The following is a 253841-nucleotide window of genomic DNA, read 5'->3' on the forward strand; positions in this document are numbered from 1 at the left end:
GGGGAGAGTGTACACAGGGCTGTGGGAGAGGGTCAGTGATGGGGGGGAGAGTGTACACAGGGCTGTGGGAGAGGGTCAGTGATGGGGGAGAGGGTCAGTGTCTGGGGGGAGAGGGTACACAGGGCTGTGAGAGAGAGTCAGTGATGGGGGCGGAGAGGGTAAACAGGGATATGGGAGAGGGTCAGTGATGGGGGAGAGGGTCAGTAATGGGGGGAGAGTGTACACTGGGCTGTGGGAGAGGGTCAGTGATGGAGGGACAGGGTCAGTGATGGGGGAAGAGGGTCAGTGTCTGGGGGGAGTGGGTACACAGGGCTGTGGGAGAGGGTCAGTGATGGGGGAGAGGGTCAGTGTCTGGGGGGAGTGGGTACACAGGGCTGTGGGAGAGGGTCAGTGATGGGGGAGAGGGTACACTGGTTTGTGGGAGAGTGTCAGTGATGGGGGAGAGGGTCAGTGTCTGGGGGGAGTGGGTACACAGGGTTGTGGGAGAGGGTCAGTGATGGGGGGACAGTGTACACAGGGTTGTGGGAGAGGGTCAGTGATGGGGGGAGAAGGTCAGTGATGGGGGGAGAGGGTGCACAGGGCTGTGAGAGAGGGTCAGTGATGGGGGGAGAGGGTTAGTGATGGGGGGAGAGGGTACACAGAGCTGTGAGAGAGGGTCAGTGATGGGGAGGAGTGTACACAGGGCTGTGGAAAGGGTCAGTGATGGGGGAAGAGGGTCAGTGATGGGGGAGAGTGTACACAGGGCAGTGGGAGAGGGTCAGTGATGGGGGAGAGGGTCAGTGTCTGGGGGGAGTGGGTACACAGGGCTGTGGGAGAGGGTCAGTGTCTGGGGGGAGAGTGTACACAGGGCTGTGGGAGAGGGTCAGTGATGGGGGAGAGGGTCAGTGTCTGGGGGGAGAGTGTACACAGGGCTGTGGGAGAGGGTCAGTGATGGGGGAGAGGGTCAGTGTCTGGGGGGAGAGGGTACACAGGGCTGTGAGAGAGGGTCAGTGATGGGGGGAGAGTGTACACAGGGCTGTGGGAGAGGGTCAGTGATGGGGGAGAGGGTCAGTGATGGGGGAGAGGGTCAGTGATGGGGGGATAGTGTACACAGGTTTGTGGGAGAGGGTCAGTGATGGGGGGAGAGTGTACACAGGGCTGTGGGAGAGGGTCAGTGATGGGGGGACAGTGTACACAGGGCTGTAGGAGAGGGTCAGTGTTTGGGGGGAGAGTGTACACAGGGCTGTGGGAGAGGGTCAGTGATGGGAGGAGAGGGTCAGTGATGGGGGAGAGGGTCAGTGATGGGGGGATAGTGTACACAGGTTTGTGGGAGAGGGTCAGTGATGGGGGGAGAGTGTACACAGGGCTGTGGGAGAGGGTCAGTGATGGGGGGACAGTGTACACAGGGCTGTAGGAGAGGGTCAGTGTTTGGGGGGAGAGTGTACACAGGGCTGTGGGAGAGGGTCAGTGATGGGGGGGAGAGTGTACACAGGGCTGTGGGAGAGGGTCAGTGATGGGGGAGAGGGTCAGTGTCTGGGGGGAGAGGGTACACAGGGCTGTGAGAGAGAGTCAGTGATGGGGGCGGAGAGGGTAAACAGGGTTGTGAGAGAGGGTCAGTGATGGGGAGAGAGGGTCAGTAATGGGGGGAGAGGGTAAACAGGGATATGGGAGAGGGTCAGTGATGGGGGAGAGGGTCAGTAATGGGGGGAGAGTGTACACTGGGCTGTGGGAGAGGGTCAGTGATGGAGGGACAGGGTCAGTGATGGGGGAAGAGGGTCAGTGTCTGGGGGGAGTGGGTACACAGGGCTGTGGGAGAGGGTCAGTGATGGGGGAGAGGGTCAGTGTCTGGGGGGAGTGGGTACACAGGGCTGTGGGAGAGGGTCAGTGATGGGGGAGAGGGTACACTGGTTTGTGGGAGAGTGTCAGTGATGGGGGAGAGGGTCAGTGTCTGGGGGGAGTGGGTACACAGGGTTGTGGGAGAGGGTCAGTGATGGGGGGACAGTGTACACAGGGTTGTGGGAGAGGGTCAGTGATGGGGGGAGAAGGTCAGTGATGGGGGGAGAGGGTACACAGGGCTGTGAGAGAGGGTCAGTGATGGGGGGAGAGGGTTAGTGATGGGGGGAGAGGGTACACAGGGCTGTGAGAGAGGGTCAGTGATGGGGAGGAGTGTACACAGGGCTGTGGAAAGGGTCAGTGATGGGGGAAGAGGGTCAGTGATGGGGGAGAGTGTACACAGGGCAGTGGGAGAGGGTCAGTGATGGGGGAGAGGGTCAGTGTCTGGGGGGAGTGGGTACACAGGGCTGTGGGAGAGGGTCAGTGTCTGGGGGGAGAGTGTACACAGGGCTGTGGGAGAGGGTCAGTGATGGGGGAGAGGGTCAGTGTCTGGGGGGAGAGTGTACACAGGGCTGTGGGAGAGGGTCAGTGATGGGGTGAGAGTGTACACAGGGCTGTGGGAGAGGGTCAGTGATGGGGGGAAAGTATACACAGGGCTGTGGGAGAGGGTCAGTGATGGGGGGACAGTGTAGACAGGGTTGTGGGAGAGGGTCAGTGATGGGGGGAGAGTGTACACTGGGCTGTGGGAGAGGGTCAGTGATGGGGGGAGAGGGTCAGTGATTGCGGGGAGAGTGTACACAGGGCTGTGAGAGAGGGTCAGTGGTGGGGGGACAGTGTACACAGGGTTGTGGGAGAGGGTCAGTGATGGAGGGAGAGGATCAGTGATGGGGGAGAGGGTCAGTGATGGGGGTAGAGTGTACACAGGGCAGTGGGAGAGGGTCAGTGTCTGGGGGGAGTGGGTACACAGGGCTGTGGGAGAGGGTCAGTGTCTGGGGGGAGAGTGTACACAGGGCTGTGGGAGAGGGGAGGGTCAGTGATGGGGGAGAGGGTCAGTGTCTGGGGGGGAGAGTGTACACAGGGCTGTGGGAGAGGGTCAGTGATGGGGGGAGAGTGTACACAGGGCTGTGGGAGAGGGTCAGTGATGGAGGGACAGGGTCAGTGATGGGGGAAGAGGGTCAGTGTCTGGGGGGAGTGGGAACACAGGGCTGTGGGAGAGGGTCAGTGATGGGGGAGAGGGTCAGTGTCTGGGGGGAGTGGGTACACAGGGCTGTGGGAGAGGGTCAGTGTCTGGGGGGAGAGTGTACACAGGGCTGTGGGAGAGGGTCAGTGATGGGGGAGAGGGTCAGTGTCTGGGGGGAGAGTGTACACAGGGCTGTGGGAGAGGGTCAGTGATGGGAGAGAGTGTACACAGGGCTGTGGGAGAGGGTCAGTGATGGGGGGAAAGTATACACAGGGCTGTGGGAGAGGGTCAGTGATGGGGGGACAGTGTAGACAGGGTTGTGGGAGAGGGTCAGTGATGGGGGGAGAGTGTACACTGGGCTGTGGGAGAGGGTCAGTGATGGGGGGAGAGGGTCAGTGATTGCGGGGAGAGTGTACACAGGGCTGTGAGAGAGGGTCAGTGGTGGGGGGACAGTGTACACAGGGTTGTGGGAGAGGGTCAGTGATGGAGGGAGAGGATCAGTGATGGGGGAGAGGGTCAGTGATGGGGGTAGAGTGTACACAGGGCAGTGGGAGAGGGTCAGTGTCTGGGGGGAGTGGGTACACAGGGCTGTGGGAGAGGGTCAGTGTCTGGGGGGAGAGTGTACACAGGGCTGTGGGAGAGGGGAGGGTCAGTGATGGGGGAGAGGGTCAGTGTCTGGGGGGGAGAGTGTACACAGGGCTGTGGGAGAGGGTCAGTGATGGGGGGAGAGTGTACACAGGGCTGTGGGAGAGGGTCAGTGATGGAGGGACAGGGTCAGTGATGGGGGAAGAGGGTCAGTGTCTGGGGGGAGTGGGAACACAGGGCTGTGGGAGAGGGTCAGTGATGGGGGAGAGGGTCAGTGTCTGGGGGGAGTGGGTACACAGGGCTGTGGGAGAGGGTCAGTGATGGGGGAGAGTGTACACAGGGCTGTGGGAGAGGGTCAGTGATGGGGGGAGAGGGTCAGTGATTGCGGGGAGAGTGTACACAGGGCTGTGGGAGAGGGTCAGTGGTGGGGGGACAGTGTACACAGGGTTGTGGGAGAGGGTCAGTGATGGAGGGAGAGGATCAGTGATGGGGGAGAGGGTCAGTGATGGGGGTAGAGTGTACACAGGGCAGTGGGAGAGGGTCAGTGATGGGGGAGAGGGTCAGTGTCTGGGGGGAGTGGGTACACAGGGCTGTGGGAGAGGGTCAGTGATGGGGGTAGAGTGTACACAGGGCAGTGGGAGAGGGTCAGTGATGGGGGGAGAGGGTCAGTTATGGGGGGAGAGTGTACACAGGGCTGTGGGAGAGGGTCAGTGATGGGGGAAGAGAGTCAGTGATGGGGGGACAGTGTACACAGGACTGTGGGAGAGGGTCAGCGATGGGGGGAGCGTGTACACAGGGCTGTGGGAGAGGGTCAGTGATGGGGGGAGGGTACACAGGGTTGTGGGACAGGGTCAGTGGTGGGGGGAGAGGATCAGTGATAGGGGAAGAGGGTACACAGGGCTGTGGGAGAGGGTCAGTGATGGGGGGACAGTGTACACAGGGCTGTGGGAGAGGGTCAGTGATGGCGGGACAGTGTACACAGGGCTGTGGGAGAGGGTCAGTGATGGGGGGGAGGGTACACAGGGTTGTGGGAGAGGGTCAGTGATGGGGGAGAGTGTACACAGGGCTGTGGGAGAGGGTCAGTGATGGGGGGAGAGGGTCAGTGATTGCGGGGAGAGTGTACACAGGGCTGTGGGAGAGGGTCAGTGGTGGGGGGACAGTGTACACAGGGTTGTGGGAGAGGGTCAGTGATGGAGGGAGAGGATCAGTGATGGGGGAGAGGGTCAGTGATGGGGGTAGAGTGTACACAGGGCAGTGGGAGAGGGTCAGTGATGGGGGAGTGGGTCAGTGTCTGGGGGTAGTGGGTACACAGGGCTGTGGGAGAGGGTCAGTGTCTGGGGGGAGAGTGTACACAGGGCTGTGGGAAAGGGTCAGTGATGGGGGAGAGGGTCAGTGTCTGGGGGGTGAGTGTGCACAGGACTGTGGGAGAGGGTCAGTGATGGGAGGAGAGGGTCAGTTATGGGGGGAGAGGGTCAGTGATGGGGGGATAGTGTACACAGGTCTGTAGGAGAGGGTCAGTGTTTGGGGGGAGAGTGTACACAGGGCTGTGGGAGAGGGTCAGTGATGGGGGCAGAGAGGGTACACAGGGCTGTGGGAGAGGGTCAGTGATGGGGGCAGAGAGGGTAAACAGGGCTGTGGGAGAGGGTCAGTGATGTGGGGGTGGGAACACAGGGCTGTGGGAGAGGGTCAATGATGGGGGAACAGTGTACACAGGACTGTGGGAGAGGGTCAGTGATGTGGGGAGAGTGCACACAGGGCTGTGGGAGAGGGTCAGTGATGGGGGGAGAGTGTACACCAGGCTGTGGGAGAGGGTCAGTGATGGGGGAGAGGGTCAGTGATGGGGGTAGAGAGTACACAGGACTGTGGGAGAGGGTCAGTGATTGGGGAGAGCGTCAGTGACGGGGGGAGAGAGTACACAGGACTGTGGGAGAGGGTCAGTGATGGGGGGAGAGGGTCAGTGATGGGGGGAGAGTGTACACAGGGCTGTGGGAGAGGGTCAGTGATGGGGGAAGAGGGTCAGTGATGGGGGGACAGTGTACACAGGTCTGTGGGAGAGGGTCAGTGATGGGGGCAGAGAGTCAGTGATGAGAGGAGAGGGTACACAGGGTTGTGGGACAGGGTCAGTGGTGGGGGGAGAGGATCAGTGATAGGGGAAGAGGGTACACAGGGCTGTGGGAGAGGGTCAGTGATGGGGGGACAGTGTACACAGGGCTGTGGGAGAGGGTCAGTGATGGGGGGACAGTGTACACAGGGCTGTGGGAGAGGGTCAGTGATGGGGGGGAGGGTACACAGGGTTGTGGGACAGGGTCAGTGGTGGGGGGACAGGATCAGTGATAGGGGAAGAGGGTACACAGGGCTGTGGGAGAGGGTCAGTGATGGGGGGACAGTGTACACAGGGCTGTGGGAGAGGGTCAGTGATGGGGGGACAGTGTACACAGGGCTGTGGGAGAGGGTCAGTGATGGGGGGGAGGGTATACAGGGTTGTGGGAGAGGGTCAGTGATGTGGGGGAGGGTATACAGGGATGTGGGAGAGGGTCAGTGATGGGGGAAGAGGGTCAGTGATGGGGGGAGAGTTTACAGAGGGCTGTGGGAGAGGGTCAGTGATGGGGGGAGAGGTTCAGTGATGGGGGCGGAGAGGGTACACAGGGTTGTGGGAGAGGGTCAGTGTTTGGGGGGAGAGTGTACACAGGGCTGTGGGAGAGGGTCAGTGATGGGGGAGAGGGTCAGTGTCTGGGGGAATAGGGTACACAGGGATGTGGGAGAGAGTCAGTGATGGGGGGAAAAGGGTACACATGGCTGTGGGAGAGGGTCAGTGATGGGGGAGTGTACACAGGGCTGTGGTAGAGGGTCAGTGATGGGGGGACAGTGTACACAGGTCTGTGGGAGAGGGTCAGTGATGGGGGGGATGGTACACAGGGCTGTGGTAGAGGGTCAGTGATGGGGGGACAGTGTACACAGGGCTGTGAGAGAGGGTCAGTGATGGGGGAGTGTACACAGGGCTGTGGTAGAGGGTCAGTGATGGGGGGACAGTGTACACAGGGCTGTGGTAGAGGGTCAGTGATGGGGGGACAGTGTACACAGGGCTGTGGGAGAGGGTCAGTGATGGAGGAGAGGGTACACTGGTTTGTGGGAGAGAGTCAGTGATGGGGGGTGAGGGGCAGTGATGGGGGGAGAGGGTACACAGGTCTGTGGGAGAGGTTCAGTGATGGGGGGAATAGGGTACACAGGGCTGTGCGAGAGGGTCAGTGATGGGGGGAGAGGGTCAGTGATGGGGGTAGAGAGTACACAGGACTGTGGGAGAGGGTCAGTGATTGGGGAGAGCGTCAGTGATGGGGGGAGAGTGTACACAGGACTGTGGGAGAGGGTCAGTGATGGGGGGAGAGGGTCAGTGATGGGGGGAGAGTGTACACAGGGCTGTGGGAGAGGGTCAGTGATGGGGGAAGAGGGTCAGTGATGGGGGGACAGTGTACACAGGACTGTGGGAGAGGGTCAGCGATGGGGGGAGCGTGTACACAGGGCTGTGGGAGAGGGTCAGTGATGGGGGGAGGGTACACAGGGTTGTGGGACAGGGTCAGTGGTGGGGGGAGAGGATCAGTGATAGGGGAAGAGGGTACACAGGGCTGTGGGAGAGGGTCAGTGATGGGGGGACAGTGTACACAGGGCTGTGGGAGAGGGTCAGTGATGGCGGGACAGTGTACACAGGGCTGTGGGAGAGGGTCAGTGATGGGGGGGAGGGTACACAGGGTTGTGGGAGAGGGTCAGTGATGGGGGAGAGTGTACACAGGGCTGTGGGAGAGGGTCAGTGATGGGGGGAGAGGGTCAGTGATTGCGGGGAGAGTGTACACAGGGCTGTGGGAGAGGGTCAGTGGTGGGGGGACAGTGTACACAGGGTTGTGGGAGAGGGTCAGTGATGGAGGGAGAGGATCAGTGATGGGGGAGAGGGTCAGTGATGGGGGTAGAGTGTACACAGGGCAGTGGGAGAGGGTCAGTGATGGGGGAGTGGGTCAGTGTCTGGGGGTAGTGGGTACACAGGGCTGTGGGAGAGGGTCAGTGTCTGGGGGGAGAGTGTACACAGGGCTGTGGGAAAGGGTCAGTGATGGGGGAGAGGGTCAGTGTCTGGGGGGTGAGTGTGCACAGGACTGTGGGAGAGGGTCAGTGATGGGAGGAGAGGGTCAGTGATGGGGGGAGAGGGTCAGTGATGGGGGGATAGTGTACACAGGTCTGTAGGAGAGGGTCAGTGTTTGGGGGGAGAGTGTACACAGGGCTGTGGGAGAGGGTCAGTGATGGAGGCAGAGAGGGTAAACAGGGCTGTGGGAGAGGGTCAGTGATGGGGGGAGAGGGTCAGTGATGGGGGGATAGTGTACACAGGTCTGTAGGAGAGGGTCAGTGTTTGGGGGGAGAGTGTACACAGGGCTGTGGGAGAGGGTCAGTGATGGGGGCAGAGAGGGTAAACAGGGCTGTGGGAGAGGGTCAGTGATGTGGGGGTGGGTACACAGGGCTGTGGGAGAGGGTCAATGATGGGGGAACAGTGTACACAGGACTGTGGGAGAGGGTCAGTGATGTGGGGAGAGTGCACACAGGGCTGTGGGAGAGGGTCAGTGATGGGGGGAGAGTGTACACCAGGCTGTGGGAGAGGGTCAGTGATGGGGGAGAGGGTCAGTGATGGGGGTAGAGAGTACACAGGACTGTGGGAGAGGGTCAGTGATTGGGGAGAGCGTCAGTGATGGGGGGAGAGAGTACACAGGACTGTGGGAGAGGGTCAGTGATGGGGGGAGAGGGTCAGTGATGGGGGGAGAGTGTACACAGGGCTGTGGGAGAGGGTCAGTGATGGGGGAAGAGGGTCAGTGATGGGGGGACAGTGTACACAGGTCTGTGGGAGAGGGTCAGTGATGGGGGCAGAGAGTCAGTGATGAGAGGAGAGGGTACACAGGGTTGTGGGACAGGGTCAGTGGTGGGGGGAGAGGATCAGTGATAGGGGAAGAGGGTACACAGGGCTGTGGGAGAGGGTCAGTGATGGGGGGACAGTGTACACAGGGCTGTGGGAGAGGGTCAGTGATGGGGGGACAGTGTACACAGGGCTGTGGGAGAGGGTCAGTGATGGGGGGGAGGGTACACAGGGTTGTGAGACAGGGTCAGTGGTGGGGGGAGAGGATCAGTGATAGGGGAAGAGGGTACACAGGGCTGTGGGAGAGGGTCAGTGATGGGGGGACAGTGTACACAGGGCTGTGGGAGAGGGTCAGTGATGGGGGGACAGTGTACACAGGGCTGTGGGAGAGGGTCAGTGATGGGGGGGAGGGTATACAGGGTTGTGGGAGAGGGTCAGTGATGTGGGGGAGGGTATACAGGGATGTGGGAGAGGGTCAGTGATGGGGGAAGAGGGTCAGTGATGGGGGGAGAGTTTACAGAGGGCTGTGGGAGAGGGTCAGTGATGGGGGGAGAGGTTCAGTGATGGGGGCGGAGAGGGTACACAGGGTTGTGGGAGAGGGTCAGTGTTTGGGGGGAGAGTGTACACAGGGCTGTGGGAGAGGGTCAGTGATGGGGGAGAGGGTCAGTGTCTGGGGGAATAGGGTACACAGGGATGTGGGAGAGAGTCAGTGATGGGGGGAAAAGGGTACACATGGCTGTGGGAGAGGGTCAGTGATGGGGGAGTGTACACAGGGCTGTGGTAGAGGGTCAGTGATGGGGGGACAGTGTACACAGGTCTGTGGGAGAGGGTCAGTGATGGGGGGGATGGTACACAGGGCTGTGGTAGAGGGTCAGTGATGGGGGGACAGTGTACACAGGGCTGTGAGAGAGGGTCAGTGATGGGGGAGTGTACACAGGGCTGTGGTAGAGGGTCAGTGATGGGGGGACAGTGTACACAGGGCTGTGGTAGAGGGTCAGTGATGGGGGGACAGTGTACACAGGGCTGTGGGAGAGGGTCAGTGATGGAGGAGAGGGTACACTGGTTTGTGGGAGAGAGTCAGTGATGGGGGGTGAGGGGCAGTGATGGGGGGAGAGGGTACACAGGTCTGTGGGAGAGGTTCAGTGATGGGGGGAATAGGGTACACAGGGCTGTGCGAGAGGGTCAGTGATGGGGGGAGAGGGTCAGTGATGGGGGTAGAGAGTACACAGGACTGTGGGAGAGGGTCAGTGATTGGGGAGAGCGTCAGTGATGGGGGGAGAGTGTACACAGGACTGTGGGAGAGGGTCAGTGATGGGGGGAGAGGGTCAGTGATGGGGGGAGAGTGTACACAGGGCTGTGGGAGAGGGTCAGTGATGGGGGAAGAGGGTCAGTGATGGGGGGACAGTGTACACAGGACTGTGGGAGAGGGTCAGCGATGGGGGGAGCGTGTACACAGGGCTGTGGGAGAGGGTCAGTGATGGGGGGAGGGTACACAGGGTTGTGGGACAGGGTCAGTGGTGGGGGGAGAGGATCAGTGATAGGGGAAGAGGGTACACAGGGCTGTGGGAGAGGGTCAGTGATGGGGGGACAGTGTACACAGGGCTGTGGGAGAGGGTCAGTGATGGCGGGACAGTGTACACAGGGCTGTGGGAGAGGGTCAGTGATGGGGGGGAGGGTACACAGGGTTGTGGGAGAGGGTCAGTGATGGGGGACAGTGTACACAGGGCTGTGGGAGAGGGTCAGTGATGGGGGGAGAGGGTCAGTGATTGCGGGGAGAGTGTACACAGGGCTGTGGGAGAGGGTCAGTGGTGGGGGGACAGTGTACACAGGGTTGTGGGAGAGGGTCAGTGATGGAGGGAGAGGATCAGTGATGGGGGAGAGGGTCAGTGATGGGGGTAGAGTGTACACAGGGCAGTGGGAGAGGGTCAGTGATGGGGGAGTGGGTCAGTGTCTGGGGGTAGTGGGTACACAGGGCTGTGGGAGAGGGTCAGTGTCTGGGGGGAGAGTGTACACAGGGCTGTGGGAAAGGGTCAGTGATGGGGGAGAGGGTCAGTGTCTGGGGGGTGAGTGTGCACAGGACTGTGGGAGAGGGTCAGTGATGGGAGGAGAGGGTCAGTGATGGGGGGAGAGGGTCAGTGATGGGGGGATAGTGTACACAGGTCTGTAGGAGAGGGTCAGTGTTTGGGGGGAGAGTGTACACAGGGCTGTGGGAGAGGGTCAGTGATGGAGGCAGAGAGGGTAAACAGGGCTGTGGGAGAGGGTCAGTGATGTGGGGAGAGGGTCAGTGATGGGGGGATAGTGTACACAGGTCTGTAGGAGAGGGTCAGTGTTTGGGGGGAGAGTGTACACAGGGCTGTGGGAGAGGGTCAGTGATGGGGGCAGAGAGGGTAAACAGGGCTGTGGGAGAGGGTCAGTGATGTGGGGGTGGGTACACAGGGCTGTGGGAGAGGGTCAATGATGGGGGAACAGTGTACACAGGACTGTGGGAGAGGGTCAGTGATGTGGGGAGAGTGCACACAGGGCTGTGGGAGAGGGTCAGTGATGGGGGGAGAGTGTACACCAGGCTGTGGGAGAGGGTCAGTGATGGGGGAGAGGGTCAGTGATGGGGGTAGAGAGTACACAGGACTGTGGGAGAGGGTCAGTGATTGGGGAGAGCGTCAGTGATGGGGGGAGAGAGTACACAGGACTGTGGGAGAGGGTCAGTGATGGGGGGAGAGGGTCAGTGATGGGGGGAGAGTGTACACAGGGCTGTGGGAGAGGGTCAGTGATGGGGGAAGAGGGTCAGTGATGGGGGGACAGTGTACACAGGTCTGTGGGAGAGGGTCAGTGATGGGGGCAGAGAGTCAGTGATGAGAGGAGAGGGTACACAGGGTTGTGGGACAGGGTCAGTGGTGGGGGGAGAGGATCAGTGATAGGGGAAGAGGGTACACAGGGCTGTGGGAGAGGGTCAGTGATGGGGGGACAGTGTACACAGGGCTGTGGGAGAGGGTCAGTGATGGGGGGACAGTGTACACAGGGCTGTGGGAGAGGGTCAGTGATGGGGGGGAGGGTACACAGGGTTGTGAGACAGGGTCAGTGGTGGGGGGAGAGGATCAGTGATAGGGGAAGAGGGTACACAGGGCTGTGGGAGAGGGTCAGTGATGGGGGGACAGTGTACACAGGGCTGTGGGAGAGGGTCAGTGATGGGGGGACAGTGTACACAGGGCTGTGGGAGAGGGTCAGTGATGGGGGGGAGGGTATACAGGGTTGTGGGAGAGGGTCAGTGATGTGGGGGAGGGTATACAGGGATGTGGGAGAGGGTCAGTGATGGGGGAAGAGGGTCAGTGATGGGGGGAGAGTTTACAGAGGGCTGTGGGAGAGGGTCAGTGATGGGGGGAGAGGTTCAGTGATGGGGGCGGAGAGGGTACACAGGGTTGTGGGAGAGGGTCAGTGTTTGGGGGGAGAGTGTACACAGGGCTGTGGGAGAGGGTCAGTGATGGGGGAGAGGGTCAGTGTCTGGGGGAATAGGGTACACAGGGATGTGGGAGAGAGTCAGTGATGGGGGGAAAAGGGTACACATGGCTGTGGGAGAGGGTCAGTGATGGGGGAGTGTACACAGGGCTGTGGTAGAGGGTCAGTGATGGGGGGACAGTGTACACAGGTCTGTGGGAGAGGGTCAGTGATGGGGGGGATGGTACACAGGGCTGTGGTAGAGGGTCAGTGATGGGGGGACAGTGTACACAGGGCTGTGAGAGAGGGTCAGTGATGGGGGAGTGTACACAGGGCTGTGGTAGAGGGTCAGTGATGGGGGGACAGTGTACACAGGTCTGTGGGAGAGGGTCAGTGATGGGGGGGATGGTACACAGGGCTGTGGTAGAGGGTCAGTGATGGGGGGACAGTGTACACAGGGCTGTGGTAGAGGGTCAGTGATGGGGGGACAGTGTACACAGGGCTGTGGTAGAGGGTCAGTGATGGGGGGACAGTGTACACAGGGCTGTGGGAGAGGGTCAGTGATGGAGGAGAGGGTACACTGGTTTGTGGGAGAGAGTCAGTGATGGGGGGTGAGGGGCAGTGATGGGGGGAGAGGGTACACAGGTCTGTGGGAGAGGTTCAGTGATGGGGGGAATAGGGTACACAGGGCTGTGCGAGAGGGTCAGTGATGGGGGGAGAGGGTCAGTAATGGGGGGAGAGGGTACACAGGGCTGTGAGAGAGGGTCAGTGATGGGGGGAGAGTGTACACAGGGCTGTGGGAGAGGGTCAGTGATGGGGGAGAGGGTCAGTGTCTGGTGGGTGAGTGTACACAGGACTGTGGGAGAGGGTCAGTGATGGGAGGAGAGGGTCAGTGATGGGGGAGAGGGTCAGTGATGGGGGGATAGTGTACACAGGTTTGTGGGAGAGGGTCAGTGATGGGGGAGAGGGTCAGTGATGGGGGGATAGTGTACACAGGGCTGTAGGAGAGGGTCAGTGTTTGGGGGGAGAGTGTACACAGGGCTGTGGGAGAGGGTCAGTGATGGGGGGGAGAGTGTACACAGGGCTGTGGGAGAGGGTCAGTGATGGGGGAGAGGGTCAGTGTCTGGGGGGAGAGGGTAAACAGGGTTGTGGGAGAGCGTCAGTGATGTGGGGGTGGGTACACAGGGTTGTGAGAGAGGGTCAGTGATGGGGAGAGAGGGTCAGTAATGGGGGGAGAGGGTAAACAGGGATATGGGAGAGGGTCAGTGATGGGGAGAGTGTACACAGGGCTGTGGGAGAGGGTCAGTGATGGGGGAGAGGGTCAGTAATGGGGGGAGAGTGTACACTGGGCTGTGGGAGAGGGTCAGTGATGGAGGGACAGGGTCAGTGATGGGGGAAGAGGGTCAGTGTCTGGGGGGAGTGGGTACACAGGGCTGTGGGAGAGGGTCAGTGATGGGGGAGAGGGTCAGTGTCTGGGGGGAGTGGGTACACAGGGCTGTGGGAGAGGGTCAGTGATGGGGGAGAGGGTACACTGGTTTGTGGGAGAGTGTCAGTGATGGGGGAGAGGGTCAGTGTCTGGGGGGAGTGGGTACACAGGGTTGTGGGAGAGGGTCAGTGATGGGGGGACAGTGTACACAGGGTTGTGGGAGAGGGTCAGTGATGGGGGGAGAAGGTCAGTGATGGGGGGAGAGGGTACACAGGGCTGTGAGAGAGGGTCAGTGATGGGGGGAGAGGGTTAGTGATGGGGGGAGAGGGTACACAGGGCTGTGAGAGAGGGTCAGTGATGGGGAGGAGTGTACACAGGGCTGTGGAAAGGGTCAGTGATGGGGGGAAGAGGGTCAGTGATGGGGGAGAGTGTACACAGGGCAGTGGAGGAGGGTCAGTGATGGGGGAGAGGGTCAGTGTCTGGGGGGAGTGGGTACACAGGGCTGTGGGAGAGGGTCAGTGTCTGGGGGGAGAGTGTACACAGGGCTGTGGGAGAGGGTCAGTGATGGGGGAGAGGGTCAGTGTCTGGGGGGTGAGTGTGCACAGGACTGTGGGAGAGGGTCAGTGATGGGAGGAGAGGGTCAGTGATGGGGGGAGAGGGTCAGTGATGGGGGGATAGTGTACACAGGTCTGTAGGAGAGGGTCAGTGTTTGGGGGGAGAGTGTACACAGGGCTGTGGGAGAGGGTCAGTGATGGAGGCAGAGAGGGTAAACAGGGCTGTGGGAGAGGGTCAGTGATGGGGGGAGAGGGTCAGTGATGGGGGGATAGTGTACACAGGTCTGTAGGAGAGGGTCAGTGTTTGGGGGGAGAGTGTACACAGGGCTGTGGGAGAGGGTCAGTGATGGGGGCAGAGAGGGTAAACAGGGCTGTGGGAGAGGGTCAGTGATGTGGGGGTGGGTACACAGGGCTGTGGGAGAGGGTCAATGATGGGGGAACAGTGTACACAGGACTGTGGGAGAGGGTCAGTGATGTGGGGAGAGTGCACACAGGGCTGTGGGAGAGGGTCAGTGATGGGGGGAGAGTGTACACCAGGCTGTGGGAGAGGGTCAGTGATGGGGGAGAGGGTCAGTGATGGGGGTAGAGAGTACACAGGACTGTGGGAGAGGGTCAGTGATTGGGGAGAGCGTCAGTGATGGGGGGAGAGAGTACACAGGACTGTGGGAGAGGGTCAGTGATGGGGGGAGAGGGTCAGTGATGGGGGGAGAGTGTACACAGGGCTGTGGGAGAGGGTCAGTGATGGGGGAAGAGGGTCAGTGATGGGGGGACAGTGTACACAGGGCTGTGGGAGAGGGTCAGTGATGGGGGAAGAGGGTCAGTGATGGGGGGACAGTGTACACAGGTCTGTGGGAGAGGGTCAGTGATGGGGGCAGAGAGTCAGTGATGAGAGGAGAGGGTACACAGGGTTGTGGGACAGGGTCAGTGGTGGGGGGAGAGGATCAGTGATAGGGGAAGAGGGTACACAGGGCTGTGGGAGAGGGTCAGTGATGGGGGGACAGTGTACACAGGGCTGTGGGAGAGGGTCAGTGATGGGGGGACAGTGTACACAGGGCTGTGGGAGAGGGTCAGTGATGGGGGGGAGGGTACACAGGGTTGTGAGACAGGGTCAGTGGTGGGGGGAGAGGATCAGTGATAGGGGAAGAGGGTACACAGGGCTGTGGGAGAGGGTCAGTGATGGGGGGACAGTGTACACAGGGCTGTGGGAGAGGGTCAGTGATGGGGGGACAGTGTACACAGGGCTGTGGGAGAGGGTCAGTGATGGGGGGGAGGGTATACAGGGTTGTGGGAGAGGGTCAGTGATGTGGGGGAGGGTATACAGGGATGTGGGAGAGGGTCAGTGATGGGGGAAGAGGGTCAGTGATGGGGGGAGAGTTTACAGAGGGCTGTGGGAGAGGGTCAGTGATGGGGGGAGAGGTTCAGTGATGGGGGCGGAGAGGGTACACAGGGTTGTGGGAGAGGGTCAGTGTTTGGGGGGAGAGTGTACACAGGGCTGTGGGAGAGGGTCAGTGATGGGGGAGAGGGTCAGTGTCTGGGGGAATAGGGTACACAGGGATGTGGGAGAGAGTCAGTGATGGGGGGAAAAGGGTACACATGGCTGTGGGAGAGGGTCAGTGATGGGGGAGTGTACACAGGGCTGTGGTAGAGGGTCAGTGATGGGGGGACAGTGTACACAGGTCTGTGGGAGAGGGTCAGTGATGGGGGGGATGGTACACAGGGCTGTGGTAGAGGGTCAGTGATGGGGGGACAGTGTACACAGGGCTGTGAGAGAGGGTCGGTGATGGGGGAGTGTACACAGGGCTGTGGTAGAGGGTCAGTGATGGGGGGACAGTGTACACAGGGCTGTGGTAGAGGGTCAGTGATGGGGGGACAGTGTACACAGGGCTGTGGTAGAGGGTCAGTGATGGAGGAGAGGGTACACTGGTTTGTGGGAGAGAGTCAGTGATGGGGGGTGAGGGGCAGTGATGGGGGGAGAGGGTACACAGGTCTGTGGGAGAGGTTCAGTGATGGGGGGAATAGGGTACACAGGGCTGTGCGAGAGGGTCAGTGATGGGGGGAGAGGGTCAGTAATGGGGGGAGAGGGTACACAGGGCTGTGAGAGAGGGTCAGTGATGGGGGGAGAGTGTACACAGGGCTGTGGGAGAGGGTCAGTGATGGGGGAGAGGGTCAGTGTCTGGTGGGTGAGTGTACACAGGACTGTGGGAGAGGGTCAGTGATGGGAGGAGAGGGTCAGTGATGGGGGAGAGGGTCAGTGATGGGGGGATAGTGTACACAGGTTTGTGGGAGAGGGTCAGTGATGGGGGAGAGGGTCAGTGATGGGGGGATAGTGTACACAGGGCTGTAGGAGAGGGTCAGTGTTTGGGGGGAGAGTGTACACAGGGCTGTGGGAGAGGGTCAGTGATGGGGGGGAGAGTGTACACAGGGCTGTGGGAGAGGGACAGTGATGGGGGAGAGGGTCAGTGTCTGGGGGGAGAGGGTAAACAGGGTTGTGGGAGAGCGTCAGTGATGTGGGGGTGGGTACACAGGGTTGTGAGAGAGGGTCAGTGATGGGGAGAGAGGGTCAGTAATGGGGGGAGAGGGTAAACAGGGATATGGGAGAGGGTCAGTGATGGGGAGAGTGTACACAGGGCTGTGGGAGAGGGTCAGTGATGGGGGAGAGGGTCAGTAATGGGGGGAGAGTGTACACTGGGCTGTGGGAGAGGGTCAGTGATGGAGGGACAGGGTCAGTGATGGGGGAAGAGGGTCAGTGTCTGGGGGGAGTGGGTACACAGGGCTGTGGGAGAGGGTCAGTGATGGGGGAGAGGGTCAGTGTCTGGGGGGAGTGGGTACACAGGGCTGTGGGAGAGGGTCAGTGATGGGGGAGAGGGTACACTGGTTTGTGGGAGAGTGTCAGTGATGGGGGAGAGGGTCAGTGTCTGGGGGGAGTGGGTACACAGGGTTGTGGGAGAGGGTCAGTGATGGGGGGACAGTGTACACAGGGTTGTGGGAGAGGGTCAGTGATGGGGGGAGAAGGTCAGTGATGGGGGGAGAGGGTACACAGGGCTGTGAGAGAGGGTCAGTGATGGGGGGAGAGGGTTAGTGATGGGGGAAGAGGGTACACAGGGCTGTGAGAGAGGGTCAGTGATGGGGAGGAGTGTACACAGGGCTGTGGAAAGGGTCAGTGATGGGGGGAAGAGGGTCAGTGATGGGGGAGAGTGTACACAGGGCAGTGGGAGAGGGTCAGTGATGGGGGAGAGGGTCAGTGTCTGGGGGGAGTGGGTACACAGGGCTGTGGGAGAGGGTCAGTGTCTGGGGGGAGAGTGTACACAGGGCTGTGGGAGAGGGTCAGTGATGGGGGAGAGGGTCAGTGTCTGGGGGGAGAGTGTACACAGGGCTGTGGGAGAGGGTCAGTGATGGGGGAGAGTGTACAGAGGGCTGTGGGAGAGGGTCAGTGATGGGGGGAGAGTGTACACAGGGCTGTGGGAGAGGGTCGGTGATGGGGGAGTGTACACAGGGCTGTGGTAGAGGGTCAGTGATGGGGGGACAGTGTACACAGGGCTGTGGGAGAGGGTCAGTGATGGAGGAGAGGGTACACTGGTTTGTGGGAGAGAGTCAGTGATGGGGGGTGAGGGGCAGTGATGGGGGGAGAGGGTACACAGGTCTGTGGGAGAGGTTCAGTGATGGGGGGAATAGGGTACACAGGGCTGTGCGAGAGGGTCAGTGATGGGGGGAGAGGGTCAGTAATGGGGGGAGAGGGTACACAGGGCTGTGAGAGAGGGTCAGTGATGGGGGGAGAGTGTACACAGGGCTGTGGGAGAGGGTCAGTGATGGGGGAGAGGGTCAGTGTCTGGTGGGTGAGTGTACACAGGACTGTGGGAGAGGGTCAGTGATGGGAGGAGAGGGTCAGTGATGGGGGAGAGGGTCAGTGATGGGGGGATAGTGTACACAGGTTTGTGGGAGAGGGTCAGTGATGGGGGAGAGGGTCAGTGATGGGGGGATAGTGTACACAGGTCTGTAGGAGAGGGTCAGTGTTTGGGGGGAGAGTGTACACAGGGCTGTGGGAGAGGGTCAGTGATGGGGGCAGAGAGGGTAAACAGGGCTGTGGGAGAGGGTCAGTGATGTGGGGGTGGGTACACAGGGCTGTGGGAGAGGGTCAATGATGGGGGAACAGTGTACACAGGACTGTGGGAGAGGGTCAGTGATGTGGGGAGAGTGCACACAGGGCTGTGGGAGAGGGTCAGTGATGGGGGGAGAGTGTACACCAGGCTGTGGGAGAGGGTCAGTGATGGGGGAGAGGGTCAGTGATGGGGGTAGAGAGTACACAGGACTGTGGGAGAGGGTCAGTGATTGGGGAGAGCGTCAGTGATGGGGGGAGAGAGTACACAGGACTGTGGGAGAGGGTCAGTGATGGGGGGAGAGGGTCAGTGATGGGGGGAGAGTGTACACAGGGCTGTGGGAGAGGGTCAGTGATGGGGGAAGAGGGTCAGTGATGGGGGGACAGTGTACACAGGTCTGTGGGAGAGGGTCAGTGATGGGGGCAGAGAGTCAGTGATGAGAGGAGAGGGTACACAGGGTTGTGGGACAGGGTCAGTGGTGGGGGGAGAGGATCAGTGATAGGGGAAGAGGGTACACAGGGCTGTGGGAGAGGGTCAGTGATGGGGGGACAGTGTACACAGGGCTGTGGGAGAGGGTCAGTGATGGGGGGACAGTGTACACAGGGCTGTGGGAGAGGGTCAGTGATGGGGGGGAGGGTACACAGGGTTGTGAGACAGGGTCAGTGGTGGGGGGAGAGGATCAGTGATAGGGGAAGAGGGTACACAGGGCTGTGGGAGAGGGTCAGTGATGGGGGGACAGTGTACACAGGGCTGTGGGAGAGGGTCAGTGATGGGGGGACAGTGTACACAGGGCTGTGGGAGAGGGTCAGTGATGGGGGGGAGGGTATACAGGGTTGTGGGAGAGGGTCAGTGATGTGGGGGAGGGTATACAGGGATGTGGGAGAGGGTCAGTGATGGGGGAAGAGGGTCAGTGATGGGGGGAGAGTTTACAGAGGGCTGTGGGAGAGGGTCAGTGATGGGGGGAGAGGTTCAGTGATGGGGGCGGAGAGGGTACACAGGGTTGTGGGAGAGGGTCAGTGTTTGGGGGGAGAGTGTACACAGGGCTGTGGGAGAGGGTCAGTGATGGGGGAGAGGGTCAGTGTCTGGGGGAATAGGGTACACAGGGATGTGGGAGAGAGTCAGTGATGGGGGGAAAAGGGTACACATGGCTGTGGGAGAGGGTCAGTGATGGGGGAGTGTACACAGGGCTGTGGTAGAGGGTCAGTGATGGGGGGACAGTGTACACAGGTCTGTGGGAGAGGGTCAGTGATGGGGGGGATGGTACACAGGGCTGTGGTAGAGGGTCAGTGATGGGGGGACAGTGTACACAGGGCTGTGAGAGAGGGTCAGTGATGGGGGAGTGTACACAGGGCTGTGGTAGAGGGTCAGTGATGGGGGGACAGTGTACACAGGGCTGTGGTAGAGGGTCAGTGATGGGGGGACAGTGTACACAGGGCTGTGGGAGAGGGTCAGTGATGGAGGAGAGGGTACACTGGTTTGTGGGAGAGAGTCAGTGATGGGGGGTGAGGGGCAGTGATGGGGGGAGAGGGTACACAGGTCTGTGGGAGAGGTTCAGTGATGGGGGGAACAGGGTACACAGGGCTGTGCGAGAGGGTCAGTGATGGGGGGAGAGGGTCAGTAATGGGGGGAGAGGGTACACAGGGCTGTGAGAGAGGGTCAGTGATGGGGGGAGAGTGTACACAGGGCTGTGGGAGAGGGTCAGTGATGGGGGAGAGGGTCAGTGTCTGGTGGGTGAGTGTACACAGGACTGTGGGAGAGGGTCAGTGATGGGAGGAGAGGGTCAGTGATGGGGGAGAGGGTCAGTGATGGGGGGATAGTGTACACAGGTTTGTGGGAGAGGGTCAGTGATGGGGGAGAGGGTCAGTGATGGGGGGATAGTGTACACAGGGCTGTAGGAGAGGGTCAGTGTTTGGGGGGAGAGTGTACACAGGGCTGTGGGAGAGGGTCAGTGATGGGGGGGAGAGTGTACACAGGGCTGTGGGAGAGGGTCAGTGATGGGGGAGAGGGTCAGTGTCTGGGGGGAGAGGGTAAACAGGGTTGTGGGAGAGCGTCAGTGATGTGGGGGTGGGTACACAGGGTTGTGAGAGAGGGTCAGTGATGGGGAGAGAGGGTCAGTAATGGGGGGAGAGGGTAAACAGGGATATGGGAGAGGGTCAGTGATGGGGAGAGTGTACACAGGGCTGTGGGAGAGGGTCAGTGATGGGGGAGAGGGTCAGTAATGGGGGGAGAGTGTACACTGGGCTGTGGGAGAGGGTCAGTGATGGAGGGACAGGGTCAGTGATGGGGGAAGAGGGTCAGTGTCTGGGGGGAGTGGGTACACAGGGCTGTGGGAGAGGGTCAGTGATGGGGGAGAGGGTCAGTGTCTGGGGGGAGTGGGTACACAGGGCTGTGGGAGAGGGTCAGTGATGGGGGAGAGGGTACACTGGTTTGTGGGAGAGTGTCAGTGATGGGGGAGAGGGTCAGTGTCTGGGGGGAGTGGGTACACAGGGTTGTGGGAGAGGGTCAGTGATGGGGGGACAGTGTACACAGGGTTGTGGGAGAGGGTCAGTGATGGGGGGAGAAGGTCAGTGATGGGGGGAGAGGGTACACAGGGCTGTGAGAGAGGGTCAGTGATGGGGGGAGAGGGTTAGTGATGGGGGGAGAGGGTACACAGGGCTGTGAGAGAGGGTCAGTGATGGGGAGGAGTGTACACAGGGCTGTGGAAAGGGTCAGTGATGGGGGGAAGAGGGTCAGTGATGGGGGAGAGTGTACACAGGGCAGTGGAGGAGGGTCAGTGATGGGGGAGAGGGTCAGTGTCTGGGGGGAGTGGGTACACAGGGCTGTGGGAGAGGGTCAGTGTCTGGGGGGAGAGTGTACACAGGGCTGTGGGAGAGGGTCAGTGATGGGGGAGAGGGTCAGTGTCTGGGGGGTGAGTGTGCACAGGACTGTGGGAGAGGGTCAGTGATGGGAGGAGAGGGTCAGTGATGGGGGGAGAGGGTCAGTGATGGGGGGATAGTGTACACAGGTCTGTAGGAGAGGGTCAGTGTTTGGGGGGAGAGTGTACACAGGGCTGTGGGAGAGGGTCAGTGATGGAGGCAGAGAGGGTAAACAGGGCTGTGGGAGAGGGTCAGTGATGGGGGGAGAGGGTCAGTGATGGGGGGATAGTGTACACAGGTCTGTAGGAGAGGGTCAGTGTTTGGGGGGAGAGTGTACACAGGGCTGTGGGAGAGGGTCAGTGATGGGGGCAGAGAGGGTAAACAGGGCTGTGGGAGAGGGTCAGTGATGTGGGGGTGGGTACACAGGGCTGTGGGAGAGGGTCAATGATGGGGGAACAGTGTACACAGGACTGTGGGAGAGGGTCAGTGATGTGGGGAGAGTGCACACAGGGCTGTGGGAGAGGGTCAGTGATGGGGGGAGAGTGTACACCAGGCTGTGGGAGAGGGTCAGTGATGGGGGAGAGGGTCAGTGATGGGGGTAGAGAGTACACAGGACTGTGGGAGAGGGTCAGTGATTGGGGAGAGCGTCAGTGATGGGGGGAGAGAGTACACAGGACTGTGGGAGAGGGTCAGTGATGGGGGGAGAGGGTCAGTGATGGGGGGAGAGTGTACACAGGGCTGTGGGAGAGGGTCAGTGATGGGGGAAGAGGGTCAGTGATGGGGGGACAGTGTACACAGGTCTGTGGGAGAGGGTCAGTGATGGGGGCAGAGAGTCAGTGATGAGAGGAGAGGGTACACAGGGTTGTGGGACAGGGTCAGTGGTGGGGGGAGAGGATCAGTGATAGGGGAAGAGGGTACACAGGGCTGTGGGAGAGGGTCAGTGATGGGGGGACAGTGTACACAGGGCTGTGGGAGAGGGTCAGTGATGGGGGGACAGTGTACACAGGGCTGTGGGAGAGGGTCAGTGATGGGGGGGAGGGTACACAGGGTTGTGAGACAGGGTCAGTGGTGGGGGGAGAGGATCAGTGATAGGGGAAGAGGGTACACAGGGCTGTGGGAGAGGGTCAGTGATGGGGGGACAGTGTACACAGGGCTGTGGGAGAGGGTCAGTGATGGGGGGACAGTGTACACAGGGCTGTGGGAGAGGGTCAGTGATGGGGGGGAGGGTATACAGGGTTGTGGGAGAGGGTCAGTGATGTGGGGGAGGGTATACAGGGATGTGGGAGAGGGTCAGTGATGGGGGAAGAGGGTCAGTGATGGGGGGAGAGTTTACAGAGGGCTGTGGGAGAGGGTCAGTGATGGGGGGAGAGGTTCAGTGATGGGGGCGGAGAGGGTACACAGGGTTGTGGGAGAGGGTCAGTGTTTGGGGGAGAGGGTCAGTGTCTGGGGGAATAGGGTACACAGGGATGTGGGAGAGAGTCAGTGATGGGGGGAAAAGGGTACACATGGCTGTGGGAGAGGGTCAGTGATGGGGGAGTGTACACAGGGCTGTGGTAGAGGGTCAGTGATGGGGGGACAGTGTACACAGGTCTGTGGGAGAGGGTCAGTGATGGGGGGGATGGTACACAGGGCTGTGGTAGAGGGTCAGTGATGGGGGGACAGTGTACACAGGGCTGTGAGAGAGGGTCGGTGATGGGGGAGTGTACACAGGGCTGTGGTAGAGGGTCAGTGATGGGGGGACAGTGTACACAGGGCTGTGGTAGAGGGTCAGTGATGGGGGGACAGTGTACACAGGGCTGTGGGAGAGGGTCAGTGATGGAGGAGAGGGTACACTGGTTTGTGGGAGAGAGTCAGTGATGGGGGGTGAGGGGCAGTGATGGGGGGAGAGGGTACACAGGTCTGTGGGAGAGGTTCAGTGATGGGGGGAATAGGGTACACAGGGCTGTGCGAGAGGGTCAGTGATGGGGGGAGAGGGTCAGTAATGGGGGGAGAGGGTACACAGGGCTGTGAGAGAGGGTCAGTGATGGGGGGAGAGTGTACACAGGGCTGTGGGAGAGGGTCAGTGATGGGGGAGAGGGTCAGTGTCTGGTGGGTGAGTGTACACAGGACTGTGGGAGAGGGTCAGTGATGGGAGGAGAGGGTCAGTGATGGGGGAGAGGGTCAGTGATGGGGGGATAGTGTACACAGGTTTGTGGGAGAGGGTCAGTGATGGGGGAGAGGGTCAGTGATGGGGGGATAGTGTACACAGGGCTGTAGGAGAGGGTCAGTGTTTGGGGGGAGAGTGTACACAGGGCTGTGGGAGAGGGTCAGTGATGGGGGGGAGAGTGTACACAGGGCTGTGGGAGAGGGTCAGTGATGGGGGAGAGGGTCAGTGTCTGGGGGGAGAGGGTAAACAGGGTTGTGGGAGAGCGTCAGTGATGTGGGGGTGGGTACACAGGGTTGTGAGAGAGGGTCAGTGATGGGGAGAGAGGGTCAGTAATGGGGGGAGAGGGTAAACAGGGATATGGGAGAGGGTCAGTGATGGGGAGAGTGTACACAGGGCTGTGGGAGAGGGTCAGTGATGGGGGAGAGGGTCAGTAATGGGGGGAGAGTGTACACTGGGCTGTGGGAGAGGGTCAGTGATGGAGGGACAGGGTCAGTGATGGGGGAAGAGGGTCAGTGTCTGGGGGGAGTGGGTACACAGGGCTGTGGGAGAGGGTCAGTGATGGGGGAGAGGGTCAGTGTCTGGGGGGAGTGGGTACACAGGGCTGTGGGAGAGGGTCAGTGATGGGGGAGAGGGTACACTGGTTTGTGGGAGAGTGTCAGTGATGGGGGAGAGGGTCAGTGTCTGGGGGGAGTGGGTACACAGGGTTGTGGGAGAGGGTCAGTGATGGGGGGACAGTGTACACAGGGTTGTGGGAGAGGGTCAGTGATGGGGGGAGAAGGTCAGTGATGGGGGGAGAGGGTACACAGGGCTGTGAGAGAGGGTCAGTGATGGGGGGAGAGGGTTAGTGATGGGGGGAGAGGGTACACAGGGCTGTGAGAGAGGGTCAGTGATGGGGAGGAGTGTACACAGGGCTGTGGAAAGGGTCAGTGATGGGGGGAAGAGGGTCAGTGATGGGGGAGAGTGTACACAGGGCAGTGGGAGAGGGTCAGTGATGGGGGAGAGGGTCAGTGTCTGGGGGGAGTGGGTACACAGGGCTGTGGGAGAGGGTCAGTGTCTGGGGGGAGAGTGTACACAGGGCTGTGGGAGAGGGTCAGTGATGGGGGAGAGGGTCAGTGTCTGGGGGGAGAGTGTACACAGGGCTGTGGGAGAGGGTCAGTGATGGGGGAGAGTGTACAGAGGGCTGTGGGAGAGGGTCAGTGATGGGGGGAGAGTGTACACAGGGCTGTGGGAGAGGGTCGGTGATGGGGGAGTGTACACAGGGCTGTGGTAGAGGGTCAGTGATGGGGGGACAGTGTACACAGGGCTGTGGGAGAGGGTCAGTGATGGAGGAGAGGGTACACTGGTTTGTGGGAGAGAGTCAGTGATGGGGGGTGAGGGGCAGTGATGGGGGGAGAGGGTACACAGGTCTGTGGGAGAGGTTCAGTGATGGGGGGAATAGGGTACACAGGGCTGTGCGAGAGGGTCAGTGATGGGGGGAGAGGGTCAGTAATGGGGGGAGAGGGTACACAGGGCTGTGAGAGAGGGTCAGTGATGGGGGGAGAGTGTACACAGGGCTGTGGGAGAGGGTCAGTGATGGGGGAGAGGGTCAGTGTCTGGTGGGTGAGTGTACACAGGACTGTGGGAGAGGGTCAGTGATGGGAGGAGAGGGTCAGTGATGGGGGAGAGGGTCAGTGATGGGGGGATAGTGTACACAGGTTTGTGGGAGAGGGTCAGTGATGGGGGAGAGGGTCAGTGATGGGGGGATAGTGTACACAGGGCTGTAGGAGAGGGTCAGTGTTTGGGGGGAGAGTGTACACAGGGCTGTGGGAGAGGGTCAGTGATGGGGGGGAGAGTGTACACAGGGCTGTGGGAGAGGGTCAGTGATGGGGGAGAGGGTCAGTGTCTGGGGGGAGAGGGTAAACAGGGTTGTGGGAGAGCGTCAGTGATGTGGGGGTGGGTACACAGGGTTGTGAGAGAGGGTCAGTGATGGGGAGAGAGGGTCAGTAATGGGGGGAGAGGGTAAACAGGGATATGGGAGAGGGTCAGTGATGGGGAGAGTGTACACAGGGCTGTGGGAGAGGGTCAGTGATGGGGGAGAGGGTCAGTAATGGGGGGAGAGTGTACACTGGGCTGTGGGAGAGGGTCAGTGATGGAGGGACAGGGTCAGTGATGGGGGAAGAGGGTCAGTGTCTGGGGGGAGTGGGTACACAGGGCTGTGGGAGAGGGTCAGTGATGGGGGAGAGGGTCAGTGTCTGGGGGGAGTGGGTACACAGGGCTGTGGGAGAGGGTCAGTGATGGGGGAGAGGGTACACTGGTTTGTGGGAGAGTGTCAGTGATGGGGGAGAGGGTCAGTGTCTGGGGGGAGTGGGTACACAGGGTTGTGGGAGAGGGTCAGTGATGGGGGGACAGTGTACACAGGGTTGTGGGAGAGGGTCAGTGATGGGGGGAGAAGGTCAGTGATGGGGGGAGAGGGTACACAGGGCTGTGAGAGAGGGTCAGTGATGGGGGGAGAGGGTTAGTGATGGGGGGAGAGGGTACACAGGGCTGTGAGAGAGGGTCAGTGATGGGGAGGAGTGTACACAGGGCTGTGGAAAGGGTCAGTGATGGGGGGAAGAGGGTCAGTGATGGGGGAGAGTGTACACAGGGCAGTGGGAGAGGGTCAGTGATGGGGGAGAGGGTCAGTGTCTGGGGGGAGTGGGTACACAGGGCTGTGGGAGAGGGTCAGTGTCTGGGGGGAGAGTGTACACAGGGCTGTGGGAGAGGGTCAGTGATGGGGGAGAGGGTCAGTGTCTGGGGGGAGAGTGTACACAGGGCTGTGGGAGAGGGTCAGTGATGGGGGAGAGTGTACAGAGGGCTGTGGGAGAGGGTCAGTGATGGGGGGAGAGTGTACACAGGGCTGTGGGAGAGGGTCAGTGATGGGGGGACAGTGTAGACAGGGTTGTGGGAGAGGGTCAGTGATGGGGGGAGAGTGTACACAGGGCTGTGGGAGAGGGTCAGTGATGGGGGGAGAGGGTCAGTGATTGCGGGGAGAGTGTACACAGGGCTGTGGGAGAGGGTCAGTGGTGGGGGGACAGTGTACACAGGGTTGTGGGAGAGGGTCAGTGATGGAGGGAGAGGATCAGTGATGGGGGAGAGGGTCAGTGATGGGGGTAGAGTGTACACAGGGCAGTGGGAGAGGGTCAGTGATGGGGGAGAGGGTCAGTGTCTGGGGGGAGTGGGTACACAGGGCTGTGGGAGAGGGGAGGGTCAGTGATGGGGGAGAGGGTCAGTGTCTGGGGGGGAGAGTGTACACAGGGCTGTGGGAGAGGGTCAGTGATGGGGGAGAGTGTACACAGGGCTGTGGGAGAGGGTCAGTGATGGGGGGAGAGTGTACACAGGGCTGTGGGAGAGGGTCAGTGATGGAGGGACAGGGTCAGTGATGGGGGAAGAGGGTCAGTGTCTGGGGGGAGTGGGAACACAGGGCTGTGGGAGAGGGTCAGTGATGGGGGAGAGGGTCAGTGTCTGGGGGGAGTGGGTACACAGGGCTGTGGGAGAGGGTCAGTGATGGGGGAGAGGGTCAGTGTCTGGGGGGAGTGGGTACACAGGGCTGTGGGAGAGGGTCAGTGATGGGGGGAGAGGGTCAGTGATTGCGGGGAGAGTGTACACAGGGCTGTGGGAGAGGGTCAGTGGTGGGGGGACAGTGTACACAGGGTTGTGGGAGAGGGTCAGTGATGGAGGGAGAGGATCAGTGATGGGGGAGAGGGTCAGTGATGGGGGTAGAGTGTACACAGGGCAGTGGGAGAGGGTCAGTGATGGGGGAGAGGGTCAGTGTCTGGGGGGAGTGGGTACACAGGGCTGTGGGAGAGGGTCAGTGTCTGGGGGGAGAGTGTACACAGGGCTGTGGGAGAGGGTCAGTGATGGGGGAGAGTGTACACAGGGCTGTGGGAAAGGGTCAGTGATGGGGGAGAGGGTCAGTGTCTGGGGGGGAGAGTGTACACAGGGCTGTGGGAGAGGGTCAGTGATGGGGGAGAGTGTACACAGGGCTGTGGGAGAGGCTCAGTGATGGGGGGAGAGTGTACACAGGGCTGTGGGAGAGGGTCAGTGATGGAGGGACAGGGTCAGTGATGGGGGAAGAGGGTCAGTGTCTGGGGGGTGTGTGTACACAGGGCTGTGGGAGAGGGTCAGTGATGGGGGAGAAGGTCAGTGTCTGGGGGGAGTGGGTACACAGGGCTGTGGGAGAGGGTCAGTGATGGGGGAGAGGGTACACTGGTTTGTGGGAGAGGGTCAGTGATGGGGGAGAGGATCAGTGTCTGGGGGGACTGGGTACACAGGGTTGTGGGAGAGGGTCAGTGATGGGGGGACAGTGTACACAGGGTTGTGGGAGAGGGTCAGTGATGGGGGGAGAGGGTCAGTGATGGGGGGAGAGGGTACACAGGGCTGTGAGAGAGGGTCAGTGATGGGGGGAGAGGGTTAGTGATGGGGGGAGAGGGTACACAGGGCTGTGAGAGAGGGTCAGTGATGGGGAGGAGTGTACACAGGGCTGTGGAAAGGGTCAGTGATGGGGGAAGAGGGTCAGTGATGGGGGAGAGTGTACACAGGGCAGTGGGAGAGGGTCAGTGATGGGGGAGAGGGTCAGTGTCTGGGGGGAGTGGGTACACAGGGCTGTGGGAGAGGGTCAGTGTCTGGGGGGAGAGTGTACACAGGGCTGTGGGAGAGGGTCAGTGATGGGGGAGAGGGTCAGTGTCTGGGGGGAGAGTGTACACCGGATCTGTGGGAGAGGGTCAGTGATGGGGGGAGAGTGTACACAGGGCTGTGGGAGAGGGTCAGTGATGGGGGGGACAGTGTACACAGGGCTGTGGGAGAGGGTCAGTGATGGGGGGAGAGTGTACACAGGGCTGTGGGAGAGGGTCAGAGATGGGGGGAGAGGGTCAGTGATTGCGGGGAGAGTGTACACATGGCTGTGGGAGAGGGTCATTGGTGGGGGGACAGTGTACACAGGGTTGTGGGAGAGGGTCAGTGATGGAGGGAGAGGATCAGTGATGGGGGAGAGGGTCAGTGATGGGGGTAGAGTGTACACAGGGCAGTGGGAGAGGGTCAGTGATGGGGGAGTGGGTCAGTGTCTGGGGGTAGTGGGTACACAGGGCTGTGGGAGAGGGTCAGTGTCTGGGGGGAGAGTGTACACAGGGCTGTGGGAAAGGGTCAGTGATGGGGGAGAGGGTCAGTGTCTGGGGGGTGAGTGTGCACAGGACTGTGGGAGAGGGTCAGTGATGGGAGGAGAGGGTCAGTGATGCGGGGAGAGGGTCAGTGATGGGGGGATAGTGTACACAGGTCTGTAGGAGAGGGTCAGTGTTTGGGGGGAGAGTGTACACAGGGCTGTGGGAGAGGGTCAGTGATGGGGGCAGAGAGGGTAAACAGGGCTGTGGGAGAGGGTCAGTGATGTGGGGGTGGGTACACAGGGCTGTGGGAGAGGGTCAATGATGGGGGAACAGTGTACACAGGACTGTGGGAGAGGGTCAGTGATGTGGGGAGAGTGCACACAGGGCTGTGGGAGAGGGTCAGTGATGGGGGGAGAGTGTACACCAGGCTGTGGGAGAGGGTCAGTGATGGGGGAGAGGGTCAGTGATGGGGGTAGAGAGTACACAGGACTGTGGGAGAGGGTCAGTGATTGGGGAGAGCGTCAGTGATGGGGGGAGAGTGTACACAGGACTGTGGGAGAGGGTCAGTGATGGGGGGAGAGGGTCAGTGATGGGGGGAGAGTGTACACAGGGCTGTGGGAGAGGGTCAGTGATGGGGGAAGAGGGTCAGTGATGGGGGGACAGTGTACACAGGACTGTGGGAGAGGGTCAGCGATGGGGGGAGCGTGTACACAGGGCTGTGGGAGAGGGTCAGCGATGGGGGGAGCGTGTACACAGGGCTGTGGGAGAGCGTCAGTGATGGGGGGAGGGTACACAGGTCTGTGGGAGAGGGTCAGTGATGGGGGCAGAGAGTCAGTGATGAGAGGAGAGGGTACACAGGGTTGTGGGACAGGGTCAGTGGTGGGGGGAGAGGATCAGTGATAGGGGAAGAGGGTACACAGGGCTGTGGGAGAGGGTCAGTGATGGGGGGACAGTGTACACAGGGCTGTGGGAGAGGGTCAGTGATGGGGGGACAGTGTACACAGGGCTGTGGGAGAGGGTCAGTGATGGGGGGGAGGGTACACAGGGTTGTGGGACAGGGTCAGTGGTGGGGGGAGAGGATCAGTGATAGGGGAAGAGGGTACACAGGGCTGTGGGAGAGGGTCAGTGATGGGGGGAGAGTGTACACAGGGCTGTGGGAGAGGGTCAGTGATGGGGGGACAGTGTACAAAGGGCTGTGGGAGAGGGTCAGTGATGGGGGGGAGGGTATACAGGGTTGTGGGAGAGGGTCAGTGATGTGGGGGAGGGTATACAGGGTTGTGGGAGAGGGTCAGTGATGGGGGAAGAGGGTCAGTGATGGGGGGAGAGTTTACAGAGGGCTGTGGGAGAGGCTCAGTGATGGGGGGAGAGGTTCAGTGATGGGGGCGGAGAGGGTACACAGGGTTGTGGGAGAGGGTCAGTGTTTGGGGGGAGTGTGTACACAGGGCTGTGGGAGAGGGTCAGTGATGGGGGAGAGGGTCAGTGTCTGGGGGAATAGGGTACACAGGGATGTGGGAGAGAGTCAGTGATGGGGGGAAAAGGGTACACAGGGCTGTGGGAGAGGGTCAGTGATGGAGAGGGTACACAGGGATGTGGGAGAGAGTCAGTGATGGGGGGGAAAAGGGAACACAGGGCTGTGGGAGAGGGTCAGTGATGGGGGGAGAGGGTACACAGGGCTGTGAGAGAGGGTCAGTGATGGGGGGAGAGGGTTAGTGATGGGGGGAGAGGGTACACAGGGCTGTGAGAGAGGGTCAGTGATGGGGAGGAGTGTACACAGGGCTGTGGAAAGGGTCAGTGATGGGGGAAGAGGGTCAGTGATGGGGGAGAGTGTACACAGGGCAGTGGGAGAGGGTCAGTGATGGGGGAGAGGGTCAGTGTCTGGGGGGAGTGGGTACACAGGGCTGTGGGAGAGGGTCAGTGTCTGGGGGGAGAGTGTACACAGGGCTGTGGGAGAGGGTCAGTGATGGGGGAGAGGGTCAGTGTCTGGGGGGAGAGTGTACACCGGATCTGTGGGAGAGGGTCAGTGATGGGGGGAGAGTGTACACAGGGCTGTGGTAGAGGGTCAGTGATGGGGGGACAGTGTACACAGGTCTGTGGGAGAGGGTCAGTGATGGGGGGGATGGTACACAGGGCTGTGGTAGAGGGTCAGTGATGGGGGGACAGTGTACACAGGGCTGTGAGAGAGGGTCAGTGATGGGGGAGTGTACACAGGGCTGTGGTAGAGGGTCAGTGATGGGGGGACAGTGTACACAGGTCTGTGGTAGAGGGTCAGTGATGGGGGGACAGTGTACACAGGGCTGTGGGAGAGGGTCAGTGATGGAGGAGAGGGTACACTGGTTTGTGGGAGAGAGTCAGTGATGGGGGGTGAGGGGCAGTGATGGGGGGAGAGGGTACACAGGTCTGTGGGAGAGGTTCAGTGATGGGCGGAATAGGGTACACAGGGCTGTGCGAGAGGGTCAGTGATGGGGGGAGAGGGTCAGTAATGGGGGGAGAGGGTACACAGGGCTGTGGGAGAGGGTCAGTGATGGGGGAGAGGGTCAGTGTCTGGTGGGTGAGTGTACACAGGACTGTGGGAGAGGGTCAGTGATGGGAGGAGAGGGTCAGTGATGGGGGAGAGGGTCAGTGATGGGGGGATAGTGTACACAGGTTTGTGGGAGAGGGTCAGTGATGGGGGAGAGGGTCAGTGATGGGGGGATAGTGTACACAGGGCTGTAGGAGAGGGTCAGTGTTTGGGGGGAGAGTGTACACAGGGCTGTGGGAGAGGGTCAGTGATGGGGGGGAGAGTGTACACAGGGCTGTGGGAGAGGGTCAGTGATGGGGGAGAGGGTCAGTGTCAGGGGGGAGAGGGTAAACAGGGTTGTGGGAGAGCGTCAGTGATGTGGGGGTGGGTACACAGGGTTGTGAGAGAGGGTCAGTGATGGGGAGAGAGGGTCAGTAATGTGGGGAGAGGGTAAACAGGGATATGGGAGAGGGTCAGTGATGGGGAGACTGTACACAGGGCTGTGGGAGAGGGTCAGTGATTGGGGAGAGGGTCAGTAATGGGGGGAGAGTGTACACTGGGCTGTGGGAGAGGGTCAGTGATGGAGGGACAGGGTCAGTGATGGGGGAAGAGGGTCAGTGTCTGGGGGGAGAGTGTACACAGGGCTGTGGGAGAGGGTCAGTGATGGGGGCAGAGAGGGTAAACAGGGCTGTGGGAGAGGGTCAGTGATGTGGGGGTGGGTACACAGGGCTGTGGGAGAGGGTCAATGATGGGGGAACAGTGTACACAGGACTGTGGGAGAGGGTCAGTGATGTGGGGAGAGTGCACACAGGGCTGTGGGAGAGGGTCAGTGATGGGGGGAGAGTGTACACCAGGCTGTGGGAGAGGGTCAGTGATGGGGGAGAGGGTCAGTGATGGGGGTAGAGAGTACACAGGACTGTGGGAGAGGGTCAGTGATTGGGGAGAGCGTCAGTGATGGGGGGAGAGTGTACACAGGACTGTGGGAGAGGGTCAGTGATGGGGGGAGAGGGTCAGTGATGGGGGGAGAGTGTACACAGGGCTGTGGGAGAGGGTCAGTGATGGGGGAAGAGGGTCAGTGATGGGGGGACAGTGTACACAGGACTGTGGGAGAGGGTCAGCGATGGGGGGAGCGTGTACACAGGGCTGTGGGAGAGGGTCAGCGATGGGGGGAGCGTGTACACAGGGCTGTGGGAGAGCGTCAGTGATGGGGGGAGGGTACACAGGTCTGTGGGAGAGGGTCAGTGATGGGGGCAGAGAGTCAGTGATGAGAGGAGAGGGTACACAGGGTTGTGGGACAGGGTCAGTGGTGGGGGGAGAGGATCAGTGATAGGGGAAGAGGGTACACAGGGCTGTGGGAGAGGGTCAGTGATGGGGGGACAGTGTACACAGGGCTGTGGGAGAGGTTCAGTGATGGGGGGAATAGGGTACACAGGGCTGTGCGAGAGGGTCAGTGATGGGGGGAGAGGGTCAGTAATGGGGGGAGAGGGTACACAGGGCTGTGAGAGAGGGTCAGTGATGGGGGGAGAGTGTACACAGGGCTGTGGTAGAGGGTCAGTGATGGGGGGACAGTGTACACAGGGCTGTGGGAGAGGGTCAGTGATGGGGGGACAGTGTACACAGGGCTGTGGGAGAGGGTCAGTGATGGAGGAGAGGGTACACTGGTTTGTGGGAGAGAGTCAGTGATGGGGGGTGAGGGGCAGTGATGGGGGGAGAGGGTACACAGGTCTGTGGGAGAGGTTCAGTGATGGGGGGAATAGGGTACACAGGGCTGTGCGAGAGGGTCAGTGATGGGGGGAGAGGGTCAGTAATGGGGGGAGAGGGTACACAGGGCTGTGAGAGAGGGTCAGTGATGGGGGGACAGTGTACACAGGGCTGTGGGAGAGGGTCAGTGATGGGGGGGAGGGTATACAGGGTTGTGGGAGAGGGTCAGTGATGTGGGGGAGGGTATACAGGGTTGTGGGAGAGGGTCAGTGATGGGGGAAGAGGGTCAGTGATGGGGGGAGAGTTTACAGAGGGCTGTGGGAGAGGGTCAGTGATGGGGGGAGAGGTTCAGTGATGGGGGCGGAGAGGGTACACAGGGTTGTGGGAGAGGGTCAGTGTTTGGGGGGGGAGTGTACACAGGGCTGTGGGAGAGGGTCAGTGATGGGGGAGAGGGTCAGTGTCTGGGGGAATAGGGTACACAGGGATGTGGGAGAGAGTCAGTGATGGGGGGAAAAGGGTACACAGGGCTGTGGGAGAGGGTCAGTGATGGAGAGGGTACACAGGGATGTGGGAGAGAGTCAGTGATGGGGGGGAAAAGGGAACACAGGGCTGTGGGAGAGGGTCAGTGATGGGGGGAGAGGGTACACAGGGCTGTGAGAGAGGGTCAGTGATGGGGGGAGAGGGTTAGTGATGGGGGGAGAGGGTACACAGGGCTGTGAGAGAGGGTCAGTGATGGGGAGGAGTGTACACAGGGCTGTGGAAAGGGTCAGTGATGGGGGAAGAGGGTCAGTGATGGGGGAGAGTGTACACAGGGCAGTGGGAGAGGGTCAGTGATGGGGGAGAGGGTCAGTGTCTGGGGGGAGTGGGTACACAGGGCTGTGGGAGAGGGTCAGTGTCTGGGGGGAGAGTGTACACAGGGCTGTGGGAGAGGGTCAGTGATGGGGGAGAGGGTCAGTGTCTGGGGGGAGAGTGTACACCGGATCTGTGGGAGAGGGTCAGTGATGGGGGGAGAGTGTACACAGGGCTGTGGTAGAGGGTCAGTGATGGGGGGACAGTGTACACAGGTCTGTGGGAGAGGGTCAGTGATGGGGGGGATGGTACACAGGGCTGTGGTAGAGGGTCAGTGATGGGGGGACAGTGTACACAGGGCTGTGAGAGAGGGTCAGTGATGGGGGAGTGTACACAGGGCTGTGGTAGAGGGTCAGTGATGGGGGGACAGTGTACACAGGTCTGTGGTAGAGGGTCAGTGATGGGGGGACAGTGTACACAGGGCTGTGGGAGAGGGTCAGTGATGGAGGAGAGGGTACACTGGTTTGTGGGAGAGAGTCAGTGATGGGGGGTGAGGGGCAGTGATGGGGGGAGAGGGTACACAGGTCTGTGGGAGAGGTTCAGTGATGGGCGGAATAGGGTACACAGGGCTGTGCGAGAGGGTCAGTGATGGGGGGAGAGGGTCAGTAATGGGGGGAGAGGGTACACAGGGCTGTGGGAGAGGGTCAGTGATGGGGGAGAGGGTCAGTGTCTGGTGGGTGAGTGTACACAGGACTGTGGGAGAGGGTCAGTGATGGGAGGAGAGGGTCAGTGATGGGGGAGAGGGTCAGTGATGGGGGGATAGTGTACACAGGTTTGTGGGAGAGGGTCAGTGATGGGGGAGAGGGTCAGTGATGGGGGGATAGTGTACACAGGGCTGTAGGAGAGGGTCAGTGTTTGGGGGGAGAGTGTACACAGGGCTGTGGGAGAGGGTCAGTGATGGGGGGGAGAGTGTACACAGGGCTGTGGGAGAGGGTCAGTGATGGGGGAGAGGGTCAGTGTCAGGGGGGAGAGGGTAAACAGGGTTGTGGGAGAGCGTCAGTGATGTGGGGGTGGGTACACAGGGTTGTGAGAGAGGGTCAGTGATGGGGAGAGAGGGTCAGTAATGTGGGGAGAGGGTAAACAGGGATATGGGAGAGGGTCAGTGATGGGGAGACTGTACACAGGGCTGTGGGAGAGGGTCAGTGATTGGGGAGAGGGTCAGTAATGGGGGGAGAGTGTACACTGGGCTGTGGGAGAGGGTCAGTGATGGAGGGACAGGGTCAGTGATGGGGGAAGAGGGTCAGTGTCTGGGGGGAGAGTGTACACAGGGCTGTGGGAGAGGGTCAGTGATGGGGGCAGAGAGGGTAAACAGGGCTGTGGGAGAGGGTCAGTGATGTGGGGGTGGGTACACAGGGCTGTGGGAGAGGGTCAATGATGGGGGAACAGTGTACACAGGACTGTGGGAGAGGGTCAGTGATGTGGGGAGAGTGCACACAGGGCTGTGGGAGAGGGTCAGTGATGGGGGGAGAGTGTACACCAGGCTGTGGGAGAGGGTCAGTGATGGGGGAGAGGGTCAGTGATGGGGGTAGAGAGTACACAGGACTGTGGGAGAGGGTCAGTGATTGGGGAGAGCGTCAGTGATGGGGGGAGAGTGTACACAGGACTGTGGGAGAGGGTCAGTGATGGGGGGAGAGGGTCAGTGATGGGGGGAGAGTGTACACAGGGCTGTGGGAGAGGGTCAGTGATGGGGGAAGAGGGTCAGTGATGGGGGGACAGTGTACACAGGACTGTGGGAGAGGGTCAGCGATGGGGGGAGCGTGTACACAGGGCTGTGGGAGAGGGTCAGCGATGGGGGGAGCGTGTACACAGGGCTGTGGGAGAGCGTCAGTGATGGGGGGAGGGTACACAGGTCTGTGGGAGAGGGTCAGTGATGGGGGCAGAGAGTCAGTGATGAGAGGAGAGGGTACACAGGGTTGTGGGACAGGGTCAGTGGTGGGGGGAGAGGATCAGTGATAGGGGAAGAGGGTACACAGGGCTGTGGGAGAGGGTCAGTGATGGGGGGACAGTGTACACAGGGCTGTGGGAGAGGTTCAGTGATGGGGGGAATAGGGTACACAGGGCTGTGCGAGAGGGTCAGTGATGGGGGGAGAGGGTCAGTAATGGGGGGAGAGGGTACACAGGGCTGTGAGAGAGGGTCAGTGATGGGGGGAGAGTGTACACAGGGCTGTGGTAGAGGGTCAGTGATGGGGGGACAGTGTACACAGGGCTGTGGTAGAGGGTCAGTGATGGGGGGACAGTGTACACAGGGCTGTGGGAGAGGGTCAGTGATGGAGGAGAGGGTACACTGGTTTGTGGGAGAGAGTCAGTGATGGGGGGTGAGGGGCAGTGATGGGGGGAGAGGGTACACAGGTCTGTGGGAGAGGTTCAGTGATGGGGGGAATAGGGTACACAGGGCTGTGCGAGAGGGTCAGTGATGGGGGGAGAGGGTCAGTAATGGGGGGAGAGGGTACACAGGGCTGTGAGAGAGGGTCAGTGATGGGGGGACAGTGTACACAGGGCTGTGGGAGAGGGTCAGTGATGGGGGGGAGGGTATACAGGGTTGTGGGAGAGGGTCAGTGATGTGGGGGAGGGTATACAGGGTTGTGGGAGAGGGTCAGTGATGGGGGAAGAGGGTCAGTGATGGGGGGAGAGTTTACAGAGGGCTGTGGGAGAGGGTCAGTGATGGGGGGAGAGGTTCAGTGATGGGGGCGGAGAGGGTACACAGGGTTGTGGGAGAGGGTCAGTGTTTGGGGGGGGAGTGTACACAGGGCTGTGGGAGAGGGTCAGTGATGGGGGAGAGGGTCAGTGTCTGGGGGAATAGGGTACACAGGGATGTGGGAGAGAGTCAGTGATGGGGGGAAAAGGGTACACAGGGCTGTGGGAGAGGGTCAGTGATGGAGAGGGTACACAGGGATGTGGGAGAGAGTCAGTGATGGGGGGGGAAAGGGAACACAGGGCTGTGGGAGAGGGTCAGTGATGGGGGGAGAGGGTACACAGGGCTGTGAGAGAGGGTCAGTGATGGGGGGAGAGGGTTAGTGATGGGGGGAGAGGGTACACAGGGCTGTGAGAGAGGGTCAGTGATGGGGAGGAGTGTACACAGGGCTGTGGAAAGGGTCAGTGATGGGGGAAGAGGGTCAGTGATGGGGGAGAGTGTACACAGGGCAGTGGGAGAGGGTCAGTGATGGGGGAGAGGGTCAGTGTCTGGGGGGAGTGGGTACACAGGGCTGTGGGAGAGGGTCAGTGTCTGGGGGGAGAGTGTACACAGGGCTGTGGGAGAGGGTCAGTGATGGGGGAGAGGGTCAGTGTCTGGGGGGAGAGTGTACACCGGATCTGTGGGAGAGGGTCAGTGATGGGGGGAGAGTGTACACAGGGCTGTGGTAGAGGGTCAGTGATGGGGGGACAGTGTACACAGGTCTGTGGGAGAGGGTCAGTGATGGGGGGGATGGTACACAGGGCTGTGGTAGAGGGTCAGTGATGGGGGGACAGTGTACACAGGGCTGTGAGAGAGGGTCAGTGATGGGGGAGTGTACACAGGGCTGTGGTAGAGGGTCAGTGATGGGGGGACAGTGTACACAGGTCTGTGGTAGAGGGTCAGTGATGGGGGGACAGTGTACACAGGGCTGTGGGAGAGGGTCAGTGATGGAGGAGAGGGTACACTGGTTTGTGGGAGAGAGTCAGTGATGGGGGGTGAGGGGCAGTGATGGGGGGAGAGGGTACACAGGTCTGTGGGAGAGGTTCAGTGATGGGCGGAATAGGGTACACAGGGCTGTGCGAGAGGGTCAGTGATGGGGGGAGAGGGTCAGTAATGGGGGGAGAGGGTACACAGGGCTGTGGGAGAGGGTCAGTGATGGGGGAGAGGGTCAGTGTCTGGTGGGTGAGTGTACACAGGACTGTGGGAGAGGGTCAGTGATGGGAGGAGAGGGTCAGTGATGGGGGAGAGGGTCAGTGATGGGGGGATAGTGTACACAGGTTTGTGGGAGAGGGTCAGTGATGGGGGAGAGGGTCAGTGATGGGGGGATAGTGTACACAGGGCTGTAGGAGAGGGTCAGTGTTTGGGGGGAGAGTGTACACAGGGCTGTGGGAGAGGGTCAGTGATGGGGGGGAGAGTGTACACAGGGCTGTGGGAGAGGGTCAGTGATGGGGGAGAGGGTCAGTGTCTGGGGGGAGAGGGTAAACAGGGTTGTGGGAGAGCGTCAGTGATGTGGGGGTGGGTACACAGGGTTGTGAGAGAGGGTCAGTGATGGGGAGAGAGGGTCAGTAATGGGGGGAGAGGGTAAACAGGGATATGGGAGAGGGGCAGTGATGGGGAGACTGTACACAGGGCTGTGGGAGAGGGTCAGTGATTGGGGAGAGGGTCAGTAATGGGGGGAGAGTGTACACTGGGCTGTGGGAGAGGGTCAGTGATGGAGGGACAGGGTCAGTGATGGGGGAAGAGGGTCAGTGTCTGGGGGGAGTGGGTACACAGGGCTGTGGGAGAGGGTCAGTGATGGGGGAGAGGGTCAGTGTCTGGGGGGAGTGGGTACACAGGGCTGTGGGAGAGGGTCAGTGATGGGGGAGAGGGTACACTGGTTTGTGGGAGAGTGTCAGTGATGGGGGAGAGGGTCAGTGTCTGGGGGGAGTGGGTACACAGGGTTGTGGGAGAGGGTCAGTGATGGGGGGACAGTGTACACAGGGTTGTGGGAGAGGGTCAGTGATGGGGGGAGAAGGTCAGTGATGGGGGGAGAGGATACACAGGGCTGTGAGAGAGGGTCAGTGATGGGGGGAGAGGGTTAGTGATGGGGGGAGAGGGTACACAGGGCTGTGAGAGAGGGTCAGTAATGGGGAGGAGTGTACACAGGGCTGTGGAAAGGGTCAGTGATGGGGGAAGAGGGTCAGTGATGGGGGAGAGTGGACACAGGGCAGTGGGAGAGGGTCAGTGATGGGGGAGAGGGTCAGTGTCTGGGGGGAGTGGGTACACAGGGCTGTGGGAGAGGGTCAGTGTCTGGGGGGAGAGTGTACACAGGGCTGTGGGAGAGGGTCGGTGATGGGGGAGAGGGTCAGTGTCTGGGGGGAGAGTGTACACAGGGCTGTGGGAGAGGGTCAGTGATGGGGTGAGAGTGTACACAGGGCTGTGGGAGAGGGTCAGTGATGGGGGGACAGTGTAGACAGGGTTGTGGGAGAGGGTCAGTGATGGGGGGAGAGTGTACACAGGGCTGTGGGAGAGGGTCAGTGATGGGGGAGAGTGTACACAGGGCTGTGGGAGAGGGTCAGTGATGGGGGGAGAGGGTCAGTGATTGCGGGGAGAGTGTACACAGGGCTGTGGGAGAGGGTCAGTGGTGGGGGGACAGTGTACACAGGGTTGTGGGAGAGGGTCAGTGATGGAGGGAGAGGATCACTGATGGGGGAGAGGGTCAGTGATGGGGGTAGAGTGTACACAGGGCAGTGGGAGAGGGTCAGTGATGGGGGAGAGGGTCAGTGTCTGGGGGGAGTGGGTACACAGGGCTGTGGGAGAGGGTCAGTGTCTGGGGGGAGAGTGTACACAGGGCTGTGGGAAAGGGTCAGTGATGGGGGAGAGGGTCAGTGTCTGGGGGGGAGAGTGTACACAGGGCTGTGGGAGAGGGTCAGTGATGGGGGAGAGTGTACACAGGGCTGTGGGAGAGGCTGAGTGATGGGGGGAGAGTGTACACAGGGCTGTGGGAGAGGGTCAGTGATGGGGGAGAGGGTCAGTGTCTGGGGGGACTGGGTACACAGGGTTGTGGGAGAGGGTCAGTGATGGGGGGACAGTGTACACAGGGTTGTGGGAGAGGGTCAGTGATGGGGGGAGAGGGTCAGTGATGGGGGGAGAGGGTACACAGGGCTGTGAGAGAGGGTCAGTGATGGGGGGAGAGGGTTAGTGATGGGGGGAGAGGGTACACAGGGCTGTGAGAGAGGGTCAGTGATGGGGAGGAGTGTACACAGGGCTGTGGAAAGGGTCAGTGATGGGGGAAGAGGGTCAGTGATGGGGGAGAGTGTACACAGGGCAGTGGGAGAGGGTCAGTGATGGGGGAGAGGGTCAGTGTCTGGGGGGAGTGGGTACACAGGGCTGTGGGAGAGGGTCAGTGTCTGGGGGGAGAGTGTACACAGGGCTGTGGGAGAGGGTCAGTGATGGGGGAGAGGGTCAGTGTCTGGGGGGAGAGTGTACACCGGATCTGTGGGAGAGGGTCAGTGATGGGGGGAGAGTGTACACAGGGCTGTGGGAGAGGGTCAGTGATGGGGGGAGAGTGTACACAGGGCTGTGGGAGAGGGTCAGTGATGGGGGGAGAGTGTACACAGGGCTGTGGGAGAGGGTCAGTGATGGGGGGACAGTGTAGACAGGGTTGTGGGAGAGGGTCAGTGATGGGGGGAGAGTGTACACAGGGCTGTGGGAGAGGGTCAGTGATGGGGGGAGAGGGTCAGTGATTGCGGGGAGAGTGTACACAGGGCTGTGGGAGAGGGTCAGTGGTGGGGGGACAGTGTACACAGGGTTGTGGGAGAGGGTCAGTGATGGAGGGAGAGGATCAGTGATGGGGGAGAGGGTCAGTGATGGGGGTAGAGTGTACACAGAGCTGTGGGAGAGGGTCAGTGATATGGGAGAGGGTCAGTGATGGGGGAGAGGGTCAGTTATGGGGGGATAGGGTACACAGGGATGTGGGAGAGTGTCAGTGATGGGGGAGAGGGTCAGTGATGGGGGAAGAGGGTACACAGAGTTGTGGGAGAGGGTCAGTGATGGGGGAGAGGGTCAGTGATGGGGGGAGAGAGTCAGTGATGAGAGGAGAGGGTACACAGGGTTGTGGGAGAGGGTCATTGATGGGGAGAGGGTACACAAGGTTGTGGGACAGGGTCAGTGGTGGGAGGAGAGGATCAGTGATGGGGGAAGAGGGTACACAGGGTTGTGGGAGAGGGTCAGTGACAGTGTACACAGGGCTGTGGGAGAGGGTCAGTGATGGGGGGAGAGGGTCAGTGATGGGGGAGAGGGTCAGTGATGGGGGGATAGGGTACACAGGGATGTGGGAGAGGGTCAGTGATGGGGGAGAGGGTACACTGGTTTGTGGAAGAGAGTCAGTGATGGGGGGTGAGGGGCAGTGATGGGGGAGAGGGTACACAGGGTTGTGGGAGAGGGTCAGTGATGGGGGGAGAGGGTCAGTGATGGGGGGAGAGGGTCAGTGATGGGGGAAGAGGGTAAACAGGGTTGTGGGAGAGCGTCAGTGATGGGGGGAGAGGGTCAGTGATGGGGGGAGAGTGTACACAGGGCTGTGGGAGAGGGTCAGTGATGGGGGGAGAGGGTCAGTGATGGGGGGAGAGGGTCAGTGATGGGGGAAGAGGGTAAACAGGGTTGTGGGAGAGCGTCAGTGATGGGGGGAGAGGGTCAGTGATGGGGGGAGAGTGTACACAGGGCTGTGGGAGAGGGTCAGTGACAGGGGAGAGGGTCAGTGATGGGGGGAGTGGGTACACAGGTTTGTGGGAGAGGGTCAGTGATGGGGGAGAGGGTCAGTGATGGGGGGATAGTGTACACAGGGCTGTAGGAGAGGCTCAGTGTTTGGGGGGGACAGTGTACACAGGGCTGTGGGAGAGGGTCAGTGATGGGGGAGAGGGTCAGTGATGGGGGGATAGGGTACACAGGGATGTGGGAGAGGGTCAGTGATGGGGGAGAGGGTACACTGGTTTGTGGAAGAGAGTCAGTGATGGGGGGTGAGGGGCAGTGATGGGGGAGAGGGTACACAGGGTTGTGGGAGAGGGTCAGTGATGGGGGGAGAGGGTCAGTGATGGGGGGAGAGGGTCAGTGATGGGGGAGAGTGTACACAGGGCTGTGGGAGAGGGTCAGTGATGGGGGGAGAGAGTCAGTGATGGGGGGAGAGGGTAAACAGGGTTGTGGGAGAGGGTCAGTGATGGGGGGTGAGGGTACACAGGGTTGTGGGAGAGAGTCAGTGATGGGGGGAGAGGGTACGCAGGGCTGTGGGAGAGGGTCAGTGTCTGGGGGGAGAGTGTACACAGGGCTGTGGGAAAGGGTCAGTGATGGGGGAGAGGGTCAGTGTCTGGGGGGGAGAGTGTACACAGGGCTGTGGGAGAGGGTCAGTGATGGGGGAGAGTGTACACAGGGCTGTGGGAGAGGCTCAGTGATGGGGGGAGAGTGTACACAGGGCTGTGGGAGAGGGTCAGTGATGGATGGACAGGGTCAGTGATGGGGGAAGAGGGTCAGTGTCTGGGGGGTGTGGGTACACAGGGCTGTGGGAGAGGGTCAGTGATGGGGGAGAAGGTCAGTGTCTGGGGGGAGTGGGTACACAGGGCTGTGGGAGAGGGTCAGTGATGGGGGAGAGGGTACACTGGTTTGTGGGAGAGTGTCAGTGATGGGGGAGAGGGTCAGTGTCTGGGGGGACTGGGTACACAGGGTTGTGGGAGAGGGTCAGTGATGGGGGGACAGTGTACACAGGGTTGTGGGAGAGGGTCAGTGATGGGGGGAGAGGGTCAGTGATGGGGGGAGAGGGTTCACAGGGCTGTGAGAGAGGGTCAGTGATGGGGGGAGAGGGTTAGTGATGGGGGGAGAGGGTACACAGGGCTGTGAGAGAGGGTCAGTGATGGGGAGGAGTGTACACAGGGCTGTGGAAAGGGTCAGTGATGGGGGAAGAGGGTCAGTGATGGGGGAGAGTGTACACAGGGCAGTGGGAGAGGGTCAGTGATGGGGGAGAGGGTCAGTGTCTGGGGGGAGTGGGTACACAGGGCTGTGGGAGAGGGTCAGTGTCTGGGGGGAGAGTGTACACAGGGCTGTGGGAGAGGGTCAGTGATGGGGGAGAGGGTCAGTGTCTGGGGGGAGAGTGTACACCGGATCTGTGGGAGAGGGTCAGTGATGGGGGGAGAGTGTACACAGGGCTGTGGGAGAGGGTCAGTGATGGGGGGACAGTGTACACAGGGCTGTGGGAGAGGGTCAGTGATGGGGGGAGAGGGTCAGTGATTGCGGGGAGAGTGTACACAGGGCTGTGGGAGAGGGTCAGTGGTGGGGGGACAGTGTACACAGGGTTGTGGGAGAGGGTCAGTGATGGAGGGAGAGGATCAGTGATGGGGGAGAGGGTCAGTGATGGGGGTAGAGTGTACACAGAGCTGTGGGAGAGGGTCAGTGATGTGGGAGTGGGTCAGTGATGGGGGAGAGGGTCAGTTATGGGGGGATAGGGTACACAGGGATGTGGGAGAGTGTCAGTGATGGGGGAGAGGGTCAGTGATGGGGGAAGAGGGTACACAGAGTTGTGGGAGAGGGTCAGTGATGGGGGAGAGGGTCAGTGATGGGGGAGAGGGTCAGTGATGGGGGGAGAGAGTCAGTGATGAGAGGAGAGGGTACACAGGGTTGTGGGAGAGGGTCATTGATGGGGAGAGGGTACACAAGGTTGTGGGACAGGGTCAGTGGTGGGGGGAGAGGATCAGTGATGGGGGAAGAGGGTACACAGGGTTGTGGGAGAGGGTCAGTGATGGGGGGACAGTGTACACAGGGCTGTGGGAGAGGGTCAGTGATGGGGGGACAGTGTACACAGGGCTGTGGGAGAGGGTCAGTGATGGGGGGAGAGGGTCAGTGATGGGGGAGAGGGTCAGTGATGGGGGGATAGGGTACACAGGGATGTGGGAGAGGGTCAGTGATGGGGGAGAGGGTACACTGGTTTGTGGAAGAGAGTCAGTGATGGGGCGTGAGGGGCAGTGATGGGGGAGAGGGTACACAGGGTTGTGGGAGAGGGTCAGTGATGGGGGGAGAGGGTCAGTGATGGGGGGAGAGGGTCAGTGATGGGGGAAGAGGGTAAACAGGGTTGTGGGAGAGCGTCAGTGATGGGGGGAGAGGGTCAGTGATGGGGGGAGAGGGTCAGTGATGGGGGAAGAGGGTAAACAGGGTTGTGGGAGAGCGTCAGTGATGGGGGGAGAGGGTCAGTGATGGGGGGAGAGTGTACACAGGGCTGTGGGAGAGGGTCAGTGATGGGGGAGAGGGTCAGTGATGGGGGGAGTGGGTACACAGGTTTGTGGGAGAGGGTCAGTGATGGGGGAGAGGGTCAGTGATGGGGGGATAGTGTACACAGGGCTGTGGGAGAGGGTCAGTGATGGGGGGGAGAGGGTCAGTGATGGGGGGAGAGTGTAAACAGGGTTGTGGGAGAGGGTCAGTGATGGGGGTAGAGGGTACGCAGGGCTGTGGGAGAGGGTCAGTGCTTGGGGGGTGAGTGTACACAGGGCTGTGGGAGAGGGTCAGTGATGGGGGGGAGAGGGTCAGTGTCTGGGGAGAGAGGGTACACAGGGCTGTGAGAGAGGGTCAGTGATGGGGGAGAGGGTCAGTGTCTGGGGGGAGAGGGTAAACAGGGTTGTGGGAGAGGGTCAGTAATGGGGGGAGAGGGTACGCAGGGCTGTGGGAGAGGGTCAGTGATGGGGGGAGAGGTTCAGTGATGGGCGGAGAGGGTACACAGGGCTGTGAGAGAGTGTCAGTGATGGGGGAGAGAGTACACAGGTCTGTGGGAGAGGGTCAGTGATGGGGGGAGAGGGTCAGTGATGGGGGTAGAGTGTAGACAGGTCTGTGGGAGAGCGTCAGTGATGGGAGAGAGGGTCAGTGATGGGGGTAGAGGGTACACAGGTTGTGGGAGAAGGTCAGTGACGGGGGGTGAGGGTCAGTGATGGGGGTAGAGTGTAGACAGGTCTGTGGGAGAGCGTCAGTGATGGGAGAGAGGGTCAGTGATGGGGGTAGAGGGTACACAGGTTGTGGGAGAGGGTCTGTGATGGGGGAGAGGGTCAGTGATGGGGGAGAGGGTACACAGGGCTGTGGGAGAGGGTCATTGATGGGGGAGAGGGTCAGCGATGGGGGGAGAGGGTATACAGGGATGTGGGAGAGGGTCAGTGATGGGGGAGAGGGGCAGTGATGGGGGGAGAGGGTACACAGGGCTGTAGGAGAGGGTCAGTGATGGGGTGAGGGTACACAGGGTTGTGGGAGAGGGTCAGTGATGGGGGGACAGTGTGCACAGGGCTGTAGGAGAGGGTCAGTGATGGGAGGAGAGGGTCAGTGATGGGGGGAGTGTACACAGGGCTGTGGGAGAGGGTCTGTGATGGAGGGGAGAGTGTACACAGGGCTGTGGGAGAGGGTCAGTGATGTGGGGGTGGGTACACAGGGTTGTGAGAGAGGGTCAGTGATGGGGGGAGAGGGTCAGTGTCTGGGGGGAGAGGGTACACAGGGCTGTGAGAGAGGGTCAGTGATGGGCGCGGAGAGGGTAAACAGGGTTGTGAGAGAGGGTCAGTGATGGGGGGAGAGGGTCAGTATTGGGGGGTGAGAGTACACAGGGATGTGGGAGAGAGTCAGTGATGGGGGGAGAGGGTACACAGGGCTGTGGGAGAGGGTCAGTGATGGGGGAGAGAGTACACAGGGTTTTGGGGAGAGGGTCAGTGATGGGGGGAGAGTGTACACAGGTCTGTGGGAGAGGGTCAGTGATGGTGGAGAGGGTACACAGGGCTGTGGGAGAGGGTCAGTGATGGGGGGGAGAGGGTTAATGATGGGGGGAGAGGGGACACAGGGCTGTGAGAGAGGGTCAGTGATGGGGGAGAGGGTACACAGGGCTGTGGGAGAGGGTCAGTGATGGGGGGAAGAGGGTTAGTGATGGGGGGAGAGGGTACACAGGGCTGTGAGAGAGGGTCAGTGTTGGGGGAGAGGGTACACAGGGCTGTGGGAGAGGGTCAGTGATGGGGGAGATGGTACACAGGGCTGTGGGAGGGGGTCAGTGATGGGGGGAGAGGGTTAGTGATGGGGGGAGAGGGTACACAGGGCTGTGAGAGAGGGTCAGTGATGGGGGGAGAGTGTACACAGGGCTGTGGGAGAGGGTCAGTGATGGAGGGTGAGGGTTAGTGATGGGGGGAGAGGGTAAACAGGGATGTGGGAGAGGGTCAGTGATGAAGGGAGAGGTTCAGTAATGGGCAGAGAGGGTACACAGGGTTGTGGGAGAGGGTCAGTGATGGGGAGAGGGTACACAGGGGTGTGAGAGAGGTTCAGTGATGGGTGGAGAGTATACACAGGGCTGTGGGAGAACGTCAGTGACGGGGGGAGAGGGTCAGTGATGGGGGTAGAGGGTACACAGGACAGTGGGAGAGGGTCTGTGATGGGGGTAGAGGGTATACAGGGATGTGGGAGAGGGTCAGTGATGGGGGAGAGGGTATACAGGGATGTGGGAGAGAGTCAGTGATGGGGGGAGAGTGTGCACAGGGCTGTGGGAGAGGGTCAGTGATGGGGGGAGAGGGTCAGTGATGGGGGGAGAGGGTACACAGGACTGTGGGAGAGGGTCAGTGATGGGGAGAAAGTGCACAGGACTGTGGGAGAGGGTCAGTGATGGAGGGACAGGGTCATTGATGGGGGAAGAGGGTCAGTGTCTGGGGGAAGTGGGTACACAGGACTGTGGGAGAGGGTCAGTGATGGGGGAGAGGGTCAGTGTCTGGGGGGAGAGTGTACACAGGGCTGTGGGAAAGGGTCAGTGATGGGGGAGAGTGTACACAGGGCTGTGGGAGAGGGTCAGTGATGGAGGGGCAGTGTACACAGGACTGTGAGAGAGGGTCAGTGATGGGGTAGAGTGTCAGTGTCTGGGGGGAGAGTGTACACAGGGCTGTGGGAGAGGGTCAGTGATGGGGGAGAGTGTCAGTGTATGGGGAGAGAGTGTACACAGGGCTGTGGGAGAGGGTCAGTGATGGGGGAGAGTGTACACAGGGCTGTGGGAGAGGGTCAGTGATGGAGGGGCAGGGTCAGTGATGGGGGAAGAGGGTACACAGGGCTGTGGGAGGGGGTCAGAGATGGGGAGAGGGTACACAGGGCTGTGGGAGAGGGTCAGTGATGGGGGGAGAGGGTCAGTGATTGCGGGGAGAGTGTACACAGGGCTGTGGGAGAGGGTCAGTGATAGGGGAGAGGGTCAGTGATTGGGGGGAGAGTCAGTGATGGGGGGAGTGGGTACACAGGGTTCTGGGAGAGGGTCAGTGGTGGGGGGACAGTGTACACAGGGTTGTGGGAGAGGGTCAGTGATGTGGGGGAAGGTACACAGGGCTGTGGGAGAGTGTCAGTGATGGGGGGAGAGGGTACACAGGGTTGTGGGAGAGGGTCAGTGATGGGGGAGAGGGTTAGTGATGGGGGGAGAGGGTACACAGGGTTGTGGGAGAGGGTCAGTGATGCGGGGGAGGGTACACAGGGCTGTGGGAGAGAGTCAGTGATGGGGGAGAGGGTCAGTGTCTGGGGGGAGAGTGTACACCGGGCTGTGGGAGAGGGTCAGTGATGGGGGTAGAGGGTACACAGGGCTGTGAGAGAGGGTCAGTGATGGGGGAGAGAGTACACAGGGCTGTGGGAGAAGGTCAGTGACAGGGCAGAGCGTCAGTGATAGGGGGTAGGGTATACAGGTCTGTGGGAGAGGGTCAGTGAGGGGAGAGCGGGTCAGTGAGGGGGGGAGAGTGCAGACAGGCCTGTGGGAGAGGTTCAGTGATGGGGGAGAGGGTCAGCGATGGGGGAAGAGGGTAAACAGGGATATGGGAGAGGGTCAGTGATGGAGGCACAGGGTCAGCGATGGGGGGAGAGGGTACACAGGGCTGTGGGAGAGGGTCAGTGATTGCGGGGAGAGTGTACACAGGGCTGTGAGAGAGGGTCAGTGATGGTGGAGAGAGTCAGTGATGGGGGGAGAAGGTCAGTGATTGCGAGGAGTGGGTACACAGGGCTGTGGGAGAAGGTCAGTGATGGGGGGGAGAGGGTCAGTGATTTGGGGAGAGGGTACACAGGGCTATAGGAGAGGGTCAGTGATGGGGGGAGAGGGTACACAGGGTTGTGGGAGAGGGTCAGTGATGGGGGAGAGGGTCAGTGATGGGCGGAGAGGGTCAGTGATGGGGGGAGAGGGTCAGTGATGGGGGGAGAGGGTCAGTGATGGGGGGAGAGGGTCAGTGATGGGCGGAGAGGGTCAGTGATGGGGGGAGAGGGTCAGTGATGGGGAGAGTGTACACAGGGCTGTGGGAGAGGGTCAGTGATAGGGGAGAGGGTCAGTGATTGGGGGGAGAGTCAGTGATGGGGGGAGTGGGTACACAGGGTTCTGGGAGAGGGTCAGTGGTGGGGGGACAGTGTACACAGGGTTGTGGGAGAGGGTCAGTGATGTGGGGGAAGGTACACAGGGCTGTGGGAGAGTGTCAGTGATGGGGGGAGAGGGTACACAGGGTTGTGGGAGAGGGTCAGTGATGGGGGAGAGGGTTAGTGATGGGGGGAGAGGGTACACAGGGTTGTGGGAGAGGGTCAGTGATGCGGGGGAGGGTACACAGGGCTGTGGGAGAGAGTCAGTGATGGGGGAGAGGGTCAGTGTCTGGGGGGAGAGTGTACACCGGGCTGTGGGAGAGGGTCAGTGATGGGGGTAGAGGGTACACAGGGCTGTGAGAGAGGGTCAGTGATGGGGGAGAGAGTACACAGGGCTGTGGGAGAAGGTCAGTGACAGGGCAGAGCGTCAGTGATAGGGGGTAGGGTATACAGGTCTGTGGGAGAGGGTCAGTGAGGGGAGAGCGGGTCAGTGAGGGGGGGAGAGTGCAGACAGGCCTGTGGGAGAGGTTCAGTGATGGGGGAGAGGGTCAGCGATGGGGGAAGAGGGTAAACAGGGATATGGGAGAGGGTCAGTGATGGAGGCACAGGGTCAGCGATGGGGGGAGAGGGTACACAGGGCTGTGGGAGAGGGTCAGTGATTGCGGGGAGAGTGTACACAGGGCTGTGAGAGAGGGTCAGTGATGGTGGAGAGAGTCAGTGATGGGGGGAGAAGGTCAGTGATTGCGAGGAGTGGGTACACAGGGCTGTGGGAGAAGGTCAGTGATGGGGGGGAGAGGGTCAGTGATTTGGGGAGAGGGTACACAGGGCTATGGGAGAGGGTCAGTGATGGGGGGAGAGGGTACACAGGGTTGTGGGAGAGGGTCAGTGATGGGGGAGAGGGTCAGTGATGGGCGGAGAGGGTCAGTGATGGGGGGAGAGGGTCAGTGATGGGGGGAGAGGGTCAGTGATGGGGGGAGAGGGTCAGTGATGGGCGGAGAGGGTCAGTGATGGGGGGAGAGGGTCAGTGATGGGGAGAGTGTACACAGGGCTGTGGGAGAGGGTCAGTGATAGGGGAGAGGGTCAGTGATTGGGGGGAGAGTCAGTGATGGGGGGAGTGGGTACACAGGGTTCTGGGAGAGGGTCAGTGGTGGGGGGACAGTGTACACAGGGTTGTGGGAGAGGGTCAGTGATGTGGGGGAAGGTACACAGGGCTGTGGGAGAGTGTCAGTGATGGGGGGAGAGGGTACACAGGGTTGTGGGAGAGGGTCAGTGATGGGGGAGAGGGTTAGTGATGGGGGGAGAGGGTACACAGGGTTGTGGGAGAGGGTCAGTGATGCGGGGGAGGGTACACAGGGCTGTGGGAGAGAGTCAGTGATGGGGGAGAGGGTCAGTGTCTGGGGGGAGAGTGTACACCGGGCTGTGGGAGAGGGTCAGTGATGGGGGTAGAGGGTACACAGGGCTGTGAGAGAGGGTCAGTGATGGGGGAGAGAGTACACAGGGCTGTGGGAGAAGGTCAGTGACAGGGCAGAGCGTCAGTGATAGGGGGTAGGGTATACAGGTCTGTGGGAGAGGGTCAGTGAGGGGAGAGCGGGTCAGTGAGGGGGGGAGAGTGCAGACAGGCCTGTGGGAGAGGTTCAGTGATGGGGGAGAGGGTCAGCGATGGGGGAAGAGGGTAAACAGGGATATGGGAGAGGGTCAGTGATGGAGGCACAGGGTCAGCGATGGGGGGAGAGGGTACACAGGGCTGTGGGAGAGGGTCAGTGATTGCGGGGAGAGTGTACACAGGGCTGTGAGAGAGGGTCAGTGATGGTGGAGAGAGTCAGTGATGGGGGGAGAAGGTCAGTGATTGCGAGGAGTGGGTACACAGGGCTGTGGGAGAAGGTCAGTGATGGGGGGGAGAGGGTCAGTGATTTGGGGAGAGGGTACACAGGGCTATGGGAGAGGGTCAGTGATGGGGGGAGAGGGTACACAGGGTTGTGGGAGAGGGTCAGTGATGGGGGAGAGGGTCAGTGATGGGCGGAGAGGGTCAGTGATGGGGGGAGAGGGTCAGTGATGGGGGGAGAGGGTCAGTGATGGGGGGAGAGGGTCAGTGATGGGCGGAGAGGGTCAGTGATGGGGGGAGAGGGTCAGTGATGGGGAGAGTGTACACAGGGCTGTGGGAGAGGGTCAGTGATAGGGGAGAGGGTCAGTGATTGGGGGGAGAGTCAGTGATGGGGGGAGTGGGTACACAGGGTTCTGGGAGAGGGTCAGTGGTGGGGGGACAGTGTACACAGGGTTGTGGGAGAGGGTCAGTGATGTGGGGGAAGGTACACAGGGCTGTGGGAGAGTGTCAGTGATGGGGGGAGAGGGTACACAGGGTTGTGGGAGAGGGTCAGTGATGGGGGAGAGGGTTAGTGATGGGGGGAGAGGGTACACAGGGTTGTGGGAGAGGGTCAGTGATGCGGGGGAGGGTACACAGGGCTGTGGGAGAGAGTCAGTGATGGGGGAGAGGGTCAGTGTCTGGGGGGAGAGTGTACACCGGGCTGTGGGAGAGGGTCAGTGATGGGGGTAGAGGGTACACAGGGCTGTGAGAGAGGGTCAGTGATGGGGGAGAGAGTACACAGGGCTGTGGGAGAAGGTCAGTGACAGGGCAGAGCGTCAGTGATAGGGGGTAGGGTATACAGGTCTGTGGGAGAGGGTCAGTGAGGGGAGAGCGGGTCAGTGAGGGGGGGAGAGTGCAGACAGGCCTGTGGGAGAGGTTCAGTGATGGGGGAGAGGGTCAGCGATGGGGGAAGAGGGTAAACAGGGATATGGGAGAGGGTCAGTGATGGAGGCACAGGGTCAGCGATGGGGGGAGAGGGTACACAGGGCTGTGGGAGAGGGTCAGTGATTGCGGGGAGAGTGTACACAGGGCTGTGAGAGAGGGTCAGTGATGGTGGAGAGAGTCAGTGATGGGGGGAGAAGGTCAGTGATTGCGAGGAGTGGGTACACAGGGCTGTGGGAGAAGGTCAGTGATGGGGGGGAGAGGGTCAGTGATTTGGGGAGAGGGTACACAGGGCTATGGGAGAGGGTCAGTGATGGGGGGAGAGGGTACACAGGGTTGTGGGAGAGGGTCAGTGATGGGGGAGAGGGTCAGTGATGGGCGGAGAGGGTCAGTGATGGGGGGAGAGGGTCAGTGATGGGGGGAGAGGGTCAGTGATGGGGGGAGAGGGTCAGTGATGGGCGGAGAGGGTCAGTGATGGGGGGAGAGGGTCAGTGATGGGGAGAGTGTACACAGGGTTGTGGGAGAGGGTCAGTGATGGGGGAGAGGGTCAGTGATGGGCGGAGAGGGTCAGTGATGGGGGGAGAGGGTCAGTGATGGGGAGAGGGTACACAGGGCTGTGGGAGAGGGACAGTGATGGGGAGAGGGTCAGTGATTGGACGAGAGTGTACACATGGCTGTGGGAGAGGGTCAGTGATTGGACGAGAGTGTACACATGGCTGTGGGAGAGGGTCAGTGATGGGGGGACAGTGTACACAGGGCTGTGGGAGAGGGACAGTGATGGGGAGAGGGTCAGTGATGGGGGAGAGGGTTCACAGGACTGTCGGAGAGGGTCAGTATGGGGGAGAGGGTCAGCGATGGGGGGAGTGGGTACACAGGGTTGTGGGAGAGGGTCAGTGATGTGGGGGAGACGGTACACAGGGTTGTGGGAGAGGGTCAGTGATGTGGGGGAGGGTACACAGGGTTGTGAGAGAGGGTCAGTGATGTGGGGGAGGGTACACAGGGCTGTGGGAGAGGGTCAGTGATGTGGGGGAGACGGTACACAGGGTTGTGGGAGAGGGTCAGTGATGTGGGGGAGGGTACACAGGGTTGTGAGAGAGGGTCAGTGATGGGGGGGAGAGGGTACACAGGGTTGTGAGAGAGGGTCAGTGATGGGTGGGAGAGGGTACACAGGGTTGTGGGAGAGGGTCAGTGATGTGGGGGAGGGTACACAGGGTTGTGAGAGAGGGTCAGTGATGGGGGGGAGAGGGTACACAGGGTTGTGGGAGAGGGTCAGTGATGTGGGGGAGGGTACACAGGGTTGTGAGAGAGGGTCAGTGATGTGGGGGAGGGTACACAGGGCTGTGGGAGAGGGTCAGTGATGGGGGAGAGGGTCAGCAATGCGGGGAGTGTGTACACAGGGCTGTGGGAGAGGCTCAGTGATGGGGGGAGAGGGTACACAGGGATGTGGGAGAGGGTACACAGGGTTGTGAGAGAGCGTCAGTGATGGGGTGGGAGAGGGTCAGTGATGGGGCAGAGGGTACACAGGGCTGTGGGAGAGGGTCAGTGATGGGGGGAGAATGTGTACAGGGCTGTGGGAGAGGGTCAGTGGTGGGGGGGAGAGGGTACACAGGGTTGTGGGAGAGGGTCAGTGATGTGGGGGAGTGTACACAGGGTTGTGGGAGAGGGTCAGTGATGGGGTGGGAGAGGGTCAGTGATGGGGGAGAGGGTCAGTGAAGGGGGTAGAGGGTACAAAGGGCTGTGGGAGAGGGTCAGTGATGGGGAGAGGGTCAGTGATGGGGGAGAGGGTCAGCGATGGGGGAGTGGGTACACAGGGCTGTGGGAGAGGGTCAGTGATGTGGGGGAGGGTACACAGGGTTGTGGGAGAGGGTCAGTGATGGGGGAGAGGGTACACCGGGCTGTGGGAAAGGGTCAGTGATGGGGGAGAGGGTCAGTGTCTGGGGGGAGAGTGTACACCGGGCTGTGGTAGAGGGTAAGTGATGGGGGAGAGGGTACACAGGACTGTGAGAGAGGGTCAGTGATGGGGGAGAGGGTCAGTGATGGGGGAGAGTGTCAGTGTCTGGGGGGAGAGTGTACACAGGGCTGTGGGAGAGGGTCAGTGATGGGGGAGAGTGTCAGTGTCTGGGGGGAGAGTGTACACAGGGCTGTGGGAGAGGGTCAGTGATGAGGGAGAGAGTCAGTGATGGGGGAGAGTGTACACAAGGCTGTGGGAGAGAGGCAGCAATGGGGGAGAGGGTACACAGGCTGTGGGAGAGGGTCAGTGATGGGGGGGAGAGGGTCAGTGATGGGGGAGAGGGTAAACAGGGCTGTGGGAGAGGGTCAGTGATGGGGGGAGAGGGTCAGTGATTGTGGGGAGAGTGTAAACAGGGCTGTGGGAGAGGGTCAGTGATTGGGGGGGAGAGTGTACACAGGGCTGTGGGAGAGGGTCAGTGATAGGGGAGAGGGTCAGTGATGGGGGGGAAGAGGGTCAGTGATGGGGGGAAGAGGGTACACAGGTTTATGGGAGAGGGCCAGTGATGGGAGAGTGGGTCAGTGATGGGGCAAGAGGGTACACAGGGATGTGAGAGACGGTCAGTGATGGGGGAAGAGGGTCAATGATGTGGGGAGTAGGTCAGTGATGGGGGAGAGGTTACACAGGTCTGTGGGAGACAGTCAGTGATGAGGGAGAGAGTCAGTGATGGGGAGAGGGTACACAGGGGTGTGAGAGAGGTTCAGTGATGGGTGGAGAGTATACACAGGGCTGTGGGAGAGGGTCAGTGATGGGAGGAGAGGGTCAGTGATGGGGGGAGAGGGTAGACAGGGTTGTGGGAGAGGGTCAGTGATGTGGGGGAGTGTACACAGGGTTGTGAGAGAGGGTCAGTGATGGGGGAAGAGGGTCAATGATGGGGGGAGAAGGTCAGTGATGGGGAGAGGGTCAGTGGTATGGGGAGTGGGTCAGTGATGGGGAGTGGGTCAGTGATGGGGGAGAGGGTCAGTGATAGAGAAGAGGGTCAGTGATAGAGGAGAGGGTCAGTGATGGGGGAGAGTTTACACAAGGCTGTGGGAGAGGGTCAGCGATGGGGGGAGAGGGTCATTGATGGGGGGAGAGGGTCAGTGATGGGGGAGTGGGTACACAAGGCTGTGGGAGATGGTACACAGTTCTGTGGGAGAGAGTCAGTGATGAGGGAGAGAGTCAGTGATGGGGGAGAGTGTACACAAGGCTGTGGGAGAGGGTCAGTGATGGGGGAGAGGGTCAGTGATGGGGGAGAGGGTACACAGGCTGTGGGAGAGAGGCAGCAATGGGGGAGAGGGTCAGCGGTGGGGAAGAGGGTCAGTGATGGGGGGAGAGGGTCAGTGATGGGGGGAGAGGGTACACAGGGCTGTGAGAGAGGGTCAGTGATGGGGGGAGAGTACACACAGGGCTGTGGGATAGTGATGGAGGAGAGGGTCAGTGATGGGGGGATAGGGTAAACAGGGATGTGGGAGAGGATCAGTGATGGGGGGATAGGGTAAACAGGGATGTGGGAGAGGGTCAGTGATGGGGGGAGAGGGTACACAGGGCTGTGGGAGAGGGTCAGTGATGGGGGAGAGGGTCAGTGATGGGGGAGAGGGTCAGTGATGGGGGGATAGGGTAAACAAGGATGTGGGACAGGGTCAGTGATGGAGGGAGATGTTCAGTGATGGGGGAGAGGGTCAGTTATGTGGGGGAGGGTACACAGGGTTGTGAGAGAGGGTCAGTGATGGGGGGAGAGTACACACAGGGCTGTGGGATAGGGTCAGTGATGGAGGAGAGGGTCAGTGATGGGGGGATAGGGTAAACAGGGATGTGGGAGAGGGTCAGTGATGCGGGGGAGGGTACACAGGGCTGTGGGAGAGAGTCAGTGATGGGGGAGAGGGTCAGTGTCTGGGGGGAGAGTGTACACCGGGCTGTGGGAGAGGGTCAGTGATGGGGGTAGAGGGTACACAGGGCTGTGAGAGTGGGTCAGTGATGGGGGAGAGAGTACACAGGGCTGTGGGAGAAGGTCAGCGACAGGGCAGAGCGTCAGTGATAGGGGGTAGGGTATACAGGTCTGTGGGAGAGGGTCAGTGAGGGGAGAGCGGGTCAGTGATGGGGGGAGAGTGCAGACAGGCCTGTGGGAGAGGTTCAGTGATGGGGGAGAGGGTCAGCGATGGGGGGAGAGGGTAAACAGGGATATGGGAGAGGGTCAGTGATGGAGGCACAGGGTCAGCGATGGGGGGGAGCGTACACAGGGCTGTGGGAGGGGGTCAGTGATGGGGGGAGTGGGTACACAGGGCTGTGGGAGAGGGTCAGTGATTGCGGGGAGAGTGTACACAGGGCTGTGAGAGAGGGTCAGTGATGGTGGAGAGAGTCAGTGATGGGGGGGAGAGGGTCAGTGATTGCTAGGAGAGAGAACACAGGGCTGTGGGAGAGGGTCAGTGATTTGGGGAGAGGGTACACAGGGTTGTGGGAGAGGGTCAGTGATGGGGGAGAGGGTCAGTGATGGGCGGAGAGGGTCAGTGATGGGCGGAGAGGGTCAGTGATGGGGGGAGAGGGTCAGTGATGGGGGGAGAGGGTCAGTGATGGGGGGAGAGGGTACACAGGGTTGTGGGAGAGGGTCAGTGATGGGGGAGAGGGTCAGTGATGGGCGGAGAGGGTCAGTGATGGGGGGAGAGGGTACACAGGGCTGTGGGAGAGGGACAGTGATGGGGAGAGGGTCAGTGATTGGACGAGAGTGTACACATGGCTGTGGGAGAGGGTCAGTGATTGGACGAGAGTGTACACATGGCTGTGGGAGAGGGTCAGTGATGGGGGGACAGTGTACACAGGGCTGTGGGAGAGGGACAGTGATGGGGAGAGGGTCAGTGATGGGGGAGAGGGTTCACAGGACTGTCGGAGAGGGTCAGTATGGGGGAGGGGGTCAGCGATGGGGGGAGTGGGTACACAGGGTTGTGGGAGAGGGTCAGTGATGTGGGGGAGACGGTACACAGGGTTGTGGGAGAGGGTCAGTGATGTGGGGGAGGGTACACAGGGTTGTGAGAGAGGGTCAGTGATGTGGGGGAGGGTACACAGGGCTGTGGGAGAGGGTCAGTGATGTGGGGGAGACGGTACACAGGGTTGTGGGAGAGGGTCAGTGATGTGGGGGAGGGTACACAGGGTTGTGAGAGAGGGTCAGTGATGGGTGGGAGAGGGTACACAGGGTTGTGGGAGAGGGTCAGTGATGGGGGAGAGGGTACACAGGGTTGTGAGAGAGGGTCAGTGATGGGTGGGAGAGGGTACACAGGGTTGTGGGAGAGGGTCAGTGTTGGGGGAGAGGGTACACAGGGTTGTGAGAGAGGGTCAGTGATGGGGGAGAGGGTCAGCGATGCGGGGAGTGTGTACACAGGGCTGTGGGAGAGGCTCAGTGATGGGGGGGAGAGGGTACACAGGGATGTGGGAGAGGGTACACAGGGTTGTGAGAGAGCGTCAGTGATGGGGCAGAGGGTACACAGGGCTGTGGGAGAGGGTCAGTGATGGGGGGGAGAGGGTACACAGGGTTGTGGGAGAGGGTCAGTGATGTGGGGGAGTGTACACAGGGTTGTGAGAGAGGGTCAGTGATGGGGTGGGAGAGGGTCAGTGATGGGGGAGAGGGTCAGTGAAGGGGGTAGAGGGTACAAAGGGCTGTGGGAGAGGGTCAGTGATGGGGAGAGGGTCAGTGATGGGGGAGAGGGTCAGTGTCTGGGGGGAGAGTGTACACCGGGCTGTGGGAGAGGGTCAGTGATGGGGGTAGAGGGTACACAGGGCTGTGAGAGTGGGTCAGTGATGGGGGAGAGAGTACACAGGGCTGTGGGAGAAGGTCAGCGACAGGGCAGAGCGTCAGTGATAGGGGGTAGGGTATACAGGTCTGTGGGAGAGGGTCAGTGAGGGGAGAGCGGGTCAGTGATGGGGGGAGAGTGCAGACAGGCCTGTGGGAGAGGTTCAGTGATGGGGGAGAGGGTCAGCGATGGGGGGAGAGGGTAAACAGGGATATGGGAGAGGGTCAGTGATGGAGGCACAGGGTCAGCGATGGGGGGGAGCGTACACAGGGCTGTGGGAGGGGGTCAGTGATGGGGGGAGTGGGTACACAGGGCTGTGGGAGAGGGTCAGTGATTGCGGGGAGAGTGTACACAGGGCTGTGAGAGAGGGTCAGTGATGGTGGAGAGAGTCAGTGATGGGGGGGAGAGGGTCAGTGATTGCTAGGAGAGAGAACACAGGGCTGTGGGAGAGGGTCAGTGATTTGGGGAGAGGGTACACAGGGTTGTGGGAGAGGGTCAGTGATGGGGGAGAGGGTCAGTGATGGGCGGAGAGGGTCAGTGATGGGCGGAGAGGGTCAGTGATGGGGGGAGAGGGTCAGTGATGGGGGGAGAGGGTCAGTGATGGGGGGAGAGGGTACACAGGGTTGTGGGAGAGGGTCAGTGATGGGGGAGAGGGTCAGTGATGGGCGGAGAGGGTCAGTGATGGGGGGAGAGGGTACACAGGGCTGTGGGAGAGGGACAGTGATGGGGAGAGGGTCAGTGATTGGACGAGAGTGTACACATGGCTGTGGGAGAGGGTCAGTGATTGGACGAGAGTGTACACATGGCTGTGGGAGAGGGTCAGTGATGGGGGGACAGTGTACACAGGGCTGTGGGAGAGGGACAGTGATGGGGAGAGGGTCAGTGATGGGGGAGAGGGTTCACAGGACTGTCGGAGAGGGTCAGTATGGGGGAGGGGGTCAGCGATGGGGGGAGTGGGTACACAGGGTTGTGGGAGAGGGTCAGTGATGTGGGGGAGACGGTACACAGGGTTGTGGGAGAGGGTCAGTGATGTGGGGGAGGGTACACAGGGTTGTGAGAGAGGGTCAGTGATGTGGGGGAGGGTACACAGGGCTGTGGGAGAGGGTCAGTGATGTGGGGGAGACGGTACACAGGGTTGTGGGAGAGGGTCAGTGATGTGGGGGAGGGTACACAGGGTTGTGAGAGAGGGTCAGTGATGGGTGGGAGAGGGTACACAGGGTTGTGGGAGAGGGTCAGTGATGGGGGAGAGGGTACACAGGGTTGTGAGAGAGGGTCAGTGATGGGTGGGAGAGGGTACACAGGGTTGTGGGAGAGGGTCAGTGATGGGGGAGAGGGTACACAGGGTTGTGAGAGAGGGTCAGTGATGGGGGAGAGGGTCAGCGATGCGGGGAGTGTGTACACAGGGCTGTGGGAGAGGCTCAGTGATGGGGGGGAGAGGGTACACAGGGATGTGGGAGAGGGTACACAGGGTTGTGAGAGAGCGTCAGTGATGGGGTGGGAGAGGGTCAGTGGTGGGGCAGAGGGTACACAGGGCTGTGGGAGAGGGTCAGTGATGGGGGGGAGAGGGTACACAGGGTTGTGGGAGAGGGTCAGTGATGTGGGGGAGTGTACACAGGGTTGTGAGAGAGGGTCAGTGATGGGGTGGGAGAGGGTCAGTGATGGGGGAGAGGGTCAGTGAAGGGGGTAGAGGGTACAAAGGGCTGTGGGAGAGGGTCAGTGATGGGGAGAGGGTCAGTGATGGGGGAGAGGGTCAGCGATGGGGGAGTGGGTACACAGGGTTGTGGGAGAGGGTCAGTGATGTGGGGGAGGGTACACAGGGTTGTGGGAGAGGGTCAGTGATAGGGGGGAGAAGGTCAGTGATGGGGGGAGAGGGTCAGTGATTGCGGGGAGAGGGTACACAGGGTTGTGGGAGAGGGTCAGTGATGTGGGGGAGGGTACACAGAGTTGTGAGAGAGGGTCAGTGATGTGGGGGAGGGTACACAGGGTTGTGAGAGAGGGTCAGTGATGGGGGGGAGAGGGTCAGTGATGGGGGAGAGGGTCAGCGATGGGGGGAGTGGGTACACAGGGCTGTGGGAGAGGGTCAGTGATGGGAGGAGAGGGTAAACAGGGCTGTAGGAGAGGGTCAGTGATGGGGGGAGAGGGTCAGTGATGGGGGGAGAGGGTACACAGGGCTGTGGGAGAGCGTCAGTGATGGGAGGAGAGGGTAAACAGGGATGTGGGAGAGGATACACAGGGCTGTAGGAGAGGGTCAGTGATGGGGGGAGAGGGTCAGTGATTGTGGGGAGAGTGTACACAGGGCTGTGGGAGAGGGTCAGTGATAGGGGGGGAGAGGGTCAGGGATGGGGGAAAGAGGGTACACAGGGTTATGGGAGAGGGCCAGTGATGGGAGAGTGGGTCAGTGATGGGGGGAGAGGTGACACAGGGTTGTGGGAGAGGGTCAGTGATGTGGGAAGACGGTACACAGGGCTGTGAGAGACGGTCAGTGATGGGGTAGTAGGTCAGTGATGGGGGAGAGGTTACACAGGTCGATGAGGGAGAGAGTCAGTGATGGGGAGAGGGTACACAGGGCTGTGAGAGACGGTCAGTGATGGGGGAGTAGGTCAGTGATGGGGGAGAGGTTACACAGGTCTGTGGGAGACAGGCAGTGATGAGGGAGAGAGTCAGTGATGGGGAGAGGGTACACAGGGGTGTGAGAGAGGTTCAGTGATGGGTGGAGAGTATACACAGGGCTGTGAGAGAGGGTCAGTGATGGGGGAAGAGGGTCAATGATGGGGGGAGTGGGTCAGTGATGGGGAGTGGGTCAGTGATGGGGAGTGGGTCAGTGATGGGGGAGAGGGTCAGTGATGGGGGAGAGGGTCAGTGATGGGGGAGAGGGTCAGTGATGGGGGGAGAGTTTACACAAGGCTGTGGGAGAGGGTCAGCGATGGGGGGAGAGGGTCATTGATGGGGGGAGAGGGTCAGTGATGGGGGAGTGGGTACACAAGGCTGTGGGAGATGGTACACAGTTCTGTGGGAGAGAGTCAGTGATGAGGGAGAGAGTCAGTGATGGGGGAGAGTGTACACAAGGCTGTGGGAGAGAGGCAGCAATGGGGGAGAGGGTACACAGGCTGTGGGAGAGGGTCAGTGATGGGGTGAGCGTCAGCGACGGGGGGAGAGGGTACACAGGGCTGTGGGAGAGGGCCAGTGATGGGGGAGAGGGTCAGTGATGGAGGAGAGGGTCAGTGATGGGGGGAATAGGGTAAACAAGGATGTGGGACAGGGTCAGTGATGGAGGGAGAGGTTCAGTGATGGGGGAGAGGGTACACAGGGCTATGGGAGAGGGTCAGTGATGGGGGAGAGGGTCAGTTATGTGGGGGAGGGTACACAGGGTTGTGAGAGAGGGTCAGTGATGGGGAGAGGGTACACAGGGCTGTGGGAGAGGGTCAGTGATGGGGGGAGAGGGTCAGTGATGGGGGGAGAGGGTACACAGCGTTGTGGGAGAGGGTCAGTGATGTGGGGGAGTGTACACAGGGTTGTGAGAGAGGGTCAGTGATGGGGAGAGGGTACACAGGGCTGTAGGAGAGGGTCAGTGATGGGGGGAGAGGGTCAGTGATGGGGGGAGAGGGTACACAGCGTTGTGGGAGAGGGTCAGTGATGTGGGGGAGTGTACACAGGGTTGTGAGAGAGGGTCAGTGATGGGGGGGAGAGGGTCAGTGATGGGGGAGAGGGTAAACAGGGCTGTGGGAGAGGGTCAGTGATGGGGGGAGAGGGTCAGTGATTGTGGGGGAGAGTGTACACAGGGCTGTGGGAGAGGGTCAGTGATAGGGGAGAGGGTCAGTGATGGGTGGAGAGTATACACAGGGCTGTGAGAGAGGGTCAGTGATGGGGGAAGAGGGTCAATGATGGGGGGAGTGGGTCAGTGATGGGGGAGAGGGTCAGTGATAGAGAAGAGGGTCAGTGATAGAGGAGAGGGTCAGTGATGGGGGAGAGTTTACACAAGGCTGTGGGAGAGGGTCAGTGATTGGGGGGGAGAGTGTACACAGGGCTGTGGGAGAGGGTCAGTGATGGGGGGAGAGTACACACAGGGCTGTGGGATAGGGTCAGTGATGGAGGAGAGGGTCAGTGATGGGGGGATAGGGTAAACAGGGATGTGGGAGAGGATCAGTGATGGGGGGATAGGGTAAACAGGGCTGTGGGAGAGGGTCAGTGATTGGGGGGGAGAGTGTACACAGGGCTGTGGGAGAGGGTCAGTGATAGGGGAGAGGGTCAGTGATGGGGGGGAAGAGGGTCAGTGATGGGGGGAAGAGGGTACACAGGTTTATGGGAGAGGGCCAGTGATGGGAGAGTGGGTCAGTGATGGGGCAAGAGGGTACACAGGGATGTGAGAGACGGTCAGTGATGGGGGAAGAGGGTCAATGATGTGGGGAGTAGGTCAGTGATGGGGGAGAGGTTACACAGGTCTGTGGGAGACAGTCAGTGATGAGGGAGAGAGTCAGTGATGGGGAGAGGGTACACAGGGGTGTGAGAGAGGTTCAGTGATGGGTGGAGAGTATACACAGGGCTGTGGGAGAGGGTCAGTGATGGGAGGAGAGGGTCAGTGATGGGGGGAGAGGGTAGACAGGGTTGTGGGAGAGGGTCAGTGATGTGGGGGAGTGTACACAGGGTTGTGAGAGAGGGTCAGTGATGGGGGAAGAGGGTCAATGATGGGGGGAGAAGGTCAGTGATGGGGAGAGGGTCAGTGGTATGGGGAGTGGGTCAGTGATGGGGAGTGGGTCAGTGATGGGGGAGAGGGTCAGTGATAGAGAAGAGGGTCAGTGATAGAGGAGAGGGTCAGTGATGGGGGAGAGTTTACACAAGGCTGTGGGAGAGGGTCAGCGATGGGGGGAGAGGGTCATTGATGGGGGGAGAGGGTCAGTGATGGGGGAGTGGGTACACAAGGCTGTGGGAGATGGTACACAGTTCTGTGGGAGAGAGTCAGTGATGAGGGAGAGAGTCAGTGATGGGGGAGAGTGTACACAAGGCTGTGGGAGAGGGTCAGTGATGGGGGAGAGGGTCAGTGATGGGGGAGAGGGTACACAGGCTGTGGGAGAGAGGCAGCAATGGGGGAGAGGGTCAGCGGTGGGGAAGAGGGTCAGTGATGGGGGGAGAGGGTCAGTGATGGGGGGAGAGGGTACACAGGGCTGTGAGAGAGGGTCAGTGATGGGGGGAGAGTACACACAGGGCTGTGGGATAGGGTCAGTGATGGAGGAGAGGGTCAGTGATGGGGGGATAGGGTAAACAGGGATGTGGGAGAGGATCAGTGATGGGGGGATAGGGTAAACAGGGATGTGGGAGAGGGTCAGTGATGGGGGGAGAGGGTACACAGGGCTGTGGGAGAGGGTCAGTGATGGGGGAGAGGGTCAGTGATGGGGGAGAGGGTCAGTGATGGGGGGATAGGGTAAACAAGGATGTGGGACAGGGTCAGTGATGGAGGGAGATGTTCAGTGATGGGGGAGAGGGTCAGTTATGTGGGGGAGGGTACACAGGGTTGTGAGAGAGGGTCAGTGATGGGGGAGAGGGTCAGTGATGGGGGAGAGGGTACACAGGGCTGTGGGAGAGGGTCAGTGATGGGAGAGAGGGTAGTGATGGGGGTAGAGGGTACACAGGATAGTGGGAGAGGATCAGTGATGGGGGAGAGGGTCAGCGACCGGGGGAGAGGGTAAACAGGGATGTGGGAGTGGGTCAGTGATGGAGGGTGAGGGTCAGTGATGCGGGGAGAGGGTACACAGGGTTGTGAGAGAGGGTCAGTGATGTGGGGGAGGGTACACAGGGCTGTGGGAGAGGGTCAGTGATGGGGGGAGAGGGTCAGTGATGGGGGGAGAGGGTACACAGGGTTGTGGGAGAGGGTCAGTGATGGGGGGAGAGGGTACACAGGGCTGTAGGAGAGGGTCAGTGATGGGGGGAGAGGGTCAGTGATGGGGGGAGAGGGTACACAGGGTTGTGAGAGAGGGTCAGTGATGGGGGGGAGAGGGTCAGTGATGGGGGAGAGGGTCAGCGATGGGGGGAGTGGGTACACAGGGCTGTGGGAGAGGGTCAGTGATGGGAGGAGAGGGTAAACAGGGATGTGGGAGAGGATACACAGGGCTGTAGGAGAGGGTCAGTGATGGGGGGAGAGGGTCAGTGATTGTGGGGAGAGTGTAAACAGGGCTGTGGGAGAGGGTCAGTGATTGGGGGGGGAGAGTGTACACAGGGCTATGGGAGAGGGTCAGTGATAGGGGGGGAGAGGGTCAGGGATGGGGGGAAGAGGGTACACAGGGTTATGGGAGAGGGCCAGTGATGGGAGAGTGGGTCAGTGATGGGGGGAGAGGTGACACAGGGTTGTGGGAGAGGGTCAGTGATGTGGGAAGACGGTACACAGGGCTGTGAGAGACGGTCAGTGATGGGGGAGTAGGTCAGTGATGGGGGAGAGGTTACACAGGTCTGTGGGAGACAGGCAGTGATGAGGGAGAGAGTCAGTGATGGGGAGAGGGTACACAGGGGTGTGAGAGAGGTTCAGTGATGGGTGGAGAGTATACACAGGGCTGTGAGAGACGGTCAGTGATGGGGGAGTAGGTCAGTGATGGGGGAGAGGTTACACAGGTCTGTGGGAGACAGGCAGTGATGTGGGAGAGGGTCAGTGATGTGGGGGAGAGGGTACACAGGGCTGTGAGAGACGGTCAGTGATGGGGGAGAGGGTCAGTGATGGGGGAGAGGGTACACAGGGCTGTGGGAGAGGGTCAGTGATGGGGGAGAGGGTCAGTGATGGAGGAGAGGGTCAGTGATGGGGGGATAGGGTAAACAAGGATGTGGGACAGGGTCAGTGATGGAGGGAGAGGTTCAGTGATGGGGGAGAGGGTACACAGGGCTGTGGGAGAGGGTCAGTGATGGGGGAGAGGGTCAGTTATGTGGGGGAGGGTACACAGGGTTGTGAGAGAGGGTCAGTGATGTGGGGAGAGGGTACACAGGGCTGTGGGAGAGGGTCAGTGATGGGGGGAGAGGGTCATGATGGGAGGAGAGGGTACACAGGGCTGTGGGAGACGGTTAGTGATGGGGGAAGACGGTCAGTGATGGGGGAGAGTGTCGGTGATGGGGGGAGAGGTTACGCAGGGCTGTGGGAGAGGGTCAGTAATGGGGGGACAGTGTACACAGGGCTTTGGGAGAGGGTCAGTGATGGGGGAGAGTGTACACAGGGTTGTGGGAGAGGGTCAGTGATGGGGGGACAGTGTACACATGGCTGTGGGAGAGGGTCAGTGATGGGGGGAGCGTGTACACCAGGCTGTGGGAGAGGGTCAGTGATGGGGGAGAGGGTACACAGGGCTGTAGGAGAGGGTCAGTAATGGGGGAGAGGGTCAGTGATGGGGGGAGAGGGTACACAGGGTTATGGGAGAGGGCCAGTGATGTGGGGGAGGGTACACAGGGTTGTGAGAGAGAGTCAGTGATGGGGGAGTGGGTCAGTGATGGGGGGAGAGGTTACACAGGGTTGTGCGAGACGGTCAGTGATGGGGGAAGAGGGTCAATGATGTGGGGAGAAGGTCAGTGATGGGGGAGAGGTTACACAGGTCTGTGGGAGACAGTCAGTGATGAGGGAGAGAGTCAGTGATGAGGGAGAGGGTTCACAGGGGTGTGAGAGAGGGTCAGTGATGGGGGGAGAGTGTACACAGGACTGTGGGAGCGGGTCAGTGATGGGGGAAGAGGGTCAATGATGGGGGGAGAAGGTCAGTGATGGGGAGAGGGTCAGTGGTATGGGGATTGGGTCAGTAATGGGGAGTGGGTCAGTGATGGGGGAGAGGGTCAGTGATAGAGAGGGTCAGTGATGGGGGGAGAGTTTACACAAGGCTGTGGGAGAGGGTCAGCGATGGGGGGAGAGGGTCATTGATGGAGGGAGAGGGTCAGTGATGGGGGAGTGGGTACACAAGGCTGTGGGAGATGGTACACAGTTCTGTGGGAGAGAGTCAGTGATGGGGGAGAGAGTCAGTGATGGGGGAGAGTGTACACAAGGCTGTGGGAGAGGGTCAGCAATGGGGAAGAGGGTCAGTGATGGGGGGAGAGGGTCAGTGATGGGGGGAGAGGGTCAGTGATGATGGAGTGGGTACACAGGCTGTGGGAGAGAGGGTCAGCGATGGGGGAGAGGGTACACAAGGCTGTGAGAGAGGGTCAGTGATGGGGGAGAGAGTCAGTGATGGGGGAGAAGGTCAGTGATGGGGAGAGGGTCAGTGGTATGGGGAGTGGGTCAGTGATGGGGGAGTGGGTCAGTGATGGGGGAGTGGGTCAGTGATGGGGGAGTGGGTCAGTGATGGGGAGTGGGTCAGTGATGGGGGAGTGGGTCAGTGATGGGGGAGTGGGTCAGTGATGGGGGAGAGGGTCAGTGATAGAGGAGAGGGTCAGTGATGGGGGGACAGTGTACACAGGGCTGTGGGAGAGGGTCAGTGATGGGGGGGAAGTGTGTACACAGGGCTGTGGGTGAGGGTCAGTGATGGGGGAGAGGGTCAGTGATGGGGGGAGAGTGTACACAGGGCTGTGGGAGAGGGTCAGTGATGGGGGAGAGGGTCAGCGACGGGGGGATAAGGTAAACAGGGATGTGGGAGAGGGTCAGTGATGGGGGAGAGTGTACACAGGGTTGTGCGAGAGGTTCAGTTATGTGGGGGAGGGTACACAGGGTTGTGAGAGAGGGTCAGTGATGGGGGAGTGGGTCAGTGATGGGGAGTGGGTCAGTGATGGGGGAGTGGGTCAGTGATGGGGGAGTGGGTCAGTGATGGGGGAGAGGGTCAGTGATAGAGGAGAGGGTCAGTGATGGGGGGACAGTGTACACAGGGCTGTGGGAGAGGGTCAGTGATGGGGGGGGAAGTGTGTACACAGGGCTGTGGGTGAGGGTCAGTGATGGGGGAGAGGGTCAGTGATGGGGGGAGAGTGTACACAGGGCTGTGGGAGAGGGTCAGTGATGGGGGAGAGGGTCAGCGACGGGGGGATAAGGTAAACAGGGATGTGGGAGAGGGTCAGTGATGGGGAGAGTGTACACAGGGTTGTGCGAGAGGTTCAGTTATGTGGGGGAGGGTACACAGGGTTGTGAGAGAGGGTCAGTGATGGGGGAGAGGGTACTGATGGGGGTAGAGGGTACACAGGACAGTGGGAGAGGACTAGTGATGGGGGAGAGGGTCAGCGACGGGGGGAGAGTGTAGACAGGTCTGTGGGAGAGGGTCAGTGATGGGGGAGAGTGTCGGTGATGGGGGGAGAGGGTACGCAGGGCTGTGGGAGACGGTTAGTGATGGGGGAAGACGGTCAGTGATGGGGGAGAGTGTCGGTGATGGGTGGAGAGGGTACACAGGGCTGTGGGAGAGGGTCAGTGATGAGGGGAGCATGTACACCAGGCTGTGGGAGAGGGTCAGTGATGGGGGGAGAGGGTACACAGGGCTGTAGGAGAGGGTCAGTGATGGGGAAGAGGGTCAGTGATGGGGGGAGAGTGTACACAGGACTGTGGGAGAGGGTCAGTGATGGGGGAAGAGGGTACACAGGGCTGTGGGAGAGGGTCAGTGATGGGGGGAGAATGTACACAGGGCTGTGGGAGAGGGTCAGTGATGGGGGGAGCGTGTACACCAGGCTGTGGGAGAGGGTCAGTGATGGGGGAGAGTGTACTCAGGGCTGTGGGAGCGGTTCAGTGATGGGGGAGAGGGTCAGTGATGGGGGGAGAGGGTACACAGGGCTGTGGGAGAGGTTCAGTGATGGGGGGAGAGGGTACACAGGGCTGTAGGAGAGGGTATGGGGAGGGGGTCAGTGATGGGGAGTGAGTCAGTGATGGGGCAGTGGGTCAGTGACGGGGGAGAGGGTCAGTGACGGGGGAGAGGGTCAGTGATGGGGGAGAGGGTCAGTGATGGGGGAGAGGGTCAGTGATGGGGGAGAGGGTACACAGGGCTGTGGGAGAGGGTCAGTGATGGGGGGAGAGTGCACACAGGGCTGTGGGAGAGGGTCAGTGATGGGGGGGAGAGTGCACACAGGGCTGTGGGAGAGGGTCAGTGATGGGAGAGAGGGTAGTGATGGGGGTAGAGGGTACACAGGACAGTGGGAGAGGATCAGTGATGGGGGAGAGGGTCAGCGACAGGGGGATAGGGTAAACAGGGATGTGGGAGAGGGTCAGCGACGGGGGGATAGGGTAAACAGGGCTGTGGGAGAGGGTCAGTGATTGGGGAGATAGTACACAGGGCTGTGGGAGAGGGTCAGTGATGGAGGAGAGGGTCAGTGATGGGGGAGAGGGTCAGTGATGGGGGAGAGGGTCAGTGATGGGGGAGATAGTACACAGGGCTGTGGGAGAGGGTCAGTGATGGGGCAGAAGGTCAGTGATGGGGGAGAGGGTCAGTGATGGGGGAGAGTGTCGGTGATGGGGGGAGAGGGTACGCAGGGCTGTGGGAGACGGTTAGTGATGGGGGAAGACGGTCAGTGATGGGGGAGAGTGTCGGTGATGGGGGAGAGGGTCAGTGATGGGGGAGAGGGTCAGTGATGGGGGAGAGGGTCAGTGATGGGGGAGAGGGTCAGTGATGGGGGAGAGGGTCAGTGATGGGGGAGATAGTACACAGGGCTGTGGGAGAGGGTCAGTGATGGGGCAGAAGGTCAGTGATGGGGGAGAGGGTCAGTGATGGGGGAGAGTGTCGGTGATGGGGGGAGAGGGTACGCAGGGCTGTGGAAGACGGTTAGTGATGGGGGAAGACGGTCAGTGATGGGGGAGAGTGTCGGTGATGGGGGAGAGGGTCAGTGATGGGGGAGAGGGTCAGTGATGGGGGAGAGGGTCAGTGATGGGGGAGAGGGTCAGTGATGGGGGAGATAGTACACAGGGCTGTGGGAGAGGGTCAGTGATGGGGCAGAAGGTCAGTGATGGGGGAGAGGGTCAGTGATGGGGAGAGTGTCGGTGATGGGGGGAGAGGGTACGCAGGGCTGTCGGAGACGGTTAGTAATGGGGGAAGACGGTCAGTGATGGGGGAGAGTGTCGGTGATGGAGGGATAGTGTACACAGGGCTTTGGGAGAGGGTCAGTGATGGGGGAGAGTGTACACAGGGCTTTGGGAGAGGGTCAGTGATGGGGGGAGAGGGTACACAGGGCTGTGGGAGAGGGTCAGTGATGGGGGGACAGTGTACACAGGGCTTTGGGAGAGGGTCAGTGATGGGGGAGAGTGTACACAGGGCTGTGGGAGAGGGTCAGTGATGGGGGAGAGTGTACACAGGGCTGTGGGAGAGGGTCAGTGATGGGGGAGAGTGTACACAGGGCTGTGGGAGAGGGTCAGTGATGGGGGGACAGTGTACACAAGGCTTTGGGAGAGGGTCAGTGATGGGGGGAGAGGGTACACAGGGTTATGGGAGAGGGCCAGTGATGTGGGGGAGGGTACACAGAGTTGTGAGAGAGTCAGTGATGGGGGAGTGGGTCAGTGATGGGGGGAGAGGTTACACAGGGTTGTGCGAGATGGTCAGTGATGGGGGAAGAGGGTCAATGATGGGGGGGAGAAGGTCAGTGATGGGGGAGAGGTTACACAGGTCTGTGGGAGACAGTCAGTGATGAGGGAGAGGGTTCATAGGGGTGTGAGAGAGGGTCAGTGATGGGGGGGAGAGTGTACACAGGACTGTGGGAGCGGGTCAGTGATGGGGGAAGAGGGTCAATGATGGGGGGAGAAGGTCAGTGATAGAGGAGAGGGTCAGTGATGGAGGGGAGAGTTTACACAAGGCTGTGGGAGAGGGTCAGCGATGGGGGGAGAGGGTCATGGACGGGGGGAGAGGGTCAGTGATGGGGGAGTGGGTACACAAGGCTGTGGGAGAGGGTACACAGTTCTGTGGGAGTGAGTCAGTGATGAGGGAGAGAGTCAGTGATGGGGGAGAGTGTACACAAGGCTGTGGGAGAGGGTCAGTGATGGGGGAGAGGGTACACAGGCTGTGGGAGAGAGGCAGCAATGGGGGAGAGGGTCAGCGATGGGGAAGAGGGTCAGCGATGGGGAAGAGGGTCAGTGATGGGGGGAGAGGGTCAGTGATGGGGGGAGAGGGTCAGTGATGGGGGGGAGAGGGTCAGTGATGATGGAGTGGGTACACAGGCTGTGGGAGAGAGTCAGCAATGGGGGAGAGGGTCAGCGATGGGGGGAGAGGGTACACAGGGCTGTGGGAGAGGGTCAGTGATGTGGGAGAGGGTACACAGGGCTGTGGGAGAGAGTCAGTGATGGGGAAGAGGGTACACGGGGTTATGGGAGAGGGCCAGTGATGTGGAGGAGGGTACACAGGGTTATGAGAGAGAGTCAGTGATGGGGGAGTGGGTCAGTGATGGGGGGGAAGAAGTGACACAGGGTTGTGGGAGAGGGTCAGTGATCGGGGGGAGGGTTAGTGATGTGGGGAGAGGGTACACAGGGCTGTGGGAGAGGGTCAGTGATGGGGGAGAGGGTCAGTGATGGGGGGAGAGGGTACACAGGGCTGTGGGAGAGGGTCAGTGATGGGGGGAGAGGGTACACAGGGCTGTAGGAGAGGGTATGGGGAGTGGGTCAGTGATGGGGAGTGAGTCAGTGATGGGGCAGTGGGTCAGTGACGGGGGAGAGGGTCAGTGACGGGGGAGAGGGTCAGTGATGGGGGAGAGGGTCAGTGATGGGGGAGAGGGTCAGTGATGGGGGAGAGGGTACACAGGGCTGTGGGAGAGGGTCAGTGATGGGGGGAGAGTGCACACAGGGCTGTGGGAGAGGGTCAGTGATGGGAGAGAGGGTAGTGATGGGGGTAGAGGGTACACAGGACAGTGGGAGAGGATCAGTGATGGGGGAGAGGGTCAGCGACAGGGGGATAGGGTAAACAGGGATGTGGGAGAGGGTCAGCGACGGGGGGATAGGGTAAACAGGGCTGTGGGAGAGGGTCAGTGATTGGGGAGATAGTACACAGGGCTGTGGGAGAGGGTCAGTGATGGAGGAGAGGGTCAGTGATGGGGGAGAGGGTCAGTGATGGGGGAGAGGGTCAGTGATGGGGGAGATAGTACACAGGGCTGTGGGAGAGGGTCAGTGATGGGGCAGAAGGTCAGTGATGGGGGAGAGGGTCAGTGATGGGGGAGAGTGTCGGTGATGGGGGGAGAGGGTACGCAGGGCTGTGGGAGACGGTTAGTGATGGGGGAAGACGGTCAGTGATGGGGGAGAGTGTCGGTGATGGGGGAGAGGGTCAGTGATGGGGGAGAGGGTCAGTGATGGGGGGGAAGAGGGTACACAGGGCTGTGGGAGAGCGTCAGTGATGGGGGAGAGGGTCAGTGATGGGGGGAGAGGGTACACAGGACTGTGGGAGAGGGTCAGTGATAGGGGAAGAGGGTAAACAGGGATGTGGGAGAGGGTCAGTGATGGGGGAAGAGGGTCAATGATGGGGGGAGAAGGTCAGTGAATGGGGGAGAGGTTACACAGGGCTGTGGGAGAGGATCAGTGATGGGGGAAAGTGTACACAAGGCTGTGGGAGAGCGTCAGTGATGGGGGAGAGGGTACACAGGGCTGTGAAAGAGGGTCAGTGATGGGGGAAGAGGGTCAATGATGGGCGGGAGAAGGTCAGTGATTGGGGAGAGGTTACACAGGTCTGTGGGAGAGAGCCAGTGATGGGGGAGAGGGTCAGTGATGGGGGAGAGGGTACACAGGGCTGTGAAAGAGGGTCAGTGATGGAGGGGGGAGAGTGTACACAGGGCTGTGGGAGAGGATCAGTGATGGGGGATGAGGGTCAATGGGGTGAGAAGGTCAGTGATGGGGAGAGGGTCTGTGGTATGGGGAGTGGGTCAGTGATGGGGGAGAGGGTCAGTGATGGGGGAGAGGGTCAGTGGTAGAGGAGAGGGTCAGTGATGGGGGAGTGGGTCAGTGATGGGGGAGTGGGTCAGTGATGGGGTAGAGTGTACACAAGGCTGTGGGAGAGAGTCAGCAATGGGGGAGAGGGTCAGCGATGGAGGGAGAAGGTCAGTGATGGGGGAGAGTATACACAGGGCTGTGGGAGAGGGTCAGTGATGGGGGAGAGGGTACACAGGGCTGTGGGAGAGCTTCAGTGATGGGGGGAGAGGGTACACAGGGCTGTGGGAGAGGGTCAGTGATGGGGGAGAGGGTCAGTGATTGGGGGAGAGGGTACACAGGGCTGTGGGAGAGCGTCAGTGATGGGGGGAGAGGGTACACAGGGCTGTGGGAGAGGGTCAGTGATGGGGGGAGAGGGTACACAGGGCTGTGGGAGAGGGTCAGTGATGGGGGGAGAGGGTACATAGGGCTGTGGGAGAGCGTCAGTGATGGGGGGAGAGGGTACACAGGGCTGTGGGAGAGCATCAGTGATGGGGGGAGAGGGTACACAGAGTTGTGAGAGAGTCAGTGATGGGGGAGTGGGTCAGTGATGGGGGGAGAGGTTACACAGGGTTGTGCGAGATGGTCAGTGATGGGGGAAGAGGGTCAATGATGGGGGGGAGAAGGTCAGTGATGGGGGAGAGGTTACACAGGTCTGTGGGAGACAGTCAGTGATGAGGGAGAGAGTCAGTGATGAGGGAGAGGGTACACAGGGGTGTGAGAGAGGGTCAGTGATGGGGGGGAGAGTGTACACAGGGCTGTGGGAGAGGGTCAGTGATGGGGGGAGAGGGTACACAGGGCTGTGGGAGAGGGTCAGTGATGGGGGAAAGTGTACACAAGGCTGTGGGAGAGCGTCAGTGATGGGGGAGAGGGTACACAGGGCTGTGAAAGAGGGTCAGTGATGGGGGAAGAGGGTCAATGATGGGGGGGAGAAGGTCAGTGATTGGGGAGAGGTTACACAGGTCTGTGGGAGAGAGCCAGTGATGGGGTAGAGGGTCAGTGATGGGGGAGAGGGTACACAGGGCTGTGAAAGAGGGTCAGTGATGGGGGGGGGAGAGTGTACACAGGGCTGTGGGAGAGGATCAGTGATGGGGGATGAGGGTCAATGGGGTGAGAAGGTCAGTGATGGGGAGAGGGTCTGTGGTATGGGGAGTGGGTCAGTGATGGGGGAGAGGGTCAGTGATGGGGGAGAGGGTCAGTGGTAGAGGAGAGGGTCAGTGATGGGGGAGTGGGTCAGTGATGGGGGAGTGGGTCAGTGATGGGGTAGAGTGTACACAAGGCTGTGGGAGAGAGTCAGCAATGGGGGAGAGGGTCAGCGATGGAGGGAGAAGGTCAGTGATGGGGGAGAGTATACACAGGGCTGTGGGAGAGGGTCAGTGATGGGGGAGAGGGTACACAGGGCTGTGGGAGAGCTTCAGTGATGGGGGGAGAGGGTACACAGGGCTGTGGGAGAGGGTCAGTGATGGGGGAGAGGGTCAGTGATTGGGGGAGAGGGTACACAGGGCTGTGGGAGAGCGTCAGTGATGGGGGGAGAGGGTACACAGGGCTGTGGGAGAGGGTCAGTGATGGGGGGAGAGGGTACACAGGGCTGTGGGAGAGGGTCAGTGATGGGGGGAGAGGGTACATAGGGCTGTGGGAGAGCGTCAGTGATGGGGGGAGAGGGTACACAGGGCTGTGGGAGAGCATCAGTGATGGGGGGAGAGGGTACACAGAGTTGTGAGAGAGTCAGTGATGGGGGAGTGGGTCAGTGATGGGGGGAGAGGTTACACAGGGTTGTGCGAGATGGTCAGTGATGGGGGAAGAGGGTCAATGATGGGGGGGAGAAGGTCAGTGATGGGGGAGAGGTTACACAGGTCTGTGGGAGACAGTCAGTGATGAGGGAGAGAGTCAGTGATGAGGGAGAGGGTACACAGGGGTGTGAGAGAGGGTCAGTGATGGGGGGGAGAGTGTACACAGGGCTGTGGGAGAGGGTCAGTGATGGGGGGAGAGGGTACACAGGGCTGTGGGAGAGGGTCAGTGATGGGGGGAGAGGGTACATAGGGCTGTGGGAGAGCGTCAGTGATGGGGGGAGAGGGTACACAGGGCTGTGGGAGAGCATCAGTGATGGGGGGAGAGGGTACACAGGGCTGTGGGAGAGGGTCAGTGATGGGGGTAGAGGGTACACAGGGCTGTGGGAGAGGTTCAGTGATAGGGGGAGAGGGTCAGTGATGGGGGAGAGGGTCAGTGATGGGGGTAGAGGGTACACAGGGCTGTGGGAGAGGTTCAGTGATAGGGGGAGAGGGTCAGTGATGGGGGTAGAGGGTACACAGGGCTGTGGGAGAGGATCAGTGATGGTGGGAGAGTATATTCAGGACTGTGGGAGAGAGATTTAATGGAGTGGTGGATAGGGTCAGCAATCGAATGGAAGCTTTGCTTTGAGAAATTAGGGCTGAAAGAAAGGGGAGGTAAAAAAACTTGACAATAATTAATTTGGCGAATAATAACACAAAGCTTTATTCTGTACAGTACAGAAGGGTTGTGTAAATCATCGATTATCACCAACTCTGAGACACTGTCCTCGAGGATCCACCTACTCACTGCAGAGTGTGGGCTGTGAGTTTGGAGGTCACATGTCCAAAGTCGATGATTCTGGGTCAAGTTACTGTGCTGGCAGAGAGCAAGGGAAAAGCAAATCTCACCAAATCCAGACCAGATAGAGCAGAAGGAAACCTTCAATCACAGCAGGGCATCGCCTTGAGGTATTGGTACCTCATCACCGAGGATCACTACCTTAGGAGATCGCCCCCAATCACAGTCAGTAACCGGGGGGAGATCGTCCCCAATCACAGTCAGTAACCGGGGGAGATCGTCCCCAATCACAGTCAGTAACCGGGGGGAGATCGCCCCCCAATCACAGTCAGTAACCGGGGGAGATCGCCCCCCAATCACAGTCAGTAACCGGGGGAGATCGCCCCCAATCACAGTCAGTAACCGGGGGAGATCGCCCCCAATCACAGTCAGTAACCGGGGGAGATCGTCCCCAATCACAGTCAGTAACCGGGGGAGATCGCCCCCCATCACAGTCAGTAACCGGGGGAGATCGCCCCCAATCACAGTCAGTAACCGGGGGAGATCGCCCCCAATCACAGTCAGTAACCGGGGGAGATCGCCCCCCAATCACAGTCAGTAACCGGGGGAGATCGCCCCCAATCACAGTCAGTAACCGGGGGAGATCGCCCCCCAATCACAGTCAGTAACCGGGGGGAGATCGCCCCCCAATCACAGTCAGTAACCGGGGGAGATCGCCCCCAATCACAGTCAGTAACCGGGGGGAGATCGCCCCCCAATCACAGTCAGTAACCGGGGGAGATCGCCCCCCAATCACAGTCAGTAACCGGGGGAGATCGCCCCCCAATCACAGTCAGTAACCGGGGGAGATCGCCCCCCAATCACAGTCAGTAACCGGGGGAGATCGTCCCCAATCACAGTCAGTAACCGGGGGGAGATCGCCCCCAATCACAGTCAGTAACCGGGGGAGATCGCCCCCCAATCACAGTCAGTAACCGGGGGAGATCGCCCCCAATCACAGTCAGTAACCGGGGGAGATCGCCCCCAATCACAGTCAGTAACCGGGGGAGATCGCCCCCCAATCACAGTCAGTAACCGGGGGGAGATCGTCCCCAATCACAGTCAGTAACCGGGGGAGATCGTCCCCAATCACAGTCAGTAACCGGGGGGAGATCGCCCCCAATCACAGTCAGTAACCGGGGGAGATCCCTTTCGGAGATGAATATTGTGGGTTTAATGAGGAAAGTACAAAGGTACAGCAATGCAAATGTCACCTCTTTAAACATGCAACTTCCAGCTCTCCAGTTGGAGCAGTGTGTAGCCATTGAATATAAGGTGGCGGGGGGACTGGTTAATCTGCACACCAGTCAGAGGTGATAACCTGCTGGTATGGGCAGGGTGGATAAATCAGAACCCTGGCCCCAGTGATACCAGTAGGGGAGAGATGTCTTTACACAGACCAAAAGCAGGGCAGCAACCATTGAGAATTCACACAGCATGAAGCAAAGGTTGGGAGAGACACACAGCTGGCTGTGTAGTGTGCTGAAGCTGAGACTATCGTGCCTGGATGAAGTTTCCGTCTCTCAGTCTCCGGTGACTGCCTGTCTCTGTTCCCTGTGTTGCTGTAATAAAGATGCTGGTGTCTGTCACTGCTGGATGTCTGTCCCTCTCCGCGATAGCCGCACATGCCTCGACCAGCTCATCGCTCTCAAAGTCGTAATCTGGCAGGTGCCCAGCCGGATCCCTCTGCTGAGCACCTCTCTCTGCGGGCACAGACTCACCAAGCTGTTGCTGCTTCTGCCAGAGCTCAAGAGCCCAAGCCAGGTCATCATTCCACAGTGTGCTGTCAGCTGGGCACAGATGCAGCGCTCTCTGGAAACTTTTTAAACCCTGTTAAATAAGAGGATGAGTTAGAATAACGAGAGCAAACACCAGCAATGTCTTAGATCACAAAGTGATCACTATCGCACAACACACAGCAGCTGCAGGGGTCACTGCACAAAATCCAGAACAGCAAACCATAACGAGGAGCAGGAGGCCAGTCTGCCCCTCACATTGTTCCTCCATTTTATACGATCATGGCTGATCTAACTCCAATTTTCTGCCCACTCCCCAAGAACCTTCAACTCATTATTAATTAAAAACCTGGCTATCGCAAAGTTCCCAGCATCCACCACACTCTGGGTTAGTGAACTCCACAGATTTGTGACCCTTTTGAGAGATGTAATTTCTCCTCATCTCTGTTTTAAATCTGATTCCCCTGATCTTAAAGCTACAACCTCTCGTTCTGGATTTCCCCATGAGGAAGCGTCCTCTCTATGTCTACTGTATCAATTCCCCTTTAGCATCTCCCCTCATTCTTCTGAATTCTAAAGGGTATCAGCCTAAACTGCTCAATCTCTCCTCATTAGACAAACCCTTCATTTCTGGGTGCAATCTAGTGAACCCCTTCTGATCTGCCTCTTATACACTTACATCTCTCCTTCAGTAAGGGGACTAAAATCGTATACAATAGTCCAGGTGCAGTCTCACTAAAGTTTGGTACAGTTACAACAGTACTTTCCTGCTTTTATACTCGATTCCTTCAGCAATAAATGCTAAAATCCATTTGCCCTCCTTATTACTTGCTGTATCTGCATGCTAGTCTTCTGTGATCCATGCATGAAGATACCCAGATCCCTCTGAAATACTGTGAAGTTTCTCTCCTTTTAGATAATAATTTGCCTTTCTATTCCTCTGATCATTATGGATAACCTCACAGTTAAACTTCATCAGCCAGATTTTGGCCTATTCACCTAACCTGGCGATATCCATTTGTAAATTACTGATTTCTTCATTGCATCTTGCTTTTCCACCTATTTTAGTGGGTATCTGCAAATCTGGCCAGATTTCTATCCCTGTATCCAGTCATTAATGTAGACTGGCCTGAGGACTGAACCCTATGGCATCCCACTGACCAACAGAAAAAAAGACCTATTTATCCTAACTCTCTACTTTCTGTTAGTTATCTAACCCTCTGCACAAACAAATTAATTAATCCTAACCCCCATATGATCTTACGTTCTGTATTAGACTTTTGTGTGACACCTTATTGAATGCCTTCTGTAAATCCAGATAAACTACATGTACAGGATCCCCATTAGTCACTTGGTTTGTTATTTATTCAAAGACCTCTATCAAATTAGTCAAACGTGATTTACCCTTCATACACCAAAGCTGACTCTGATGGATTGCATTGTGGCTTTCCAAATGTCCTGTTATTACTTCCTTCCTAATGGATTCTAACAATTTCCCAATGAATCATGTTAAACTAACTGGGCTGCAGTTTCCCACTTTGTGCCACCCCCTCTTCTTGAACGATCGCATTATATTAGCATTCTTCCAATCCACTGGAAGCGTTCACATTCAGGGAATTTTGGAATATTATAAACAAAGGATCCACTTTCTCTGCAGCCACTTCCTTCATTCCCTTTGGAGACCTACCTGCTTTCCATCCCAATAGTTTGCTCTGTAACTTTTCCCTTTCGCAATGATGATTGTTCAAAGGTCCTCTCTTTTGTATGTAACTTTTGTCTTTATTTCTCTATTTTGTATCTAAGATAATGCTGTGTGGACTGACATTGTAAACTTTTCACTGTACTCCTGTACTTGAGTACATGTGGTAATGAAGCCTAATTCTAATTCTATAACCTCTGTGTTAGCTATTACTATTGGGGGGGGACTAGTGCCCTACACCATGAAAACCCACACAAAATATTGATTTAGTGACTCAGGTTTTCATATTTTGCACTAGTTTTCTTTCATTATTTACCATTGCTGTTTCTATATATGTTTTTGTAATCCTTTCCTGATCTTTAAAACATTTCCCAATCTTCAACCTTGCCACTGAGTCTTTGTAATCTGGTATGCTTTAGCTCGTATATTCCTATTATTTTTACCTTCCTTGCTTATCCATGGATGATTTTTCCACTCTTACATTCTTTCCTCCTTTTGGAATATGTTTTAGCTTGGAGCACTTGAGGATCTCCTTCAGCATCGATCACAGTTCAACAACAGTCCAGTCTTTTAGTTCTCCTGCCCAGTTGGGCCAATCTGTCCTTACTCTATGTAATTACTGTGTTTAATTACAGATCGTTACTGTGGGACTTGAGCTGCTTACCCTCCAACTGAATTTGAAATTCCAGCGTGCTGCGATCACTCTTTCCTGGAGAATCCTAAACTATGAGATCATTAATCCCACCCCATTACACAATCCCCAATCCAGAATAGTCTGCTCTCTATTGGCCTGGTTCTGGAACATATTTCAGAAAATTTGCTTATTTTATTTTTTCCCCTTCTCCCATTAGGGTGGCACGGTGGCACAGTGGTTAGCACTGCTGCCTCACAGCGCCAGAGACCCCGGTTCAATTCCCGCCTCGGGTGACTGCCTGTGTGGAGTTTGCACGTTCTCCCTGTGTCTGCGTGGGTTTTCTCCGGGTGCTCCGGTTTCCTCCCACAGTCCAAAGATGGGCAGGTGAGGTGAATTGGCCATGCTAAATTGCCCGTAGTGTTAGGTGTAGGGGAATGAGTCTGGGTGGGTTGCTCTTTGGAGGGTCAGTGTGGACTTGTTGGGCTGAAGGGCCTGTTTCCACCCTGTAAGGAATCTAATCTAGAAATTTCCCCAAGAAACAATTTCTAATACATTCAATGAACTCTTCCTCGAGTCTTATCTTTGCTGATTTGATTAACACAGTCTGTATGCATATTAAAATCACCCATAATTACTGCAGTACCTTTCTTACAAGTTCCCAGTATTTCCCAGTTTATACTGTGCCCCACTGGGGAACTACTTTTTGAGGGTCTAGAGATTACTTCTTTCCTTTGTTATTTCTAATTCCTACTCAGACTGATCCCACATCGTGCCTATACCAGTTCTCACTGCAGCGCTGGTCTCTTCCTTTACAATTAAAGCTACACTGCCTCTTTTTTGTTTTTTAACCTATCCTTCCCAAACACTAAAGTGCCCTTGGATATTAAATTCTCAAACCTGGTCTCCCTGTAAACATGTCTCCGTAATCTTGTACCAGTTTGTCTCTATTTGCGCTGTTAACTCATTCAGTTTATTCCAAATGCTTTGTGCATCCAGACACAAAGTCTTTAGGTTTGTTCCATTATCTAAGTTCCCTACTCTTGTACAATTCTTTGGTCCAATGTGAGGTCACATATCCTATCCCTTCCTTACCTTTTCTGGTAACAATCAGACTCATCACTAATCTGCACTGCTAACCTCTGCTTTGATTTTGATTTTCTAATTGTCCATGCGACTGAACTGACAATGCACAAGACAAACACTCACACAATGAGACAAACACGTCATGAGTTTTAATTTTAAACATCGCAAAAGTCTTTCTTGGATGCAGTCCAGAGAAAGTTCACATGGCTGATTGCAGGTATTGTGGGGATTGTCGTATGAGGGCAGGTTGAGTAGATTGAGCTTGCACTCTTTGGAACGTACAAGAATGAGAGGTGACCTTATCAACACATACAAGATTCAGGGTTTAATTGGAAAGGTAATTTCTCCTTACGGGAGAGTTTGGGAGAATAAGGGGTCACCCAGCTAAGATAGAGATGAGCAGAAATTTCTTCTCTCAGACAGGAGTGAATCTTTACCACACAGGGCTTTCGGCGCTGGTTCATTAAGTATATTCAAGGCTGAGATAGACAGATGCTTAATTAGCAAGGGAATCAAGGATTATGGGAAAAAGGCAGGAAACTGGAAGTCGGGATTATCAGATCAGCCACGATCTCATCGATTGGCAGAATAGAATCGATGGACTGAATGGCCTACTTCTGTTCCTACATTTTATGGTCTTATGGAATAATGCAAGGCTATCTACCTCCTCGAGATTGTTACACCAATGAATGATGGCCTGGGTGATCTGTTAACTAATTCCTTAAAACAAATCCCCACCTTTGCCCTATATCACCTCATGCCTTCTGGGTGAGAAAATATACCTTTTAACATTAAAACTACCAACTGTTGCTTGCAGAGAAGATTTCACCAACTGTGTGCAGAAATGTTTCCTAGTTTTCTCTCTGCAAGGTCTGGCTCTAACCAGTCAAGGTAGACAAGCAGGAGGCTGGAAGAACACAGTGAGCCAGGCACCATCAGGAGGTGGAGAAGTCAACATATTTGGTGTAACCCTTCTTCAGGACTAGGGGGTGGATGTAATGGGAGCCTTAATCAATTTCAACTCAATCCATAACACCCTAACCAGCAGAAACAGTTTTTCTCTCACTGCCCCATCATTTCCATTTAATATAGCGAAAAACAATCCATCTTAACATGTAGTTTCTTGATAATTTAATCCTTGAGGTCTAAGAATGATTTTCGTATATGTAAACTGTCAAATTCAATATAGGCCATAGAGACAGAATTAGGCCATTTGGCCCATCGGTCAATTCTGTGTCTTATGATCCTGCTCCACAGCTACTTGATGAAGGAGCGTCGCTCCGAAAGCTAGTGTGCTTCCAAATATACCTGTTGGACTATAACCTGGTGGTGTGTGATTTTTAACTAATTAAGGTCTGGTTACCACCTTCCTAAGGAGTGAAGTTCAGTGACTGTGTGCATGTGTTGTGGTCTAACCAGGGCTTTGTACATCTGAAACTCAACTCCTTCCCTCTGGTATTCTACTCCTTCCTTCCTTAGATCAGCCAGCTGGTTCAGATTTGCTTTCACACGGAACCCATTTTACTTTCCAAATGCACAGCTGTGCCAGCACAATCATTTCCATTTAGGTTGAAGTTGCTCCTGGCAGGGATGTTAATGGCAGTTCCCTTACATCTCTTCCAGTCTTGTTACACACCACAGATGACCTGGACACACCCTCCCTACTTGTAGTTGCTTCTGAACATTTACATTGTTGGCTCAATGTACCCAAAATAAGCATGGCACGATGCAGGGAATTGACGATACTCCAGCCTGTTCCCGTAAAAGCAGGAGTGCCATCAATCTCGGTCCAAAAATGGATTTAAGCAACGAGGCAGGGGGCACGCCTGAGGATGTTTTCATTCTCTCAAGGGATGTCGGCATTACTGGTTTGGCCTACAACTATTGCCCATCCCTAATGGTGCTGGAGAAGGTAGTGGTGAGTGAGCTAATGTTTTGAAGCACTGTAGTCATTGGAGTGAGGGACACCCTGAATGCTGTAAGCAAGTTAATTCCAGCATACTGACCCAGTGAAGTAATGGGGACATATTTCCAAGTCAGGGGCACCTTGGAGGAAACTTGCAGAAGGTGCTGTTCCCAAGTATCCGTTGCTAGACATAACTGACTGACTTGGAAGGTGCTGGCTGAGGGTGTTTGGTGTATTACTGCAGTGCATTTTGTAGGTGGTACACATCTGCGGCTACTGAGCATTGGTGGGGGAGGGAGTGGATGAATAAATAGGTGGATGAGGTACTAATCAAGCAGGCTGAACCAGACTGAGCTTCTTGTGTAAGTTCCAAAGGACCACTCTGTATTTGTCTTGACCAAGAAAGATGCTGTACAAGCCACAGTGAAAAAGGAGGAACTTTACACATTTGCTTGTTTAAAAATTGATAAACCAAAGTCTGTAGAAAGGCCTGTGTAAAGGTGATCAAGTAACCAGGATTGGTTGAGTTACAGATCAGAGTTGAGAGTGTGTTCCTGGAAAAGCACAGCAGTTCAGGCAGCATCCAAGGAGCAGGAAAATCGACATTTCAGGCATCAGCCCTTCATCAAAATGTCGATTCTCCTACTCCTCACAGACTGCCTGACTTGCTGTGCTTTTCCAGGAACACACTCTCATCTCTGATCTTCAGCATCTGCAAACCTCACTGTCTCCTGAATTACATAGCAGACTACTGAAGGCTGCTGAGCAAAGAGTGTGGAAATTGTGAAGGCAATAGTCATAATCTTCAAATCTTCCTGAGAGGATCTGGGGTCACACCAGAGGACTGGGGAATTGGAAATGTTACACCTTTATTCAAGAAACAGGTGTAAAGATACACGCACCTTTGACAGGCCAGTCTGGTTGAACAGAGTGGTGGGAAAGCTTTCAGAGATGAATCTTCCCTGCCTCTCAACAACATGGGCCTTGGCAACTCAGTTAGGAAAATAAGATCAGCTCAGCAGAAATAAGATCCTTAAAATCAGGAAGAAAATATCCAAATCTCCAGCTAATGATGAGATGGGAATTGCGCTATTGAATGGTGAATAATTTCTAATTTCTACTCATAAATGGTCTATTTGCACCTACTTGAATGCATTAGATTAGATTAGATTAGATTACTTAGAGTGTGGAAACAGGCCCTTCGGCCCAACAAGTCCACACCGACCCGCCGAAGCGCAACCCACCCAGAGCCATTCCCCTACGTTTACCCCTTCACATAACACTACGGGCAATTTAGCGCAGCCAATTCACCTGACCCTGCACATCTTTGGACTGTGGGAGGAAACCGGAGCACCCGGAGGAAACCCACGCAGACACGGGGAGAATATGCAAACTCCACACAGTCAGTCACCTGAGGCGGGAATTGATACCGGGTCTCTGGCGCTGTGAGGCAGCAGTGCTAACCACTGTGCAACCGTGCCATCATTAACTAATCTCGCCTCCATGATGTGCAGTTTTACATTTGCCCAGCCACTAACATTTCCAACATGAAGGTTGGGACTCTAGCTGGCCTCCTTGGTCAGCAGTCACCAAATCTCACAGCATGCTCCATTTGTAGCCTGTGTCCAATTGTCATTGGCATTGGACATGCAGAAGTCTCACCACACCCTCAGAACACATCTCCACCTACGGTACAGTGCTGCATTTCAGTGTGGCACTTGAGCCCATCAGTACCTTTTGATCTTTCAGTCAGAAAATTCTCTGCTGGTTGGAGTCATACCTGGCACAGAGGAAGATGGTTGTGGTTGTTTGAGATCAGTCATCTCAGCTCCAGGCCCATCTCTGCAGGAGTTCCTCAGGGTAGTGTCCAAGGCCCAACTATCTTCAGCTGCTTCATCAATGACCTTCCCTTCATCACAAGGTCAGAGGTGGGGGATGTTCGCCAATGATTGCACAATGTTCAGCACCATTCGCAACTCCTCAGATACTGAGGCAGTCCATGACTAAATGCAGTATGACCTGGACAATATCTAGGCATGGGCTGACAACTGGCAACATCCATGCCAGGCAATGACCATCTTGAACCAGAGAAAATCTAACCATTAGCCCTTGACATTTAATGATGTCACCATCACCGAATTCCTCATCATCATCCAGGGGGCTACTATTGACCAGATGCTGAAATGGACTAGCCATGTAAGCACAGTGGCTACAAGAGCAGGTCAGAGGCTAGGCATACTGCAGCATGTAGCTCACCACCTGACTCTCAAAAGCCAGTCCACCACCTTCAAGGTTCAAGTACTTGCCTGGATGGGGGCACCTCCAACAACACTCAAGAAGCTTGACACCATCCAGGACAAAGCAGCCCACTTGATTGGCACCACATCCACAAACATCTGCTCCCTCCACCAACAACGCTCAGTCACAGCAGTGTCCACCATCTATAAAATGCACTGCAGAAATTCACCAAGACTTCTTAGACAGCAGCTTCCAAACCCATGACCACTTCCATCCAGAAGGACAAAGGCAGCAGATACAAGACAACACCTCATATTCCTCTCTCAGACATTTGGAAATCTATCTCCCTTCCCTCAGTGTTGCTGGGTCAAAGTCTTAGAATTCTCTCCCTAGGAGAATCATGGGTCTACCTACAGCACATGGACTGTAGTGGTTCAACAAGGCAGTTCACCACAGCCTTCTTAAGAGCAACTAGAGATGGACAATAACTACTCAGCAACACCCACATCCCCTGAGTGAGTGAAGGGAGAGGTAACCAACAAATGGATTTATCCAGGCTATATCTCAGGGCTTCTTGCTTGCTCTCTACGTGCTCACTCACTATGCGCTCACTTCAGTGCTCAAAACATCTCTGCCTTACTGTTTTGCGTTTTGTCCTGTTAGTCACAGCTTCAAGGCACATTGTATTTCTCAGAGACAGAGTGTGCTACAGCACAGAAAGAAGCTCTACTGTCAGTTGTGTCTGTGCTGATCATCAAACACCTAACTACTCCAGTTCCACTGTCCAGCACTTGGCCTGTAGCCTTGTGTGCTACGGTGCTCCAAGTGATTATCTAAGTACTTCTTAAATCTTGTGCTGGTTCCTGTCTCTGTCACACGTTCAGGGAGTGAGTTCGAGATACCCAACATCTTCTGGGTAAAAAGATTCTCCTTTACATCGCTTCTTAAACATTCCAGATCCTATTAATGGAATTGATTACAATTTGACCCTGTGACCCCAAGCATCAGCCTGGACCCCAGGGTTACTAAAGTACAGCCATTACTACGAAGACACCATATCCGCACACCCGGGTGATGAAAGAACAAGGACAGCTTGCTAATCCCGATGGCCGGTGATTCAGCAGCAAACATGCTCCAGGAAAGCAAAGGAGGGAAACTGCAATGTATTTATTTCCACTGTGGATTCTCATAATTCCTTCAGATTAAACTGACTGCCTAGCTCTGGGCCTTATCGTCATCACCTTGAAGCACAGTAAGATTAACAACATTGCAATGAATATAAAGCAGACGCACCGAACAGATTGACGCAGGCAGCTAGATCTGCATCTTTCAGTATAAAGACAAAGGTTCAAACTAGTTCAAACAGAGAGAATGGTTACATTCTCTCTCTCTCTCATTCCTGTCGGGGTACATATGGAAGATGAGTTTAAACAGACAATCCAAAGCACACATTACAAAGAGAACAAAACACCATCTTGAGAGAGGGCACAGGAAAAATGGTATGGGATATGGAAACTGTAATAAATGCAGCAGGGATTTTCTTTTTAATGGGGATAGTGTAGATAGTGTAGATAGCGTCTTCCTCTGTACAGAAACACATGCTGGACCTGTCCTGGTGACAGCATAAAGTCAGCTTTCCCCTAAGCTCATGCTGTCCCTGTCCTGGGAGTGTTTGGTGGGGGACAGTGTCGAGAGAGCTTTCTCTGTATCTAACTCCATGCTGTCTCTGTCCTGGGAGTGTTTGGTGGGGGACAGTGTCGAGAGAGCTTTCTCTGTATCTAACTCCATGCTGTCTCTGTCCTGGGAGTGTTTGGTGGGGGACAGTGTCGAGAGAGCTTTCTCTGTATCTAACTCCATGCTGTCCCTGTACTAGGAGTGTTTGGTGGGGGACAGTGTCGAGAGAGCTTTCTCTGTATCTAACTCCATGCTGTCTCTGTCCTGGGAGTGTTTGGTGGGGGACAGTGTCGAGAGAGCTTTCTCTGTATCTAACTCCATGCTGTCTCTGTCCTGGGAGTGTTTGGTGGGGGACAGTGTAGAGAGAGCTTTCTCTGTATCTAACTCCATGCTGTCTCTGTCCTGGGAGTGTTTGGTGGGGGACAGTGTAGAGAGAGCTTTCTCTGTATCTAACCCCGTGCTGTCTCTGTCCTGGGAGTGTTTGGTGGGGGTCAGTGTAGAGGGAGCTTTCTCTGTATCTAACCCCCTGCTGGCTCTGTCCGGGGAGTGTTTGATGGGGACAATGTAGAGGGAGCTTTCTCTGTATCTAACCCCCTGCTGGCTCTGTCTGGGGAGTGTTTGATGGGGACAGTGTAGAGGAAGCTTTACTCTGTATCTAACGCCGTGCTGTACCTGTTCTGAGAGTGTTTGATGGGGTCAATGTAGCGAGAGCTTTGTTTTCAGTTTAAAAGAGTAGAGGGAGCTTTAATGCCTACCTATCGGTGTGCTTCGCTCGTCCACCATCTTTAAATCTGTCCCGTCAAAGGAAAATTAAGAGAATGGCCATTTCTTTCAGCCTCAAACCAATTACAGACTGAATTTCCACAGTGACCATGATCCAAGAACTCAGTGAACACTCTAATGAGCATGAGTATTAAAGGTCAGCACTGTTGCTCGTTTTCATGTAGAAGGGTAGAGGTAGCTACACCCTATGTTTATATGTGCCAGCTGTTGGCCTGTGTTCGACACTGCAAATGAAAATAAAGGAGCTGATGCTGTTGGCTGCAGTGTCCAAAGCACAGCTAACCAACTACATGTGTCTCAACCCAATCAGTCAAGTCGTGCATCAGCAGCACAGTCATTGTTCATGTTCCCGTAACTGACACAGGCTGCATTAACCACTAAGTCACACAGACAAAAATCACATCAGACAGAAAATACAGATCCCTGCTGCTTATCATGGCTTGTCAGATCGAAGGGACTGAGTTTTCAGCCTTTAGGATTGGTTCCCATGGGAATGAAAAGGAAGAGGTTTGGGTCCATTGGATTTGTAGATAACCGGACTAAACTGGAAAGACTGTGGGTCATTTGGGATTGTGTACAATTGGAATGAAACACAAAAAAGGTTAACTCCATTGGGTTTATGCATAGTCAGAGTGAATGGGAAGAGTTTGGCCCATTTGGATTGGTTACAATGGGAGCAATGGGAAGAGTTTGGTCCATTTGGATTGTTTACAATGGGAGCAATGGGAAGAGTTTGGGTCCATTTGGATTGGTTACAATGGGAGCAATGGGAAGAGTTTGGCCCATTTGGATTGGTTACAATGGGAGCAATGGGAAGAGTTTGGTCCATTTGGATTAGTTACAATGGGAGCAATGGGAAGAGTTTGGTCCATTTGGATTGGTTACAATGGGAGCAATGGGAAGAGTTTGGGTCCATTTGGATTGGTTACAATGGGAGCAATGGGAAGAGTTTGGTCCATTTGGATTGGTTACAATGGGAGCAATGGGAAGACTTTGGTCCATTTGGATTGGTTACAATGGGAGCAATGGGAAGAGTTTGGCCCATTTGGATTGGTTACAATGGGAGCAATGGGAAGAGTTTGGATGATAAAATGCACTTCTTGAGTAACCAATTCCAGGGAGCCAGCATTGTCAGAGACTGTGATATTCCATGCACATTCAATTCAGGGGTTCAAGGGACGGTGATGACCTGTGACTCGGGTACACGAGACAGTGATGACCGGGGATTCAGGTACATGGAACGGTGATGACCTGGGACTCGGGTACACGAGACAGTGATGACCTGGGATTCGGGTACATGGGACGGTGATGACCTGGGATTCGGGTACATGGGACGGTGATGATCTGGGACTCAGGTACACAGGACAGTGATGACCTGGGATTCGGGTAAACGGGACGGTGTTGATCTGGGATTCGGGTACACGGGACGGTGATGACCTGGGATTCGGGTACATGGGACGGTGATGACCTGGGACTCGGGTACACGGGACGGTGATGACCTGGGATTCGGGTACACGGGACGGTGATGATCTGGGATTCGGGTACACGGGACGGTGATGACCTGGGATTCGGGTACATGGGACGGTGATGACCTGGGATTCGGGTACATGGGACGGTGATGACCTGGGACTCGGGTACACGGGACGGTGATGACCTGGGACTCGGGTACACGGGACGGTGATGACCTGGGACTCGGGTACACGGGACGGTGATGACCTGGGATTCGGGTGCATGGGACGGTGATGACCTGGGACTCGGGTACACGGGACGGTGATGACCTGGGATTCGGGTACATGGGACGGTGATGACCTGGGACTCGGGTACACAGGACAGCGATGACCTGGGATTCGGGTACACGGGACGGTGATGACCTGGGATTCGGGTACACGGGACGGTGATGACCTGGGATTCGGGTACATGGGACGGTGATGACCTGGGACTCAGGTACACGGGACAGTGATGACCTGGGATTCGGGTACACGGGACGGTGATGATCTGGGACTCAGGTACACAGGACAGTGATGACCTGGGATTCGTGTACACGGGACGGTGATGATCTGGGACTCAGGTACACAGGACAGTGATGACCTGGGATTCGGGTACATGGGACGGTGATGATCTGGGACTCAGGTACACAGGACGGTGATGACCTGGGATTCGGGTACACGGGACGGTGATGACCTGTGACTCGGGTACAGGGGACAGTGATGATCTGGGACTCAGTTACACGGGACAGTGATGACCTGTGATTTGGGTACACAGGACAGTGATGACCTGGGACTCGGGTACACGGGACAGCGATGACCCGGAACTCGGTTACGCGGGACAGCGATGACCCGGAACTCGGTTACACGGGACAGTGATGATCTGGGACTCGGATACACGGGACAGTGATGATCTGGGACTCGGATACACGGGTCAGTGATGACCCAGAACTCGGTTACACGGGACAGTGATGATCTGGGACTCAGGTACACGGGACGGTGATGACCTGTAACTCGGGTACAAGGGTCAGTGATGACCCGGAACTCAGTTACACGGGACAGTGATGATCTGGGACTCGGTTACACGGGACAGCGATGACCCGGAACTCGGTTACTCGGGACAGTGATGATCTGGGACTCAGGTACACGGGACAGTGGTGACCTGGAACTCGGGTACATGGGGACTGTGATGACCCAGGACTCGGGTACACAGGACAGTGACCTGGGTACACGGGACAGTAATGACTCCGAACTCAGGTACATGTGGACGGTGATGACCCGGGATTCGGGTAAACAGCACGGTGATGACTTGGACTTGTGTATATGGGGAGGGTGGGGATCTGTGTCTTGGGTACATAGGGACGGTGGGGATCTGAGTCTCTGGTACACGGGGACAGTAGTGATCTGAGTCTCAGGTATGTAGGGCTGGAGATGATCTGGAGGCTCTGTCTTTGAGTATGTTTAAGGCAGATATGGATAGATTTCCGATCATTAATGGCATAAAGGCTATTGGGAGTTGGAGGTATAAAAGCCATTGAAGTACTTAATTGTCTACAATTATGTTCATCTGGATTGGCTGAATGGTATTCTTCTGATCCTTTGTCCCTGTGTTGCCTTCCCTTTGTTGATATCTGAACTGTCATTCATTCCCTCATTCTATCCAGAACATTAATTCTGGATGTTAAAATAAACACTTGTATATCTAACACATCGCCTAGCAACAAGCATGATAATATTCAGACAGTTTACATAACTGTCTAAAACCCTTGTGTTTACATTACTCTCTTTAATATATTATAATCCCTTAAGTAATTGTTGTTCATTAAAATAAATAACTGACAAACAATTGTATTGCATCTCAGAAAGACAGGTTACACAACACTCGGAGGGAAAAAGCCCCCTCATCTCTGTTGTGAAAGAGCGATCCCCTAATTTTAAACAATGTTCCTTGGTTCTAGACTGCCCCAGAAGAGGAAACTTTCTGCCCACATCAAGAGCATTCAGAATCTTGTTCATTTCAACCAAGGCACACCTCACTCTCTAACCTCCAGTGAAAACAGGCCCAGCCTGTCCAATCCTGCCTCATAAACCAACCTACGTGTTTCAGCTACCAATCCAGTAAACCTCCTTGGAACCACCTCAAATGCAATTCTATTCTTCCTTCAGTAAGGAGATCAAAACCGTGAGGCCGTATTTGAGATGTGCTTGCACCAAAGCTCTATATAACTGAAGTGTAACATCTTTACTTTTATGTTCGATTCCTCTCATAATAAAGGATAGCATCCTTTAATAAATCTTATTAATCCTTTGCCACACCAGCAGACGAACTTTGTGATTTATGCCAGGGCAGTGAAGGTGGGAAAACTCACAACCTTGAAAAAGCACTTGGATGAGCACTTGAAAAGTCATAACATTCAAAGCAATGGTCTATATTAGAGTGGTGCTGGAAAAACACAGCAGGTCAGGCAGCATCGGAGGAGCAGGAAAATCGACGTTTCAGGCAAAAGCCCTTCATCAGGACATTCAAGGCAATGCGTCAAGTGCTGGAAAGTGGGACAAGTGTAGATTTAAAATCATTTGTTGTCAGTGCAGACTCGATCAGCCAAAGGGCCTGTTCTGCACTGTACAATATTATGATTCTATGCAGTAGGAAGACAAATTCCTCTGTGTCCTGCAATTCTGCAGTCATTCTATGTTTATGTAATATTCTTGTTTTTATATTCTCCCGGCCCACATGAACAACTACACATTTTGCCACATTATATTCCATTTCCCAGATTGTTGCTCACTCACATAACCTATTCACATTCTTGTTTTGTCATCTCCACTGAATGGTCTCAGAACTATCTTTGTGTTTTTGACTTGCTGTTCCTTCACTCTGTATCTAACCCTGTGCTGGGAGTATTTGATGGGGGACAGTGTAGAGGGGACTTTACTCTGTATCTAACCACGTGCTGTCCCTGTGCTGGGGGTGTTTGATGAGTGACAGTGTAGAGGGAGCTTTACTCTGTATCTAACCCCGTGCAGTCCCTCTCCTGTGAGTATTTGCTGGGGACAGTGTAGAGGGAACTTTCCTCTGTACCTAACCCCATGCTGTCCATGTCCTGGGAGTGTTTGATGGGGACAGTGTAGAGAGAGCTTTACTCTGTATCTAACCCCGTGCTGTTTCTGTCCTGGGAGTGTTTGATGGGGGACAGTGTAGAGAGAGCTTTACTCTGTATCTAACCCTGTGCTGTTTCTGTCCTGGGAGTGTTTATTAGGGGGACAGTGTAGAGGGAGCTTTACTCTGTATCTAACCCCATGCTGTCCCTGTCCTGGGAGTGTTTGATGGGGGGACAGTGTAGAGGGAGCTTTACTCTGCATCTAACCCGTGCTGTCCCTGTCCTGGGGGTGTTTGATGGGGACAGTGTAGAGGGAGCTTTCCTCCGTACCTAAACCCAACACGGTCCTTGTCCTGGGAGTGTTTGATGGGGACAGTGTAGAGTGAGCTTTACTCTGTATCTAACCCCGTGCAGTCCCTGTCCTGGGAGTGTTTGATAGGGACAGTGTAGATAGAGCTTTACTCTGTATCTAACCCCGTGCAGTCCCTGTCCTGGGAGTGTTTGATAGGGACAGTGTAGATAGAGCTTTACTCTGTATCTAACCCCGTGCTGTTACTGTCCTGGGAGTGTTTGATAGGGACAGTGTAGATAGAGCTTTACTCTGTATCTAACCACGTGCTGTCCCTGTCCTGGGAGTGTTTGATGGGGGACAGTGTAGAAGGAGCTTTACTCTGTATCTAACCCCATGTTGTCCCTGTCCTGGGAGTATTTGATGGGGACAGTGTAAAGGGAGTTTTACTCTGTATCTAACCCTGTGCTGTTTCTGTCCTGGGAGTGTTTGATGGGGAACAGATTAGAGACAGCTTTACTCTTTATTGAACCCACCCTTTCTCCGTCCCAGGGGGTGTTTGATGGGGATGGTGTTGCGGGAACATTACTTTGTTTAAAAGAGTTAAGGGATGTTTACTCTGTATCTGGCTCCGTGCTGCCCCTATCCTTGGTGTGTCTGATTGAGACAATTTCAAGGGACATTTACTTTCTGTTTTAAAGAGTTGAGGGACATTTACTCTGTTTCTAACACCATGCTGTGTATATCTCACAGATTCGCAGTTTATCTGATTTTCAACTCTCCTGTCGGCCTGCAGTTCTCATTATGAATTGCCAATCATATTTTTCTCCAAGCTCCACCTCTCTGATATATCTTGGCTCAATGTGTCTACTGCCTAGATAATGACAGCAACAAGTTGAGATATGGAAAAAAACTGCTTTAATTTGAAACTTGTGTGGGTAAAATTCTTTCCGGTTAGTTATTGGACTGGGATTTGCAGACACCCATCTACCCTAATGTAAAATGTACTATGGCTGTATGCCAAGGACAGTAAGAGGACTTCTCCCTTGTGCCCTGACTAATTGTTACCCAGGCCAACATTACTAATAAACAGATTATCTAACCATTACTGAGTTACTGCTTGCAGGACCTTGTGGTGTGCCTGTTGGCTGATCTGATTCCTGCATTTCAAAATGCATTTCAAAAATAACTCTCTGACAGTGAGACTGACTTTGTGAGGCATGTCTTTTGTCTTACCTGTGAGGGGTGAGCTCAGGCCTGTGTATTGCCCCTGTCAGGAGGAGCAAGAGATTGCTTAAGAGATTGATCAGATTCCCTACAGTATGGAGATAGGTCCTTTGGCTCAGCAAGTCCACACTGACGCCCCGAGGAGTAACCTGTCCAGACCCATTTCCCTGCCTTACATTTCCCCTGCCTATTGCAACTAGCCTACACATCCCTGAACACTATGGGCAATTTAGCACGGCCAATTCACTTAAACTGCACATCTTTGGACTGTGGGAGGAAACCGGAGCACCCAGAGGAAACCCACGCAGACACGGGGAGAATGTGCAAACTCCACACAGACAGGCTGGAATTGAACCTGGGTCCCTGGCACTGTGAGGCAGCAGTGCTAACCACTGAGCCACTGTGCCACCCATTGTGTCAGATCTTTTGGTTTAATTCAGAATCCCAGTGTCAAACTGGGATATGGGTGATGACTGAGGAGTTAACTCCTTTCAAACCCAATCTTAAACATCGCAAGTACTGTCTGGTCTCATTTACCCAACTCCTCGCACTGCCTCTCAGTCCAACAGGGAAAGTGAACTGTCTGGGTGGAGCACCAGCGCGGACACCCCCTCCCTCTATGTGAAGACAGGGGCTCACCATGGCTATCTCCCCGAGGTTAAGCTGAGCCCGGCCCAGTGTCTGCAAGGCTTCCCACCACTGGGGGTTCAGACGCACAGCCATCTCCGCTGCCTGCACCGCCTGGAAAACCTCCTTAAGGATCATCAGAACCTGAGAGAAGACAACAGCAGAGTTAGTCCAGAATCTCAGCAGCAGACACCAACTCCATACCAGCGGAACTCACTGGCTAGACACGTGGACCCCCTCCCCACCCCTCCATCCAGAGGAGAATCACTCAGAGCCACCAAATTAACACTTGGGATTTCAAAGGTTAAATTATAAACAGGACATAGGCCCTTGAGGTGACACGCCTGAGGATAATCTAGGCAAGATTTATCAATGCCAGAGATTTCATGGGGTAACTATACAGGGTACGATTACACCCTCCAGGGTCAACTCTTTAAATTCAGTGACTGAGTTGGCAGCTCAGTAATTAAGTGCTGGCTGAGAAGATAGACTGGAGACCTTCCTGAAGGGCCAGGTCTCAGAATCATACATAGGGGTTCACACAGGGGGGTGAGGGTTCAGTGAGTGCTCAACTCCAGTACACATAGGGGAGGCTGGGTGGCCCAAATGAAGGCGGGAGGGAAAGGCTGGTTGGGGATGAGGGACGAAGGGAGGACCAGGTCATGGAGGAGGGGAATAGGGAATGAATCAGGCTCTAGCCATTCAGCGAGAGTGGAGTGGCGCAGTGGACAATGCTCCCACTTCACAAGACAGGAGAACCTGCATTGATATAGAGCCTTTGTTATGGGCCAGATCAAACCCCCTCAAAATATATCAAGGAGATAGCCTTGACCCTAACTTTTATTTTATTTAAAGGCAAGTGTAAGGCGCTGCATTCTAGATATAATTTGATTGGTCCATCACTGGGCTTTAAGCAAAACACACTTTATTCTAACAACACAGTTGAAATACAAACATAAAAAGAAAAATGAATATAATATTAACTCACTGGAAATACTTAATAAATCCTTTATGGAAATACTTAATAAATATTCTATGGAAATACTTTAAAAAAACACATGTAATTTAACTTCTAATCATCAACGGTTCCAATATAGCAGCATCACATAAACACACTCTTGGCAAAGGCACATTCAGCAAAACAGTTTTTCCTCACGTGCTCTCTCCCTTCCAGTCCAGGCGGAAGGAACACCAAAAGAAACAAATTAGCCACAGAGAGAGAACTCGAGCTTTTTGCTGCAGCAGAGAGAAAGCTGTATCTATCAGCTTCAACAGCTAACTAAAAGTAAAACTTAAGGCCTGAGGTCTGATAGAGCCTGATTCCACCCACCTGTGCATTTGTATAATTTAGGAAAAACCCTCGGGTAGCTTAAAGCTGTTCATCCACTGCTTCTGAAACAACCATTCCAGCACCAGCTCTCTGAGAGAAACAGCACAGAACAAATCTCTCTTAAAGGCCTGTGTTCAAAATGATGAGGTGTCCAGATAGAATTGGCAGAGAGGAAATGTTCTCAAAGGGGAAGGGTTGAAAATCAGAGGTCACATATTTAACACGATTGTCAAAGAACTAAAACCATGAAATTTACTTTACTCGATGATTGGCTGGGATCTGGAATTCACTGTCTGCGGTTGTGATGGAGGAAGACGTAGTTGTGGTTTTCGAAAAGGGAGTTGGATAAGGATCTGCAGTATCACTTATTGGCAAGGTGAATGGGAAAGGGAATTGGGATTGGACTGAGCATAATTTATGTTTATGGACTGAGCAGAAAACCAGCACAACATGACTGTAGCAATTTTATGATCTCAAAACATTCCAAAGTAATTTGCAGTCAACAAAGTACTTTGAAAGAGTAGCTATCGTTATAAAGTAGGACCTGAGGAAGGTTACTTCCATATCACCAACCACCACAAATATCTACTTTCGTACGGAAAATGCTGGAAATAGCATATTCAGGGGTGTTTACACAGACAGAAACATAGCTAACATTTCAGTAAATTTTCATCTGAACCAGGTCAGAGGGAGGTCACTGACCTGAAATATTAGCTCTGTTTTCCCCTTCACAGATGCTGTCTGATCTGCTGAGTCTTCCTAACAGTTTCTGTTTTCATCTCTCATCTGTAGCTCTTGCATATCTGATTTTGTGATATGGACTCAGGGATAAATATTAGCCAGAAAACAAGGCAGATCTCATAGGCACTTTTCAAAATAGTGCCATGGAATCTTTTGCAGCGGACTGAAGGGTCAAATGGAGCCCCAGGTGTATCAGTTCAGTCACAGCACAGCTCCTCCAACAGTGCAGCACACCTTCAGTGCACTCTCCAGACAAGATTATGTACTTGAGTCTCTGGAGTGGAACAGGAACACACGACCTCCTGACTTGGCAAGCATTGCTCACTGAGCTATAAGTTAAAAGTTTAACCCCCTCCAAGGCCCAGGGCTTGACAAATCTAACCAACCTGGTTAGACAAATGCCCTAGTTAGGATAACTGACAAATCTATATCCAAATAACCCAAGTAGGGCTGCCATGTCTTATAAAAATGGTCTGTTGTGTGGTGCATCATGTTTGTAAAAACATCCAAGGGAATGTGCTCCATATAAGCCCGACGGGTTCTCAGGCACTCAATTCATCAGAATATTCTTCCGTGCACAGTATGCAAGAATATTAAATAGTTTCTTCCCATGCCTGTCTAAAGATGGTAAATTCGGTCGACCTAAGAGGAGAGATATCGGGTCTACTTTGACTTCAGTCCTCAATACCCTCCCTATCTCTCCCGCCACAGCACACCAATAAACACGGAGCCTGTGGCATGTCGAGAAGCAATGGGTAAGAGTACCAAAAATTTTTTACATTTGGGGCACACTGAAGGTGCCCCTTTTTTAAACTTCGCCAGAGGGTCTGGTGCCAGATGAGCCCTGTGCAAAACTTTTAACTGCGTAGCGCATGTCCTATTACAGATTGAGACCTTTCAAGTATTCTCCCATATGTTCTCCCATGTTTCAGAAGAGATCTCCACTCCCAGCTCTTGCTCCCAGACCTCACATAACCGGTTAATATCCTGCTAGGCCCTGCCACCCAGCAGACGATAGAGGGCACTAACTGAAAGGGTGCTTATGGAGCGTAGCAACAACCTCTCTGTATCAGGCTTATAAGCTTAGTGAGAAGCGTAGTCTTCTTTTGGATGAAATCCCTAACCTGAAAAAAACGGAAAAGATCTCTGCTGGGCAACCCGTATTTGCAGCTCAGTTGCTCAAACGACATCATAACCTCCCCCTCAAACAAGTCTCCCAAACTAGAAACTCCTCTCGCTGCCCATAGTTTGAACCCTGAGTCCATCATCCCTGGTCGGAACCCTGGCATGCCAACTATGGGTGTAAGTGGTGAAGTCTTGGATAAACAACCCTCACTCTGACGCCTCGCCCTCCATGCCTTGACTGTACTAATGACAATGGGGTTCCGGCAGTGGGCCATTACTGTCCTCGTCTTATCCACGAACAACAGGTTAATAAGAGGGCACTTTGCCTGAGAGGCCTCGATATCTAGCCATATTGAGTTTGGATAATACCTAACCAATCACAGACAAAGGACAGCAGGGAACTCAACTGATACCTCCTGATGTCTGGGAAATCAACTCCTCCCCCTCCATGAGGCAACTGCAATTTAGTAAGTTTGATGAGGGGCCGCCTATGATGTCAGACAAAGGAACCAAACCATCCCATAAGCTTCTGCAGCGTTGACCTGGGAAACATTATAGGGAGCATACACATGGGATAAAGCAAATGAGGAAGAACATTCATCTTAATGAGAGATATTCGGCCCTGCCATGAAATTAGAAGAGCCTCCCATGTCTGGAGATCTTGCCTAATATTGTCAAGCAAGTGAGCAAAGTTAGTCTGAAATAACAGATCAAACTTTGGGGTAATAAAAATGCCTAGGTATTGGAATCCTGCCTGTGACCACTTAAAAGGGAACCTAGGGCCACCTTCAACTTCTGGCACATCCTTAAGGTTCCCCAAAGACATAGCCTCTAATTTTGTAAAGTTAATCTTATGTCCTGAAATAGCCCTCAATGAACTGATACATTATATCAAATGGGGTACGGAGGTCATCGGGTTTGATAAAAACGGAAGGACATCATCCGCATACAGTGTAATTTTGGGTGCCCTTAATTCCACTTCTGGAGCGGTTATGTGGATGTTCGGACGAATGGCCTCTGCCTGCGGCTCTATTACCAACGTAAATAACATTGGTGAGAGGGGGCTAGATTAGAGTGGTGCCGGAAAAGCACAGCAGGTCAGGCAGCATCTGAGGAGCAGGATGCTACCTGACTTGCTGTGCTTTTCCAGCACCACTCTAATCTAGACTCTGGTTTCCAGCATCTGCAGTCCTTGTTTTTACCCAGGTGAGAGGGGGCTGCCTTGCCGACTACCCCTACCAATCCTAAAATTCCCGACTTCACCCCGTTGGTGATGACCGCTCCTTCAAACCCGGACCGTGCCCCAGCCTTAGGGCAGAAAAAAAACAAGATGACCCTTAAGTCAACAGAAAAAAGACCAAGTCAGGATGAGTACTCCACCCATCCCTGGCTTCATGTCACCCCGAATTGTCACTAAAAGAGAAACAGAACAAACAAATAAAAAGGGAGAGACAACAAACAACATTCATAAAATTTCCCATCAGAAAATCCAGGTATTAAAAAAAATAGGAGAAAGTGAGGTCTGCAGATGCTGGAGATCAGAGCTGAAAATGTGTTGCTGGAAAAGCGCAGCAGGTCAGGCAGCATCCAGGGAACAGGAGAATCGACGTTTCGGGCATAAGCCCTTCTTCAGGAATGAGGAAAGTGTGTCCAGCAGGCTAAGATAAAAGGTAGGGAGGAGGGACTTGGGGGAGGGGCATTGAAAATGCGATACGTGGAAGGAGGTTAAGGTGAGGGTGATAGGCCGGAGAGGGGGTGGGGGTGGGGGCGGAGAGGTCGGGAAGAAGATTGCAGGTCAAGAAGGCGGTGCTGAGTCTGAGGGCTGGGACTGAGATAAGGTGGGGGGAGGGGAAATGAGGAAGCTGGAGAAATCTACATTCATCCCCTGTGGCTGGAGGGGGAAGATGAGGCGCTCTCCCTCCAGGTGTTGTGTGGCCAGGGTCTGGCGATGGAGGAGGCCAAGGACCTGCATGTCCTTGGCGGAGTGGGAGGGGGAGTTAAAATGTTCGGTCACGGAGCAGTTGGGTTGGTTGGTCCGGGTGTCCCAGAGGTGTTCTCTGAAACGTTCCACAAGTAGGCGGCCTGTCTCCCCAATATAGAGGAGGCCACATCGGGTGCAGCGGATGCAGTAAATGATGTGTGTGGAGGTGCAGGTGAATTTCTGATGGATATTGAAGGATCCCTTGGGGCCTTGGAGGGAAGTAAGGGGGGAGGTGTGGGCGCAAGTTTTGCATTTCTTGCGGTTGCAGGGGAAGGTGCCAGGAGTGGAGGTTGGGTTGGTGGGGGGTGTGGACCTGACGAGGGAGTCACGGGAGGAGTGCCCTTTCCGGAACGCTGATAGGGGAGGGGAGGGAAATATATCCCTGGTGGTGGGGTCCGTTTGGAGGTGGCGGAAATGACGAAGGATGATCCGATGTATCTGGAGGTTGGTGGGGTGGTAGGTGAGGACTAATTCCAATACCGAACAACCCAGATGGTCTCCTTCTTCAAAGACCGCAATTTCCCCCCCGACGTGGTCGACGATGCTCTCCACCGCATCTCCTCCACTTCCCGCTCCTCTGCCCTTGAACCCCGCCCCTCCAATCGCCACCAGGACAGAACCCCTCTAGTCCAGAACTGTGCTGAGGACGGGTCACTAGACCTGAAACATTAACGCAGATTGCTCTCCACAGATGCTGCCAGACCTGCTGAGCTTTTCCAGCAATTTCTGCTTTTGTTACAACACTGAGGATTACTGGCTTATTGGAGATAAGACATTAAACCAGGACCCCAACTGCACTCCGTTTAGCTCTCATTTGTTCAGGGAAAGTGGGCATCTCTGGCTGGGCCAACATTTATTACCCAATCCTAGTTGCCCTGGATAAGTTAGTGGTGAGCTGCTTTATTGAACATCTGTAATCCACTGGGATATAGGGACATGCATAATGCTACAACTGAGGAAGTTTTAGGATTCTGACCCAGTGATACTGAAGGAGTGTTGATATAGTTCCAAGTCAAGATGATGGATGGTTTGGAGGGGGAGTCTGCAGGTGGTGGTGTTCCCATTAATCTGATGCTCTGGTCTTAGTGAATAATGGGAGTCAGGGATTTGGAAGGGGATGTCGGAAGAGGATTACTGAATTATCATCTTGTGGATGATATAAACAGAAGCCACTGTGTGTCAGTGGTGGAGGAAATGAGTGTTGAAGATGTCAGATAGCATACCAATAAGTGGGTTGCTTCGTCCTGGACAGCTTTGAACTTGCTCTGATCCCAGCTGATGGTAATATTTGATGATAGTCAGAGGAACCTGCAGCTGCTGGTGTTCTCATGTAATGGCTGCTTTGTCTTGAAAGGTACTTTGAGAGGTGAGTTGCTACATGGGTTAAACATGTTGGAATTTCTAAATGGTTGGCATAGCATCACAACCACGATCGAGTGAAATTCCCTCCAGCCACCCTCTCCACTGATCTGGTACAACTCGCGCTGTGCACCACTGCTGGGAGTGATGAGGAAGATCAGAGTACCTGACCCAGCCCTCCCCTCATTTGCTCTCCAAACATAATCCAAACAATTTACAATAGTATCTCCCAGACCGTGCAGGAAGGAAGGCTACAGGGTGGGCAGTTGACAAGCAGGCAGAAGTAAAACAAACAGACAAACACCACTGTCTTGACAGGCGAAGGAAATAAGTCCCATTACCCAAATGGCTGCCACCATCTGCTTTTGCATTTACAGCTAATTACACAGAGAAGTTGAAAAGCAATCTCAGAACAGGAATAGTATCAACATTAGCAATCACTGGCCATATGGGAACTGTTTCACATCATGGAGTGACAGCAGCTCATTATAGTCTAGTCACTGCTTCAGTAACGTACAGGTCAGTCTTTCACTTGGATCATCAGGACACTGCTATGTCGGTGATCATGGTGATCTACTCCCACACCACCTTGCTGCTACGTTCATTTAACACTGCAGTCTGGTCATTTTGATTGGTTTTATAGAGGTATAAGGTACGAGCAGCAGACTGCCTGCTCTGAGCCACCAGTTTCACAGTGTTCACGGTTTAAAAAGGCTCCACATGGATTCAGATCATTCTCCAGGTAGGGGAGCTGAGCAAATTGAGGAAGGGTCGGTGGGGTGGGGTGGGGTGGGGTGGGATGGGGTGGAGCTGGAATACTCCCACAGTGTGGCGCAACTAGACTTTGAAAAGTTATCCAACAAATTTCCACACGCCAGAGGGTGCATGTTAACCTCAAAGCTGTGGCAATTCAAGATCCTTACTATGGTCATAATGTGGAAACTGGGCATTAAGCCCCACAGTCCAGGTACGTGCCTCATCTTTTCAGAGTGACTAGAATAGAGTAGAATCCCTCGTGTAAAAACAAGTCCACACAGACTCTCCGAACAACATCGCACCCAGACTCAATCCCCTACCCTATCCCTGTAACCCTGCCTTTCCCATGGCTAATCCACATAGCCTGCACATCCCTGGACACTCAGGGCAATTTAGCATGGCCCAACCACCTAGCCCTCACACCTTTAAACTGTGGGAGGAAACCGGAGCACCCAGAGGAAACCTGCACAGATACAGAGAGAATGTGCAAACACCACACAGACAGTCGCCCAAGGCTGGAATTGAACCTGGGACCCTGTGAGGCAGCAGTGCTAACCACTGAGTCACCGTGCCACTCCATCCTGTCCCTCAATCTTTTGTTGAACTGTTCACTTGTGTAGTTTATATGGGGGTTACAACATGAGGATTGGGGTCTTGGTCACAGTCATTTTCTGGTACAAAAACAGATTACCCTGCTATTCCCAAATCCATGCCTCCAATTTGATTTGACTTTCCTCACTAACTGCCTCAGGAAATGTATTCCATAGACTTATATTCCATAGAATTTTCCCCAGGTCTACAGCTTACTGAATGCTTTTCTGTTGCTCCTCGATCTAGAATCCAACAGTTATAGAGTCATAGAGATGTACAGCGTGGAAACAGACCCTTCAGTCTAACTCATCCATGCTGACCAGATATCCTAAATTAATCTAATCCCATTTGCCAGCATTTGGCCCAAATCCCTTTAAACCCTTCCTATTCATGTCCCCATCCAGATGCCTTTTAAATGCTGTAATTGTACCAATCTCCACCACTTCCTCTGGCAGCTCATTCCATACACGGCACCACCCTCTGAGTGAAAACGTTACCCCTCAGGTCCCTTTGAAACCTTTCCTCTCTCACCTTGAACTTATGCATTCTTGTTGAAGACAGTCTGCTCCAAGCTAAACTACTGAATTCTTTGCAAATTTTAAACTTCAATTGCCTCACTCCATAGTTTGACAGTTAAAACTTCTGTTTTTCAAATCATTGCACCCTGTCTCCTCAGAGTGGGTGAATCTGTATTATACACACTGCGAAGCCTCAATACCCTTCGTATTTTTAAGAATCCTTGTCCGTATTGTACCCAAGGTCTAATTAAAGTTTGATATCAGCTCATCAGTACCTGACATGTCAGCCTGGATCATTGTGAGAGCACTTTTACCCAAGCCAGAAAGTTGTGGTTCCAGTTTCACTGCAGAGACCTGACCACAGAGAAACTCAGCTGATTCTGCAATGCGGTATTGTGGGGGAGGGGGGGTGACCTGCTGTCTTTCAGAAATGATTTTGAACTAGTCGCAACATGGACATGAAATATTGCTTGGCATTATTCCCAAGACCCCAGCATTTCTAGCTGGTGATCTGGTGAATATTTACCCTTCAATCAGCATTACATTATCAAGCCACATGTTCCCTGACCACACAGCTGTGTGGTGGAAGGCTCTGTGCTGTCACATTGCGATCACGGAAATGTTTCCAAAATACTCCATTGCTTGTAATGCACTTGCAAACACTCTGAAGGCACAACATCAGTGTAGGTCTTCCTTTCTTCATCGGGAAGACATGAGGAGCAACATGATTTAGAAAAACAATTTGTGATAATGATTTTCTGCATTACAACACTCTTGACCATAATGTCTAACAAACCAGAACCTGGATTGTGAAATGTTCCAGGACATCCTGAGGTGGTGAAATGCAGCTCAGATGTGGAAGTTGATTGCAGTGAGGTGCTAATTACTGAGCTGTCTTCCGAGGAGTCTTCATACTCATGCATTGAGACATCCAATTCAATACTTTCCCTTCTGCTTCTTAACTATATAGTTACCTCCTTTCAGTTACAGGAGCATAGGGACATACAAATTAGGAACAGGAGATCACTACTCAACCTCTCCAGCTTTCACTAAGATCATGGCCTCAACCCCTCATTCCCCATCGAATAGTTTGACTCCCGTGTTAGTCAACAATCTATCCAACTATATCTTAACAATATTCAATGACCTCTCTTTCACTGCTTCGTGGGGGAGGAGTCTCTCAAATGGACAGCTCTAACTTTTGAACAGTGACCTCTGTTTGTAGTCTCTCCCACAAGGGGAAATATCAAACACCCGGGCACAATCAATGCAGTGGTACATGTTGGGAAATATGGACATAGATTAGATTAGATTAGATTACAGTGTGGAAACAGGCCCTTCGGCCCAACAAGTCCACACCGCCCCGCCGAAGCGAAACCCACCCATACCCCTACATTTACCCCTTACCTAACACTACGAGCAATTTAGCATGGCCAATTCACCTGACCCTGCACATCTTTGGACTGTGGGAGGAAACCGGAGCACCCGGAGGAAACCCACGCAGACACGGGGAGAACGTGCAAACACCACACAGTCAGTCGCCTAAAGCGGGAATTGAACCCGGGTCTCTGGCGCTGTGAGGCAGCAGTGCTAACCACTGGGCCACCGTGCCGCCCATATGGAGTTTGACTGAACTGTGCGGATGAAATTGATAAGAAACAAATGCAAATTTCTGTACACAGACCATAGAACAGTACAGTACAGGAACAGGCCCTTCGTCCCACCTTCTCTGTGCTGACCATGATGCCTTTCTAAACTAATCCCTCTACTTCCTGCCTATTCATGCACCTCTCTAAATGTGTCTTAAATGTTACAATCATACCTACTTCAACCATCTCCCCAGCACCATATTCCATCCACCCACCTGCCTCTGTGTAAAATAAATTACCTCGCACATCTCCTTTAAACTTCCCCCACTCACCTTAAACCAATGTCTCTGGTATTTGGCATTCCCACCCCAAGAAAATGTCTCTGAGTATCTACCCTATCAATGTCTCTCAGAATTTTATACACTTCTGTCATGTCGTCCCAAAGTTCGAGCGAACCTCTCCTTCTAGCTAACACACTCCAATCCAGGTAACATCCTGGTCAACCTCTTCTGCACCCTCTACACCATCCTTCCGATAGTGTAGCAAGCAGAACTGCACACAAAACTCCAAAATGTGGCCTAATAGCTGCAGTGTGACTTGCCAATGTTTACAGTCAAAGCCCTGACCAATGAAGGCAAGCATGCCATACCCCTTCTTTACCCTGTTACTCAGGGAGCTATGGACTTATACTCTAAGATCCCTCTATGTATCAATGCTCCCTGCCACTTACTGTATACTTTCCTCCTGCATTTGACTTCCCAAATGCATCACCTCACATTTGTCCGGATTAAACTTCATCTGCCATTTCTCTGCCCAACGTTCCAGCTGATCGATATCCTGCTGCATCCTTTGACAACCTTCCTCACTATCTGCAAGGTCACCAATTTTCATGCAAACCTACTAATCAGACCACCTACATTTCCATCCAAATAGTGTATATAAATTACAAACAACAGAGGTCCCAGCACTGATCCTTGTGGAATATCACCGGTCACATTCCTCCACCCCTCTACAACTACCTTCGGTCTTCAACGACCAAATCAATTTTGGATCCAACTTGCCAACTCCCATTTGCCTTCGTCTTCTGGACCAGCCCACCATGACAGACCTTCTCAAATGCTTTAGTAAAATTCATGTGGACACCACCCACTGGCCTACCCTCATCAATCCTCCTCTTCACTTCCACAAAGTTTGAGAGACAACACCTCCCCAACATAAGGCCATGCTCACTATCCCGAATCAAACAATTTTTTTCCAAATTCTGTCCCTAAGCCTCATCTGCAATAATTCCCTATCACTGATATAAGAAGTACATAAGATGAATCAGACCTACGCTCTGCAGTCCTGCCACATCCAGTGGTGAATGGTGATGGACAATTAAACAACTCAGTGCAAGAGGAGGCTCCACAAATATCCCCACCCTCAATGATGGAAGAGCCCAGCACATCAGGGCAAAAGATAAGGCTGCAGCACCTGCATCAACCTTCAGTCAGAAATGCCGAGTACATGATCCATCTCAGCCTCCTCCAGCGGTCCCCAGCATCACAGATACCAACCTTCAGCCATAGTACTGAAGACTTGTGCTCCAGAACTCACTGCTCCCCTAGCCAAGCTGTTCCAGTCCTGCTACAGCACTGGCATCTGCCCGACAATGTGGAAAACTGCCCAGGTACGTCCTGTACACAAAATGCAGGATAAATCCAACCCAGCCCATTCCCGCCCCATCAGCCTACTCTCCATCCTCAGTAACGTGATGGAAGGGGTCAGTGACAGTGCTATCAAGCAGGACCTGCTCAGCAATAACCTGCTCAGTGACACCCAGTTTGGGTTCCCCCAGGGTCACTCAGCTCCTGACCTCATTCCAGCCTTGGGTCAAACATGGAGAAAAGAGCTGAATCCCAGAGGGGAGAAAAGAGCTGAATCCCAGAGGGGAGGGGAGAGGGACAGCCCTTGATATCAAGGCTGGATTCGACCGAGTGTGGTATCCTGGCAAAACTGGAATCAATGGGTATCGGGGGCAAACTCTCCGCTGGTTAGAGTCATCCCTGACACAGAGGAAGATGGTTGTGGTTGTTGGAGGTCAGTCATCCCAGCTCCAGGACAGCTCTGCAGGAGTCCCTCAGGATAGTGTCCTAGACCCAACCATCTTCAGCTGTTTCATCAATGACCTTCCCTCCATCACAAGGTCAGAAGTGGGGGATGTTCACCAATGATTGCACAATGTTCAGCACTTTTCACAACTCCTCAGATACTGAAGCAGTCTGTATTCAAATGCAGCCAGATCCAGACAATATCCAGGCTTGGGCTGATGAGTGGCAAATAACATTTGCGCCACACAAATGCCAGGCAATGACCATCTCCAATAAGAGACAATCTAACCACCGCCCTTGACAATGAATGGTGTTACCATCACTGAATCCCCCACTGTCACGACCCTGGGAGTTATCTTTCACAAGAAATTCAACTTCAAGATCTGGACTTTCCTTTTGGCTCTTTTTTGTTTATTTTTGCTGTTGTTTTTAATCTGTTCTTTTTTGTAGAATTAGAACTAGATTCCCTACAGGGTGGAAACAGGCCCTTCGGCCCAACAAGTCCACACCGACCCTCCGAAGAGTAATCTACCCAGACCAATTCCCCTATATTTACCCCTTAACTGATGCATCTAAACTACACATCCCTGAACATTACGGGCAATTTAGCATGGCCAATTCACCTGACCTGTACATCTTTGGACGGTGGGAGGAAACCAGAGCAAACCCATGCAGACACGGGGAGAATGTGCAAACTCTATACAGTCAGTCGCCCGAGGCTGGAATTGAACCTGGGACCCTGGTGCTGGGAGGCAGCAGTGCTAACCACTGAGCCACCGTGCCGCCCTAAAACTATTTTCTAAAAACTATTGTTTTTTTTTAAAATTATGGTTTTGTAACCAAGCTGTTGCCATTGAATGGTGGCTTTGTGGACTATCCACGGTACTCCTTTTTTTCCTATACTTGAGTACATGTGACAGTAAAATCTAATTCTAAATTCTATATGGACTTACCTTACAAATATCACGGCTATAAGAGCAGATCACTGGCTAGGTATACTCCTCTAGAGTAACTCACTTCCTGGCTCACTAAATCTAGTTCACCATCTACAAGGCACAAGTCAGGAGTGCGATAGAATACTCCCACTACCTGGATGGGTGCAGCTCCAACAATCCTCTAGAAGCATGGCACCACATCCACAAACATTCACTCCCTCCACCACAGGTGCTCAGTAGCTAGAAGATGCACTGCAGAAATTCACCAAAGATCCTTAGACAGCACCTTCCAAACCCACAAACACTTCCACCCTGAAGGACAAGAGCAGTAGACACATGGGAACACCACCCCCTGTATGTTCCTCTCAAAGCCACTTCCCAACCTGACTTGGAAATATGTCGCCGTTCCTTCAGTGTCGCTGGCCCAGTATGTGGATTGGCCCCACAGCATGGAGACTGTAGTGGTTCAAGAAGGCAGCTCAACACCGCATTCTCAAGGACAGCTAGGGACAGGCAGTAAATACGAGCGCAGCCAGAGATATTCCACAGAAGAACAAAAAGGAAGGAAGATTACATCATAATCCAGCTCTCCAATTAATACCACTTCCTTTCTTATTCTCCACAGTCCCACATTTTATTATTTGTTTTCGATTCCTTTCTGAAAAGGATAATTGTATCTGCATCCTCTGCAGCCATCACAGTTCAGATCATCACAGCTGGTTAAAGTCAAAAGAAAACCAGTTTATTTCTCCTTTAATAGCTGCCGTAAACTGTGATTTTTTTAATTAAGAATTTTTATAAGAGCAAATGAGTCACCCTGTGCCTCCAGTAAACCAGTGACAGCATCCAGAGAAGGAGGATTGAGAACCAAGCAAATCGTGGGAGGGAACAGGGACCAATGAACTGCTTTCCTATCTTTCCCTCCACTCATAACACTTGTGTTTTATCGTGTGTGTGTGTGTGTGTGAATGAGTGTATATGTACGTGAGAGTGAATGAGTGTGTATGTGTGTGTCTGTGTGAGACAGAGCACTTGTGTGTGTGTGCGCGTGTATATATGTATATAGGGGACATTTGTAACTAATAGAGTTAGATGTCAACAATTTGAAACTGTTTCCCTGTAATTAGAGTCTATTCACTTGTAATAAATGGAAATTCTTGTTTGTGCAGAAACCTAGCCCATGGTTTCTGCCAACTGAGTCTAGAACACTGTAAGTAATCTAATCTAATCTAAGACAGGCTAACTGGGGAATTCTGCACACTTTTGAAAATCTTAAACATTTGTACCCACACTGAGAATGGTCGGACTTGATTTCTGGTGCTCCACCCAATTAAAGCATAACGCTGTGAGCGTTATTTCCAGATTTCATGCTCAGCTCAGATTTTTCCTCACCAGAGTCTTCCTCTGCAACATGGGTCTCTTTTGTTTTGAACTCCACACTTCTAATCTGGAATCTCTCTCCTTTGCTCTTGTCTGAAAAACGTTCATTTTCTCCCCCTCACGTTCAAGGTTTTAATTTACAATTGCAAGGTGCTCAGAAAGCAATGCAGGTGGGGGTCACTAAATATTCTTGAGGTGGAGATGGATAGATTCTCGTCAGGCAAGGGTATTGAACGTTATCAGGGATAGGAGCAAATTACCGCAGACGCTGGAATCTGCACTGAAAGGAACAAATGCTGGAGATCACAGCGGGGCAGACAGCAGCCATGAAGAGAGAGCAAGCTAACGTTTCAGGTCCAGGTGACACTTCATCAGAGCTAACCCACCTTTTTTTTTCAGCTATCAGGGACAGACCGGAATGTGGAATTCGGAACACAAAGAGAACTGAATAATGGAGCAAACTAAAGGGGCCAAATGGTCTACTTCTGCTCCTAATTTGTACTTGATCGTATATTGAAATAGAGGTGGACTCAGTTGAGAAAGACCTCCAGGTTCCATCCAGGTAGAGAACAAGAAAGGGATTGAGTTGTCTGAACAACTGAGTAGAATGCAAGAGAAGGGAGTATATAGGAAAGCAGTTGTTTGCTGGCATTATCTCAATCCCAGGGAAAGGTCTTAAGGCCTGGGCAGCTGAAGGTGCATCGACCAGCGGTGGATCAAATAAATGGTGGTGGTGGGGGGGGGGGGGGGGGGGAAGAGGTTTCCAAGAGGCCAAGATTTGAACAGCACAGTTCCCAGAATGCATGGGGATAGAGAATAGAGAGACAGGCAATAGAGGTATTTGAAAACAATACAATGAGGATTTTCAAACTGAGGCATTGCTGAATCAAGAGTCATAGAGTTAGAGAGATGTACAGCACGGAAATGGACCCTTCGGTCCAACACCTCCATGTTGACCATTTATCCTAACCTAATCTAGTCCCACTGCCAGCACCCGACCCATATCCCTCCAAACCCTTCCTATTCATATTCCCATCCAAATGCTTATTAAATGTTGCAGTTGTACCAGCCTCCACCACTTCCTCCGGCAGCTCATTCCATACACGCACCATCCTCTGTGTTACCCTTTAGGTCTCTTTTATATCTTTCCCCTCTCACCCTAAACCTATGCCCTCTAGTTCTGGACTCCCTGACCCCAGGGAAAAGATTTTGTCTATTTACCCTATCCATGCCCCTCATGATTTTATAAACCTCTATAAGGTCACCCCTCAGCCTCCGACGCTCCAGGGAAAACAGCCCCAGCCTGTTCAGCCTCTCCCTAAAGCTCAAACCCTCCAACCCTGGCAACATCCTTGTAAATCCTTTCTGAACCCTTTCAAGTTTTACAACATCCTTCTGATAGAAAAAAGCCCAGAAATGCACACAATATTCCAAAAGTGGTTTAACCAATGTCCTGTACAACCGCAACATGACCTCCCAACTCCTGTACTCAATACTCTGACCAATAAAGGAAAGCATACCAAACGCCTTCTTCACTATCCTATCTACCTGCGACTCCACTTTCAAGGAGCTATGAACCTGCACTCCAAGGTCTCTTTGTTCAGCAACACTCCCTAGGACCTTACCATTAAGTGTATAAGTCCTGCTAAGATTTGCTTTCCCAAAATGCAGCACTTCGCATTTAAACTCCATCTGCCACTTCTCAGCCCATTGGCCCACCTGGTCCAGATCCTGTTGTAATCTGAGGTAACCCTCTTCGCTGTCCTCTACACCTCCAATTTTGGTGTCATCTGCAAACTTACTAACTGTACCTCTTATGCTCACATCCAAATCATTTAAATAAAATGATGAAAAGTAGTGGACTCAGCACTGATCCTTGTGGCACTCCACTGTTACAGGCCTCAAGTCTGAAAAACAACCCTCCACCACCACCCTCTGCCTTCTACCTTTGAGCCAGTTCTGTATCCAAATGGCTAGTTCTCCCTGTATTCCATGAGATCTAACCTTGCTAATCAGTATCCCATTGGGAACCTTGTCGAACACCTGACTGAAGTCCATATAGATTACATCCACCACTCTGCCCTCTTCAATCCTCTTTGTTACTTCTTTAATAAAAACCAATGCAGATGAGTGAGCAACCGCTAGGATGGTGGGAAAACAGGCCTTGGTGTGAGCTGGGGCAGAAACATGACCTCCATTTTCAGAGAATAGTATCGGAAGCAGGCAGGAAATCATTGCTATAGTCATGTCTATAGGTACCAAAGGCTGGAATTTGATATCTTAGCAACAGATCAGTTGAAATGGGATACTGTCACAGAGGGTGGAAACAGGTTTTCATAAAGCTGCAGCAAAGTTCAACTTGGGATCAAATTGATTACAAAGGGAACACACAGTCTGATTCAGTCTCAAACAGAGAAGTGTAACATTAATGGCCAGGGAAAGGGTTTACCATAGGGGCTGAAAGTAACAGCATTAGCCTTACAATGTTTAATTTGAGAAAGTTTCTGGTGATCCAGTATTGAAAGTCTGGCCAGCAGTCTATTCCAGAAAACCAGTTTACATAAACAGAGTAACTGCAGACCATTCGGGGTCCATTGGAAAGATGACAAGGGAGAACGATCTGACAAAAACACTTAGTGATTTTCCAATAACTGTTTTTATTAAAACCATGATTAGTATGTTTTTCTTTCCTTGAAATCTTACAACAGTGCAGAGATTGCCACACTGTCACAGGGTCAGCGCTGAGAGAGTGCTGCACTGTCGGAGGGTCAGTGCTGAGGGAATGCTGCACTGTCAATAGTCAGTGCTGAGGGAGTGCCGCATTGTCGGAGGGTCAGTACTGAGGGAGTGCCGCAGTGTAGGAGGGTTAGTGCTGAGGGAGTGCCACACAGTTGGAGGGTCAGTGCTGAGGGAGTGCCGCACTGTCGGAGGGTCAGTGCTGAGGGAGTGCTGCACTGTCGGAGGGTCAGTGCTGAGGGAGTGCCGCACTGTCGGAGGGTCAGGACTGAAGGAGTGCTGCACTGTCGAGGGGTCAGTGCTGAGGGAGTGCCGCTCTGTCGGAGGGTCAGTGCTGAGGGAGTGCCGCACTGTCGGAGGGTCAGTGCTGAGGGAGTGCCGCACTGTCGGAGGGTCAGTGCTGAGGGAGTGCCGCACTGTCGGAGGGTCAGTGCTGAGGGAGTGCCACCCTGTCGGAGGGTCAGTGCTGAGGGAGTGCCGCACTGTCGGAGGGTCAGTGCTGAGGGAGTGCCGCACTGTCGGAGGGTCAGTGCTGAGGGAGTGCCGCACTGTCGGAGGGTCAGTACTGAGGGAGTGCCGCACTGTCAGAGGGTCAGTACTGAGGGAGTGCCGCACTGTTGGAGGGTCAGTACTGAGGGAGTGCCACACTTGTAAGATTACAAAAGAAAAACACACTCACGAATCATGATTTTAATGAAAACAGTTACTGGAAAATCACTAAGTGTTTTTTCAGATCGTTCTCCCTTGTAACGTTTCCAAGAGAAACAGTGCTTGAATTAGAGCTACATTCCAACTCAATCTCGCTGTCTAACTGGGTTGTCCCTACTATTCTCACACCAATTACAAGCACTGCCCAGAAAGCATGTTTAGTCAGTGGCAGAGCGGGGAGTTAATGCCAACTGGTTTGTGATAGTTTCCAGAAAACTGCTGGCTCTATCAATGTTTGTACCATGTCTCCTAACATCTTCCAACATCGGTTACGCAGTCTCTGGCTACAGCTTAGGCCTTTTCGGACTGAGATGAAGAGCAATGTCATCATCCAGAGAGTAGGGATTCTCTGGAATTCATTACCTCACAGGCTCTGGAGGCCAAGTCACTGAATATATTCATGAAAGAGATACGTTTTTTTATTTCATTGGCATCAAGTATATAGGGATGAGATAAGAGCATGGTTTTGAGATAATGGATCAGCCATGATCATATTGAAAAGGGAGTGTCACACTCTCAGAGGGTCAGTGCGGAGGGAGTGCTGCTCTGTCGGAGGCTCAGTGCGGAGGGAGTGCCGCTCTGTCGGAGGCTCAGTGCGGAGGGAGTGCCGCTCTGTCGGAGGGTCAGTGCTGAGGGACTGCTGCGCTGTCGGAGGGTCACTGCGGAGGGAGTGCCGCTCTGTTGGAGGGTCAGTGCGGAGGGAGTGCTACTCTGTAGGAGGGTCAGTGCGGAGGGAGTGCCGCACTGTCAGAGGGTCAGTGCGGAGGGAGTGCCGCTCTGTCGGAGGGTCAGTGCTGAGGGAGTGCCGCTCTGTCGGAGGGTCAGTGCTGAGGGAGTGCCGCACTGTCGGAGGGTCAGTGCTGAGGGAGCGCCACTCTGTCGGAGGGTCAGTGCGGAGGGAGTGCCACGCTGTCGGAGGGTCACTGCGGAGGGAGTGCTGCGCTGTCGGAGGGTCAGTGCTGAGAGAGTGCCGCACTGTTAGAGCGTCAGTACTGAGGGAGTGCCGCACTGTCAGAGGGTCAATGCGGAGGGAGTGCCATGTTGTCGGAGGGTCAGTGCGGAGGGAGTGCCGCACTGTCGGAGGGTCGGTGCTGAGAGAGTGCCGCACTGTCGGAGGGTCAGTGCTGAGGGAGAGCCGTACTGTCGGAGGGTCAGTGCTGAGGGAGAGCCGCACTATCAGAGGGTCAGTAATGAGGGAGTGCTGCACTGTTGAAGAGTCCACATTGAGGCATATTGCTGTGTCAGTGGGCAAGTACATATGGAGTGCTGCGATACTGAAAGCTCAGTAATGAAGCAGTGCTGCACTGTCCATGGCATGCTACAGGCAGAATGCCACACTGTTGGAAGCAATGTCTTTCAGAGAGATGTTTCTTGAGTTTGTCTGTCTCCTGTTACAACACAGGGTCAACCCCTCCGCTAATTTAACCCTGACACACAGAGAAGCTCACCTCAGGTCATAATCTGTTACATTTCGAGAGGCAAAGAACTATCCCAGAGGTCACCATTTAAAGTAAAAGTTAACAATTTATTCCTTAAGTCCAACAGAGAATATTAAAACCAACAACTATTTACAACTCCTTTCTCTTACACCTATCTTTTATCTCCTCACTCGACAAAACCGGTCTGATAGAAACCCTGATTAAGGTTTACAAAAAGAATTCAGATTTCAAAACCAGGCAGTCTTCTATTTGTATCTTCCCTCTCTGATTTTCCTCCATCGTCTTTTCTTCAGTATTTGCCTTCACAGGTCTTTCATATAAACAGGTACCTTTTTGAGAGCTAGTCTATAGTTGTTGGTTTTCTTTGCAGTTTTTGCCCTATCTGTTCAAAGTGACCAGTTTTATACCTCAAAACATTGTTTTATTTCACTGCTTGGATGTCCTCCCAAACAGTAAAATTCAAATTCGGCCAATCAATTTAAATTATGCCCCAGATACCAAAATCTGATCGAATTTGAATCTCACTGTTTCTGTTTGTACCACGGCAACTCAGTTACACTATTGGTTTCACAGTCAAATGTTACATTTTAAATTCTTTCAGGACACTTTGTGCCCGCCAGAAATTTCAGCTCCCTAAAAGGTACAGTACACACCAAACCCTTCACAACCCTCCTCAGTTGGAGTTTAATATCTCACTCAAATATTTGTTATCCGATGCACTGTTCCCAGGGAGTGACTCGTCAGCTGTAAAGAGATGACGGGTGGATTTCAGTTTAACACATCAAGGATAGGGGCTCCTCAAGCACATCCACAAAGCACATGTCAGCTCGGATTACGATTCAGACAGTGCACTGACAAATGGTTGGTTATGTCAGGTCAATGCCTGGTGCGGCTCATTATGTAGGACATTGGAATGTCCTTAATCTTCACACGAGCAAGGACATTACTAGGCTCTGCTACAAATGACATATCAACATTGAGAAAACAATTACATCACAGGAGACAGCAACTCAGTGTTTCCTACTGAGTCCCAAATCACCTGCACTTTAATTCATTCATTGGATGTCACCATTGCATCTCTTAGAAATAAGAGTAAAGCTTACTCTGTCCTGTTCCTGTCACACCAACTGCTGCACAGGATTTGATACAGGCTCAAGCTGCCTCTACACTGTCCCCATCAAACACTCCCAGGACAGGGACAGCACGGGGTTAGATACAGAGTAAGACTCCCTATACACTATCCTCATCAAACACTCCCAGGACAGGGACAGCACGGGGTTAGATACAGAATAAATCTCCCTCTACACTGTCCTCATCAAACACTCCCAGGACAGGGACAGCACGGAGTTAGATACAGAGTAAAGCTTCCTGTACACTGTCCCCATCAAACACTCCCAGGACAGGGACAGCACAGGGTTAGATACAGAGTAAAGCTACCTCTACACTGTCCCCAGTAAATACTCCCAGGACAGGGACAGCAAGAGGTTAGATACTGAGTAAAGCTCCCTCTACACTGTCCCCCATCAAACACGCCCAGGGCAGGGACAGCACGGGGTTAGATACAGAGTAAAGCTCCCTTTACACTGTCCCCCATCAAACACTCCCAGGACAGGGACAGCACGGGGTTAGATACAGAGTAAAGCTCCCTCTATACTATCCCCCATCAAACACTTCCAGGACAGGGATAGCACAGGGTTAGATACAGAGTAAAGCTCCCTCTACACTGTCCCCCATCAAATACTGCCAGGACAGGGCCAGCACAGAGTAAAGCTCCCTCTATCCTACCATATCAGGTACAACATGGTGTCAGAAACAAAGTAAAACTTGCTGGACTGTTTTAAACGAAGAGTAAAGAGGAGGTAAAGTTCCTTTGACTCTTTCAACCTGAAAGTCTCCTCGACACCATCTCTATCAAGCACTCCCAGGAGAGACAGGTCTCCAAGGGGCTGATGAGGGCAAAGTCAAGGGTGTTTTACTTTCAGTTCATAAGAGTAGAGGCAGCTTCAGTTTCAGTTAAGAGTTGAGGGATGTTGACTCATTATCTAATCCTATCGGCATCCTGTCATTGGAGAGTTTGATGAGGAAATTGTCCAGGGGTCTTTGTTTTCTGTTTCTGTTTAGTTTAAAAGAGTATAGTGAGCTTTATTTTGGGATCAAAGAGCAGAGGAGTAGGAGGTGCTTTACTCTCTGTTACATCCTATTTAGTACCTGTCCTGGGAGCATGTAATGGGATCGGCTTCGACGTACATTTGTTGTATCTAACCCTGTGCTGCCCCTGTCCTGGGAGTGTTTGATGGCTACCTGTAGAGGCAGCTTTACCCTGTGTCTAACCTCATGCTGTCCCTGTCCTGGGAGTGTTTGATGGGGACAGTGTAGAGGGAGCTTTACTCTGTACCTAACCCCGTGCTGCCCCTGTCCTGGGAGTGTTTGATGGGGACAGTGTAGAGGGAGCTTTACTCTGTACCTAACCCCGTGCTGCCCCTGTCCTGGGAGTGTTTGATGGGGACAGTGTAGAGGGAGCTTTACTCTGTACCTAACCCCGTGCTGCCCCTGTCCTGGGAGTGTTTGATGGGGACAGTGTAGAGGGAGCTTTACTCTGTATCTAACCCCGTGCTGTCCCTGTCCCTGGGAGTGTTTGATGGGGACAGTGTAGAGGTAGCTTTACTCTGTGTCTAACCCCGTGCTGTCCCTGTCCTGGGAGTGTTTGATGGGGACAGTGTAGAGGGAGCTTTACTCTGTACCTAACCCCGTGCTGCCCCTGTCCTGGGAGTGTTTGATGGGGACAGTGTAGAGGGAGCTTTACTCTGTATCTAACCCCGTGCTGTCCCTGTCCTGGGAGTGTTTGATGGGGACAGTGTAGAGGGAGCTTTACTCTGTACCTAACCCCGTGCTGCCCCTGTCCTGGGAGTGTTTGATGGGGACAGTGTAGAGGGAGCTTTACTCTGTATCTAACCCCGTGCTGTCCCTGTCCTGGGAGTGTTTGATGGGGACAGTGTAGAAGGAGCTTTACTCTGTATCTAACCCCGTGCTGTCCCTGTCCTGGGATGTGTTTGATGGGGACAGTGTAGAGGGAGTTTTACTCTGTACCTAACCCCGTGCTGTCCCTGTCCTGGGAGTGTTTGATGGGTACAGTGTCAAGGGAGCTTTACTCCCACGATAGGCACATCAAATAGTTAGTAAAGCTCTTCTTTTCTATGTTGTCCCTCTCAAACACTCCCAGGACAGGGAGAGATGTGGTTTGATACAAACTAAAGCTTCACCTACTGTCCCCATCAAATATTCACAAGTTCGGGATAGGAAGGGCAGATACAGACTGCAATCCATGAAAGCGGGAGAAGGACACTCATTCCTTGCTCCCCTTCGGCATTGAAAATGACCCCATCCTGAGGTGAAATCTCAGTCTCCATGAAATAAAGCAAAGACCTGCAGATGCTGAAGATCTGAAACCAGCCGTTAACCAGGAATACAGAAGCAGAACTAGCAGTTCGGAAGAAGGTTCATTGAACTTAAAAGTGTTTGAAATGTTTCTCTCTCGCACACAAATGCTGCCAGACATGCTGAGTTTCTCCAGCAATTTCTATTTTTGTTTCAATGATTTACTCTTCCACCTTCTTGTTTCTCACGACTGAAAACATACCACAATTTGTCTTTGTTAATGTCAGTGGATTACATTATACACAATCCCATTGTAAATCCTGCTCTCCCCAACACAGCATCACCATGTTGCCTAACTAATTGTCACCTGACACCTTTCAGAGACAACGCTCCATTCTTTCCACTAAGTCATCAATCTTTCTGAAAACAAATGTGCTGCCAAAGCTTTTTGTCTTACACTTGTCAAAACAAATCCAAGAACGCCAAATTTTAAGGCAAGACAACAACTTACAACGCAGGATAAAGGAGTGCCAACTGTTTGACAAGGCGACTCTGACTGGATGAGGTGTTGCCATGGAGAAAGCAACATGGAAATAGAGGCTGTCCAAGCTCCCAAGGAGAAATTGAAAAAAGATGCAAGGCAAGATCCATACTCTGTTCAGCTTTCTTAAACACAAGAACCTAGTACAGAAAGCTGAGTATTGTGACATTTCACATCTTAGCCCTGTCTTCTCAGTCTTAATTAATCATTTCCAACTTTGTATGCTCTGATGTTTGCTGATGATTTCTTGTGCTGAACCTCTTCAAATTCTTTTTGAATATTCACATAGATGTACAACTACTTACCCCTACTAAATTACCCAGCTAAATTAGTCAGACATGGGCTTTCTACAGGAGTCAAAGAGAAACTTCCAATCAAAGAGTAACTGAGCTGTGGAATGAGTTACCTGGAAATGGCAGAGGAGAAGGGCATCGATGTACACAGTACAATGAGTTACAGACTCACAAAATCACACAGTACAAACCAGCCCATTGAGCCTGCACCAGTCTAAACCTACACTCATCCAACTTTCCAGCTCTTGGTCCATAGCGTCGAATGTTGGAACGTTTCAAATCCTCATCCAAGCACTTTTTAAAGTTTATGAGGTTCCTCATCTCATTGGATAAAAACAATGACTGCAGATGCTGGAAACCAGATTCTGGATTAGAGTGGTGCTGGAAAAGCACAGCAGTTCAGGCAGCATCCGAGGAGCAGGAAAATCGATGTTTCGGGCAAAAACTCTTCATCAGGAATACAGGCAGAGAGCCTAAATGAGAGGAAGGTTGGGGTGGGGAGAAAGTAGCATAGAGTACAATAGGTGAGTGGGGGGGGGGGAACGGAGGTGATAGGTCGGGAGCGGGGGGAGGGTAGGACAGGTCATGGGGACGGTGCTGAGCTGGAAGGTTGGAACTGAGGTAAGGTGGGGGAAGGGGAAATGAGGAAACTGTTGAAGTCCACATTGATGCCCTGGGGTTGAAGTCTTCCGAGGCGGAAGATGAGGCATTCTTCCTCCAGGCGTCTGGTGATGAGGGAGCGGCGGTGAAGGAGGCCCAGGACCTCCATGTCCTCGGCAGAGTGGGAGGGGGAGTTGAAACGTTGGGCCACAGGGCGGTGTGGTTGATTGGTGCAGGTGTCTCGGAGATGTTCCCTAAAGCGCTCTGCTAGGAGGCGTCCAGTCTCCCCAATGAAGAGGAGACCGCATTGGGAGCAACGGATACAATAAATGATATTGGTGGATGTGCAGGTAAAACTTTGATGGATGTGGAAGGCTCCTTTAGGGCCTTGGATGGAGGTGAGGGAGGAGGCGTGGGCGCAGGTTTTACAGTTCCTGCGGTGGCAGGGGAAGGTGCCAGGATGGGAGGGTGGGTTCATTGACAATGTCAGACAGTGCATTCCAGACCCCACCGCTCTCTGGTGATAAACATTTTCCTCACATTCCCCTTGACCTCCTTCCTTCCACTCTAAAATTATGCCCCCTCATTACTAACCCCTTAACTCAGAGGAACAGGTGTTTTATTTAAATCCATGCCTCTCATAATCTTCCACAGTTACCCCCCTTCAGCCTTCTCTGCTCCAAAGTAAACAACCCAAGCTTATCCAGCCACCCTTCAGAGCGAAATGTTTTATCCCAGGATCTCCTCTGTATCCCAGTGCAATCACATCCTTCCAGCAGTACATTGATCAGAACCGCACACAGTGAAGGGCAAGGGTTCATCATTGTATTGGGGAAACTGAGGGCTTTTCACTGCAATTTCTAAAACAAAAGGAAGCAAAAACTAATCTGTTATAAAACTGCCACCATTTATATAAAAACCTATCCAATTCCCTAATACTTCAGGGATTTTAGGGAGGAAACCTTCCCGAGCCTGGCCGACATGTACCTCCATCCCACAGCAATGTGGATCACTCAGAACTGCCCTCTAATTAAATAGCTCAGATAAGCACTCAGTTCAGAACAGTTAGGAAGAGGTAAAAGTGCGGGGCTTGGTCATCAACTGGTCCAGGCAACAGGTATGGAGGAGGTCACAACATGTGACTGCTCTTTAAAAGAACAGAGTAACACGTAGAGGCTGTTCAGCCCCTTTTCCATGGTAATATAGCTCGTCATGTGCACAATGGAGAGGGGGCACGTGGTGTCCATGGAGAGGGAGAATGTGGTGCCCATGGAGAGGGAGCAGGCGGTGTCCATGGAGGGAAGAATGTGGTGTCCATGGAGAGGGAGTATGTGGTGTCCATGGAGAGGGAGTATGTGGTGTTCATGGAGAGGGAGTATGTGGTGCCCATGGAGAGGGAGTATGCGGTGCCCATGGAGAGGGAGTATGCGGTGCCCATGGAGAGGGAGTATGTGGTGCCCATGGAGAGGGAGTATGTGGTGTCCATGGAGAGGGAGCACGCGGTGCCCATGGAGAGGGAGTATGTGGTGCCCATGGAGAGGGAGTATGTGGTGCCCATGGAGAGGGAGCAGGCGGTGTCCATGGAGAGGGAGAATGTGGTGCCCATGGAGAGGGAGAATGTGGTGCCCATGGAGAGGGAGCAGGCGGTGTCCATGGAGAGGGAGAATGTGGTGCCCATGGAGAGGGAGAATGTGGTGCCCATGGAGAGGGAGCAGGCGGTGTCCATGGAGAGGGAGAATGTGGTGCCCATGGAGAGGGAGAATGTGGTGCCCATGGAGAGGGAGAATGTGGTGCCCATGGAGAGGGAGCAGGCGGTGTCCATGGAGAGGGAGAATGTGGTGCCCATGGAGAGGGAGCAGGCGGTGTCCATGGAGAGGGAGAATGTGGTGTCCATGGAGAGGGAGTATGTGGTGTCCATGGAGAGGGAGCACGTGGTGTACATGGAGAGGGAGCACGCGGGGTCCATGGAGAGGGAGTATGTGGTGTCCATGGAGAGGGAGCACGCGGTGCCCATGGAGAGGGAGTATGTGGTGTCCATGGAGAGGGAGTATGTGGTGCCCATGGAGAGGGAGTATGTGGTGTCCATGGAAAGGGAGCACGCGGTGTCCATGGAGAGGGAGTGTGTGGTGTCCATGGAGAGGGAGTATGTGGTGTCCATGGAGAGGGAGCATGTGGTGCCCATGGAGAGGGAGTATGTGGTGTCCATGGAGAGGGAGTATGTGGTGCCAATGGAGAGGGAATATGTGGTGTCCATGGAGAGGGAGTATGTGGTGCCAATGGAGAGGGAATATGTGGTGTCCATGGAGAGGGAGTATGTGGTGCCCATGGAGAGGGAGCACGTGGTGCCCCTGGAGAGGGAGCACGCGGTGTCCATGGAGAGGGAATATGTGGTACCAATGGAGAGGGAATATGTGGTGTCCATGGAGAGGGAGTATGTGGTGCCCATGGAGAGGGAGTATGTGGTGCCCATGGAGAGGGAGCACGCGGTGTCCATGGAGAGGGAGTATGTGGTGGCCATGGAGAGGGAGTATGTGGTGTCCATGGAGAGGGAGTATGTGGTGTCCATGGAGAGGGAGTATGTGGTGTCCATAGAGAGGGAGCACGCGGTGCCCATGGAGAGGGAGTATGTGGTGTCCATGGAGAGGGAGTATGAGGTGTCCATGGAGAGGGAGTATGTGGTGCCCATGGAGCGGGAGTACGTGGTGCCCATGGAGAGGGAGCACGCGGTGTCCATGGAGAGGGAGTATGTGGTGTCCATGGAGAGGGAGTATGTGGTGCCCATGGAGAGGGAGTATGTGGTGCCCATGGAGAGGGAGCACGCGGTGTCCATGGAGAGGGAGTATGTGGTGTCCATGGAGAGGGAGTATGTGGTGCCCATGGAGAGGGAGTATGTGGTGTCCATGGAGATGGAGTATGTGGTGCCCATGGAGAGGGAGTATGAGGTGTCCATGGAGAGGGAGCATATGGTGCCCATGGAGAGGGAGTATGTGGTGCCCATGGAGAGGGAGTATGTGGTGCCCATGGAGAGGGAGCACGCGGTGTCCATGGAGAGGGAGTATGTGGTGTCCATGGAGAGGGAGTATGAGGTGTCCATGGAGAGGGAGTATGTGGTGCCCATGGAGCGGGAGTACGTGGTGCCCATGGAGAGGGAGCACGCGGTGTCCATGGAGAGGGAGTATGTGGTGTCCATGGAGAGGGAGTATGAGGTGTCCATGGAGAGGGAGTATGTGGTGCCCATGGAGAGGGGGTATGTGGTGTCCATGGAGAGGGAGTATGTGGTGTCCGTGGAGAGGGAGTATGTGGTGTCCATGGAGAGGGAGTATGTGGTGCCCATGGAGAGGGAGTATGTGGTGCCCATTGAGAGGGAGCACGCGGTGTCCATGGAGAGGGAGCACGCGGTGCCCATGGAGAGGGAGCACACGGTGTCCATGGAGAGGGAGCACGCGGTGTCCATGGAGAGGGAGTATGTGTTGTCCATGGAGAGGGAGTATGTGGTGACAATGGAGAGGGAGTATGTGGTGCCCATGGAGAGGGAGTATGTGGTGTCCATGGAGAGGGAGTATGTGGTTTCCATGGAGAGGGAGTATGTGCTGTCCATGGAGAGGGAGCACGCGGTGTCCATGGAGAGGGAGTATGTGGTGTCCATGGAGAGGGAGTATGTGGTGCCCATGGAGAGGGAGTATGTGGTGCCCATGGAGAGGGAGTATGTGGTGTCCATGGAGAGGGAGCACGCGGTGTCCATGGAGAGGGAATAAGTGGTGTCCATGGAGAGGGAGTATGTGGTGTCCATGGAGAGGGAGTATGTGGTTTCCATGGAGAGGGAGTATGTGCTGTCCATGGAGAGGGAGCACGCGGTGTCCATGGAGAGGGAGTATGTGGTGTCCATGGAGAGGGAGTATGTGGTGCCCATGGAGAGGGAGTATGTGGTGCCCATGGAGAGGGAGTATGTGGTGCCCATGGAGAGGGAGTATGTGGTGTCCATGGAGAGGGAGCACGCGGTGTCCATGGAGAGGGAATAAGTGGTGTCCATGGAGAGGGAGTATGTGGTGTCCATGGAGAGGGAGTATGTGGTGTCCATGGAGAGGGAGTATGTGGTGTCCATGGAGAGGGAGTATGTGGTGCCCATGGAGAGGGAGTATGTGGTGCCCATGGAGAGGGAGTATGTGGTGTCCATGGAGAGGGAGCACGCGGTGTCCATGGAGAGGGAATAAGTGGTGTCCATGGAGAGGGAGTATGTGGTGTCCATGGAGAGGGAGTATGTGGTTTCCATGGAGAGGGAGTATGTGCTGTCCATGGAGAGGGAGCACGCGGTGTCCATGGAGAGGGAGTATGTGGTGTCCATGGAGAGGGAGTATGTGGTGCCCATGGAGAGGGAGTATGTGGTGCCCATGGAGAGGGAGTATGTGGTGTCCATGGAGAGGGAGCACGCGGTGCCCATGGAGAGGGAGCACACGGTGTCCATGGAGAGGGAGCACGCGGTGTCCATGGAGAGGGAGTATGTGTTGTCCATGGAGAGGGAGTATGTGGTGACAATGGAGAGGGAGTATGTGGTGCCCATGGAGAGGGAGTATGTGGTGTCCATGGAGAGGGAGTATGTGGTTTCCATGGAGAGGGAGTATGTGCTGTCCATGGAGAGGGAGCACGCGGTGTCCATGGAGAGGGAGTATGTGGTGCCCATGGAGAGGGAGTATGTGGTGTCCATGGAGAGGGAGTAGGTGGTGCCCATGGAGAGGGAGTATGTGGTGCCCATGGAGAGGGAGTATGTGGTGTCCATGGAGAGGGAGCACGCGGTGTCCATGGAGAGGGAGTGTGTGGTGTCCGTGGAGAGGGAGTATGTGGTGTCCATGGAGAGGGAGTATGTGGTGCCCATGGAGAGGGAGTATGAGGTGTCCATGGAGAGGGAGTATGAGGTGTCCATGGAGAGGGAGTATGTGGTGCCCATGGAGAGGGAGTATGTGGTGTCCATGGAAAGGGACCACGCGGTGTCCATGGAGAGGGAGTATGTGGTGCCCATGGAGAGGGAGTATGTGGTGCCCATGGAGAGGGAGTATGTGGTGCCCATGGAGAGGGAGTATGTAGTGTCCATGGAGAGGGAGTATGTGGTGTCCATGGAGAGGGAGTATGAGGTGTCCTTGGAGAGGGAGTATGTGGTGCCCATGGAGAGGGAGCACGTGGTGTACATGGAGAGGGAGCACGCGGTGTCCATGGAGAGGGAGTATGTGGTGTCCATGGAGAGGGAGCACGCGGTGCCCATGGAGAGGGAGCACGCGGTGCCCATGGAGAGGGAGCACACGGTGTCCATGGAGAGGGAGCACGCGGTGTCCATGGAGAGGGAGTATGTGTTGTCCATGGAGAGGGAGTATGTGGTGTCAATGGAGAGGGAGTATGTGGTGCCCATGGAGAGGGAGTATGTGGTGTCCATGGAGAGGGAGTATGTGGTTTCCATGGAGAGGGAGTATGTGCTGTCCATGGAGAGGGAGCACGCGGTGTCCATGGAGAGGGAGTATGTGGTGCCCATGGAGAGGGAGTATGTGGTGTCCATGGAGAGGGAGTAGGTGGTGCCCATGGAGAGGGAGTATGTGGTGCCCATGGAGAGGGAGTATGTGGTGTCCATGGAGAGGGAGCACGCGGTGTCCATGGAGAGGGAATAAGTGGTGTCCATGGAGAGGGAGTATGTGGTGCCCATGGAGAGGGGGTGTGTGGTGTCCATGGAGAGGGAGTATGTGGTGTCCGTGGAGAGGGAATATGAGGTGTCCGTGGAGAGGGAGTATGTGGTGTCCATGGAGATGGAGTATGAGGTGTCCATGGAGAGGGAGTACGCGGTGCCCATGGAGAGGGAGTATGAGGTGTCCATGGAGAGGGAGTATGTGGTGCCCATGGAGAGGGAGTATGTGGTGTCCATGGAAAGGGACCACGCGGTGTCCATGGAGAGGGAGTATGTGGTGCCCATGGAGAGGGAGTATGTGGTGCCCATGGAGAGGGAGTATGTGGTGCCCATGGAGAGGGAGTATGTAGTGTCCATGGAGAGGGAGTATGTGGTGTCCATGGAGAGGGAGTATGAGGTGTCCTTGGAGAGGGAGTATGTGGTGCCCATGGAGAGGGAGCACGTGGTGTACATGGAGAGGGAGCACGCGGTGTCCATGGAGAGGGAGTATGTGTTGTCCATGGAGAGGGAGTATGTGGTGACAATGGAGAGGGAGTATGTGGTGCCCATGGAGAGGGAGTATGTGATGTCCATGGAGAGGGAGTATGTGGTGTCCATGGAGAGGGAGTATGAGGTGTCCATGGAGAGGGAGTATGTGGTGCCCATGGAGAGGGAGTATGTGGTGTCCATGGAGAGGGAGTATGTGGTGTCCATGGAGAGGGAGTATGAGGTGTCCATGGAGAGGGAGTATGTGGTGCCCATGGAGATGGAGTATGTGGTGTCCATGGAGAGGGAGTATGTGGTGTCCATGGAGAGGGAGTATGTGGTGCCCATGGAGAGGGAGTATGTGGTGTCCATGGAGATGGAGTATGTGGTGCCCATGGAGAGGGAGTATGAGGTGTCCATGGAGAGGGAGCACGCGGTGCCCATGGAGAGGGAGTATGTGGTGCCCATGGAGAGGGAGCATGTGGTGCCCATGGAGAGGGAGTATTTGGTGCCCATGGAGAGGGAGTATGTGGTGCCCATGGAGAGGGAGTATGTGGTGTCCATGGAGAGGGAGCACGCGGTGTCCATGGAGAGGGAGTATGTGGTGTCCATGGAGAGGGAGTATGTGGTGCCCATGGAGAGGGAGTATGTGGTGCCAATGGAGAGGGAATATGTGATGTCCATGGAGAGGGAGTATGTGGTGTCCATGGAGAGGGAGTATGAGGTGTCCATGGAGAGGGAGTATGTGGTGCCCATGGAGAGGGAGTATGTGGTGTCCATGGAGAGGGAGTATGAGGTGTCCATGGAGAGGGAGTATGTGGTGCCCATGGAGATGGAGTATGTGGTGTCCATGGAGAGGGAGTATGTGGTGTCCATGGAGAGGGAGTATGTGGTGCCCATGGAGAGGGAGTATGTGGTGTCCATGGAGATGGAGTATGTGGTGCCCATGGAGAGGGAGTATGAGGTGTCCATGGAGAGGGAGCACGCGGTGCCCATGGAGAGGGAGTATGTGGTGCCCATGGAGAGGGAGCATGTGGTGCCCATGGAGAGGGAGTATTTGGTGCCCATGGAGAGGGAGTATGTGGTGCCCATGGAGAGGGAGTATGTGGTGTCCATGGAGAGGGAGCACGCGGTGTCCATGGAGAGGGAGTATGTGGTGTCCATGGAGAGGGAGTATGTGGTGCCCATGGAGAGGGAGTATGTGGTGCCAATGGAGAGGGAATATGTGATGTCCATGGAGAGGGAGTATGTGGTGTCCATGGAGAGGGAGTATGTGGTGCCCATGGAGATGGAGTATGTGGTGCCCATGGAGAGGGAGTATGTGGTGTCCATGGAGAGGGAGTATGTGGTGTCCATGGAGAGGGAGTATGTGGTGCCCATGGAGAGGGAGTATGTGGTGCCAATGGAGAGGGAATATGTGGTGTCCATGGAGAGGGAGTATGTGGTGCCCATGGAGAGGGAGTATGTGGTGCCCATGGAGAGGGAGTATGAGGTGTCCATGGAGAGGGAGTATGTGGTGCCCATGGAGAGGGAGTATGTGGTTTCCATAGAGAGGGAGTATGTGGTGCCCACGGAGAGGGAGCTCGCGGTGTCCATGGAGAGGGAGTATGTGGTGTCCATCGAGAGGGAGTATGTGGCTTCCATGGAGAGGGGGTATGTGGTGTCCATGGAGAGGGAGTATGTGGTGCCCATGGAGAGGGAGTATGAGGTGTCCATGGAGAGGGAGTATGTGGTGTCCATGGAGAGGGAGTATGTGGTGCCCATGGAGCGGGAGTACGTGGTGCCCATGTAGAGGGAGCACGCGGTGTCCATGGAGAGGGAGTATGTGGTGTCCATGGAGAGGGAGTATGTGGTGCCCATGGAGAGGGAGTATGTGGTGCCCATGGAGAGGGAGCACGCGGTGTCCATGGAGAGGGAGTATGTGGTGCCCATGGAGAGGGAGTATGTGGTGTCCATGGAGATGGAGTATGTGGTGCCCATGGAGAGGGAGTATGAGGTGTCCATGGAGAGGGAGCATATGGTGCCCATGGAGAGGGAGTATGTGGTGCCCATGGAGAGGGAGTATGTGGTGCCCATGGAGAGGGAGCACGCGGTGTCCATGGAGAGGGAGTATGTGGTGTCCATGGAGAGGGAGTATGAGGTGTCCATGGAGAGGGAGTATGTGGTGCCCATGGAGCGGGAGTACGTGGTGCCCATGGAGAGGGAGCACGCGGTGTCCATGGAGAGGGAGTATGTGGTGTCCATGGAGAGGGAGTATGAGGTGTCCATGGAGAGGGAGTATGTGGTGCCCATGGAGAGGGGGTATGTGGTGTCCATGGAGAGGGAGTATGTGGTGTCCGTGGAGAGGGAGTATGTGGTGTCCATGGAGAGGGAGTATGTGGTGCCCATGGAGAGGGAGTATGTGGTGCCCATTGAGAGGGAGCACGCGGTGTCCATGGAGAGGGAGCACGCGGTGCCCATGGAGAGGGAGCACGCGGTGCCCATGGAGAGGGAGCACACGGTGTCCATGGAGAGGGAGCACGCGGTGTCCATGGAGAGGGAGTATGTGTTGTCCATGGAGAGGGAGTATGTGGTGACAATGGAGAGGGAGTATGTGGTGCCCATGGAGAGGGAGTATGTGGTTTCCATGGAGAGGGAGTATGTGGTGCCCATGGAGAGGGAGTATGAGGTGTCCATGGAGAGGGAGTATGTGGTTTCCATGGAGAGGGAGTATGTGCTGTCCATGGAGAGGGAGCACGCGGTGTCCATGGAGAGGGAGTATGTGGTGTCCATGGAGAGGGAGTATGTGGTGTCCATGGAGAGGGAGTATGTGGTGCCCATGGAGAGGGAGTATGAGGTGTCCATGGAGAGGGAGTATGTGGTGCCCATGGAGAGGGAGTATGTGGTTTCCATAGAGAGGGAGTATGTGGTGCCCACGGAGAGGGAGCTCGCGGTGTCCATGGAGAGGGAGTATGTGGTGTCCATCGAGAGGGAGTATGTGGCTTCCATGGAGAGGGGGTATGTGGTGTCCATGGAGAGGGAGTATGTGGTGCCCATGGAGAGGGAGTATGAGGTGTCCATGGAGAGGGAGTATGTGGTGTCCATGGAGAGGGAGTATGTGGTGCCCATGGAGCGGGAGTACGTGGTGCCCATGTAGAGGGAGCACGCGGTGTCCATGGAGAGGGAGTATGTGGTGTCCATGGAGAGGGAGTATGTGGTGCCCATGGAGAGGGAGTATGTGGTGCCCATGGAGAGGGAGCACGCGGTGTCCATGGAGAGGGAGTATGTGGTGCCCATGGAGAGGGAGTATGTGGTGTCCATGGAGATGGAGTATGTGGTGCCCATGGAGAGGGAGTATGAGGTGTCCATGGAGAGGGAGCATATGGTGCCCATGGAGAGGGAGTATGTGGTGCCCATGGAGAGGGAGTATGTGGTGCCCATGGAGAGGGAGCACGCGGTGTCCATGGAGAGGGAGTATGTGGTGTCCATGGAGAGGGAGTATGAGGTGTCCATGGAGAGGGAGTATGTGGTGCCCATGGAGCGGGAGTACGTGGTGCCCATGGAGAGGGAGCACGCGGTGTCCATGGAGAGGGAGTATGTGGTGTCCATGGAGAGGGAGTATGAGGTGTCCATGGAGAGGGAGTATGTGGTGCCCATGGAGAGGGGGTATGTGGTGTCCATGGAGAGGGAGTATGTGGTGTCCGTGGAGAGGGAGTATGTGGTGTCCATGGAGAGGGAGTATGTGGTGCCCATGGAGAGGGAGTATGTGGTGCCCATTGAGAGGGAGCACGCGGTGTCCATGGAGAGGGAGCACGCGGTGCCCATGGAGAGGGAGCACGCGGTGCCCATGGAGAGGGAGCACACGGTGTCCATGGAGAGGGAGCACGCGGTGTCCATGGAGAGGGAGTATGTGTTGTCCATGGAGAGGGAGTATGTGGTGACAATGGAGAGGGAGTATGTGGTGCCCATGGAGAGGGAGTATGTGGTTTCCATGGAGAGGGAGTATGTGGTGCCCATGGAGAGGGAGTATGAGGTGTCCATGGAGAGGGAGTATGTGGTTTCCATGGAGAGGGAGTATGTGCTGTCCATGGAGAGGGAGCACGCGGTGTCCATGGAGAGGGAGTATGTGGTGTCCATGGAGAGGGAGTATGTGGTGTCCATGGAGAGGGAGTATGTGGTGCCCATGGAGAGGGAGTATGTGGTGCCCATGGAGAGGGAGTATGTGGTGTCCATGGAGAGGGAGCACGCGGTGTCCATGGAGAGGGAATAAGTGGTGTCCATGGAGAGGGAGTATGTGGTGTCCATGGAGAGGGAGTATGTGGTTTCCATGGAGAGGGAGTATGTGCTGTCCATGGAGAGGGAGCACGCGGTGTCCATGGAGAGGGAGTATGTGGTGTCCATGGAGAGGGAGTATGTGGTGCCCATGGAGAGGGAGTATGTGGTGCCCATGGAGAGGGAGTATGTGGTGTCCATGGAGAGGGAGCACGCGGTTTCCATGGAGAGGGAGCACACGGTGTCCATGGAGAGGGAGCACGCGTTTTCCATGGAGAGGGAGTATGTGTTGTCCATGGAGAGGGAGTATGTGGTGACAATGGAGAGGGAGTATGTGGTGCCCATGGAGAGGGAGTATGTGGTGTCCATGGAGAGGGAGTATGTGGTTTCCATGGAGAGGGAGTATTTGCTGTCCATGGAGAGGGAGCACGCGGTGTCCATGGAGAGGGAGTATGTGGTGCCCATGGAGAGGGAGTATGTGGTGTCCATGGAGAGGGAGTAGGTGGTGCCCATGGAGAGGGAGTATGTGGTGCCCATGGAGAGGGAGTATGTGGTGTCCATGGAGAGGGAGCACGCGGTGTCCATGGAGAGGGAGTGTGTGGTGTCCGTGGAGAGGGAGTATGTGGTGTCCATGGAGAGGGAGTATGTGGTGCCCATGGAGAGGGAGTATGAGGTGTCCATGGAGAGGGAGTATGAGGTGTCCATGGAGAGGGAGTATGAGGTGTCCATGGAGAGGGAGTATGTGGTGCCCATGGAGAGGGAGTATGTGGTGTCCATGGAAAGGGACCACGCGGTGTCCATGGAGAGGGAGTATGTGGTGCCCATGGAGAGGGAGTATGTGGTGCCCATGGAGAGGGAGTATGTGGTGCCCATGGAGAGGGAGTATGTAGTGTCCATGGAGAGGGAGTATGTGGTGTCCATGGAGAGGGAGTATGAGGTGTCCTTGGAGAGGGAGTATGTGGTGCCCATGGAGAGGGAGCACGTGGTGTACATGGAGAGGGAGCACGCGGTGTCCATGGAGAGGGAGTATGTGGTGTCCATGGAGAGGGAGCACGCGGTGCCCATGGAGAGGGAGCACGCGGTGCCCATGGAGAGGGAGCACGCGGTGTCCATGGAGAGGGAGCACACGGTGTCCATGGAGAGGGAGCACGCGGTGTCCATGGAGAGGGAGTATGTGTTGTCCATGGAGAGGGAGTATGTGGTGTCAATGGAGAGGGAGTATGTGGTGCCCATGGAGAGGGAGTATGTGGTGTCCATGGAGAGGGAGTATGTGGTTTCCATGGAGAGGGAGTATGTGCTGTCCATGGAGAGAGAGCACGCGGTGTCCATGGAGAGGGAGTATGTGGTGCCCATGGAGAGGGAGTATGTGGTGTCCATGGAGAGGGAGTAGGTGGTGCCCATGGAGAGGGAGTATGTGGTGCCCATGGAGAGGGAGTATGTGGTGTCCATGGAGAGGGAGTATGTGGTGTCCATGGAGAGGGAGCACGCGGTGTCCATGGAGAGGGAATAAGTGGTGTCCATGGAGAGGGAGTATGTGGTGCCCATGGAGAGGGAGTATGAGGTGTCCATGGAGAGGGAGTATGTGGTGCCCATGGAGAGGGGGTGTGTGGTGTCCATGGAGAGGGAGTATGTGGTGTCCGTGGAGAGGGAATATGAGGTGTCCGTGGAGAGGGAGTATGTGGTGTCCATGGAGATGGAGTATGAGGTGTCCATGGAGAGGGAGTACGCGGTGCCCATGGAGAGGGAGTATGAGGTGTCCATGGAGAGGGAGTATGTGGTGCCCATGGAGAGGGAGTATGTGGTGTCCATGGAAAGGGACCACGCGGTGTCCATGGAGAGGGAGTATGTGGTGCCCATGGAGAGGGAGTATGTGGTGCCCATGGAGAGGGAGTATGTGGTGCCCATGGAGAGGGAGTATGTAGTGTCCATGGAGAGGGAGTATGTGGTGTCCATGGAGAGGGAGTATGAGGTGTCCTTGGAGAGGGAGTATGTGGTGCCCATGGAGAGGGAGCACGTGGTGTACATGGAGAGGGAGCACGCGGTGTCCATGGAGAGGGAGTATGTGGTGTCCATGGAGAGGGAGCACGCGGTGCCCATGGAGAGGGAGCACGCGGTGCCCATGGAGAGGGAGCACGCGGTGTCCATGGAGAGGGAGCACGCGGTGCCCATGGAGAGGGAGCACGCGGTGTCCATGGAGAGGGAGTATGTGTTGTCCATGGAGAGGGAGTATGTGGTGACAATGGAGAGGGAGTATGTGGTGCCCATGGAGAGGGAGTATGTGATGTCCATGGAGAGGGAGTATGTGGTGTCCATGGAGAGGGAGTATGAGGTGTCCATGGAGAGGGAGTATGTGGTGCCCATGGAGAGGGAGCACGCGGTGCCCATGGAGAGGGAGCACGCGGTGTCCATGGAGAGGGAGCACGCGGTGTCCATGGAGAGGGAGTATGTGTTGTCCATGGAGAGGGAGTATGTGGTGACAATGGAGAGGGAGTATGTGGTGCCCATGGAGAGGGAGTATGTGATGTCCATGGAGAGGGAGTATGTGGTGTCCATGGAGAGGGAGTATGAGGTGTCCATGGAGAGGGAGTATGTGGTGCCCATGGAGAGGGAGTATGTGGTGTCCATGGAGAGGGAGTATGTGGTGTCCATGGAGAGGGAGTATGAGGTGTCCATGGAGAGGGAGTATGTGGTGCCCATGGAGATGGAGTATGTGGTGTCCATGGAGAGGGAGTATGTGGTGTCCATGGAGAGGGAGTATGTGGTGCCCATGGAGAGGGAGTATGTGGTGTCCATGGAGATGGAGTATGTGGTGCCCATGGAGAGGGAGTATGAGGTGTCCATGGAGAGGGAGCACGCGGTGCCCATGGAGAGGGAGTATGTGGTGCCCATGGAGAGGGAGCATGTGGTGCCCATGGAGAGGGAGTATTTGGTGCCCATGGAGAGGGAGTATGTGGTGCCCATGGAGAGGGAGTATGTGGTGTCCATGGAGAGGGAGCACGCGGTGTCCATGGAGAGGGAGTATGTGGTGTCCATGGAGAGGGAGTATGTGGTGCCCATGGAGAGGGAGTATGTGGTGCCAATGGAGAGGGAATATGTGATGTCCATGGAGAGGGAGTATGTGGTGTCCATGGAGAGGGAGTATGTGGTGCCCATGGAGATGGAGTATGTGGTGCCCATGGAGAGGGAGTATGTGGTGTCCATGGAGAGGGAGTATGTGGTGTCCATGGAGAGGGAGTATGTGGTGCCCATGGAGAGGGAGTATGTGGTGCCAATGGAGAGGGAATATGTGGTGTCCATGGAGAGGGAGTATGTGGTGCCCATGGAGAGGGAGTATGTGGTGCCCATGGAGAGGGAGTATGAGGTGTCCATGGAGAGGGAGTATGTGGTGCCCATGGAGAGGGAGTATGTGGTTTCCATAGAGAGGGAGTATGTGGTGCCCACGGAGAGGGAGCTCGCGGTGTCCATGGAGAGGGAGTATGTGGTGTCCATCGAGAGGGAGTATGTGGCTTCCATGGAGAGGGGGTATGTGGTGTCCATGGAGAGGGAGTATGTGGTGCCCATGGAGAGGGAGTATGAGGTGTCCATGGAGAGGGAGTATGTGGTGCCCATGGAGATGGAGTATGTGGTGCCCATGGAGAGGGAGTATGTGGTGTCCATGGAGATGGAGTATGAGGTGTCCAAGGAGAGGGAGTATGTGGTGCCCATGGAGATGGAGTATGTGGTGCCCATGGAGAGGGAGTATGTGGTGTCCATGGAGATGGAGTATGTGGTGCCCATGGAGAGGGAGTATGAGGTGTCCATGGAGAGGGAGTATGTGGTGCCCATGGAGAGGGGGTATGTGGTGTCCGTGGAGAGGGAGTACGTGGTGTCCGTGGAGAGGGAGTATGTGATGTCCATGGAGATGGAGTATGAGGTGCCCATGGAGAGGGAGTATGTGGTGTCCATGGAGAGGGAGTATGTGGTGTCCATGGAGAGGGAGTATGTGGTGTCCATGGAGAGGGAGTATGAGGTGTCCATGGAGATGGAGTATGTGGTGCCCATGGAGAGGGAGCAGGGGGTGTACATGGAGAGGGAGCACGCGGTGTCCATGGAGAGGGAGTATGTGGTGTCCATGGAGAGGGAGTATGTGGTGCCCATGGAGAGGGGGTATGTGGTGTCCGTGGAGAGGGAGTACGTGGTGTCCGTGGAGAGGGAGTATGTGATGTCCATGGAGATGGAGTATGAGGTGCCCATGGAGAGGGAGCAGGGGGTGTACATGGAGAGGGAGCACGCGGTGTCCATGGAGAGGGAGTATGTGGTGTCCATGGAGAGGGAGTATGTGGTGTCCATGGAGAGGGAGTATGTGGTGTCCATGGAGATGGAGTATGTGGTGCCCATGGAGAGGGAGCAGGGGGTGTACATGGAGAGGGAGCACGCGGTGTCCATGGAGAGGGAGTATGTGGTGTCCATGGAGAGGGAGTATGTGGTGTCCGTGGAGAGGGAGTATGTGGTGCCCATGGAGAGGGAGTATGTGGTGTCCATGGAGATGGAGTATGTGGTGCCCATGGAGAGGGAGCAGGTGGTGTACATGGAGAGGGAGCACGCGGTGTCCATGGAGAGGGAGTATGTGGTGTCCATGGAGAGGGAGCACGCGGTGCCCATGGAGAGGGAGCACACGGTGTCCATGGAGAGGGAGCACGCGGTGTCCATGGAGAGGGAGTATGTGGTGTCCATGGAGAGGGAGCACGCGGTGCCCATGGAGAGGGAGTATGTGGTGCCCATGGAGAGGGAGTATGTGGTGTCCATGGAGAGGGAGTATGTGGTGTCCATGGAGAGGGAGTATGTGGTGTCCATGGAGAGGGAGTATGTGGTGTCCATGGAGAGGGAGTATGTGGTGTCCATGGAGAGGGAGTATGTGGTGCCCATGGAGAGGGAGTATGTGGTGCCCATGGAGAGGGAGTATGAGGTGTCCATGGAGAGGGAGTATGTGGTGCCCATGGAGAGGGAGTATGTTTTGCCATGGAGAGGGAGTATGTGGTGCCCATGGAGAGGGAGCACGTGGTGTACATGGAGAGGGAGCACGCGGTGTCCATGGAGAGGGTGTATGTGGTGCCCATGGAGAGGGAGTATGTGGTGCCCATTGAGAGGGAGTATGAGGTGTCCATGGAGAGGGAGTATGTGGTGCCCATGGAGAGGGAGTATGAGGTGTCCATGGAGAGGGAGCATGTGGTGCCCATGGAGAGGGAGTATGTGGTGTCCATGGAAAGGGAGCACGTGGTGTCCATGGAGAGGGAGTGTGTGGTGTCCATGGAAAGGGAGTATGTGGTGTCCATGGACAGGGAGCATGTGGTGCCCATGGAGAGGGAGTATGTGGTGCCAATGGAGAGGGAATATGTGGTGTCCATGGAGAGGGAGTATGTGGTACCCATGGAGAGGGAGTATGTGGTGCCCATGGAGAGGGAGCACGCGGTGTCCATGGAGAGGGAGTATGTGGTACCAATGGAGAGGGAATATGTGGTGTCCATGGAGAGGGAGTATGTGGTGCCCATGGAGAGGGAGTATGTGGTGCCCATGGAGAGGGAGCACGCTGTGTCCATGGAGAGGGAGTATGTGGTGGCCATGGAGAGGGAGTATGTGGTGTCCATGGAGAGGGAGTATGTGGTGTCCATGGAAAGGGAGTATGTGGTGTCCATGGAGAGGGAGTATGTGGTGTCCGTGGAGAGGGAGTATGTGGTGTCCATGGAGATGGAGTATGAGGTCTCCATGGAGAGGGAGTATGTGGTGTCCATGGAGAGGGAGTATGTGGTGTCCATGGAGAGGGAGTATGAGGTGTCCATGCAGAGGGTGTATGTGGTGTCCATGGAGAGGGAGTATGTGGTGTCCATGGAGATGGAGTATGAGGTGTCCATGGAGAGGGAGTATGTGGTGTCCATGGAGAGGGAGTATGTGGTGTCCATGGAGAGGGAGTATGAGGTGTCCATGGAGAGGGAGTATGTGGTGCCCATGGAGAGGGAGTATGTGGTGCCCATGGAGAGGGAGCACGCGGTGTCCATGGAGAGGGAGTATGTGGTGTCCATGGAGAGGGAGTATGAGGTGTCCATGGAGAGGGAGTATGTGGTGTCCATGGAGAGGGAGTATCTGGTGTCCATGGAGAGGGAGTATGTGGTGTCCATGGAGAGGGAGTACGCGGTGCGCATGGAGAGAGAGTATGTGGTGTCCATGGAGATGGAGTATGTGGTGCCCATGGAGAGGGAGTATGTGGTGTCCATGGAGAGGGAGTATGTGGTGTCCATGGAGAGGGAGTATGTGGTGCCAATGGAGAGGGAATATGTGGTGTCCATGGAGAGGGAGTATGTGGTGCCCATGGAGAGGGAGTATGTGGTGCCCATGGAGAGGGAGTATGTGGTGTCCATGGAAAGGGAGCACGCGGTGTCCATGGAGAGGGAGTATGTGGTGCCCATGGAGAGGGAGTATATGGTGTCCATGGAGAGGGAGCATGTGGTGCCCATGGAGAGGGAGTATGTGGTGCCAATGGAGAGGGAATATGTGGTGTCCATGGAGAGGGAGGATGTGGTGCCCATGGAGAGGGAGTATGTGGTGCCCATGGAGAGGGAGTATGAGGTGTCCATGGAGAGGGAGTATGTAGTGTCCATGGAGAGGGAGTATGAGGTGTCCTTGGAGAGGGAGTATGTGGTGCCCATGGAGAGGGAGTATGTGGTGCCCATGGAGAGGGAGTATGTGGTGCCCATGGAGAGGGAGTATGAGGTGTCCTTGGAGAGGGAGTATGTGGTGCCCATGAAGAGGGAGTATGTGGTGCCCATGGAGAGGGAGCACGTGGTGTACATGGAGAGGGAGCACGCGGTGTCCATGGAGAGGGAGTATGTGGTGTCCATGGAGAGGGAGCATGCGGTGCCCATGGAGAGTGAGTATGTGGTGCCCATGGAGAGGGAGTATGTAGTGTCCATGGAGAGGGAGTATGAGGTGTCCTTGGAGAGGGAGTATGTGGTGCCCATGAAGAGGGAGTATGTGGTCCCCATGGAGAGGGAGCACGTGGTGTCCATGGAGAGGGAGTATGTGGTGTCCATGGAGAGGGAGCACACGGTGCCCATGGAGAGGGCGTATGTGGTGTCCGTGGAGAGGGAGTATGTGGTGTCCATGGAGATGGAGTATGAGGTGTCCATGGAGAGGGAGTATGTGGTGTCCATGGAGAGGGAGTATGAGGTGTCCATGGAGAGGGAGTATGTGGTGTCCATGCAGAGGGAGTATGTCGTGTCCATGGAGAGGGAGTATGTGGTGTCCATGGAGAGGGAGTATGTAGTGTCCATGGAGAGGGAGTATGTGGTGTCCATGGAGAGGGAGTATGAGGTGTCCATGGCGAGGGAGTATGTGGTGCCCATGGCGAGGGGGTATGTGGTGTCCATGGAGAGGGAGTATGAGGTGTCCATGGAGAGGGAGTATGTGGTGTCCATGCAGAGGGAGTATGTGGTGTCCATGGAGAGGGAGTATGTGGTGTCCATGGAGATGGAGTAAGAGGTGTCCATGGAGAGGGAGAATGTGGTGTCCATGGAGAGGGAGTATGAGGTGTCCATGGAGAGGGAGTATGTGGTGCCCATGGAGAGGGAGTATGTGGGGCCCATGGAGAGGGAGCACGCGGTGTCCATGGAGAGGGAGCACGCGGTGCCGATGGAGAGGGAGTATGAGGTGTCCATGGAAAGGGAGTATGTGGTGCCCATGGAGAGGGAGTATGTGGTGTCCATGGAAAGGGAGCACGCGGTGTCCATGGAGAGGGAGTGTGTGGTGTCCATGGAGAGGGAGTATGTGGTGTCCATGGAGAGGGAGTATGTGGTGCCCATGGAGAGGGAGTATGAGGTGTCCATGGAGAGGGAGTATGAGGTGTCCATGGAGAGGGAGTATGTGGTGCCCATGGAGAGGGAGTATGTGGTGCCCATGGAAAGGGAGCACGCGGTGTCCATGGAGAGGGAGTATGTGGTGCCCATGGAGAGGGAGTATGTGGTGTCCATGGAGAGGGAGCATGTGGTGCCCATGGAGAGGGAGTATGTGGTGCCAATGGAGAGGGAATATGTGGTGTCCATGGAGAGGGAGTATGTGGTGCCCATGGAGAGGGAGTATGTGGTGCCCATGGAGAGGGAGTATGAGGTGTCCATGGAGAGGGAGTATGTAGTGTCCATGGAGAGGGAGTATGAGGTGTCCTTGGAGAGGGAGTTTGTGGTGCCCATGGAGAGGGAGTATGTGGTGCCCATGGAGAGGGAGTATGTAGTGTCCATGGAGAGGGAGTATGAGGTGTCCTTGGAGAGGGAGTATGTGGTGCCCATGGAGAGGGAGTATGTGGTGCCCATGGAGAGGGAGCACGTGGTGTACATGGAGAGGGAGCACGCGGTGTCCATGGAGAGGGAGTATGTGGTGTCCATGCAGAGGGAGCACGTGGTGCCCATGGAGAGGGAGTATGTGGTGCCCATGGAGAGGGAGTATGTAGTGTCCATGGAGAGGGAGTATGAGGTGTCCTTGGAGAGGGAGTATGTGGTGCCCATGGAGAGGGAGTATGTGGTGCCCATGGAGAGGGAGCACGTGGTGTACATGGAGAGGGAGCACGCGGTGTCCATGGAGAGGGAGTATGTGGTGTCCATGGAGAGGGAGCACGCGGTGCCCATGGAGAGGGAGTATGTGGTGTCCATGGAGAGGGAGTATGAGGTGTCCATGGAGAGGGAGTATGTGGTGCCCATGGAGAGGGAGTATGTGGTGTCCATGGAGAGGGAGTATGAGGTGTCCATGGAGAGGGAGTATGTGGTGTCCATGGAGAGGGAGTATGTGGTGTCCATGGAGAGGGAGTATGAGGTGTCCATGGAGAGGGAGTATGTGGTGACCATGGAGAGGGAGTATGTGGTGTCCATGGAGAGGGAGTATGTGGTGTCCATGGAGAGGGAGTATGAGATGTCCATGGAGAGGGAGTATGAGGTGTCCATGGAGAGGGAGTATGTGGTGCCCATGGAGAGGGAGTATGTGGTGTCCATGGAGAGGGAGTATGTGGTGTCCATGGAGAGGGAGTATGTGGTGTCCATGGAGAGGGAGTATGAGATGTCCATGGAGAGGGAGTATGTGGTGTCCATGCAGAGGGAGTATGTGGTGTCCATGGAGAGGGAGTATATGGTGTCCATGGAGATGGAGTATGAGGTGTCCATGGAGAGGGAGTATGAGGTGTCCATGGAGAGGGAGTATGTGGTGTCCATGGAGAGGGAGTATGTGGTGCCCATGGAGAGGGAGTATGAGGTGTCCATGGAGAGGGAGCACGCGGTGCCCATGGAGAGGGAGTATGTGGTGCCCATGGAGAGGGAGTATGAGGTGTCCATGGAAAGGGAGCACGCGGTGTCCATGGAGAGGGAGTGTGTGGTGTCCATGGAGAGGGAGTATGTGGTGTCCATAGAGAGGGAGTATGTGGTGCCCATGGAGAGGGAGTATGAGGTGTCCATGGAGAGGGAGTATGAGGTGTCCATGGAGAGGGAGTATGAGGTGTCCATGGAGAGGGAGTATGTGGTGTCCATGGAGAGGGAGCACGCGGTGCGCATGGAGAGGGAGTATGTGGTGTCCATGGAGAGGGAGTATGTGGTGTCCATGGAGAGGGAGTATGTGGTGCCCATGGAGAGGGAGTATGTGGTGTCCATGGAGAGGGAGTATGTGGTGTCCATGGAGAGGGAGTATGTGGTGCCCATGGAGAGGGAGTATGTGGTGTCCATGGAGAGGGAGTATGTGGTGTCCATGGAGAGGGAGTATGTGGTGTCCATGGAGATGGAGTATGTGGTGCCCATGGAGAGGGAGTATGAGGTGTCCATGGAGAGGGAGTATGTGGTGCCCATGGAGAGGGAGTATGTGGTGTCCATGGAGATGGAGTATGTGGTGCCCATGGAAAGGGAGTATGAGGTGTCCATGGAGAGGGAGTATGTGGTGTCCATGGAGAGGGAGTATGTGGTGTCCATGGAGAGGGAGTATGTGGTGCCCATGGAGAGGGAGTATGAGGTGTCCATGGAGAGGGAGTATGTGGTGCCCATGGAGAGGGAGTATGTGGTGCCCATGGAGAGGGAGTATGTGGTGCCCATGGAGAGGGAGTATGAGGTGTCCATGGAAAGGGAGTATGTGGTGCCCATGGAGAGGGAGTATGTGGTGTCCATGGAGAGGGAGTATGAGGTGACCTTGGAGAGGGAGTATGTGGTGCCCATGGAGAGGGAGTATGTGGTGTCCATGGAAAGGGAGTATGTGGTGCCCATGGAGAGGGAGTATGAGGTGTCCATGGAGAGGGAGTATGAGGTGACCTTGGAGAGGGAGTATGTGGTGCCCATGGAGAGGGAGTATGTAGTGTCCATGGAGAGGGAGTATGAGGTGACCTTGGAGAGGGAGTATGTGGTGCCCATGGAGAGGGAGTATGTGGTGTCCATGGAAAGGGAGCACGCGGTGTCCATGGAGAGGGAGTGTGTGGTGTCCATGGAGAGGGAGTATGTGGTGTCCATGGAGAGGGAGTATGTGGTGCCCATGGAGAGGGAGTATGAGGTGTCCATGGAGAGGGAGTATGAGGTGTCCATGGAGAAGGAGTATGAGGTGTCCATGGAGAGGGAGCATGTGGTGCCCATGGAGAGGGAGTATGTGGTGTCCATGGAAAGGGAGCACGCGGTGTCCATGGAGAGGGAGTATGTGGTGTCCATGGAGATGGAGTATGTGGTGCCCATGGAGAGGGAGTATGAGGTGTCCATGGAGAGGGAGTATGTGGTGACCATGGAGAGGGAGTATGTGGTGCCCATGCAGATGGAGTCTTTGGTGTCCATGGAGAGGGAGTATGTGGTGTCCATGGAGAGGGAGTATGTGGTGCCCATGGAGAGGGAGTATGTGGTGTCCATGGTGAGGGAGTATGTGGTGTCCATGGAGAGGGAGTGTGTGGTGTCCATGGAGATGGAGTATGTGGTGCCCATGGAGAGGGAGTATGAGGTGTCCATGGAGAGGGAGCACGCGGTGCCCATGGAGAGGGAGTATGTCGTGCCCATGGAGAGGGAGTATGAGGTGTCCATGGAAAGGGAGTATGTGGTGCCCATGGAGAGGGAGTATGTGGTGTCCATGGAAAGGGAGCACGCGGTGTCCATGGAGAGGGAGTGTGTGGTGTCCATGGAGAGGGAGTATGTGGTGTCCATGGAGAGGGAGTATGTGGTGCCCATGGAGAAGGAGTATGAGGTGTCCATGGAGAGGGAGTATGAGGTGTCCATGGAGAGGGAGTATGTGGCGCCCATGGAGAGGGAGTATGTGGTGCCCATGGAGAGGGAGTATGTAGTGTCCATGGAGAGGGAGTATGAGGTGTCCTTGGAGAGGGAGTATGTGGTGCCCATGGAGAGGGAGTATGAGGTGTCCATGGAGAGGGAGTATGTGGTGCCCATGGAGAGGGAGTATGTGGTGCCCATGGAGAGGGAGTATGTGGTGTCCATGGAGAGGGAGTATGAGGTGTCCTTGGAGAGGGAGTATGTGGTGCCCATGGAGAGGGAGTATGTGGTGCCCATGGAGAGGGAGCACGTGGTGTACATGGAGAGGGAGCACGCGGTGTCCATGGAGAGGGAGTATGTGGTGTCCATGGAGAGGGAGCACGTGGTGCCCATGGAGAGGGAGTATGTGGTGCCCATGGAGAGGGAGTATGTAGTGTCCATGGAGAGGGAGTATGAGGTGTCCATGGAGAGGGAGTATGTGGTGCCCATGGAGAGGGAGTATGTGGTGCCCATGGAGAGGGAGTATGTGGTGTCCATGGAGAGGGAGTATGTGGTGTCCATGGAGAGGGAGTATGAGGTGTCCATGGAGAGGGAGTATGTGGTGCCCATGGAGAGGGAGTATGTGGTGTCCATGGAGAGGGAGTATGTAGTGTCCATGGAGAGGGAGTATGTGGTGTCCTTGGAGAGGGAGTATGTGGTGCCCATGGAGAGGGAGTATGTGGTGCCCATGGAGAGGGAGCACGTGGTGTACATGGAGAGGGAGCACGCGGTGTCCATGGAGAGGGAGTATGTGGTGTCCATGGAGAGGGAGCACGCGGTGCCCATGGAGAGGGAGTATGTGGTGTCCGTGGAGAGGGAGTATGTGGTGTCCCTGGAGATGGAGTATGAGGTGTCCATGGAGAGGGAGTATGTGGTGTCCATGGAGAGGGAGTATGAGGTGTCCATGGAGAGGGAGTATGTGGTGCCCATGGAGAGGGAGTATGTGGTGTCCATGGAGAGGGAGTATGAGGTGTCCATGGAGAGGGAGTATGTGGTGTCCATGGAGAGGGAGTATGTGGTGTCCATGGAGAGGGAGTATGAGGTGTCCATGGAGAGGGAGTATGTGGTGCCCATGGGGAGGGAGTATGTGGTGTCCATGGAGAGGGAGTATGTGGTGTCCATGGAGAGGGAGTATGAGATGTCCATGGAGAGGGAGTATGAGGTGTCCATGGAGAGGGAGTATGTGGTGCCCATGGAGAGGGAGTATGTGGTGTCCATGGAGAGGGAGTATGTGGTGTCCATGGAGAGGGAGTATGAGATCTCCATGGAGAGGGAGTATGTGGTGTCCATGCAGAGGGAGTATGTGGTGTCCATGGAGAGGGAGTATATGGTGTCCATGGAGATGGAGTATGAGGTGTCCATGGAGAGGGAGTATGAGGTGTCCATGGAGAGGGAGTATGTGGTGTCCATGGAGAGGGAGTATGTGGTGCCCATGGAGAGGGAGTATGAGGTGTCCATGGAGAGGGGGCACGCGGTGCCCATGGAGAGGGAGTATGTGGTGCCCATGGAGAGGGAGTATGAGGTGTCCATGGAAAGGGAGCACGCGGTGTCCATGGAGAGGGAGTGTGTGGTGTCCATGGAGAGGGAGTATGTGGTGTCCATAGAGAGGGAGTATGTGGTGCCCATGGAGAGGGAGTATGAGGTGTCCATGGAGAGGGAGTATGAGGTGTCCATGGAGAGGGAGTATGAGGTGTCCATGGAGAGGAAGTATGTGGTGTCCATGGAGAGGGAGCACGCGGTGCGCATGGAGAGGGAGTATGTGGTGTCCATGGAGAGGGAGTATGTGGTGTCCATGGAGATGGAGTATGTGGTGCCCATGGAGAGGGAGTATGTGGTGTCCATGGAGAGGGAGTATGTGGTGTCCATGGAGAGGGAGTATGTGGTGCCCATGGAGAGGGAGTATGTGGTGTCCATGGAGAGGGAGTATGTGGTGTCCATGGAGAGGGAGTATGTGGTGTCCATGGAGATGGAGTATGTGGTGCCCATGGAGAGGGAGTATGAGGTGTCCATGGAGAGGGAGTATGTGGTGCCCATGGAGAGGGAGTATGTGGTGTCCATGGAGATGGAGTATGTGGTGCCCATGGAAAGGGAGTATGAGGTGTCCATGGAGAGGGAGTATGTGGTGTCCATGGAGAGGGAGTATGTGGTGTCCATGGAGAGGGAGTATGTGGTGCCCATGGAGAGGGAGTATGAGGTGTCCATGGAGAGGGAGTATGTGGTGCCCATGGAGAGGGAGTATGTGGTGCCCATGGAGAGGGAGTATGTGGTGCCCATGGAGAGGGAGTATGAGGTGTCCATGGAAAGGGAGTATGTGGTGCCCATGGAGAGGGAGTATGTGGTGTCCATGGAAAGGGAGTATGTGGTGCCCATGGAGAGGGAGTATGTAGTGTCCATGGAGAGGGAGTATGAGGTGACCTTGGAGAGGGAGTATGTGGTGCCCATGGAGAGGGAGTATGTGGTGTCCATGGAAAGGGAGCACGCGGTGTCCATGGAGAGGGAGTGTGTGGTGTCCATGGAGAGGGAGTATGTGGTGTCCATGGAGAGGGAGTATGTGGTGCCCATGGAGAGGGAGTATGAGGTGTCCATGGAGAGGGAGTATGAGGTGTCCATGGAGAAGGAGTATGAGGTGTCCATGGAGAGGGAGCATGTGGTGCCCATGGAGAGGGAATATGTGGTGTCCATGGAAAGGGAGCACGCGGTGTCCATGGAGAGGGAGTATGTGATGTCCATGGAGATGGAGTATGTGGTGCCCATGGAGAGGGAGTATGAGGTGTCCATGGAGAGGGAGTATGTGGTGACCATGGAGAGGGAGTATGTGGTGCCCATGCAGATGGAGTCTTTGGTGTCCATGGAGAGGGAGTATGTGGTGTCCATGGAGAGGGAGTATGTGGTGCCCATGGAGAGGGAGTATGTGGTGCCCATGGAGAGGGAGTATGTGGTGTCCATGGTGAGGGAGTATGTGGTGTCCATGGAGAGGGAGTGTGTGGTGTCCATGGAGAGGGAGTATGTTGTGTCCATGGAGAGGGAGTATGTGGTGCCCATGGAGAGGGAGTATGTGGTGTCCATGGAGATGGAGTATGTGGTGCCCATGGAGAGGGAGTATGAGGTGTCCATGGAGAGGGAGCACGCGGTGCCCATGGAGAGGGAGTATGTGGTGCCCATGGAGAGGGAGTATGAGGTGTCCATGGAAAGGGAGTATGTGGTGCCAATGGAGAGGGAGTATGTGGTGTCCATGGAAAGGGAGCACGCGGTGTCCATGGAGAGGGAGTGTGTGGTGTCCATGGAGAGGGAGTATGTGGTGTCCATGGAGAGGGAGTATGTGGTGCCCATGGAGAAGGAGTATGAGGTGTCCATGGAGAGGGAGTATGAGGTGTCCATGGAGAGGGAGTATGTGGTGCCCATGGAGAGGGAGTATGTGGTGCCCATGGAGAGGGAGTATGTAGTGTCCATGGAGAGGGAGTATGAGGTGTCCTTGGACAGGGAGTATGTGGTGCCCATGGAGAGGGAGTATGAGGTGTCCATGGAGAGGGAGTATGTGGTGCCCATGGAGAGGGAGTATGTGGTGCCCATGGAGAGGGAGTATGTGGTGTCCATGGAGAGGGAGTATGAGGTGTCCTTGGAGAGGGAGTATGTGGTGCCCATGGAGAGGGAGTATGTGGTGCCCATGGAGAGGGAGCACGTGGTGTACATGGAGAGGGAGCACGCGGTGTCCATGGAGAGGGAGTATGTGGTGTCCATGGAGAGGGAGCACGTGGTGCCCATGGAGAGGGAGTATGTGGTGCCCATGGAGAGGGAGTATGTAGTGTCCATGGAGAGGGAGTATGAGGTGTCCATGGAGAGGGAGTATGTGGTGCCCATGGAGAGGGAGTATGTGGTGCCCATGGAGAGGGAGTATGTGGTGTCCATGGAGAGGGAGTATGTGGTGTCCATGGAGAGGGAGTATGAGGTGTCCATGGAGAGGGAGTATGTGGTGCCCATGGAGAGGGAGTATGTGGTGTCCATGGAGAGGGAGTATGTGGTGTCCATGGAGAGGGAGTATGTGGTGTCCATGGAGAGGGAGTATGAGGTGTCCATGGAGAGGGAGTATGTGGTGCCCATGGAGAGGGAGTATGTGGTGTCCATGGAGAGGGAGTATGAGGTGTCCATGGAGAGGGAGTATGTGGTGCCCATGGAGAGGGAGTATGTGGTGTCCATGGAGAGGGAGTATGAGGTGTCCATGGAGAGGGAGTATGTGGTGTCCATGGAGAGGGAGTATGTGGTGTCCATGGAGAGGGAGTATGAGGTGTCCATGGAGAGGGAGTATGTGGTGTCCATGGAGATGGAGTATGAGGTGTCCATGGAGAGGGAGTATGTGGTGTCCATGGAGAGGGAGTATGTGGTGCCCATGGAGAGGGAGTTTGTGGTGCCCATGGAGAGGGAGCACACGGTGTCCATGGAGAGGGAGTATGTGGTGTCCATGGAGAGGGAGTATGAGGTGTCCATGGAGAGGGAGTATGTGGTGTCCATGGAGAGGGAGTATGTGGTGCCCATGGAGAGGGAGTTTGTGGTGCCCATGGAGAGGGAGCACACGGTGTCCATGGAGAGGGAGTATGAGGTGTCCATGGAGAGGGAGTATGTGGTGCCCATGGAGAGGGAGTATGTGGTGCCCATGGAGAGGGGGTATGTGGTGTCCATGGAGATGGAGTATGTGGTGCCCATGGAGAGGGAGTATGTGGTGTCCGTGGAGAGGGAGTATGTGGTGTCCATGGAGAGGGAGTACGTGGTGTCCATGGAGAGGGAGTATGTGGTGTCCATGGAGATGGAGTATGAGGTGTCCATGGAGAGGGAGTATGTGGTGCCCATGGAGAGGGGGTATGTGGTGTCCATGGAGAGGGAGTATGTGGTGTCCATGGAGATGGAGTATGAGGTGTCCATGGAGAGGGAGTACGTGGTGTCCATGGAGAGGGAGTATGTGGTGTCCATGGAGATGGAGTATGAGGTGTCCATGGAGAGGGAGTATGAGGTGTCCATGGAGAGGGAGCACGCGGTGCCCATGGAGAGGGAGTATGTGGTGCCCATGGAGAGGGAGTATGAGGTGTCCATGGAAAGGGAGTATGTGGTGCCCATGGAGAGGGAGTATGTGGTGTCCATGGAAAGGGAGCACGCGGTGTCCATGGAGAGGGAGTGTGTGGTGTCCATGGAGAGGGAGTATGTGGTGTCCATGGAGAGGGAGTATGTGGTGCCCATGGAGAAGGAGTATGAGGTGTCCATGGAGAGGGAGTATGAGGTGTCCATGGAGAGGGAGTATGTGGTGCCCATGGAGAGGGAGTATGTGGTGCCCATGGAGAGGGAGTATGTAGTGTCCATGGAGAGGGAGTATGAGGTGTCCTTGGAGAGGGAGTATGTGGTGCCCATGGAGAGGGAGTATGAGGTGTCCATGGAGAGGGAGTATGTGGTGCCCATGGAGAGGGAGTATGTGGTGCCCATGGAGAGGGAGTATGTGGTGTCCATGGAGAGGGAGTATGAGGTGTCCTTGGAGAGGGAGTATGTGGTGCCCATGGAGAGGGAGTATGTGGTGCCCATGGAGAGGGAGCACGTGGTGTACATGGAGAGGGAGCACGCGGTGTCCATGGAGAGGGAGTATGTGGTGTCCATGGAGAGGGAGCACGTGGTGCCCATGGAGAGGGAGTATGTGGTGCCCATGGAGAGGGAGTATGTAGTGTCCATGGAGAGGGAGTATGAGGTGTCCATGGAGAGGGAGTATGTGGTGCCCATGGAGAGGGAGTATGTGGTGCCCATGGAGAGGGAGTATGTGGTGTCCATGGAGAGGGAGTATGTGGTGTCCATGGAGAGGGAGTATGAGGTGTCCATGGAGAGGGAGTATGTGGTGCCCATGGAGAGGGAGTATGTGGTGTCCATGGAGAGGGAGTATGTGGTGTCCATGGAGAGGGAGTATGTGGTGTCCATGGAGAGGGAGTATGAGGTGTCCATGGAGAGGGAGTATGTGGTGCCCATGGAGAGGGAGTATGTGGTGTCCATGGAGAGGGAGTATGAGGTGTCCATGGAGAGGGAGTATGTGGTGTCCATGGAGAGGGAGTATGTGGTGTCCATGGAGAGGGAGTATGAGGTGTCCATGGAGAGGGAGTATGTGGTGTCCATGGAGATGGAGTATGAGGTGTCCATGGAGAGGGAGTATGTGGTGTCCATGGAGAGGGAGTATGTGGTGCCCATGGAGAGGGAGTTTGTGGTGCCCATGGAGAGGGAGCACACGGTGTCCATGGAGAGGGAGTATGTGGTGCCCATGGAGAGGGGGTATGTGGTGTCCATGGAGATGGAGTATGTGGTGCCCATGGAGAGGGAGTATGTGGTGTCCGTGGAGAGGGAGTATGTGGTGTCCATGGAGAGGGAGTACGTGGTGTCCATGGAGAGGGAGTATGTGGTGTCCATGGAGATGGAGTATGAGGTGTCCATGGAGAGGGAGTATGTGGTGCCCATGGAGAGGGGGTATGTGGTGTCCATGGAGAGGGAGTATGTGGTGTCCATGGAGATGGAGTATGAGGTGTCCATGGAGAGGGAGTACGTGGTGTCCATGGAGAGGGAGTATGTGGTGTCCATGGAGATGGAGTATGAGGTGTCCATGGAGAGGGAGTATGAGGTGTCCATGGAGATGGAGTATGTGGTGTCCATGGAGATGGAGTATGTGGTGTCCATGGACAGGGAGTATGAGGTGTCCATGGAGAGGGAGTATGTGGTGTCCATGGAGAGGGAGTATGTGGTGTCCATGGAGAGGGAGTATGTGGTGTCCATGGAGATGGAGTATGAGGTGTCCATGGAGAGGGAGTATGTGGTGTCCATGGACAGGGAGTATGAGGTGTCCATGGAGAGGGAGTATGTGGTGCCCATGGAGAGGGGGTATGTGGTGTCCATGGAGATGGAGTATGTGGTGCCCATGGAGAGGGAGTATGTGGTGTCCGTGGAGAGGGAGTATGTGGTGTCCATGGAGATGGAGTATGAGGTGTCCATGGAGATGGAGTATGAGGTGTCCATGGAGAGGGAGTATGTGGTGTCCATGGAGAGGGAGTATGTGGTGTCCATGGAGAGGGAGCACGCGGTGCGCATGGACAGGGAGTATGTGGTGCCCATGGAGAGGGAGTATGTGGTGTCCATGGAGAGGGAGTATGTGGTGTCCATGGAGAGGGAGTATGTGGTGCCCATGGAGAGGGAGTATGTGGTGCCCATGGAGAGGGAGTATGTGGTGCCCATGGAGAGGGAGTATGTGGTGTCCATGGAGAGGGAGCACGCGGTGCGCATGGAGAGGGAGTATGTGGTGCCCATGGAGAGGGAGTATGTGGTGTCCATGGAGAGGGAGTATGTGGTGTCCATGGAGAGGGAGTATGTGGTGTCCATGGAGATGGAGTATGTGGTGCCCATGGAGAGGGAGTATGAGGTGTCCATGGAGAGGGAGTATGTGGTGCCCATGGAGAGGGAGTATGTGGTGCCCATGGAGAGGGAGTATGTGGTGCCCATGGAGAGGGAGTATGAGGTGTCCATGCAGAGGGAGTATGTGGTGCCCATGGAGAGGGAGTATGTGGTGTCCATGGAGAGGGAGTATGAGGTGTCCATGGAGAGGGAGTATGTGGTGTCCATGCAGAGGGAGTATGTGGTGTCCATGGAGAGGGAGTATGTGGTGTCCATGGAGATGGAGTATGAGGTGTCCATGGAGAGGGAGTATGTGGTGTCCATGGAGAGGGAGTATGTGGTGCCCATGGAGAGGGAGTATGAGGTGTCCATGGAGAGGGAGTATGTGGTGTCCATGGAGAGGGAGTATGTGGTGCCCATGGAGAGGGAGTATGAGGTGTCCATGGAGAGGGAGTATGTGGTGCCCATGGAGAGGGAGTATGTGGTGCCCATGGAGAGGGAGTATGTGGTGCCCATGGAGAGGGAGTATGAGGTGTCCATGAAAAGGGAGTATGTGGTGCCCATGGAGAGGGAGTATGTGGTGTCCATGGAAAGGGAGTATGTGGTGCCCATGGAGAGGGAGTATGTAGTGTCCATGGAGAGGGAGTATGAGGTGACCTTGGAGAGGGAGTATGTGGTGCCCATGGAGAGGGAGTATGTGGTGTCCATGGAAAGGGAGCACGCGGTGTCCATGGAGAGGGAGTGTGTGGTGTCCATGGAGAGGGAGTATGTGGTGTCCATGGAGAGGGAGTATGTGGTGCCCATGGAGAGGGAGTATGAGGTGTCCATGGAGAGGGAGTATGAGGTGTCCATGGAGAAGGAGTATGAGGTGTCCATGGAGAGGGAGTATGTGGTGCCCATGGAGAGGGAGTATGTGGTGTCCATGGAAAGGGAGCACGCGGTGTCCATGGAGAGGGAGTATGTGGTGTCCATGGAGATGGAGTATGTGGTGCCCATGGAGAGGGAGTATGAGGTGTCCATGGAGAGGGAGTATGTGGTGACCATGGAGAGGGAGTATGTGGTGCCCATGGAGATGGAGTCTGTGGTGTCCATGGAGAGGGAGTATGTGGTGTCCATGGAGAGGGAGTATGTGGTGCCCATGGAGAGGGAGTATGTGGTGCCCATGGAGAGGGAGTATGTGGTGTCCATGGAGAGGGAGTATGTGGTGTCCATGGAGAGGGAGTGTGTGGTGTCCATGGAGAGGGAGTATGTTGTGTCCATGGAGAGGGAGTATGTGGTGCCCATGGAGAGGGAGTATGTGGTGTCCATGGAGATGGAGTATGTGGTGCCCATGGAGAGGGAGTATGAGGTGTCCATGGAGAGGGAGCACGCGGTGCCCATGGAGAGGGAGTATGTGGTGCCCATGGAGAGGGAGTATGAGGTGTCCATGGAAAGGGAGTATGTGGTGTCCATGGAGAGGGAGTATGTGGTGTCCATGGAGAGGGAGTATGTGGTGTCCATGGAAAGGGAGCACGCGGTGTCCATCGAGAGGGAGTGTGTGGTGTCCATGGAGAGGGAGTATGTGGTGTCCATGGAGAGGGAGTATGTGGTGCCCATGGAGAAGGAGCATGAGGTGTCCATGGAAAGGGAGCACGCGGTGTCCATGGAGAGGGAGTATGTGGTGTCCATGGAGATGGAGTATGTGGTGCCCATGGAGAGGGAGTATGAGGTGTCCATGGAGAGGGAGTATGTGGTGACCATGGAGAGGGAGTATGTGGTGCCCATGGAGATGGAGTCTGTGGTGTCCATGGAGAGGGAGTATGTGGTGTCCATGGAGAGGGAGTATGTGGTGCCCATGGAGAGGGAGTATGTGGTGCCCATGGAGAGGGAGTATGTGGTGTCCATGGAGAGGGAGTATGTGGGGTCCATGGAGAGGGAGTGTGTGGTGTCCATGGAGAGGGAGTATGTTGTGTCCATGGAGAGGGAGTATGTGGTGCCCATGGAGAGGGAGTATGTGGTGTCCATGGAGATGGAGTATGTGGTGCCCATGGAGAGGGAGTATGAGGTGTCCATGGAGAGGAAGCACGCGGTGCCCATGGAGAGGGAGTATGTGGTGCCCATGGAGAGGGAGTATGAGGTGCCCATGGAGAGGGAGTATGTGGTGCCCATGGAGAGGGAGTATGAGGTGTCCATGGAGAGGGAGTATGTAGTGTCCATGGAGAGGGAGTATGAGGTGTCCTTGGAGAGGGAGTATGTGGTGCCCATGGAGAGGGAGTATGTAGTGTCCATGGAGAGGGAGTATGAGGTGTCCTTGGAGAGGGAGTATGTGGTGCCCATGGAGAGGGAGTATGTGGTGCCCATGGAGAGGGAGCACGTGGTGTCCATGGAGAGGGAGCACGCGGTGCCCATGGAGAGGGAGCACGCGGTGCCCATGGAGAGGGAGCACGCGGTGCCCATGGAGAGGGAGCACGCGGTGTCCATGGAGAGGGAGCACGCGGTGCCCATGGAGAGGGAGCACGCGGTGCCCATGGAGAGGGATCACACGGTGTCCATGGAGAGGGAGCACGCGGTGTCCATGGAGAGGGAGTATGTGGTGTCCATGGAGAGGGAGTATGTGGTGCCCATGGAGAGGGTGTATGTGGTGTCCATGGAGAGGGAGTATGTGGTGACCATGGAGAGGGAGTATGTGGTGACCATGGAGAGGGAGTATGTGGTGCCCATGGAGAGGGTGTATGTGGTGTCCATGGAGAGGGAGTATGTGGTTTCCATGGAGAGGGAGTATGTGCTGTCCATGGAGAGGGAGTATGTGGTGTCCATGGAGAGGGAGTATGTGGTGACCATGGAGAGGGAGTATGTGGTGCCCATGGAGAGGGTGTATGTGGTGTCCATGGAGAGGGAGTATGTGGTTTCCATGGAGAGGGAGTATGTGCTGTCCATGGAGAGGGAGCACGCGGTGTCCATGGAGAGGGAGTATGTGGTGCCCATGGAGAGGGAGTATGTGGTGTCCATGGAGAGGGAGTATGTGGTGCCCATGGAGAGGGAGTATGTGGTGCCCATGGAGAGGGAGTATGTGGTGTCCATGGAGAGGGAGTATGTGGTGCCCTTGGAGAGGGAGTATGTGGTGTCCTTGGAGAGGGAGCACGCGGTGTCCATGGAGAGGGAGTATGTGGTGCCCATGGAGAGGGAGTATGAGGTGTCCATGGAGAGGGAGTATGTGGTGCCCATGGAGAGGGAGCACGCGGTGTCCATGGAGAGGGAGTATGTGGTGCCCATGGAGAGGGAGTATGAGGTGCCCCTGGAGAGGGAGCATGTGGTGTCCATGGACAGGGAGTATGTGGTGCCCATGGAGAGGGAGTATGTGGTGTCCATGGAGAGGGAGTATGAGGTGCCCATGGAGAGGGAGCATGTGGTGTCCATGGACAGGGAGTACGTGGTGTCCATTGAGAGCGAGTATGTGGTGCCCATGGAGAGGGAGTATGTCGTGCCCATGGAGAGGGAGTATGTGGTGTCCATGGAGAGGGAGCACGCGGTGTCCATGGTGAGGGAGTGCGTGGTGCCCATGGAAAGTGAGTATGTGGTGTCCATGGAGAGGGAGCACGCGGTGTCCATGGAGAGGGAGTATGTGGTGTCCATGGAGAGGGAGTATGTGGTGTCCATGGAGAGGGAGTATGTGGTGTCCATGGAGAGGGAGTATGTGGTGTCCATGGAGAGGGAGTATGTGGTGCCCATGGAGATGGAGTATGTGGTGCCCATGGAGAGGGAGTATGTGGTGTCCATGGAGAGGGAGTATGTGGTGTCCATGGAGAGGGAGTATGTGGTGCCCATGGAGAGGGAGTATGTGGTGTCCATGGAGAGGGAGTATGTGGTGTCCATGGAGAGGGAGCACGTGGTGCCCTTGGAGAGGGAGTATGTGGTGTCCACTGGCACAAAGAACTGATGGGCCACAGGACTGAGCTGCATTATCACTACAGGGATGGGATATTAAATTAATTTTGATGCATTTCTGTTCGAAATTCAATGTGATGCAACTGAAACAATACATTGAACAAACCTAATTGCTGTTAAGTCTTTCATCTTTTAGAATGGTTTGCAGGTTTCGGTTCATTAATATGTAAATCCCAGAACCTCTTTCCGGTCACATTCTCGAGATAAGTTAAGGTGTTATTAAAATAAGATGACATCTCAGCTCAGACAATGCAGTAAAGGTTAGAGTCTTGGAAGGGTTTGTGAAGGAGCAGTGCTCCGAAATCTCGTGCTTCCAAATAAACCTGTTGGGACTCTAACCTGGTGTGTGATTTTTTTTAACTTTGTCCGCCCAGCATCACCAAATAATAAACTGTTAGTGTTCAGTTAAGAAGAGCAGATTGTGGACCGGCAGCCAGAAGGCATTGCAATCATTAGATCTGGATGTAGCATGAACATGAGTTAGGATTTCAGCAGAAAGTCAATTGGGACATGGATATAGCTCAATGATGTTACAGAGGTAGATAAAGACGGTCTCAGTATTATCTGGAAGATGAAATTTGGAAGCTCATCTTGACGAGCGAATGGGACACCGAGGTTGCGAACCCAATAGCTTAATCTCAAAGAGATGGATGGAGACAGTAGCTGGGGAACCTATACATCACATTTCACAGCCTTATGATATTTCAAAGCTCCATATGATCAAAAACTCTGGTATAATGGAGTCACCATTGTAACATGATGGTTTTGTGTACAGTGAATTAATAAATTAATGGATGGTTATTAATTTAATAGAATATAGAACATTACAGCGCAGTGCAGGCCCTTCAGCCCTTGATATTGCACTGACCTGTAAAACTCATCTCAAGCCCATCTAACCTACACTGTTCCATTTTCACCCATATGCCTATCCAATGACCATTTAAATGTCCTTAAAGTTGGCAAGTCTACTACTGTTGTAGGCAGGGCATTCCACGCCTCTATTACTCTCTGAGTAAAGAAATTACCTCTGACATCTGTCCTATATCGATCATCCCTCAATTTAAAGCTATGTCCCCTCATGCTAGCCATCACCAGCCAAGGAAATAAGCTCTCACTGTCCACCCTATCTAACCCTCTGATGATATTTTATATCTCAATTAAGCCACCTCTCAACTTGCTTCTCTCTAACAAAAACAGCCTCAAGTCCCTCAGCCTTTCCTCCTAAGACCTTCCCTCCATACCAGGCAACATCCTAGTAACGGCACGGTGACACAGTGGTTAGCACTGCTGCCTCACAGCGCCAGAGACCCGGGTTCAATTCCCGCCTCAGGCGACTGACTGTGTGGAGTTTGCACGTTCTCCCCGTGTCTGCGTGGGTTTCCTCCGGGTGCTCCGGTTTTCTCCCACAGTCTAAATATGTGCAGGTCAGGTGAATTGGCCACGCTAAATTGCCCGTAGTGTTAGGTAAGGGGTAAATGTAGGGGTATGGGTGGGCTGCGCTTCGGCGGGGCGGTGTGGACTTGATGGGCCGAAGGGCCTGTTTCCACACTGCAAGTAATCTAATCTAAATCTCCTCTGCACCCTTTCCAAAGCTTCCACATCCTTCCTATAACGCAGTGACCAGAACTGTACACAATACCCCAAGTGTGGCGACACCAGAGTTTTGTACAGCATGATCTCATGGTTTTGGAACTCAACCTCTCTACCAATAAAAGCTAACACAGCGTTTGCCTTCTTAACAACCCGATCAACCTGGGTGGCGATTTAGGTTGTACAGAACCTGAATATTGCTGATGCATTTGGAACTGATAGAACAGGGAACAATAAAGCACAGGAGCAGGCCCTTCGGCCCACCATGTCTGCACTGACCATGATCCTATTCTAACCTAATCCCATCTGCCTTCTAATGGTCACTATCCCTCTATTCCCTGCCTGTTCATGAGTCTGAGATCATTAGTCTGTCTAAATGCCTCTTGAACATTGTTATGTATCTGCTTCTATCACCTCTCCAGTTACCATGTTCCAGGCACCTGACACTGCCTCGTATATCTCCATTATACTTTCCCCCTCTCACCTTAAACCTCTGCCCGCCCACAGTATTTGGCATTCCCACAATGGGAAAAAAGGCTGTGATGATCCACGCCTCTCATAATGTTATACACTTCGATCGGGTCACCCCTCAGCCTCTGACACTCTTGTGAAAACAACCCAAGTTTGTCCAACCTCTCCTTATTGCTAACACACTCCAATCCAGGCAACATCCAGGTAAACCTCTTCTGCACCCTCTCCAAAGCCTCCACATCCTTCCTATGGTGTGGTGACCAGAACTGCACACAATATTCCAAATGTGGCCTAACTAAAGTTTTATACAGCTGCAACACGACTTGCCAACGTTTATACTCAATGCCCTGACCAGTGAGGGTAAGAAGCCAGCCTCCTCCTTTCCCACCTTATCTACTTGTGTTACTACTTTCAGGGAGCTTTGGGACTGGCACCCGAAGATCCCTCTGGATATCAATACTCCTCAGGGTCCTGCCATTTACTGTCTACCTTCCTCTTGCATTTGACCTCCCAAAGTGCATCACCTCCCACTTGTTCAGATTAAGGGCGGCACGGTGGCACAGTGGTTAGCACTGCTGCCTCACAGCGCCAGAGACCCGGGTTCAATTCCCGCCTCAGGCGACTGACTGTGTGGAGTTTGCACGTTCTCCCCGTGTCTGCGTGGGTTTCCTCCGGGTGCTCCGGTTTCCTCCCACAGTCCAAAGATGTGCAGGTCAGGTAAATTGGCCATGCTAAATTGCCCGTAGTGTTAGGTAAGGGGCGAATGTAGGGGTATGGGTGGGTTGCGCTTCGGCGGGGCGGTGAGGACTTGTTGGGCCGAAGAGCCTGTTTCCACACTGTAAGTAATCTAAAAAACTTCACCTGCTATCTCTCTGCACAACTTTCTAAATGAACTATATCCTGCTGTATCCTTTAACAACCTTCCTCACTATCTACAGCTTGACCAATCAGATCACCTACATTTCCATCCAAATTATTTATATGTATATATTACCAGCAACAGAGCTCTCAGCATTGATCCTTGTGGAATATCACTGGTCACAGTCCTCCAGTCAGAAACACACACTCCTATCCAGGCAACATCCTGGTAAACCTCTTCTGCACCCTCTCCTCATCCAGCTTACCGACTCCCTGTGGATCCCATCTGACCTCATCTCCTGAAGCAGCCTACCATGAGGAACCTTCTCAAATGGTTTAGTAAAGTCGATGTGGACCATATTGATACCCTACCCTCATCAATCAACTTTGTCACCCCCCTCAAACAAATAAATCAACGTTGTGAACTTTCCTGCACAATGCCATGCTGATTATCCCAAATAAATCAATTTTTCTCCAAATGTGAATGCATTCTGTCCCTAAGAATCTTCTCCAATCATTTCCCTATCATCAATATAAGGCTCACTGGCCTGTAATTTCCTCGATTATCTCTGCTGTCCCAACATTCTTCAGTCTTCTGGGACCTCTCCTGTGGCTAAAGAGAGTTTAAAGATCTCAGTCAAGACTACAGCAATCTCCTCCATTATATTTTGGGAGGCATCACAACACAAACATTAGCCAGGAGTTTATAGTGAAGAGGGTGGCCGTTAGGTTGATATCCAGCAGTTTGGTGTAGCTGCTTGAAAAGGAGCAAATATTATTCAACTTGGAAAAGAAAGATGATATGCATTTGGAAAGGGCAGCAAAGACAAGCAAATGCGTAGTAAACGTGAGGATATTGAGAGCCGTAGAGGAAGTGAAAGACTTTGAAGTGAACGGCCACAGGTTCCTGAAGATGGCAGGTAGATAAAGTGATAAACCAAGTACATGAGATACTTTTCTTCGCTTGGCGAGGTACTGCATACAAGAGTAGGGATGTAATGCTTGAACTAAAGAAGGCAGTGGTTAATCCATACTGAAGTCTTGTGTACTGTTCGGGTCAACAGTTGCAGAAAGGTGGGGGTGAGCTGCCTTCTTGATCTGCTGCAGTCCATGTGCTGTAGGAAGACGTGCACTGCTCTAGAGAGGGAATTCTGGGATTTCAATGCGGTGACACTGAAGGAATGGCAAAATATTTCCAAGTTGTTCCCAGGTATCTGCTGCCCTTGCCTGTACAGATGGAAGTGGTCGTGGGTTTGGAAGGTGCTGTCCAAGCAGCTTTGGTGAATTTGCAAGGGCTTGAAAATTCCAGTCCTGTGGAAAGACTGCATGGGCTGGGGTTGTTTCCCTTAGAATTAGAGGTGATTTAATCGAGGTGAACGACATAGTGAGCACTTGCACGGAGTGGCTAGGGAAGAACTGTTTCCCCCAACAGAGAGATCAGTTACAGATTTAAGCTGTTTGGTAGAAGGATTGATGGGGATGTGAGGATAAACCCCTTCCCCACCCCACCCCCCCCCCCCCCCCCCCCCGAGGGTGGTGGGGGTCTGGAACTCATTGCCCAGTTTGGTGGTGGAGGCAGAAACCCTCATTGAAAAGGAACCTGGATCTGCTCCTGAAACACTGGGACCCGCAGGGATCCAGACCGGGGGCTGGACAGTGCGGTTAGAAAGGAGGGATAGGTTATTCCGCTGGCACGGACATGATGGGCTGAACGGCCTCTTTCTGTGCTGGAACTATTCTATGGGAAAAAGATTTTATACGTTATGCGAAAAGAGTGTTTGGCAATTGTTCCCCTTTACTTTGGTACTTTGCTCCAATTGCCCTGATGAGTGCAAGACGAAAAACCTCAACAAACTGTGTTTCTTCAGCAATTCTCAAATAAAAATCTGTTTCAATGCTGCTGGCTGAGGTTTACATATTCACTAGAACCACCAGGGAGGGCTCCCCTGCTGTTCTGCAAAATAACACATGAGTCTGTTTCTGTGCTGTACATCTCTTGACTCTTGACTCTAACACAGTCAGATTCTACACAACAACCTGAGAGGGCAGAGCAGACGTCAGGCTAACATTTCTTCAGCAAGTCAGAACCGGTAACAATGCAACACTCCCTCGATACTGCACCGTTCCTTCATCAAAACCATGTGATGAAGGAGCAGCGCTCCGAAAGCTAGTGCTTCCAAATAAATCTGTTGGACTATAACCTGGTGCTGTGTGATTTTTAACTTTGTAAACCCCAGTCCAACACCAGCTCCTCCACATGGTTCAAAACGAGGTAGGGTTGCTCGGTCTCGGACACTTGCTTGCTCGTGGGCATTGCATGACCGCATTAAGCAGACAATGAAACAAAAGTGAAAAGTAAAGGTGATACACTGGTAATAGTACCTGTGCTTTCATGTCGTAGAGTGCGGCACAGTCTGGCGTCAGCTGAATGGCTTCATCCCACCGACCGATAGCCTCCCAGTACCTGTGGCAAAGAGAGAAGTCTCATCTTGATCACCCAGGCTCTGCACAAGAAGAAGACAGCCTGCACAATCCTGCCTAAGCAACTGTGGAGCTCCCTACACGGCCTGAAATGACAATGATTAGGAAGGGGTCAGGCTGAGTGAGTGAGCAAGCTCCCCGAGGCTATACAGAGGCAGACCAGGAATGAAGACTGCTGCATCTAGAAGCAACAATAGTGCCTGTTAATGCTACATTGCAAAACTGATCCAAACGAATAAAACCAACAGGAAAACTGTCTTTACCTGAAGATGGACAGATTGTGGAAACCAAAGAATCGTGAGGCAAAGTGAGGTGAATTTAACAGAAAGCTGAATAAATAGAGGGGGCAGAAAAACACTGACAGAGTGAGACAAAGGATAGGGGAAGTGAAGCATAATGACCAGTTGGGCTGAATGGCCTGTTTCTGTGCTGCAGAACCTGTGTGAATCTTGTGTGACTGGTGTACAAATCTTTCCAGCACAGAAAGCCAAATACAGTAGTGAGGTCCAATTTTTATAGATGGAATTTATAGATGTGCACTTTCCTCTCCTTTCCAAACCAGAAGCTTGTAAAAACATAAGACTTGGCAAGTACAAATGAATTAGGCAAAGCCAGCCCACTAAGTCAATGAAATGTTTTGATTAAGTTGCAGAGGTCTGATCAGATCGCACTGTATTCAGACTTCAAAAAGATGTTGGATAAAGTGCCACATAACTAACTTGCTGTCAAAGTGGAGGCCCCGGGAATAAGGGAGACAGCAGCAGCACGGTTTGTGAAGCTGGCTGTGACAAAAACAAAGGATATTGATCATTCATTTGCTTTCCACAGGCTCCACCTCAATTCATTATCGAGACTCCTGCTTTTTCTTGATCTATATTAATGACCTACATTATAAAAAGCCGGATAGAATTTCACAACTTGTAACAATTTTTTTCTTTCTTATTCATTCATGTATTGTTATTTAGGCCAGCATTTACTGCCCATACCCAACTTCCCTCAAGAAGGTGATGATAAGTTGCCTTCTTGAACTTCTGCAGGCCATGGGTTGTAAGGACACCCACTTTGGTGCTAGGAAAGGAGCTGTAAGATTTTGAACCAGTGACAGCTACAAGACAGGATGGTGTGTGGCTTGGAGGGGTGCTAATCAGGCAGGCTGCTTAGCACTGGATGGTTGAGTGTTGTTGGAGCTGCATTTATTCAGGTACATGGGGAGTATTGCATCCCACTCCTGACTTGTGTCCTGTAGCTGGTGAGTCAAGAGGGGAGCTACTCGCTACAGAATAACTGGCCTCTGACCTGTTCCTCTTGCCATAGATCTGGGAAGGGTAGTGGCATCATAATGTCACAAATCAGAAGTCCAGAATAATACTGTGGGGACTAATACTCTAATCCCAGCATGGCAGTAGTGGAATTTGAATTAAATTCATAAACTATCCTGAATATTAAGCTTGTTAACGGTGATCCACAAACAAATAAAAGGACCATCGAATATCATAAAACTCCCTGTGATTCATCAGCGGTCTGTAGGTAGGGAAATCTGCTGTTCTTACCTGGTCTAGCCTCCACATGACTCCAGACTCACATCAATGGAGTTGGTTTTTAACTGCCCCCGAAGTGGCTGAGCAAGAAACTCAGTCCAACAGCAATTTGGGGGCGGTACGGTGGCTCAGTGGTTAGCACTGCTGCCTCACAGCACCAGGGACCCAGGTTCAATTCCAGCCTCAGGGCAACTGTCTGTGTGGAGTTTGCACATTCTCCCAGTGTCTGTGTGGGTTTCCTCCGGGTGCTCCGGTTTCCTCCCACAGCCCAATGATATGCAGGTTAGGGTGAATTGGCCATGGGAAATTGCCCATAGTGTTCGGTGCATTAGTCAGAGGGAAATGGGTCTGGGTGGGTTACTCTTCAGAGGGTTGGTGTGGACTGGTTGGGCTGAAGGGCCTGTTTCCACACTGTACGGATTCTAATTCTAATATAATCAACCAATCAGCAGCCTTTTTTCATGTGGTTTGAATTACTGCTTGAAATGTGGTATTCTTGCAAGTGTCCTGATGAGCACAGGGTGAAAAGCTTCAGCATCATGGTTTTTTTTTCTGCAATACTCAAGTTCTGTGTGACCAAGTGACATGGAGAGGGTGTAAAGAAGGTTTACCAGGATGCTGCCTGGACTGGAGGGCTTGCCTTATGAAGAAATGTTGACAAAGCTCGGACTTTTCTCTCTGGAGAGAAGGAGGAAGAGAGGTGACCTGATCGAGGTGTACTAGATAATGAGAGGAATAGATAGAGTCAATGGCCAGAGACTTTTCCCCAGGGCAGGATTGACTGGGACGAGGGGCCATAGTTTTAAGGTGTTAGTAGGAAGGTATCGAGGGGATGTCAGAGGTAGGTTCTTTACGCAGAGAGTTGTGAATGCATGGAATGCGTTGCCAGTTGAGGTGGTGGAAGCAGAGTCATTGGAGACATTTAAGCGACTGCTGGACATGCACATGGATAACAGTGAGTTGAGGGGTACATAGGTTAAGTTATTTTATTTTACATTAGGATTAAACCTCGGTACAACATCGTGGGCCTAAGATCCTGTTCTGTGCTGTATTTTCAATGCTCTATGTTCAATGTTATTACTCATAGAATCATAGAAGCCCTACAGTGTGGAAGCAGGCCATTTGGTACATCGAGCATCCCACCCAGACCCACCCCCTCCTCCCACCTATCTCTGGAACCCTGCATTTCCCATGGCTAACCCACCTAGACTGCACATCCCTCAACACTATGGGGCAATTTAGCTTGGAGAAAGGAGGACCGCAGGTGCTGGAGATCAGAGTCAAAAAATGTGGCTGGAAAAGCACAGCAGGTCAGGCAGCATCCGAGGAGCAGGAGAGTCGACATTTCGGGTATGAAAGGCTAATGCCTGAAACATTGACTCTCCTGCTGCTCGGATGCTGCCTGACCTGCTGTGCTTTTCCAGCACCACACTTTTTAACAGCAATTTAGCACGACCAATCCACCTAACCCGCACATCTTTGGAGTTGACCTTATTCATTCACCAGATGTGGGCACATTCTGCAACAACTCAACCATAGCAGAGGATATAATATGGACAGTACTGGGCCTATTTGACAAAGGAATATTTAATTTTTCTCTATTTAGTTAGGAAGCTCGGTTGACTCATTTGTACTATGTCACTGTGTCAGTAAACAAACAAATGTATATCATAAACTGTTTAAGAGTAAAACTAATTAACTATGAGGCAACTGGCCCAGTGGATAAGCTGAGGGGTCTGAGTAACCTTCATGTACTGTAAATAAGAAGAACTGGAATTGCGTGATAACACAGTCACAGGCGATAGCAAACTGTGGGCTCCGGATTTGCACCATCAGTCTGCAAGGCAGATGTGCAAAATTAATGTCCCTTCGTCAGCCGCTGGTGAATTCGTTAATAATAACTGGTCACTAGTTCAACACGTTATCAGTAACCCAAAGAGGGGGTGGGATGGGGAATGAAGACGGGGTAAAGTGCATGCGTGATGATGGTGAGAATGTGATTAGACTTTCCCATGTTTTCACCCATGATGAGATACCCCTTGGCGGGGAGCTCGGAATAGCTCCAAACGGGAAACAATGGCAATGCTTCACAGCCAACGTACTGAGCAATCCCCTGTGACAGGCCCAGAACTGGGGAACAGAATCCGAGAATGTGAGAGATCGATACTGGTTCAGAATACAACAGCCAGTTCTGTCCGTCACCATCTAACTGGTGTAGTCTCCATAGCAACACCTCAACCAATCAAAGCCCATTTGCCTACTAATCATCACCTCCTTCTCATACAGTGCTGTTCTCCCCTTAGCTTGATATTCTTGTGGACATCCTGATGAGTGTCAGATGAAAAGCCTTGACAAAATTTGCCTTTTTTTCAGCAATATTTATCTTTGCGTTGTCTGTAAACTTGGATGTACAAATCTACATTCCTTTTTTGTAGTAATTAAGAAAAGTGAGGCCCCAAAATAACACCCCTGGGAAAATACCACTTGCCACAAACTGCCGATTAGAGGTCCCTTCGTTTGCTGCTCTCCTCCACCTACCCCCCGGTACAATTCTGAGACTTTTGTGTTTTGGGACTGTACCGTTAAATTTAAAGTAAAATGACAACAGTCGGTTGAGTTGCTCTGAAGTCTGCCAGGCAGTAAGGCAGGAGGGTATGATGGCAAGGGATCAAAGAAGGCTTGGATTGTTTAATTGGGAAATAGGTGCAAAGTGTTTGTATGGAGACACATACAATAGATCCCTGTGTAACACTGGAGAGGGAGAATCCTCAAAGTTGGTGCAAAGTGTTGAGGGAAATGTCAGCTTGTGAACTTATATGGGGCATGGGTCAGCTCATCTGGCTGGACGTGGATACAGAAAGATGCCAACAACATTGGTTCAGTTCCCATACAGACTGAAGTACCTTGAAGGACTCTCCTTCTCAACTTCTCCCCTTACTTGGGGTGTGGTGACCCTCAGGCTAAACCACCGCCAATCAGCTCTTTGGTCTTACGGGACAATAGTGACTTCTCCTTTCGGAAGAGGAGGAGCCAGTGGAACAGATCTTAAGGGCGCTCAGAGCCAAAGTCAAATGGGTTGCTAATGATGGTGGAGGGAAGGCTGAAATGGGAAAATAAACACTGTAAAAAGGAGAAAATGGGTCAGCTCACTGACGCACATCAAACTCCCTCCACAGATACGGCCAGACTTTTAAAATACTGTGTTCAATTCTGGTCTCCCTGCTGTAGAAAAGATGTCATTACACCTGAAAGGGTTCAGAAAGGATTTACAAGGATGTCGACAGATTTCAGGGTTTAAGTTCGAACCACAAGCTGAATAGGCTGGGGCTTTAATTCCGGCAGCATCAGAGGCTGAGGGGTGATCTTATAGAGGTTTATAAAATCATGAGGGGCATGGATAGGGTAAATAGACAAGGTCTTTTTCCCAGGGTAGGGGAGTCCAAAACTAGAGGTCATAGGTTTAAGATGAGAATGGAAAGGTCTAAAAGGGACCTCAAAACCAACTTTTTCAGGCAGAGGCTAGTGCATGTATGGAATGAGCTGCCAGAGGAAGTGGTGGAGGCTGGTACAATTACAACATTTTAAAGGTGTCCAGGTACATGAATAGGAAGAGTTTAGAGGGATATGGGCCGAATAGGGCTAGTTTAGTCATAGAGATGTACAGCATGGAAACAGACCCTTCGGTCCAACTTGTCCATGCCGACCAGATACTCTGACCAATAAAGGAAAGCATACCAAACGCCTTCTTCACTATCCTATCTACCTGCGACTCCACTTTCAAAGATCTATGAACCTGCACTCCAAGGTCTCTTTGTTCAGCAACACTCCCTAGGACCTTGTCATTAAGTGTATAAGTCCTGCTGAGATTTGCTTTCCCAAAATGCAGCACCTCGCATTTATCTGAATTAAACTCCATCTGCCACTTCTCAGCCCATTGGCCCATCTGGTCCAGATTCTGTTGTAATCTGAGGTAACCCTCTTCGCTGTCCACTACACCTCCAATTTTGGTGTCATCTGCAAACTTACTAACTGTCCCTCTTATGCTCGCATCCAAATCATTTATGTAAATGATGAAAAGTAGAGGACCCAGCACCGATCCTTGTGGCACTCCACTGGTCACAGGCCTCCAGTCTGAAAAACAACCCTCCACCACCACCCTCTGTCTTCTACCTTTGAGCCAGTTCTGTATCCAAATGGAGATCGATCAGCATTGTTAATCTCATTATCTTGTATACCTCAATTAGGTCCCCTCTCCTCCTCCTTTTCTCCAATGAAAAAAGTCCGAGCTCAGTCAACCTCTCTTCATAAGATAAGCCCTCCAGTCCAGGCAGCATCCTGGTAAACATCCTCTGAACCCTCTCCAAAGCATCCACATCTTTCTTACAATAGGGCAACCAGAACTGGACACAGTATTCCAAGTAAACAACTTGGTACCGAAATTGGTACCAAAATTGATGGTACCAAAATTGGTACCAAAATTGATGGTACCAAAATTGGTACCAAAATGACACCAAAATTGGTGGTATAGTGGGCAGGGAAAAAGGTTTATCTAACCATACGACAGGATCTTGATCAGCTGTGTCAATGGGCTGAAGAATGGCAGATGGAGTTTAATTTAGATAAATGCATTTTGGTAAAACAAACATTTACTTGGATGTAGACAACTTCTACAGTTCTGCCCTCATCTACCTCCTTGGTCACATCCTCATAACACTCAATCAAGTTCGTAAGGCTGAGACAGATAGATTTTTGATCGATGGGGAATCAAAGGTTATGGGGAAAGGCCAGGAAGGTGTATGCGAGGAATGTCAGATCAGCTACGATTCTTTTGTACAGCAGAACAAGCTCGAGGGGCTGAATAGCTTACTGCTGTTCCTATTTCTTCTGGTCTTATGCATTAAAGACAATTTAAAGGATAGAAAGACAGCATTCCACTTTGTGGTTTTAAGCAGATGTTACCTACAAAACTAATAGTGTTTTCAGTCATTCACTGCAGTAAACATGTGAATATAACAGTCATTCAGCCCATCGAGCCTGCCCACCATTGTAGCTCATAGCTGACCATCTCCTTGCACTGTCTCCATATCCCTCCAGAAACCTGTGGATTCTCTATTCATCCTCATCTCAGTCCAAAATGGCCTCTCCCTTCCCATGGATCGAGTATCAATGGCCAAGGAAAACATCTTATCCATTTCCACCCTGTCACAAACTGTAAGAAGGTTATAAGAAGTTTCGCTGAGATCAACTCTCATTCTTTGAAGCTCTACATCAGCTCTGAATCCCACGCACTGGTGGAAGAGGAGAAAGGCAATGCACTTACTGTTCTGGACGATAGTTATCCCTAAGGGTACATCAGTAAGAAAGGTTAAATGGCTGCTTGTCTTATTAACTGTCTACACAATCTAGAATTTATTTTTGTTAATCAGATTGATTGAGTTACTGTATACAACTCCATTTAATCACTGGCAATAGGAGCAAGAGGAAGCCATTCGGCCCCTCAAGCTTGCCCTGCCATTCAACAAGATCATGACTGCTCTGCCCCAAGCCTTGACTCCTCTTTCAACACCCCGATATTTCAAAAATCCACCTACCTCTTCTTTAAATGCTCTCCATTATCTTGCCTCCACAACTCTCTGGGATAGAGAATGAGAGGCGTTCACTGCAGTCTGGGGAAAGAAGTTCCTTTGCCTCACAATTTTAAATCAGTGACCCATTAACTAGTCCAAGAGTCCCCTACCGGTAGCAACATCCTCTCAGCATCTACCTTCAGAATCTTGTACGTTTCAATAAGATCATCCTTATCCTTCTAAACTCTAATGAATGAAGACCTAACCCTAATAAACTAACCAATTAATTCCAGGAATCAGCATTGTTAATCTCTTTAAAACTTCCACCAATGCTTTCCTTAAATACCAGAACCAAAACGGTACACACGACTCCAGGTGCAGCGTCATCAACATCCTGTACAGTTGTGACTTCGCTGTTTTTAAACTCCAACCCCTAAACAACAAAGGTTAAGCTTCCGTTTCCTTTCTTAACGATGTGCTTTACCTGTTTGCTAGCGTTTTGTGTCTCACAACCACACCCAGCTCCCTCTGTGCTCACTGCTTTGCAGTTTCTCTCCATTTAAACAATCGTCTGCCTTTTGATTCTTCCGATCAAAGTGCATGACTTTCCTACACTCAACTCCACCTCCCACTCAACCTATCAGAGTCCTCATGTCCCCAACACAACATGCCCTCCCACCTATCACCAGAAAATGTGGACACATTACACACTGTCCCCTGCTCCAAGTGATTATACAGCTGGCAAACAATTGAGGCTACAAGGACTTGAGGCACTTCACTAGTTATAGCTTTCCAACCTAAAGTAAAGACCCATTTATCCTGCTTCACTGACTTCTGCATGTTAATCAATCCATGCTAATACATTACCCTCAGTACAGTGAGCTCCTCCCATTTTGTGCAATAATCTTTTATGTGGCAAGTTATCAATTGCCGACTGGAAATCCCAGTACCTCGCATCTACCTGTTCCCCTTTATCAACTCTGCATGTTATAATTCTCAAAGAAATCTAGCCAATTTGTTGAACATGATTTCCCTAACACTAAACCCCGTTGCCTCTGTTTGATTGTATAAAGCTTTTCTAAATGCCCTCCTCTTTCTTTCTTAACAATGGACTCTAGTATTTTCCCAATGACAACAGTAGGCTAACTGGCTTATAGTTACCTGTTTTCTGTTGACCTCCCTTCTTGAACAGGGTGTCGCATTAGCAATTTTCCAATCTGCTGGAGCTTTCCCAAACTACAGTCAGTTCTGGAATATTTTGACCAAGGTCTCTACTATCGCATTGGTCACTTCCTCTAAATTCACATGGACCTCAATAAAGCATTTAACAGGGTCTCGTGTGGGACACTGGTTAGGAAGTTAAGAGCCAATGGGATTTAGGACAATTTGATAAATTGGATCCAAAACGTCCTTTGTGGAAGGAAGCAGAGGGTGATGGTCGAAGAGTGCTTTTGTGACTGGAAGCTGCCTATGTTCAGTGGCGTACCACAGGTCTCAGGGCTGGCTCCCTTGCTGTCGTTGTTGTGTCCATTAATGACAGTAAGTTCACAGAACACATTAACATTAGCCTGGAGGAAAGCCTGAGACTGCAGGCGGATATAGACAGGCTGGTCCGAAGGGCTGAGCAAATGGAATTTAATCCTGAAAAGTCTAAGGGAGGCAAGGGAGAAGTTGAATGATAGAATTCTAGTAAGTGCAGATGATCAGAGGGACCTTGGTGTGCATGCCCATAGAATCTTGAAGGCAGCAGGACAGGATGAATCAAAAACCAATGAAGAAAAAAATAATTTATTATTAGAACAGATGGAGATTTACTAATCAGTTAAAGAGTTTTTATGTTAAAGAGTTTTTATAGCACAGAAAAAGACCTGACTGTATAAAACCACTGGATGCAGGCCATCAGGCCACGGCACCTTGTCTACCTTTTGCCCTACTAATTTGTCAAATATTTTGTCCCTTGTGATACAGACTGTTAAAAGACCTTTCCTCCCATTACTCAGCTGTTATCATTGTGATATGAACAGTGTCCTCCTTTGTGAAGACTGAAGCAAAATGCTGGTTTAAACTATGTGCCTTTTCCCTGTTCCCCATTGTTAATTCATCAGCTGCATCTTCTAGAGCTCCCAGACTTACTGTTTTTATTGTATAACCTGGAGAAACTCTTGCTGTTTGTTTTTATATTTCTTGCCAATTTTCTTCCATAATCACATTTTTTCCTTTTTATTAGTTGTTCAGCAATCTGTCAGTGGTTCCTAACAGTTCCTAATCTTCTGTCCTACCAGTAGTTTTCACCTTGCTGTGTGCTTTAGTTTCTGACTGGATACTCTCCTCGACTGCCTTTACTATCCACGGGGTGCTCCATGTTTTATCAAATGCTTCTTTCTGACCAGAATAAAGTTTTGCTGAGTGTTATGGCAATCTTCACCTGTTAATGACCACAATCCAACAACCTTTCATTCATGCAAACTAACGTAGCTTCAGACACAGGATGGATGTAAAGGGGGTCAAATAAATGCAGGCTTTCCTAATCTAACAGATCACCATCTGACTCGCATTTGGTTTGATCTTTCTTCAATCAGCTCAGTCTTTCTTGTCGCTGTCTCTGCTTTGAACTACTGCTGCCTTTTGGGAAACATTATCATGAACCTTAAACAAAGAATCATGATTGAGGCATGCTGAGAATTAGCAACAAGGAGCAGTTTATCCCCTGGATAGTTCCAGACTGAGTCCCAAAATCTGATTCAAACAAACTGTATCTTTGTCTTGGATGCTCAGAGACATTACAAGACTTGTGAAACAGTTGCTTCTCTTTCAGTCCGCCTTGTGCCCTGGGAACCAGGGAAATATCTTACCTGCAATGCCCTTGTCTTCTCCTTTGACGATTTTCCAACCCCTGACTCTTCAAAACTCTAGAGAACACTGGCACAACCTCTCCAAATCTGACCACAGCAGATGTTGAAAGTTACATTAAATTTGAAAAAATCTGCAAGGAACAGTTAGCCCTACTGCAGACTGTTGGAGTAAACCCCATATGATTCATTAAGGAAGAAAATGTACCGGCCTGGTCTACTCTGGCCTACACGTGACTCCAGACCCACAGCCAACATGACTGATTCTGAAACAGCCAAGAGACACACTCAGTTCAAAGGCAACGAGGGATAGATAATAAATGCTGGCAATGGTATGAACTAAGTAAAAAGGTAAACTAAGGTGGGGAAATTACCCACGGCACACAGACAGTGAAGGGATGGGAGCCAGGCAAGCCGTGGGGGTGAGCTGTGTTAGTGATCACACTCAGGGCAGTAACAGAGGGGGGCCACTGTTGGTGTGACCCAGCCATGTAAATCACAGTCACAATTACAACATCCTCACATGGGAGTAACACTCAGACACAACGAATGGCCGCGTCACCATAATATTTACAGACCGTTACCCAACTGCATGGACAAGTCAGCCGAGAGGGGAAGCTAAGCAAAGCCACCGTGTGAGTGGACTAATGAAGACAGCGTGCCATGAGAAACATCCACCACATTCCTATAACACAGCTGGGTTGGATAGCTCAGAGGTTCCCAAAACTTCTCTGCCCAAACATTCTCTGCCAAAGTTATCAGAAACCGTCAGGCAATCCCCCAACACCACCACAACAAAACCACACTCCAAGTCCACACTCTACCCCCTGCTTACCACCCAACACTCCCACGTCACCTCCCCCCTCCCCCAGTACCCTGCCCACAGTCTCAAATCACCCTCCCATAAACCCCACAGTTACACGTCACCCTCAGTGCCCCCACAGCCTCAAATCACCCCCTCCATACACCCCCAACAGTCACACATCACCTCCCCCCGTGTGTCCGGGTGTCTCCCTCCCCCCGTGTGTCCCGGTGTCCCCCTCCTCCGCCCGTGTGTCCCCCTCCCCCCCCCCCGTGTATCCGGGTATCCCTGCCGTTAGGGCTGCCCTGTGGAATGTCCCGGATTTGCCAAGATGCAGCAGGAAGCAAGCTGGAACTCCTTGTCCTAGCAAGTGGGCCAACTGGCACTCTCTGTCACATCAGGGTTTTCGGGAAAGTCTCTTGCGCTGCGGTCTGACAGTGTGTTTTCACTTAGCAAAGGAAATTCTCTGATGGTTAAGACTGTCACGTTTCTGCAGAGCGAGCTGTGTTTTCCTGCACAGTAATGGAGATCAAGGAGTCTGTGTACCTGTGCCTTGCCAAAAGCAGTAACTAACAGGGCAGGCTCTTTGCCAGGGAGGAGTGCATGGTGCTACCTGAGCCAACAGTGTGTGGAAGAGGAATGACCCAACATCGTGGGCTGAAGGGCCTGTTCTGTGCTGTACTGTACAGTTCTATGTTCTGCTCGGTCACCAACAATCTCTGCTGAGAAGGGGCTTCACTGTCAAACTCCAGCCTTCCATTCTCAAGACCCAGACCCATTTTACTCACTGAACACAGACAGATGGTAGTGATGTAGTGGAGTGTTACAATCGAGAGACCCAGCCTGATGGGCCGAGGACTTGGGTTGAAATCCTACCACACCAGAGGAAAATAAACCAAAAATAACACTTGGACAAGGATATGCTGGCCCTCCATTTTGAAGGTTACAAGCTGCATTAGATCAGTGTGCCTCAATCTCCAGGTTTACCAGCTTCTCCTCCCGACACAAGCAGTGGGTGGATATTCAATTTGATGAATAAATCTGGAATTGAAGCTTGAAGCTTGTCTCAGTAATGACCATGAATCACACAAACACAGAAACAGGAGGAGGCCATTCAGTCCTTTGTGTCTGCTACACCATTCTATATGATCATGGCTGATCATCCAAATCAGCCCCCTCATCCCCACTTCTCCCTTTCTCCTTTCAATCTCTTCAGCCCCAAGAACTATGTCTAACTTAGGGACAAGTGAAACTATAATTGATTGCTGTAAATATCAATCACCTACCTGGCTGACTAATGCCCTTTAGGGAGGGAGATCTTGTGCCCTTGCCTGGACTGGTCTACATGGGACTGCAGATGCACAGTAATGTTAAGTCTGTAAGTTAGCTCACTGAGCTGGAAGGTTTATTTTCAGACGTTTCGTCACTGTACTCGGTAAGACCATCAGTGTGAGTCTCCGGGGAAGGGCTGGTGTTAGTGATCCTGCTCTCTACTTATAGGTCTTGCTTTAGAACATAGAACATAGTAAAGTACAGCACAGAACAGGCCCTTCGGCCCACAATGTTGTGCCGAGGATTATTCCTAATCTAAAGTAAAATAACCTAATCTATGCACCCCTCAACTCACTGCATGTCCAGCAGTCGCTTAAATGTCCCCAGTGACTCTGCTTCCACCACCACCGCTGGCAACGCATTCCATGCATTCACAACTCTCTGTGTAAAGAACCTACCTCTGATGTCTCCTAATATCTTAAAATAATGACCCCTTGTACCAGTCAATCCTGCCCTGGGGAAAAGTCTCTGACTATTGACTCTATCTATTCCTCTTGTTATTTTGTATACCTCGATCAGGTCTCCTCTCTTCCTCCTTCGCTCCAGAGAGAAAGGTCCGAGCTTATTCAACATTTCTTCATAAGGCAAGCCCTCCAGTCCAGCAGCATCCTGGTAAACCTTCTTTACACCCTCTCCAAAGCCTCTGTATCTTTCCTATAGTAGGGCGACCAGAATTGGACACAATATTCCAAGTGTGGTCTCACCAGGGACTTGTAGAGCTGCATCAAAACCTTGCGGCTCTTAAACTCAACCCCCCTGTTAATGGAAGCCAAAACACCATATGCTTTCTTAACAACCCTGTCCACTTGGGTGGCAACTTTGAGGGATCTATGTACTTGCACACTCAGATCCCTCTGTTCCTCCACACTGCCAAGAATCCTGTCTTTAATCCTACATTCAGCATTTGAGTTTGACCTTCCAAAATACATCACTTTGCACTTATCCATCTGCCATTTCTCAGCCCAGCTCTGCATCCTGTCTATGTCGTGCTGCAGCCTGCAGTAGCCCTCTATACTATCGACGACACCTCCAACCTTTGTGTCATCTGCAAATTTACTAACCCACCCCTCAACATCCTTATCCAAGTCATTTATAAAAACTACAAACAGCAGAGGCCCAAGAACAGAACCTGGCCGGACCCCACTCAACACTGACCTCCAGGCAGAATACTTCACAACAACAACCACTCTCTGCCTTCCGTGAGCCAGCCAATTCTGAATCTAGATAGCCAAATCTCCCTGTATCCCATACTTCCTGAATTTATGAATGAGCCTACCATGCCTTGCTGAAGTCCGTATACACCACATCCACTACCCAACCTCCATCAACCTATCTCATCACCTCCTCAAAGAATTCAGTAAGATTTGTGAGGCATGACCTGCCCCTCACAAAGCCATGCTGACTGCCTTTAATCACACTACGCTTTTCCAAATAGTCATAAATCCTAACCTTCAGAATTTTTTCCAAAACTTTGCTGACTACAGACGTAAGACTGACTGGTCTGTAATTGCCAGGGATTTCCCTATTCCCCTTCTTGAAAAGAGGAACAACATTCGCCTCCCTCCAATCCTCCGGTACGACTCCTGTGGAGACTGAGGAGGCAAATATCCTCGCCAGCAGCTTAGCAACCTCCTTTCTCACTTCCCAGAGCAGCCTAGGATAAATCTGGTCTGACCCTGGGGACTTATCAATCTTAATGTTTTCCAAACTTTCTAGCACATCAACTTCCTCAATCTTGATCTGTTCAAGGCTGTATCTCAGATCTTCAAACTTCTCATTCACAACAAGGTCCCTTTCCTTAGTGAAAACCGAAGCAAAAAACTCATTTCAGGCTTCCCCTACCCGCTCAGACTCCATGCACAAGTCCCCTACACTATCCCTGAACGGCCCTACCTTCTCCCTGATCATTCTCTTATTCTTCACGAATGAGTAAAACACCTTTGGGTTCTCCCTAATCCTTCCTACCAAGCCTTTTTTGTGCCCTCTCCTGGTTCTCCTCAGTCCATTTCTGAGCTCCTTCCTACCGAGCCTGTAACCCTCTAAAGCTGTGCTCGATCCTTGCTCCCTCCACCTTACGGAAGCTGCCTTCTTCCTTTTGATGAGAAGCTCCTCTGTTCTCGTCATCCAAGGTTCCTTAATCTTATCCCTTCTTGCCTGCCTTAGAGGAATAAACTTATGCATCACTCCCAACAACTGCTCCTTAAACAGTCTCCACATGTCTACTGTGCCCTTTCTGTGGAACAATTGCTCCCAGTCTGTACTTCCCAACTCCTGTCTGATAGTGACATAATTTCCTTTTCCCCCAATTAAATATCTTCCCTTAGTAACTGCTCCTTTCCCTGTCCAAGGCTGTGGTAAATGTGAGGCTGTTGTGGTCACTGTCATCAAAGTGCTCTCCCACCGTGAGATCTGACACCTGTCCTGGCTCGTTGCCGAGCACTAAATCCAAAATGGCCTCTCCCCTTGTCGGTCTGTCTCCATACTGAGTAAGGAGACCCTCCTGAACACCTGACAAAAATGGCTCCTTCCAAATCATCTGCATTAGGAGGTTCCAGTCAAGATTAGGAAAGTTGAAGTCACCCCGATTCCTGAAGAAGGGCTTATGCCCGAAATGTCGATTCTCCTTCTCCTTTGATACTGCCTGACCTGCTGCGCTTTCCCAGCAACACATTTTTCAGCTCTGATCTCCAGCATCTGCAGGCCTCACTTTCTCCTCGAACATTCTGCAGGAGGAACATGCAACTGCCCTATCATCCATATCCTGCTAATCTGAAAGCCCACACAGGACTGAACAAGGAAGAGAAGAAAAAAAATGAGAGAACCTGAAAACTTACCGAGTTTACAGACTCTTAGTCAGGTTAGAGGTGGTGGGTGGGTGTAGGGTCTAGGATTTAGAACTCACCCATTTAAAAAACAATCACTTAGCCTTCCTGGCAGCCCTCGCTTCTCTCCACCCACTGTAAAAAGGTTTCTTAAGATTGGTGATGTTATTCCTAGTTCTTTCATTTCTAGGGAAGGTAGTAGATAGGATCTAAATCGATTCAGATTGTGTTTACTGGGTGTCTGTTTTTCTTGAAAACCTTGTATAGATATTTTTCTTCTGCTTTTTGTAGTTCTTGGGTGCTGCAGTGTGAGGTAGCTTGTTGAAATAATGTCTTGGTGCAGCTCTGTTTGTGGGTGTTGGGATGATTGCTTCTGAAGTTAAGTATTTGGTCTGTGTTTGTTGTTTTTCTGTAGATGCTGGTTTGAAGCTCTCCTTTAACTGTATGTTCAACTGTCATGTCTAGGAATGGGAATCTGTTCTCGTTCTCCTCCTCTTTTGTGAATTTTATGCCTATCAGGATATTGTTGATGGTGTTCCGTTTTGTGATGACAAAGATGTCATCCACATAGTGGACCCAAAGTTTGGGTTGGATAGATGGGAGGGCAGCTTGTTCAAGTCTCTGAATTACTGCTTCCGATTTGAGCCCTGATATTGGTATCCCATAGGTGTTCGATTGACTTGTGTGTAGGTTTTGTTACTGACTTAAACACTGACTTTATTTTGTTATTCACTTAAACAGCGACTAACGAACCATTAACCCAGTAAACACAATCTGACGATTCCTCAGAAACAAACCCAAACAAGCAGACACAATACAACCAAAAACTAGAGCCACATTACCTTACATCAAAGACATATCAGAGATGACTTCCAGACTAGTCAGACCCCTTGGCATTATGGTAGCCCAGAAACCTACCAACACACTTAAACAGCGACTAATGAAACTAAAGGAACCGTTATATACTACCAGTAAATCTAACGTCATTTACAAGATACCATGCAAGACTGTAAAACAACACCACATTGGACAAACAAGCAGGAAACTTACCTGCAGGACACATGAACACCAACTAGCCACCAAATGACACAACCCAGTATCACTAGTTTCCATACATACAGACAAAGAAGGACACCACTTTGACTGGGACAACACACACCATCCTAGGACAGGCAAAACAAAGACACGCACAAGAATTCTTAAAGGCATGGCATTCTAACCAGAACTCCATCAATAAACACATTGATTTAGATCCCATCTACCTTCCCTTGAAAGAAAGAACGGGAAATGACATCACCCACCTTAAGAAACCAAGCCCTACAATCAGAGAGGCAGGACATACCACCAGCACTTCACCAGAGACTCGAACTGACAATGTTACCTAGTCATGGTGACAAAACATCTGAAAACCAACTGTCACGCTCAGCGAGCTGACTTACATACTTACCATCAACCTGAGCTACAAATCTGCTCAAAACTCACTAGCACAGTAATGTGGCTGACTCTGAACTACCCCCTGAAATAGCCAAGTGAGACACATTCAGTTCAAGGGTAGCTAAAGTGGAACAATAATATGTTGCTTCTCAGAGTGCTTTTGTCTTTGTGAGGTACTGAATGGTACAGATCCGTGTGAAATCCTGTTGCTGTGAATCCACAGTTTCCTTCAGTCGGGATTTCCAGCTTATGATTCATCAAAAGAAAAACACTCACCGCAGCCTTTTAAAATACAGCAGCCCCGCAGAATCTGAACAAGATCAATGAGACACAAGGGAAACAAGCAAACTCTCCAGCCTGCATGTTGTTACAGTACTTTCACTCTCTGTGACAAGAGGGACTCAGAACAGGGAAATCTTACTCCAACTGTACAGTGGCTTGGTGAGACCACAATGGCAGTACAGTGGAGCCATTTGGTCTCCTTACTCACAGGGGAACCCACTCGCACTGCAAGTACATCAGACACACAAACACAGTTTGTCTCCAAAGGAAAGGTTGAGCTTGATGGGGCCCATAGTCATTCAGAAGACTGAGAGGCGACCCTATTGAAACACTCAAAATCCTGACGGCTTAAAATAGAATGCTGTGGATGCTGGAGATCTGAAATAAGCACAGAGAATGCTGGAAAAACTCAGCAGGCCTGGCAGTCTCTGTGGAGAGAGAAACAGAGTTAAATCTTTGGAGTCAGGTTTTTTTTTGGAAATGGTCCTCAGGGAGTCTGACATGTCCATCCTGGAAGGAGCTTTCCTCTCCTGGGAAGTGGGAGCATGTTTAAATATAAGAGGTCTCTTGTTTACAAGTTCGCTGACGACATCACCATAGTCGGTCGAATCTCAGATGGCGATGAAACAGACTAAAGGCGGGAGGTGGAAGACCTGGAAAAATGGTGCACTGAGAACAACCTAGCTCTCAATGCCAGCAAAACCAAGGAACTCATTATTGACTTTCGGCAGGATGTTACTCATGCCCCCACTACACATTAACAACACAGCGGTGGGACGAGTGGAGAGTGTCAGGCTCCTGGGAGTGGTCATCCACACCAAGCTTTCTTGGACTCTCCATGTGGACGCACTGGTTACAAAGGCCCAACAATGTCTCTTCTTCCTCAGGCAGCTGAGGGAATTTGGCATGATAGCGAATACCCTTGCCAACTTTTATAGGTGGACCATCGAGAGCATTCTGTCTGGGTGTATCACTACCTGGTATGGCAACTGTACCATTCAAGATCAGAGATGGTTACAGAAAGTCGGCCTGGACGATCACAAAAGCCAACCTCCCATCTACAGAATCTATCTACCAGGCCCGCTGTCAAGAAAAGGCCCCCAGCATTCTCAAAGATCCATCCCACCCTGGCAATGTTTTTCTACAACCTCTACCATCGGGGAGAAGGTACAGAAGCCTGGTCACATACACCAGCCGGTTTCGTAACAGTTTCTACCCTGCTGTCGCTAGAATACTGAATGGACTCACAAACTCTTAACATTCGCCTGTACCTGTGTTTTTGTTTTTGCCGCTGTTTACCTATTATTTACTATCTATGCGACTTAACTCTGTGACCTGCCTGTATTGCTCACAAAACAAAGCTTTTCACTGTGCCTCGGGTACACGTGACAATAAATTCAATTTAAAACAAAAAGGTGGAGAAATTCCTCTGTCACAGAACAGTGTGGGCTGGATCATTGAATATATTCAATGCTGAATTAGACAGGTTTTGGATTAACAAGGGTATCAAGGGGAACACATTTAGTAAGCTGAATAGCCACCACCCGTTTCTATTTCAAAGGATCTTGTTGTGAAAGGAGTTTGGGATGAGAATATAAAGATAATATTCATACAGCACACTTCACCACTTCAGAAACTCTGATATGTTACCAAAAATTCAAGTAGCTTTGAAGTGCACTAATTTATTGGAATAAAAGAAACACAACACTAAATCTGAGAAATACAAACAGACCCTTCAGTCCAACTCGACCCTGCCAATCAAATCTCCGAAACTAACCTAGTCCCACCTGCCAGCACCCGGCCCATATCCCTCCAATCCCTTCCTATTCATATACCCATCCAAATGCCTCTTAAATGTTGCAATTGTACCAGCCTCCACCACATCCTCTGGCAGCTCACTCCATACATGCACCACCCTGTGCCTGAAAAAGTTGCCCTTGAAGGCCCTTTTACATTTTTACCCTCTCACCTTTAACCAATGCCCTCTAGTTTTGGACCCGACCCTGGGATATAGATCTTGGTTATTTACCCGATCCATGCTCCTCCTGATTTTATAAACCTCTCTAAGGTCACTCCTCCTATGTGCCAGGGAAAAATATCCCCAGCCTATTTAGCCTCTCCTATAACTGAAACCCTCCAACCCTGGCAACATCCTTGTAATCCTTTTCTGAATTCTTCCAAGTTTAACAACATCTTTCCTATAGCAGGGAGACCAGAATTACATGCAGTATTCCAAATGTGGCCCTAACCAATATCCTGTACAACTGCAATATGATCTCCCAACTCCAAACTCAATGCACAGAGCAATAAAAGCAGGTGTACCAAACTCCTGCTTCACCACCCTGACTACCACTTTCAAGGATTTATGCACCTACACCCAAAGGGCTCCTTGTTCAGCAACACTCCCTAGGACATTACCATTAAGTGTATAAGTCCTGCTAAGATTTGCTTTCCCAAAATACAGCACATCGCATTTATCTGAATTAAACTCCATCTACCACTTCTCAGCCCATTGGCCCTCTTCGCTGTCCACTACACCTCCAATTTTGGTGTCATCTGCAAACTTACTAACTGTACCTCCTTATATGGTCATCCAAATAAATGACAAAGATCCATGATCGAAATGATTAGTGGGGCAGAATCAGCTCCTGTTCCTGTGTAGTGATGGGACTATTGCAGCTGTTCAGGCATGTCCTCCCTAATGCTGGAATAATGTCAGCTCCCGTCACACTCCACACCACAGATCCATACAGATGGATCAATGCCCCCATCTGCTGGAACAGCCCCAGCACTGCACATGAGAGCCAGCCTGTCCAAGCCACAGCACAGAAATGTACCAGTCTACGCTGGGACGAATACACCACACAGACTTGCTGTTGTGTTGATAGAAGCACAGAGACAGGAGTAGGCCACTTAGCCCACTATCTAATATGGTCATGGCTGATTAAACACTTACCGTTTACCCACACTACCCCCATAACGTTTGTTACCAACTATACTCAAAAATCCAACCTTTAAAAACTTCTCATTCCTGAATTTTTTCAATTCCACCATCTGCCACATTGAGGTTCAAACCTGTGCCCCAGAACATCTCCTGGGTTGCTGACAGTTTCAATATCCCACTGCCTTTCCCCCCCCCCCCCGAAGCCTTCCCTATACTCCACTATTCCCTCCTCCATCACAAATGCAGCAAACTTCCCTCAGAAGGATGCCTGGGGACTACTTCAAACACTCCATTCTGCAGCGGGTTCCACCATGTGGAGAGAAATCCTCAAAGATTCTGTGTTCTTTCCCAGACAACAATTGTAAGTGCTTGCTAGGGAGCTATCGGAGAGCAGGAATGGTTCCTGCACACTCACCCGTTTAAATTCTTTCCCAAATTTAAAGGTCCCCGTTCGGTGCCTTCACCCCCCCTCCCACAGTATACAGTCCTAGCTTGCCATCATTTCCTGGCTGGAGCAGCTGCTCAATGTTAATCATATCTGTGTAATATTTTCCGCAGTATCTCCAATGAAAGCGATTTACTATGATGACTGAAGCTCCCAATGGTAAAACAAGCAAAGCTGACACGAGAAACAGCACAAATGAGAGCATATAGAAGGCTAAATCAACGTTAGCTTTCAGAGGAGAATTGGTTAATTATTTGAAGTGGGAATATTTACTGGTCTTACAGACAGTAGGAATCACAGACCTACTCACTTCTGCCTGTGGTGTAACCGCACTCTGATTCTCTCATTTCACAAATGTCGTCAACACAAACTGGCCTATACTGACGTAGAAACTGAACTGGTGACTAGGAAGGAATCAGCGAGGGGGAACAAGGGGCTCTTCCTCAGGTCGGCAACCTGTAAGCAGTGGGCTTCAGCACTGGGAACCACAACCCTTTACACTATATTACTCACTAGGAGGAAGGAAGGGAAGGTGCTGTGGCCTAACTCACAGACAACCCAACCATGGCTGGAAAGGGCAACATTTACAGAGAGATACTGAGAGGCTAACTGCGTAGGAAAAAGGTTGGCAAATGGGATATACTGTGGGAAAATGTGAGGTTGCTCATTTTAGATGGGAGAACAGAAGAACAGAGTATTACTTAAATGGAGGACAAACTGCAGTGAGCTATAACACAAAGGGATTCGGGGGCTTCTTGTACAGAAAACGCAGAAAGCTAGGACACAGGGACTGCAGGTAATCAGCAAAGCTCATGGGATGGTGGCCCTTATTTCAAGGGGAGTGAAGGGTAAGAGTGGGGAAGTACAGGGCACTGGGGAGACCACATCTGGAGCACTGTGAGGAGCTTTGGTCCCTTATTTAGGGAAAGATATTATTACGTTGGAGGCAGTTCAGAGCAGGTAGGCTGGGATGGTCCCCTGGTGTGGGGAGGGATTGTTTTATCCGGAAAGGTTAAACAGGTTGGGACTTTACTCCCTGGGGTTTAGAGAATGAGAGCTGATCTCATTCAAACATAGCGGATTCGCAAGGGGTTTGTCAGGGTCGGAGCTGAGAGAGTGTTCCCCCTCAGGGGAGAGTCTGGGACCAGAGGGTACAGTCTCTGAATAAAGGGGCACCGATGTCAGACTGAGATGGGGAGGAATTCCTTCTCTCAGAGGGTTGTGAGTCTTTGGAACTCCTTGTCACAGAGACAGCTGTGGGGGCAGAGTCCTCGTGTATATTTAAGGCTGAGAGAGAGAGAGAGAGAGAGAGAGACTGTTGATCAGTTGGCGCATCAAGGATTACAGGAAACAGGAGAGTGGGACTGAGCAAGGTCGGATCAAACATGATCCTACTGAATGGCAGAGTACATTTGAGGGGCTGAACGGCCTCCTCCTTTTCCTATTTCTTATGGTCTTGAACATGACTCCTTAATGTTAGCACGAGAGAGCAAAGGAGGAGCCCGGTTAGCTAAATCTGCCTGTGCAAGAACTATTAATGAGCTTTACTCTTTGCTGCTCTGAGCATATAATCTTGTAAATGTTTGCTTTTCAACTGTTCATCCAATTCTCCCTTTGAACATGACCATTTGATAACCTACTGCCCACGTCACAGCAGAGCTTTACAATTCACAACTTCCTGCAAACACACAGCAGTAAAAACACAGAACAGCAAGGGGAGAGTGTACTCAGGGAGGGGGGGAACGAGGGGAGAGTGTACTCAGGGTGTGGGGGAACGAGGGGAGAGTGTACTCAGGGAGTGGGGGAACGAGGGGAGAGTGTACTCAGGGAGTGGGGGAACGAGCGGAGAGTGTACTCAGGGAGTGGGGGAACGAGGGGAGAGTGTACTCAGGGAGTGGGGGAACGAGGGGAGAGTGTACTCAGGGAGTGGGGGAACGAGGGGAGAGTGTGCTCAGGGAGTGGGGGAACGAGGGGAGAGTGTACTCAGGGAGTGGGGGAACGAGGGGAGAGTGTGCTCAGGGAGTGGGGGAACGAGGGGAGAGTGTGCTCAGGGAGTGGGGGAACGAGGGGAGAGTGTGCTCAGGGAGTGAGGGAACGAGGGGAGAGTGCGCTCAGGGAGTGGGGGAACGAGGGGAGAGTGCGCTCAGGGAGTGGGGGAACGAGGGGAGAGTGTGCAGAGGGAGTGGGGGAACGAGGGGAGAGTGTACTCAGGGAGTGGGGGAACGAGAGGAGAGTGTACAGAGGGAGTGGGGGAACAAGTTTGGAGTGCTCAACGGGGAGTAAATGAAAGCACGACCGACTGGAATGCTTGCAATGACATGAAGAAAGCATTTTTGTGGTGGGAGAGGTCACCTCAAAATAGCTTACAGCTAATTAGTTGTGTATCATTTTGCAAGTAAAGCAGGTGGTGAAAATGCTCACAGGTAGGAGGACCTTCAGCTTCATGGCGATGACATTAGACTCATAATGTCCAGGCCCTGCTTTCTGATCCAAACAGAGTTCACATTCACCACCACAGCTGGGGAATTTCAAATCAACTCACTGAGGAATGCATTTTGAGTTAAAAGCTGCTCTAAGAAAATAGAATATAAAATAGCATTAAACTGTACCTTGAAAAAAAAGGAGAAAGTGAGGGCTGCAGATGCTGGAGACCAGAGTTGAAAAATGTGTTGCTGGAAAAACACAGCAGGCCAGGCAGCATCCGAGAAGCAGGAGAATCGACGTTTCGGGCCAGAGCCCTTCATCAGGAATGAGGCTGGTGTGCCAAGCAGGCTGAGATAAAAGGTAGGGGAGAGGGATTTTGGGGGAGGGGCGCTGGGAATACAATAGGTGGAAGGAGGTTAAAGTGAGGGTGATAGGCCGGAGTGGGGTGGGGGCGGAGAGGTCGGGAAGAAGATTGCAGGTTAGGAAGGTGGTGCTGAGTTCGAGGGTTGGGACTGAGACAAGGTGGGGGGAGGGGAAATGAGGAAGCTGGAGAAATCTACATTCATCCCCTGTGGTTGGAGGGTTCCTAGGCGGAAGATGAGGCGCTCTTCCTCCAGCCGTCGTGTGGCCAGGGTCTGGCGATGGAGGAGGCCAAGGACCTGCATGTCCTTGGTGGAGTGGGAGGGGGAGTTAAAGTGTTGAGCCACGGGGTGGTTGGGTTGGTTGGTCCAGGTGTCCCAGAGGTGTTCTCTGAAACGTTCCACAAGTAGGCGGCCTGTCTCCCCAATATAGAGGAGGCCACATCGGTGCAGCGGATGCAGTAAATGATGTGTGTGGAGGTGCCGGTGAATTTGTGGTGGATATGGAAGGATCCCTTGGGGCCTTGGAGGGAAGTGAGGGGGGAGGTGTTTTTAGATTACACCTCCTCCCACCCTGCCCCCTGTAAAAACGCCATCCCATATTCCCAATTCCTTCGTCTCCGCCGCATCTGCTCCCAGGAGGACCAGTTCCAAAACCGTACAACCCAGATGGCCTCCTTCTTCAAGGACCGCAATTTCCCGCCAGCCATAGTCGACGATGCCCTCCACCGCATCTCCTACACATCCCGCTCCTCCGCCCTTGAGCCCCGCCCCTCCAACCGCCACCAGGACAGAATCCCACTGGTCCTCACCTACCACCCCACCAATCTCCATATACATCGTATCATCCGCCACCTCCAAACGGACCCTCCGTCATTTTCGCCACCTCCAAACGGACCCCACCACCAAGGATATATTTCCCTCCCCTCCCCTATCAGCGTTCCGAAAAGACCACTCCCTCCGTGACTCCCTCGTCAGGTCCACACCCCCCACCAACCCAACCTCCACTCCCGGCACCTTCTCCTGTAACCGCAAGAAATGCAAAACTTGCGCCCATACCTCCCCCCCTCACTTCCCTCCAAGGCCCCAAGGGATCCTTCCATATCTGCCACAGATTCACCTGCACCTCCACACACATCATCTATTGCATCCTCTGCACACGATGTGGCCTCCTCTATATTGGGGAGACAGGCCGCCTACTTGCGGAACGTTTCAGAGAACACCTCTGGGACACCCGCACCAACCAACCCAACCACCCTGTAGCCCAACACTTTAACTTCCCCCTCCCACTCCACCAAGGACATGCAGGTCTTGGCCTCCTCCATCGCCAGACCATAGCAACACGACGGCTGAAGGAAGAGCGCCTCATCTTCCACCTAGGAACCCTCCAACCACAAGGGATGAACTCAGACTTCTCCAGTTTCCTCATTTCCCCTCCCCCACCTTGTCTCAGTCCCAACCCTCAGACTCAGCACCGCCCTCTTGACCTGCAATCTTCTTCCCGACCTCTCCGCCCCCACCCCATCTCCGGCCTATCACCCTCACCCTCACCTCCTTCCACCTATCGTATTCCCAGCGCCCCTCCCCTAAATTCCCTCCCCCCTTCCTTTTATCGCAGCCCGCCAGCCTCATTCCTGATGAAGGGCTTATGCTCGAAACGTCGATTCTCCTGCTCCTCGGCTGCTGCCTGACCTGCTGTGTTTTTCCAGCACCACATTTTTCAACCTTGAAAAAAAAACCCTATCTGCTTTACCAGCCATTTACAAAGACTTATTATTTTATGACTCTGCACTAATGCGGGGGCAAAATATGGTTTTCACACCAAAAGGTGATGGGGGGAATGGCTGCACATCCAAAACCGAGTTACTGGAACTCGTTGTACATGGTGTTTACACTACTGCTTTCTTCAAGCTGTGGGGAAGGTGTCTCTCGGTGGCACAGCACCAGGAGGGGGGTGTATACGGAGTGCAACTTCGCCAGCAACAGGTAGCTCAGCCAGATGTGGATGTTGAAGCTGGATTGGCTGGATGACCCCCTCTTTGATTAGGAGCTGAACAGCTTGTAGATGTGAATGATTTGGGGTGAAGCCTTTGGATTGCTGGAAGGGCAGCGAGCGCTGTGTGCACAGCTCTGTCTCAGCAGGAAGCATACCTGGAGCCGGAAGCAAGCCTGTCCTTTTCTCCCACCTCTCGCGGTAACCGGTTGCCTTTAACCAATAACAAAGAGACTTTGTAGACAGTGCACTAATCACAACGAGCCTTCTCCTCTGAAGTAGCAAAAAGAATCTGGGGATAAAGAGATTGAAGAACAGAAGGTCCCGGCGAAGGCTGAAGGCTGATGCAATCGAAGGGAGTTTCCCAGGTTTCACCATTGTAAGCGTACTTTTGGTTTTTGTGTATCTGCCTGTGTTTATGTAAGGGTTTTAAAACAGGGGTTAGAGTTTTATCTTGTCAAGCCAGATGTTGATAAATCATAGCAGCTCTCTTGTGATTAGAGTTTATTTGGCTATAATGAAGAGTAGCTCTGGTCAGTGTTTCCTGTTAACTGGGGAGATTGTGTACTTCGATTAAATCATGAACTTTTGCGGTGACCCTGCAAAGAGTTGGGATCAAGAACCAGTTTCTCGAACAGGTTGCAACAGCTTTAGGGAAGGAAAGCTGCCATTCTTACCCAATGTGGCCTACACGTGACTCCAAACCACCTTCAATGGTTCCCCGAAGTTTTGTTTGACGGTCACCAACAAGGTTCCTTCAAGACTGAGACACAGTCGCAGAGACCTACACCTTGAAGACTGAGACACAGTCGCAGAGACCTACACCTTGAAGACTGAGACACAGTCGCAGAGACCTACACCTTGAAGACTGAGACACAGTCGCAGAGACCTACACCTTGAAGACTGAGACACAGTCGCAGAGACCTACACCTTGAAGACTGAGACACAGTCGCAGAGACCTACACCTTGAAGACTGAGACACAGTCGCAGAGACCTACACCTTGAAGACTGAGACACAGTCGCAGAGACCTACACCTTGAAGACTGAGACACAGTCGCAGAGACCTACACCTTGAAGACTGAGACACAGTCGCAGAGACCTACACCTTGAAGATTGAGACACAGTCGCAGAGACCTACACCTTGAAGACTGAGACACAGTCGCAGAGACCTACACCTTGAAGACTGAGACACAGTCGCAGAGACCTGCACCTTGAAGACTGAGACACAGTCGCAGAGACCTACACCTTGAAGACTGAGACACAGTCGCAGAGACCAACACCTTGAAGATTGAGACACAGTCGCAGTGACCTGCACCTTGAAGACTGAGACACAGTCGCAGAGACCTGCACCTTGAAGATTGAGACACAGTTGCAGAGACCTACACCTTGAAGACTGAGACACAGTCGCAGAGACCTACACCTTGAAGACTGAGACACAGTCAGAGACCTACACCTTGAAGATTGAGACACAGTCGCAGAGACCTACACCTTGAAGATTGAGACACAGTCGCAGAGACCTACACCTTGAAGACTGAGACACAGTCAGAGAGACCTACACCTTGAAGACTGAGACACAGTCACATAGACCTACACCTTGAAGACTGAGACACAGTCGCAGAGACCTACACCTTGAAGACTGAGACACAGTCAGAGAGACCTACACCTTGAAGACTGAGACACAGTCACAGAGACCTACACCTTGAAGACTGAGACACAGTCGCAGAGACCTGCACCTTGAAGATTGAGACCCAGTCGCAGAGACCTACACCTTGAGGGCTGAGACACAGTCAGAGACGTACACCTTGAAGACTGAGACACAGTCAGAGAGACCTACACCTTGAAGACTGAGACACAGTCACAGAGACCTACACCTTGAAGACTGAGACACAGTCGCAGAGACCTACACCTTGAAGATTGTGACACAGTCGCAGAGACCTACACCTTGAAGACTGAGACACAATCAGAGAGACCTACACCTTGAAGACTGAGACACAGTCGCAGAGACCTACACCTTGAAGATTGAGACACAGTCGCAGAGACCTACACCTTGAAGACTGAGACACAGTCGCAGAGACCTACATCTTGAAGATTGAGACACAGTCGCAGAGACGTACACCTTGAAGACTGAGACACAGTCACAGAGACCTACACCTTGAAGACTGAGACACAGTCGCAGAGACCTACACCTTGAAGACTGAGACACAGTCGCAGTGACCTACACCTTGAAGACTGAGACACAGTCGCAGTGACCTACACCTTGAAGACTGAGACACAGTCACAGAGACCTACACCTTGAAGACTGAGACACAGTCGCAGAGACCTGCACCTTGAAGATTGAGACACAGTCGCAGAGACCTACACCTTGAAGATTGAGACACAGTCGCAGAGACGTACACCTTGAAGACTGAGACACAGTCACAGAGACCTACACCTTGAAGATTGAGACACAGTCGCAGAGACCTACACCTTGAAGATTGAGACACAGTCGCAGAGACCTGCACCTTGAAGATTGAGACACAGTCGCAGAGACCTACACCTTGAAGATTGAGACACAGTCGCAGAGACCTACACCTTGAAGATTGAGACACAGTCGCAGAGACCTACACCTTGAAGGAAGCATTGTTTGCACGCAGCCTGTCTGGCCCTTTGGGACCAGTTCCTCAATGCTACACAGTCATATTCCCATTCAGCATCAAGGGAAAACCCAGCAACGTGGTCAATTCTTAATCACTTTCAAATGGCCTGAAAACTGTTTATTTTCAAAGAAAACTTCTCAAGGCCCACTAAAACCTCCAGTGATGGGAACTGATCTGTTTTTCCAACCTTTGTTGAGTAAGGCTGTCAGGAAGGAAATCAACAATTCTGGGAAAAGGCAGGTTAGCACGTTAGCCATGATCTCATTGAATGACAGGCCGCCGAGGGGAGAGGCCATTTTGGATTTGGTGCACGGCAATGAGCCGGGGCAGGTGACAGATCTTGTGGTGGGAGAGCATTTTGGTGATAGTGACCACAACTGCCTCACATTCTACATCGCTATGGAGAAGGAGAGAAGCAGGCACAATGGGAGGATAATTAATTGGGGAAAAGGAAACTATGATGCTATCAGACGCGAGCTGGGAAGCATGGACTGGGAGCAATTGTTCCATGGAAAGGGCACTATAGACATGTGGAGACTGTTTAAGGAACAGTTGTTGCAAGTGATGAATAAGTATGTCCCTCTGAGACAGGCAAGAAGGGGTAAGATAAAGGAACCTTGGATGACGAGAGCAGAGAAGCTTCTCGTCAAAAGAAAGAAGGCAGCTTACGTAAGGTGGAGGAAGCTAGGGTCTTGCTCAGCTCTAGAGGCAGACGACGAAGGAGCTCAAAAATGGTCTGAGGAGAGCCAGGAGGAGGCACGAGAAAGGCTTGGCAGGAAGGATTAGGGAGAACACAAAGGCATTTTACACTGATGTGAGGAATAAGAGAATGATCAAAGAAAGAGTAGGGCCGATCAGGGATAACATAGGGAACTTGTGTATAGAGTCTGAGGAGGTAGGGGAGGCCCTAAATGAGTTTTTTGCTTTTGTCTTTACTAAAGAAAAGGACCTTGTAATGAATGAAACCATTGAGGAGCAGGTGTGCATGCTGGAATGGATAGAGATTGAGGAAGCTGATGTGCTGAAAATTTTGACAAACATTAAGATTGACAAGTCGCCAGGCCCGGACCAGATTTGTCCTCGGCTGCTTTGGGAAACGAGAAATGTAATTGCTTCGCCGCTTGCGAAGATCTTTGCATCCATGCTCTCCACCGGAGTCGTACCTGAGGACTGGAGAGAGGCAAATGTAATTCCTCTCGTCAAGAAAGGAAATAGGGAAATCCCCGGCAATCACAGACCAGTCAGTCTCACGTCTGTCGTCTGCAAGGTGTTAGAAAGGATTCTGAGGGATAGGATTTATGACCATCTGGAAGAGCATGGCTTGATTAAATGCAGTCAACATGGCTTTGTGAGGGGCAGGTCATGCCTCACAAACCTTATCGAGTTCTTTGAGGATGTGACTAGAAAAGTTGATGAGGGTCGAGCTGTGGATGTGGTGTATATGGACTTCAGTAAGGCATTTGATAAGGTTCCCCATGGTAGGCTCATTCAGAAGGTCAGGAGGAATGGGATACAGGGAAATTTAGCTGTCTGGATACAGAATTGGCTAGTCGACAGAAGACAGCGAGTGGTAGTGGAAGGAAAATTTTCTGCCTGGAGGTGAGTGGTGTTCCACAGGGCTCTGTTCTTGGGCCTCTACTCATTGTAATTTTTATTAGTGACTTGGATGAGGAGATTGAAGGATGGGTTAACAAGTTTCAGATGACACAAAGGTTGGAGGTGTCGGTGACAGTATAGAGGGCTGTTGTAGGCTGCAGCGGGACATTGACAGGATGCAGAGATGGGCTGAGAGGTGGCAGATGGAGTTCAACCTGGATAAATGCGATGTGATGCATTTTGGAAGGTCGAATTTGAAGGCTGAGTACAGGATTAAGGATAGGATTCTTGGCAGTGTGGAGGAACAGAGGGATCTTGGTGTGCAGGTACATAGATCCCTTAAAATGGCCACCCAAGTGGACAGGGTTGTTAAGAAAGCATATGGTGTTTTGGCTTTCATTAACAGGGGGATTGAGTTTAAGAGTCGTGAGATCTTGTTGCAGCTCTATAAAACTTTGGTTAGACCGCACTTGGAATACTGCGTCCAGTTCTGGTCGCCCTATTATAGGAAAGATGTGGATGCTTTGGAGAGGGTTCAGAGGAGGTTTACCAGGATGCTGCCTGGACTAGAGGGGTTATCTTACAAAGAGAGGTTGACTGAGCTCGGACTTTTTCATTGGAGAAAAGAAGGAAGAGAGGGGACCTAATTGAGGTGTACAAGATAATGAGAGGCATAGATAGATTTGATAGCCAGAGACTATTTCCCAGGGCAGAAATTGTTAACATGAGGGGTCATAGTTTTAAGCTGTTTGGTGGAAGGTATAGAGAGGATGTCAGAGGTGGGTTATTTATGCAGAGAGTTGAGAGAACATGGAATGCGTTGCCAGCAGCAGTTGTGGAAGCAAGGTCATTGGGGATATTTAAGAGACTGCTGGACATGCATATGGTCACAGACATTTGAGAGTTCGTACATTAGGTTTACCTCACATGAGGATCAATGGTCGGCACAACATCGTGGGCTGAAGGGCCTGTTCTGTGCTGTACTGTTCTATGTTCTATGACAGAGCAGACTTGATGGGCTGAATGGCCTACTCCTGCTCCATTGTCTTATGATTTTATGACCCTGGGAGGGCTCATTGCTGGTCTCAGTTTGGCAATCCTGATTGAATTCTGATGTAAAGAAAAACTAATTAGCAGTGACTACAATTAATGGGTAACATTAACCATCACCCTGAAGCCATACAGAAATAGTACCACAGGAAGAAGAAACTGATTACTTGCCTATGTGGGTGCGCTTGTGAACATTAATACAATCATGCGTTACAGCTAATCTCCCTTGGCGCAGAACAAGAAACAGCAGCAGAAGAAACGCTGCTTTATAACAATGAGTGCTTACATCATCTGGAAAACAGTATCAGAATATCGACTTACAAAGTCTGATTCACTCCAAGCCTGCTCACTAACAACACTAATGAGAACCTATGCTGCAGCTTCTCAACAGGCAGCAACTGGGAGGAAACTAACACAGAAATTGTTGGAGAAACTCAGCAGGTCTGGCAGCCTCGGCAGAGAAAAACTAGAGCTAACGTTTTGGGTCCATCTTTAGAGTACAAACGAACTCTGAGGAGCGGTGTAACTTCAGACTTCAGTGGACAATTCACACTAGGCTGCTTTCTCTCTCGTCAGGTGCTGCCCAGATCTGCTGAGTTTATCCAGCAATTTCTGCATTTGCTTCAGATTTCCTTCATTCAAGGGGATGAGGAATAACCAGACAACACAGTTTTAAATTAGATTAGATTCCCTACAGTGGAAACCAGTCCACACCGACCCTCCGAAGAGTAACCCACCCAGACCCATTTCCCTCTGACTAATTCACCTAACACTATGGGCAATTTAGCATGGCCAATTCACCTAACCTGCACATCTTTGCACTGTGGGAGGAAACCCGAGCACCCGGAGCAAACCCGCACAGACACGGGGAGAACGTGCAAACTCCACACAGTCAGTCGCCCGAGGCTGGAATCGAACCTGGGACCCTGGTGCTGTGAGGCAGCAGGGCTAACCACTGAGCCACCGTGCAACCCACTGGTTGGGTTTGGCCAGGAGCTGAGGTGAGGATGTGGCAGCAAGTGAGGCCTCAGGTTGGGTGAGGGTGGAGCAAAGTGTTAAAATCATCGGGAGATTTCCAGTTTTATGGCAGTAGTGAGGTGGTGTAGAATAGATCGCAATGGATATTTTCGCTGTTACGTTTCTGACCAGTGATCCAGAGACAGAAGGTAAAACCTCACCACAGAATGCGGGGGATTTAGTTTCATTTAATGAATGAAATCTGGAATAAAGAGCTAGTATCAGTCACGGTGACAATGAAACTATCAGAGAGGCAGTAAAACCCCTCAGGGTCACAATGGCCATCTCGGCAATGAATTCTCTCGATCCCGTACAGGAACACAAGTACTCATCACATCCCTTTGCTTTCTCAGCATGGCAGTCAGTGGTTACTGAAGTTTCACAGGGGTTAGTGTTGGGACCACAACTATCCACATTATACGTTAATGATTTGGACAAAGAAGCTAAGGGCAGTGTTGCTGAGTTTGCAGATGACACGAAGCCAGGTGGAGGGACAGGTCGTGTTGAGGAAGCAGGGAGACTGCAGAAGGACTTGGGCGGACTGGGAGACTGGGCAAACAAGTGGCAGATGGAATACAGTGTGGGAGAGTGTGAGGTGATACACTTTGGGAGGAAGAATAGAGGCAGAGACTATTATCTAAACGGGGAAAGGCTTCGGAAACGTGAAACACAAAGGGGCTTGGGATTCCTAGTTCAGGATTCCCTTCAGGTTCACATGCAGGTTCAGTTGGCAGTTAGGAAGGTAAATGTAATGTTAGCTTTCATTTCAAGTGGGTTAGAATACAAGAGCAGGGATGGACTGCTGAGGCTGAGTAAGGCTGTGGTCAGACTGCATTTGGAATATTGTGAGCAGGTTTGGGTCCTGTATCTAAGGAAGGATGTGCTGGCATTGGAGGGGGCCCAGGGAGGCTTTACAAGAATAATCCCGGGGCTGAAGGGCTTATCATCTGAGGAGTGGTGGAGGTCTCTGGGTCTGTACTTGATGGAGTTTAGAAGGATGAGGGGGATCTGATTGAAACGTCCCGAATACTGAGAGGCCTGTATGAAGTGGGCATGGAGAAGATGTTTCCACTAATAGGAGAGACTGGGACTCACGGGCATAGCCTCAGCGTGAAGAGACAACCCTTTAGAATTGAGATGAGGAGGAATTCCTTCAGCCAGAGGATGGAGAATATATGGAACACATTGCCACAGAGGGCTGTGGAGACTAAGTCATAGAGTGTATTAAAATAGAGATAGATAGGTTCTTGATTGGTAAGGAGATCAAGGATGACAGGGAGAGGGCAGGAGAATGGGGTTGAGAAACATATCAGCCAGGATCGAATGGTGGAGCAGACTCAATGGGCTGAATGGCCTAATTCTACTTCTATATGGTCTTATGATTGCTCATTCCTTCACCGATAGATATAATAATAGTTCTGAAAGGGTTAATACTAGAGACTGCTTTAAGCTCCGCCAAATCTGATACTGGCTGGGGATGCTGACAAAGTAGTTCTGGATCTCCCAATTCAGCGCCACCTCAAAGTGTAACTATCCACTCTGAAGGAGGGTCCCTTGGCATGAAATGCTAACTCTACTTTCTCTCCACAGATGCCGTTTTCGCCATGCTCTTTCCTTTGTTCTTCTAGCCTCTCCTCTTGACTCCATTCCCCCCCCAGCTTTTAAATTGTCCCTACTTTTATCTTAATTCTGCTTCATGACATTTCCAGTGCTGTGACCTCAATGTAAAAATCTTCTGCAGCCCTCAATTTACCGACTGTAGCCATGAGGTATTGTGTCTACCTGTGATATAAAGTATTTTTTTTAAACTTCTAGACTTATCAGTCTGTTTTTGTGTGTCATTAATTCAAATGGTAAGAGGCTGCGAAGATTTGAACTTGCCATGGTCTTGATGTCTTTAGTAATGTGTAACATAGTATAAAATATATTACCATTTTTGGAATTTGTACTGTTTTAAAGGAGTGACATGTAGGTGTGGGAATGCTTTTTATTTTAAAAACCATCAGAATGCCTTCTGGAGCAGGGACTTATTTGTACCCTGATACATAAAAACCGGAAGAACTGTGGATGTTGTAAATCAGAAACAAAACCAGAAGTTGCTGGAAAAGCTCAGCAGATCTGGCAGCAGAGAAATCCCAGTTAATGTTTCAGGTCTAGCGACCCTTCCTCAGACCAGTTCTGGACCCAAAACTTTAACTGTGACTTCTCTCCACAGGTGCTGCCAGACTAGCTGAGCTTTTCCAGCAACTTCTGCTTCTGTGCCAAGAAGACATGATTAGTATCTGGTGCATGGGTAAATCCCAAGTATGGTAGTGGAGTAAAATGGTTTGGGGAGTGTAAGCACATTAAGCCATCTAATAAAAAATAATTTTGAATGTTACAAGTGTGAAACAAACATGAAGAATACTGGAGAAACTCAGCGGGTCTGGCAGACCCTGTGGAGAGAGAAAAACAGAGTTAACCTCTCCAGTCTGATAGAACTTAGTTGACTGAATATTTTTAAGCTGAAAATGTGTTGCTGGAAAAGCGCAGCAGGTCCGGCAGCATCCAAGGAGCAGGAGAATCGACGTTTCGGGCATAAGCCCTCCTTCAGGAATGCTGCCTGACCTGCTGCGCTTTTCCAGCAACACATTTTCAGCTCTGATCTCCAGCATCTGCGGACCTCACTTTCTCCTTGAATATTTTTAAGGTAGAGGTGGATTAATTCACAGGAGAAAGTCAGGACTGCAGATACTGGAGATCAGTCAAAAGGCGTGGTGCTGGAAAAGCACAGCAGGTCAGGCAGCATCCGAGGAGCAGGAAAATCGAGCATAAGCTCTTCACTAGTTAGGCAGGGGAATCTAAAGGTTATCGGGTGTGTGTCGGAATGTGAAATCAAAATACAAATCAATCAGCCATGAATCTTATACGCAGAAGTGAGGCTGAGGCTGGAATACGGCAAACACAAGCATGAGGAAGTATACATTACTACAATGTGTTTCAAACATATTAATAGTAAAACATTAGTGAAAGATAAGATGGAGTATATAAGGAACAAAGCTGAAAATGTGTTGCTGGAAAAGCGCAGCAAGTCAGGCAGCATCCAAGGAGCAGGAGAATCGACGTTTCTCCTATATAAGGGTCAAGCAAGGTAAGCTGCTCACTGAAGCAAAGGATACAGCAGAGGGATAAAATGAATATTTTGCTTCTATCTTTACCAAATTAGAACATGGTGATAATGGTCACGTTAAAAATGAGAGTGTTGAGCAACTGAGCAGCATAGTGATAGATTAAAAAGGGGCTAAAAAGGCTGGCAGCACTCCAGGTAGAGAAGTCACCAGGCCTGGATGAGATGCAGGGTCGAAAGGGTGGTGCTGGAAAAGCACAGGTCAGGAAGCATCCAAAACCAACATTTCGGGCATAAGCCCTTCATCAGGAATCATTCCTGATGAAGGGCTTATGGCCGAACTGTTGATCCTCCTACTCCTCGGATGCCGCCTGACGTGCTGTGCTTTTCCAGCAACACACTCTGCAGCCCTCACTCCCTCCTGGATGAGATGCATCCGAGATTGATGAGCGAGGCAAGGCAGCAAATTGGGAAGCCATCAAAAGAAATTTTTCAGAAATCACTGAACACAGGATTAGTCCTGGGGACTGGACGATTGCAATTGTGATACCACTGTTTAACAAAGGGATAAAGGATAACCCAGGAAACGACAGACCTGTCAGCTTGACATCTCTAGTGAGGAAAGTGATGGAGGTCATAATATGGGATAAAACAAAAATGCGCTTAGAGAAAAATACTAGGCAGTCAATGTAGTCTTGTCTAGGGCAGGTCATGTCTGACAAATTTCATTGAGTACTTTAACAAGGTGACACAGGCAGTGGATAAAGAGGGTGCTGTGGAAACACAAATTCATAGGAAATAGGTGGAGGAGGCCATTCGGCCCTTCGAGCCTGCACCACCATTCAACACAATCACAGCTGGTCACGCAATCTCAGTAACCCACTCCCACTCTCTCCCCATACCCTTGATCCCTTTAGCCATGAAAGCCACATCCAGACTTAAGGGGACAAATGGACTATTTCTGCTTCTAATTTGTCTGTGTGTTTATATGTTCATCGTGTATAGGTTATGATCCAGTGAGTGTGACAGTGTCAGGCTAATGCTTGCATAAAAATTAATATGGTCCTTTTAATTTCTTCCCTTAAACTTTGTGATCTTTAATATAGCGCTTGGACATTCCAGAGGGCAGTCAGATTCTAGCACATTACTGTCGGTTTGGAGTCACATGTTGACCAGAGTGACTAAGGAAGGCAGATTTCCTCCCTTAAACAGTGTTAGGGAACCAGATGGGCTATTACTAAAGTCAACAATGGCTTTGTGGTCACTACTGCTTGTTATTCACCTGATTTCACTCCCAGCCACACTGGGATTGCTCGGTGAATACATAGCGGGGCCAGTGATATTACCATGACCAAGCTGATTTCCCCAAATAGAGGTAGCCACTACTACCCAGGTCCCACAAAAGCACAAACTGAAACTTCACTCCCACTTTCTCACTCCCAAACCCATATCGCTGACCAGACCATCAGAAAAACTCAACTACTCCCTGGGGTGTGGGGCCAGTGACACGGCTTCACTGAGCAAAGACCAGTCTGGCTCAGAATCCAGAAGTTGTCAAGCTCTCCCAAGCTCACCTTCCATTCTCGGACAGGAAGATGCCCTCGTCCTTCAGCCTCTTGCTCTTTACTGTGCAATCTTCCAGCAAGGCCTTGCGCTGCCTCTTGGTCACATGCACCCAATCCACATCAGCATCAACCAGCCTGTCATCCACAGCTGCTGCTTCAAAGTTCTGAGAGGCAACCTTTGACACTTTCTCCCCAGCCTTCCGCTTCCAGCCAAAGGATGTCATCCTGTATAAGTGAGAGAGCAGGAGCAAGAAGGAGAGAGAATCAGCATCACCAAGTCAGTGAGGGGGACAGAGAATGAAAGCAAACGCAAGAGCAGGAGCAAGCAAGCGAGTAAAAGCAAGCAGGAGTTAGTGCGTGTGAGAGAGCAAGGGGAGAACAAGACAGACAGTACAAGAGTGTGTGACAGGGAGAGGGATTCAGAAAGGGAACAACAGGGCACAGGGAGTGAGAGACACAGCGAGGGAGCGTGGGATACAGCAAGTGAGACAGTGGGATGTAGAGAGTGAGAATTTAATGCATGGAGCAGAAGACATAAAGAGAGACAGAGTAAGAGAGATATACACAGAGCAAGTGAGACAGTGACAGAAACACAGATTGTGTGAGAGAGATTAAGAGACAGACAGTGAGAGAGAGAGAGAGAGAGAGACAGTGTGAGAAAGAGTGAGAGAGAGTTACACAGAGTGAGTGAGACAGTGACAGAAACACAGATTGTGTGAGAGAGATTAAGAGACAGACAGTGAGAGAGAGAGAGAGAGAGAGAGAGAGACTGTGTGAGAAAGAGTGAGAGAGAGATACACAGAGTGAGTGAGACAGTGACAGAAACACAGATTGTGTGAGAGAGATTAAGAGACAGACAGTGAGAGAGAGAGAGAGAGAGAGACAGTGTGAGAAAGAGTGAGAGAGAGATACACAGAGTGAGTGAGACAGTGACAGAAACACAGATTGTGTGAGAGAGATTAAGAGACAGACAGTGAGAGAGAGAGAGAGAGAGACTGTGAGAAAGAGTGAGAGAGAGATACACAGAGTGAGTGAGACAGTGACAGAAACACATTGTGTGTGTGTGATAAGCACATGTGTGTGTGTGTGAGAGAGAGAGAAGAGACACAGTGAGAGAGACAGCATGTGAGAGACAGTGTAGGAGGGAGAGAGAGAAAGACAGACGGATGGAGACAGTCAGAGAGACAGGCAAACAGAAGGAGGGAAACAGATAGACACAGAGTGTTACACAGAAAGAGAAACAGACAGCACAAGAAAGAAACACACAAGGCAATGGAGACAGGTCTCATACAGATAGAGATACACGGGCAGAGACAGGGGGTGAGAGAGAGAGAGACAGAGAGAGAGAGAGAGAGAGAGAGAGAGAGAGAGAGACAGAGAATCAGAGACAGAGGGAGAATGATAAGGAAGTGCAACCAAGGAGACAGGCAAAGAAGGAAAAGAGCAGCTTTCAGTGAGGAGATGGGAGAGGAAGGGAGAGTCATAAAGACACCAAGTGAAAAAAGAGGAGGTCAAGATACAGAGGCAATGAAGGTACAGCAAAGGAGAAGTAGAAGAAGGAGACAGCGAAAGCAACAGTTCCAGACAAAGCGATGAAACAGCACGTCAACATTTACAGAGAGACAGAGAGAGAGAGAGACAGGAGGGAGAGTGGGAAATAATCAGACAGCATGGGTATCTCAATTATTGCGGAAGAGAACATAGAACAATACAGCGCAGAACAGGCCCTTCGGCCCTCGATGTTGCGCCAACCTGTGAACTATTCTCAACTTGTCCCCCTACACTATCACAAAATCGTCCATGTGCTTATCTAAGGATTGTTTAAATCTCCCTAATGTGGCTGAGTTAACTACACTGGCAGGTAGGGCATTTCACACCCTTATTACTCTCTGCGTAAAGAAACTGCCTCTGACATCTGTCTTAAATCTATCACCCCTCAATTTGTAGCTATGCCCCCTCGTACAAGCTGATGTCATCGTCCTAGGAAAAAGACTTTCACTGTCTACCCTATCTAATCCTCTGATCATCTTGTATGACTCTATCAAATTCCCTCTTAGCCTTCTTCTTGCCAATAAGAACAGACCCAAGTCTCTCAGCCTTCCCTCCAGACCAGGCAACAAACTGATAAATCTCCTCTGCACCTTTTCCAATGCTTCCAAATCCTTCCCAAAATATGGGGACCAGAACTGTACACAATATTCCTAGTGTGGCCGCACCAAAGTTTGTATAGTTACAAACACCATTCTCTCAGACCTATGCATGTCCTTGTCAAAACTGCATATTCTCAACTTCAGCCTGGAGAAATGGAACGGGGGCAAAGTAGGAATAACTGCAGCAGATTGCCCTGTCACTGAACATTTCTCAGGATTTCAGACTTGACAGAATACAAGACAATGGAGTAAACAGTGGAATGCTCAGCAGATCTGGCAGCACTGATGGAGAAGGAAACACGTTTCCTGTTTCAGGTCAATGGTGTTTCACCAGGACTTGCCAATACCATCAGAAAATGATACAACTATTTAACATCTAATCACAGGATAATTATCCAGTGCAGCCTTTTGTAAACACCAAGGACTGCAGCAGTTCAAAAAGGCAGTTCAACATCACCTTCACACGGTCAATTAGGAAGTCAGTGGCACCAATACCTCATAAATTAATTACAGCACTGGGTTTGAGGCAGAGTAAAGCTTCCTCTACTCTTTTACACTAGAAGTAAACAGGAAGTAAATTCCCTCTGCTATTTTAATTTGAAAGTAAAGCCTCCCCTACATGTTTTAAACTAAAATTAAACAGAACGTAGAGACCCCTTGACACCATCCCTATCAAACACTCAAACACACAAACCGTGGGGCAGCACAGTGGCTCAGAGGGTTTGATTCCAGCCTCGGCCAACTGACTGTGTGGAGTTTGCACATTCTCCCTATGTCTGCGTGGGTTTCCTCCGGGTGCTCCGGTTTCCTCCTACAGTCCAAAGATGTGCGGGTTAGGGTGGACTGGCCATGGGAAATTGCCCATAGTGTCCAGGGATGTGCACGCTAGATGAATTAGTCTTGGGAAATGCAGGATTACAGGGATAGGGTAGAGGACGTGGATCTGGGTGGGATACTCTTTGGAGAGTAGGTGTGGACTCAATGGGCTGAATGGCCTGCTTCCACATTGTTAGGTTGCTACGAAACACTTCAAAGACAGAGACAGCATGGGATTAGATGCAAAGTAAAGCTTCCTCTACTCTTTTAAACTAAAATTAAGGCTCTCTCAACTCTGTCCGGCCCTTCAAGCCTGCATCAACATTTTGCCCTTCCATTGTAAATCTGCCTTCACGTACAGGATCGATATCCCTGTATTCCCTTTCTATTCATGTTTGTCCAGGTATTTCTTGAATGCTGCCATTGTGTCTGCTTCCACCACCTCCTCTGGCAGTTCCAGGCACTCACCATATCTCTTTCAAACATTACCCCCTACACCTTGAACCTGTGTTCCCTAGTAATTTACCCCTCACCCTGGGAAAAAGCCTCATACGTTCCACCCTATCCATGCCATTCACAATCTTATTAACTTCCGTCAGGTCACCCCGTGACCTCCTGCGTTCCAGTGAAAACAATCCCAGTCTTTCCAACCTTCCTTTGTCGCTAAAATCCCCAATACAAGGCAACATCCTGGTAAACCTTTTCTGTACCCTCTCCAAAGCATTTACATCCGTCTGGTAGTGTGGTGACCAGAACTGTACACAATATTCCACATTTGGCCTAACTAAGGTTCTGTAAAGCTGCAGCACAACTCATCTATCCTTAATGCCCACTCCAATGAACACAAACATGCCATAGGCCTTTTTTGCTATAGGTCGTTCTGCTATAACATGCATTTCGTTAACATAAATTCATTGTAACATGATTGACAAATTGGGGACACTGTTTCTAAAGTGTCTTTTAAAACTTTTAAAGCATGTGTTGGCTGTAATGAAATTTTAAGCACTGTTTTTAAAACACAATTTTTCTATAATGAAGGGGTTGCACAATAATGCAACCATTACATTACAGAAGGCCTACCTGTACCTTATCTACCTGCACTGCCACTGTCAGTGATCTATGGCCCTGCACACCCAGATCCCTCTGCATATCAATCCTCCTAAGGGTTCTGCCATTCACTGTATAATTTCCACCTGTACTTGACCTTTCAAAATGCATCACCTCACATTTGTCCAGGTGAAACACCATTTGCCATGATACTGCCCATGCCTCCAAGTGATCATATGCTGCTGTACCTTCTGACAATCCTCCTCACTATCCACAACTCCATCGATCTTTGTATCGTCCACAAAGGTAATAATTAGACCAGACACGTTTTCCTCCAAGTCATTTATGTAAAGCATGAACAACAGAGGTCCCAGTACGAATCACAAGTCACAACCCTCCATTCTAAAAAGCATCCTCCCACCGCTTTCTTCTGTCTCCTATGATTAGATTAGATTAGATTAGATTGTTGGGTGTTCGGCCAATTCACCTGACCTGCACATCTTTGGACTGTGGGAGGAAACCGGAGCACCCGGAGCAAACCCACGCAGACACAGGGAGAATATGCAAACTCCACACAGACAGTCACCCAAGGCAGGAATTGAACCCGGGTCTCTGGCACTGTGAGGTAGCAGTGCTAACCACAATGCCACCATGCCACCCAGCCAATTCTGTATCCATCTTGTCAGCTCACCCCGATACTGTGTGACTTCATGTTTTATAACAGTAACAATGAGTGATGTTAGTCAGAACTCCTATAGTTCCATGACCAGGGTGATGAAATGGCATTTCTCATAAAATTTCTCCCAATCCTGCTTTGTCTGGTTTAAGGGGTAGTTAACAGCCACTGGTGGAAAGTGAAGATCCATACTGGGGCACCCAAACCAGGAACAAACAAAACTGTTCTTGCTCAATGGCCAGTCTTCTGTAAAGTATCTAACCCAGACGGATTCCATCAGCAACAGTACCGACTGTGCCCAATACACAATTGTGCTTTTTGTAAAAGGGCCTAGCACCTAACAATAACTTATAAATATATTGCACTTTTAACCTAATAAAGCATTCCAAGGTGCTTGAGAGAAATTACTTTTCTCAAGGGTCAGCAATCTGCAGATTTCACTTGCTCTGAGTGCAGTGGACACTGAATTAATTTGAGGAGGAGATCAATTTTCATTAGTAATGGGTTGAAGGGTGATGGAGAGCAGGCAGAAAGTGGAGGTGAGGCTGAAATGAGATCAGCCACGATTGTATTAAGTGACAGCGCTGGGTTGTGGGCCAGCATTGCCTCCTACTGCTTCTGCTTACAGTGGCCTTTCATCAAATTTGTGAGGAACTTTATAGGTCATGGTATGAAAGGGATGGCAGCAAAGTGGATATAGAAATGTTTGAGTGTTAGGTAACACAGTAATGATCAATAGGTATTCTTTGGGCTGATGAAGGATTGGTAATGGAGTTCCCCAGGGGTCAGTATTGGGACTTATGCTTTCCCTACGCTACTGAAGATCTGAATCTTGGTGTGCAGTAGAAAATTTCCAAATTTGCAGCTGACACCAAACATGGAAGGATTGTAAACTGTGAGGAGAACAGTGTAGTACTCCAAAAAGACATTGACACGTTAGCGGAATGGGTTAGAGAGGTGGCAGCTGAGGCTCAATGCAGGCAAATGTGAGGTTTTGTAGGAAGAATACTCAAAGAGACTATTAAACAGTGAGTATGATTCTAAAGGGGAAGCAGGAGCCAAGGGAGCTGGATGTACATGTGCACAGATTATTGAAGGTAGCAGGACAGATGAAGGGAGCAGTTAATAAAGTACAGTGTCCTCAGCTTTATTCAGATATCATTACAGATTGCAAGAGCAATGGGATGATGTTGAGCTTGAAGAAGACGCTTATGAAACCTCAGCTGGCACACTGTGTACAATTGTGGATGCCACATCATAGGACAATATCAATGGATTGGTGAGAGTACAGATGCCAGAGATATGAAACTTCAAGTACAAGAGCAGATTGAAAAAAATTGGGAGCGTTCTCTTGGGAGTGAAGAAATAGAGAAAGTATGAAGGAGCAGGGTTAAGTAGAATCCCAAGGCATTTTCTACATATATTAGGAGTAAGAGGGAAGCTAGGGAAAGATTAGACCCACTCAAGGATAAAGGAGGGAGGTTATGTGGGGAGCCAGAGGAAATGAGTGAGATCCTTAATGAGTACTTACTTTCCTTTGGTACTCACCAAAGAGAGGGACATGAGCGATGCTGAGGTTAGGGAAAGGTGTGCAAATACTCTCGGGCAAGGTCAACGCAATGAAGGAGGAAGCATTTGGTGTCTTGAAATGCATTAAAGCAGACAGGTACCCAGGGCCAGATGGAATCTATCCCAAGGCAAATGAGGCAAATGAGGCAAATGAGGCCTTAACAGATAGCTCTGCATGCTCTTTGGCCTCAGGCGAGGTTCCAGAAGACTGCAGAGTGGCCAATGTTGTTCCTTGGTTTAAGAAGAGAAATAGAGATAATCCACACATTTACTGGCAAGTGAGCCTGATGTCAGTGGTGGGGAGGCTGTTCGAGAAGATACTGTGAAACAGAATTTATTCACATCGGCCAGGGCATCAAATATAAAAGTTGGCAAGTTATATTACAGCTGTATAAAACTTCAGTTAGGTCATATTTGGAATACAGCATGCAGTTCTGGTCTCCACACTACCAGATGGGTTGTGGGTGTTTTCAAGAGGGCACAGAGAAGGTTTACCAGGATGTCACCTGATCTAAAAGGTTTTAGGGATGAGGAGGAGTTGGATAAACTCAGATTGTTTTCACCAGCAAGACAGAGACAGAGAGATGACCTGACAGAGGTCTACAAAATTAAGAGTGGCATAGACAGGGTGAATAGTCAGAGGCTTTTTCCCAGGGTGGAAAGGTCAACTACAAGAGGACACAGATTCAAGGTGAGAGGGGGAAAGTTTAAAGAAGTGCGGGGCGAGGATGGGGTGTCTGGAATGCACTGCCAGTGCAGATGGTGGACACAAGCAGTTTGCAACGTTTAAGGCAATCAGAATGATAGAAGCTGTGTCCCAGCATTAGGTATTGGGTCTAAATAAGGAGAGGAAATTGGCGCAGGCTTAGTGGGCTGAAGGGCCTATTCCTGTGCTGTATTGTTCTTTGTTCTCTTTCAGTCTGAGAGAAGATTTGACAGAAGTTTACGAAATCATGAAGGGGCTGAATTGAGCAGAATGGGAACTGTCCCCACTTGTGAAAGAAACAACAAAAGGACATAAACTTAAAGTGTTTTGTAAAAGAAGCAAGGGGGAATGTGAGAAAAAATATTTTTCACAGAGCGGAGTTAGGGTCTGGCTTGCACTGCCTAGAAATATGGTGGAGGCAGGTTCAATTGAGGGCATTGTACATTTGGATAGAAAAAATGTATAAGGCTACTTGGGAGATGAAGAAAATTGGCCAGAGGTTTCATTTGAAGAGCTGGTATAAACATAATGAAAGACGTTCTTCTGCACAAGAACACTTCTGTCATTGATTACTTTTACTGCCTGAATTATATATTTCTTGTTAGCAACTTCTCCCACTTTAAGTTACCCTTTATTTGTTTTCTAAAATTTTCTGTCCTACTGTTGTGTTGTCACAGTCTCTACATCAATTCAATACCATCGCTAACCCCCTTAGATAGCCATGGACAATTATTTTTTTCTTGTGGAAACTTTCTTTTCCCATCTCAGAGGATTGTAGAGCCAGAAGAGATTACACAGACGTCATGGAAGAATCTGAAAACAAGGGTGAGTATTTTAATACCAAACTGCTTTCCAAGAGACAGAGTGGTTCAGTGGAAACATAGTCAGAGCAGAAGAGTTTTCAATGGGCTCAAGTTTACACAAGGTAGCAGGTGTTGGAGAGCAGCCACAGAGCTTTCGAATCGTCAAGTCTGGATATAACAAGTGCATGAAAGGATGTTATCCAGACACAACTGGGTCCCTCAAGCAGCATGTATTGCTCTGGGATCACAACAAACAAGATCATTCAGCTGTCCTCACTGAGCTGCCACAATGGGCACTGTTTTTGGAGTGAACAAGCAGACTGGTGCAGAGAGCAAGGGAACCACCATTAAGCTTCCACTCAAGCTCAGCATCCTATCAGAAGCCATTCCTGCAGCTCTCTGCATAGAACTAATGCCAATCTCTCACTAAACATCACTGAGAAAATTAATAACATAAATCACAACTAATGCTAGAAGGTATGCATTTAAAAACAGGTTAAATGCTATAACATGTTACACATGAACTATAACATAAAGTACAAATTAAAATGTTAGACCCAGTGCCAGATTGTAAAACTTCCCTTAATCTCATGTGACAGATGCATATTATTTATTTATAATGTCCATGATGTTAGAGAGTTGTTGTGAATTATTATGAGACATAATCATTAAATTAATTATAGAGACATAGAACTGGACAGCATGGAAACAGACACTTCGGTCCAACTCGTCCATGCAAACCAAATAGTCTAAATCAATCTCATCCCATTTAAATTAATATTGTAAATTATTGTCATGAATTATTATATAGTTGTTATCGCTAATAACTGTCATTGAGTGTTATTGAGAATGATTTATATACAAACCAGAAGAAACAGAACGGGAGGAGGCCATTCAGCCCCTTGAGCCAGTTCCAACATTCAATAGGAACGTGGCTGATTCAGCATTCCTCATAACCACTTCCCTACCCTGTCCTGTAATCCCCGGTTCCCCAACTGATCCAGAATATAGATAATTAATATTGGAATTTATTACTTCTAATGCCTATTGAGAATGATTTCCATGTATGAGTTTGTGAATTAGCAACAGAAATAAGCCACTCAGTCCTAGAGTCTGCCCCGTCATTCAATATGTGAAAGGATGATTGAATCCTTCCATATCTTTTACTCAATTACTTGTATAATTATTACACCATAATTCCAATTGTTAATTTGAACAATGTCATTTGCATAAATATTATATCATTCCAAATATGAACCCGGCACTGGCTGAAGTTAACATGAAGATCCAACTTTCTCAACCTCTCCTCTGACCTGAGGTGGGAGGTTAAACCACCGCCAGTCCTCTCTCCCACACACTCTCTCTCTCTCTCTCCCCACCTCTCTCTGTAATAAGAGTGTAGTCATATGGCCCTCAGGATGATTATGACTTTACATAAGACTTTGATAAGGTTCCCCGTGGTAGGCTCATTCAGAAGGTATGGGGGAACTTAGCTGTTTGGATACAGAATTGGCTGGCCAATAGAAGACAGCGAGTGGTAGTAGAAAGAAAATATTCTGCCTGGAAGTCAGTGGTGAGTGGTGTTCCACAGGGCTCAGTCCTTGGGCCTCTACTCATTGTAATTTTTATTAATGACTTGGATGAGGAGATTGAAGGATGGGTCAGCAAGTTTGCAGATGACACAAAGGTTGGAGGTGTCGGTGACCGTATAGAGGGCTGTTGTAGGCTGCAGCGGGACATTGACAGGATGCAGAGATGGGCTGAGAGGTGGCAGATGGAGTTCAACCTGGATAAATGCGAGGTGATGCATTTTGGAAGGTCGAATTTGAAAGCGGAGTACAGGATTAAGGATAGGATTCTTGGCAGTGTGGAGGAACAGAGGGATCTTGGTGTGCAGGTACATAGATCCCTTAAAATGGCCACCCAAGTGGACAGGGTTGTTAAGAAAGCATATGGTGTTTTGGCTTTCATTAACAGGGGGATTGAGTTTAAGAGTCATGAGATCTAGTTGCAGCTCGATAAAACTTTGGTTAGACCGCACTTGGAATACTGTGTTCAGTTCTGGTCGCCCTATTGTAAGAAAGATGTGGATGCTTTGGAGAGGGTTCAGAGGAGGTTTACCAGGATGCTGCCTGGACTGGAGGGCTTATCTTATGAAGAGAGGTTGACTGAGCTCAGACTTTTTTCATTGGTGAAAAGGAGGAGAAGAGGGGACCTAATTGAGGTATACAAGATAATGAGAGGCATGGATAGAGTCGATAGCCAGAGACTATTTCCCAGGGCAGAAATGACTAACACGAGGGGTCATAGTTTTAAGCTGGTTGGAGGAGAGTATAGAGGGGATGTCAGAGGCGGGTTCTTTACACAGAGAGTTGTGAGAGCATGGAATGTGTTGCCAGCAGCAGTTGTGGAAGCAAAGTCATTGGGGACATTTAAGAGACTCCTGGACATGCATATGGTCACAGACATTTGAGGGTGCATACATGAGGATCAGTGGTCGGCACAACATGGTGGGCTGAAGGGCCTGTTCTGTGCTGTACTGTTCTATGTCCTCTATGTACATATACTTTTATTAACACTGTATTGTGACCTATTTGCAAAATGATTACATTTTTTCCAGTGGTGAATTAGTTACAGATAATGCATTGAATCATTGGTATTCTTAAATTAGTGTACTTTAGCCTCACAGTGAATTATGTACCTGTTTCTGGCTAATGTAGTGGTTCTCATTCTGTTCATTAATACTTATTATATCATTGCCAATGAGAAATTACAGAGAATGCTGCAAATCACTTATGTTCATTATTATACGTAATTCCTACTGTGAATTAGTTTGGTTAACAATTAATTATTCCCAGTTTCAGGCGGGTATGTTGAGCTGGAATTCTGTTCATTAATAATTATGATGCATTGTTCACCAGGCAATAATATTTCTTAATAATCAATAATACAGATAACTCAAAATAGGAATAATGTGACACGATGATCAATACTAGACAGTTCACCGTGGGAATAATCTACACTATTGATCACGACACACCCAGTAAATTCTCCCTATCAAAGATCAGTACTGCACCACACCCAGTGAACGCTCCCTATTGTCGATCAATATCTCCCCGGTGAACTTTCTCTATTATTGATCAGTCTCCCCCCTTGTGAACTCTCTCTATTGATCAGTCACCCCCCCGGTGAACTCTTTCTATTATTGATCAGTCACCCCCCCCCCGGTGAACTCTCTCTATTGATCAGTCACCCACCCGGTGAAGTCTCTCTATTATTGATCAGTCCCACCCCCCGGTGAACTCTCTATTATTGATCAGTGTCTCCCCGCCCCCGGTGAACTCCCTCTATCATTGATCACTCTCCCCTCCCCCGGTGAACTCTCTCTATTATTGGTCAGTCTCCCCCCCGGTGAACACTCTCTATTATTGATCAGTCTTCCCCCCCGCCCCGGTGAATTCTCTGTATTGATTAGTCCCCCCCCGCCGGTGAACTCTCTCTATTATTAATCAGTCTCACCCCCTCGGTGACCTCTCTATTATTGATCATTCCCCGCCTCCCGGTGAACTCTCTCTAATATTGATCAGTCCCCCCACCACCCGGTGAACTCACTCTACTATTGATCAGTTCCCCCCGCCCCCACCCCCGGTGAACTCACTCTATTATTGATCAGTTCCCCGCCCCCGCCCCCGGTGAACTCACTCTATTATTGATCAGTCCCTTCCCGGTGAACTCACTCTATTATTGATCAGTTCCCCCCCCCCCCCGGTGAACTCTCTATATCATTGATCACTCCCCCACCCACCCCGTGAACTCTCTATATCATTGATCACTCCCCCACCCACCCCGTGAACTCTCTCTATTATTGATCACTTCCCCCTGGTGAACTCTCTCTATTATTGATCAGCGCCCCCCCCCCCCGGTGAACTCTCTATTATTGATCAGGTCCCCCCCACCGGTGAACTCTCTCTATTATTGATCAGTCACCCCCCGCCCCGGTGAACTCTCTCTATTATTGATCAGTCTCCCCCCGCCCGGTGAACTCTCTCTATTATTGATCAGTCTCCCCCCGCCCGGTGAACTCTCTCTATTATTGATCAGTCTCCCCCCGCCCGGTGAACTCTCTCTATTATAGATCAGTCTCCCCCCCCCTCCGGTGAACTCTCTCAGTTATTGATCAATCTCCCCCCCCCCCCACCGGTGAACTCTCTCTATTATTGATCAGTCTCTCCCCCCCGCCCGGTGAACTCTCTCTATTATTGATCAGTCTCACCCCCTCTGTGACCTCTCTATTATTGATCAGTCCCCCCTCCCCCGGTGAACTCTCTCTATTATTGATCAGTCCCCCCCCCCGGTGAACTCTCTAATATTGATCAGTCCCCCCCGGTGAACTCATTCTATTATTGATCAGCTCCCACCCCCCCCACCGGAGAACTCACTCGATTATTGATCAGTCCCCTCCTGGTGAACTCACACTATTACTGATCAGTTTGACCCCACCCCCCGGTGAACTCTCTATATTATTGATCAGTTCCCCCCCCACCCGGTGAAGTCTCTCTATTATTGATCAGTCACCGCCCCACCCCACCCGGTGAACTCTCTCTATTATTGATCATGTCTCCCCCCTCCCCCCCGGTGAACTCTCTCTATTATTGGTCAGTCTTCACCCCCCCCCCGGTGAATTCTCTGTATTGATTAGTCCCATCAACCCGACGGTGAACTCTCTCTAATATTGATCACTCCCCCCCCCCCACCCCGGTGAACTCTCTCTATTATTGATCAGTCCCCCCCCCGGTGAACTCACTCTATTATTGATCAGTCCCCTCCCGGTGAACTCTCTCTATTATTGATCAGTCTTCCCCCCTCCCCGGTGAACTCTCTCTATTATTGATCAGTCTTCCCCCCTCCCCGGTGAACTCTCTCTATTATTGATCAGTCTTCCCCCCTCCCCGGTGAACTCTCCCTATTATTGATCAGTTTCCCCCCCCCACCCCGGTGAACTCTCTCTATTATTGATCAGTCCCCCCCCCCGGTGATCTCTCTCTATTATTGATCAGTCTCCCAACCCCCCCCGGTGAACTCTCCCTATTATTGATCACCCCCCCCCCCCCCCCCCCGGTGAACTCTCTCTATTATTGATCAGTCCCCCCCCCGATGAACTCTCTCTATTATTGGTCAGTTCCCCCCCGCGCCCCCGGGTAACTCTCTCTATTATTGATCAGTCCCCCCACCCCGGTGAACTCTCCCTATTATTGATCAGTCTCCCCCCCCGGTGAACTCTCTCTATTATTGATCAGTCTCTCCCCCCCCCGGTGAACTCTCTCTATTATTGATCACCCCCCCCGGTGAACGCTCTCTATTATTGATCAGTCCCCCCCCCGGTGAACTCTCTCTATTATTGATCAGTCTCCCCCCGCCCGATGAACTCTCTCTATTATTGATCAGTCTCCCCCCGCCCGGTGAACTCTCTCTATTATTGATCAGTCTCCCCGCCCCGGTGAACTCTCTCTATTATTGATCACTCCCCCCCCGGTGAACTCCCTCTATTATTGATCAGTCTCCCCCCCCCCGCCCGGTGAAGTCTCTCTATTATTGATCAGTCTCCCCCCCCCCCGGTGAACTCTCTCTGTTATTGGTCAGTCTCCCCCCCCCGGTGAACTCTCTCTATTATTGGTCAGTCTCCCCCCCCACCCAGTGAACTCTCTCTATTATTGGTCAGTCTCCCCCCCCGGTGAACTCTCTCTATTAATTTACACTCCCCCCCACCCCACCGGTGGACTCTCTCTATTATTGATCACTCCCCCCGCCCCCTGGTGAACTCTCTCTATTATTTTACACTCCCCCCCCCACCGGTGAACTCTCTCTATTATTGGTCAGTCTTCCCCCCCCCCTCCGGTGAAATCTCTCTATTATTGATCAGTCTCCCCCCCCCCCCCGGTGAACTCTCTGTATTATTGATCACTCCCCCCCCCCCCCCCGGTGAACTCTCTCTATTGTTGATCAGTCTCCCCCCCCCCCCGGTGAACTCTCTGTATTATTGATCACTCCAACCCCCCACCGGTGAACTCTCTCTATTATTGATCAGTCTCCCCCCCCGGTGAACACTCTCTATTATTGGTCAGTCTCCCCCCCCCGGTGAACTCTCTCTATTAATTTACACTCCCCCCCCCGGTGTACTCTCTCTATTATTGATCACTCCCCCCGCCCCCTGGTGAACTCTCTATATTATTTTACACTCCCCCCCCCACCCGGTGAACTCTCTCTATTATTGGTCAGTCTCCCCCCCCCCCCGGTGAACTCTCTGTATTATTGATCACTCCCCCCCCCGGTGAACTCTCTCTATTATTGATCAGTCCCACCCCCCCAGTGAACTCTCTCTATTATTGGTCAGTCCCACCCCCCCGGTGAACTCTCTCTATTATTGATCAGTCTCCCCCCGGTGAACTCTCTCTATTATTGGTCAGTCTCCCCCCCCCGGTGAACTCTCTCTATTATTGATCAGTCTCCCCCCGGTGAACTCTCTCTATTATTGATCACTCCCCCCCCCCCGGTGAACTCTCTCTATTATTGAACACCCCCCCACCCCGGTGTACTCTCTCTATTATTGATCGGTCTCCCCCCCACCTTCCCGGTGAACTCTCTCTATTATTGATCAGTCCCCCCCCACCCGGTGAACTCTCACTATTATTGATCAGTCCCCCCCCGGTGAACTCTCTCTATTATTGATCAGTCTCCCCCCGGTGAACTCTCACTATTATTGATCAGTCTCCCCCCGGTGAACTCTCTCTATTATTGATCAGTCTCCCCCCGGTGAACTCTCTCTATTATTGATCACTCCCCCCCCCCCCGGTGAACTCTCTCTATTATTGAACACCCCCCCCCGGTGTACTCTCTCTATTATTGATCGGTCTCCTCCCATCCGGTGAACTCTCACTATTATTGATCAGTCTCCCCCCGGTGAACTCTCTCTATTATTGATCACTCCCCCCCCCCCCCGGTGAACTTTCTCTATTATTGAACACCCCCCCCCCCGGTGAACTCTCTCTATTATTGATCAGTCCCCCCCCGGTGTACTCTCTCTATTATTGATCGGTCTCCCCCCCACCTTCCCGGTGAACTCTCACTATTATTGATCAGTCCACCCCCCGGTGAACTCTCTCTATTATTGATCACTCCCCCCCCCCCCCCGTGAACTCTCTCTATTATTGATCACTCCCCCCCCCCCCCACGCCGGTGAACTCTCTCTATTATTGATCAGTCCCCCCCCGGTGAAATCTCTCTATTATTGATCAGTCTCCCCCCCCCCCCCCCGTGAACTCTCTGTATTATTGATCACTCCCCCCCCCCCCCACCGGTGAACTCTCTCTAATATTGGTCAGTCTCCCCCCCCCTACGGTGAAGTCTCTCTATTATTGGTCAGTCTCCCCCCCCCCGGTGAACTCTCTCTATTAATTTACACTCCCGCCGCCCCCCACCGGTGAACTCTCCATATTATTGATCAGTTTCCCCCCCCACCCGTTGAAGTCTCTCTATTATTGATCAGTCACCGCCCCCCCCCCGGAGAACTCTCTCTATTGTTGATCATGTCTCCCCCCTCCCCCCCGGTGAACTCACTCTATTATTGATCAGTCACCGCCCCCCCCCCCCGGTGAACTCTCTCTATTATTGATCATGTCTCCCCCCTCCCCCCCGTTGAACTCTCTCTATTATTGGTCAGTCTTCACCCCCCCCGGTGAATTCTCTGTATTGATTAGTCCCATCAACCCGACGGTGAACTCTCTCTAATATTGATCACTCCCCCCCCCGGTGAAGTCTCTCTATTATTGATCAGTCCCCCCCCGGTGAACTCTCTCTATTATTGATCACCCCCCCCCCCCCCGGTGAACTCTCTCTATTATTGATCAGTCCCCCCCCCCGGTGAACTCACTCTATTATTGATCAGTCCCCCCCACCGGTGAACTCACTCTATTATTGATCAGTCCCCCCCCCCGGTGAACTCACTCTATTATTGATCAGTCGTCCCCCCCGGTGAACTCACTCTATTATTGATCAGTCCCCCCCCCCGGTGAACTCACTCTATTATTGATCAGTCCCCCCCCCCGGTGAACTCACTCTATTATTGATCAGTCCCCCCCCCCCCGGTGAACTCTCTCTATTATTGATCAGTCTCCCCCCACCCCCCCGCCTCGGTGAACTCTCTCTATTATTGATCAGTCTCCCCCCCCTCCCCGGTGAACTCTCTCTATTATTGATCAGTCTCCCCCCCCTCCCCGGTGAACTCTCTCTATTATTGATCAGTCTCCCCCCCCTCCCCGGTGAACTCTCTCGATTATTGATCACTCCCCCCCCCCGGTGAACTCTCTCTATTATTGCTCACTCCCCTCCCATGCCGGTGAACTCTCTCTATTATTGATCACCGCCCCACCAGTGAACTCTCTCTATTATTGATCAGTTCCCCCCCCCCCCCCGGTGAAGTCTCTCTATTATTTATCACCCCCCCCCGGTGAACTCTCTCTATTATTGATCAATCCCCCCCCCAGTGAACTCTCTCTATTATTGGTCAGTCTCCCCCCCCCAGTGAACTCTCTGTATTATTGGTCAGTCTGCGCCCCCCCGGTGAACTCTCACTATTATTGGTCAGTCTCCGCCCCCCCCCCCCCCACCCCCGGTGAACTCTCTCTGTTATTGGTCAGTCTCCCCCCACGGCGAACTCTCTCTATTATTGATCACTCCCCCCCCCCTGGTGAACTCTCTCTATTATTGATCAGTCCCCCCCCACCTGGTGAACTCTCTCTATTATTGATCAGTCCCCCCCGGTGAACTCTCTCTATTATTGATCAGTCCCCCCCCCCCGGTGAAGTCTCTCTATTATTGATCGGTCTCCCCCCCACCTCGACGGTAAACTGTCTCTATTATTGATCAGTCTCTCCTCCCCCCCCCCCGGTGAACTCTCTCTATTATTGATCACTCCCCCCCCACGCCGGTGAACTCTCTCTATTATTGATCACTCCCCCCGCCCCCTGGAGAACTCTCTCTATTATTTTACACTCCCCCCCCCCCCAATGAACTCTCTCTATTATTGAGCAGTTCCCCCCCCCTCCGATGAAGTCTCTCTATTATTGATCAGTCCCACCCCTGGTGAACTCTCTCTGTTATTGATCAGTCCCCCCCCCAGTGAACTCTCTCTATTATTGGTCAGTCTCCCCCCCCCCCCCCCGGTGAAATCTCTCTATTATTGGTCAGTCTCCCCCCCCCAGTGAACTCTCTGTATTATTGGTCAGTCTGCACCCCCCCGGTGAACTCTCTCTATTATTGGTCAGTCTCCGCCCCCACCCCCCCCCCCCCCCGGTGAACTCTCTCTCTTATTGATCAGTCGTCCCCCCCCGGTGAACTCTCTCTATTATTGATCAGTCTCCCCCCGCCCGGTGAACTCTCTCTATTATAGATCAGTCTCCCCCCCCACTCCGGTGAACTCTCTCAGTTATTGATCAGTCTCCCCCCCCCCACCGGTGAACTCTCTCTATTATTGATCAGTCTCTCCCCCCCGCCCGGTGAACTCTCTCTATTATTGATCAGTCTCACCCCCTCTGTGACCTCTCTATTATTGATCAGTCCCCCCTCCCCCGGTGAACTCTCTCTATTATTGATCAGTCCCCCCCCCCGGTGAACTCTCTAATATTGATCAGTCCCCCCCCGGTGAACACATTCTATTATTGATCAGCTCCCACCCCCCCCACCGGAGAACTCACTCGATTATTGATCAGTCCCCTCCTGGTGAACTCACTCTATTATTGATCAGTTTGACCCCGCCCCCCGGTGAACTCTCTATATTATTGATCAGTTCCTCCCCCACCCGGTGAAGTCTCTCTATTATTGATCAGTCACCGCCCCCCCCCGGTGAACTCTCTCTATTATTGATCATGTCTCCCCCCTCCCCCCCGGTGAACTCTCTCTATTATTGGTCAGTCTTCACCCCCCCCCCCCGGTGAATTCTCTGTATTGATTAGTCCCATCAACCCGACGGTGAACTCTCTCTAATATTGATCACTCCCCCCCTCCCCGCCACCGGTGAACTCTCTCTATTATTGATCAGTCCTCCCCCCCCGGTGAACTCACTCTATTATTGATCAGTCCCCCCCCCCCCCGGTGAACTCACTCTATTATTGATCAGTCCCCCCCCGGTGAACTCTCTCTATTATTGAGCAGTTTCCCACCCCGGTGAACTCTCTCTATTATTGGTCAGTTCCCCCCCCCCCCCCCCGGTGAACTCTCTCTATTATTGATCAGTCCCCCCACCCCGGTGAACTCTCCCTATTATTGATCAGTCTCCCCCCCCCGGTGAACTCTCTCTAATATTGATCACTCCCCCCCTCCCCGCCACCGGTGAACTCTCTCTATTATTGATCAGTCCCCCCCCCCGGTGATCTCTCTCTATTATTGATCAGTCTCCCAACCCCCCCCGGTGAACTCTCCCTATTATTGATCACCCCCCCCCCCGGTGAACTCTCTCTATTATTGATCAGTCTCCCCCCGCCCGATGAACTCTCTGTATTATTGAACAGTCTCCCCCCCCGATGAACTCTCTCTATTATTGGTCAGTTCCCCCCCCCCCCCGGTGAACTCTCTCTATTATTGATCAGTCCCCCCACCCCGGTGAACTCTCCCTATTATTGATCAGTCTCCCCCCCCGGTGAACTCTCTCTATTATTGATCAGTCTCTCCCCCCCCCGGTGAACTCTCTCTATTATTGATCACCCCCCCCGGTGAACTCTCTCTATTATTGATCAATCCCCCCCCCGGTGAACTCTCTCTATTATTGATCAGTCTCCCCCCGCCCGATGAACTCTCTCTATTATTGATCAGTCTCCCCCCGCCCGGTGAACTCTCTCTATTATTGATCAGTCTCCCCCCCCCCCCGGTGAACTCTCTCTATTATTGATCAGTCTCCCCCCCCCCCCGGTGAACTCACTCTATTATTGATCACTCCCCCCCGCCACGCCGGTGAACTCTCTCTATTATTGATCAGTGCCCCCCCGGTGAACTCTATTATTGATCAGCCCCCCCCGGTGAAATCTCTCTATTATTGATCGGTCTCCCCCCCACCTCCCCGGTAAACTGTCTCTATTATTGATCAGTCTCTCCCCCCCCACCGGTGAACTCTCTCTATTATTGATCACTCTCTCCCCCTCCCCGGTGAACTCTCTCTATTATTGGTCAGTCTCCCCCCCCCCGGTGAACTCTCTCTATTAATTTACACTCCCCCCCCCCCCCGGCGAACTCTCTCTATTATTGGTCAGTCTCCCCCCCCCCCGGTGAACTCTCTCTATTATTGGTCAGTCTCCCCCCCCGGTGAACTCTCTCTATTAATTTACACTCCCCCCCCCCCCCCCCCGGCGAACTCTCTCTATTATTGGTCAGTCTCCCCCCCAACCAGTGGACTCTCTCTATTATTGATCACTCCCCCCCCCCCCCCGGCGAACTCTCTCTATTATTGGTCAGTCTCCCCCCCCCCCCGGTGAACTCTCTCTATTATTGGTCAGTCTCCCCCCCCGGTGAACTCTCACTATTATTTTACACTCCCCCCCCCCCCACCCCGGTGAACTCTCTCTATTAATTTACACTCCCCCCCCCCCCCGGTGAACTCTCTCTATTATTGGTCAGTCTCCCCCCCCCCCGGTGAACTCTCTCTATTATTGATCAGTCTCCCTCCCCCCCCCCCCCCCGGTGAACTCTCTGTATTATTGATCACTCCCCCCCCCCCCACCGGTGAACTCTCTCTAATATTGGTCAGTCCCCCCCCCCCTACGGTGAAGTCTCTCTATTATTGGTCAGTCTTCACCCCCCCCCCCCCGGTGAATTCTCTGTATTGATTAGTCCCATCAACCCGACGGTGAACTCTCTCTAATATTGATCACTCCCCGCCCCCCACCCCCCGGTGAACTCTCTCTATTACTGATCAGTCCTCCCCCGGTGAACTCTCTCTATTATTGATCAGTCCCCCCCCGGTGAACTCACTCTATTATTGATCAGTCCGCCCCCGGTGAACTCACTCTATTATTGATCAGTCCCCCCCCCGGTGAACTCACTCTATTATTGATCAGTCCCCCCCCGGTGAACTCTCTCTATTATTGATCAGTCTCCCCCCGCTCCCCGGTGAACTCTCTCTATTATTGAGCAGTTTCCCCCCCCCACCCCGGTGAACTCTCTCTATTATTGATCAGTCCCCCCCCCCCGGTGATCTCTCTCTATTATTGATCAGTCTCCCAACCCCCCCCGGTGAACTCTCCCCATTATTGATCACCCCCCCCCGGTGAACTCTCTCTATTATTGATCAGTCCCCCCCCCCGGTGAACTCTCTCTATTATTGATCAGTCTCCCCCCGCCCGATGAACTCTCTGTATTATTGAACAGTCTCCCCCCCCCATGAACTCTCTCTATTATTGGTCAGTTCCCCCCCCCCCCCACCCGGTGAACTCTCTCTATTATTGATCAGTCGTCCCCCCCCGGTGAACTCTCTCTATTATTGATCAGTCTCCCCCCGCCCGGTGAACTCTCTCTATTATAGATCAGTCTCCCCCCCCCCTCCGGTGAACTCTCTCAGTTATTGATCAGTCTCCCCCCCCCCACCGGTGAACTCTCTCTATTATTGATCAGTCTCTCCCCCCCGCCCGGTGAACTCTCTCTATTATTGATCAGTCTCACCCCCTCTGTGACCTCTCTATTATTGATCAGTCCCCCCTCCCCCGGTGAACTCTCTCTATTATTGATCAGTCCCCCCCCCCGGTGAACTCTCTAATATTGATCAGTCCCCCCCCGGTGAACACATTCTATTATTGATCAGCTCCCACCCCCCCCACCGGAGAACTCACTCGATTATTGATCAGTCCCCTCCTGGTGAACTCACTCTATTATTGATCAGTTTGACCCCGCCCCCCGGTGAACTCTCTATATTATTGATCAGTTCCTCCCCCACCCGGTGAAGTCTCTCTATTATTGATCAGTCACCGCCCCCCCCCGGTGAACTCTCTCTATTATTGATCATGTCTCCCCCCTCCCCCCCGGTGAACTCTCTCTATTATTGGTCAGTCTTCACCCCCCCCCCCCGGTGAATTCTCTGTATTGATTAGTCCCATCAACCCGACGGTGAACTCTCTCTAATATTGATCACTCCCCCCCCTCCCCGCCACCGGTGAACTCTCTCTATTATTGATCAGTCCTCCCCCCCCGGTGAACTCACTCTATTATTGATCAGTCCCCCCCCCCCCCGGTGAACTCACTCTATTATTGATCAGTCCCCCCCCGGTGAACTCTCTCTATTATTGAGCAGTTTCCCACCCCGGTGAACTCTCTCTATTATTGGTCAGTTCCCCCCCCCCCCCCCCCGGTGAACTCTCTCTATTATTGATCAGTCCCCCCACCCCGGTGAACTCTCCCTATTATTGATCAGTCTCCCCCCCCCGGTGAACTCTCTCTAATATTGATCACTCCCCCCCTCCCCGCCACCGGTGAACTCTCTCTATTATTGATCAGTCCCCCCCCCCGGTGATCTCTCTCTATTATTGATCAGTCTCCCAACCCCCCCCGGTGAACTCTCCCTATTATTGATCACCCCCCCCCCCCGGTGAACTCTCTCTATTATTGATCAGTCTCCCCCCGCCCGATGAACTCTCTGTATTATTGAACAGTCTCCCCCCCCGATGAACTCTCTCTATTATTGGTCAGTTCCCCCCCCCCCCGGTGAACTCTCTCTATTATTGATCAGTCCCCCCACCCCGGTGAACTCTCCCTATTATTGATCAGTCTCCCCCCCCGGTGAACTCTCTCTATTATTGATCAGTCTCTCCCCCCCCCCGGTGAACTCTCTCTATTATTGATCACCCCCCCCGGTGAACTCTCTCTATTATTGATCAATCCCCCCCCCGGTGAACTCTCTCTATTATTGATCAGTCTCCCCCCGCCCGATGAACTCTCTCTATTATTGATCAGTCTCCCCCCGCCCGGTGAACTCTCTCTATTATTGATCAGTCTCCCCCCCCCCCGGTGAACTCTCTCTATTATTGATCAGTCTCCCCCCCCCCCCGGTGAACTCACTCTATTATTGATCACTCCCCCCCGCCACGCCGGTGAACTCTCTCTATTATTGATCAGTGCCCCCCCGGTGAACTCTATTATTGATCAGCCCCCCCCGGTGAAATCTCTCTATTATTGATCGGTCTCCCCCCCACCTCCCCGGTAAACTGTCTCTATTATTGATCAGTCTCTCCCCCCCCACCGGTGAACTCTATTATTGATCACTCTCTCCCCCTCCCCGGTGAACTCTCTCTATTATTGGTCAGTCTCCCCCCCCCCCGGTGAACTCTCTCTATTAATTTACACTCCCCCCCCCCCCGGCGAACTCTCTCTATTATTGGTCAGTCTCCCCCCCCCCCCGGTGAACTCTCTCTATTATTGGTCAGTCTCCCCCCCCGGTGAACTCTCTCTATTAATTTACACTCCCCCCCCCCCCCCCCCCGGCGAACTCTCTCTATTATTGGTCAGTCTCCCCCCCCAACCAGTGGACTCTCTCTATTATTGATCACTCCCCCCCCCCCCCGGCGAACTCTCTCTATTATTGGTCAGTCTCCCCCCCCCCGGTGAACTCTCTCTATTATTGGTCAGTCTCCCCCCCCGGTGAACTCTCACTATTATTTTACACTCCCCCCCCCCCCCCACCCCGGTGAACTCTCTCTATTAATTTACACTCCCCCCCCCCCCCGGTGAACTCTCTCTATTATTGGTCAGTCTCCCCCCCCCCCCGGTGAACTCTCTCTATTATTGATCAGTCTCCCTCCCCCCCCCCCCCCGGTGAACTCTCTGTATTATTGATCACTCCCCCCCCCCCCACCGGTGAACTCTCTCTAATATTGGTCAGTCCCCCCCCCCCCCTACGGTGAAGTCTCTCTATTATTGGTCAGTCTTCACCCCCCCCCCCCGGTGAATTCTCTGTATTGATTAGTCCCATCAACCCGACGGTGAACTCTCTCTAATATTGATCACTCCCCGCCCCCCACCCCCCGGTGAACTCTCTCTATTACTGATCAGTCCTCCCCCGGTGAACTCTCTCTATTATTGATCAGTCCCCCCCCGGTGAACTCACTCTATTATTGATCAGTCCGCCCCCGGTGAACTCACTCTATTATTGATCAGTCCCCCCCCCGGTGAACTCACTCTATTATTGATCAGTCCCCCCCCGGTGAACTCTCTCTATTATTGATCAGTCTCCCCCCGCTCCCCGGTGAACTCTCTCTATTATTGAGCAGTTTCCCCCCCCCACCCCGGTGAACTCTCTCTATTATTGATCAGTCCCCCCCCCCCGGTGATCTCTCTCTATTATTGATCAGTCTCCCAACCCCCCCCGGTGAACTCTCCCCATTATTGATCACCCCCCCCCGGTGAACTCTCTCTATTATTGATCAGTCCCCCCCCCCGGTGAACTCTCTCTATTATTGATCAGTCTCCCCCCGCCCGATGAACTCTCTGTATTATTGAACAGTCTCCCCCCCCCATGAACTCTCTCTATTATTGATCACCCCCCCCGGTGAACTCTCCCTATTATTGATCAGTCTCCCCCCCCGGTGAACTCTCTCTATTATTGATCAGTCTCTCCCCCCCCCGGTGAACTCTCTCTATTATTGATCACCCCCCCCGGTGAACTCTCTCTATTATTGATCAATCCCCCCCCCGGCGAACTCTCTCTATTATTGATCAGTCTCCCCCCGCCCGATGAACTCTCTCTATTATTGATCAGTCTCCCCCCGCCCGGTGAACTCTCTCTATTATTGATCAGTCTCTCCCCCCCCCGGTGAACTCTCTCTATTATTGATCAGTCACCGCCCCCCCCCCCCGGTGAACTCTCTCTATTATTGGTCAGTCCCCCCCCCCCCCCCCCCGGTGAACTCTCTCTATTATTGGTCAGTCTCCCCCCCCGGTGAACTCTCTCTATTATTGATCAGTCCCACCCCCCCGGTGAACTCTCTCTATTATTGGTCAGTCTCCCCCCGGTGAACTCTCTCTATTATTGGTCAGTCTCCCCCCCCGGTGAACTCTCTCTATTATTGATCAGTCCCACCCCCCCGGTGAACTCTCTCTATTATTGGTCAGTCCCCCCCCCGGTGAACTCTCTCTATTATTGATCACTCCCCCCCCCGGTGAACTCTCTCTATTATTGAACACCCCCCCCCCGGTGTACTCTCTCTATTATTGATCGGTCTCCCCCCCACCTTCCCGGTGAACTCTCTCTATTATTGATCAGTCCCCCCCCCACCCGGTGAACTCTCACTATTATTGATCAGTCCCCCCCCCGGTGAACTCACTCTATTATTGATCACTCCCCCCCGCCACGCCAGTGAACTCTCTCTATTATTGATCAGAGTCCCCCCGGTGAACTCTATTATTGATCAGTCCCCCCCCGGTGAAATCTCTCTATTATTGATCGGTCTCACCCCCACCTCCCCAGTAAACTGTCTCTATTATTGATCAGTGTCTCCCCCCCGGTGAACTCTCTTTATTATTGATCACTCCCCCCCCCACGCCGGTGAACTCTCTCTATTATTGATCACTCCCCCCCCACGCCGGTGAACTCTCTCTATTATTGATCACTCCCCCCCCACGCCGTTGAACTCTCTCTATTATTGATCGGTCTCACCCCCACCTCCCCAGTAAACTGTCTCTATTATTGATCAGTCTCTCCCCGCCCCCGGTGAACTCTCTCTATTATTGATCAGTCTCCCCCCCCTCCCCGGTGAACTCTCTCTATTATTGAGCAGTTTCCCCCCCCCACCCCGGTGATCTCTCTCTATTATTGATCAGTCTCCCAACCCCCCCCGGTGAACTCTCCCCATTATTGATCACCCCCCCCCGGTGAACTCTCTCTATTATTGATCAGTCTCCCTCCCCCCCCCCCCCCGGTGAACTCTCTGTATTATTGATCACTCCCCCCCCCCACCGGTGAACTCTCTCTAATATTGGTCAGTCCCCCCCCCCTACGGTGAAGTCTCTCTATTATTGGTCAGTCTCCCCCCCCCAGTGGACTCTCTCTATTATTGATCACTCCCCCCGCCCCCTGGTGAACTCTCTATATTATTTTACACTCCCCCCCCCACCCGGTGAACTCTCTCTATTATTGATCAGTCTCCCCCCCCCCTGGTGAACTCTCTGTATTATTGATCACTCCCCCCCCCCGGTGAAGTCTCTCTATTATTGATCGGTCTCCCCCCCACCTCCCCAGTAAACTGTCTCTATTATTGATCAGTCTCTCCTCCCCCCCCCCGGTGAACTCTCTCTATTATTGATCACTCCCCCCCCCCGGTGAACTCTCTCTATTATTGATCACTCCCCCCCCCAGCACCCGGTGAACTCTCTCTATTATTGATCACTACCCCCCCACGCCAGTGAACTCTCTCTATTATTGATCACTCCCCCCCCAGCACCCGGTGAACTCTCTCTATTATTGATCACCCCCCCACCAGTGAACTCTCTCTATTATTGATCACTCCCTCCCCACGCCAGTGAACTCTCTCTATTATTGATCACTCCCCCCCCACCCCCCCGGTGAACTCTCTCTATTATTGATCACTCCCCCCCCACGCCAGTGAACTCTCTCTATTATTGATCACTCCCCCCCCAGCACCCGGTGAACTCTCTCTATTATTGATCACTCCCCCCCCCCGGTGAACTCTCTCTATTATTGATCACTCCCCCCCCACGCCAGTGAACTCTCTCTATTATTGATCACTCCCCCCCCAGCACCCAGTGAACTCTCTCTATTATTGATCAGTTCCCACCCCTCCAGTGAACTCTCTCTATTATTGATCAGTCCCCCCCCAGCGAACTCTCTATTATTGGTCAGTCTCCCCCCCCCCCCGTGATCTCTCTGTATTATTGGTTAGTCTGCGCCCCCCCGGTGAACTCTCTCTATTATTGGTCAGTCTCTCCCCCCCCCCGGTGAACTCTCTCTATTAATTTACACTCCCCCCCCCCCCCACCAGTGGACTCTCTCTATTATTGATCACTCCCCCCGCCCCCTGGTGAACTCTCTCTATTATTGGTCAGTCTCCCCCCCCCCCGGTGAACTCTCTCTATTATTGATCAGTCTCCCTCCCCCCCCCCCCGGTGAACTCTCTGTATTATTGATCACTCCCCCCCCCCACCGGTGAACTCTCTCTAATATTGGTCAGTCCCCCCCCCCTACGGTGAAGTCTCTCTATTATTGGTCAGTCTCCCCCCCCCGGTGGACTCTCTCTATTATTGATCACTCCCCCCGCCCCCTGGTGAACTCTCTATATTATTTTACACTCCCCCCCCCACCCGGTGAACTCTCTCTATTATTGATCAGTCTCCCCCCCCCCTGGTGAACTCTCTGTATTATTGATCACTCCCCCCCCCCGGTGAAGTCTCTCTATTATTGATCGGTCTCCCCCCCACCTCCCCGGTAAACTGTCTCTATTATTGATCAGTCTCTCCTCCCCCCCCCCCGGTGAACTCTCTCTATTATTGATCACTCCCCCCCCACGCCGGTGAACTCTCTCTATTATTGATCAGTCCCCCCCCCCGGTGAACTCTCTCTATTATTGATCACTCCCCCCCCCCGGTGAACTCTCTCTATTATTGATCACTCCCCCCCCCAGCACCCGGTGAACTCTCTCTATTATTGATCACTACCCCCCCACGCCAGTGAACTCTCTCTATTATTGATCACTCCCCCCCCAGCACCCGGTGAACTCTCTCTATTATTGATCACCCCCCCACCAGTGAACTCTCTCTATTATTGATCACTCCCCCCCCACGCCAGTGAACTCTCTCTATTATTGATCACTCCCCCCCCACCCCCCCGGTGAACTCTCTCTATTATTGATCACTCCCCCCCCACGCCAGTGAACTCTCTCTATTATTGATCACTCCCCCCCCAGCACCCGGTGAACTCTCTCTATTATTGATCACCCCCCCCCCAGTGAACTCTCTCTATTATTGATCAGTTCCCACCCCTCCAGTGAACTCTCTCTATTATTGATCAGTCCCCCCCCAGCGAACTCTCTATTATTGGTCAGTCTCCCCCCCCCCGTGATCTCTCTGTATTATTGGTTAGTCTGCGCCCCCCCGGTGAACTCTCACTATTATTGGTCAGTCTCCGCCCTCCCCCCCCCCAGTGAACTCTCTCTATTATTGATCAGTTCCCCCCCCTCCGATGAAGTCTCTCTATTATTGATCAGTCCCACCCCTGGTGAACTCTCTCTGTTATTGATCAGTCCCCCCCCCCAGTGAACTCTCTCTATTATTGATCAGTTCCCCCCCCTCCGATGAAGTCTCTCTATTATTGATCAGTCCCACCCCCGGTGAACTCTCTCTGTTATTGATCAGTCCCCCCCCCCAGTGAACTCTCTCTATTATTGATCAGTCCCAACCCTGGTGAACTCTCTCTGTTATTGATCAGTCCCCCCACCCCGGTGAACTCTCCCTATTATTGATCAGTCTCCCCCCCCGGTGAACTCTCTCTATTATTGATCAGTCTCTCCCCCTCCCCGGTGAACTCTCTCTATTATTGATCACCCCCCCCCCCGGTGAACTCTCTCTATTATTGATCAGTCTCCCCCCCGGTGAACTCTCTCTATTATTGATCAGTCTCTCCCCCCCCCCGGTGAACTCTCTCTATTATTGATCACCCCCCCCGGTGAACTCTCTCTATTATTGATCAGTCCCCCCCCCCGGTGAACTCTCTCTATTATTGATCACTCCCCCCCCGGTGAACTCCCTCTATTATTGATCAGTCTCCCCCCCCGCCCGGTGAAGTCTCTCTATTATTGATCAGTCTCCCCCCCCCCCCCCGGTGAACTCTCTCTGTTATTGGTCAGTCTCCCCCCCCCGGTGAACTCTCTCTATTATTGGTCAGTCTCCCCCCCTACCCGGTGAACTCTCTCTATTATTGATCAGTTCCCCCCCCTCCGATGAAGTCTCTCTATTATTGATCAGTCCCACCCCTGGTGAACTCTCTCTGTTATTGATCAGTCCCCCCCCCCAGTGAACTCTCTCTATTATTGATCAGTTCCCCCCCCTCCGATGAAGTCTCTCTATTATTGATCAGTCCCACCCCCGGTGAACTCTCTCTGTTATTGATCAGTCCCCCCCCCCCAGTGAACTCTCTCTATTATTGATCAGTCCCAACCCTGGTGAACTCTCTCTGTTATTGATCAGTCCCCCCACCCCGGTGAACTCTCCCTATTATTGATCAGTCTCCCCCCCCGGTGAACTCTCTCTATTATTGATCAGTCTCTCCCCCTCCCCGGTGAACTCTCTCTATTATTGATCACCCCCCCCCCCGGTGAACTCTCTCTATTATTGATCAGTCTCCCCCCCGGTGAACTCTCTCTATTATTGATCAGTCTCTCCCCCCGCCCGGTGAACTCTCTCTATTATTGATCACCCCCCCCGGTGAACTCTCTCTATTATTGATCAGTCCCCCCCCCCCCGGTGAACTCTCTCTATTATTGATCACTCCCCCCCCGGTGAACTCCCTCTATTATTGATCAGTCTCCCCCCCCGCCCGGTGAAGTCTCTCTATTATTGGTCAGTCTTCCCCCCCCCCCCCCCGGTGAAATCTCTCTATTATTGATCAGTCTCCGCCCCCCCCCTACGGTGAAGTCTCTCTATTATTGGTCAGTCTCCCCCCCCCGGTGGACTCTCTCTATTATTGATCACTCCCCCCGCCCCCTGGTGAACTCTCTATATTATTTTACACTCCCCCCCCACCCGGTGAACTCTCTCTATTATTGGTCAGTCTCCCCCCCCCCCGGTGAACTCTCTGTATTATTGATCACTCCCCCCCCCGGTGAACTCTCTCTATTATTGGTCAGTCTCCCCCCGGTGAACTCTCTCTATTATTGAACACCCCCCCCGGTGTACTCTCTCTATTATTGATCGGTCTCCCCCCCACCTTCCCGGTGAACTCTATTATTGATCAGTCCCCCCCCACCCGGTGAACTCTCACTATTATTGATCAGTTCCCCCCCCCGGTGAACTCTCTCTATTATTGATCACTCCCCCCCCCCCCGCGGTGAACTCACTCTATTATTGATCACTCCCCCCCGCCACGCCGGTGAACTCTCTCTATTATTGATCAGTCCCCCCCCGGTGAACTCTATTATTGATCAGTCCCCCCCCGGTGAAATCTCTCTATTATTGATCGGTCTCACCCACACCTCCCCAGTAAACTGTCTCTATTATTGATCAGTCTCTCCCCCCCCACCGGTGAACTCTCTTTATTATTGATCACTCCCCCCCCCCACGCCGGTGAACTCTCTCTATTATTGATCGGTCTCACCCCCACCTCCCCGGTAAACTGTCTCTATTATTGATCAGTCTCTCCCCCCCCCCCGGTGAACTCTCTCTATTATTGATCACTCTCTCCCCCCCCCGGTGAACTCTCTCTATTATTGGTCAGTCTTCCCCCCCCCGGTGAACTCTCTCTATTATTGGTCAGTCTCCCCCCCCCCGGTGAACTCTCTCTATTAATTTACACTCCCCCCCCCCACCAGTGGACTCTCTCTATTATTGATCACTCCCCCCGCCCCCTGGTGAACTCTCACTATTATTTTACACTCCCCCCCCCCCCCCCCGGTGAACTCTCTCTATTATTGGTCAGTCTCCCCCCCCCCCGGTGAACTCTCTCTATTATTGATCAATCTCCCCACCCCCCCCCCCGGTGAACTCTCTGTATTATTGATCACTCCCCCCCCCCCCACCGGTGAACTCTCTCTAATATTGGTCAGTCCCCCCCCCCCCACGGTGAAGTCTCTCTATTATTGGTCAGTCTCCCCCCCCCCCGGTGAACTCTCTCTATTAATTTACACTCCCGCCGCCCCCCACCGGTGAACTCTCCATATTATTGATCAGTTCCCCCCCCACCCGGTGAAGTCTCTCTATTATTGATCAGTCACCGCCCCCCCCCGGTGATCTCTCTCTATTATTGATCATGTCTCCCCCCTCCCCCCCGTTGAACTCTCTCTATTATTGGTCAGTCTTCACCCCCCCCCCCGGTGAATTCTCTGTATTGATTAGTCCCATCAACCCGACGGTGAACTCTCTCTAATATTGATCACTCCCCCCCCCGGTGAAGTCTCTCTATTATTGATCAGTCCCCCCCCGGTGAAGTCTCTCTATTATTGATCAGTCCCCCCCCCGGTGAAGTCTCTCTATTATTGATCGGTCTCCCCCCCACCTCCCCGGTAAACTGTCTCTATTATTGATCAGTCTCTCCCCCCCCCCGGTGAACTCTCTCTATTATTGATCACTCCCCCCCCACGCCGGTGAACTCTCTCTATTATTGATCACCGCCCCACCAGTGAACTCTCACTATTATTGATCAGTTCCCCCCCCCCCCGGTGAAGTCTCTCTATTATTGATCAGTCCCCCCCCGGTGAACTCTCTCTCTTATTGATCAGCCCCCCCCCCGGTGAACTCTCTCTATTATTGATCAGTCCCCCCCCAGTGAACTCTCTCTATTATTGATTAGTCCCCCCCCCGGTGAATTCTCTCTATTATTTATCACCCCCCCCCCGGTGAACTCTCTCTATTATTGATCAGTCCCCCCCCAGTGAACTCCTTCTATTATTGGTCAGTCTGCGCCCCCCCGGTGAACTCTCACTATTATTGGTCAGTCTCCGCCCCCCCCCCCGGTGAACTCTCTCGATTATTGATCACTCGCCCCCCCCGCCCGGTGAACTCTCTATTATTGATCACTCCCCCCCACGCCGGTGAACTCTCTCTATTATTGATTACTCTCCCCCCCCCGGTGAACTCTCTCTATTATTGCTCACTCCCCTCCCCCCCCAGTGAACTCTCTCTATTATTGATCAGTCCCCCCCCCGGTGAAGTCTCTCTATTATTGATCAGTCCCCCCCCCGGTGAAGTCTCTCTATTATTGATCGGTCTCCCCCCCACCCCCCCCCCGGTGAACTCTCTCTACCATTGATCAGTACCACCCCGCCCCCCCGGTGAACTCTCTCTATTATTGATCAGTCCCCCCCCCCGGTGAAGTCTCTCTATTATTGATCAGTCCCCCCCCCGGTGAACACTCTCTATTATTGATCACTCCCCCCCCACGCCGGTGAACTCTCTCTATTATTGATCACCGCCCCACCAGTGAACTCTCACTATTATTGATCAGTTCCCCCCCCCCCGGTGAAGTCTCTCTATTATTGATCAGTCCCCCCCCGGTGAACTCTCTCTCTTATTGATCAGTCCCCCCCCCGGTGAACTCTCTCTATTATTGATCAGTCCCCCCCCCCCGGTGAACTCTCTCTATTATTGATCAGTCGTCCCCCCTGGTGAAGTCTCTCTATTATTGATCAGTCCCCCCCCGGAGAACTCTCTCTATTATTGATCAGTCCCCCCCCAGTGAACTCTCTCTATTATTGATTAGTCCCCCCCCCGGTGAATTCTCTCTATTATTTATCACCCCCCCCCGGTGAACTCTCTCTATTATTGATCAGTCCCCCCCCAGTGAACTCTCTCTATTATTGGTCAGTCTCCCCCCCCCAGTGAACTCTCTGTATTATTGGCCAGTCTGCGCCCCCCCGGTGAACTCTCACTATTATTGGTCAGTCTCCGCCCCCCCCCCCCCCCCCCCCCGGTGAACTCTCTCTGTTATTGATCAGTCCCCCCCCCGGTGAACTCTCTCTATTATTGATCAGTCCCCCCCCAGTGAACTCTCTCTATTATTGGTCAGTCTCCCCCCCCAGTGAACTCTCTGTATTATTGGTCAGTCTGCGCCCCCCCGGTGAACTCTCACTATTATTGGTCAGTCTCCGCCCCCACCCCCCCCCCCCCCGGTGAACTCTCACTATTATTGGTCAGTCTCCGCCCCCCCCCCCGGTGAACTCTCTCTGTTATTGGTCAGTCCCCCCCCCACGGTGAACTCTCTCTATTATAGATCGGTCTCCCCCCCACCTCCCCGGTGAACTCTCTCTATTATTGGTCAGTCTCCCCCCCCAGTGAACTCTCTGTATTATTGGTCAGTCTGCGCCCCCCCGGTGAACTCTCACTATTATTGGTCAGTCTCCGCCCCCCCCCCCGGTGAACTCTCTCTGTTATTGGTCAGTCTCCCCCCACGGCGAACTCTCTCTATTATTGATCACTCCCCCCCCCCCCCCGGTGAACTCTCTCTATTATTGATCACTCCCCCCCCCGGTGAACTCTCTCTATTATTGATCACATACCCCCCCGTGAACTCTCTCTATTATTGATCAGTGTCCCCCCCGGTGAACTCTCTCTATTATTGATCAGTCCCCCCCCCACCCGGTGAACTCTCTCTATTATTGATCAGTGTCCCCCCCGGTGAACTCTCTCTATTATTGATCAGTGTCCCCCCCGGTGAACTCTCTCTATTATTGATCAGTCCCCCCCGGTGAACTCTCTCTATTATTGATCACTCCCCCCCCACGCCGGTGAACTCTCTCTATTATTGATCAGTCCCCCCCCCCCGGTGAACTCTCTCTATTATTGATCAGTCCCCCCCCCCCCGGTGAACTCGCTCTATTATTGATCAGTCCCCCCCCCGGTGAAGTCTCTCTATTATTGATCGGTCTGCCCCCCACCTCCCCGGTAAACTGTCTCTATTATTGATCAGTCCCCCCCCCCCGGTGAACACTCTCTGTTTTTGATCAATCCCCCCCACCCCCGGTGAACTCTCTCTATTATTGATCACCGCCCCCCCGGTGAACTCTCTCTATTATTGGTCAGTCTCCCCCCCCCGGTGAACTCTCTCTATTATTGGTCAGTCTCCCCCCCCCAGTGAACTCTCTCTATTATTGGTCAGTCTCCCCCCCCCAGTGAACTCTCTCTATTATTGATCACTCCCCCCCCCCCGGTGAACTCTCTCTATTCTTGATCACACCCCCCCCGTGAACTCTCTATTATTGATCGGTCTCCCCCCCCACCTCCCCGGTGAACTCTCTCTATTATTGATCGGTCTCCCCCCCACCTCCCCGGTGAACTCTCTCTATTATTGATCAGTCCCCCCCCCCCCGGTGAACTCTCTCTATTATTGATCGGTCTCCCCCCCACCTCCCCGGTGAACTCTCTCTATTATTGATCGGTCTCCCCCCCACCTCCCCGGTGAACTCTCTCTATTATTGATCAGTCCCCCTCCCCGGTGAACTCTCTCTATTATTGATCGGTCTCCCCCCCACCTCCCCGGTGAACTCTCTCTATTATTGATCAGTCCCCCCCCCCCCCGGTGAACTCTCTCTATTATTGATCAGTCACCCCCCGGTGAAGTCTCTCTATTATTGATCGGTCTCCCCCCCACCTCCCCGGTGAACTCTCTCTATTATTGATCGGTCTCCCCCCCACCTCCCCGGTGAACTCTCTCTATTATTGATCAGTCCCCCCCCCCCCCGGTAAACTGTCTCTATTATTGATCAGTCTCTCCTCCCCCACCCCGGTGAACTCTCTCTATTATTGATCACTCCCCCCCACGCCAGTGAACTCTCTCTATTATTGATCACTCCCCCCCCAGCACCCGGTGAACTCTCTCTATTATTGATCAGTTCCCACCCCTCCAGTGAACTCTCTCTATTATTGATCAGTTCCCACCCCTCCAGTGAACTCTCTCTATTATTGATCAGTCCCCCCCCAGTGAACTCTCTATTATTGATCAGTCCCCCCCCCGGTGAACTCTCACTATTATTGGTCAGTCTCCGCCCCCCCCCCCCCCCCCCCGGTGAACTCTCTCTGTTATTGGTCAGTCTCCCCCCACGGCGAACTCTCTCTATTATTGATCACTCCCCCCCCCCGTGAACTCTCTCTATTATTGATCAGTCCCCCCCCCCCCGGTGAACTCTCTCTATTATTGATCGGTCTTCCCCCCACCTCCCCGGTGAACTCTCTCTATTATTGATCAGTCCCCCCCCGGTGAACTCTCTCTATTATTGATCACTACCCCCCCACGCCGGTGAACTCTCTCTATTATTGATCAGTCCCCCCCCCCCGGTGAACTCGCTCTATTATTGATCAGTCACCCCCCCGGTGAAGTCTCTCTATTATTGATCGGTCTCCCCCCCACCTCGCCGGTAAACTGTCTCTATTATTGATCAGTCTCTCCTCCCCCCGGTGAACTCTCTCTATTATTGATCAGTCCCCCCCCCCCCGGTGAACTCTCTCTATTATTGATCAGTCCCCCCCCGGTGAACTCTCTCTATTATTTTACATTCACCCCCCCCCCAGTGAACTCTCTCTATTATTGATCAGTCCCCCCCCCGGTGAACTCTCTCTATTATTGGTCAGTCTCCCCCCCCCAGTGAACTCTCTGTATTATTGGTCAGTCTGCGCCCCCCCCGGTGAACTCTCTCTATTATTGGTCAGTCTCCCCCCCCCCCCGGTGAACTCTCTCTATTATTGGTCAGTCTCCCCCCCCCCAGTGAACTCTCTCTATTATTGGTCAGTCTCCCCCCCCCCGGTGAACTCTCTCTATTATTGGTCAGTCTCCCCCCCCCCCGGTGAACTCTCTCTATTATTGATCAGTCCCCCCCCGGTGAACTCTCTCTATTATTGATCGGTCTCCCCCCCACCTCCCCGGTGAACTCTCTCTATTATTGATCAGTCCCCCCCCACGCCGTTGAACTCTCTCTATTATTGATCAGTCCCCCCCCCCGGTGAACTCTCTCTATTATTGATCGGTCTCCCCCCCACCTCCCCGGTGAAGTCTCTCTATTATTGATCGGTCTCCCCCCCACCTCCCCGGTGAACTCTCTCTATTATTGATCAGTCCCTCCTCCCCCCCCCCGGTGAACTCTCTCTATTATTGATCACCCCCCCACCAGTGAACTCTCTCTATTATTGATCAGTCCCCCCCCCCGGTGAACTCTCTCTATTATTGATCAGTTCCCCCCCGCCCCCCCCGGTGAACTCTCTCTATTATTGATCAGTCCCCCCCCCCCGGTGAACACTCTCTATTATTGATGACTCCCCCCACCCCGGTGAACTCTCTCGATTATTGATCACTCCCCCCCCCCCGGTGAACTCTCTCTATTATTGATCAGTTCCCCCCCCCGGTGAAGTCTCTCTATTATTGATCAGTCCCCCCCCTGGTGAACTCTCTCTATTATTGATCAGTCCCCCCCCCCCGGTGAACTCTCTCTATTATTGATCACCCCCCCCGGTGAACTCTCTATTATTGATCAGTCCCCCCCCCCCGGTGAACTCTCTCTATTATTGATCAGTCTCCCCCCGCCCGATGAACTCTCTCTATTATTGATCAGTCTCCCCCCCCCCGGTGAACTCTCTCTATTATTGATCAGTCTCCCCCCCGGTGAACCATCTCTATTATTGATCAGTCCCCCCCCCCCACCGGTGAACTCTCTGTATTATTGGTCATTCCCCCCCCGGTGAACTCTCTCTATTATTGGTCAGTTCCCCCCCCCCCCCCGGTGAACTCTCTCTATTATTGATCAGTCCCCCCCCCCGGTGAACTCTCTCTATGATTGATCAGTTCCCCCCCGCCCCCCCCCGGTGAACTCTCTCTATTATTGATCAGTCCCCCCCTCGGTGAACTCTCTCTATTATTGATCAGTCCCCCCCCCCCCGGTGAACTCTCTCTATTATTGATCACTCCCCCCACCCCGGTGAACTCTCTCGATTATTGATCACTCCCCCCCCCCCCCCCGGTGAACTCTCTCGATAATTGAACATTCCCCCCCCCCGGTGAACTCTCTCTATTATTGATCAGTTCCCCCCCCCCCGGTGAAGTCTCTCTATTATTGATCAGCCCCCCCCCTGGTGAACTCTCTCTATTATTGATCAGTCCCCCCCCCCGGTGAACTCTCTCTATTATTGATCAGTCTCCCCCCGCCCGATGAACTCTCTCTATTATTGATCAGTCTCCCCCACCCCCGGTGAACTCTCTCTATTATTGATCAGTCCCCCCCCCCGGTGAACTCTCTCTATTATTGATCAGTCTCCCCCCCCCCCAGTGAACTCTGTCTATTATTGGTCCGTCTCCGGCCCCCCCCCCGGTGAACTCTCTGTATTATTGATCAGTCCCCCCCCCCCGGTGAACTCTCTGTATTGTTGATCAGTCTCCCCCCCCACGCCGGTGAACTCTCTCTATTATTGATCAGTTCCCCCCCACCCCCCCCCCCGTGAAGTCTCTCTACTATTGATCAGTCCCCCACCCCGTGAACTCTCTCTACTATTGATCAGTACCCCCCCCCCGGTGAACTCTGTCTATTATTGATCAGTCTCCCGCCCCCGGTGAACTCTCTCCATTATTGATCAGTCTCTCCCCCCCCCCTCCCCCGGTGAACTCTCTCTATTATTGATCAGTCCCACCCCCCCCCCCGGTGAACTTTCTCTATTATTGATCAGTCCCACCCCCACCCCCCCCCGGTGAACTCTCTCTATTATTGATCAGTCCCCGCCCCCCGGTGAACTCTCTCTACTATTGATCAGTCCCACCGCCCCCCCCCCGGTGAACTCTCTCTATTATTGATCAGTCTCCCCCCCCTCCCCCGGTGAACTCTCTATTATTGGTCAGTCTCCCCCCGCCCCCCCGGTGAACTCTCTGTATTATTGATCAGTCTCCACCCCCACGCCGGTGAACTCTCTCTATTATTGATCAGTCCCCCCCCCTCCCGGTGAACTCTCTCTATTATTGATCAGTCCCACCCCCCCCCCAGTGAACTCTCTCTATTATTGATCAGTCCCCGCCCCCCCGGGGAACTCTCTCTACTATTGATCAGTTCCACCCCCCCCCCCCCACCGGTGAACTCTCTCTATTATTGATCAGTCGTTCCCCCCCCCCGGTGAACTCTCTCTATTATTGATCAGTCCCACCCCCCACCCCCCCCGGTGAACTCTCTCTACTATTGATCAGTCCCACCCCGCCCCCCCGGTGAACTCTCTCTATTATTGATCAGTCCCCCCCCCCCCCGGTGAACTCTCTCTAATATTGATCAGTTTCCCCCCCCCCCCCCAGTGAACTCTCTCTATTATTGATCAGTCTCCGCCCCCCTCCCCGGTGAACTCTCTGTATTATTGATCAGTCTCCCCCTCCCCAGTGAACGCTCTCTATTATTGATGACTCTCCCCCCCCCCCGGTGAACTCTCTGTATTATTGATCAGTCTCCTCCCCCCCCGGTGAACTCTCTCTATTATTGATCAGTCTACCCCCGCCCGGTGAACTCTCTCTATTATTGATCAGTCTCGCCCCCCCGGTGAACTCTCTCTATTATTGATCAGTCTCCCCCCCCCCCAGTGAACTCTGTCTATTATTGGTCCGTCTCCGGCCCCCCCCCCCGGTGAACTCTCTGTATTATTGATCAGTCCCCCCCCCCCGGTGAACTCTCTGTATTGTTGATCAGTCTCCCCCCCCACGCCGGTGAACTCTCTCTATTATTGATCAGTTCCCCCCCACCCCCCCCCCCGTGAAGTCTCTCTACTATTGATCAGTCCCCCACCCCGTGAACTCTCTCTACTATTGATCAGTACCCCCCCCCCGGTGAACTCTGTCTATTATTGATCAGTCTCCCGCCCCCGGTGAACTCTCTCCATTATTGATCAGTCTCTCCCCCCCCCCTCCCCCGGTGAACTCTCTCTATTATTGATCAGTCCCACCCCCCCCCCCGGTGAACTTTCTCTATTATTGATCAGTCCCACCCCCACCCCCCCCCGGTGAACTCTCTCTATTATTGATCAGTCGTCGTCCCCCGGTGAACTCTCTCTATTATTGATCAGTCCCCGCCCCCCGGTGAACTCTCTCTACTATTGATCAGTCCCACCGCCCCCCCCCCGGTGAACTCTCTCTATTATTGATCAGTCTCCCCCCCCTCCCCCGGTGAACTCTCTATTATTGGTCAGTCTCCCCCCGCCCCCCCGGTGAACTCTCTGTATTATTGATCAGTCTCCACCCCCACGCCGGTGAACTCTCTCTATTATTGATCAGTCCCCCCCCCTCCCGGTGAACTCTCTCTATTATTGATCAGTCCCACCCCCCCCCCAGTGAACTCTCTCTATTATTGATCAGTCCCCGCCCCCCCGGGGAACTCTCTCTACTATTGATCAGTTCCACCCCCCCCCCCCCACCGGTGAACTCTCTCTATTATTGATCAGTCGTTCCCCCCCCCCGGTGAACTCTCTCTATTATTGATCAGTCCCACCCCCCACCCCCCCCGGTGAACTCTCTCTACTATTGATCAGTCCCACCCCGCCCCCCCGGTGAACTCTCTCTATTATTGATCAGTCCCCCCCCCCCCCGGTGAACTCTCTCTAATATTGATCAGTTTCCCCCCCCCCCCCCCAGTGAACTCTCTCTATTATTGATCAGTCTCCGCCCCCCTCCCCGGTGAACTCTCTGTATTATTGATCAGTCTCCCCCTCCCCAGTGAACGCTCTCTATTATTGATGACTCTCCCCCCCCCCCGGTGAACTCTCTGTATTATTGATCAGTCTCCTCCCCCCCCGGTGAACTCTCTCTATTATTGATCAGTCTACCCCCGCCCGGTGAACTCTCTCTATTATTGATCAGTCTCGCCCCCCCGGTGAACTCTCTCTATTATTGATCAGTCTCCCCCCCCGGTGAACTCTCTCTATTATTGATCAGTCCCCCCCCCACCACCGGTTAACGCTCTCTATTATTGATCAGTCCCCCCCCCCCAAGTGAACTCTCTGTATTATTGATCAGTCGTCGTCCCCCAAGTGAACTCTCTGTATTATTGATCAGTCCCCCCCCCCAGTGAACTCTCTCTATTATTGATCAGTCCCCCCCCGCCCCGGTGAACTCTCTCTATTATTGGTAAGTCTCCACCCCCCCCGGTGAACTCTCTCTATTATTGGTCAGTTCCCCCCCCTCCACCCGGTGAAGTCACTCTAGTATTGATCAGTCTCCCCCCCCCCGGTGAACTCTCTCTGTTATTGGTCAGTCTCCCCCCCCCCCGGTGAACTCTCTCTATTATTGGTCAGTCTCCCCCCCCGGTGAACTCTCTCTATTAATTTACACTCCCCCCTCCGCCCACCGGTGGACTCTCTCTATTATTGATCACTCCCCCCGCCCCCTGGTGAACTCTCTCTATTATTGTTCAGTCCCCCCCCCCACGGTGAAGTCTCTCTATTATTGTTCAGTCCCCCCCCCCACGGTGAAGTCTCTCTATTATTGATCAGTCTCCCCCCCCCGGTGAACTCTCTCTATTAATTTACACTCCCCCCTCCCCCCACCGGTGAACTCTCTCTATTATTGATCAGTCCCCCCCCGGTGAAGTCTCTCTATTATTGATCGGTCTCCACCCCGCCCCCCCGGTGAACTCTCTCTATTATTGATCAGTCCCCCCCCCCGGTGAAATCTCTCTATTATTGATCAGTCTCTCCCCCCCACCGGTGAACTCTCTTTCTTATTGATCACTCACCCCCCACGCCGGTGAACTCTCTCTATTATTGATCATTCCCCCCCTCCAAGTGAACTCTCTGTATTATTGATCAGTCCCCCCCCCCAAGTGAACTCTCTCTATTATTGATCAGTCCCACCCCCCCCCCAGTGAACTCTCTCTATTATTGATCAGTCCCCGCCCCCCGGTGAACTCTCTCTACTATTGATCAGTTCCACCCCCCCCCCCCACCGGTGAACTCTCTCTATTATTGATCAGTCCCACCCCCCACCCCCCCCGGTGAACTCTCTCTATTATTGATCAGTCCCCCCCCCCCCGGTGAACTCTCTCTAATATTGATCAGTTTCCCCCCCCCCCCCCAGTGAACTCTCTCTATTATTGATCAGTCTCCGCCCCCCTCCCCGGTGAACTCTCTGTATTATTGATCAGTCTCCCCCCCCCAGTGAACGCTCTCTATTATTGATCAGTCTCCTCCCCCCCCGGTGAACTCTCTCTATTATTGATCAGTCTACCCCCGCCCGGTGAACTCTCTCTATTATTGATCAGTCTCGCCTCCCCGGTGAACTCTCTCTATTATTGATCAGTCTCCCCCCCCCCGGTGAACTCTCTCTATTATTGATCAGTCCCCCCCCCACCACCGGTTAACTCTCTCTATTATTGATCAGTTCCCCCCCCTCCGCCCGGTGAAGTCACTCTAGTATTGATCAGTCTCCCCCCCCCTGGTGAACTCTCTCTGTTATTGGTCAGTCTCCCCCCCCGGTGAACTCTCTCTATTAATTTACACTCCCCCCTCCCCCCACCGGTGAACTCTCTCTATTATTGATCAGTCCCCCCCCGGTGAAGTCTCTCTATTATTGATCGGTCTCCACCCCGCCCCCACGGTGAACTCTCTCTATTATTGATCAGTCCCCCCCCCGGTGAAATCTCTCTATTATTGATCAGTCTCTCCCCCCCACCGGTGAACTCTCTTTCTTATTGATCACTCACCCCCCACGCCGGTGAACTCTCTCTATTATTGATCATTCCCCCCCTCCAAGTGAACTCTCTGTATTATTGATCAGTCCCCCCCCCCCAAGTGAACTCTCTCTATTATTGATCAGTCCCACCCCCCCCCAGTGAACTCTCTCTATTATTGATCTGTCCCCGCCCCCCGGTGAACTCACTCTACTATTGATCAGTTCCACCCCCCCCCCCCCACCGGTGAACTCTCTCTATTATTGATCAGTCCCACCCCCCACCCCCCCCCGGTGAACTCTCTCTATTATTGATCAGTCCCCCCCCCCCCCGGTGAACTCTCTCTAATATTGATCAGTTTCGCCCCCCCCCCAGTGAACTCTCTCTATTATTGATCAGTCTCCGCCCCCCTCCCCGGTGAACTCTCTGTATTATTGATCAGTCTCCCCCCCCCAGTGAACGCTCTCTATTATTGATCAGTCTCCTCCCCCCCCGGTGAACTCTCTCTATTATTGATCAGTCTACCCCTGCCCGGTGAACTCTCTCTATTATTGATCAGTCTCGCCTCCCCGGTGAACTCTCTCTATAATTGATCAGTCTCCCCCCCCCCGGTGAACTCTCTCTATTATTGATCAGTCCCTCCCCCACCACCGGTTAACTCTCTCTATTATTGATCAGTCCCCCCCCCCACCACCGGTTAACTCTCTCTATTATTGGTCAGTTCCCCCCCCTCCGCCCGGTGAAGTCACTCTAGTATTGATCAGTCTCCCCCCCCCCCTGGTGAACTCTCTCTGTTATTGGTCAGTCTCCCCCCCCCCCGGTGAACTCTCTCTATTATTGATCAGTCTCCCCCCCCGGTGAACTCTCTCTATTAATTTACACTCCCCCCTCCCCCCCCCGGTGAAGTCTCTCTATTATTGATCGGTCTCCACCCCGCCCCCCCGGTGAACTCTCTCTATTATTGATCAGTCCCCCCCCGGTGAAATCTCTCTATTATTGATCAGTCTCTCCCCCCCACCGGTGAACTCTCTTTCTTATTGATCACTACCCCCCCACGCTGGTGAACTCTCTCTATTATTGATCAGTTCCCCCCCCCCAAGTGAACTCTCTGTATTATTGATCAGTCTCAACCCCCACCGGTGAACTCTCTCTATTATTGATCAGTCTCCCCCCCACCCCCCAGTGAACTCTCTCTATTATTGATCAGTCTCCGCCCCCCCCGGTGAACTCTCTCTATTATTGATCAGTCTCAACCCCCCGGTGAACTCTCTCTATTATTGATCAGTCTTCCCCCCGGTGAACTCTCTCTATTATTGGTCAGTCTCTGCCCCCCCCGGTGAACTCTCTCTATTATTGATCAGTCTTCCCCCCCCCCACCGGTGAACTCTCTCTATTATTGATCAGTCCCCCCCCCCAAGTGAACTCTCTGTATTATTGATCAGTCCCCCCCCCCAGTGAACTCTCTCTATTATTGATCAGTCCCCCCCCCGCCCCGGTGAACTCTCTCTATTATTGATCAGTCCCGCCCCCCCCGGTGAACTCTCTCTATTATTGATCAGTCTCCCCCCCCGGTGAACTCTATTATTGATCAGTCCACCCCCCCCCGGTGAACTCTCTCTATTACTGATCACCCCACCCCGGTAAACTCTCTCTATTATTGATCAGTCCCCCCCCCCACCCAGTGAAGTCTCTCTACTATTGATCAGTCCCCCCCCCGGTGAACTCTCTCTACTATTGATCAGTACCCCCCCCCCGGTGAACTCTCCCTATTATTGATCAGTCACCCCCCGGTGAACTCTCTCTATTATTGATCAGCCCCCCCCCCCCGGTGAACTCTCTCTATTATTGATCAGTCCCCCCCCCGGTGAACTCTCTCTATTATTGATCAGGCCCCCCCCCGGTGAACTCTCTCTATTATTGATCAGTCCCCCCCCCGGTGAACTCTCTCTATTATTGATCAGTCTCCCCCCCCGCGGTGAACTCTCTCTATTATTGATCAGTCCCCCCCCCTCCCGGTGAACTCTCTCTATTATTGATCACTCCCCCCCGCCGGTGAACTCTCTCTATTATTGATCAGTCCCCCCCCCCCCGGTGAACTCTCTCTATTATTGATCAGTCTCCCCCCCGGTGAACTCTCTCTATTATTGATCAGTCCCCCCCCCCGGTGAACTCTCTCTATTATTGATCAGTCCCCCCCCCCCCGGTGAACTCTCTCTATTATTGTTCAGTCTCCCCCCCCCCCCCCGGTGAACTCTCTCTATTATTGATCACCCCCACCCCGGTGAACTCTCTCTATTATTGATCAGTCCCCCCCCCCCGGTGAACTCTCTCTATTATTGTTCAGTCCCCACCCCGGTGAACTCTCTCTATTATTGATCAGTCCCTCCCCCCCGGTGAACTCTCTCTATTATTGATCAGTCCCCCCCCCCGGTGAACTCTCTCTATTATTGATCAGTCCCCCCCCCCCGGTGAACTCTCTCTATTATTGATCAGTCCCCCCCCCCGGTGAACTCTCTCTATTATTGATCAGTCCCCCCCCCCGGTGAACTCTCTCTATTATTGATCACCCCCCCCCCGGTGAACTCTCTCTATTATTGATCAGTCCCACCCCCGGTGAACTCTCTCTATTATTGATCAGTCCCCCCCCCTCCAGTGAAGTCTCTCTACTATTGATCAGTCCCCCCCTCCCGGTGAAATCTCTCTATTATTGATCAGTCCCCCCCCCCCGGTGAACTCTCTCTATTATTGATCAGTCCCCCCCCCCGGTGAACTCTCTCTATTATTCATCACCCCCACCCCGGTGAACTCTCTCTATTATTGATCAGTCCCACCCCCGGTGAACTCTCTCTACTATTGATCAGTCCCCCCCCCTCCAGTGAAGTCTCTCTACTATTGATCAGTACCCCCCCCCCCGGTGAACTCTCTCTATTATTGATCAGTCCCCCCCCCTCCAGTGAAGTCTCTCTACTATTGATCAGTCCCCCCCCTCCCCGGTGAACTCTCTCTATTGTTGATCAGTCTCCCCCCCCCGGTGAACTCTCTCTATTATTGATCAGTCTCCCCCCCCCGGTGAACTCTCTCTATTATTGATCACTCCCCTCCCCCCCGGTGAACTCTCTCTATTATTGATCAGTCTCCCCCCCCACGCCGCTGAACTGTCTCTATTATTGATCAGTCCCCCCCCCTCCAGTGAAGTCTCTCTACTATTGATCAGTACCCCCCCCCGGTGAACTCTCTCTATTATTGATCAGTCCCCCCCCCTCCAGTGAAGTCTCTCTACTATTGATCAGTCCCCCCCCCCCCCCGGTGAACTCTCTCTATTATTGATCAGTCTCCCCCCCCCGGTGAACTCTCTCTATTATTGATCACTCCCCTCCCCCCCGGTGAACTCTCTCTATTATTGATCAGTCGTCCCCCCCCCGGTGAACTCTCTCTTATTATTGATCAGTCCCACCCCCCCCCCACCCGGTGAACTCTCTCTATTATTGATCAGTCCCCGCCCCCCGGTGAACTCTCTCTACTATTGATCAGTCCCACCGCCCCCCCCCCGGTGAACTCTCTCTATTATTGATCAGTCCCACCGTCCCCCCCCCCCGGTGAACTCTCTCTATTATTGATCAGTCCCACCGCCCCCCCCCCGGTGAACTCTCTGTATTATTGGTCAGTCTCCCCCCGCCCCCCCGGTGAACTCTCTGTATTATTGATCAGTCTCCCCCCCCACGCCGCTGAACTCTCTCTATTATTGATCAGTCCCAACCCGCCCCCCCGGTGAACTCTCTCTATTATTGATCAGTGTGTGTCCCCCCGGTGAACTCTCTCTATTATTGATCAGTCTCCACCCCCCCCCCGGTGAACTCTCTCTATTATTGATCAGTTCCCCCCCCCCCAAGTGAACTCTCTGTATTATTGATCAGTCCCCCCTCCCCCAAGTGAACTCTCTGTATTATTGATCAGTCCCCCCCCCCAGTGAACTCTCTCTATTATTGATCAGTCCCCCCCCGCCCCGGTGAACTCTCTCTATTATTGGTAAGTCTCCACCCCCCCCGGTGAACTCTCTGTATTATTGGTCAGTCTCCGCCCCCCCGGTGAACTCTCTCTATTATTGATCAGTCTCAACCCCCCGGTGAACTCTCTCTATTATTGATCAGTCTTCCCCCCCCCCCACCGGTGAACTATCTCTATTATTGATCAGTCTCCCCCCCACCCCCCCGGTGAACTCTCTCTATTATTGGTCAGTCTCCGCCCCCCCCGGTGAACTCTCTCTATTATTGATCAGTCTCAACCCCCCGGTGAACTCTCTCTATTATTGATCAGTCTTCCCCCCCCCCCACCGGTGAACTCTCTCTATTATTGATCAGTCTCCCCCCCCGGTGAACTCTATTATTGATCAGTTCCCCCCCCCCCCGGTGATCTCTCTCTATTATTGATCAGTCCCCCCCCCCCCGGTGAACTCTCTCTATTACTGATCACCCCCCCCCCCGGTGAACTCTCTCTATTATTGATCAGTCCCCCCCCCCCACCAGTGAAGTCTCTCTACTATTGATCAGTCCCCCCCCCCCGGTGAACTCTCTCTATTACTGATCACCCCCCCCCCCGGTGAACTCTCTCTACTATTGATCAGTAACCCCCCCCGGTGAACTCTCCCTATTATTGATCAGTCACCCCCCGGTGAACTCCCTCTATTATTGATCAGTCCCCACCCCCCGGTGAACTCTCTCTATTATTGATCAGTCCCCCCCCCCCCCGGTGAACTCTCTCTATTATTGATCAGTCCCCCCCCCGGTGAACTCTCTCTATTATTGATCAGTCCCCCCCCCCGGTGAACTCTCTCTATTATTGATCAGTCCCCCCCCCCCGGTGAACTCTCTCTATTATTGATCAGTCTCCCCCCCCCCCCCGGTGAACTCTCTCTATTATTGATCAGTCCCCCCCCCCCCGGTGAACTCTCTCTATTATTGATCACCCCCACCCCGGTGAACTCTCTCTATTATTGATCAGTCCCCCCCCCCCGGTGAACTCTCTCTATTATTGATCACCCCCACCCCGGTGAACTCTCTCTATTATTGTTCAGTCCCCACCCCGGTGAACTCTCTCTATTATTGATCAGTCCCTCCCCCCCGGTGAACTCTCTCTATTATTGATCAGTCCCCCCCCCCCCCCGGTGAACTCTCTCTATTATTGATCACCCCCCCCGGTGAACTCTCTCTATTATTGATCAGTCCCAACCCCGGTGAACTCTCTCTATTATTGATCAGTCCCCCCCCCCCCCAGTGAAGTCTCTCTGCTATTGATCAGTCCACCCCCCCCCCGGTGAACTCTCTCTACTATTGATCAGTACCCCCCCCGGTGAACTCTCCCTATTATTGATCAGTCCCCCCCCGGTGAACTCTCTCTATTGTTGATCAGTCTCCCCCCCCCGGTGAACTCTCTCTATTATTGATCAGTCCCCCCCCCCCCCGGTGAACTCTCTGTATTATTGATCAGTCTCCCCCCCCGGTGAACTCTCTCTATTATTGATCACTCCCCCCCCCCCGGTGAACTCTCTCTATTATTGACCAGTCCCCCCCACCCCCGGCAAACTCTCTCTATTATCGATCAGTCCCCCCCCCCCGGTGAACTCGCTCTATTATTGATCACTCCCCCCCCCCCCCCGGTGAACTCTCTCTATTATTGATCACTCCCCCCCCCCGGTGAACTCTCTCTATTATTGATCACTCACCCCCCCCGGTGAACTCTCTCTATTATTGATCAGTCCCCCCCCCCCTCGGCGAACTCTCTCTATTATTGATCAGTCCCCCCCCCCACCACGGCGAACTCTCTCTATTATTGATCACTCCCCCCCCCCGGTGAACTCTCTCAACTATTGATCAGTACCCCACCCCCGGTGAACTCTCCCTATTATTGATCAGTCCCCCCCCCCGGTGAACTCTCTCTATTGTTGATCAGTCTCCCCCCCCCCGGTGAACTCTCTCTATTATTGATCACTCCCCCCCCCCGGTGAACTCTCTCTATTATTGATCAGCCCCCCCCCGGCGAACTCTCTCTATTATTGATCAGTCCCCCCCCCCCCCCCCCCCGGTGAACTCTCTCTATTATTGATCAGTCCCCCCCCCCGGTGAACTCTCTCTAATATTGATCAGTCCCCCCCCCCCCGGTGAACTCTCTCTATTATTGATCAGTCTCCCCCCCCCCCCCGGTGAACTCTCTCTAATATTGATCAGTCTCCCCCCCCACGCCGGTGTAGTCTCTGTATTATTGATCAGTCCGCCCCCCCCCCGGTGAACTCTCTCTATTATTGATCACTCCCCCCCCCCCCCCCCCGGTGAACTCTCTCTATTATTGATCAGTCTCCCCCCCCCCCGGTGAACTCTCTCTATTATTGATCACTCCCCCCCCCCGGTGAACTCTCTCTATTATTGATCACTCCCCCCCCCCCCCCCCCCGGTGAACTCTCTCTATTATTGATCAGTCCCCCCCCCCCCGGTGAACTCTCTCTATTATTGATCAGTCTCCCCCCCCCCGGTGAACTCTCTCTATTATTGATCAGTCCCCCCCCCCCCGGTGAACTCTCTCTATTATTGATCACTCCCCCCCCCCCCCCGGTGAACTCTCTCTATTATTGATCACTCCCCCCCCCCGGTGAACTCTCTCTATTATTGATCACTCCCCCCCCCCCCCCCCGGTGAACTCTCTCTATTATTGATCAGTCCCCCCCCCCCCGGTGAACTCTCTCTATTATTGATCAGTCCCCCCCCCCGGTGAACTCTCTCTATTATTGATCAGTCCCCCCCCCCGTTGAACTCTCTCTAATATTGATCAGTCCCCCCCCCCCCGGTGAACTCTCCCTATTATTGATCAGTCTCCCCCCCCGGTGAACTCTCTCTATTATTGATCAGTCCCCCCCCCCCGGTGAACTCTCTCTATTGTTGATCAGTCCCCCCCCCCCCCCGGTGAACTCTCTCTATTATTGATCACTCCCCCCCACCCGGTGAACTCTCTCTATTATTGATCACTCCCCCCCCCCCCCCGGTGAACTCTCTCTATTATTGATCAGTCCCCCCCCCCGGTGAACTCTCTCTATTATTGATCACTCCCCCCCCCCCCGGTGAACTCTCTCTATTATTGATCAGTCTCCCCCCGCCCGGTGAACTCTCTCTATTATTGATCAGTCTCCCCCCCCCCCGGTGAACTCTCTCTATTATTGATCAGTCCCCCCCCCCCCGGTGAACTCTCTCTATTATTGATCAGTCCCCCCCCCCCCGGTGAACTCTCTCTATTGTTGATCAGTCCCCCCCCCGCCCCCGGTGAACTCTCTCTATTATTGATCACTCCCCCCCCCCCCGGTGAACTCTCTCTATTATTGATCACTGCCCCCCCCCCCCCCCGGTGAACTCTCTCTATTATTGATCAGTCCCCCCCCCCCCGGTGAACTCTCTCTATTATTGATCACTCCCCCCCCCCCGGTGAACTCTCTCTATTATTGATCACTCCCCCCCCCCCCGGTGAACTCTCTCTATTATTGATCAGTCTCCCCCCCCCCGGTGAACTCTCTCTATTATTGATCACTCCCCCCCCCCCGGTGAACTCTCTCTATTATTGATCAGTCTCCCCCCGGTGAACTCTCTCTATTATTGATCACTCCCCCCCCCCCCGGTGAACTCTCTCTATTATTGATCACTCCCCCCCCCCCGGTGAACTCTCTCTATTATTGATCACTCCCCCCCCACCCGGTGAACTGTCTCTATTATTGATCAGTCTCCCCCCGCCCGGTGAACTCTCACTATTACTGATCACTCCCCCCCCACGCCGTTGAACTCTCTCTATTATTGATCAGTCCCCCCCCCCCGGTGAACTCTCTCTATTATTGATCACTCCCCCCCCCCCGGTGAACTCTCTCTATTATTGATCACTCCCCCCCCCCCCCCGGTGAACTCTCTCTATTATTGATCAGTCCCCCCCCCCCCGGTGAACTCTCTCTATTATTGATCACTCCCCCCCCCCCCCGGTGAACTCTCTCTATTATTGATCACTCCCCCCCCCCCCGGTGAACTCTCTCTATTATTGATCAGTCTCCCCCCCCCGGTGAACTCTCTCTATTATTGATCAGTCCCCCCACCCCGGTGAACTCTCTCTATTATTGATCACTCCCCCCCCCCCGGTGAACTCTCTCTATTATTGATCAGTCCCCCCCCCCACCACGGCGAACTCTCTCTATTATTGATCACTCCCCCCCCCCGGTGAACTCTCTCAACTATTGATCAGTACCCCACCCCCGGTGAACTCTCCCTATTATTGATCAGTCCCCCCCCCCGGTGAACTCTCTCTATTGTTGATCAGTCTCCCCCCCCCCGGTGAACTCTCTCTATTATTGATCACTCCCCCCCCCCGGTGAACTCTCTCTATTATTGATCACCCCCCCCCCCCCCGGTGAACTCTCTCTATTATTGATCACCCCCCCCCCCCCCCCGGTGAACTCTCTCTATTATTGATCAGTCTCCCCCCCCCCCCCGGTGAACTCTCTCTATTATTGATCACCCCCCCCCCCCCCCGGTGAACTCTCTCTATTATTGATCACCCCCCCCCCCCCCCCGGTGAACTCTCTCTATTATTGATCACCCTCCCCCCCCCCCGGTGAACTCTCTCTATAATTGATCAGTCTCCCCCCCCCGGTGAACTCTCTCTATTATTGATCACCCCCCCCCCCCCCGGTGAACTCTCTCTATTATTGATCAGTCTCCCCCCCCCCCCGGTGAACTCTCTCTATTATTGATCACCCCCCCCCCGGTGAACTCTCTCTATTATTGATCACCCCCCCCCCCCCGGTGAACGCTCTCTATTATTGATCAGTCTCCCCCCCCCCCCCGGTGAACTCTCTCTATTATTGATCACCCCCCCCCCCCGGTGAACTCTCTCTATTATTGATCACCCCCCCCCCCCCCGGTGAACTCTCTCTATTATTGATCACCCCCCCCCCCCGGTGAACTCTCTCTATTATTGATCAGTCTCCCCCCCCCCCCCGGTGAACTCTCTCTATTATTGATCACCCCCCCCCCCGGTGAACTCTCTCTATTATTGATCACCCCCCCCCCCGGTGAACTCTCTCTATTATTGATCACCCCCCCCCCCCCCGGTGAACTCTCTCTATTATTGATCAGTCCCCCCCCCCCGGTGAACTCTCTCTATTATTGATCACCCCCCCCCCCGGTGAACTCTCTCTATTATTGATCACCCCCCCCCCCCCCCCGGTGAACTCTCTCTATAATTGATCAGTCTCCCCCCCCCGGTGAACTCTCTCTATTATAGATCAGTCCCCCCCCCCCGGTGAACTCTCTCTATAATTGATCAGTCTCCCCCCCCCGGTGAACTCTCTCTATTATTGATCACCCCCCCCCCCCCCCCGGTGAACTCTCTCTATAATTGATCAGTCTCCCCCCCCCGGTGAACTCTCTCTATTATTGATCACCCCCCCCCCCCCCGGTGAACTCTCTCTATTATTGATCACCCCCCCCCCCGGTGAACTCTCTCTATTATTGATCACCCCCCCCCCCCCGGTGAACTCTCTCTATTATTGATCAGTCCCCCCCCCCCGGTGAACTCTCTCTATTATTGATCACCCCCCCCCCCGGTGAACTCTCTCTATTATTGATCACCCCCCCCCCCCCCCCGGTGAACTCTCTCTATAATTGATCAGTCTCCCCCCCCCGGTGAACTCTCTCTATTATAGATCAGTCCCCCCCCCCCGGTGAACTCTCTCTATAATTGATCAGTCTCCCCCCCCCGGTGAACTCTCTCTATTATTGATCACCCCCCCCCCCCCCCCGGTGAACTCTCTCTATAATTGATCAGTCTCCCCCCCCCGGTGAACTCTCTCTATTATTGATCACCCCCCCCCCCCCCGGTGAACTCTCTCTATTATTGATCACCCCCCCCCCCGGTGAACTCTCTCTATTATTGATCAGTCCCCCCCCCCCGGTGAACTCTCTCTATTATTGATCAGTCCCCCCCCCGGTGAACTCTCTCTATTATTGATCAGTCCCCCCCCCCCGGTGAACTCTCTCTATTATTGATCACCCCCCCCCCCCCCCCGGTGAACTCTCCCTATTATTGATCACCCCCCCCCCCGGTGAACTCTCTCTATTATTGATCAGTCCCCCCCCCCCGGTGAACTCTCTCTATTATTGATCAGTCCCCCCCCGGTGAACTCTCTCTATTATTGATCAGTCCCCCCCCCCCGGTGAACTCTCTCTATTATTGATCAGTCCCCCCCCCCCGGTGAACTCTCTCTATTATTGATCAGTCCCCCCCCGGTGAACTCTCTCTATTATTGATCAGTCCCCCCCCCCCGGTGAACTCTCTCTATTATTGATCAGTCCCCCCCCGGTGAACTCTCTCTATTATTGATCAGTCCCCCCCCGGTGAACTCTCTCTATTATTGATCAGTCCCCCCCCGGTGAACTCTCTCTATTATTGATCAGTCTCCCCCCCCCCCCCCGGTTACTGGTTGATGATAACCTCCCCCTTACCTGGTGCTGGTTGTTGTTGCGGGGGGGTCTCTCTCTCTCTCCGTGTTTACACCATCGCCCTCCCCCGCCGCCCCACACTGTCGCGGGTTGCTCGGCCCCGCTCCCCCCTCACTCAGGTGAAGGCTGTCTCCTGCACTAGGCCCCGTTGCTATGGTGCGGGTGGGCGGGGTTACCCGGCGCAGGCTCGGTGTGGCCCGGTAGTGTTGCGCATGCGCTACCCCGTGACCCGTCACCGGTTACCATGGCGACTGGTGTAAGCCGTCGTTGTTCCCGCCCCTTTACCACATTTCCCTCCCCCCACCACCAGCCCCTGGTGTTGTTGCTGACCGCCAGAGGGCGTTGGTTCACTCCTTCAGGGAGTGTCCCCATTGAGGAGGGTGGTCAGTGGCTGGAGGGCGGTCAGTGGCTGGAGTGTGATCGGTGGCTGGAGGGCAGTCAGTGGCTGGAGTGTGATCGGTGGCTGGAGGGCGGTCAGTGGCTGGAGTGTGATCGGTGGCTGGAGGGCGGTCAGTGGCTGGAGTGTGATCAGTGGCTGGTGGGCGGTCAGTGGCTGGAGGGTGGGGCTGGAGGGCGGTCAGTGGCTGGAGGGTGGGGCTGGAGGGCGGTCAGTGGCTGGAGGGTGGGGCTGGAGGGCGGTCAGTGGCTGGAGGGCGGTCAGCGGCTGGAGGGCGGTCAGCGGTTGGAGTGCAGTCAGTGGCTGGAGGGTGGGGCTGGAGGGCGGTCAGTGGCTGGAGGGTGGGGCTGGAGGGCGGTCAGTGGCTGGAGGGTGGGGCTGGAGGGCGGTCAGTGGCTGGAGGGCGGTCAGCGGCTGGAGGGCGGTCAGCGGTTGGAGTGTGATCGGTGGCTGGTGGGCGGTCAGTGGCTGGAGGGTGATTGGTAGATTAGATTAGATTAGATTACATTACAGTGTGGAAACAGGCCCTTCGGCCCAACAAGTCCACACTGACCCACCGAAGCGAAACCCACCCATTCCCCTACATTTACCCCTTACCTAACACTACGGGCAATTTAGCATGGCCAATTCACCTGACCTGCACATCTTTGGACTGTGGGAGGAAACTGGAGCACCCGGAGGAAACCCACGCAGTAGCTGGAGGGCCGTCAGTGGCTGGAGCGCGGTCAGCAGTTGGAGGGCGGTCAGTGGCTGGAGGGCGGTCGGTGGCTGGAGGGTGGGGCTGGAGGGCGGTCAGTGGTTGGAGGGCGGTCAGTGGTTGGAGGGCGGTCGGTGGCTGGAGGGCGGTCAGTGGCTGGAGGGCGGTCAGTGGCTGGAGGGCGGTCGGTGGCTGGAGTGTGTTCGGTGGCTGGAGGGCAGTCAGTGGCTGGAGGGTGTCCGCACCCAGGCCGCGACCTTCCGCCTTCAGTCCTTGCAGCGATACCTTTACATCGAGCCTCCTCGTCCTCCAAGGTGGTGCGTAGCCTCAACCACGACACGGCGCTCCCGTCCTGTTCATCGACCGTGACGGTTTGGAGGTCACCCTCAGGACGCTGCCTGTCCTTTACCAGGACCCGATCACCGTCTGGAACACGGTCAAACCGCGCCACCCCTACCCTCCAGCCATCGTCAGGGAGCCGTTGCTCAGGAATCCGCACCTCCGTACTCGCGGGTTCGAGTGGCTGTCGGAGGGGAGGGCCGCGGCGGCGAGGGTGACCAGGGTCGGGGACGTGCTGGGTGCCGGGGGCCTGGGCTGGACGCTGCCGCAGGACATAGCAGGCAGGGCAGCGGTAGACGTCCAGTACGTGGCCACCGCCATCCGACGCCTTAAAATGGCGGTGCTCGGACCCGACGTAGTGCACCAGTTGGAGGACGCTCAGGTGTGCGGTGGGATCCCGTCCGCGCTCACCCCAGCCCGGACGGAATTTCACATTAGCCCCAAGGTCCCGTACTTCCCGCGGGAGCCTGTGCCCCACAACCTGAGCCACCTCCGAAATTTTAATTTTGTCCCCTTCAGGGATGTATCACTGCGGGCCCTGTACCGACTGCTGCTGCACACCGTCCACCTCTTCTCCCTCATCCACCGTCCGGACACGCCTTGGCGTGCCCGTTTGCCACCGGGCGGTGGGGATCCCCAGTGGAGGGCTCTCTACGTGGGAGTCCTCCCCCTTTCTCTCGGGGATCTGGGGTGGAGGGTGCTGCACGCAGCAGTCCCCTGCAACCGCAGATTGCGGTGGTTCACGGACTCCCAGCCCAACTGCTTGTTCTGTGGCGCTGTGGAGTCCGTGGATCAGTATATACAGAAGAACCTCGATTATCCGAATACCAATTATCCAAAAATTGGACTATCTGAAGGAGATCTCACGGTCCCGATAGAAACATTACATCAAAGACGTGTTTCCAACAGTGATGTGTCTTTTGTTTACAGTGATTAAACAGGCACCATCTCCAAATGACTGACCTCCCGCCCCTCTCTCTCCCCACACTCTCCCTGGAGTTCTACAGAGGGGTGTACCCTATACCCCCCCTTCCCTAGATTTGCAGTCAAAAGTTGTGTGTGTGTCGGTGCCAGTGTGTCCCTATGTATGTACATGTGTCTGTGTCGCTATGTGCGCGCACACCTGTGTGTGTTGCTGTGTGTCTTGTACACGTATGTGTGTCTGTGTGTGCGTGTGCATGTCTGTGTGCGTGTGCACTATTTGGAGACTCACTCCACAAAGGCAGCTGCAACAGTCTTTCTGTTGGTGTCCAGGAGAGAGGGTGGGTGTGTATGGGGTTGGGTGGCAGGCGGTGTTGAGGTCAGGGGGCGGTGTTGGGTGCACACTTTTGAGCTGTGTGCTGCTGCAGTCTCCTGAACAGGGAGCAGACTTCAGTAACTCTGAGCCCCAGAGGAAAGACATTTAATCGATTAACCGAATAATTGAACATCTGAACGAAATAGTGCCTGCCCAACACATTCGGATAATCGAGGTTCCCCTGTACGGGGTGTGGGCGTCTGCACTCCCTCCTCGATTTTCTCAAGAACCTCTTCCTTCTCTGTTTCTGGTTACACTTCAGTCCCACGCTCCTGATCTTTGGGCACCCGGTACGGAGGAGGGAGGGCAGGTCTGAAGACCTCCTCGTGGGTCTGCTCCTGGGCCTGGCCAAACTGGCCATTAACAGGTCCAGGCAGCGGGCCGTGGAGGGGGACGTTAGGGCCGACTGCCTGCCCCTCTTCCGCAGTTACGTTAGGGCCCGGGTGTCCTTGGAGAAGGAGCACGCGGTGTCCACCAACACCCTGGAGTTGTTCAGGGAGAGGTGGGCGCCGCAGGGAGTGGAGTGCATTATTTCCCCCTCCAACTCTATTTTAATTTACCCCCTGACCTCCCCCTTCACTGTTTGATCACACAGCACTGCCCTTTGATGTGAAGGGCAGTGTTTGTCACTGGCCACTCAACTGTTTCCTTTCTTCCTGGTGGAATTGAGTAAAGATTAGATTAGATTAGATTACTTACAGTGTGGAAACAGGCCCTTCGGCCCAACAAGTCCACACCAAACCGCCGAAGCGCAACCCACCCATACCCCTACATTTACCCCTTACCTAACACTACGGGCAATTTAGCCTGGCCAATTCACCTGACCTGCACATCTTTGGACTGTGGGAGGAAACCGGAGCACCCGGAGGAAACCCACGCAGACATGGGGAGAACGTGCAAACTCCACACAGTCAGTCACCCGAGGCGGGAATTGAACCTGGGTCTCTGGCGGCGTGAGGCAGCAGTGCTAACCACTGAGCCACCCACCAAAGATTGGTGCACTTGTCTTTCACTATATATAAAAAAAAGATTCCACGGTGTCAATTTGAAGATCATGAGCTCATTGGAGTTTAGATGGATGAGAGGTGACCTTACTGAAACGTACAGGATTCTCAGGGGATGTGACAGGGGGAGATGTGGGAAGGGTGCTCCCCCTTGTGAGGGAGAGACGAGGACCAGAGGGAATCATCTCAGAATAAGGGCTCACCCATTGGAGACAGGGATGAGGAGGAACGTCTTCCCTCGGAGGGGAGTGAATCTGTGGGAGATTCCCTACCATTAACTCGAAGCCCTGCCTTACCAAAGGGCAACACTCTGCATTAAACTGCATCTGCCATTCCTCAGCCCAGTGACCCAGCTGATGAAAATTCTCATAGTACTCTTAGATCATCTACACTGTCACCCGCAAACCTGCTAACCACACTCTCTCTCTTCTCATCCAAGTAATTCAGAGAAATGACAAACAGTGGGCTCAGCTCTACCCCCCTGTGGAACCCCCCCCCTGTGGAACCCCCCCCCCCGTGGAACCTGCTGGTCAATGGTCTCCAGTTTGAAAACCACCTGAAGGAGCAGTGCTCCGAAAGCTAGTGCTTCCAAATAAACCTGTTGGACTCCGGGATTTTTAACTTTGTCCATCCCAGTCCAACACTGGCATCTTCAAATCAGTCTGAAAAAATAACCCTCTATCACCAGCCTCTGTCTCCAAGTGTCAAGCCAATTGGCTAGTTCTCCCTGGATCATAGTCCGAACTGATCCAAGTCTCTCTTAACACCTCAGTCCTGCCACTCCAAGGAATCCGCCTGGTGAACCGATTGTGCCCTCCCTTCATTACCAGAACATCCTTCCTCATATAAGGAGACCCAAACTGTACACAATCCTTCAGGGGTGGTCTCACCTGTAGATAAGCCCTGCTCCAGTACTCGATTCCACTTGTAACGAAGGCCAGCGTACCATTTGTAACCATCACCAGTTGCTGTACAGGTGGTCAGGCCTTTTAGTGGAAAAATTGGGAAGGCGAGCCATTACCCAAGTGGGGAATGACTTTGGGGTACTATAGTGCAGAGGGATCGAGGTGCACTCATTCATGAGTCACAGAAAACTAGCATGCAGCTACAGCAGATAATAAAGTGAATGGAAAGTTGACTTTTATAGCTAAAGGACTAAAATATAAAGGTAAGGAAGTTCTGTTGCAATTATACAAGGTATCGGTTAGACCGCACCTGGAGTATTGTGCACAGTTTTGGTCACCTTAGGTGCAGTGGCACTGGAGATTCCCTAGATTGAGCTCAGAGATGAGGGGTGTGTCGTATGAAGAGAGATTGAACAGCTTAGGCCTTTACTCACTGGAATTTAAAAGCATGAGGGGAGATCAAATGATAGAAGGTGTGGATAAAATAGATGGGGAGCAGATGCTTCCTCTTATGGAGGATTCTTGGAGAGAGGTCACAGTCTTAGGATAAGGGGGAGCAAATTTAACACAGAGTTGAGGAGCAACTACTTCTCCCAAAGGGTTGTGAATCTGTGGGATTCCCGACCCCAAAGGGCAGTGCATGCTGGGACAGTGAGTACATTTAAGGAGGAGTTAGACAGATGTTTTAAATTGGTAATGGGTTGAAGGAATATGGAGAGAAGGCAGGAAAATGGGGGTGAGGAGCATATCAGCCATGATCAAATGGCGGAACTGACTCGATGGGCCGAATGGGTTCTGGATTAGAGGTGCTGGAAAAGCACAGCAGTTCAGGCAGCATCCAAGCATCTGCAGTCATTGTTTTTACCTCAATGGGCTGAATGGCCTAATTCTGGTCCAATATCTTATGAACTTGGATCTTCCAGAGTGCTGTTCAATGTACCTCTCAACCAATCCCTTCAGCACTTTACTCTTTGAGAAAACACACAGTATACAAAATTGGCTCATGAACTAACCACATTGCACAGGTGACAACATGACAGCACAGTGGCTCAGGGGTTAACACTGCTGCCTCACAGCACCCAGGGTTCAATTCCATTCAGGGGACTGTGTAGAGTTTGCACATTCATGTCTGCATGGCTTTCCTGCCACAGATCAAAGATGTGTATGTCAGGATGAATTAGCCATGGGAAAGAGTGTCACTGGGACATGGTAGGTTTTTGGAGGGTCGGGGTGGACTCGATGGGCCAAACGGCCTACTTCCCCACTGTAGGGATTCTACTTTTTCAAAAACATTACAACCATAGAACGGTCCCAGACAGAGCAAGGCCATTCAGCCCGTCAAATGTGTGCCCTGAAGGAAGATTTCACCCTCTGCCACTTCCCAACCATCTCTCTCATCCTCCAAGTCCTTCAATTCCAGATCGCACCCACCTGAATGCTGAGTGAAGCCCACTCCCCTAAACCCTCGAGTGACCTCGCCTCCCTCACCCTCAGTACATTCCAGACCCTCACCCCTCGAGTGAACCTCCCTCCCTCACCCTCAGTACATTCCAGATCCTCACCCCTTGAGTGAACCACCCTCCCTCACCCTCAGTACATTCCAGATCCTCACCCCTCGAGTGAACCACCCTCCCTCACCCTCAGTACATTCCAGACCCTCACCCCTCGAGTGAACCACCCTCCCTCACCCTCAGACAGTACACTTTGGGCCGTGTTGTGCCTGTAATGGGGGTTGCTGCAGCTGTAAGATGAAGGGGGATTGCTGGAAATGAAACAGCAGTTCCAGCCTGGATGGTTGTAAAATCAATCATGAGTTTATTTTCTTACAAAATGAATTGCTTTGTTAATTTTAATCCTTTAAGACTGCCACTAAGTGGCAAAAGGTAAACCATAATATTCAGTAAATAGGTAGTGTGCATAATAGATACAGCCTAAAAAATAAATCTACAAAATCAGATGTGTGCAAATTTCTGATACAGTTTACACTCAATTCCCGATTCACAGAAGCTGCTGCACTTTGAACCACAGCTTTTCCCTCGTTCGCCTATTGATTCCACGTCACAGCACTCATATCCAGTCAGTGATCAACCAGCTGGAGGGGGAGGGGGAGGGGGGAGGGGGAGGGGGAGAGCGCTCCTCCTGGCACTCAGGGAGTTGGCAAAACCCAATTAGCCTGAGAGGAACCCGGGACTGCCCACGGCTGCTTGCCAGCCCCTTCCGGAGGTCTCCGCCCACCTTGACCTGAACGGCTACTTCCCACAGAGGCAGCACTGAGCAGCAGGTTCACCAGCTCCAGGGCTGTTCCGAACCGAGCCTGACTCCATCCTTACCATCACGGAATGTCCAGCACAGTAAACCTCACTCTACCCTCTTATACTGAGCTTCATCTACACTGTCCCTGTCAAACACTCCCTGGGCAGATTCAGAGCAAAGCGACCCCTCCCTGTTCCTTCGGTCTCCCTTCACTGCTTTACATGTTCCCTCTCCTGGGCAGCTATGCTTTATCTCAGAAGCTACCACTCAGTGGGAAGGTATGTGTGCCCTGCATAGTGCTGTGCCTCACTGTGTATGGGATGGTTTGTACCCCTCAGCGTATAATCCAACTGAAGCTGGACAGGAACCCCAACCCTTTTGCGCTCACCTGAAACCGACGTCAGAAATCTGACAGAACATTCCATGCTAACAGGTGGGCCCCGCACACAACCTGAACAGCCGAAGGACAGGCATCTCCAACACGGTTGGGAAATCTCAGGAAACATCCACAGCCAAGCCCTGACCACTGATTCTGGAGAGAGGCTGGTTAAGCCGGAGCGTGGGGAATTGTAATTACTACTTAACCACACCCTGGAAAAGAGCGCTTCCTCCTGGGCACTGAGCTAGAACCCAGGATACCCAATCCACAACGTTCCTGCCAGGGAACCACCTTCAAACCGGAAACACCAAAGAGCTTAAGCTAACGTTCCCCAAACAGAGCAGTTTGACACTGTGCAACAATCCGCAGGTAACTGTCCAAGGGAGGAATTGTTCCTGTTTGAGACTGAGAGAGAGCAGACAGAGCAACACCAGTGAATGGTGCAGAATGGCCACTGCTCTGCAGTGCTGTGAACTGGGCTGGGTCCCCTCACACTGCACCAGCCCACCACCTCACTGGAAAACTTGCCAAGCTGCTCTGCTTACGACTCACACAGAGGGTGACAGTCAGGGAGAGGGAGGAGAGGCACAGAGGCTGGGCAGGGTGAGGGCAAACACTGGGACCCACTGCGACTCCTCATCCTTCTGTTGTTGTAAGAGATGCAGCAAAGCAATGGATTCACATCAGCATACAGACAGGTAGAGCAAACTAAAGACAGAGCTCACGAGTTACAGAGAGAGAGAGAGAGAGAGAGAAGGAAACACATTAGTAACTCTCAGCCTGACTGCTGACTCACACTGCCATTAGTAGCGTGCTGCTGGTGAGCTAGAGGTTTGCAGGAAGATGTTTTGAAGCATTAATCTGTTTCCCCATGTTGCTTTGTGCATTGCTGGTCAGAGTCGATCAGACTGTAATGCAGAGGCAGAGGCAGAGGTGGCCATTACCTAGCCAGGAGCTTGATCAGGTTTGCGCACATCTCGAAGAATTCAATAATGTGGCTGCCAGGCCTCGGGCCCAGATCCGAGGGGACGCCAGACTCCACTGAGCTCCCAGACCACGACAAGGTACCATCAGCCAGCTTCCCGGGGCAGTCAGTGTCCGACTCCGTCCTGGAGCCACTCCGGTGGTAGCTGCTGATGGATCCGGAACGCCGAGGGGTAGTGGAGCCGGACTTGGGCTCATTCACCTCATCCGCTGGATGGAGAAGGGACGTGGTCAGCACAGAATGGAGCAGGAGATCAGGAGCAGGTTCAGCACAGGACACCCACAGCCCCCCTGACCCCCCCACCCCCCTCACCCCCGCCGAAATCACCCCCCCACCCCACCCAAATCACCCCCCCAAAATCACCCCCTCACCCCACCGAAATCACACCCTCACCCCCCCACCGAAATCAGCCTCCCACCCCACCCCCGCCGAAATCACCCCCCCACCCCACCCCCCCGAAATCACCCCCCCACCCCACCCCCCCGAAATCACCCCCTCACCCCACCAAAATCACACCCTCACACCCCCACCGAAATATCACCCTCACCGAAATCACACCCCCACCCCAAACCCCTGAAATCGCCCCCCCCACCCCACACCCCCCCGAAATCGCCCCCCCACAATCACTGCCCCCCTGTACCCTCCCTCAAAGTGCACTAGATCAGTCCTCTCCGACTGTCACATTGCCACGAGCCCCCTCCCCATCACACCCTGGAACAGGATTCCCCCCCTTCCCCACAGTGTCCCCCACCCTGAACAGCCCCCTCCTCACAAAGGGAATTGGACCCTCTCACTCTCTCCCACCCTTTGCCCTGCTCCCCACCACAGGCATCTAAACACACACACCCCCCACCCCCACTGTGACCCCCCCCCCCCCCGGGCTCCCTCACTCCCCCTCACCTTCGATGCTGCGGAAGTCCACCAGGTAGGTGCGGCTGTCCACCTGGTACAGCTGGACACTCATCTTGGAGAAGGTCCCCGAGCTGGGGTTCAGTCTGCGCACCCGCAGGTAATAGGGGTTCACCACCTGGGGCAAGGGTCAGGGGGCACCGAGGTCACACAGAGAGAGAGAGAGAGCGAGCGCAACAGGGTGACAGAGGGACAGTGCCGGGGGAGGAGAGGCAAACGATTGGGCGGAGAGAGGGACATGGGGGGGGGGGGGGGGGGAGAGACATGAAAGGAGAAACAATAAACAAACAGCTCAGTCTGAGGCACTTCTCCTCCACCTTCACCCCATCCCTGCTCTCTCTGTCCTTTCTCCCGCTCCCCCTCCCCCTCCCACCCCCCCGCGCTCTCTCCCTACCCTCCAGTGCTCTCCCTCGTTCTTCCCTCCCTCCCCCCTCCCCCCCCCTTCCAGCGTTCCCTGCTTCCTCACCTTCCACTCGTAGCCCAGCTGTTTCATGGCCCGGCACACCTCTGCCATGATGTCGTTGGGCCGGCTCTGGCTGCGGATTCCCAGGTGCCACTTGGCTCGCCGCACCCCGGGGTGTTTGGATTTCTGGGGGTTCAGCTCGTCCAGAGTGTGCCTGGACCTGGGCACGGGCTCTGCCACCAGGAAGGGTACCCGTTCAGGGTGAACCCTGGCCACAAAGTGCTGGTCGTCCAGGAAGGAGGCACTGTCAGGGGGCTGGACGCCAGGTAGAAATCTTTGGCCTCATTCATGATGCGGCGGTTATCGATGATCAGGTGGTAGGCCACAGCCAGCGGGTCCTGGTGGTTCCGGCTGTACAGACAGTTCAGTACCTCCTCCTCGCTGCACTCAAACTTCTCACACACCTCCTTCAGAGCTTCATCATCGATCATACTGCTGCTGTAGGCTGGGTCCTCCGGGAACAGGTACTTGGGTAAATCCTGCTTAAACCACTCGTGTTCCTAAAAGGACAGACAGCATTCCCTCAAAAGCACTGTCCCAGCACGGAGACCTCACCAACCCTCAGGCAGACCAGCACCTGTGGGCAGCGCTGATATCACAGGCCAGTCACCTTCCAGCAGATCACAGAGATTTCAAACTCAACCCCCTCCCCCCCCCCCCCCCACTCCAACAGATCCCCACTGAAAATTCCTCTCACCGGAATATTTCCCGCATTTCCCAACCCTGGGATAACCCCGACAAGGCCCATGGGGGAATCGCTAACTAATCTCCCTGGGAGACTCATTGAGCTAACAGGCAGATGGAACTCACCAGGGAGAGAAACTGCAGCTGCTGGAGATCAGAGTCGAGAGGGTGGTGCTGGAAAAGCACAGCAGGTCAGGCAGCCTCCGAGGAGCAGGGGAATCAACATTTCAGGCATAAACCCATCTTCCGCTCACACCTGATGAAGGGCTTATGCCCGAAACGTCGACTCTCCTGCTCCTCGGATGCTGCCTGACCTGCTGTGCTTTTCCAGCACCACACTCTCAACTGAGTTGAAACTCATCACCGGAGCCCATTTGAAAGCAGATCCAGGGCCCTCATGTGGCACAGAGGTAGTGCACCTACTCCTGAACCAGGAGACCACGGTGCAAGTCCCACCATAATAACATCTCGGAAAACATATCTATACCGTGGTTGTGCTGCTTACCAGGACTGGGACGAGCCGACGTATACCAACAGTAACGGCTTATTTTGGTGCTAAACAATAAACCAGGTTCTTCTCCAGTTGGGGCTCCTTCCGTTCCTACAGAGACCCTCCTCACCGAGAGGGTGGGACTTCAGTGTCAGGAATGGGGAAGGAGGGGGTCGGGACTGTCACTTCTCTCCACAGAGATATGAAAACCTGGTGTGAGCTGCCGGTGTCGGAGAGGAAGGCGGCTGGTGGAAATGTAACCTCGTGGATGGTCAGTAGGTCTTCGGTAAGGTACGGGCCGCGTCTCGGCCCGGCTACGGGGCAGAATCGGGATCATGGGGGCATTTCCAGGACAGCAACCTGTAGCCAGGGGCCACAGCTATCTCAGGTCAGTGACCTTTCAGCAGAACGGCTTAGTTTACTGACTGGATGGGCCGAGCGGCCTCCTCCTGCTCCATCTTCTGGAAGCTGTTTGAGGAGGTGGTCCTGTCACTAACCGGATATCCTTGATGGTGGTCCGCTTCATGGGGTCAACCTGCAGCATGTGTTTGAGGAGGCTGATGACGGATGGGTTGAGGTACTGCGGGGTGTAGAAGATCCCATCACAGATCTTCTTGAACAGCATGGGGACGTGATCGTCATCGAACGGGAGGGTACCACACAGCAGGGCGTAGAGGATGACCCCACAGCTCCAGATATCCACCTCAGGCCCAGCATACAGTCTGGGGAGAGACAAGAGTCTGGATTAGAGTGGTGCTGGAAAAGCACAGCAGTTCAGGCAGCATCCGAGAAGCAGGAAAATCCACGTTTCGGGCAAAAGCCCTTCGTCAGGAATAAAGGCAGAGAGCCTCCCAGGGTGGAGAGATAAGCTAGAGGAGGGTGGGGGTGGGGAGAAAATAACAGAGTACAATAGGTGAGTGGGGGAGGGGATGAAGGTGATAGGTCAGGGAGGAGAGGGTGGAGTGGATAGGTGGAAAAGGAGCTGGGCAGGTTGGACAAGTCAGGGGGACAGTGCTGAGCTGGAAGTTTGAAACTAGGGTGAGGTGGGGGAAGGGGAAACGAGGAAACTGTTGAAGTCCACATTGATGCCCTGGGGTTGAAGTGTTCTGAGGCGGAAGATGAGGCGTTCTTCCTCCAGGCGTCTGGTAGTGAGGGAGCGGCGGTGAAGGAGGACCAGGACCTCCATGTCCTCGGCAGAGTGGGAGGGGGAGTTGAAATGTTGGGCCACGGGGCGGTGTGGTTGATTGGTGTGGGTGTCCCAGAGATGTTCCCTAAAGCGCTCTGCTAGGAGGCGCCAGTCCTTGTTACGATTGGAGGGGTGGGGTTTGAGGGCAGAGGTGCGGGATGTGGACGAGATGTCTGCAGTCATTATTTTACCTGGGGAGAGACAACACACACACACCGCTCTGTCACTCAACACTGCCCCAAACACCCACCCCACTGCCGAGTGCTCCCAGGCTACACTAACACAGGCAGGCACGCACACACAGGTCCACACCTTCACAGACACAGGCTGCCTGCATTCCCTGGATCAGTGCGTCCAGGAACCACAACAGGAGAAATCTCCCATCTGCTATCCTGTCAGCAGAGAATCATCATTCAGAACCCGGCCCACACTCAAACTCACACTCCATAGCCCCGAGAAACCTCCCACTCTGCCCTGAACAAACTCAATGCCTGAACACCCACCCACTCAGATGGGAATGTGACACAATTCCAACCTGCTGCGATTTCACAAGTTCAAAACAGCTTGTTCATTTGTTCCAGGTGACGCTTCACTTTCAGACGGAGTCAGGCCCTCACCCACACAGGCACAGGCTGCATCCCGGGTGCGGACACACCCCCAGACACACATCCAGACACCACATCCAGACACACATCCAGACACACATCCAGACACACATCCAGACACACATCCAGACACACATCCAGACACACATCCAGACACACATCCAGACACACATCCAGACACACATCCAGACACACATCCAGACACACATCCAGACACACATCCAGACACACATCCAGACACACATCCAGACACACATCCAGACACACATCCAGACACACATCCAGACACACATCCAGACACACATCCAGACACACATCCAGACACACATCCAGGCACACATCCAGACACACATCCAGACACACATCCAGACACACATCCAGACACACATCCAGACACACATCCAGACACACATCCAGACACACATCCAGACACACATCCAGACACACATCCAGGCACACATCCAGGCACACATCCAGGCACACATCCAGACACACATCCAGACACACATCCAGACACACATCCAGACACACATCCAGGCACACATCCAGACACACATCCAGACACACATCCAGGCACACATCCAGGCACACATCCAGACACACATCCAGACACACATCCAGACACACATCCAGACACACATCCAGACACACATCCAGACACACATCCAGACACACATCCAGACACACATCCAGACACACATCCAGACACACATCCAGACACACATCCAGACACACATCCAGGCACACATCCAGACACACATCCAGACACACATCCAGGCACACATCCAGGCACACATCCAGGCACACATCCAGCACCATCCAACACACACCAACACTCATCCAACACACATCCAGACACACATCCAGGCACACATCCAGACACACATCCAGGCACACATCCAGGCACACACATCCAGGACACACATCCAGGCACACATCCAGACACACATCCAGACACACATCCAGACACACATCCAGACACACATCCAGACACACATCCAGGCACACATCCAGGCACACATCCAGACACACATCCAGACACACATCCAGACACACATCCAGACACACATCCAGACACACATCCAGACACACATCCAGACACACATCCAGACACACATCCAGACACACATCCAGACACACATCCAGACACACATCCAGACACACATCCAGACACACATCCAGACACACATCCAGACACACATCCAGACACACATCCAGACACACATCCAGACACACATCCAGACACACATCCAGGCACACATCCAGACACACATCCAGGCACACATCCAGACACACATCCAGGCACACATCCAGCACACATCCAGACACACATCCAGACACACATCAGACACACATCAGACACACATCCAGACACACATCCAGACACACATCCAGACACACATCCAGACACACATCCAGACACACATCCAGACACACATCCAGACACACATCCAGACACACATCCAGACACACATCCAGACACACATCCAGGCACACATCCAGACACACATCCAGGCACACATCCAGACACACATCCAGACACACATCCAGACACACATCCAGACACACATCCAGACACACATCCAGACACACATCCAGACACACATCCAGACACACATCCAGACACACATCCAGACACACATCCAGACACACATCCAGACACACATCCAGACACACATCCAGACACACATCCAGACACACATCCAGACACACATCCAGACACACATCCACGACACACATCCAGACACACATCCAGACACACATCCAGACACACATCCAGACACACATCCAGACACACATCCAGGACACACAATCAGATACACACTCATCCAGACACAATCAGACACACATCCAGACACACATCA

General features: G+C 53.4%; 2 protein-coding genes across 2 annotated transcripts; both read right to left on the bottom strand.

The window, feature by feature from the left end:
• Nucleotides 1–71895: 71895 nt before the first annotated feature.
• Nucleotides 71896–239507, bottom strand: ttc33 (tetratricopeptide repeat domain 33). The gene is made up of 5 exons (XM_087975177.1): nt 239387–239507; nt 188746–188961; nt 152877–152958; nt 90528–90659; nt 71896–73864 (listed from the first exon to the last, which is right to left on the bottom strand). Exons 2-5 carry the CDS (start codon nt 188958–188960, stop codon nt 73529–73531), a joined length of 765 nt encoding a protein of 254 aa, XP_087831303.1. The 5' UTR covers nt 188961; nt 239387–239507; the 3' UTR covers nt 71896–73528.
• Nucleotides 239508–245814: 6307 nt separating this feature from the next.
• On the bottom strand, nt 245815–250918 carry LOC122556377 (5'-AMP-activated protein kinase catalytic subunit alpha-1). The gene is given in 5 exon segments (XM_087975186.1): nt 245815–247848; nt 248540–248666; nt 249015–249268; nt 249271–249511; nt 250679–250918. Coding segments are annotated over 5 exon segments (1008 nt in total). The 5' UTR covers nt 250811–250918; the 3' UTR covers nt 245815–247594.
• Nucleotides 250919–253841: the final 2923 nt, after the last annotated feature.

The sequence above is a fragment of the Chiloscyllium plagiosum genome, unplaced genomic scaffold (assembly GCF_037043375.1).
Source record: "Chiloscyllium plagiosum isolate Xiang-an unplaced genomic scaffold, Cpla_swu_hap1 HiC_scaffold_2, whole genome shotgun sequence".
Taxonomy (NCBI): Eukaryota; Metazoa; Chordata; class Chondrichthyes; order Orectolobiformes; family Hemiscylliidae; genus Chiloscyllium; species Chiloscyllium plagiosum.

Bases quoted from the DNA above. Each gene is read 5' to 3' on its own strand.
- ttc33 (XM_087975177.1), bottom strand. From the start codon at position 188,960: ATGACATCCTTTGGCTGGAAGCGGAAGGCTGGGGAGAAAGTGTCAAAG. The intron at 152,959-188,745 runs GTGAGCTTGGGA...TCTTTGCCACAG, and splicing joins TTCCTGTCCGAGAATGGAAG to GTACTGGGAGGCTATCGGTC. The intron at 73,865-90,527 runs GTGAGCCCCTGT...CTTATTTAACAG, and splicing joins ACCTCGGGGAGATAGCCATG to GGTTTAAAAAGTTTCCAGAG.